This window comes from Anolis carolinensis, chromosome 1 (assembly GCF_035594765.1).
Source record: "Anolis carolinensis isolate JA03-04 chromosome 1, rAnoCar3.1.pri, whole genome shotgun sequence".
NCBI classification, from domain to species: domain Eukaryota; kingdom Metazoa; phylum Chordata; class Lepidosauria; order Squamata; family Dactyloidae; genus Anolis; species Anolis carolinensis.
Genome location: NC_085841.1, coordinates 89,813,093 through 90,101,450, shown reverse-complemented (window position 1 = coordinate 90,101,450; position 288,358 = coordinate 89,813,093). Strand labels below are relative to the sequence as shown.

General features: G+C 40.9%; 4 protein-coding genes across 6 annotated transcripts; 1 reads left to right on the top strand and 3 right to left on the bottom strand.

Moving 5' to 3' along the window:
• Nucleotides 1–37,336: 37,336 nt before the first annotated feature.
• kiaa0408 (KIAA0408 ortholog) lies at nt 37,337–67,450 on the bottom strand. The gene is made up of 8 exons (XM_008118969.3): nt 67,246–67,450; nt 58,356–58,460; nt 55,541–55,695; nt 52,881–53,137; nt 48,261–48,569; nt 46,541–46,620; nt 41,894–43,217; nt 37,337–38,291 (listed from the first exon to the last, which is right to left on the bottom strand). The coding sequence occupies exons 4-8, from the start codon at nt 53,016–53,018 to the stop codon at nt 38,145–38,147; spliced, it is 1,998 nt and encodes a 665-aa protein (XP_008117176.1). The 5' UTR covers nt 53,019–53,137; nt 55,541–55,695; nt 58,356–58,460; nt 67,246–67,450; the 3' UTR covers nt 37,337–38,144.
• Nucleotides 67,305–96,488, bottom strand: mtcl3 (MTCL family member 3). 3 transcript variants are annotated; one of them, XM_062978936.1, is made up of 7 exons: nt 95,926–96,488; nt 86,784–87,644; nt 84,615–84,839; nt 79,254–79,412; nt 72,875–72,937; nt 69,599–70,774; nt 67,305–67,597 (listed from the first exon to the last, which is right to left on the bottom strand). In XM_062978936.1, exons 2-7 carry the CDS (start codon nt 87,603–87,605, stop codon nt 67,487–67,489), a joined length of 2,556 nt encoding a protein of 851 aa, XP_062835006.1. In that variant the 5' UTR covers nt 87,606–87,644; nt 95,926–96,488; the 3' UTR covers nt 67,305–67,486. The 3 variants fall into 3 exon arrangements, with proteins under 3 accessions (XP_062835006.1, XP_008117175.2, XP_008117174.2); XM_008118968.3 differs by having other exon boundaries at nt 72,875–72,940; nt 95,926–96,486; XM_008118967.3 differs by having other exon boundaries at nt 69,608–70,774; nt 72,875–72,940; nt 95,926–96,486.
• Nucleotides 96,489–126,076: 29,588 nt separating this feature from the next.
• c1h6orf58 (chromosome 1 C6orf58 homolog) lies at nt 126,077–143,880 on the top strand. The gene is made up of 6 exons (XM_016996731.2): nt 126,077–127,121; nt 130,459–130,545; nt 135,660–135,844; nt 138,358–138,488; nt 140,274–140,512; nt 143,091–143,880. The coding sequence occupies exons 1-6, from the start codon at nt 126,767–126,769 to the stop codon at nt 143,177–143,179; spliced, it is 1,086 nt and encodes a 361-aa protein (XP_016852220.1). The 5' UTR covers nt 126,077–126,766; the 3' UTR covers nt 143,180–143,880.
• An 18,076-nt stretch (nt 143,881–161,956) lies between these two features.
• On the bottom strand, nt 161,957–286,435 carry themis (thymocyte selection associated). The gene is made up of 6 exons (XM_008118971.3): nt 286,000–286,435; nt 260,182–260,340; nt 241,177–241,620; nt 236,380–237,434; nt 182,626–182,764; nt 161,957–162,861 (listed from the first exon to the last, which is right to left on the bottom strand). Exons 1-6 carry the CDS (start codon nt 286,088–286,090, stop codon nt 162,740–162,742), a joined length of 2,010 nt encoding a protein of 669 aa, XP_008117178.2. The 5' UTR covers nt 286,091–286,435; the 3' UTR covers nt 161,957–162,739.
• Between the last annotated feature and the right edge of the window lie 1,923 nt (nt 286,436–288,358).

Here is a 288,358-nt window from a genome sequence, read left to right as displayed (position 1 = left end):
ACTTACTTACTTACAGGCACAGAAAAGGAGGTGAGAGGCACCTGCAACATTAAAGAAGAGATGAGTGGCATAGTTCTTTCTTCCCTTATACACATGCTTGGGATCTCCATGTGCATCACAGATGAACAGGGCTGTGGTTTTTGCTCCTCCTGCAATGTATCTGTGATGTGTGTCTGTGCAAGAGTATGTGTGTATCTACTGGGGAAGGCTGATTCTATGAAAAGGGATAGCATGTGTGCACAGTGGTTTATTTACAATATGTCACAGCATGTCATACTACTATTTTTTAATACAAAGCTGTAATCTAGATGTCTCTTTAAAAATTACTGACATAATTAAGGAAAGACCTCCAAGCTCAGGATGACCCATGAGTTGAGTTAATTATAAGGCTCACTAACCTTGGCAGGACAGCTGTTAAGTAAACAAAGTTATTTCTGATCCAATAAAGTGTGTCCATGAAAAAGAAGTCAAAAATCCAGGGACTACATGGGTAAGCTATTAAAGTTCCTCCTTTTTGTGACCTTCATATATTGATCTGATCAGACAGGTTCATAGCAAGATGGGTGTTCTCTTAGAAAGCCAGGTCCCAAGTTGTTTAGAACTTTACTGATTAAAGCCAGTGTCTTGAATTGGACTTGCAAAACAACTGTGCAGGTCTTTCAGTACTGGAATAACATATGATCTCAGTCTCATGCAAAATTAGCAGCAGAGGAGCTGCATTTTGCATTAGCTGAAGTTTCCTAGCACCCTTCAAGGGTAGCTCCACATAGTGTGTATCATCGTAGTCTTGACACAGAAGCCAAAATCAGATTGTGGAGTTACAAATGCATTGCCTAGAGTTGTACATTTGTAACTGTTTGGTATGCCCTAGTATATGGAACATATAGGGTCCACATCCCAACTTATCATAAAGTAGCCTAGCTGCTCTGGAAGCAGCTGACCAATGCCCCCAGCTCCCGTTGTATGAACAATCTCTGGCACAAAGGATAATTGTGACGGACGCTACTGAAGATTGCTCACTGTTGAAAGTGGGAACATCAGTCAGCTGCTTCTGATCATAATGAGGTTGGGTAGGAGAGGTCCAAGCTGGGAGTCATTGTGTAGCTATATAACTGTAGTAGTTACACAGTCAGTCCTCAACAGGATTCTGGCCTATGTAACAAAGAAACTATTGGCTGCTTCCCATTCATGGCAACTCTGGGAGGGTTGCAGCTCTATCAATTTTCTTTTAATAGTAGCCCTTTGCAAAAAAATTTGCATTCCTAATTGAAAGCAAAAAGTTGCACTTCAGTGGGTTAAAGATCTTTTGCTGTTCACGTCAGAAGTAATAACCTATATATGATTGCCTAAAGACAGGTCTGCTAAGGCAGGGCTCCTCTGTTGGGACTTGGGACATGGGAAAGTGACATGGGAGATAATCTATTAGTTCTCTAGTCCCATTATATACAATGACACAGTAAACTGATGTCCCTTATATAAAATGGAAAGATCAAAGAATTTATCACATGATGCAGGCAAATTGCAATTAAAGCAGGTAAACAGTGTTGTTGCTCCTTTCCCACTGCCCTTCTGATGGGAGATCAGGCATTTCATGTATAAAAAGAGCTCATTAGTGGGTTATTTGTGGAGGTTTTTTTAAAATGCTTTCCAGGCAGTTTCCCATTGGGGGGAGGGGTGAGAAAAGGAGTGATGTCATAAGCCGAAGGCAAAAATGCTATTGTTCTGTAATTGTGATTCTCCTGCGTTGTGTGTTAAACTCCCAAGTTGTGTGTTTTTTTAAAATATATTCAAGTCTTACATGGTTGAATCTGTGGATGCAGAATTCATGAACATGGGGGTCTGATTGTGCCAAACTATTTTTATTTAATCTTTACTTGTTAACCACACACTGACCTTTTGATATGGGGCAAGATAGAAATATTTAAACAAATCAACAAGCTACTGATTTCAATTGAGCTTACTGGGGGGCATCTGATTGCTATTGAGTTCTGTAATATTTTATTCTGCCAGTAGCTTGTTTAGTTTTGGATGCCTGTGAGTTAAGAACATATTTAGCTGAACATCATATTCTGAATTCCAAGATATAACTATCAGTTTCACTTACAAATATATTTTAAGTCACAATTTGTCAGGTTATTAGACTGCAGCTGCCAGACAGAAGTTCTACTATTGAATTTGTACTTGTAAGCCATTTCGACTATGCAGTGGAGATAGGAGTTGATGGCACATGTTGACCTTAATTACATCTTCAATAGCTTTCTCTAAAGTGTCATAGTTTGTGAAGATACTATATCTGTGTTAATTGGAAAATCAAATGCATGAAGCCAATTGGCTGAGTTTTCAAGGACCTGGGGAATTGGTTTGCAACTGTTGCTGTCCTGCTGCTGGAGAACCAGTTTGAACAGGTTTCTCTGTATATGTGTGTATGTGATTCTACTGAGTACTGGTAAAAAGAAGATGGCTCTATACTCAGAGAGGCCTGACTATTTCTGAGGCCTTGTTTCCTGCTGATCTTCACTGAAGCAGGTTTATGGACTAAGGAAGGACTGCTTATGACTGCTGATTTCTGTAGGCAATCAGAGGGACTATTGTGAATACCATTGTTCTGTTGATCTCTTGGATTTAGTAAAAGTTCCTGTGTTATTTGTTCTGCAAAGCTGAGTGGTGCATCATTCTGCAGGGTGACTCTGAGCTCACAGGCATACGTAAGAGCTTCCATGTATCATCATCAAACTGCAACATAAAGGACTCCAAAATGTTATTGATGCTGTTAGCAGGATATGTAGGTCTCTTGGTAACCATTGAGGAAAAAGTGCTAAACAAGTTACGGGGGAAAACTCAGGCGAAAACAGCAATTACTCTCTGAGGAAAATTTCAAGTTGGGCATGTTTTGCCTTGCATTTTTCATTTCTTTTGAAAATAGTAACAGATCTAGCCACATATTGTGGGGCAATGATCAAACAAGAATTAAGTATATGTATTTTGTGTTGATTGAAGTTGAAAAAGGTTCTGCTAATGGTCAGGCTACACAGTCCCATAATTCCATTTTGCAATGATCTGGTCCTGGTTTTTGTTGCAAACCTTATTAACTCTAAAACAATGCTAAAGATAAATGTATAAGCTTAGGCTTAAAATTATGGTGTTTTAATACATTGTTGTCATCTTTAATGTTCCCTATTGTTTCATTCTGCAGAATCCTTTATCCTCCCACACTGCCCCCCAGCCAAACTCATGAGGCAGGGTTGTTATAGCAGTCCAAGAGTCCCATTTTGTTGGAATCTATTTGTTTATAATGAAAAAAGCATTGTCAGACAAATGCAAACTATCTCTGCCAAGAAACATATCAGATTTAATAGCAGATCTCTGGAAGAACGTTGAAATATAATCACCCTTCTAAGTTAGAAAACTGAAATGCAGTGCAATCCTTTGCATGTTTATTCAGAAATGAGACAGAGTTCAATGGGATTTCTAGGTATGTGTGTACAAGTTAGTGTATGTCAGTACTTTGGAGTGCTTTCACTGCTGTCATCCTCTCTGGCCATTGAGAATAAAATCTCTGATTTTGCCTTCAATCTGTCTGTGTCTTATTCAATCCTTTGGAAGCCAGGCACTCCAGTCCCCAAACCAACAGTTTAGTGGAGCTGAAATCACATAACAAATTGATTCAAATAAAGCTGCACTTATGGGCGTGGGTAGATTCCTCGGTGTAAGGCTACTGCTCTCTGCTTGGCCCTGATTCAAATACTGGGGAAAGCAGCTCTTCATCTTCATTTTCATCACTAGCTCTGACACTTGGAAATACTGGGCTTTCCCCTCCAGTCCTGCTGCTCTGGAGTAGACTTGAGGCATTGATCTTCACGAGACACCATTTTGGGGATATTTGGCTTTCCTCTCCAATTTCAGTACTTTCCATCATGGATGTTCAAAACTTAAAAAGCTAGCAGTACCGCAACTTCAAAAGCCAATAATATTGTGAAGAAATGACAGGAAACACAAAGATATTTTGAAATGTTGGTATTGCTAATGATTAAATTTATTTTAAAAAATTACCATGCCAGGCTCATGAAGCAGGATTTTGAGAGAGAAATGTCAAAGCTGGGTAGGGGACTGCCCAATAGGAAGTACAGTTTTAACTCCCAGCAGCCCAAATCCAATGAGACATGCTAGAACAGTGGTTCTCAACCTCACCCAGGTGTTTTGACCTACTACTCCCAAAAATCCCAGCCAGTTTATCAATTGTTAGGATTTCTGGGGGTTGAAGACCAGAACACCTGGGGACCCACAGGTTGAGAACCACTGTGCTAGGAGTTTCCGTTCAACCTTTTAAGGCCCACACAATTCCTACCCTTTGTTTAAAGAGAGTACAGGCCTGCACAACCCAGTTACCTCATCTACATATGTGCCTGTAGATAAATATATTGTTTAAGTTGGTGGGGATGTATATGTACTTTTGTGTATATCCTTTTCTAAAACTGTAAAATTGCCCTGTATACGCATCACTTATTAGCCTGTACTTGTTATTTTTGTCCTAATTTGGCATCTCTTCATCTGTTGCTGCCACAACTGAATTTTCCTTCCACTGATCCAACACTGGGGACCACCCTTTAACTCCATATGGGTTATGTTTGGCATCTGCAAGGAACCAAGTGCCAACTAGAATACACTTTCAGCAGCAGCAGTTGGAACTTGGTCTCTCTCCTTGGCTGCCTTCCTGTGCAATCTTTTTCTTATTCAACTGCTGGAGGCTGGGATTCTGCTTGTGGGTTAATCCACAGCATGATACAGCTGAGAAGCTCTGGCTGCTTGCTTTCATAAGTATTAACAATTCTTTGACCAATAAAGATCATACAGTTTAAACAGATCACTTGCAGTCCTATATAAAACAACTAGCTGCATGTCGCTGTGGCGAAGTATGGTGGTATGGGAAATAAAGTATTGAGGAATTGGTGGTAGTTAAGGTAAAGGGTAAAGGTTTTCTCCTAACATTAAGTCCAATTGTGTCCGACTGCACACTGAAGTGGATTATATGGCAGTGTGGAGTCAAGATAATCCAGTTCAAAGCAGATAATATAAGATTATAAATGGGTTATATAGCTGTGTGGAAGGGCCTTGAGTCTACACTGCCATATAATCCAGTTCAAATCTGATAATCTGTATTTTATAGGCAGTGGGGAAGAGGCCTAAGTGAGGCCTAACTCTGCCTGTTCCCTGGGCTGAGTGGGTTGCTAGGAGACCAAGTGGGCAGAGCTTAGCCTTTTAACTGGCAGCAATTGTATAAAAACAATTATTCCTCTCTCTCTAATTAGGACTTCATTTTTCTTTTCTTTTTGTTGTATGAACGTAGAGGCATGGATGAGGGGTTGTGCTGCCAAGTTTAGTGTTTCTGGGATGTGTAGTTTTGTTGCTTTGTCCTAGGCTGAAATTTCATTACCCTTTTATATATATAGATAAGCATTTTGACATCATAGTGTCCAGTGGCAACAGGCCAGGGTATTTACTGTCAAAAGCTCTTGCTCTATTGCATTGATTTATTTCATTTTTAATTCAGGAGAATGACTTTTGTAAACAAGTTTGGTTCTTAGATTGAAATTAGCTCAAGAGCATTCAAGATAGCCAGGAATGAAAACATGCCCTCTTTACTCTTTTTTGATCCTTGTAAATACTGAATTTAATATATTTTCTAGAATTATTCATAGTTACATGGTCCTATACTCTGCTTAGCCCTTGGTGTCATTACTAATGCACAAACTAAATAATATATATGCCATTTTATTGCATAAATGTTTCCCAAGCGAAAGAATTATGAATATCCTAGCCACATCATTTTCTGCCATGTCTTGAATTTAGTATGTGTTACTTTGGCTGGATCTACACTGCCATACAATCCAGTTCAAAGCAGATAACCTGGATTCAGAAACTGGATTACATGGCAGTGTAGATAGGGCCTTTGTGATTGATCAGTAGACAGTTATCAAATGCTTTACTTGCAAGTCTCATTGCTACATGTATTGCACCTCTTTAGCAAGCTTGATTCCAGGATGCCTAAATAGTAAACACACAAGCATAACTAATAAGTATAAAGTAGAAATTCAATGTAAATATTAAATGCCCAAATAAACAAAAAAATTATATGCATTCTTAAAAGCTAACATTCTTGGTGCAAGGTGAACCTTATCAGGGAGGCCACACCATCAGCTGAGTGCCTATTGTTTTCAGAAAGGCAAGGGGCAAATCATACAGCAGAGTCTCACTTATCCAACATAAACAGGCCGGCAGAACATTGGATAAGTGAAAATGTTGGATAATAAGGAGGGATTAAGGAAAAGCCTATTAAACATCAAATTACATTATATTTTTACAAATTAAAAACCAAAACATAATGTTTTACAACAAATTGATAGAAAAAGCAGTTCAAAACACGGTAACATTATGTAATAATCACTGTATTTATGACTTTAGCACCAAAACATTGCAATGTATTGAAAACATTGACTACAAAAACATTGACTACTAAAAGGCAGACTGCATTGGATAATCCAGAACGTTGGATAAGCGAAGATTGGATAAGTGAGATTCTACTGTAGTTTTGAGCTGCTTATTTCCTTTGTTTCCCATCAGTTCTGGACCTGGCTTCTTACATTCATTCTCACTTCTGCATTCCAAGCAGCTTCTTTCAGGTAGTATAATAGTCCTAATTATGGTTTGTTAATGATAATATTTAGCAAGAAGTGTGATTTGCAAATTAGTTTCAGACTACAGTTTTTCTGTTTCCAATCTTAGCAAAAGCAGAATTTCTAGGAAGGCTTCAGTTTTGAAAACTAAAATAATTTTGCATAATGTCTAAACTCAATGTTAAGATATATGTATTGTTTCTAGTTTCTTAAAACATATGGAAATGATTGTAGAATCCATTGTACCCTCACCATGCTGTTATACAAGAAAAAGACAGCCTGTGTAATCCTTTCATTATGTTGTGCATTAGAAATAAACAATTCATTGGCAAAATTATCAAATCTGTAATAAATTTTAAAAAGTTTTACTTCTCATGAGCAAAAACTCACAACGCAACTTGATTGAAAACATATAGTAATAAGTTATCTTGGTGAACGAGAAGATCATTGTGCATTGGGGACTTGCCATACTCTCTCCCATTTGAACCATGACTGAAGGCATTTGGGGATGGGGAGTGAAAGCAAAAAGGTTGCCAAATAGGTAAAGCCAAAAGAATCACTAGAGGGATGTTGGCAAGAAATTGCAAGCTATATTTAGGGGCTATAATTTTAGAGGCTTCAGAAATCAGAGTTCAAAGCTTGAGAATGAACAGAGATTTCTCCCTGTGACACAGTGGTTCCAAACCTTTTTTGACCTGGGCCAACTTGAACGGGGACCACTTTGACCAGGAACCACTCTTCAACATTATTACCAAAAGGGGTGGCGCTGGTCAGCTGTGCGGAAAGGAGCGGAAACAAAATAAATAAATAAATAAATTAGGAAGGAGGATTTTCATTCTCGCAGCCCACTGCTGGGCCACAGCCCACAAGTTGGGAACCACTGGTGTAACATCATTGTCCGTATATTGGTCAATTTGATAGGTCACCTTCAAGAACTTATGTTCAGGTCTGCAACATAATTTCCCCATTACATTATCATTTAAGTTGCCACTGTGGTCCAGAAGTGGGAAACCTTTTGTATTACTATGTTCATGGGCCACACTTTTTTAGAAACAATCCATCAGAGGCTGCATATGGCGAGTGGGCCAGGACACCACATTTCTTTAAAAATATCTAAAGCAGTCATTGGGGATAGAAAATCACAAGTGGCACATGAAATAACTGAGATAACTGAGGAGTCTTCTTAGCTTTGCTTTCTAACACCCTCTTGATATTATATGGAGATTCAATGGGCCGTTAGCTTAGCATCTCCCACACCTGTTTGCTCACCTTCCATGCAATCTTGGGAGATTGTGTGGGAAACTGGGAGATGGTTGGGAAACCTTCCATGATCCTCTCTTAGTTTTCCATCACCCACATGCCATGGTGGGTAGAGCCAGGCAAGGATCAGGGATGCTCTTAATCAATGGTTCTCAACCTTTTTTTGGCCATGCCCCAAATCCTGATGACACCCCCCACCCCCAAACACAGTGACATATAATTCTTATTATTGAAAAAGTGAACTCCTACTCATGTGGAAGAGGATTAAATTGGCCATTAACTTGGGACTTTATCGGACAGACAGGACGGAAGCAGGAGAAAACATTGGAAAGAGTAGGGAAAACATCTTACCCCACCATCTCCTGGCATAGTCCATCTTCGGGGATGGCCAGCCATCCCATGACCTTTCTCCACCTACTTTTTGATATCCTTTTCCCTTGCTTCCCCCTGCTTTCTGGAACACCTGACACCTGAGAAGGGGGTCTTCTCTATTACTGTATATGCATGTATGTGACTAAGTTTCTGTGGGATCACTACTTGTGTAAGTGTGTGTTAAGAGAAAAACACCTGGTTAATTACAACTCATGGTTGAGTAATTGGAACAATCAGGGCTAACAGGCTTGAGCCACTCCCTGAATGGGGTATATCTGGGAAATGTTTGCAATGTCTCTTGGGGACTTACTGAATGCTTGCTGAGAGCCTACTATGAAGATGCATGAATTTAATGCAAGAGACTATGTGAGTTTTTGTTGCTGGAAGTTTTATTATGATTTTTGACTCTGCTGCTTAAGAGTAAATTTTGATGTTCTCTTCCATTTTCGTGGCTTGTTTTTTTTTCTTTTGCTCATTGTGGATAAAACAAAGGACTGGATAAGTCTGGACAGGACTGCACGCAGTTTGTTTTTCTACAAACCCGTAACAGGTTATGGGCCCAGTCTCAGGTCCAGTTGCAGACCAGTTCCAGAAGTAATCCACAAAAGACTGTAGCAAGAAGAAATTGTTTTGTTTTGCATTTTGAATTTACTTGCAAACAAGGAAGATGGATCCTGGGGTGAATCTTGCAGCTTTCCCAATGGCCAGGCTTAATGGCAATTATTATTCCATTTGGAAAGTAAGAATGGAAAGTTATTTAAGGAGGGAATCCTTATGGGAATGTACAGAGAACCCAGTCCAACAACCAGCTACAGCAGAGCAACAAAGGGCACAGGAAAGGGCCAAAGCAACGCTTATCCTGGGTGTTGACAATGACCAGCTCGTCCATATATGCAGCCTGCCTACTGCCAACGTGATTTGGGTAAGACTGAGAGAGGTGCATGCTTCAGACTCAGCAGCAACAGTAGCTGTACTAGCGAGACGACTATATAGAAAGAGACTGAAGAGAAATGAAAGTCTCAAGGACCATTTGCAGACATTGCAGAGTTTGTTTTTGCAGCTAGAGGAGAGAGACTTTAAACTTACAGAGGCAAACAAATGTTTTATTGTGTTGTCCTCAATGGATGATTCTTTTGACGGAATAGTGAATTCCCTAGAGTCGCTCCCACAATCACAATTAAACCTGCAATACATTTGTGCGAGACTTTTGGCAGATTGGGAGAGAAGGAGAGATCGTGGCCTGGAGTCTGCAAACACAGCAGGACGTTCCCAGGAGAAGCAGTCATCTGGAGTTGCACACGAGGAAGAGACAGAGAGAGTCTGTGTGGTGAAAAGGTGTTTCAACTGTGGGTCTGCAAACCACTTAAAGAGAAGCTGTCCAAAGCAACAAGGGAAGCAAAGGAAGAAGGTGAACCAAAGGAGGGGTTCATCGCATGTAAGAATTGTAAAGTCCCAAAGAAGTCCAGCAGATGAGGACATATTTTATGTGGACTCTGGGTGTTCACAGCACATAGTGAACAACAAAAATTTAATTCAGAATCCTGTAGATCCTGAATGCTCAAATGTTATCCTTGCAGATGGAAAGCTTTATTCAGTTCAAGGTCAAGGGGAAGTTTTTGTTAAACATTTGGGGAGAACATTAAGAAATGTATTTTTAGTTCCAGAAATTGACTATAATCTTTTATCTGTTGGGAAACTAGATAAAGAAGGGTATGCAGTGAACTTTTTTGGAGGCAAGGTCAGGATTCTGAAAGGGAATAAGTTATGTGGAATTGGAGTATTACAGGGAGATTTGTATGTCTTAACCCCAAGAGGTAATACAAATGAGGTAAATGTAATTAGTAAGAATGCTCCATTACATCAAGGTTGCATTCATGATTTACATAGAGCACTAGGTCACCCAAGTTTCAAAGTATTATATAAAATGCAAGATTTCAGTGAAGGCATTAATTTGAACGATTGCAAGAAGTTTCTGGATTGCAATGTATGTAAGAAAACAAAAGCACAGTCAGCTCCAATTAGTAAGAAAAGCTTAAGGAACTCAGAAGAAGCTTTTCAATTAGTGCATGCTGATTTAATTGGTCCTTTTCAGCCAAGTAAAGGTGGAGCAATTTATGTTTTGTGTATTTTAGATGATTATTCAAATTTTGCATGGAGTTTTCTGTTAAAACAAAAGAGTGAGGTTTTTGAAATTTTTAAAAATTGGGTAGCATATGTTAAGAGGCAGTTTGGAGCTGGAGTAAAAGCTCTACAAACAGATAGAGGAGGAGAATTTACCTCACACAATTTGGAACATTTTCTAAAGCAGGAGGGGATAAAGCACCGACTTACATGTGCTTATCAGAGTGCAGAAAATGGAAAAATAGAAAGATTTGTGAGGAAAATACAAACAGTGAAAGATTCATTATTAGAAGATTCAGGGTTATCACAAAATCTTTGGGGAGAAGGAATGTTAACTGCATGTTATCTTATAAACAGACTCTGGTGTGAGCCTATTCAGAACACACCTTATTTTATGTTATATGGTAAGAAACCTCCATTAGGGCATTTACGAACTTTTGGAACGCAGGCATGGGTTTTTATACCCAAAGCAATGAGAAAGAAAGGACAAGATAAAGCCAGGAGGTTAACCATGGTTGGGTATGCTCAAGGAGCCAAAGCTTGGCGGTTTTTAGACAAAGATGGTACAGTTGTAATATCTAGATCTGCAAATTTTGCTCATAGCCAAAACTGGGATAAAATACATGCTAATCATGAAGTTTTCCTTCCTATTTCAAATGAGAAAACTCGTGAGCAAGGTAAACAATCAGAGCAGAGTAGTATTGCAACGCCAACATCTGCTAGTCACCAACTCTCAAGTAGTCAAGTTACTCAGCCTGAGCTAGTCAGAACTAGGCATCCCAAGATAGAAGTAAGTGAACCTGAAGAAGTAGATATAAGACCAGAAGTAAATGAGCAAGAAGATGCCATGCCAAGTACTAGCCAGGACATAGGTCTCAGAAGGAGTGAAAGAACCAGGAAGAAACCTGATAGATTTAAAATTCAAAATGTAAGAGTATGTTTGGTCAACCATGAACCTCAGACTTTTGAGGAAATAGAGAGTCTGCCACAAGGGGAGAAAGAAAAATGGTTAGAGGCTATAAATGAAGAGTTAAAAAGCATGGAAAGGTTAAATGTATATGAACCTGCAACTTTACCAGAAGGAAGTAATCCTATTGATACAAGATGGGTTTTCAAGCAGAAAATTGATTCTGATGGTAAGGTACGCTACAAAGCGCGTCTTGTAGCTAGAGGGTTTACACAGATCAGGGACATAGATTATACAGAGGTGTACTCACCCACTGTGAGCCCCAGTTCTGTAAGATTAATTTTAAGTCTTGCAGCATGTCTAAATTTAAAAACATATCATTTTGATATAAGCACAGCATATCTGAATGCTAATTTAAAGGAAAACTTATATATAATACCTCCACCAGGTTCTAAGTGCAGAAATACCAACACAGTTTTCAAATTAAACCAGGCACTTTATGGTCTTAAACAGGCGAGGCTTGCCTGGAATGATTGTTTGAATGATGCTTTGACCAAAATGGGTTTTCAGAGAAGCCGAGCAGACCCATGTGTGTATATAAGAAATATACAGCACGACTATCAAATACTTTTTGTATATGTAGATGACTTATGTTTTGCAGCTGAGAGTCAATCAGAAATTGATCAGTTTGCAGAAGAACTAGGTAAACATTTCAAACTGAGAAACCTTGGTCCAATACAGTATTTTCTTGGAGTACAAATTATGAGAACTGAACAAGGTTTTATGTTGAGTCAAAAAGGAAAAATATTACAGATTTTGGAAAAGCTAAACATGAAAGATTGTCACCCATGATTTTAGGTTTTACAAATGAAGTAGAAAATTCTGAACCATTTGAAGAAACGATTTTGTATAAAAGCATTATTGGGCAGTTGTTATACATAAGCAATTACACAAGAGCAGACATAGCATTTGCTGTAAATTTCTTAAGTAGATATGCAAGCAATCCATCCATTTCAGCATGGAATGGACTTAAGAGAGTGGCAAGATATTTAAAACAAACTCAAGATTTTTGTTTAGTTTTAAGTCTGGATGACTCACTGTCTTTAGAAGTATATGCAGACAGTGATTTTGGAAATAGTGCAGATAGGAAATCAACAACTGGAGTTTTAGTTAAATTTTCTAATACAGTCATAGATTGGAAATCCAAAAAGCAGGGGTTTGTTGCTTTAAGTTCCAGTGAAGCTGAATTTGGTGCTCTCAGCTTAGCTTATACAGAAATCTGTGTGATAAAACAATTATTGAAAGATTTGCAAATACCTGTTGAAGATCCTACAAAAATATATGAAGATAACCAAACATGCATTTTGATGGCAACACAAGCCAGAGTAAAACAAAGAAGCAAGCATGTCGATATAAAATACAGTTGTGTAAGAGATGCAGTAAAGAATGGTGAGATTGACTTAATGTGTTGTAACACATCTCTAAATCTGGCTGATATATTGACAAAGCCACTAAGTGTTCAGAAACATGAACAGGTCTTAAATGATTTAGGAATTTTTGAATGTACTATGTAAAATGTACTATGTTTTTCCTCCTAACACAAGGAGGGGTATTACTGTATATGCATGTATGTGACTAAGTTTCTGTGGGATCACTACTTGTGTAAGTGTGTGTTAAGAGAAAAACACCTGGTTAATTACAACTCATGGTTGAGTAATTGGAACAATCAGGGCTAACAGGCTTGAGCCACTCCCTGAATGGGGTATATCTGGGAAATGTTTGCAATGTCTCTTGGGGACTTACTGGGGGACTTACTGAATGCTTGCTGAGAGCCTACTATGAAGATGCATGAATTTAATGCAAGAGACTATGTGAGTTTTTGTTGCTGGAAGTTTTATTATGATTTTTGACTCTGCTACTTAAGAGTAAATTTTGATTTTCTCTTCCATTTTCGTGGCTTGTTTTTTTTCTTTTGCTCATTGTGGATAAAACAAAGGACTGGATAAGTCTGGACAGGACTGCACGCAGTTTGTTTTTCTACAAACCCGTAACATTCTCTCCCTTGTAGTATGATGGCAAGACAGAGTCCTACAGGCAGCCACCAGAAGTGGCCGTGCATATGGGATGGCCTCTATGGGACTCTATTTCAACAGTGCACAAAAACGGAGAGAACATGGGGAAACAACCATGTGATGAGGTTCTTGGTCTAAACAAAGAACATGTGTTAGCCTCATATAAGCCAAATCGGAATGATTTTGTCAGAGTTTATTATATTCTTAAATATAAAGTATACTTGAAAAAATATTTTTAAAAAAATAAAATATGTGTTGTTGAAGGCCTGTATTTTACATTTTTACAAGTTTATTTTACATTTTCAGGGAAGAGCTGGTGTCCTTAATGGAATGTACATTTAATATATCTATCACAGTTACGTCACCAAGTCAGGAAAGCTTTTAAGAGCATCATGCAACGGGATGTTCTATAAATAGAGCCTTATATAAAAAGGTTATCTTGCTAATTTAGTGAATTCCAATCAACAACACCAGATTGAATGAACACATTCATTATGCCTGACACAGAAATGCTGTTTACATGGAAATCAATGCTTCAGTCAGGATTTAAAAGAAATCAATGAGTCTTACTTCTGAGTAATTCTGGCAGGAGAACATTCATTTCATTTGGTTGCATCTAGAGTTGGTTGGTTGCAATGGAAAAGACCCCAGTCTGAAAGACGGTTGTCAGACAATACTGACAGTCCTGAACTAAATGGGTCAGTGTTCTGATTCAGGAAAAGGTAGTTTCCTATTTTTGTATAATTCCAGTATGCCTAGATCTTTTAGTCCATGAGGTAGCATTTCTCCATTCGTTTTATGATCAATTAATTCAGTTTAATGCCATGTTAATTGGGATAGGTTTTTTCCCTTTTAGCTTTCCCTTTAGCTTTTAGCTGTACTCTTTTAGCTTATCAGCTCATTTGTTCAGGATTGCCACACAGACCCCATCCTGCATGATCTCTCTCTCTCTCTCTCTCTCTCTCTCTCTCTCTAATGGGACACATTGCTGTTTGCCTGTCATCATGCGTCTGACATCACTCACAAGAGAAGGAAGGGAATATGAGCTGCTTCCTAGTGTGGAATCAAATTGCAACATGCTTGGAGTCTAAAGATAATAACTGTAATCCCCTTGTTAAGCAAACACTCAGTGGCACAAAAACAAAAAGCAAAATGGTTTGGAATCAGAAAATGAGAATCAGGAATCAAGAAACAGTGCTTCTAAGCTTAGTTCTGCATGACCTATAGGGCAGGCTAACAAACTCACTTGGATTTGATCTAGCATAATTAAATAGGGCTCCATTAAGACATAAACTGGAGCAACCATACGTCAATTGCTCAAAAACACTACCTGCATCCATACCACTGCTTGGCAAATTACAGTATTACTTTTTTGTCCAAACTATCAGAATCCTCCAGCCAAATTTAATCTAACTATCAGTTATTTCTGTTGTCTGTCAAGCTTTTTAGAGTATGGGTTACACATCACCAATTTTAACTCATGGGATCATACCAGCTTGCAGTTACATACAATTTATAGCGATCTCCTTCATCATTGCCTATGTGGGGCTGGGAAGTTCCAAATGCACTAAAAGAACCTGTTTGGTCCTCAGTCTCTTGAGGCACTACTAGCATACCCTCCAACTGTCCCAGTGGACAGTACTGCTAAATTCTGGCATTTGGGGGTCGGGGTGGGTTGAAACTTTTTTTAGCGAATCATGAAGAATTGTTCCATAACGCAAGATAATTTAGAAATCAGGCGCCATCAATAAACTTCAGTGGACACTCAAGACAGATAAACTTCACTGGACACTCATAGGGATTTGGTTAACCAGTTAAAATTCATGAGTAAACCAGGTTTTTTAACCTGAAAAGGGGGGGGGGGATTGTCATCCCACTTTCCCATCTGCTTTTTAAATTTCCCAGATTCTTCTTTCTTCTCCCACTTTGCTCTGTTGTCCGAAGCTTACTTCAAGTGGTGCAAATTAGGTTCAAAGTACAAAATTATTTGCACTCAGTTAATTCAGCAGGGAATAATAATAATAACAGTAATAATAATAATATTTATTTATAACCCACCCTCTCTCCCCAAAGGGATTCAGGGCAGAAGAGAAGGACAGAATGTTGTCCTTCCCACTAGGCTCAGATAAAAGCCAACTGCTACAGCATTTCCTATCTTATGTGTTATCCCTGATTAATACATTTTGCCATCATGACTGATGTTGCTTGGCTGCATATATGCCACATAGGCAGGGGGCTTCCTCTAGGCATGCTAATTGTCCGTCTTGGGGTCAATGGCCCAAACTGGTTAAAAAGGGAGGCACTGATTTTGCACTGTTGCCAAATTTGAGGTGACTGGGGTATTATAATCCCAAAAAGCTCTATTTGGCCTGATGGAAGGTCAACTGGGAGCTGAAAATTACCATGGGGAAAACTGGGGGCTGGTGACCCCCACATATGAAGATTGTTTTCAAACTGCAAGAATTGTACAGGACTGATGAGTATACTTCTCGGAGGAGGAGATTTGGAAGGGGATAAAGAGCATGTTGACAAGCCTAGTAGGAAAAAGGGATTAGGCAGATGCCTGCCTCTTTTGGTGGCATGGAAAAGATGAAATAGTCCTGATATGCACCATGGCACGCCCCTTGAGGAGGTGAAGGATTGACCCCCATAACAGTTCCTATAAGTTTTGGGTCAGGGGTCTGAAAAAGGGGTCTGACCTTGGGACTGAAATAAAAAACAATGAGGTATGGGTGGGAGTGCCTTCCAGAGATGATTGGGGAGAAGTGCAGCCAAAGAATTTTGGGGGGGGGGGGGCAGACTCGGGATCTATGGTGCTCGTAGGTCCTGGGAGGTGGTCAGAGGGAGTGACACCTTGCCCAGGGGCAGTTCTCACTAGGTGGCCAATACCACAAGAGTTATGTCTTTACAAGATTATTTCAGAAGTTCTAAATAAATAGGTCAGGTAATGGGCCCCTTTACATCAATTTTCCTTTGTTTGGTCTCTTTATTTCACAGTGGGAGTTCAAATGCCATATTTCATCTGTGAAATGTGGAATGGTAAGTACTAGAGAGAAAGCTGGCAGAATTGAAGTCAGATCCTTTAGATTCACCCAGAAGTGATAAAATAGGAGACAGGGACAAAAGCCTCAAACAAACAAATACCTTGTATTTGCCCTACTGACTGTGCTGTGATTCATATTTTTAATGTGCCTGACTGCCTACACCCAGTACTGACACTGCTGTGAATCATAGAACCATAGAGTTTATTCTACTGCTTTTTTCTTACAGTAAAAAAGGCTCTCCTAAATGTTAGGTAAAATCTCTTTTCTTGTTATTTGTATCCATTGTGTTCTAGGCCCTGGAGTAAAAACAATATTGCTCCATCTTCTACATGACATCCTTTCGGATATTTAAAAATATTTTTCATGTCACTTCTCAGGCTCCCCTTCTCCAAAACAAAATGAAAAGTGCAATTTTACATTAAACATGGATGAGTGTCATCATTGGGCTGCAACTGAGCTGCAGTTCTACATCATCTGAAGAGCCACAGGCTTTCAACCATTTTTCCTTTTCTGGTTTCTTTACTGTTTAGGGTGCTAAGAGAAAACAATCTCTAACCCTCCCTCCCCTTCTCTCCGTGGTGGGTGAGTGGATGGCTGAGTAGGCATGTATATGCATTGAGAGGATAATTGGTAGATGATGGTATAAGTCTCATCTGTCCTCTCCCACTTGTCCACACTTCACTTTCAACATCTCTCGCCGAAAGTAATTTTATAGGGATTCATCAGCAGAGCAATGCTTCATCCCCCAAGGCTGCCACCACAGCTAGTTTGGCTGTCATTCAGACTATTTTCCTGGCCCACAAATCAGAGTCCATTGCCAGTTCACAGTTGGTAAGAGACTGTTTCTTTAGCACAGTAAATTCTAAAGTATGTACTCTCCAAGAGAAGAGCTTTAAGAAATAAAATAATGCTGCTGTTAAAAGCTCGTGTGAACCCAAAGCACCTCCCTACTATGACCTTGCCACTTTTCTTATGGTCTGTGCTTAGTTCTTGCTCTGGATACAACTGATAGAATAACTCTGTCTGGAGATGCAGCAAAAATGCCTGTCAACTTTTGGTGACCAATGAATTTCATAATGTTCCCTTAGGCTAGGAATACTCAGAGGTAGTTTTGCCAATTCCTTCATTTGGAATATTGTCTATAGACAGGATCTGGTGTCCTTAGATAGTTAAGCCCTACAGCAACATTATCTTCATGCAAATGATTCTGCCTATTACATTGCATTTTTGATGAATCACTGCACTGGACTTGTGTTATTCTAAGCAGAACAAACACCTACTCTTTTCCTACTGCAGTAAAATTACAAGTAACAGGCTGGATATGATGCAAACATAGTGCCTTTTCTCTGTGAATGGATTTGGTAATTTTATTGCTGATGAGAACAACATGGTTGTTCCTAAAACAAAACATCTAGTACTGAGAGGGAGAAACATTTTATAACCAACCCCTTTCTAGTTGATAATGTGGATAGAGTATATGTGTTTGGACACATTGATTATGAATGTCTCTTGCATATATCTGCCAGAGAAAAAGAAATCTAGGAATTTATTTGGTACTAGCCACTGCCAGCAGGCCACTGCCAGACTCACTTTCATACTCATTTATTCAGCTTTAGCTATGGTAACATCGGAAACATCGGAAACAACAATGGCTTTTTTAAAGCAAGAGACCACAGATAAACAATAGACAGGGGACTTATTTCTCTCTTCTGCTTTACAATGGAAAAGAAACCAGTTTTTCTTTTCATCTCCATAGAAATCAGCAGCTGTTTCATATAGTGTGACACAAACATTTGTGGGATGGAGAACCCCACACCATTATTCCTCTAGGGTCCCTTGGATGCTTCCATTATCCTAAGTGTGCTCATTGCCGCGTTGGTCTACCGCTTGCCTCACTGAGCCACCTTCCCCCAGTGCATCACCGAAAAGCCCCAGATAATATGAACAGGAAGAGTGGCAGCCCGTTCATGCACACCATTATCTGCATTGCTCTGTGGATGTGATGCACCCTTTGCATTGGCATTACTGTTGCTGCATTGAAAGATTTGCACAGGCAGTTAAGTCTATATTAATTAATTTTATAGACAAGAATTTCCAGAAACATCTCTATCCAAGGTGATTCCTAGTTAACCTTGCGGGACCCCACAGGTCAATGGCCAGGGGTCCGAGCAGGTGTCCCCCAGCTTCACCATCTGGGAACGACCCTCCAGGAAGGACTGGAGCCACAGCAGAACCGTGCCACCAAGCCCCATCCCAGCGAGCCTCCCCAGAAGGATACCATGGTCGATGGTATCGAAAGCCGCTGAGATGTCCAAGAGAACCAGCAGGGTCACACTCCCCCTGTCCAGCTCCCTGCGGAGGTCATCCACCAAGGCGACCAAAGCCGTCTCAGTGCTGTACCCAGGCCTGAAGCCAGACTGCGAGCGGTCCAGAAAATCAGTGTCATTGAGGAACTCCTGGAGCTGCGTGGCAACCACCCGCTCCAGAACCTTGCCCAAAAATGGGAGGTTGGAAATTGGTCTGTAGTTGTTACATACAGATGGGTCTAAAGAGGTCTTTTTTAGTAATGGTTTTACTACTGCCTGCTTAAAGCAGGATGGAACTGACCCCTGACCCAAGGAGGCATTTATAATAGCCACAAACCAATCCAACAACCCATCTTTGGCCAGCTTAACCAGCCAAGAAGGACAAGGATCCAGAGCGCAAGTGGTCGCCCTCACAGACCCAAGAATCCCCTCCACGTCATCAGGAAGAACAAGCCGGAAAGAATCCCACAAGATCGGACAGACAGGTACCTCGGTTACCTCCGCTGGAACTACAGTTAAGCTGAAGTCCAACTCACGGCGTATCTGAGCAACTTTGCCTGCGAAATGGTGCGCGAAATCGCTGCACCGAGTTGCCAAGTCATCAGGAAGCCCCTGGGTCTCAGGAGGCCGCAGGAGCTCCCCAACAACTTGGAACAACTCCGATGGCCTGTTGGCTGCAGACGCTATGCGGGCAGTCGTGAAAGCTTTCCTGGCTGCTCGCAGAGCCACGGAGTAAGCCTTAATAGCGGCTTTAGCCCGTGCTTGGTCAGACACATCCTGAGATTTCCTCCAGATGCACTCTAGTCCCCTCCTCGCACGCTTCATCACAGCCAGATCCTCAGTGAACCAAGGAGTAGACGTGATTCTACGCAGCGAGAGGGGACGTTCGGTAGCGATCGTGTCAAGTGCCCTTTTCAGCTCACTGTTATAGCGATCAGTGAGGACATCGACAGGATCGCCAGTCTCCAGAACAGGAAGATCCCCAAGAGACCTCAGGAATCCATCCGGATCCATCAGCCTCCTGGGGCGGACCATCTTAGTGGGTCCACCACCCCTGCGGAGGTTAGAAGACACGGCGAAACTTAAACAGATCAGATGATGTTCAGACCATGACAATGGAAGGATGTTTTGCTCTTCCACTCTGACTGCCCCACCATCCACAATAAAGACAAGGTCCAACGTGTGTCCTGCCTGATGTGTGGGCCCAGATATAACTTGAGTCAGCCCCATGGTCGTCATGGCAACCATGAAATCCTGAGCTGCACCTGTCAATGTGGTCTCGGCATGGATGTTAAAGTCTCCCAAAACTATGAGTTGTTGGGAGACCAGGGCCGAATTGGAGACTACTTCTGCTAGTTCAGACAGAGAGACTGCTGGGTCGCGGGGTGGACGGTACACCAGCAGAATCCCCAAGCTGTCTCGGGCTCCCACCTTCAAGAAGACACACTCAAACCTCGAGGATTGCGGAACGGCGCATCTGATCAGGACGATGGACTGCCAAAAGATCACCGCGACTCCTCCTCCCCGCCTCCCAGCCCTGGCCTGCTGATGCACCCCGAAACCCGGTGGACACAGCTGGGTGAGATTCACTCCACCCAGCTTGTCCAACCACGTCTCGGTGATGCATGCCAGATCCGCCCCCTCATCCAGGATCAAATCCTGAATGACAGTTGACGGATCTGGCGTTCAAAAGCAGAACCTTAAGACCGGGGGGTCTGTCCTGGAGACTACCACACCTATTCCTCTCCAGGGTCACAAAAACTCTGTTGCGCTTCTCCCTGGGCAGCAAGTGACCGATCTTCCTCCTCCCCCACACCACCTTAATGGTGCCCCACCCATGTGAACCCTCTTCCCCCTGGTGGATTGGCTGATTGAGGTTGCCTTCTGAAGGGATTAGTCAGCTGTCCAAAGATGGAGAGCCTCCAAATGTATTTGTTTGTCTAGGGAGAGAGCCCATCTCCACTGGTAGGAGAGAGAAGGAGTCATCTGACATGGAGTCATCTGACATGGAGAGGGGACTGAACAAGGGTAGCGTTTGTGGGCAGGATTGGGAGTTGAAGCAGGCAGGACTTGAAATTAGGGAGGGAGTCTCAAAATGGAACTCTGAGAAGGGGGCCAACACCAGCGAACATTCAACCCCATTGTTGGAAATTATTGAATCTTGTGTATCAGATTTCAGCCCGGTGACCAAAGGTCGGATCAATGGGTCTACTAATACCCTTCTAAGAGTGATGCCCCACTGTTGTAATTTGGGCCCAAGTGCGAACAATTCCTCCACTAACAATCTGTCTTCCAGTCCAATAAGAAGACACGAGGAGCGGTTCCGGGATTGATAATCTCTATGAAGCCAGTCAATAGTCCTGATCTTCACTTCCGACCAGCTTACAGATAGAATTTGCAATAGAGATATCTGGACCGCTCTCTTAGATGTCCATCTGCCTCTGTTCAGTAGTGAGTCTGAAACTTCCACTGCCACATTGTTTGTTCGTAGCAGATGTTGAAAATTGCAGGGAGTGTCCAGAGATGTTATGTTATGGCCACTGGTCATGTGAATGTGAAAGCTCTGTTGGCACAGGGAGAGAGTGGCAGAAAAGGGCTGGAATGATAGTGTATGCTGGGTGTGTCATATGGCATGTCAGGGTTATGTGACCCCTATCAGCTAAATCGCTGCCCTTGTTGCCATTGGAGATGCCATCCTTCCTCCAGTGCTAATCTTCAGCTGTCACAAGAGAACAAGAAAACATCCTTCTGTACTATGTACATCGTATTCAAATATTCTGATCTGCTTTCCTGACAACATATCTGACAGCAGTTTTTAATCCAGAGAACAACCAAGGAACACATATTGTCACCCTGTACATTTGTGCTGGTATCGCATACAGTAAAATAGTGAAACCTGTAGACTGAGAGGTGAATACTTTCTGCTCACTACCCAGCTTTAGTCTCTGATGCAAAGGAACATTGACATCAAATTCTAGAAGCTCTGTTTCCACAATGTGATATAAAACAAAGGTTAGCAAACCATGTTCTTCTACATGGATTCTGGACCCCACTTTTGTGAACCCTAAAGCCTATTTGGTGTTTGTTTATTCGTTCAGTGGCTTCTGACTCTTTGTGACCTCATGGACTAGCCCACACGAGAGCTCCCTGTCAGCCATCGCCACCCCCAGCTCCTTCAAGATCAAGCCAGCCACTTCAAGGTTACCAGCCATCCATCTTGCCCTTGGTTGGCCCCTCTTCCTTTTTCCTTCCATTTTCCCCAGCATCATTGTCTTTCCCAGCTTTCCTGTCTTCTCATTATGTGACCAAAGTACTTCATCTTTGCCTCTAATATCCTTCCCTCCAGTGAGAAGCTGGGCATTATTTTCTGGAGTATTGACTGGTTGGATCTTCTTTCCGTCCAAGGCACTCCTCCAACACCACAGTTCAAAAGCGTCTGTCTTCCTTCACTCAGCCTTCTTTATGGTTCAGCTCTCGCATCCATAGGTTACTACAGGGAATACCATTGCTTTATTATGCGGACCTTCGTTGCCAGTGTGATGTCTCTACTCTTCACTATTCTGGTCCCTACTATCCCACAATTTTAAAAAGAAATTGGAATGATGCCCTCCAACTACACATAAATTCCCCCAAATGTATTAAAATAACTATCATAGCTCAGGTTGAATACCTCATATCCAAAATGTTTGAGACCAGATTTTGAATTTTGTAACATTTGAATATACATAATGAGATATCTTTGATATGGGACCCATGTTTAAACACAATATTTATGTTTCATATATACTTTATACCTATAACTGGAAGGTCATTTTGTACAACGTTTTAATAACTTCGTGCGTGCAGCAAGCTATGTGTCAGCTGAACCATGAGAGAGCCAAGATGTCACTAGCTCATCCACTCATATGGACAATTTTGGATTTTGGGGTATTTTGGATTTCAGGATCCAGAATTAGGCATGTCAAATCTTAATTTGAACAGAGATTCTTCACACATCAGAAACAAGCCTACAATGGGTCCAGAAGAGTAAGCATTCAAAAAAGACTTTCCTGACCCTTGCATCATTTTCTAGGAAGTAAATGTTAAGGGTTTTGCCTCTGCTTTCTACTCTTGCATTAGAGAGGACCTCCAAATGTTGAATACCTTTTCTCCTGCTGCTACCAGTACACCAGTTCCTATCCAGGGACACCTAAAAGCTAGTAACAGTGGCCAATGTCACCAAGGACTTATTTACCAAATTTTGCTTTCATGGAGTCCCTTTTCCTCTTCCAAGGGGAAGAAAAGCACTCCAGACACACTCAACATAGGTAGAAGAAATAATAGAAAGAATAGGAAAATGTTATTCTAGGCAAGTATGTAGGAAGATTTTATGCTAAGCAACTATTACATACTTCAAAGTCTCTCTCTGAATAAGGGATTGGGGTAAAGGTGACCACAGGAAAAAAGTTAATAGAAATTTGGGGTCTCTCTTTTCTACCCAAGAAAAAGAGGGAGAGAATCCATAAAAATAACCACTGGTCAGACAGATAACGAAAGGACAAGGGATTGCACATGTAGATGGATATTGCCTAAGCTTGTTTTTTCAGGGCTGTGAGTCCTCAGGTGTTTTTAAACACCTTTAATCCCTCACCATTTGACATGAACAGCCAGGGAGGTTTTGTAAGTTGAAATCCAACAAAATCTGGGCCCCCAAGGTGAGGAACTACTAGTCTCATCAAAGACCCAAACCTGTCCTGAGGAAAAAAAAAAGTAGCTATCTCAAATGCTATTCCAACAGAAAAACAAAATGCTTCAGTTAATAATCAACAATTAGAAAACCTGTGGAAAACACTATTCCCCTATTCCCCCATCTTTCCCTTCCATTTTTAAAATACAATAATCCCATTGCCTACTCATCACAGGACAGTTCTGTCTGTTTAGTCCAGTCTGTTTAGTCAATAACGGAACACATCTTTCTTCATTTTCCATTGGGCTTTGAAATAAATCAATATACACAGAAAACACATTGGTGTTTATTAGGCATGGGTGAATTAATCAGAACACTCGTAAATCGGAATAAAACCATATTTATTCCGATTTGTGAATGGGTTTCTGACGCGCGCTAACACTTTGGAAAAACCTCGCGATTTTAAAGCGTTGGAGCCCATTCTTGTAATGGGCTTGTTATTTGTTTGGATATATAAGGAAGCATTTTGAAGGCAACCAAACTTGGTTTTCAGGGAGGTGTAGCCCAGCCTGGGCTTGCCCCCCTGAAGAATCATTTTGCACGTTTATGGAAGGGAAGGGGTGTACATCTTCCCTGAAAAGCGCCTGATGCAAGCCACGAGGCTCACATTGGGCTGGGAGGTTGGAGGGAGAGGTTGGCTTTGCTGTGGCTGCTGGTTGGTCTTTCTCTTTTGCTGCCTGACTCAGATTGCCTGCCCTGGCAGTGGCCTGTTGTTGTTGTTGTGGGGCAGGGCAGCCATTGAAATAAGAACTTAGAAGAAAAGGGTGGGAAAGGGTTTTTTTTCTTTTAATATTCTAAATTTAAAAAGCAGGAGAAATAACGTTTTATTTTTTGAGGAAAAAGGTGGTGATAGGGAGGGCAAAACTTTCTTTAAGTATCTGTGATGCGTTTTATTTTAAAATCAGGCAAGCAGCTACAAGAAGCTTTTATTTTTTGGAAAAAAAGTGGGGGTTGGTGCTTGTTGGTGGTAGGGCAACGTTACTTATATCTGATGCATTTTATTTTAAAATCAAGCAGCTACAATATCCTTTTTTATTTTTTGGATAAAAAAGTGGGGGTGGTATCTTAGTACTAGGGTAAAAGGCTTCTTTTTGTGTGTTTGTTTGATTGGCCTTGGCCTCCTCAAGGCACTCTCTTGCTTTGTGTGTTTGTTTGATTGATTGTCCTCTTCAAGGCACTGCAAGTCTCATCACTCATAGAAGCCTAATTAGCTGGGTGCTCTAAAGTCTGGGGGACCTGACCAAGTTACTCTGCTTTCAAACAAGGGCCTGCCTGCCTCTCTTGCTTTGTGTGTTTGTTTGATTGATTGGCCTCCTCAAAGCACTGCATGGGACTCATTTCCAGAAACCCTCTCTGCTGGAGTGGATTCCCTAAGTCTGGGGATCCCAGCCACGTGACGTTACACATAGCTGAATCCTTCTTTGGGTTCAAGCCCTCAGGGTTCAAGTCACAAACTCTTGGCCCCAAAAGCCCTGTGAAATGGGAAATAAGACTTTCAAGCCAGGAACAGATTTCCTTATTCTGAGGCCGATGGGCATCTGTCGGGAGTGGTTTGATGGTGTGTTATGATTCTGTTCCTGGTTGATAACTATCACTTTCTGATTGGTTCTGTCACAAAAACATGTATGACACTGCCAGAACTTTGTCTTTGTGCAAGGAACACCGGGCTATGATAGCACATGGTGCTTTGCTGGGTGTCTACTGTCCACCAATTTCACAGAGTTTCAGTCACAAAAACAAAGTTTTTGAAGTAAAAAAAGGACTTTCAAAGTAAAGACAACCCAATGAAACAGGAAATAAGACTTTCAAACCAGGAACAGATTTCTGCAATTATTAATTTTTTTATATATAAAAGCTATGAAAATTCTCCAAAAATCAGAGAGTAAGGGAAACTTCTGAAATTTAGTGAGTTAGCAGTGGGAAATACGTTCTACCACTGCAGCAAGTTTGATTAGGATAGCTCAAAAATGAGGGTGGGAGAGTCCTCTAAAGTTCCCCCAGTACTTTTTTCATTATCGCACATGCGCGTCTGCCATTAACGAATTAATTACAAATATTCCTAATTTTTGTAAAGTTTCGAATTTTTTTGCTTCAAAATTTGGAAATGACTTTAGAAACAAAATGCCAGCGCCCCCTACTTTTGAACTGAGTTTAGAACCATTTTTTTCATGGATCGCACATGCCTAGTGTTTATCTCTTGCTTTTCATAGTTGTCCTCCTGGTACCTTGGACTACTTTGGTACTTTGGCCATAATTTAGAATATCTTTCTTCCTTGGAGAGTGGGTGGTAATCCAAGATATTTAAGCTCTATTATGCTTCGGTACAAATCAAATGACTCAGCTCTATGTAGCTGACTGAAAATGGAAATGCTGCACATTTTTAAAATTAGTCAACCAGCTCTGAAGGAGCAACACATACTAAGATTACTGTTCTCTGCTTTTCTCACACAATAGCTGATGCACTGCCTTCAGCATTACATCAACTAACATCTCTTGGGGTTACACGAGTATGTCTTGTTTCTTAACAGTTTAGACAAGGCATCAGGAGAAAACACCCAGCCTACATGCAACAATGAACACCATTTCTTAGAAAGGAGAGTTCAAAGCTATCAAGATAAAATCGCATAATAGACATATGTATAGCTATGCATTAATATGCTATACATATAAACCACTGTACGTACTACTTGACTACACATAACCATAAAACACTCACCATGGTGAGTGCTCATATGCATTTTGATCTGATCTTCAGGGAAGCCAAATTAACTGGGTCAATTTTTTTTAAGTAATTCTTCCAAAATATAAACATGTTAAAACATTTCAACTCAAGTAAATGAAAAGAATGCAAATAACATTGTCTCTGCCACAACTTTTTTAAAAAGAAAAGAAAGCAATGGAGGATTTTTTAAAAAGTTTCCAAAAAAGAGGCTACCATCTTCTTAAACATCTTTTCTGGTATTTTTCATGGACAGACTCAAGAATAAAAATTTACCATGCAAAATGAATTAGTTGTCATCCTTTGGGAATTTATTTGTTTTTGTCTTCTGCTGTTTGCCTTTCTTTGGCATGGAGATGAGCTATTACATTCTGTGGAACTGCCTCAAAGTGAGACAATTGTAAACACATTTATGGAATAATAATGGAACAAGCAAAAATTCTTCATCTGCGCATAGACAGCATAAAGTCATATCTAGTTGCTGGTCATCGACTGTAATAAATAAATATATATAGAGAGAGTCATATCTATCCCATAAGTCATATCTACCTTCAGGACCAAAATGTCAACTTTTTTCTATTAAAGTTAGGAAGAATAACAGATATTGGTGATTGCTGATACTGAGCCATAAGTGGATAATTCCATAAGCGTACAAGTCTGTAAGGAGGGCGTTGGCAGCCTCATTTCTTGAGGTGCCGCATTGAGAAATATAAATGGCGCAGGTCCAGATTATTTGAAGGGACATATTCTCCTATACAGATTTGTCTGTGTTTTGATACCTGGTGGGGAAGCCCTTTTTTCTGTCCCACCACTTTCACAGGTACATTTGGTGGTGAGACAGAAGAGGACCTTCCCAATGGTTGCTTCCAGTCTTCAAAACTCCCTTTCCAGCCACTTTAGGCATGTATTCTTCTTCTTATTTTTCCAAAAGCAGATATAAACCTTTTTATACCAGCATGCTTTTGAAAAATGTTTTTTGTTTTGTTTTGGGGACTAGGATCATAGAAGTAGAATTAGGGCCACCCAAACCAATGCTCTGGACTTTTATTTAATGACTATAATTTTATAATGGTTCCATTGCTTTTAAACTTTTGCTTGCTGTTAATTTTTAACTATGTTTTTCCCCTCCGTTCTGGCACACTTTGTTTCACAAACTGGGGAAAAGGTAGTATACCATCATTTATTATAGTGAAGCTTGACAACCAAGTTCTCTTTGCTTTCCATAATAACAGCTTCATCCTTTTCTGATAAAGACTCTCCCTTTACACACACTATTCTTCCATCTACAATTGCCAGATGGTGGTCAGGGAAGACCATATTAGTTATACAGGTTGAGTAACCTTTATCTGAAATTCCAAAATTGAAGATACTCCAAAATCCAAAATGATTCACATGAGTGGCTAAGAAGGAGACACCTTTGCTTTCCAATGGTTCAGTGCACACACACTTTGTTTCAAGAAAAAAGTCATTAAAGCAATTGTGCATAAAATTACCTTCAGTCTACGTGTATATGAAACATAAATGTATTTCACATTTTGACATTTCCAATATTTCTGATGATGCACATATATACAAATGTGGGTATTCCCAAATCTTAAAAAAACTAAACACTTGTCCAATGCATTTTGGATACGCATGACTTGATCTGCTAACAAGTTCCCACTAGTGGAATAATAGCAATGTATGAGATGTCATTAAACATTATATTATGTGTAATAAATGAATATAAATGTGGATTGGGAGTCTATTCATCTTTTACAAAGAATCAAGAAAATAAACAAGAAAGTTTACTCCATTGTGAATGCAACAGTTTGATTATTATTTGTAACCATTTATCTGATATTTATATTCATTTATTGTACAATGTTTAATGAGATCTAATACATTGCTCTTGGGAACCCATTTTTTCTTCTTCTATTACTTGATCTGCATAACACCCAAGCATAGAAAGGGACAGGAAGAAGAGACCTTTCTCTTACAGTTTTTCTGGCTTGCTTCTTCTGAGAACCATAATCCAGGGTAGGGAAATTGCACAGACCCTCCTACAGAGAGACAGGGTCGCCCTGACACCAAAAAAAGAAAGAAAGAAAAAGCAAAAAAAAAAAGCACACAGTTAAAAGCAGCAACAAGGTTTTATTTAGGATGCTCCTTTCTCAACAGTGGTTTCTGTGGATATGAATGCAAGCATGGTTCACAATTCTGTTGCCTCTGTTACCACCAACGTTCTTTTTATATGCTTTATTGAGAAAGGTAATTGTACATCCTTAAATCTATCACATGAAAGAGAAAGGTAGAAATCAATGCTCACAAACATGATTCCAAAAATGGGCAAAGCTCAATCTCATTATGAAAGAAGAACAAGCAGGCCCCTTTAATGTGGCACCAGGCCCGTAGCCAGGATTTTGATTCGGGAGGGGCTAGGATTTTTGGTTCGGGGGGGGGGGGGCTGAGCCTGGGTGAGGGTGGATCTACCCTAGCAAACCTTTTGTATCGTTATCCCAATACCCCCATGCATATGGGATATATTGAGCATGGTGATCAGATCATGATATGAATAAATATAACAGTTTAAATAATAAATGTAAGGCTTTTTCGCAGACCACCCTGAGAATTTCGGGGGGGGGGGGGCTGAAGCCCCCCCTCTCGACTACATGGCAATGCCTCTATGAGAAGAGATGAGCAAGAGCTCCTTTATGGGTGCAAAAGAAAGATAGAAACCAGAGGCACTGTAGTTTTACTAGAAGCAGAAATACAAAACAATTCCCTGAATGTGGATACTTATGCAGCACAAACTGGAAAATCTACACACAAAAGCAAGATTACCACAGGCTCGAGAGAAACCCTAAAAGTTCAAAGTTCCAGTTTTAGTTGCATGCAATCCTGTGGTCAGGTAAAGCTCTGCAGCTTGCTACTCTTCACAAATATTAATTGATTTAAATTAAGCTTTCCAATCTGTAGGAATGTCTTTGGGGTACTTGTTGAGTTTGGGGGAAGGAGGTAGGTGAAAACTAGACCCCATACTAGTTCAGCTTGCCCACCCTTGTTCTAACTGATAACATTCAGGGGGTGGTTTTTAAATTGTTTCTGTCCACAAAAACCTAATTCACTTCCTCTTCATGCAGTTATAATTTGCAGTTATGAACCAAGAGGTAAATTCAGATTTTAGGCAGAAAAGGAGTATAATATAACTGAACAAGAGTGGTAGCCATCAGGGACAGAAATTGCTTTGATATTTAATTTGTTGCTGCCTACAAAAACAGACATTTTATTACTAGGCTTTTAACTCACTTGGTTCCCCTATAGCTAAGAAAAAGTGGAGCCTCTACCTGCACCAACACTTCCTTGAGACCACCTTAAGCACCAATTCAAATAAAACTTTCAACAAGACGCATAATTCTGCTGCTATCTCTATCCTCCACCCATCTTCATCGAAAGTCACTACCATGATGTGTATTTGGGATTTTGTCCAGTTTCATCAAGGACGGTTCCAGTCAGGCATTTATCCCAGGAACAATCGTGTTTTAAAAATGCAAATGTTCCCGGGTGCCTATCCACACGCACCCCAGAAAGCCTGTGCTTTCTAGGGTGGGTGTCCAGATGTTCTCCCTGAACTTTCCAGGAGAACACCTAGACACTGTAACCCCTTCCCCCAAAGCCCCCCAAACCCCTTTAAAAAGTAAAAAAACAAGACAAAAAGCTTACCGGGCCTACATTACAGTGTTCCTGCATCTCTCCTGGTGTGTAGGAATGACGCACCAGGAGAGCGGGGGGGGGGGGGGGAGAAGAAAATTGCTCCTGCCCCCCACCCCCCTGCTTTCCTGGTGTGTCATTGCCAGGAGAGCTGTCAGACCACTCTAATGGAGGCCTGGTAAGTTAATTTACTTTTGAAAGGAATTTGGGGGGCTTCCTGGAAGGCGTTGAATAAACCCACTAACAAATCAATTCACCATAAACCAGGGTTTTCCTGGTTTGTTGCAAATTAATTCATGTTTTCCAAAGACGTCGTCTGGACAGCCTCCTTTTCGTGGCGGGAAGTCCCGCATTAAAGGGGCTGGCTAGATGCACCCTAAGACTTAAAGGTTCGAATTGCTATTCAAAGCTAGGGCATGTTTTCTTTTCCCACCCCAGCCTCCAGCAAGAGTGGTGAATTTCTAGGGTTTGTTGCGGTTAATTTTTCAAACTTTGCTGTAATAAAAGCAACATTATAAAAATCAAGCAACAATGCCTCCACTTTAGGGGGAAAGAAGGCTAATAGATATACTTGTATACTGTATGTCTGAAACAGAACAGCAAATACTGATGGCCTGTTGGCTAGAAAAAGGTGATCCTTAAAAATCAATAGTTATGATTTGACAGATAGTCCCTGCTCTATGATTTGACAGATAGTCCCAGCCCAACGTCTAATAATGCAGCAAGAATCTAATAAATATTTCCTTCATAAAGGAAGTTGCAACCATATAATGAAGACGTTAATTTCAGGGCCACCCTCAGATATTTTCCCATTCTTGTCAACATGTCAATCTAATCAAGGTGCTTAGTACTCAGTGCGAAGTTACTTTTGTAGATAAGACAGAAAACCCCACTAACACCTCTCTCCATTCCTGACAATTAACACTTTGCTTCCTTTTCATAAAACCCCAGAAGGGCAGTATTGGGCTAGTTAGTTAACTGTATTCTGCGCATCATTCACAGGTATTCAATACCTGGGAAAGTGAGTAGCACAGCAACCAAATTTTCTTGGAAATATGGAGGAGGCTAATGCAGGTTATACAATTTCTTTCTTCCCAGAAAGTTTTGTAAACCACATGTTGAATTTATTATTTCAGTGGCAAAGCAAATTGCAGTGACACATCTCAAAGGCAGGGCAACATTGAAGACTCTGTATTTGTTTTGGGAGGCTGAATAAAACAAAAAGTGCATCTGCACTGAGAGCTTACACAAGAGGGGAAAGGGGAAGGGACTCTGTCATAATAGTGAAGAAAGACTGTCAGACTTTGCAATATGCAGACAAATCCTAGCAATACTCCAAAGTGTCAAAGTGTTTAGAGAAATGTAAGGAAATCTTTCAACACTGACTGGATTTGCTTGAAAGTAATCCCCATTTTATTTCAATATGCCTTGGTCCAAGTAAGAGGTCATAGGATTGCAACTGTAATATATTACTTCAACAGGGAAAAATCCAGTAGGATCACATAAACTGCTATGGGGTCTCAGGAAAATATATGATTATCTTTCAAATCTATAATTGCTTGCCAATGTCCAGGAAGCAGACTGGTGGCTCTTTAATAATGTCACTTTAACTGCCTAAGCCTTGTCTTATGAAATTTACAGTTTGAGGAGCCAGTATAGCATTGTACTTAGGGATTAATGTTTTTTTTTCATGTCAGGAGTGACTTGAGAAACTGCAAGTCACTTCTGGTGTGAGAGAATTGGCGGTCTGCAAGGATGTTGTCCAGGGGATCTCCGGATGTTTTGATGTTTTTATCATCCTTGTGAGAGGCTTCTCTCATGTCCTCACAGGGACTTGGAACTATAGAGAAGGTTCTCAAGCTTCCTAATGCCTCGACCCCTTAATACAGTTCCTCATGTTGTGCTGACCCCCAACCATTTTTTTTCCGTTGGTACTTCATAATTGTAATTTTGCTACTGTTGTGAATCGTAATGTAAATATCTGACATACAGGACGTGTTTTCATTCACTGGTCCAAATCTGGCACAAATACCCGAAACACCCAAATTAGAATTCTGGTGGGGTTGGGGGGGGGTAATTTTGTCATTTGGGCATTGTAGTTGCTGGGATTTATAGTTAACCTACAAATAAAGAGCACTCTGAATCCAGCCCACAGTGTATCTGCACTAAACTTGGCACACTACCTACATTGTCAGCATTGAATACTGGTAGTGTTGGAGTTGACGTTCACCAACACTCAGAGAGCATCCTGTATTCAACTGGTGATGGAATCAGCAAACTTGCCACACATACCCAATATGCTAAATTTTGAATACTGGTGGAGTTTCAAGGTTTCGAAGGGACTGACCTCAGAGGTTGTGAGTTATAGTTCACCCACATCGACAGAGCAATGTACACCCAACTGATTATACTCTGGACAAAACTTGGCACAAATACACAAATGTTTCCAAAAAAGAAGAAAAGGACAGGCGGAGAGATCTTCAGCCTTCTCTGCCAAAGTGATTCCTAAGACCATGAGAAATATGTGTTTTCTGATGGTCTTTGGGGACCCCTTTGAAACCCCCTTGCAACCCCGCAAGGGTCCTGACCCCAACGTTGAGAAATGCTGTGATAAAGGGAGCTCATCTGCACTCTCTCTTGGTTGGATTCGAACTGGCACCCTTCAGGTCAGTGACCCAACCTTCCAGTCAGCAGTTCTGCCGGCACAAGGGTTTAATCCACTGCATCACCAAGGGCTCCAGCATTGTAGCTGAGAAGGTATTAATATCCCTTCTTAAACTACAAATCCCAGGATTCCACAGAATGGAACTGTACCAGTTAAAATGAATTCATAGCTATAATATCATGGTGCGAAGAGGCCCTGATCAGAGCAAGGCTCACTGTGTATACAGTGAATGGAGGATGAAACAATATTTTAAACATTTTCGGAATTTAGTACTAACCTCTTTACATGTCTTCCATCAATAAACTTTTAGTATGTTTCCTTCTAAATTTTCAGTGCAGTTTGATATCTTTTGTTCTAGATCATCTGGTGGCTACCTATGCCACTTTGGCTATAGGAGGTTCCAAGGTTTTTTTTTGCTTTTTATACTCCCTCCTTGCTGAAAGAAAATGTGACGGCCGACTGCCAAAAAACCCTTTGCAAACTACTTCGTGGGCAGATAGACTTGTTTTAAAGTTGACACTGTTTTCAGTTTCTTCTGAAATTCAACAGGATAATCTCTGCTATGGAAATTTTAGCAGCATGCAGCATATGTAGCAGTTATGAGAAGTGCCAAGGAAGGAGAATGGACTTGCCAGTTATTTTGCCTCCTTCTAGATAAAAATTAGTAGAAAGTCACTTGCTTATATATTTTCAAGTGCAGCAAAGCCAATGTGCTAGTGGTGCCAAACACACTACCAGGGCTTCATGCCCAGAGCACTTTCTATCTCAGAACCTGGAATGTGTCCAGAGGAGGGCAACTAAAATGATCAAAGGTCTGGAGAACAAGTCCTATGAGGAGCGGCTTAAAGAACTGGGCATGTTTAGCCTGCAGAAGAGAAGGCTGAGAGGAGACATGATAGCCATGTACAAATATGTGAGGGGAAGTCATAGGGAGGAGGGAGCAATCTTGTTTTCTGCTTCCCTGCAGACTAGGACGCGGAACAATGGCTTCAAACTACAGGAAAGAAGATTTCACCTGAACATCAGGAAAAACTTCCTCACTGTGAGGGCTGTTCGGCAGTGGAACTCTCTCCCCTGGACTGTGGTGGAGGCTCCTTCTTTGGAGGCTTTTAAGCAGAGGCTGGATGGCCATCTGTCAGGGGTGCTTTGAATGCGATTTCCTGCTTCTTGGCAGGGGGTTGGACTGGATGCCCCATGAGGTCTCTTCCAACTCTACTATTCTATTATTCTATAACCACTCCTTTCTAGATCTCCCATTCGGTGTCTCTCAGTTTTGTACCACCAGCTCCTTTTCTCAAAATCTAATGTTTATGAAGTCATCTGAATGATTTAAAAGATATGATAAACCAGTATGGCGAAACCATCTGCAATGCCAAGGTTTTCCTTAGCAACTGAATGGCAGCTCAAACTACTTCCACATATCTTTCTACCTTTGAGAACTTTCCTCTGAAAGAATTTTAAAGTTTCCTTGGCATTCTTAGCAAGACAGCAGGACAAATTGGAAACCATACCACATAAAGCACAGTCCTAGTTTTCCTTTATGCATTGCAACATTGAACTGAGACTTTTTTTTGCAAGGTACTGAATACTACCTACAATGTCAGCTCTATTTAATCAGGCTTAATGTAAATGCTTACAATCAATATAGCCAATTATCTGTCTATGCTTGCAAACCTATAATGGTTATTTAATTACAATCACATTACATAGAAAGGAGTTCCTTCAGGGAAAGGAAAACTCTATTTGATGCTGCCACTGATCTAGTTAATCATAAGAATGTACAAATTAATTTATTTGTGAGTAGTTTTTAATCTCATGTTGTCCCCATTGTTTGGCAAAGCAACTCAGACAAAAACAAGCTAAACAGTGAACTGAAACGATAATTTTACGAAGAGATGAACTGAGATAGGTTGAACAGATGATGCAAGAGCTTACCAATCTTCATCTAGGATTGCTAATAATTTTTCCCTACTGGGGCACGTGTCCTTTTAACAGTTTCATGTCCATGACCTTTTAGCAGCATGGATTTCAGAAAGTGTTGTTTTCCTGGCATCATATTGGTTGGTGAGGAAAGCTTCACCTAACAAATCACCTCTTGCCACATCACTATTAGAAATGTGGGAATCCCATCAGGAAAAATGATGGCATCTTAGACAAGTGATGGGAAAGGTTGCCCTCCAGATGTTTGACTACAACTTCCATAATTCTGAACTGTTGACTAAGTTGGCTAAAGCCAATACTACAACACTTTGTCCATTATCCTATTTTCCGACTCCCTTTGTATTTTCTATTTTTACCCACGGTTGTAAAAGTTGGACAGTGAAGAAAATTGATAAGAAAAGAAGAAACTCATTTGAAATGTGATGCTGACAAAGAGCTTTATGGATGCCATGGTCTAACAAAAAGACAAATAAATGGGTCCTAAAGAAAATCAATCCTGAAATCTCACTAGAAGCCAAGATGACTAAACAGAAACTGCCATACTTTGAAATATCACCATTTATTTATTTATTTGTCATATTTTTATCCACCCTTCTCAACCCTGAAGGGGACTCAGAGTGGTGCACATAGAGGCACAAGAAGACTTTAAAAAATAAAATGATGTTTGACAAAGTAAAAGACAGTAGGAAAAGAGCAAGACCCCACTACAAGTGGATAAACTCAAGAAAACAAATGTCCCCAAGTCTGCAAACCACTGATAAAAGGGGGATTTGGGGGTTTCTCTTTCATAGCATTGTCATACATTGCAATTAACTTAACTACAATTAACAAGTCAGTCTTGGAGGTTTATCCTATTGTGGGGAGGGATGCACTGAAAAAGTTGAAATTCCTCAATGGAATGTCTGCCTTTTCCCAAGCTCCGTTGGCTCTCTGCAGGCACAGACAAATGTAACACAGGTGAAGTATTTTAAATGCCCTCTCCCACTGACTCCAGTGGAAGGGAAGTTACTTTATAACTCCTCAAAATAGCACAGTTCTTTTTGGAGAATGAGGACCCTGAAGATATGTAGAACCTTGTAGGTTCTTCATCACTCTGGACTCACATTGGTTTTAGTCCCTGCCACCAGCAAAATAAAATGTCTAAATCTTAAGAGTTGCAGAGTTTGAGGGTTTTCTAAATATGGAAGATCAGAGCTCTTACACCCACACATTAGCAGAGACAGAATAATATGTAAACATAAGAAAAGTTGCTTGTCATGTAATATACATATCTTGCAGAATGCTGCTTTTGTTGGCACCAGATGTGTTACTTTGGCACAGAATATTAACTTTTCTCTCTCATTTTAATTATCTACTGCAGTATATATTTATTCTGAAATGCCTGCAAACATGATACCTGACTGGGCTGGAGTGGGTAGGAAAATGTAAGAACAAAGCTGAGGCATCAGAATTGCCTCTTTATTCATCACAGGTCTAGTAACCTGTTTTATCCTCCTATATAATTCTAAGTGGAAAAAAATCACAAAGGGAAAAATACAGTTTTATGACACTTAATTCTAAGAGGAACAAAAATTCTAAGAAGAACAAAAATTAACAAAGGGAAAGTAGGCATTTTTATGATGCTTAACAAGGCAGCACAGCAGGGTCCATATTTCATTCAGACTGTTGAGAAGGGAAATAAAACAGGCTACACACATGGCATGCTAACAGCCAACAACACAAGAGACAGATGAGGGCAAACACATACTTCTAATGCCATCCGTCTAGGATTTCTGGCACCACAGCAATCCTATCCTGATGCAATATTTATGTACTGTATGTCAGGCTTCTGCCAGAATGGAAGCTAACTTCATAACTGAGCGCCACTTCTATCATTCACAGGAGCAGAATGGACACAGTTGCCTCAGCCATCCAAGTCTAGTAGCTGATTAAGAAAGGGCAAGTTTACTTTAGAGGATGTACATGTTTATTCTTCTGCTGTCTTTCAAAAAACAACAACAACAACAACAAACAAACTGGTGAATATTGTCTACCCAGACTAAAACCTCTGACTCAAGCAATATCAGGTTTGAAAAACTGGATCAAATTCATACACAGTACATCAAGATCTGACACTTGGCAAGCCCTGGCATCAATTGGGTATAGAATACAGATCACTTATTAATGGATTCTGTATCAACAGTTTCACTCCAAAAAACACCACACACACAGAGGAAGTCTTCCAGTGTGATTCTATGAGATGATTCCAAGATAGGGTTTGCTATTATCTATGGCTTCAGGTGCCATAGGGATGGAGTGAGGTGGTCTTGTAACATAATAAACATAGAGAGGGAGTTGTATTATATGTCTCATGTAATGCTTAAAGGCTGCCATCCACATCAAATTACCGCATTACTTCATATTTTTTTAACTCTATAGATCACTACAATATATTTCCAGACCACAGTTCTAGATAGCACCCCACAGGGCAGATACAGAAGGATGTGGGAAACTATTAAATGCACTGGGCTTTTGTCAGGTTTAGTTCCATCTTAAGGAGTTGTCTAGGCATCTGTATCTGTCTTTTCCTTATATCGGTGGTCCTCAAGTGTTTTGGTCTACAACTCTCAGAAATCCCAGTCAGTTTGCCAGCTGTTAGGATTTCTGGGAGTTTAAGGCCAAAACATCTGGGGACCCACAGGTTGAGAACCACTGCCTTATATATAAGCAACATTTCTCATCAGAAGACTACTGGACTCTCATCTTCAAGTCATATTTCAAAGAATGGTAAGCACACTCATTTTAAGAGAACTCAACATTTTAAAAAATGTCTGAACACTGTGTAAAAAAGAGACTAATGCCATTATAAATTGCAAATATTTAATTCAGAAAAAACTATGCCCAGTTCATTGGACCTAGTATTGCAAAGTTTAGAGTAATGAACAAGGAAAGGGAGAATATCAAGCGCAAGTATGGAATAAGTCCACTGAGCTTCTGATACATAGTTGCAAATCCCTTTTCTCTGCTATCATAGTTCCCAAAATGCATATGCTAGTTTTTATATATCAAATACCAGACCTGTAAAAGATATACAAAATATAATTATTACCGGAGCGATATATTCTCAAATCTTCAAATAAACCAAAACAGTGTGTGTATTTATGCACATATATAGGCATGTTACAATTTCAGTGTCAACACTAGTACTGAGTTTGCTGCTTCTACGTAAAGACTAATATACATCCTATTCCAACACATGCACCTATACACATGATCATGCATACAGCATTTTTTTCCTGCTGTTTGCGGGAAAAGTCAGAATATAAAGAACTTTCTATGTTATTAAAAAAGCTGTTTGGGGAGATGAGTATCAGCAAATGTCATTCAAAGTAAGAATGCTATGGACATTAAAATATGAATATAGGTACACACACAAACATACATATTAGGGTAGGGAGGAGGCATCTTTTTCTCATTGCTAAAAACACTGAAGACTAGAACAATGGGCTAAGAATCAAAACTGTTTCTCCAGCAAGTTGAAAATACCAGGTTATTATTGACCAACATACAAGTGCCTATAATTGGTTCTGGTCAGGAGCATGGAAAAAAGAGCTCCCAGGAGGTATGGATCAGCTGCCACACCATCATTCTTGAGATCTCTCAACACAAGTTCAAGAGAGTTCATTCAGAGCTGTTTCTCTCATAACTGGTGGTGCTGAGGGTGATCTTGAGGCCCATCTGGAAGGTAAACGCCTGTTTGCCGGCCGCGCTGGTCGAGAAAAGCCTTTCCCATTTGACTGTTTAACTGGAACAGAAACCTACAACACAAATGGAACCCCTTAGGTTAGACCATCAAAACAAAAACTCTCAAAAAAGCATTCACGGTATTTTAAGAGAATGGCATAACATCAACTGGGCAGCCTGACAACAGGTGGCCACAGGCTATTAAAAGGCCCAGAGAATGTATTATTGACTGTTGACATACTGATGTAAAGATGTAATGGGGGGAAAAAAACCTCTTGCATCTGTTGAAGAAATATGTGGCATGTAAGTAAGACATAAAATGCCTGAAATCCTTTAATTTAGAATTAATCTGCATACAGTCAAAGTTATACAATGTTGGTATGTATTCAAGCAAAACAAACCAGTCATTTGATGGGTCCATTATTCAGGCAACTCTCTTGTTGCTATGTAGTTAGGTTTTTAGATGTGTAAGAAACCTTATTGCTTAGGTATTAGAAACCTGAGTGAACTACAACTGTATTTGCACAATAGGCTTACATGAGAATGGACTCAACCACTGTCTAATTAGGCAAAAAACTATGTCCTCACACATTCTAGATGCTAAATTATCATACAGCCAACCTGTGGGTCTGAAAAGGGTTTTTAAATTAAGGCTAAATGCAGATACAGACTTTTCATGACTGGGAATCCCTGAGAAGGCAAGGAGCTCCATAGCCAAATTAAACTGAAGATTGTTACAAAGCTGTCTGTAGGCATTTGCAAGCAAAACATGAAGGTCTCTTACACTCTTACAAGTCAACGAAATGTAAAGGGCTGGAGCTCATATCAATGCCTACTTCCTTCCATGTATTTAGGCAAAAATGTTAGAGGGCAGTTCTACACTGAAAAATAATGCTGTGTAGCCTGAATGAGTCCACACAAGGCATGCAGGCTGATGAGAATTAAGCCAGAGTAATGTGGCTGCACCCCAAAGGGAAAAGGAATTTCCCCTGTATTTGGGTGGTGGGGTCAGCCAACATGAATCCCTATGCAGGATCTAGGACGGTATCCTGAACAATCATTACATGCTCCCTGGTCTCAGGAAGCCTGGGGCGATAGCATGGCTGCCCTCCAACAGCATCTCATATGTGTATGTATGTAATTTGTATGTATGTTATTTGTTATGTGTCTTTAAGTAATTTCCAACTTATGGTGATCCTAGGTTAAAGCTATCATGGTTTTTTTCTTGGCAATATTTGTTCAGAGGGTGCTTTGCTTTTTACTTTTTCCAAGTCTGAGAGACTGATTTGCCAAATGCTTAGACCACACTGGCTAGGTTTGTGTGTGTATATATGTTTCTGCATATATTATCTAGTGTGGCCCTCAATTCATGCCTTCCTCTTACTTAGACAATGGGCTTGCATGGTGAATATGCTGTGAGTTCATTGCTATGTTGGCAAAGGAGTATTTGTTTTGTGCTATACTTTTAGTAAACAGGGAGGCATTAGGAACCTTACATGCAAAATACTTTGTAGATCAGTGGTTCCTAAACTTATTTGGCCTACCACCCCCTTTCTAGAAAAAATATTACTCAGCGCCCCCTGGAAAGGGGGTGTGTGGCTTAGAGGGGTGGTCGTGGCTCCTGCTCAAGAGGACGGAGCTGAGCCTCTCCCCTAGTCCAAGATGCAGGGCGGGGATGTGGGCGGGGCCACAAATGGGCGGCCAGGACTGGGATGGGCAGAGTTGCGAGCTCTGAGGCAGGGCTGAGCTTCTATCCCTGTCCTGCAGCGCCTGCCAGGATACAGGGGGCAAGGCTAGAGGAGGGGTCGGGGCTAGAGGAGGGGGCGGGGTCCCTATACCCTGCCCCCGTGTTCTAACAAGCACCTCAAGGGAGCTATACAGAGGCTCAACCCTGTCTCGCGCTCTTGGGAAGCGGCTCCGTGCCCACCCCTACCCCGCCCTTAGTCCTAAAAGGCCTCTCAGGAGAGGTATAGAGGCTGAGCCCTGTCTCGGGCTCTTGGAAGGAGGCCCTGGCCTTTTCCCTAGCTCCACCCCCTGTGTCCTAACAGGCACCTCAGGTGCTCAGCCCTGTCTCTGGCACTTGGGAAGAGGCCCCGCCCCTCACCTGGCCCTGCCCCCATGTCCTAATAGGTGCCATCACTACAGCGCCCACCAGGGGGTGGTAGTGCCCACTTTGGAAATCACTATTGTAGATGGACTATTTCAGAAGATCACTTCTATTTTAGGATGCTACTTCACCAAAAAGATGAGTAGGTGTATATGCCTGAACATCAGTGGTTTCAACTGAGTAGGAAATATTGAGAAAGCAGGATCCTCAAAACTGACAAAGAGTGATTCCAATGAGCTTTTCAATCACATTCAAAGTGATGGCATTGGGATACCCCTTCAGAACTTGTTTTGTAATGTAGCAAGATCAAGGACCTAGGGACAGGGTTTCGCATAATAGTGTGGGGAGAGGACACTAATTTTGGTAGTGGACAAAAAAGAATCATTTTAAGCTAAGATGCATCTTATTCTTGGACAAAGAAAATTTGAGGGCCCATCCAGACAGGCCTGTATCTTGGGACATGTCTGGATTTTTACCAGGAGCCTCCAAACACAGCCCTGGTAAAAACGAATTAAATCGGAATAATCTTGGTTATTCCAAATTAATCAAGTACCTAATTAGATTCGGACCTTCCTGAAAGACACAGGTCTAATAGAGTATTGGGCCTGTGGGGACTCACTATCAGGTAGTCCCCATTTGCCATTCCGAACCTTTAGGGCTCCTGGAGCCCAAACCTTTGGATGGTGCCCAACCCTCCCCTCCTCCAGCCCTCAAAACAATCCTTAAAAGTAAAGAAAACTTACCTGGCAGCCATTAAGGTGCTCCATGCATCTTCCTATCATGAAGAAATAATAATAATAAAAAAGCTCCTCCACCCTCTTCTCCTGGCGTGTCATTTCTTCATTGGAGGAGGACACAAGAAGCACCTTAACGGCAGCCGGATAAGTTTTCTTTACTTTTAAGGTTTGTTTTGACAGGCTGCACGACACCCTGATAGTTATCGTGATGGCATATAGACACCTTCCCTGGGAAAGCCTGGGGTTTGGGTAGCTTGTGGGGACAAAAACCCATGATGAAGAAGGTTTTAAAAACCTGCTTCAGTGAGGGTTTTATCTGTCTAGAAGTGCCCTGAGGCAGAGTGGAGTTGATAGGGGCCTAACATGTGTGGCACTATCTCCCTACGAAGAGCACAACCATGAATGCAACCAGAACATCTGGTACTTCGTATACAGGAATGTCACTTACCCTGTTTTCTACTAAACTGAAGAGAAAAATAGAATGTATGATTAATCTCTTCATTAGATCTTTTCTAACCTGATGTGGTAGTTGAGCATTTATTCTGTCATTTATTTTTCTTCTGTTTCTCAGGAAAAAAATAGAAAAGCAATATTTAAATCATATTCAAAATAGCCTGAATAATAGTCCCTCTCGTTTACTTAGATAAAATTATCCTTTCAGAAAAACAGCACAGCTGGATGCTATAATTAAAATTACAAATAATTATGATTCTTTCAAAAATGAATATCAAGAGATTAACTTGCATCTTTTTGGTTGTTCTATGGTCAGAACAAAATTCTGATTTTTCAACAACCAACAGGATGCCAGCCAATGTTCATTTTAAAGTCATACCTCAGGGAATTTCTGCTTCTCTTTGCTGTTTTTGGTGTAAATCCCAATGTGCTTGACTGAGGTCTTCTGCTGCTCCTGCTTTCCTTGGTCACCCTGGAGCATTTCAAAATAATGACTTGCCTTTTCACAACCACCCTCAACAAATTTGGCTTCTGTTGACACCCACTGCTCTTGGTGGAAGTTTGAGTTCCATAAGGAGGCTGATCTTTCATAGTTCTTCAGAAGCTTTTCAACAACCCCATAGTTGGACCGAGAATCAGCTGATCGTGGACGACCAGATAAATTACTTGGCCTCCAAGCATGCTCATGAAGCATATGATGGTAGCCGCTAAGAAGTCCGTTCAGTTGCTTTTGTTGTCCTGTTGTTTTGATATTTTTGCTAGGTGTGCAAGGTTTTTCATCCTTCTTGAAAGATGGTTTGCGATTCAGAACACCCAGTGATTCTTCATTTTGTGTTTTGCTAGGCAGACCATCTTGTTGGAGGCAACAGAGTTTAGGATCTCCTGGTGGTACAGAAAGTGCCTGGTTCTGCTGCAAACACTTTTGAGCTTTATCTGTATGAAACACAGTTCTGTTGAACTCATCAATTTTTGCTTCCAGGGTTTCATTGCGCTGAGTTTTTCCAGTTCCATATCCAGAATCCCCTAGGGTGTCACATATAGGAGTGTAACAGTCCCTGGTACAATGTACATTGTTTTGACATTTTAGAAGGTGTTTTGAGGGCATCATGTTCCCATCAGAACAGCTTTTCTGGACAGGCTGTGAAGAGCCATTCTGAGCACAACCTCCAACTTTGCTTGCATCACAGGACCAGGTGTTATGACAAAAACCTGACATAGGCTTGCATTCAAGGGATGGATCCCCTTTCTCTATGGATCCTGTAGTAGCTACAGAAGGGCCACTAAGCACACTTGGGGACACTGGAGCATCACGCTGCTTGGCAAACGATGGATGATTAAATGCATTTGCATCTGGAGACTCTTTGGTCGGACTGCCACTCCACTGCCCTAAATCTTTGACAAATGCTTCAGAAACTTGGGCCAGAGAGCTTGCTAAATGTCGAGAAGTGCTTCTAGGAGGAACAGGAGGGGCATCTCTTGTTTGCCAGAGTAAAAAGGTGCTTTTCTCAACTCCAGTAAGAGCACTAGATGGAATTTCCTTCAAGCTAGTACCAATCAAATTCTTATTATTATTTTGTTTCTCTATTTCAAATAAAATTGAAGCTGGCTGTGAAACACTCTGATGCACATGGTTCATTTCTTGTGCCGTAATTAGTGTGTTTTCTGTTTCTGCAGATTCTCCCAGGGAAGGGTAGAACTTCTTTCTGGCATACATAAACAAAACAAAACAAAACATTTAAAGAGGTAACTAGTAATGTTATATTGTTTCTCCCAACTCCTCTAATGAGCTGCAACCATAGAGTTTTACAGATGTACCTCAATTAATGATGTGGATGTGTTTCTAGGACAGAAACTGCTATTTACTTTGCTTCTTGGGACACACAGCTACTGTAGGATTGGCTGGAGCAGAATCCCATTCTTTCCCAGCTCAAGTTTTATGGAACTATTTACTTCAAACATACTTCTGCATCTAGACACTGACATTCTGTGCTCCTCCTGCCCTCCTTCACCCTGCTCCTATTGCTAGCTTGGTTTTTAAAAAATCCCAGCTAGGCAGAGGATGAAGAAGAAAAAGTAATGTGTAACTGGCACAAAACTTTGTAAAAAGAAACAACTTTGCCAAAAGTTTTGTTATTTGAGCCATGCATGTACTTGGAAGCCTACATGTTTCCTGCTTTAAATCTGTCTTTTAATTGATTAAAGCTATGACACACTTCTACAAATGCACTTTGCATTGTTTTAAACTTTGTATATTGTATTTTATGACTATTTTATGACTGTTTTAACTGTTTTAATCATTTTAGTTTATTGTATATCAGTGTAACGGCATCAATTGCCACTTGTAAGCCGCCCTGAGTCCCCTCGGGTGAGAAGGGCGGGGTATAAATAATTGAAATAAATAAATAATAAATAAATAAATATGATTTTACAATAATACTCACTGTGAGGTGTAATATCACTTAAGATGGCAATTGCCCTAAAATCTAGTCTTTCCAACACACTAGGAATCTATTGAATACCAGATGAACAGTACAAAACAATGGCGCACACTTTTCTTTAAGGTTCTTGCAAGACCTGCTGGTCCATGAAATGTGTTGGACTACAACTTCCATCAGACACAACTGCAATCTAATGGATCAGATCAGTGGTTCTCAACCTGTGGGTCCCCAGGTGTTTTGGCCTACAACTCCCAGAAACCCCAGCAAGTTTACCAGCTGTTAGGATTTCTGGGAGTTGGAAGCTAAAACATCTGGGGACCCACAGGTTGAGAACCACTGCATTGGGTGAATACTAGGTTGGGAAAGGCTGCTTTAAAGGAACTATATTAGGATCAGATCCCACTAGCATCCCGTGGAAAAACTGCCTACTTTGGCTGATGAATGCTGCCTATTTAATATTTCTTATAAAAATGTTTGTGGGGCGGAAGAGAACATCAATCAGATAAATACATTTGTCAGATTATAGAAATACTGTCCAATTCCTTGTAAAATAGATCTTGTGCCCATAAGTTAGCTATGACTGTCAATGGCATTTAGGCAACATTTGACTTCCCTGGATTAGAGCCAAAGGGATTAAAACTCACTGGGTCTTGTCCCCTTTAGTTACACTTGCAGTCGAAAGCAATGGTCTTCTATTACAAAGTTCATGTTTCTGTCTCTCTCTCTTAGTTAATCCAAAAATGAATAGATGAAGATCTTGGAAAGATTAAGGCGTGGTACTCATGAGCTGAAAGATTTTTTTTTAGTTATCTGGGAGCACCAGCTGACATTTATATCACAACCAGAGCTAATGTGTGACCCGGTTAAATGAACTACAAAGACAGTCTATATTTTCATTTTTTTGACCAGTGAACTATGTAAAATTTAGTCTTGTTCACTGTACTACAGTCAGGGTTAGATGATGAGGTCCAGGACTAGGGCCCCCAGTAATCCAGAGAGCCAGGTTATTAAACTTTACTATTTTCAGCCAGGTTATTAAACCTTACTTTTTTTAAAAAAAATATTTTTACAGAAGAGACCAGATGTGCCTCTTCTGTAAACATCAAGTCTTATCAGCTTTCTTTATTTTCCCAGATTATCTCAAGGCTCCATGTGATTTTTGGACTGCTGCTGTTAAGAATAGAGACTGAGTGACTTAGGGGGTAGCTGGAAAAAGTAAGGGTCCCCTTTGTATTCATTCAAAAAACTTAGGTTGTGCAGTGCACTGGGCAATGTATGCAAAAATATTTTTCCTTCCAGCCACATATTAAGTGAGAAGGGGCAGGAAAAGAGAACAAGTGGTGGGAAAATGTCACAGTATCCTGATAGAAAGTGCAGGGGAAAGTACAGAGATATTAAAAAGACCCACAAAAATGATTTCTTGGTGTCTTGGTTTTTAGCTGATCCTGGAGTTATTTGGGGTGCTGATTCAAAGCACTGCATGTGATACACCACATCAGCTCTAGTTTCTTAGGTAAAGTTATCATAATTTTCTGTGGGTGAATAGATAGAGACTGGTATATGTTCTGTATCTCAAAACTAGAGCTGATAGAGGAAATCAGCAGGTGAAATATACCGAGGAACAGAGATAATATTTGAGGCACCCTATGTGTATTGGCCAGTGTTATCATTTATTCAAATAGTTTTACCTCTTGGAATGGTGACTTACAGTTTACAATAATAATTTAAATATGCCAAAATATATTATCATCATATTGAGTTAGAAACAGATGGAAAGGATCTAGATTTTTTTTTAAAAAAACAAACCTTTGTACAACTGTATTTGGGATGAACCAATGAGGCCCAAAGGCCTTGATGAATACCCACATTTTCATTTGGTGAAGATTGGCACCAACTAGGCCTCCAGGAGCAGGAAATTATATATTTGGGATGCCATGGTTCAGAAGGTCCTCTCCCATGTCTCAACACAGGATGCATCTACACCAGTGTTTGTTAAACTGTGCTCATCCAGATGTTTTGGACTTCAGCTCTCACCATTTCTGACCACGGGCTAGCTGGCTGGGATTTCTGGGAGTTAAGTCCAAAATACTTGGAGAAGCACAATTTGAGAAACATTGATGTACACTGTAGAAGGAATGCATTTTGACACCGATTTAATTGCCATGGCTCAATACTATGGAATCCCGGGAGTTGTAATTTTACAAGTTCTTAGCCTTCCCTGCCAAATAGTGCTGGTGCCTCTCCAAAGTAAAAGTCACATGATTCCATAACAGTGAGCCATGTCAAACTGCTTTAGTTCTACAGGATAGGTGCACTCATAGTGTATTGGCCTCACAGGTAAGACAAGGAGGAGGGCATTGTAGTAAACCTCAGTCGGTAGGTAGGCACATTTGCGCGAAATACTCAGGACATGCTGAAGCAGAGGAGGACATTTTAGCTCCATGGTGCCTCTGTCTGTACAAATTTCAGGTAAATCATATTTACCTGAAGCCACACTCAGCTACCAAATTACAGGAATGAAACACCATGCAAAAGTGAGATCCTTCATTCTGCACACCCCAAAAGTAAAAAATCTGACACTGTTTTACCTTTTGTTGTTGGACTTTTTACGGATTTCTTCTTGGTAGCTGCACAAGTCTTCACTTACTTTGGCAAGTTCTTTAAGAGCCTGTATAAAATGCAAAATGTATAATTTTATTAGAGTAAAGTTCTTACTACATTGTTGAAAAGCTGTGAACACTTGTCTAAGACACAAACTAGATTCCATATCTGAGAGCATTTCACCAGGATACAGGAGATAGTGATCTAATAAAACTTATAATTCCTATATAAGGTAATGTTTTCTTATACAGGTTGAACATCCCTTTTCTGGAAATCTGACATGCTCCAAAATCCAAAATTGTCTATAATGTATGGTTGGGATAATGACACCTTTAGTTTCTGATAGTTCGGTGTACATAAACTTTGTTTCATGTTGTGCATAAAATTACTTTCAGGCTATGTGTACAAGGAGTATATGTAATATAAATGAATGTTATGTTTAGACCGGGGGCCCATTTCCAGCATATCTCATCATGTATATGCAAAGATTCCAAAATTCTCCCAAAAATGTCCAAAATTTAAAACACATTTATTCTCCCAAGCATTTTAGATAAGGGATACTCAACATGTATTGTGAGATACCTTACAAGGAGTTGTAGTTGGAAGACAAGGTACAAATTCATGAAATAATGGATAATAACATTTTAAAAGCAAAGTAGCACCCACAACAATGTGGTTTGCCTTTCTGGAACTGAATCCATGGATACAGATGGCTCCAGCTCTTCCTCATCCCTTTCAGAAAGTCCCTTTCTTTCCTTACAACTAAAATGATATTGGGTGATAAGAGAACTAATACAGGCCTTGGTAAATGTAAGCATATCAAATATAAGGAAGGTACCTGATAATCCATAGTTATGGAGGAGGTTGGTTACCTTAATCATAACTTTCAGGTAATGAAAAACAAGGATGAATGAAAAGAAAGAAAAGAAAGGGAGGGACACAGAAGGCACGTATTGTGCATTAATGAAGCAGGATCCCAATATACTAATAATGGTTTTCAGTCAGTGTTTTGTCTATGCAGGACAATGGTCAAGTGAAAGGTTATGTTATCAAATATATTTACTAAACAGAAGAGTGTGGAGAAGCATGCTTTAAATGAAAAATTATAACACCATCAACATTTAGGCAGGGGAGAGATATTTTGGATACAGAGGAGAAGATGATGCTCACTTCCATGTGTCAGCAATTCACACCAAGTCAGGCTGGCCTGACCATGTTACCTTCCAGCTGCTTTAGTATAGCCTTAAGTATGTAGAATGTACTAAGCCTATAGGTTTCTGTGAGTTTTTCGGGCTGTATGGCCATGTTCCAAGAAGCATTATCTCCTGACATTTCTCCCACATCTATGGTAGGCATCCTCAGAGGTTGTGAGGTACACACAACCTCTGAGGATGCCTGCCATAGATGTGGGCAAAACATCAGGAGAAAATGCTTCTGGAACATGGCCATACAGCCCAAAAAACTCACAGTAACCTATAGGCTTAGTACATTCTACATACTTGAGGCTATACTAAAGCAGCTGGAAGGTAACATGATCAGGCCAGCAACCCAATGATTCCAGCTATGAAAGTCTTCGACAACGTATTAAGTCTATAGTCATTAAGCTGCCAGTAATAATAATTTGTTATCCTTTTGCCAGTTAAACCAAGGTTTCCTCTGTGCACAGGGAAACATCAATTCCACTACTAATAGCCTGAGGGTACTCACAATATTGAGATCCTGAGTGTAATTCTTGGATGGTTTCAAGCCTGGGCAGTCTTTGGATTCTTTGCAACTCTCCAAGACAAGATGATCTTTTGCAAAAACATGGTTTCTCCTCTTGTTTCTTGTGTCTTTGCTTTCTTTTTCTGCCTTGATGGGAAAACTTTCTTTGTCTGGAGAAGAATTATTCTGTCCTGGGGTTTTAGTCCATTCTAAAGAGGGGGAACGAGCTGGTGGTGGTGCCTTGCTATGAATAGCCTTATTCTCAAAGGCATTCATGTTGCTCTCACGTCTTAATTTTACCTCCTGGTAAAGCTGAAAAGGAAACAAAAGCCCTCCTATTAAACTCCAGCATGCTTACAAGGCTGATGAACAAAGGGTGATATTTATTTTCACTTGGAATGTGTGTCATCAGACTGTAAAGATTGGAATCCATGAACAGACTGAAAAATTTAGAGTTTATTTTTAGAAAAAGTTTTCACCCCAGTGGCTAGGGCAACTTTTATCTTTTCAATAGATTCAACCTATATCCAACCGTTCCTTAAATGCTATGGTTGTGTTTTGAACAGAAAGCATATGATGGTGTGGATCTTGCAGTCTAAGACAAGGCCTAAAAAAACCTACTCCTCCCAACTGACAGACAGTTTGAGTTGGTTCAAAAACCAACAATGACTACAGACTGTGCCACCATGGAGGATGATCATTGGTAGGATAGTATTATGCCTACGGCACAACATATATAGAAATTAGGAAAAAGTGATATTCATTTAGAGGCATCATCCCCCATGCTGGTGTGTACTTGTTTGAACAGGAGACTCACCACAGTCTTTATTGTGTAAACTAATAATTAGCTGCTACTCTATGTATCTATGCCGACACAGACAGATTTGCCTTATTATTGTAAATATGAAAGCCTGGATCAATGATTTAGGGAGCATCTTCACTGGAGTTTGACAACATTTGAAATGTCATGACAATACAATGAAATACTGGGGATTGTCGTTTCGTAAGGCACCAGCACTCTTTGTCAGAGAGAGCTAAAGACCTTGTAAAACTGTAAGATACCATAGCATTGAGCCATGATAGCTGTGTCAAGCTGCATTAATTCCACACTGTAGATGAATCCTTACTTGAGTGACGTAGGTCTACTTCACTTGGAAACTGATAATCTATCAGTATGGAATAGTTTGAATATGGGACCAGAGCACGGGAAGACCAGGCTTGAATCCCCACTCAGCCTTGGAAACCTACTGGGTGATCTTGGGAAGCTACACTCACTCAGTGCCCAAAGGCAAGACCCCTCTTAAATGACAGCTTTGCCTTGGGGTTGCATAAGCCAGAACAGTCTTGGACGCATACAACCACAATAACAACAACTCTTGCATCAAAAGTGTTCAAATGATTCAGTTAAAGCTGATGCCAACATTTTATAAAATATGCCTCCTAATTAGAAGACGAGCATTTTGGAGTTTTAAAATGGCAAAGAATAAGTGGAATCTACTGTACATGCAAACATTTTAATCTGTACTAACATTCTGGATGGATGTGCAAAACAAACAATGTATTAAAAAAAACACAATGCCCTGATTAGTTTCTGTGGATTAGTTGGTCCCAGATGCCATTGACTTATAACCTTGTTATGAAGTAAATAAGCTGGATTTTTGTGGAGGCTGGCAGAGGACAGATGAGAGATGAGTGGTATAAATACAATTTGTGTCGGTCCTCTGGCATGTTGTTTATTGTAATCCTTTTCAACTGAATGTCATCAATAAATATAGAAAGGCTATGTCAAAATAATTTGTCCTGTCCTTGTGCCACATGCTTATAGATGTAAGACTGGCCCTTACATTGGGGCAGAATGTTTGACATGTTCTGGATGTGGAACTACAACCTCCAACCTTCCTCACCATTCTATACAGTGTAGGGTTGCTGACAGTTGTAGTTCAACAAAACTTGAGGGCCATGAGATTCTTGCCCCTGCTTTATGTGTCAGTAAACCAGATTATTTGCCATTTTTGTTTGAAAGCCATAAAGGTACAAGTGCACTGTGTACATTTTGTAAGCAGAGCCTACACTGCTATCCTCTAACATGTGGGACTGCTCAAGGCCAAGGACACCACATATTTTGCCAAGAGCCTTTACCAACCATTTTCTGACATCAATATTACATTAACATTGACAAAAGCACCATCGCCTAACAGTCATGTCCTAAGCTCTTGTGAAACCGCTGGGCAAGGTCATCCGGGGTTTTAGATTTGGGTGTCATCTCTACACAGATTACACACAACTCTACTATTCTTTTCCACCTAATTCCAGGGAAGCTGCCCTGATCCTAAACCAGTGTCTGGCAGCTGTGATGGATTGGATGAGGGCCAACAAGCTGAGACCTAATTCAGACAAGACAGAGGTCCTCCTGATCAGTCGCGAGTCAGATCGGGGTATAGGGTGGAAACCTGTGCTCGATGGGATTACACTCTCCCCGAGGACACAGGTCCACAGTCTGGGAGTCCTTCTGGATTCATCGCTAACACTTGAAACTCAGGTGTCGGCAGTGGCCGGGAGGACCTTCACACAGTTAAAGCTGCAACAATATCTTGAAAGCCTGACTTGGCCACGGTGGTCCATGCCTTAGTTACACCCAGAATAGACTACTGTAATGCACTCTTTATGGGTCTGAAGACAACTTGGAAACTGCAGTTTGTGCAAAGATTGGTAGTCAAATTACTACCTGGGGCCGGCTTTAGGGACCATACCACATACCACACCCCTCCTAAAGCAGCCCCACTGGTTTCCAACAAGTTTCTGGGCCTAATTCAAAGTGCAGGTGATTACCAATAAAGCCCTATACACTTTGGGTCTAACCTATCTCCTTCTATGAGCCGGCACAGGCATTGAGATCTGCCGGGGAGGCCCTTCTCACGGTCCCACCACCATCTCAAATATGGTTGGTGGGGATGAGAGAGAGGGCCTTCTTGATGGTGGCTCCCCAGCTGTGGAATACCCTACCTAAAGAAATTAGAGCGGCCCCCATCCTACAAGCCTTTCGATCAAGTTTAAAAACTTGGCTCTTTTGAAAGCCCTTTGGGCCTATGTAATCTGGCCAGCCCTATAACCCATTGACTATGCCACGTCACACCTTATTGTACAGATAGACAGCTTATTTGCAGGTTCTTCTGCATTTTAGGAAATTTTTATAATTATTATTACACAAGAAAAGGTGCCTTACAAACACTTCACTGACATACACTGTCCATAGCAGTGCACAATATCATTGCTACTAGAGTGGCAGAATGGTGAATATTAAATACAAGAAGATGCAAAAATAATTGTTTTTAGGTGTTTCAGACTATCTCAGAAAGCAGGGATTATCAGTCATCTGATCTACATGAATCAACAGATATACATAGAATGATAGTTTGCAATCTAACAATGGAAGAAGCAGCCTATCTTTCAAAGCATGAACAGTAACTTCTCAGGAACGTGTTAAGGTTAAGATTAATCTGGTAAGATAAATAATCCTCCACTGTATTTTTTTTTTGCAAAAAAACTTGGGCACTGTTAGTAAAATGTCCAATAGTGGGACTGGAAAAATCCCTGTCTAAGCAAGTGGAAAGTTATTTCTAATTAGAATAGATGATACAAAGCTAGATGGATCAATTAATTAACACTGTACAAAGCAAACCTGCTTCAAAATCTGGGCTTGGTCATAACAGAGGGTAGCTATAGAAGGAGCAAAATGAGAGCTTCACCCCTAAATATAAATTTCCCCTCTCGCTGCCCCAATGTTCATTCAGCTCCCAAATTTCTAGCATTGCAGAGAATGAGACAATGAAAGAAAATCAGACCTAGAACTCTTACATTCACTGTGTTCGCATTTACTTTAAATGCCTAACATTTGGTGCCTCAAATGTTAGACCTGTTTTTGGGTATTTTTGATGTGCTGATTTCAAACATGGCACCAGTTTCTTCCTATCGGTTCTAGTTTTGGAAGTAAAGAACATATGCCATGTACTACTCTTCATCTGCTCACCCATAGAAAATCATGGTAACCATTTATCTAGGAAACAGACCTAAAAAAAGACACCCAGAATGTTTTTAGTTGGGTTGGGTAATTTAAATTACTGACATTTTAGAAACTGGGGAAATTCCATCTGATGAGGTAGAATTCTTATTTTTATCGCCTTATAACTACACTGCTGGGTGACTTTTTCTAACAACAATATGACTCTATCAGAAGCTCTATGAGATATTTAACTTTCTTTAATATGTTTTATAATGCCCTGGTAGTCTAAATAATGTACCCGCCAACATTTCACAGATAAAAATGTATAAGCAACTTCAGGGTGTGTAAGAGAGCACAAGCTAGGAAAGGCTGCAGCAGTTTAGCTTTGCCTGGACCTACGTGGATCTGGAAGATTCCACGCGGTGCTCACTTTGGTGCTGAGTGCAAGCTGCTTCTGCACCTTGAACTCGGTTTGTAGCAACTGAAGTTAGATGCGGACAAAGGGGACAAGTGGGGGGAGAGAAACCATTTTAAAGGCACTTGGAAAACCAAGACAATGGTATTCATCAGGACTGTCTTTGCTAAATCAGGACAATTGGAAGGTATGAAATAATCCAGAATACCTCTTCTATTTTCTTCTGCATGACCTTCCACTGGCATTCCCACTCTTTCCTCTCATTGTCAAAACGCTCCAGTAATTCCATCTTTTCTTTATTCCAGTCCCTCTCGGTTGTGCTCTCCAGATGGGTTTGTAGGGCCATTGTTGCAGTGGTTCAACTGAGAAAATAATTCCTTGGAAAGTTCCTTGGAATGGGAATGTGTTTACACCTGGAGAAATGGTACTCGGCACAGGAGCCAACCTTTTTTGTGGGGAGGGGGGCTGTGATGGAAACAACAACAGGACAGAAGAAAAGCAGAGAGGGCAATGCAATGTTAATTACACTAAAGATTGGTTGCAGATCGCAGTAGTAGTTGTATAGCATCCCCTGCAATCTCACTGTATACATTTATTTCATTGCACTTTTAGACCATGTAATTGAAAACATGCAATGTTTTAAAATTAATGTTTGATGCAGCGCTCATAATGTGTGTTCACAAGATTAATTTTAAAATGTAGTGTTACTTCCAGGGGGGAAAATGTTGAAAATGATACACTGAAGATGCTGATATTTTATATTATTACAGACTGCTTTGGAAAGATATGCTACATACTTTCAAAGACTGGACCTGCATAATGTGATCTGTGCAATTTAATTAATGAAGCACTGGATATTGTCAATAATTTATATCTAGCTGCAAGGATGCTTATTGTACAAAAGGGAAAGTGATAAAAGATCATCTGTAGAGGAATGACACAAAAAATCTCTGGAATGTGATAATGAATAAATTAATTACTAACATTAAGACATGGTTCGGCAATAAAGCAACAATTTATTTTAAAAATGCTAGAAAAAGCATACATTAACCACAAAAATATGCATCTACATCTTATGAATGCTAGGAAGTATATTATAAATGAGAATACATGCACAATTGATATACTTGCATACATTGTATTTGCTTTTTTTAACACTGTAATTGAAATACTAAAATGTAAGTGGACAACCAATGTACTATGCTGGCATTATTTTACTAAATACTGAGAAAGAACAGACATATAAAGAACTAACATACGTATCACAAAAAGGTAGAGTATATTCATGCAAATAAGATAAACGTGTTCGCGTTTAAGGATGTCTTTGGGATCATGTTCATGTAAAGTAGTCCAAGGCTGCTACAGATTGCTGAGCCATCTCTGTCCTTCCTGAACTGGCTGATGGGGAAACTCAAGCCCTGACACCTTTGCAAGGCCTAAGGCTCTGCTCACGTCCTGCTTGCTCCATTTGTTGACAAGGCAACCCCAGTGAATCTAAAGATAGCAGGCTGGCTAATGAAAGTGATTTTACCCTGACGCAACCATTCTGTCCATCCCCTTTTTCCAATAAGCAAATATAGATACACACACAAGCTACTCCACAGCAGTAGTGGGCTGAATTCAGTTTCAGAAAACTTTCCTTTTTCATGAATCCCAATAGTCCACTTACATATATTGGCTTATGAAGAAGTGGAAAATCAGGACTTCCAAAGGGTTTAATGTATTTGCCTTAGGTGATTCTAAATATTCACTATTGCTTAAAAATATATGAAATACCCTACAAGGGGGGGGGGGGGCAACCAAATCCCATCCAGTCCAGCATTGCTTCTGGAAGCTAGAACTAGGGACATTTATATTTGGTTTTCAACTCTGTGAATCCCTCAGCAAGGATGGCCAAGTAAGATGCTTGATTATGGAAGGTGTTCACTTCCACCCCTCAAAGTAACCTTTTCAAGCTCTGAAAAAATGCTGCTGTTTTCAGTGTCTGAAGAGGGAAATATTTTGAAAATATACTTTATTTGATCTTTTTACTAACTACAGTATATTTCTTTTTTTATTGCTGAACCTAAAATTGTTGCAAATTTTGGGTTATTAAGTAAAATATAAGTTTTTTTTAAAATAATTTTTATCATTGGAAATGGGAATGTTCCTAAATATGCTTCTCAAATAGTAGTGGGTCTTGTGCCAACCATATGAGTTCTTTCTCCTTTTTTCTTCTACTCTTTTTTTCTTTCATCCTTTTTAAATATATGGTAAATAAGGACAGAGGAAGTGATCTATGCTGAATAAGACCAGAGGTGCAAAACAATTGGGATTTAGGGGGCTGCACTGGCTTCCCAGGAGACCTTAGAGGGATGCAGGTCCCTGAAAAAAAAGCCCTTTAAGCCTCCTCCCCACCAACTTCTAGAATGGCAATGTGGGTGTGAAGCCTTTTTTAACAAAAAGAAATAATCCAGAAGTCACGTCGAAGTCATTTGTACCTACAATGGCGGAGCCATAAATATGGTGAAACTGTTCCCCAAAGGATATCTGGGTGCATTTTAGGGTAACACAAAGTTATATTTTTTAAATAAGCAATTAACATCCCTTGGGAAATAACAACTGTTCTGGGGCTTTATTCCACCTATGAGTCACCCTTTTGCCATCTCTGATTTGTCCCTTGATTCATCTAGTCCAGTATTGCCAGCTCTGACTAACAGAAATGATTCTCTAGGACTTTTTCCTAGCCTTTCCAAAACCAGATAAGACACTCTGCCTCCAAGGAATCTTCATGGGAAACAATTCTTAAAAGCACAGTATAAGTATGAAAAAACTGGACAGATTCCGTATTATTCTTTCATAACCAATGGAAGTCAATGAATAGCATACCTGTCCAACACAGCAATCACCACCTTCTTTCTCCAAATCTCATCCTGGTCTGTCGCTGGACTCTGAAACTCCACATGGCTTGGTCTTTCCCCCCCATCTCAGTTTGGCTTCAAAAAGGCTTCGGATTAGACAAATGTAGTTCTGTTTATACCTGGCTGGAAAAAATTAAAACATCTTTATTACAAATCAGAGTCACGGAGAGTTAACAGAGCTGTTCAAAGACAACACAGTGTTTTTCAGAAAGGAGGCCAAGAGGGAATGATTGTTTAAGCAAAAAGGGCCTGGATTTCTTGCAGCAAGCAGCCAGCCGATGAAGATTCCATCACTTCCAGCCAGGACTACAGTGACTGTTGCTCAAAAACAATGTCTTACTTAAAGTTTCCATGGCAGTGAAAGCTTTTTCATAGTATAAATGCCATTTCAAAAAGAGAATGTGCAGCCATTTCAATATTTTTAAAAGTTTGCCCTAATAATTGGGTTTGTTGTTACATTTTTTAAGAGTACAGTATTTTGGAAAGGGAATTAAATTTACTTTTAAACTGACCAATTTAAACAGACATCAAAGGCTTTAAAAGAGCAGTTCCTCTTTGTGTCCATTTGATTTGAACAATATAAAGATTAATCTCTTTCCAGACTTCTGTGTAAAGGGATCAAATAAGGAAAGACTGAACATCTGTTTAATGCAATCATTCAATGAGAAGCAGAAAATGTGCAACTGCTAAAGCACGAGGATGAAAATAATACTTTTCTCCTTAATGTGCATTTCTCTCTTACAAACCATGCACTTACAAAAGAGCTTAGTATGTTAATGGAGAACAAAGCACACAGTGTTTTAAAAATCATTACATGGTAAAGCAGTCTTTGCAATCTACAATCTGTTTCCCACCAAACTACACTTCCAAAGCCACACTGGAGATAATCCAAATGCAATCAAGTTCTGGAAGAGCACAGCTGGAGTCATTACATTACATATAATGCTCGTAAAATAAGATGGCTGGAAGGGAGCTTGGGTCACATAACTCAAGTATAGGCTCCCCTTTATTCAAATATTCTTAGTAGATGAGCACCTATCAACCCGATTGTGATGCAACTCATGCAGGAGAGAATGCATGTCCAGATAGTTAAAGAATTGGCATGGACCCAGAAGATCTTGATCCATGTTTCTTGTGCTCATTCTGTAGCAAGTCAGTTTATGAAACTGAACTTGTCCTCTATAAAATAGGATGCTGGGCAGTAATCACAAACTGAACTAATCACAACAATGCACGTTTGCAAATTACTTCCTTTAAACCGCTACCATGCTTTAGAAAACCATCCACTAAAAATCACATTTGTAAAGCAAAGGTAAAACTTCCTGAGACCCCTCTGATGTCCCAGCCAAGTAACATCATGAGGATACATTTCCCTTTCATTCAAGTTCCCTTTGTTTGTTTGCATGGCTGCTTATGGTTTGGCCATATTTTCTTGTTAATTGTTTCTGTGTACACTAAAGCTCCAGCTGATGTTTACACATTGAGAACTGGGTCACTGCTTAATTTTGCTCAAGCTGGTATTATGGTGCTGACATGCCTCCGAGGACTTCAATTCTTCATCCTTTTCTCATCTCAAATAAATCCGCTCTTCCCTAGGAGAATAGAAGTGAATTTCCTTTTCTCTTGTACACATAGTGGCCAGGGGAAGACAAAAAAAAATCTTGAAGAAATCTCTCCCTTTTTTCTTATACAAGTAGCCCTCAATATATATATAAATGATTCTTCCGCATGTAAATAGGAAAGCATTGCCTTTTACAAGAAAATATCTCTCAAACTCAGTGAAAAAACATTCTTACCCTCACCTGCAGGCGCCTCAAAATTTCAAATGACATGAGAATTGGTCCAGTGGATCTGCAAAGTGCTTATCTGGGGTGCAGAGAGGTGCTGGGGTGAATATGATCAGTCTCAATTCTCTGGAATGTTCCATTCCAGTGTCAAAACTCGAGATACTGACTGCGGTTTTGGATTGCTTTAGAAAACAGCAGGGCATCTGTCCTTTTGCTGCCCTGACACGTCTCCACAGTGTCCTAGCCAAGGTCAGATGCTCAATACAGCAGTAAAACTATGAGAACAATCAATGCCATCTACATCCACTGGACTCCCCCTTCTCTGAAACAAACAAGCTTTCTTTAATAAAAAAGCTTTGCATGCCACAACACTCATTTTAAAATCTCATTCCCCCTGCACACAAACACGCATTGATAAGTCCAAATAGTTTATAATAAATATCCCTCTGTGGAATGGAAAGCAGCTACTAAAAATAACAGGGAGTGACATCAGTCAAGGAGGTGTTATGTTTTAATGGAGAGGAACAAAAGTGGATGCACAGGGCAGTGCTTGAGATAAGCATGGCTTCTTTTGATTTATAGTCATCTCTGTCATTCAACTGTGCCAGATTTTGAGCACGCATTACAAAACCGTTAAGTTTTGAACATAACGGCAGCAGCAGGTTTCTCTACGTAAGTGTGTGCATGCATCTAAAATCCTCTTCTGGTGAATAAAATAAAATTAAAATGCATTTTAAAAATACATGCTGTTAATTCTCTCACTCATTGCTTAGGAAAAACTCATGCTGCCTTTAAAGAAAACCCCAATCCATTTCTAACTGAAATGATTACTGACCTACATTCAAATCCAAGGTGGGGATGGGAAGTAAACAGATGTCTAAATAACCCTTTGGACAGAGCATTTAAGCCCATCTCATTCCGAAAATATTGCCATTTTCCTCAAACGAGAGAAAAAGAACAATAAGTGTTAAAATGAATAGCAAAGAATAGACCTACCTTTTGCAGTAGAAGAATCCCCCTGCGTGTTCCTCAGTCCAAATGTAAAGTTGCAGTGAAAACAGTGAAGTGGGGAAAAGACTTCCAGTTCTGAAATTACTGATCCTTCAAAGAAAGAAAAATTATCAGCTTCTCCATCAAGACAGCCCTTGGAAGTTTATCAGATCAACTTTGCAACTTTTTGCAAACTGAAAAACAGTTCTGTTTAGCATCATCCCAGCAGCTGGTTTCTATGTGACGTCAGCAACAAGGAGGATGGTTTTAGAAGTCTCTTCCAATCCCCAGCCCTGTAACTCTATATCTTCTCATATTTTATGTAAACAACTTCATGTCCAGGACATTTTTAGGTTTTATAGTGGAGCCCAGTTTTAAACCTTGCCAAAGCTGTCTGTGTAAATACTAAAACTACAATAGTCAGGATCACATTTCTTTTACAAAAGACAATTATCTTTCCTTCTTTCCTTTTTACCCAGAGCAAGATTTCTTTTGCTGGAGTACTCAAATATAATTTTCAGAATCACAGTTGTGGCAGAAACCTTCAATTAATTCATAGCTGATCACCCCCCTCAAAATAATAACAATGAATTAAATAAAAACAGACAAATAATCTCTTTTAAAATAAGGCTTATTTTTATGGAGAACTTGATAAATGTCCAACTCCATCTGGCAAAACGACTCTCTTTAACAAGAATGCAGCCTAACAATCCATATTCATGCCTGTGTGTGATGAATTCTGCATATGACTGCCTTTGAAGACTATTCAACAGCTGCAGCTTCAGTGGAATGCACTGACCCCACCTCATGATGGTGGGTGGGTGTCACTTGGAGCACATACAAAGCACACAATATTCCAAGTTTCTGCTGAATGCCTGTTCCCAGCTATCTCAACATGATCCAAGGGGCAAATTTAGATACTTTCTTTATATACTTTCTGTGTTTTAAAATTACTTTGACTCTACACTGTGATTATTAACAAATAAGCCTTCTTCAGGTGTTTGTGGAGTGAAGAAGCAACACAAATGAAGCAGGGCTCTTTCTGGCATGAATAATAGAGCAGGATTGCACTTTGAACCATGCCCACAGAATCAGATGCACTTCCCAGCTCCCTGCATGGCTGGGATGTGATGGTGAGAACTGGGTAGCACTGAAAGATTACTTTGTTGCCTTCAATTCCATGAAATGAGGAGTGGCTGGGGATTCTGGGAGGTCTACACACATACAAACACACACACAGAAGCCTAGACAGATATAGATAAACAGAAGAGATCTAAGTTGATGAATTTGGATCTAAATTGCACAAAGAACATCTAAAGGCAGAAAAGGGTCCGCTGTGCAGAAGTTATTCAACAACAGATTTGGAGCCATGAGCAGGACTGAATGTATACCCATCAGCCCTGCTGTGTCCATAGATTCTTCACTCAGCAAAGAACCAAGTGCTTTGAGTGGATCCTCAACTTGAGTACCGTCTACATACAGGTAGCTCAATCTATGGAAGGTGTTCTGAAATGGATCTCATTGTTTCCATGGCTGTTGTCTAGCCTCAGTAGCTCCTCCCATTGTCTTTTATTTTACGACCTCCTTGAGAGTGCACTCTTCCAACTACCAAGTAAGAATGTAAGGGGCACACTGAACAACTACTCTGAGTCTTCAGAAGCATTTTCCATCTTATCTGAGAAGAATTCTGGGTCATTATAAAAAGCATATTTTAAAAACAAGGATGATCATGGTCATGAGTTCTCATGAAGATTATGTTTTTAAAAATCAAGCAATAAATGCTGTATGCTTAGTGGTGGCTTAGATCAATAGTGGTTTCAGTCTGATATTTGAAGAAGCCATTGAAGTGCTGAAACTATTACCAGCTGAGTATTCTTTATCTGAAATGCTTGGGACCAGAAGTACTTTGAATTCCCCCCCCCCCCCCCCCAGATTTTGGAATACTTGTATTTGTATATGTACCTAGAGAGACCTTCAAGATGGAACCAAAACTAAATATTAAATTGATTGATGTTTCACATATATCTTATACAGATAGCCTGAAGGTAATTTTATATAAATTTTGTGTATACAGAATTATCAGAAAGCAAAGGTGTCACTTATCTTAGCTGCCCATGTGGACAATTTGGGAATATTTTAGATTTTGAACTCTGTATAAGGGATGCTCAACCTGTATGGGGCTAAGGCTCAGTACCTGGACTGCTGCTTTAAACTTCAGATTAGATCCTGGATTTATCCCTCACTGGTGTGGAAACTACTCTATGCTATTGCCTTTAACTCAGGAAATTTTTCCACATAAACATGTACTGAGAAAGCCAGTCGATTTGCTGTGAAAGGTTTGAGTACTGCATTATGTTTGGATGACTACTCAGCTCCAAATGAGGTTATTTGGGTCTCACTGCTGGGTTCCCTATATGGGGATATTTTTGCAAGTTTTTATGTCATGATATGGAAACCAATGACAGGCTTTTGAAAACTCCAGAATTCCCTGGACTATAGTATGAAAACCAATACTCCAATAAAATAATTTTAATCTAGATGACACTTGTTATCTGTCACAAAATAGCTGGATTGATCATTCTAACTAACAATATTCATTATTTGAGAAATAACATGCTTATGTTACATAACATCTGTGGCAGAATTTTTTCAGCAGTTTGAGGCCCACTGCAAATTACTGGCTCAAAAAAAATAGTGTGACTGAGTTTTATCTTCAAAGTTGTGCAGTTATTCCTTTTCCCAGCTTGTTAGGTTTCTGGGAGTGCTGTCAGCTAGGAATTCTTTGACAAAGATTTTTTTTTTAAAGAGTGTTCCTAAATTGAATGGAAATAGCTTGAGGAAAGGCCAGTTTGGCTGCACCAGGGAAGGAAAATACCTATCTTTCTGTGCTCAGTTGCCAGGAAAGAGTCTGTCTGAGGAACGCTGTTTCAGTGATTGGGTCCAAAGGGCACAGGATGATGATGCAGCTCCACCATTTCATTAGAAGGGAATTCAAGCAAATGCACTCCTAAGTTTTTCATTTGCTGTCTTAGAAGAATAGTTAGAACTATTATCAGGACTCAGTCCTATAGCTGGACCATGAAGGCAAAGGGAACTTGAAAAATGATGGTCAAATCTACAAGAGGTCTGATAACAATATGTGGTTGATGTGGTAAGTCTTAGTGCTTTAGGACATTTCAGGCTACTTTTCTGGCTTCGTTTATTTTTTAAAAAAATCTATGGGTTCAGTTTGTTGGCAGTGCTTTTCATATATTTAGTCTATGTCCAGATGCCACATTTTGTTTCACCCTTCTTATCTTCCTTCACATCTTCATCTCAGAAACCATTGCTTAAATGCTATCCCTTTTGGCACTATTTCTTTTTAACAGATTAGGAGTCTGTATATACATATATATGCCAAAACATTTTATGTATTCAACTGTGTACTAAAATGCATAAACTCTGTTTTACAGGGAGTGCCTAATCCAACTTTAAGAACCTATAGAACTATCATAATCAAATAAAGTTCACAGCAGCTGGAGAAAATTGCATAGTACATCACTAATAATGTTCTTAAACATTTGCAAACAAGCAAATATGTCAGCCAACTTCCACTCAACTGCTTCATCAGCATAAGCAAGCAGTCAGGAAAGACAGATAAACTTATTTGGTTTTTTTTCATGGACCATGTGGCTATGCAGCCTTTCCTAGTGTTGGTAGAAAAGAAGAGGCATTCTCACATGTTTTAAAAGGTGCTTTAGGATGTTTTTAAGATGTTTTTTAAGATGTTTTTAAGATGTTTTTTAAATTGTTGATTTTAGCTGGTTCTTGTAAGCCGCTCCGAGCCCTAGGGGAGTGGCGGCATATAAGTTTGAAAAATAAATAAATAAAAAATAAATAAATGCATATGTAACAGCCCTTTTGGCAACAATCATTAATAGACCAAGTTCATCTCCAGATTTCCTATTTGAAAATCCCAATTTTTTTTAAAGCTGTTCTGCTTTGTTCAGACCCCATCTGGAACACTGTGCCCAGTTCTGGGTACCACAATTCAAGAAAGATATTGAGTGTCGAGAGGAGAGTGATCAAAATGATCAAAGGTTTGGAAGCCAGGCCCTATAAAGAGCAGCTTACGGAACTGGATATGTGTAGCCTGGAGAAGAACAGGTAACATGATGGCTATGCTTAAATAATATTTGAAAGGAAGCTATATTGAAGATGGAGCAGGCTTGCTTTCTGAGTAGGACACAAAGCAATTGATTCAAACTGTGGAGAGATTCCATCTAAACATTAGGAAGAATTTTATAATAGTAAAAGCTGTTTGACAATGGAACGCACTTCCCTGGAATGTGGTGGCATCTCCTTCTCTGAAGGTTTTGAAACAGAGACTGGATTATCATGGCAGGGGATTGGACTTGATGGCCCTCATAAGAAATGGGGAAAGGAAAAATGAAAAAGGAAAGACTTGGAACAGTGCACACTTCTGGATGTGGACTTTAGTGAGGTTTATAATGTGCCTTTTTGGGAAAGTTGCTTTCACTTGTGCTTATTTCCAGCATCACACATCATCTCATAGCAAATATTTTAGATCTAGAAAGAGAATCTAGCCCTACATTTTGTTTTCCCTTGTCATAGCAGCAGTATAAAATTAATCTAGTCTATTCCAAGCAAAGGAACTGGAGTGTGATGTTCTTAAGACTCTGGACAAGTTGTAAACAACTCCTGAAGGTCATTTGTAGTTCATCCTCCCCCCTTTAATGACACATGTAGTCACTGTTTCTGGCGAATTTTCTATTTTCCAATGGCTAAGTATATTTCTGCTTGGCCAAGGCACCTGCTTTCTTCCGCTGTGATTCCAAAGCACTGGCGACACATGTCACCAGATCCTTGTCTTATTATATCTGTAACAAGGACCTCTGAGCTCACATGTTTTCAGAGGAAAGAAATATCCCTGTCCTTGAACAAGAGCCTTCACGTTGCCATTGAATGTATTTGTGGCAGCATCACATCAATGTGACCCATGTGCTATTTCAGTGGTGTATCTATCCGTAAGCTGGTCATTTTTGGCAACTTTGGGGGTTTAAATAGGAAGTGAGGATTGCCTTCTTTTCAGCAAAACATCCTTTTTTGTCTTGAAATGATACAACCATCCCTTCCCCTGCTTATTAGTGCCTAAGCAGACATTTGAACAAACATTGTAATGAGTTTTAAAGTTGAAATATAACAGGTAGTCCCAGACTGTTAATCTGGGTGCCACCAAACACAGAGTTAGTACAACTCCAGACCTTGGGTGCAAGTGTGTGGGTTGTGTCACTTCATCTCCCCCTTCTTCTTAATGAAAAAATTGCAGTGGGACCTTACAGGGCTGGGAAACTACAGCTGTTGCATTCAAGTCTGACAAATCATTGGTGCGAGTCATGAATCCACCCTTCTCTAGTTAACAGTATCTTTACTAAGGAAGAAAAAGCATCAAGAATTACCACATTATTGTCGGCACAGTTGTATCATTAATGTTTAAAATTTTATGAGTCAGCTACTCTTAAAGCTGATTTTCCCTCCTCAAGGGAATGATGAAAAAAATGTAGCAAAAACCAATTCACTCTAGTGTTACAAATTTATATGACAGATTTTGGCTGGGAAGAACTGAAATTTTGTAACTCCCATATTACAAAACCCTAAAAATACAGACTGAAGTGGCATGCTGCAAAGCTATCTTGCTTATCGAAAAGAAATAAAGAGAGAAATATCCATACTATTATTCAGTGATCTGTCTCACGCCAAGGCAACTAATTATATTCAAGTGAATGTAGACCTTGGAAAAATTACCTAGATTGACTACAAATCTCTCAGTACCTCGTTCACCCTTTCCTATGAACTGTGGATTCAATAAATGGAGAAGCTAGGCATCACTTCACAGCAAGAAAGCCACTGTTTCCACAAGGATTTCTTCGTAAAATATTGGACTGCTAAGGGCCCCTTTAGATGTTTGTAGAACAGGAGCTTTTCTACATGAAACAATTATAATGCTATTATTCCAATATAAGTAGCAAGCTTCTATTCTCTAGGAATTGCAGTTTAGAAATAGGTAGACTTGTTTGTCAGGGGGCTCTGGTACAGTGGTTCTAAACCTGGGGTCCCCAAATGTTTTTGGCCTTCAACTCGCAGAAATCCTAACATCTGGTAAACTGGCTGGGATTTCTGGGAGTCATAGGCCAAAAACATCTGGGGACCCCCAGGGTGAGAACCACTGCTCTAGTATCTCGTGAAACAACAAGATCCCACATTCCATAGTAGGCAGCCATGACAGAGTGAAATCATAATGCTGTAATTATATAATGTGAATGAGCTCACCCACATTATACCAAAGAAAGTTTGGAATATAAGGAGAAGAAAAGCTGATCTGGCTAAAATTTCCACCTTATTTGTGCATAGGTTCTCAGGTAATCAACAAATGGCCATTAGTTCCATGAGTGAAACAGCAGAGCTATTACTGCTGGATCCATCCTCTACACTGTCCACATTTTAAGAGGTATATCTGTAAAGAAGGGCCTGCTCGAAGTATGTTGTTTCCCCTGTGATGTAAAACTGTGTTAAGATTAGGCAGGGCACTATTTGGGAGCAGGTATGGAGAAGGACCATGTTCCCATTACAAACAAGTACCCAATGTGGGGGATCAGGGTGGTGGTATGTTCTCCGCACAGCAAAAGAAACACTCAAATAGGCTTGGGACTAATTTGCATTGGTTTTCAAAAGGAGTGGCAAATGGATAATAATTCATACATCAGCATCTCAAACACTAATGAGACTCTAGTACAATTAAGTGCCATGTCTAATATTAAAAAGATTTTATTAAAAGCATCCCCCACTGAATTTTTGAGACTTACCTCAGTGTAAACAGCCACAGGATCATTTGTGGAATGCAGTTTTGAACATCATACAACTGTTTATTTAATGAAGAAATGCATGCTTCACTGATACATGTTGTTTTGTTTGCCTCTTTTTACAAAGCCAGTTTACTAGCCAGTTTCGGCTAGTTTCAAGTGTTTTGTAGTTTGGTGAGGGACCAGAAGTCTTTGGGAAATAAGGCTAAAGACTTTGTAAACCTACAGTTCTGGAGATTCCATAGCATTGAGCCATGGCAGTTAAAAGTGGTGTTGAACTGCATTAATTCTGTGTAGATACATCCTAGGTCTTCAAAATTTTATAAGATCAACTTTGCTATCTCACTTAGTTTCTAAGGTGCTATAAGATCCCTTTGTACACAAATATCACTCATTAAAATTTTCACATATACTGTTTCAACACGTGCAATCACAATTGGAAATAGGACATAAAACTAAAAGAACTAATACCGCAATAGAAATCAAAGGGATGGTATTAAATGTTAGTTGATTGGTATGTGAAGAATCTGAGGTACCTCATTCAAATTAGTACATATTTAAAAGCAATAAAATATTCTTCCCATTCATTGTACTTTGGGCATGAATCAACTTCTGCAGATAGCTGATTTAATATCTAATGTAGGAATTAGATATATGCTTTGAATATATATCTCAGTTTGATGGTTCTAATTTAACTGCTTGGCAGATGGTCCACCATTTCTCCATGTATATTTGTTTTGATATGCAAGTACATTACAGAAAATATATATGGAAACTTATCTGGGGCCTTGGTGGAATTAGATGTTTCATGATGGACCCATTGAGCTGAATGCAATGCGCAAGCTGCCTTACACTCCTTGTGTTTGCTGCCAACCTGGAGCTACAACAGAAGTGGGGCTATAAAGGTTGTGAAGCCACCACCCATGATAGGTCAGCTGTATTCTGCTCAAAGGACCTCCTGTGGTGACATGCAGAAGCGAAAACCCGATTTCTGACTTATTACAAAGATCAGATCTCTGCATATACTTTAAGTGCATGCTGTTCTTATTCAGTCTTCTCTATTCCTTCATCAAAATCCAATGTATCAGGGAAATGAATTACAGTAAAATCTCAGGGTAAGATCATGAGAAATGGCTTATAGGTTTAGTACCAAAAAGATATATCCAATAATGAATGCAGAAAGATATCTGCTTAATGACAAGTGAATGAAGTCATCACAAGTTTAGGTCAATTAAATTTGATATTTTCTTTGATACTTCTTATGTTCCCAGCCACTAAACATCATATGCATTCACTACCAAGAAGGCGCCTCTAGGAGCCCCCAGATGGCGTAGTGGACTAAGTGACTTGAAGGTTGGGTTGCTGACCTGAAAGTTGCCAGGTTCGAATCCCACCTGGGGAGAGTGTGGATGAGCTCCCTCTATCAGCTCCAGCTCCATGCGGGGACATGAGAGAAGCCTCCCACAAGGATGGTAAAAACATCAAAACATCCGGGCGTCCCCTGGGCAACGTCCTTGCAGACGGCCAATTCTCTCACTCCAGAAGCAACTCCGGTTGCTCCTGACACGAAAAAAAAAAAAAAACTACCAAGATAGCCATTTGATGTGACAGAGAAATGGTTTTGGACTCAGAAGCTGTCAGTAGAAGTCAGACAAACTCCATGCTGAATTCCTCTTCAGTTCAAAGCTCCTGCTCTGAACTTTTCTATTTGTTAGTTACCTATAAAAAACACTGTGCACATGTATGTTTCTGTGTGTGTATCGAAATGACTGTGATAATCTTCTCTCTGTGAAAATGTGCATCTTTAGAAATATAGCTATATAGTCACACTTGTATTACCCAAACTTTAATGAGTCCATGACTGCAATATTCTATAGAGGAAATGCAGCATTTCTGCTACACTTGATTTTGATCTAGTAAAAACAATATTAGCTGGAAATGTGTACCATTGTTTTTATGCTGAATTTTCTAAAACTGAGAGAGAGAGAGAGAAGTGTAGGAACTGGAATTAAAATAAAATGAATAAATATGCTTACCTGGCATTTTTAATTAGCAGAATTCTGGTTCAGATGTGGAGATGTCTGTTTTTCCCTTCTTTTATTTTTGGCATCTAAGGATGGCTGGTTTCCATTCTTTCAAATGAGTAGTCTTCAGTGTTTTTATAGCAGTGATTACTACAGAAACTATAGCTCTTGAACTTCTTATCTTGAGAGGATGAACATAATGAAACAAACTGAAAATAATACTACAATGAATGGTAAAAATAATGAAAACGATCTACAGCACAAAGAACAGCGTGAAAAGGAAGACAAGTTTAAATATTGTTGCGTAAGAAAGGGATGAAAATAATACAAGGATGAGAATAAGTAAAATGATAGGCTGGAACATCTGGGAAAGCAAATACAAAAACAAGATAATTCTATATTAATGAAACTGCAATTTCAATATTATAAGAGGAAAAACAGAAGCATTGCTTAGGAATCAGATAATTGGAAATTTTAAAGAAGAAAATCCTTCATGCTTCCTGGGTTCTGGCTGTTTCTATTATTTAATTTTACTCTTCAGTTTCATCTGTTTCATTTGGAGAAGCCAAGAAAAACTATACTTGTACAATATATTATTTACTAGGAGAAGACAAAGCATGCAGTTTTGGGATAGTTTAAACTGCCCTCCCTTCTCCCACTGCACTACATTTGGAACATATAGTAAACTAGAAACACATGCAGAAAACATTGCAGGATGTACACTGCATTTTCTGAACTGGGCCATTTAATCATCATTCAAAATGATCCAAGTGGAACACTGCTTACCACGATCTGTGAATGACAAGACAGCAAAGATAAAAGAGTCCATGGCAACTTATATATAGGAGGGAATGGTTCTACGAATGTTGCTTCTTTGGATGCCATGCATGTGAGAAAGTTAAAACTGAATTTTGCCAGTGAATCACACCAAATGATTATCCATCCCTGCTCTTTAAAACATATCGTAAAGGCTCAAAGTAAACTGTTCCCCTTTTCAAATTGTCCCCCATTTCTATTGCTCAAAAGAAGACTGCCTCTGCTTCAAAGCCCAGTGATAAACTTCTCTCCAAAACCGTGTTTGATCATTTAAAAGTGCCACTACTGTATCTTGAAAAAAAACAATTCTCTGAGTTAACTATATGATGATAGCAAAAGTGATTCTTTTAGACTGCTTGGAGTTATCTATCTGTTTCTCTTGATTATTCAAGTTTCATCATTATATAAGAGGAAGAAACTATGTCTGAAAATAGGCTAGCTATATAATTTGAAAAACAAAATTTTATCAGCTAAGGCTAGTAAACAGGAGATATAATACTAAAGATTGAAGTACCCATACAATACCAGTAGCAACACTCTTTACATTTTATGGCATATAGTTATTTCTTTTTATCCAAAATTATTCAAATGTTTCAATTGCCGATAACTATATGTGAGGCTATATGTTTCCAATTATGCTTTCCTTGTAATTATTTCTTGATTTCATTCTTGCTACCTTCTTGCATTGATTGCAAAGGACTCCCCAAATATCTAGTTAACAATTTAAGAGGAATTTTGAATGTAACACAAACTACAGGAGAAGGAATTGTCTTGCTCACAGATTCACATCCTGGAACAAAAAGTAATACAATCTCTATCAGAACCCTCTCCTTATTAGACAGTTCTTCTTATAACATATGCCCTGAATATCAGTGTAGAAACATTTGAGGTGCTAAATTGAGGTAGGTTTTTGACACCATGGAGAGCTCCTTGAAAGGGTAAGCTACAACCCAGAGCATTTTCCTCATCCCACTAACACTGAAGGTAACAGCGAGCAGTGGGTGAAAAAATCCAGAGGAAGCAAATGATGGTACCAAGAAAGAGGAATTATTGCCACTGCTTACTACATAGTTGCAGAAATGCAAGTAAGCAGATAGACAAGGCCAACATTACTACTGTTTGCTGCCACACTTACCCCTCTTTCAACCCAAGGAAAAGGACAGACAAGCAAGCTGGTCCTCAACTGGAGCAGCAGCCAGGCAGCTTGGTCAGGTACAAAGTTGTGTACCATGTAGAGATTGGAATATATTTTGGTACTGTGCCTTCCATAAACCCTAGCCAACATATAGTTCAAAAACAGTAATTATTCAAACCTTGGAGGAGCACTAACTTCTAACACTAGCTCTGTTTAACCGTCTGTCACATTGAACAAATATTAGAATTAGGTTGCAAATTATGGTTTAGAATGTTTAAAATTAAGCCTCAGAAATTTAAGACTTCACTCCACCCCTGTATATCATAAGCTTTTTATGAAACTGTTGATGCAATATCTACAATGCATTTTGGGTTAAAACATTTTACCTAGATGGCTTGTTAAGTAAAAATCTACCTGACTCACTGACAAAGGTTCATCTGTAGTCTGATCGTCCGAAGACTTTGGAACTTCCAGTCGGTCAATGAAGGTCTGGAGCTCTTTCCTAAACGCCTTCATCTGAGCATTTATCCGGTACAGTAGTTCATGCTCTCGTATCCTACTGCCATCATCTTCCTCATCCATAAGTCCAAAGAAGTCTCCATTGGCCACAAAAATTCTTGCCTCACTTATGATGGTGCTGGTATCTGAAATCAGCCGGTCTATCGTCTTTCCCAAGCGTTCTGCTTCAGACCGAATGTCCTTCATTTGCTGCCGATCTGTGAAGCTTTTCTGCCATCCTGTTGGGGGAGGGTAGAAAGATCTTGTGGGGGTCAAGCACCGTATATTGCGGACTTCCTCTGAGTCACTTTCTCCACCAATGGGTCCTTCTCTTTTGCGGTGTGGGGGACGTGAATCATCGTCGCTTTCTTTTTTCCCTGCATCACTTTCAGCATCGCTGTCCCTGGGGCTACCTCGGATGCCCAAGTGAGAGGCCAAGTCATAGCGCTGCATGTTGGACATCAGGATTTTGTTTTCATACTGCAATTGCATGACTTTGCCACTGAGTTCATTGATCTGCATGCGTGCAGCTTTCAGCTCCTCTTGCAGGGCTTCAGTCTTGGCACTATCATGGTGCCTTGATGTGTCATGAGCCCCTGTTTTGTATTTGTACTTGTTCAGTTCTGCTGTAATGCGCTTGTTTTGTTCATCTGCATCCGCCAAGTTTCTCCGCAGCAATTCAGTTTCATCCTCAACCAGCTGCAGATGTTGTCGTAACTCAGACAGAGATTCGTTCTGCTCTCCCATGAGAGGGTTGGCTGTCCCTGAGAAATCTTCTCCTCTTAAGTCATCAAGCTCTGCTTTTAACCCTCTGTTTTCAACTTCCAGTTCCACAATTTTCCTTCCCAGAATATTGGCTTCTTCCTCAACTAGCCTCAGACGAAGCTTGAGTTCTGATTCTCTTGTGGTAGGTGGGCCCCCGGCTTCCCCTTTTGGCAAAGGACTGTCTAGATCACCATAAAAGGACCTATACTTCTGAAGCTCGTGCTCAAATCTGTCCTTCTCCTTGTCTATTTTAGCCATTTTTTTCCTCATCAGGGCAGCTTCTTCTTTAACAAACTGTAACTGGCATTTCAGATCTTCACTGTCCTCCTTATAAAAGCAAAGAATATTTGATAGCAGCTTTAGATACAAATTGAGAACATTTGATAATATTCAACAAAATGTGTAGAGCACAGACCCAAGGTGTTTCATGAGAATATTCCCATCGATCTTAACATAGGTGTGATACCTCTTGAAACCTATTTCTAATACCCTAACTCCACAGAGACTAGGTATATTATAATTGTTGTGGCTGGCATTCCATTTGTGAAATACACTTACTTCTAGCTTTCCTATGTGTGCTTGTGCAGGTGGGGAGAAATTATTTTCCTCCCTCCTGCAATGATTAAAACTTCTCCCAAGCTGCCATATTTTACTTTCTGTGACCTATCTCTACCAAAATGGCTGTTTACTGATGGAGAGAGGGAGGGTAGTGATTGTGAAGTTTCCGGCTTTGTGTCTATAGCAGTATGCATTGTGAAGACCAAAGGTCTTCCTGAAATCTTGGAGAACCTTATCATCACTCTGCAGCCCATCACAGACACATAGTTAGAATGTTCTCTGCTGCTGTCCCGCATGCTCCATTGTATCATGGTTGCAAGATAAAAGCGTGATCTAAATAAATATAAGGAAGATGATAATTATAATTGTTCAATAAATGCCCATGTTGAGATGTATGGGGAAGTACATTATGTTGAGTGATGTGAGTACATTAAAGGTAGGGTACTTGCCTGGAACTTTTCAGTTCATCTTTCGATGCAAGATCTGAATCCTTGTGTTGTAAATTATAATAGGTTGGTAATGTTCAGCAAAATAATAGTAAAGGTTGAGTATCCCTTATCCGAAATGCTGGGACTAAAACTATTTTGATTTTTGATTTTTAGGTTTCAGAATATAGTACTCGTATTTCCATATATGTATATAATGAGATATCTTGGATGCAGGGTCCAAGTCTGAACAAAAAAATAATTTATGTTTCATATGTATCTTTTATAAATAGGCATAAAAGTAATTTTTACAATATGTTTAACATTTTTGTGTATAAAATTAAGTTTCTGTAAATAATAATAATAATAATAATAATAATAATAATAATAATAGTACACTTTTATTTGTATCCCTCCCCTCTCTCCGAGGGGACTCAGAGCGGCTTACAGCAATGTAACAATATCAACAAGATAAATGATAATAAACATATAGACAATTTAACCATTCAAACCAGTGATTCCCAAAGTGGGCATTACTGCCCCCTGGTGGGTGCTGCAGCGATTGAGGGGGGTGGTGATGGCCACAGGTGCATTTCAAATGTTTTAATTTTTTCTGTATTACTTTTCTATTCTGAGTTCAAAAAACAGTTTCATAATTTCAAACTTCAATGTTCTAATTTACACCTTTCTTTACTACATTTTACGAAAAAGGTAGAAACATTAATACATATATCTTTCTGTTTAATTGCTATTAAAATTTTTAAAAAATAATTTCCAGGGGGCGCTGAGTAATATTTTTTCTGGAAAGGGGGGTGTAGGCCAAATACGTTTGGGAACCACTGATTCAAACCATTTGAAAGCGAAAGTGCGGTTATCTCAACTGTCCATATGGACAGTTTTGGATTTTGGAATATTTTAGAATTCCAGATAAGGGATGTTCAACTTGTACTGTAGTAGAAATAGTAGTAAATAATAATAATAATAATAATAATAATATCTCCAGTACTTTATTTTCAAGATAATACAGTAATGGAAAATAAAAATCAATAGTCTCTCGGTATTAAATCAAAAGAGTATAGATTCAAATAACTCTTCTACAATTAACAGCCATAATATAAATAATAGCTGAAGGTAATAAAATAAATTCAGGCATAGCACCACATACTTGTATAGCTAAAAGCATTGTTTTAGATGTTAACACACATTTAAATATTTGGGATGTGTACTAGAAAATGGCTGCTATAGCACAGCCCTGGCTCCACCATAGCTGACTAATGAACAACTTGCACACATGACTGCAATTCTCATCATTCTTTACCACAAAATATCCTGACTAGAACTGTTGGAAGTTGCAGTCCCAAATAACTGGAGAACTAGACGTTTTCCTTCTCCAGTGTACAGAATGGTACCACAGCATAGCATAGACAGAATCATTTGAACTCACTTCAGTCTGCTGTGACTTTTTCTCTGATTTTTGCAAGTCTTTGCTTCCTCTTCTTTTTGTTGACTGCTGTAGAGGAAAGATCAAATATAGTAAATATCTGTGTGAAAAGTGATCTACCAACTTGCCATTTAAAGCACATGAACATTTTTGGCCACTTAATTGTTTAGTTGATGCTGCTGTTGCCCTGTCTTTAGGAGGTGGGGGAAGAAAGAAAAGAAAAGAAAAAGAGAACTGTGTGTTAGACAACTAATGATAATGATATACATATTTAAAAACAAAGTTTTAATTTAGGCAAATTATAAATGCCAGGAATATACATAACAATGTGTAAAAATTGTTTTGCTTGTTATTACTGGCCATGGTGCCTGGATGGTTCTGGGAAATTTAATCTGAAAAGGTAAATTTTCCAAGCTGTTATTTATAACCTACAGCTGGGAATGCTTTAAATATTAAAAATATTTCATAAAGAGACAAAGCAAAAATCCTTCCCAGAAACAAGTGGCCAGGTAATGCATTTAATTGCAATCAGGATTTCATACAAAAAAACTATTGAAATAACTGAGCCAAGACCAAAAAGAATCTGAAGCATAATCTTCAAGTTTTAAGTACAAGAAGTAATCATGTTCAAATTTTATATACAAAACTTCCCAGATGAAACATTAAGATATCCCAGATTAAAAACAAACAAACAAAACTAGAATAGCACAAATGGGTTGAATATCTAGACAAATCAGGCATTCAAGACAAGGGATTAACAATTTCAGATATAATTCTAGGGAGCATTATTTCAGCACAACACTGGCGGTGGTGCTACACTGTGGAAGAAATGCAGTTTGGCACCACTTTAACTACTATGGTGCAATGCTGTAGAATCATGGGATTTGTAATTTGGTGAGGCACTAGCACCTTTGGCAGAGAAGGCTACATACTTTGTAAAACTACCACTCCTAGGATTCCATAGAACTGAATCAAGGCAGATAAAGTGCTATCAAACTGCTTTGATCTACAGCAGGGGTCCCCAAATTAACACCCGGGGGCCACATGCGGCCCATCGAAGCCATTTATCCGGCCCCCGTGGCGGCGGTGGCTCCCTCCTCCACCTCCTCCCTCACCTGGTGTGCGCCTGCCAAAGCTTTGCTTATTTATAAGGGTATTTTAATTATTATTTAATAAATAATTAATTATTAATGGGTGCATTGCCAGTGCTTTTGGTGCACAAAGGAAGAAGGGGGTTGGACTAAATTTCCCAAGGGGTCTTTTCCAATCCTCTTTATTATTATTATTATTATTATTATTATTGACACAAAGACACAGTATAACACACCAAACTATATATATATATATATATATATATATATATACTTATGATGATCTGCTAATAAAACAAAAAGGGAAATTTGAATTAAAAGAGGAAAAAGACATTAAACTTATGTTCCCAAAGTGCTCCTGGTTCCACTTCAGACAGGTATATGACCTCTTCAGGAAAGACAAAGAGATAGGTTTCGCAGACAGAAACAGCTTCTAGGATAATGTAATGAAGAGTGATCAAAAATTAATTACAAAATTATATAAAAAGTTACTAGAGTGGGCTACAGTAAAACATCAGATAGTGCATGGTGAAATGGGCCCAGAATGTGGGACACCAGATTCAATTAAAAAGTTGGGAGAAGGTTTGGAACCAGGGCCTGAGATATACCTATGCATATGACATGCGAGAGAATTGGTTAAAAATGCAATGCAAGTGGTATATCACACCTTACAAAATCTCTAAATGTTATAAGAATAGATCGGGCAAATGTTGGAAGTGTGAGCAACAGACAGGTACTTTTTTTCATTTATGGTGGACTTGTCCCAAAGTCCAACTCTATTGGAAAGACATAAACGAAGCTATACAAATAATTTTAAATACAAAAATTAAAAGCGAACCCGAATATTTCCTACTCGGAATGCTAGACTTTGAACATGATAAAAATAAAGAGATCCTGTTCAATTACTTGGTCACTGCCGCGAGAATAACATATGCCAGGCTTTGGAGACGAAAGGAGATTCCAAATAAGGAGGAATGGTTAAAAAAAGTTATGGAGGTGATGAACTTGGATAGACTTACATATTGGTTATCTCCAATCCAAGGCTTACCAAAGAAAGATACCAACTGGGACCTGGTAAAGGACTATTTAAAACAAATGAAATTTGATCCTATCTGCTGAACAGATACAATCTTAGAGACCGATGAGGACGAAGGGGATGTAGTGATTTACCGATCTCTACAAATATATATATATATATTTAAAAAATCTATGATGAACCAGTTAAAGTCAGATGGAAGTCAACAATTTTTATTTTTATCTTTTACTTTTTATTTTTATTTTTCCTTTTTTTGCTAAATATTTTTATATACTTTTTTCTTTTTCTTTCTTTCTTTTTATCTTGTTTCCTACTTTCTATTAACAATAAGTGTTCTCCCACTTTCGATGTGAAAACTTTATTACTTGCAAATATATACTTTCTTTTTTCTTTTTTTGCCTCCAAATATAAAATTTTTAATAAAAAATATTTCAAAAAAAGAAATGGTATTTCAAGATTCTCTATTTGGCAGATATATCAATTTTATGTTTCATAGGAACTGAATAAAATGCATGGAGAGAGGGTGCTTTCCAGATTCTAAGGGCTGCTTTAAATGTTAGTGAATGGCTCCACCGAGAGGTATCTGAACAATCAGTTGTAGATAGGAAGCAATACAAGTACAGATGCAGCCACAACTTTTGGCAACTGACTCATGCGAGTGGGCAAATGAAAACTTTGTCCCTTGTACACATACAAATTGCAGTTAGAGAAGGAGAAGCAGCTGCAGCTCTGGAGTCACTTAACTGAAATTATCTCCTTCACAGTCCTTGGATCATTTCAAGATGTTAATTTTTGGAACAATTTAGTGTGAAACGAATCAACCCTAAATATTTTTTAGAGGATAACCTTTGAAGGCCCCTATCAGATTTATCTGTAGCAGGTTCTAGAGACCAAAGTTCAAATCTTTGCCTTGCCACAGAAATTCATTGAGCGATCTTTGGCAAATCACACTCTCTCAGTTTCAGAGGAAGGCTGTAATAGGTTCACCTGAGGATTGCCATAAATTGGAAATGACTTGAAGGCACACAACAACAATCCTAAGATGTGTGGTGGGTCCAGAGAGTTGCAGGGGCAAAACCACATTTTGCAGCAGTTTTGAGTCATTTGGGGGAAACAAAAGAGCATCAACCTCCAAATAAGCAACAATTTTGATACCTTTGGGGACATTTGCGACTTCATGAACTGAACATTGGGGCATGCACATATCTTGTCATGAAACCATGCGACCGTTTTGCCTTAGGGTTGCCTTAAGTCAGAAACAACTAGAATGCACATAACTCCCAATTAGATTACAGTAATGTGCTGATCTACACAAAGAAAGCTTTGTGCAGCTCAGTAAACAGAAGACAGTACACATCTACAAGATCAAACAATGGCATTGTTGATTTCTTTTCCTCTTTCAGTCTCTGTTTTAGCGCGCACACAGAAACAGCTGGTGCCTTCCAGATGTATCCCAGTCCAATACATTTGGAAGACACTAAGTTGAGACAAGTGGCACTGAAATATTGCAGGGCCATGGAAAATTAGTGAAAATTGGCAGCCCTTTCCATTCTGGGTTCTTGATCAAATTAATAATTTACCTTTAGAAACTAAAGTGAATTTTGAAAAAAAAGTAGAGTTGCCTGGTTGAGTACAGGATGGCATTCCTCTAGCTTTAACTGATAACAGATCATGGATCAGAAAGTGGTACAGTTCTGTCAGGTGGAACTATATTATGCCCCATGCTTCATTTCACAAAACCCACTTTTTGGCTGTGATAGCCCTGCACCAGCTATGTATTTGCCAATGGAAAGCGGGGGGGGGGGGGGGGGGGATGAAGAAGTGTTCAGATGTGTTCCTGATGGTGAAAACACAAGTGCGATGTCACCTTCTCTGTGCTCCCCCTGCTGTTCACTGGAATTTTTGGTGGCTACTTAGCAGCAGCTGAAAGGTGTAGTTTGGGCGAGAGGGAGGGAGAGGGAGGAAACATGCCTAATGGAACTTTATGGTACCTTTTCTTGAGCTTTGGGCCCCAATATTGGAGGAAAATTGGAATAATAACAACAACAACAACAACAACACACAATAATCAAGGACGTGATGGCTATTAAAGGTACAAGAACCTAATCCTATGTTCAACTTAGTATCCTAAAGGAAAGTCAAAGCAATTGAATTTTAACATCTACAAGACAATCATTCTTTGCAGTGTGGAATGAGCTTCAGCCAAAGTGCACCTTTGTATCAGCAATATCCTAGAATTTCTAAACCTAATTGGAAATATGAAGCTCCTGCTAAAATGGCATTCCAGTGATGTTTAAGAGCTAACTTGAATTAATGGCCTTGTTGGATACTTTTTACATTCACTTTTCAGTTTGAAGCTGGAGAAAAAGGGAGACAATCTGCTTTTACATATTATCTTTTTTGCTTTGCACTATATAATCTCTGGAAGCCTGGCTTCCACTGGTCTTTCCTTGTAGGAGTGCAGTCAAATTGTGACTTGGATGATCCCACCAGAATTACGAAGATGCAACATTGTAACAAAAAGTGGACCCTTTGGAGTGCTGTGTACACTGAACACATCAGTGGAAAAGGGAATTAATCTGGGATTATGGAGTGAAGTGAGGGTTCTTGAGGAGCATGCCTACTTTGCTAAATTTACGGCTGAGAAGTCTAAATGGTCACTGTACTGTACAGCAAAACAATACCTCTGGGAAGAAAAAAATCCCTAGTGCTACATACGTGATGGTAAAGAAATTATAAAGTTCTGAGGAAGGGTGTTGACTGTTGACTATTTGCTATGTCTACACTAGGGAATATCATCATCATCATCATCATCATCATCATCATCATCATTTAATTACTTATTAATCGCCCTCCATCCACGATGCTCTAGGCGATTTACAAGATAAAATTGTAAAGGATAAAAATACATACATACAAATATTGATAAAATTAACATAGATCAAAAGCTCTAGTAAAGAGCCAGGTCTTGAGTGCTAGGGTAAAAGGCCCTAACTCACGCATGGCTCTCATATAGGGTGGCAAGGCATTCCATAAGGCAGGGGCAGAAATAGAAAAAGCTCTGCGTCTGGTCCTTTCCAGGTGCACTTCTCTAGGACCCAGTATATAAAGTAAGTCGCGTTGGGATGGTCGTTGCGACCTCCGATGATGGGAGAAGGAGAGACGGTCCGTAAGGTACGATGGGCCCTGGCTGTAAAGAGTTTTAAAGGTCAGAACTAGCATCTTATATAGACCACGGTAATCCGTTGGAAGCCAATGCAGATGCTGCAGGACTGGTGTTATGTGGCATTTCATGGGTGTTCTTGTGAGTAGCCTGGCTGCCGCATTCTGAACAATACGGAGCTTTCGGGTCCGTATAAAACAAAGAGATGAACAACTAATATAAAACAAAGAGATGAACAACTAAGCAAAATTTACTCAGCAGCCTGTCCATTTCATGGAAATTATAAGAATCAAACAATTGTGATTTAACAGTGAATTAATGAGTGAATACTGGCATTCCCTAGAATTAAGATTCTAGAAGCATACAGAGCCCTATTTGTATCATCAGGACATAATATGGATGAGGCTTTGTATTTTATTCGAAATTTCCATGTACACCTTGAATAGTTACTCTGAATAATGTTAAGAGTTTCTCCTCTCTTAAAGATCACAGGTAATAGTAATAACAAACTTCAAATCAGAAGGAGCATATGCTGCATAGTGTAAATCCAATGTCAGGCTTGTTTGAGAAAAAGCTAGGCACAACATAACTAAATAAATTACTGGAAAAAAGCCGTATTGGAGTTATTCTCCAGATGTTGTCATGCCTAACCAAAGGTTAAGAATGACAGAAATCAATATCCAGAGTTTTGTCAAAACAAGAGTAAATAATGGAAGTAAACAGCTGTCAAGTGTATTAATCTACAAGCCAAAGGGTAATTCAAAAGCTGGATTTCATCAATGTACAGGATAAAGGGTAAAGATCCACAATTGCTAGTCTGCATTCTATTTAATAAAACAATCACAGTATGTAATACCAGAATGTAGCTTCTTCATGTTTCAAACACTAATTTCTCAGAAATGCTTACAGTTTATCAAAATGATGTTCCCCTTTCCATTAATTGAACTATTTGATTTATTTTAGAATCTCTATGGTTCAGAGTTCTGACATTTTCTGCCATGATGAACACTAGTTCCTACTTCAACAATGGCATTCAGTTTAGGGAAAGAAAACCTGACAACATCCCGGAATTTCCCCAAAGCAAACACTAACCTCTTTCAACTTGTCAACTTCATTCTGCAGAGCCTGCTTAGCAATCTCTACTTCTATTAATTGTTGTCGTAACTTGTCATTTTCATCCTCTGTGGTAGTGCGTTTTTCTTCCACATTTTCCAGCTCATTGTGAAGTCTCACTGAAACATCCTTTGCCACCTAAAGGAAACAATATTTGAAATAGTTAGAAAAATAACACAGAAACTAAGGAAGCTTATTTTTATATCTATCCCTATCTCATTCATGGTCCCAACTAGAGTATACCTATGAATCAATGGTATTAATTTATGTGCTGACCTATCACTGGACAACTGACACAGTGAATCCATCCTAGATGGGATTAACAATAGGACTCAGTCCTCCGACTGGAGATAGTTTCTGGCAGGATTTTCTCCTAGTCCTACTTGGAGTTCCTTGAGCTTTCCTGGTAATCTCCAATCCAAACACCAATCAGGCCCTATCTTTCTGGGACTCTTTCAGATGTTGTTAAGGTGGCATTTTTGTTGCTTATATCATTATTTATCGATTTATTGAATGTATACAGTGCCTTTTCCCCAGGATGGAATCCAAAATGGCTTCCAGAACTTTAAAACATTAAATTAAAATCTCATTTTACAAAAGTTAAAAAAGAATTAAATAACAATATATTAAAAACCATGGTTTAAATAGTTAAAACATTTGAAACCTAATTACTATGGTAATAACCATAGTCCCCTGTTGGGTGAGAAGGGCGGGATATAAATATTGTAATAAATAAATAAAATAAATAAATAACAGATTAAAAAATATAGCACACTATTTCACAAATACTATTGCTATACATTACAAACCCTGTATCTGAGGGGAATATGTTTTTGGATTTTGCATGGATACATAACACTGTGGATAATAGTGAGTCCTATTGAAATTAAGGACTCCTGGAGAACCTAGAACAAGAGTATCAAACTCATTTTCACTGAGGCCACATCAACCTTATGGTTGCCTTCAAAGAGTTGTTTGTAATTGCAAGACTGTATAAATGTAACTGTTGTCATGGCACTGAAAGCCTTGATGTGGTGGTCTGAATTCGGCCTGCAAGTCTTGCATTTGACACATGTGACCTAGAAAATGCCTTTTACCAGACATAGGTAAATGAAACCATGGATACGGATCCTGTGGATATGGGGTTTGTGTTGTATAACGCAAAATCCAAAGTCCTGCCTGAACGAAAAGGTTTTCACCTGCTAGCAGAAAGAGAACAGGGAGGGGTCAAACAGACTTCTCACATAAGGATGCTCCACAGCCTTTCCACACCAAACATGACTGAAGATGGTGGGACTGAAGAGAGCCCCCTTTTGTTGATCTTGTGTGGGGAGTTATATCTTTCCGACAGTTTGGACCCAAGTCATATGGGGCTTTAATGATCAAAACTAGTGCTTTGAATTCTTTGAATTCATTAATCCCAGTATTTTATAAGAATATAAGCATAACTGGGACTCAGTTCATGTACTCCAACTTATTTGTGATGATTTTCAAACAATGAATTTGAATGCTGGTACATAGCAATTATATGATTGAAATAGCTTGTATATTGAATTCTTATTCAAAGATCAAATTCATGGCAAGATTATGATCCAACCCAATAAACAGGCACACACTTGAAAGCTTTCTTTGTTTTCCAGTAGAAATATCTTCACATTAAGATTATAGTTGGGATTGTAATTGACTGAACAACCAAATAACCTCCAAGCCCAGTGAAAGGGGGTGGCACTATCAAGAATTTGTCCAAATGTTTCAAGTGTCTTTTGTTCTGTCATTCCAAACTATTTTGACTTCCCTTAATGTGAGACACACATTATCTAGCAGCAAAAGGTTGATAGATTAAAAAGCAGTACTGCTGACCTTGTCCATTCACATTCACAATGACTAGTATTCTATTCATAGTACATGAAGGTACAAGTCCATCTATACCTGTGTATATCTTACTTTTTGTTACTGTAGAAGTTGATATTCTCTCCCAGCTTCTGCCACAACCAAAGCCAACTTACCGGTTAGTCACTGCATATTTCCATAGCTGTCTCTGAGGGGACTGCGGAATATCTCTGCAGATGAAATAATCATCTTGCATCTGGCTACTACAGTGACTTAGCCAGATGCTTCTTTGGCCTCCCCCCTCCTACTCCCCACCTGCCCTGGAATGAGTGGACACTTTTAGGATAGTGTCACCTGCAGCAATATTACAATATGCTGTACCATACTGAATCTCAGCCAATCTCTCCAGATTTCCAATAGGAGATGCAAGAGAAAGGTTACTCTCAGCCACTCAACAATCGAAATGGCAGGTGCCTGCACACTTTTTGCTGACACTAATGCATATTGGCCCCAAAGCAAAAGACAAGGAGCCACTTCTTCTGCCCAAGAAGAGAAACTGGAGCAAAATGAGGAGAGGGGAGAGGCAAATGAATGACCTCTATCTCATAAAGTGTTATCTCAGTTCTGCCAAGGGAAAGGAAGGAGAAGAAAAGTGAGTGGAAGACCGCCCAGTTCCTATCTAGTAAGTAACCTCTGGCACATCTGCAGACTTGGAAGGGGGCTTTGCCATTCCCACCTTTTCTTCCAAAAGAGGGGGTTTCTAAATCATTGCTCCTGGGACTTGCTGTGTGAAAAGATGGCCAAGGGTTCTTTCAACACAGGCATTGGCCCTGGACACCAGCAGATTATTGCAGATCGTCATATTAAATGGCTGGGACACACAAATAGAAGTATTAAGTATCTTGCCAACACTTACCTAGCTTCAGAGAGCTCTGGTATAACCATTTTTTAAAAAGAAAAACTGCGATTCCATTCTAAAATGCAGATCTATAGAACTAATTTTCCCTCATATTCACAGCCATTTATTAGCTAGCAATTATAACACTTTAAATAATTTCTGATTATATTCATAGCATCATCAGATTTATATTTTCTCAAAGGCAAGTTCTGATTTTAATGATGTGTACACAGAAATACTTAGGTTAGAATTACAACAGTTCAAAAGCAAAAAAACCCAAAAGTTTATGTCAACAAGCAAGCCGGAAACTTGTTATTTACCAGAAAAGACCAACGGAGTGATTCACTGGCTCTTACAGGAAATGCAATTATCTATGACGAATTTATAATCAAGCAAAATATCGTTTACTATATAATGTGAACCCTGCAATATCTTTCATAAAATACATACTCTGACAAAAAAAACCCAGTACTGGTGACTATCAGTGGGCGGTGAATTGATGACAGGTTTTAGTCTGGATTTTAAAGGAACAATTCAAGGTGTTGAAGTTATTTTATGGATATTGGTTAGCATTTTTAATAACTGTTAAAATATAGTCTAAAATCCAGAATAAATGCCCCACAATATTAACATGGAAACCACCAGTTGTCATTGATATGGGACAAAATTTCTTATTATTGCAAGAACAAAATTGGAGGTAATACAGCATATAATAATACAGGCCAAGATTTTTGTTTCTTCTTCTGTACTCAGGCACATTGCTATTCCCTTCACATATTAAAAGTATTCCATGATTTAGCTCAACTTTTTCATACCTCTCAACTGGGAAACACTGGAAGATAAGGCTTCTCAGAATCATAGGATCATAGAAGAGCAGAGTTGGAAGAGACCACATGGGCCATCTAGTCCAAACCGCTGCCATGCAGGAAAAGCACAATCAAAGTACCCCTGACAGATGGCTATATAGCTTCTGTTTAAAAGCCCCAAAAGATGGAGCTTCCACCACACTCTGGGTTAGTGAATTTCACTGCTAAACAGCTCTTACAGTCAGGAGGTTCTTACTAATGTTCAGGTGGACTCTCCTTTCCTGTAATTTGAATCCATTACTCTGAGTCCTAGTTTCCAGGGCAGCAGAAAACAAGCCTGCTCCCTCTCCTTTATAGCATCCTTTCACATAGTTATACCTGGGCATCATGTCTCCTCTCAACCTTCTTTTCTGCAGGCTAAACACTCTCAGCTCTTTAAGCTGCTCCTCATAGGGCATGGTCTCCAGACCTTTGATCATTTTAGTTGCCCTCCACTGGGTACTTCCCACCTTGTCAATATCCCACTTGAATTGTGGTGCCCAGAAACGGACACAGTATTCCAGGTGAGGTCTGGACAAGGCAGAATAGAGAAGCACCATAACTTCCCTTGATCTAGACACTATATTCCTTTTGCTACAGCCCAAAATTCCATTGGCTTTTTAAGTTGCTGCATCACACTGTTGTCTCATGTTCAACTTGTTCATGAAGACTCTTTCTCACAAGGATTTTTGTCAAGCCAGGCATCACCCATCCTGAATCTGTGCATTTCATTTTTTTCCCATCTAAGTGTAGTGTCTTACATTTGTCCTTGTTGAAATGCATTTTGTTAGTTTTGGCCCAACTCTCTAATCTGTTGAGGTAATTTGAATTCTGATCCTGTCCTCTGGAGTATTAACTATCCTTCCCAATTAGGTGTCATCTGCAAATGTGATAATCATGCCGTCTAAACCTTCATCTATGTGATTAGATGTTTTCCACCCTTAATTTAGCCCTTTAAAATCACTAGAAAGCAAGTTCACTGGCTATATTATATTTTGGCTATATGGTCTTTACAAAGCCTTAAATAGTTTTATAGGTAAAGTAAAGGTATCCCCCTGACATTAAGTCCAGTCATGTCTGACTCTGGGGTTTGGTGCTCATCTCCAGTTCTAAGTCGAAGAGCCGGCATTGTCCGTAGACACCCCCAAGATCATGTGGCCGACATGACTGCATGGAGCGCCATTACCTTCCTGCTGGAGTGATGACTATTGATCTACTCACATTTGCATTTTTTAAAACTGCTAGGTTGGCAAAAGCTGGGGCTAACAGCGGGCACTCACTCTGCTTCCCCAGATTCGAACCTGCGACCTTTCGATCTGCAAGTTCAGCAGCTCATCTCTTTAATACGCTGTGCCACCGGGAGCTCCCAAATAGTTTTATACAGAGCATAATAAGAAAAAGTATCAAAGCAAAACAATTTAAATTGCCTGTGAACTTGCTGTCTAATGATTTGAAAGGGGGAAATTAAGGGTGGGAAACATTTAGTCCTCGAGAGGTTTTAGACTACCACACCCATAGTTCCTTACCACTGGCTATGTTAGTGGAGGTTTCTGGGAGATAAAAACAAACACACCTCAAGGGTCAAAACTTCCCCAACCCAGGATCCACTGCTGTATGAGTGTTATCTAAAAATGAGGGATGAGAATTAGATTAATTCATTGCAATCCCCTTTCCAAAGCTACAGGGAAAATCACGTATCGAGTTATCTTGCCTCTCCATTTAGAAATTCAGATACACAGCTATTTGCCAACTTGGACCATGTAGTACCTTCAGATCCTGCTCCAAGCTACGCAGAAGTTCTCCATCAATCTCCCCGGTCTCTGCATAACGAAGCCTCTTGCGCTCTGCTTTGCGAAGACGATACTGAAGGATCCTGCAGTTTTTGTTGGCTCTCTCCAACTCATGGCGCATTTCCTGTAGCTGGCAGGCATCTTCTTCAAAGAAACTGTCTCTCATTTCATCCATCTCTGTCCTTAGCTCATCTATCTCATTCTGGCATCCAGTGGGAAAGAAGAGCAGACATGCACCAGATAAACGTTAGTACAAATGGATAGGGAAAAGCAAAGCAGTACACAAAATAGACACAATACTAGCAACACGTTTAAGCAGCAACCAGCCCACCTGATCTCTTTCACATGCTGACACACAACAAGCATCCCAGCAAACAGAATGATACCTCACAGCTAAATAGCATGGGCGCCAAAATGAAATACATGTCTTAATAGCTACTTGCATGCTTTACAATCCATAAAATACCATGGAGATTCAACAGAGTATTGGAGTTCTTCTTTTATCATAATAGTCATATGAATACTACAGTCCTTACTATTTTACTACCCATTGGAATGGGCAGCTATATTTTTTAGAGAGATCTAGAACTTGATGCCTTCACTTTTATAGAAACACGTTATAAAGGGCAAAAATATGATCTGAAAAAAGCAATTTTATACAAACTCCCCCTGCTTAGAAACGTATTTTATAAAAGTATGCATTACCATTGTGTTGAAACACCAATTCATTCCATTATTTTACTGTGCTTATTATGTTCTTTGAAGGCAATTTTTAAAAAGATTATTAAGAGAATGTCATAAAATGGCCAAAACATACCCCCCAAAACGTCCTTAAAGAGAAACTTTTGGCAGTACTTCGAAAGCATTACTCCTCACAAAAAAGACACTCCACTCCTTCATTGTTAAACTGCTTTTAAAATGGGACTTTGCTACACTCTTATTGCCAAGCAAAACCATAAGTATGGTCTTGCTTGAAACTCTTCCTCTGCAGGTCCCAAACACCTTTCTTAAAGTCCACGCAGCTTTATAGGCTGGAGGTCCTCTTGACATCGCCCAGGAGATGAGGCAGAAGAAACCCACTGCAGCATCACTCTCTTCTAGTGATGTTGGCATTGAGTGAGAAACATGCCAAGGTGGAGGACTAAAAAAATTATGTTATTTCCTTTTTAAAAAAAGAATGGCAGTAAGGAAGAATAAAGAAATTGTGTTGTCGAAGGCTTTCATGGCTGGAATCACTGGGTTGCTGTGAGTTTTCTGGGCTGTATGGCCATGTTCCAGAAGCATTCTCTCCTAATGTTTTGCCCACATCTATGGCAGGCATCCTCAGAGGTTGTGAGGTATGTTGGAAACTAGGCAAGTGGGGTTTATATATCTGTGGAAAGTCCAGGGTGGGAGAAAGAACTCTTATCCCTGAATTTGAACCACAGATCTTAAAGTCAGCAGGTTCAGCAGCTCAACGGTTTAATCCACTGCACCACCGGGGGCTCTTGGTATGTATAGTATGGGGTGTAGCATTAGATAGGCCTGTTTTTAATAATGACTAATTATTAAATGACTAATAATAATTAATATTACCTCAGCCAACCAGAAACTACATTTATCGAGGGCATCTACCAATCCCCCTGGCTGCTGGTTTGCCGAGAATCTTCTATAAGGTAAAGGTTTTCCCCTGACATTAAGTCTAGACGTGTCCGACTCTGCGGATTGGTGCTCATCTCTAATTCTATGCTGAAGAGCTGGTGTTGTCCGTAGACACCTCTAAGGTCATGTGGCTGGCATGACTGCATGGAGTGCCCTTACCTTTCCCCCTGGAGCGATACTTATTGATCTACTCACATTTGTATGTTTTTGAACTGCTAGGTTGGCAGAAGCTGGGGCTAACAGCGGGCACTCACTCCGCTCCCTGGATTCGAACCTGCAACCTTTCAGTCAGCAGCTTTAACACACTGTGCCACTGTGGGCTGCGAATATCTTCTATCTATATATAGGTATGTATCTTCTATATATATGTATATATCTTCTATTTACAAATAGAAAAGAAGGGCAGATGGGTCTTTAATTCCTCTGAAGGGCCTCCCCAATGAAGAGGACCAAAGGCTCCGGCCCCCTCACCCAAGGCCTGGCCCTCTTCCCTCCCTCCACTCACCTTGAGGGCCTCGTTCTCCTCCCAGAGCTTCTCCACTTCCTCCTGCAGCTCCTGCTGCTGCGCGGCGCTCAGGGCGCCTCCGAGGGCCCTGCTCTGCCCATTGGCCTCCGGGGTGCCTGCCATCGGGGCTGCCGGCAGCGCGGGGAGCGGGGGCTGGGGTTGCTGCTGCTGCTCCTCCGCCGCGGCCCTGGCCCCCCCGGCGCCATCCCCTGGCTGCCCCCCGTGGCTTTGCATCTGGGCGGCCGCCGCCAAGCCCTTCCGGAGGTGGAACTGGATGAGCTCACTTTGCAGGCATCCTTCCTTCCAGTAGCCGCCCCCCGCCGCGGGCAGCGCCCGGCCTTTCCCGGGGGCGCCGGCAGGTGGCGCAGTTGCCGTTCGGCCCTGGGAGTCGCTTTTGGAGACGCCGCCGCTGCCTTCCCGCTCCCTCTCGGGGTTGGCTTTGGCGCCGCCGCCTCCAGCCAAGGCCAGCGGTTCAGCACCATCCCCGGCCTGGACAGCTCCCGAGGGCGCCGCGGGGGACGGCTTCTCTGCTCCTGCTGCTGCTGCTGCTGATGCTGATGATGCCGCCGCCTTGGCCCGGCTGCCTTTCGGCGGCGCCTGCTGCTGCTGTGGGGCCTGGCGGGCGGAGCTTGCTTTGGAGGCCGGGGAGGGCTGCCGCGCGTGCGGGTCCCTGGGTCTGCCCGGCGAAGAGGCGCGGTGCTGCTGCTGCTGCTGCTTGCTTCGGGGGCTGATGCTGCTGCTGCTGCTGCCTTCCGGGAGGAGGCGGGGGGCGGCCGGAGGAGGAGCCCCCCCGGGAGAGCCGCCGCTGGGAGCCTGGCTCATGTCTGCGGGAGGCAAGGTCCCATGCCTCTTCGCGGGGCCCTGGGGGAGAAAGAAGGAAGGGAAAGGAAAGGAAGGCACGCCCCAGAGACGAGGCCAGTCAAAGGCAGGGGGAGGGAGGGAAGGAGAAACACAGAGAGGCAGGGGGTGGGGGTGGGGAGGGATAACAATGAGTTCCTCCGAACAATGAGAGTTTTTCCAAACCCTCCACAAGGTTGGCTAAAGGTGCATCTACACCAGGCAAACTTGGGCCCTCCAGGTGTTTTGAACTTCAGTTCCCACAGTTCCTTTTTAAAATATTTTTTCTTGGATACCATTTATTGAATTTGTGACAGCTGGAACTGAATGTGTAGGCCCTTGTTTTTTAAATAGAATTATATTTTAAAATTGTAAAACACCCACAATACACATTACAAACATATACACATACATAGACAACCTACCACCCACAATACAATTACCCCTCAACCCACCCCCAGTGCGACCCACCACCTTGACTCCCGACACTGAACAACACTGCGTTTATGCATAATTTTGTTTAACCCTCTGTGCTTCTGGATCAATAAATTCCCCTTATTTTATGTCTTAAATTCCGCTGTCAGGTATGCTAAGGCCAGCTTGCAATTTCTTTCAAAAACTTTATGACTTTCATGTTTTGGATTGCTAGAAATCTTGGCCATCTGTGCATAATCCCTCAATTTATCCTTCCAATTTTTAATACTTAATGTTTTTTCACCTTTCCAGTCACTGGCAATTGTTATGTGTGCAGCCGCAAAACTGTACAGGCTCCCACAATTCCTAACAGTCTGGGATTTTTGGGAGTTGAAGCTCAAAACACCTGGAGAGCCAGTGATTTCCTGTGCCTGATCTATACTAATAATAATAATAATGATAATAATAATAATAATAATAATAATAATAATAATAAAGCATGAACATGTGAAAACTGTGGTCAGCAAAGAATACACACAAAGGGTCAGAAAGATTCTCAAAAGCAAGCTCAATGGAGGCAACACCATCAAGGCCATAAACACCTGGGCCATACCTGTCATAAGATATGCTGCTGGCATCAAAAACTGGACACAGGTGGAACTGGACAATTTGGACAGAAAAACAAGAAAACTCATGACCATTCATCATTCACTGCACCCCTGCAGTGATGTTGACCAGCTATATCTGCCTAGAAGATCAGGTGGCAGAGGACTCTTACAAGTAAAACAAGCAGTCAAAGAAGAAGAACATGCTCTGGCAGAATATGTAAAGCAAAGTGAAGAACCTGCTTTGATTGAAGTCAAAAATCAGAAACTCCTCAAAACACAGCAGACAAAAAAAAACAGTACAAGAAAACCGCACTACAAACTAGAGCTGACAGCTGGCACAACAAAACATTGCATGGAAAGTTCCTTGACAAAATTGAAGGAAAAGCTGATAAGGAGAAGACCTGGCTCTGGCTCACAAATGGGACCCTGAAGAAGGAAACATAAGGCCTGATCCTTGCAGCCCAGGAGCAAGCCATCAGAACAAATGCAATTAAGGCCAAGATCGAAAAATCAGCTGATGACCCAAAATGCAGTCTGTGCAAGGAAGCTGACGAAACCATTTATCATATCCTCAGTTGCTGTAAGAAAATCGCACAGACAGATTACAAACAGAGACACAACTATGTGGCCCAAATGATTCATTGGAACTTATGCCTCAAGTACCACCTCCCAGCAGTAAAGAACTGGTGGGATCACAAACCTGCAAAAGTATTGGAAAATGAGTACGCAAAGATACTGTGGGACTTCCGAATCCAGACTGACAAAGTTCTGGAACACAACACACCAGACATCACAGTTGTGGAAAGGAAAAAGGTTTGGATCCTTGATGTTGCCATCCCAGGTGACAGTGGCATTGACGAAAAACAACAAGAAAAACTCAGCCACTATCAGGACCTCAAGATTGAACTTCAAAGACTGGCAGAAACCAGTACAGGTCGTCCTGGTGGTAATCGGCACATTGGGTGCCGTCCCAAAAGATCTCAGCCGGCATTTGGAAACAATAGACATTGACAAAATTACGTTCTGCCAACTGCAAAAGGCCACCCTACTGGGATCTGCACGCATAATCCGAAAATACATCACACAGTCCTAGATGCTTGGGAAGTGTTCGACTTGTGATTTTGTGATACAAAATCCAGGATATCTGTCTTGTTTGCTGTGTCATAATAAAATAATAACGTAGAGTCTCACTTATCCAACATAAACAGGTAAGCGAAAATGTTGGATAATAAGAAGGGAATAAGAAAAAAACTAATAAACGTCAAATTACATTATAATTTTACAAATTAAGCACCAAAACATCATGTTTTACAACAAATCGATAGAAAAAGCAGTTCAATATGTTATGTTATATGTAGTAATTACTCTATTTACGAATTTAGCACCAAATCATCACAATGTATTGAAAGCATTGACTACTAAAAAACTGACTACAAATAAAGATAAAGTTGTATAAAATTAATTTACAGTAACAACGTTTTCAGAAGTTAAATCTGTAAAAAGTTCAGTACTGTGAAGATTTTTTAAAAATCTGTTATCCTTGCCTGCCTATAGCAACAGCTGTGGATCCGGACAGGAGGCAGACTGTGTTGGATAATACAGAATGTTGGATGACTAAAGGTTGGATAAACGAGATTCTACTGTAATAATAAACTTTATTTATAAACAGCCCTATCTCCCTGAAGGGACTTACAGTAGTTTCCAACAATATGGCAACCATTCAATGCAAAAAAAAAACCAACAAAAAAAAAACAGTTTGCATCACTATAGAATGAATGCAGTTCAACACCACTTTAACTCCCAAAGCTCAATGCTATGGCATCTTGGGAGTTGTAGTTTCTTCTCTGCCAAAGAGTGTTGGTTCCTCACCAAACCACAACTCTTGGGATTCCATTGCATTGAACTATAGAATTTTTTTTATATCAGAAGCGACTTGAGAAACTGCAAGTCACTCCTGGTGTGAGAGAATTTGCTGTCTTCAAGGACATTGCCCAGGAGACGCCCAGATGTTTGATATTTTACCATCCTGTGGGAGGCTTCTCTCATGTCCCCAGATGGGAGCTCACTCCACTCTCCCGATTCAAACTGCCAACCTTTTGGTAAGCAGTTCTGCCAGCAAAGGTTTACTCCATTGCGTCATCGGGGGGGCCCAGCTATGGAGTTAAAGGGATTTCAAACTGCTTTCATTCTATATTGAGATGCCCCAAAAGGTGACTGCCAATTGGATTCAGGACTGAGGCAGAGGGAAAAAGCCACGCCACCCTTTTGACTTCCACGTGGGTCAAAGCTGTGGGGGACTTTTCCAGGAAGGGATTTTACTTCCCACCTATTTCTTGTTTTTCTGACAATCGGATGTAGAAGTGAACTGTCCCCACAAGGAGATTTTTACCCAAGGGTTTCACAACCCATTTAATCCTGAGCAATGGATCAGTCAATCCAGAGGTCTTTATCCTCACCATATCCTGGAAAATGGACACCCCACTTCCTTTATGTTTCAAGTCACTTTACACCAGTTTCCCCATAACTCTGTACTTGCCAGAGGCAAAATTCGAGAATATAGCACAAAGCAAACAATTGTGACAGGTCTCATTTTGTGACACTGGCACCCTCCAAAGGCCTGCAGGAACTACTGTTAAAATATAAACATACACAAAAAGAATAGCAACAGTGTGAAGGGGCTGGAGGTTCACACCTGACTTTGGAAAATTGTTGTTTTTTAAATGTAAACAGTGTTAGGGTGTGCTTCCAGTCCATTTAAAAGAGGAATTGCTGCTCTTGGTGGTTGATGCACCCACACACACATTTATAACAACTGGGGCCAGTTTCACTACTATGACTCCATCTTCTAGAACTTTGGGGTTTCTTGTTTGCTGAAGTGGTTACAAGTCTCCCTTGGAGAGTTCTGATCAAATTCCGTTGTACTATACTTCCCAAGACTGGGAAGACAGGAAGTGAGAACTAAATGTATATCTAGGGAGCTGTAGTTCATGGGCCATCAGAGCCATCTAGTAGGTAATTCTAAGTACCCCACTAAACCAAGAATCTCAGGATTTCTGAGGAAGGAGCCTGAGAAATCAAAAGTGGAATCAGGTGGTTATAATTGTGGGTACACTGAGTTTTTTTGAGATAGAAAAGGACAATATGGAGAATCTTGAGGGGGTCAATAGCCTCCAAACCAGGTTTGGAGGCCACATGTGACACTAGAAGACATGTTCCCCAGATACATTTGGATTACAACTCTCATCAGCCCTCTCCAGCATAGCCAATGGTGAGGGATTAAAGCTCAACTACAGCTAATGTTAGACATTCTCTCTTCCACTTTTCACAATGAGAATATTGTAGATTATCAAACTTCCCTGAATTGAATTCTGCTGCCTCAGAACAATCTGTTAATGGATATTAGTACATGCTGGAGGTAATGCTGTAGTAATGCTGTCGAGTTGTGTGTCTTGATTTTTTTTTTAAAAAAAAAACAACCTTAAGATGAACCTAGGGCATTCCTGCCACAGGGTTTCCTTGGAAAGATTATTCAGAGGAGGTTTGCCATTTTCCTTATCTGAGGTTGGAAGGTGTGACTTGCCCAAGCTTGCCCATTGAGCTTCCACAGTAAGCAGGGGTTCAAAACCTGGTTTCCAGAGTCCAACACTCAGGCCTCTCCACCAGTGGTTTTCAACCTGTGGGTCCCCAGATATTTTGGCCTACAACTCCCAGAAATCCTAGCCAGTTTATCAGCTATTAGGTTTTCTGGGAGTTGAAGCCCAAAACATCTGGGGTTGCCCAGGTTGAGAACCACTGCTCTATAACATTTTGGTTCTTTGTGTGTGATAATGTTGCTGCTCTGAACCTTCTAGCTTATGGAGACCCTAAGGCAAACCAATAGTGGGGTTTTCTTGGCAGAATTTGTTCAAAGGAGTTTGCCCTTGCTTTCATCTGAAGCAGAGAGTGTGACTTGCCCTGTGTCACCTCATTCATTACCATGGCTGAGCAGGAATTGAAACCCTAGTTTCCAAATATTCTAATCCAACATTCAAACCACTTCTGCTGTGCTAATTCTCTCATGCATATTCATACATATAGTAAAATGATCCTCTTTACCCAAAGTCATTCTAAATTCAGAAATGTGTGATTTTACTACACCACATTAATCTCAACAGCATATCATCTAATATATAAGATACTGTCTATGCTATATGTATATGCACTCAAAGTTAATGCATGCAGACAAACTCAATTGGCATTGGCTAGCAATAACACATTATATGCTAAAATACGCTAGATGGTGACATTATTTGTGTATGTGCCAACACTGCGGAGTCTTTGTCTCATAAAAATCATGGCTGAATAAAAATCTGATTTTAGATAAACTACTGAAAGCACCAAACATCATAAACATATTTCAGTGCAGCCAGAGACAATGTATGAGTCATCATATTGGGAGGGGTGTGTCAGAACAAGGGACAATAGAGCCATCATTTGTAAATGTTGTGCATGTGTATATCTTAAAATTTTTAAAGAAAATTTAAAATAGAGTCATCAATAGTCCCACATTTATTAGCAAAGCTGACAGCATAGGTAAGAAGAGCAACTCTGGATATGTCTTTTAAAAGTAACTCCCTCCAAAGTTAAATAATCCTCAAGGAAGACTACCTGAGATTGCAGTCTAAAAGGCTTCATAGCTATTTCTCAGCATGACTGCATGCTCACCACACTGATCAGAGCTAAAAGTGACTAAAGTGTTGCTTTTACTTGCAAGTTTTTTCAATGACAGACCTTAAATCAGATATCCAAGCTTGTTTCATGAAAAAGAAACTTAAAAGGGGGAGGGACATATTCCCCACAAAAGTCTGCAAAATACAAGCATTTGGGAATGTGAACATCTTTCCAACTCTGGTTTATAAGTGACACTCTCACCCACCCACTCCAATAAACCCCAGTATTTTCAGCCCTAGGATGAATACAGTTTAACACCACTTGAACTGCCATGGCTCTGTGCTGTGTAATCCTGGGAGTTGTAGGTTGGTGAGGCATTGGCACTATTTGGCAGGGAAGGCTGAAGACAATGTAAAAATACAACTCCCAGGATTCCAGAGCATTGAGCCATGGAAGTTTTTTAAAATAGTATCAAAAGTGACTTCAGAACATACTGCAAGTTGCTTCTGGTGTGAGAAAATTGGCTGTCTATAGAGATGTTGCCCAGGGATGCCCGGATGTGTTACCGTCCTGCTGGGAGGCTTCTCTCATGTCCCCGCAAGCTAGAGCTGACAGATAGGAGCTCATCCTGTCTCATGGACTTGAACTGGCAACCTTCAGGTCAGCAGTCCATCCTTCAGGTCAGCAATCCAGCCGGTACAAGGGTTTAACCCACTGCGCCACCGTGGCTCCTGCCATGGAAGTTCAAGTGGTATCAAACTGCATTCATTCTACAGCGTAGATCAGCGGTTTTCAACCTTTTTTTTGTCCAGGGACCACTTGACCAGGAACCACATTGACCAGGGGCCACTCTCTAACATTGCTACCAAAAGGGTTACGAATCAGTTTTTGGTCAACTTTAGATTCTGTTTAGTTATTTGGGGTACTGATTCAGAAAATTGCATTGGATAGACCACATCAGCTCTAGTTTCTAATACAGAACATATGCCATCCAGTAGTTGCCATCTGCTCACCCACAGGAAACCATGTTTAATAATCTAGAGCTGATGTGGTCTATCCAATGCAATTTTCTGAATCAGCACACCCAGGAACAGACCTAAAAATGAAAACACCAAGTTTTTTTTTGTTTGGGCTGTGTTGTTATCCTTAGTAGTAGCTGTGAGGCCGTGGACCATATTTTTAGTTCTTGTGGACCACTGGTAGTCTATGGACCACAGGTTGGGAACAGAGCCCCCGGTGGCACAGTGGATTAAACCCTTGTGCCAGCAGTACTGGTGACTTCAAGGTTGGGTTGCTGACCTGAAAGTTGCTGGTTCGAATCCAACCCGGGGAGAGCGCAGATGAGCTCTCTCTATCAGTTCCAACTCCATGCTGGACATGAGAGAAGCCTCCCACAAGGATGATAAAAACATCAAAAACATCCGGGCATCCCCTGGGCAATGTCCTTGCGGATGGTCAGTTCTCTAACACCAGAAGCGACTTGCAGTTTCTTAAGTCGCTCCTGACACGAAAAAAAGGTTGGGAACCACTGGTGTAGATGCACCCTTACACATTGGAGCCAGGGCCATAGCCAGGAAAAATGGGGGGGCGGGGGGGGTTGAAACTTTTTTTTTTTTTTTAGCAAATCATGAAGAGTAGTTCCATAACGCAAAATAATTTAGAAATCAGGCTCCATCAATAAACTTCAGTGGACACAGATGAGCAGATGAGTGAGCACTCATGGGGATTTGATTAACCAGTTAAAATTCACGAGTAAACCAGTTTTGTTTTAAAACCTGAAAAATTTGGGTGGGGATTTGAACCCCTAAGCCCCCCCTCCCTGATTGGAGCCATTCACGTCAGTGGATTTTGACACTTAAAGTTACTCTGCAGCTCATCAGGCCACCACCTTTTCCCAGAAAAGGGCTGCTGTCAAATGTGACCCCCTTTCTACAACTAGCATAGGTTGACCATCAATTAACACCAAAAACCCAAGGGACACTGCCAATCACACATCTTGATCTTTCTCTTTTTCTTGCATTGTCTTTTTCACTTTTGTCCTCTCTTTTCATGGACTGAATAACTGTCAAAGAAAGATTGTCCACAACATGGTGGCGAGGGAATTGCCAGACACTGGCAGACCCTCTGCAGGTTTCCCCAATTAGACACAAGCTGTCAAGGGCGAAGAGAGATGGAGACACAAAAGGGTGACACCATCACTATAGGTTGGCTTTCCGTGAGACTTTTGTTTCTGCTTTGGTTTCCACTGCGTTGAAGCCCCCCCCCCCCCCCACACCCCCAATTGGCTTTTATCCATAGCGCCAAGAAGCGCTTCTTTGGACGCATTGCCCCATCAAACAACCCAGAAGTTGTGGAAGGCTTTCATGGCTGGAATCACAGGGTTGTTGTGTGTTTTCCGGGCTGTGTGGCAGTACAACCCGGAAAACACACAACAACCCAGAAGCTGTTTCGCTTTGGTGGAAAGAATGACTCTTTGTTACCTACATCTCTTAGCTTACTGTAACGGATGGACTTACCTCGGAATAATCTACCCAGAACCGGATGGTCTGGTCTGGTTTTGGTACCAAGATGACTGGGGACGGCCAAGAACAATCAGATCGTTCTTGGGTCGGTACCAAAACCGTGACACTTACCTTTTATTTTTCCGGGCTGGAGAAAGAGCCGCTCCAAGTATCCAGGCGAGGAAGGACCAAGCGGGCGCGGAGTGGGGAGGGAGGAGGAGAAATCCACGGCCTGGAGCGCACGAGTGTAGTAGAAGGTGGAGAAAGGATGAAGGAATGGATGGAGGGAGGGAGGGAGACAAACGACGGGGAGGAAAGGAAAGCTTCCCAGAGCCACGCCTAGGCTCGACGCCCTTGGCGAGAAAGACGACGACGAGGAGGAAAGCGCACAGCCCAAGGCAGGGGCCACTTTCCCTTGGAAATCCGATCGGGAGGAAGGGGAAAGGATGGCGATCGATCCACGGACACGGATCCTCATCAAATATGTATCCTCCTTTGAAGCGAGGCCTTCTGTGTCCAGCTGGAGAAATTGCGCTCCGCTTTCTTTGTTTGCCGTTTGTTTGCGTGCGTGTGTCCCGTCCCCGTCCCTCGCCTCCCTTCCAAGCTGCGTCGGGATGGCAACGGGCCTCTCCTTTGTTCTTGGGCTGCCATGGAGGAGCCTGCCTTTCAGTCCCCGGGAAACCAGGGAGGGAGGAGGCAAAGGAGCCCAGACAAAGACTCGCCGCCTCCGCCGCCCGCCAATGGTTGCCTTCCCGTTTCTGCGGGATTCCAAGAAAAGCTGCCCCAAGGCCTCCTGAAACTGCTACATGTACTGCGATTGTAATGCCTTCCGAACTTTAAAATGTATCGATTCACAACAGTAGCCATCGCTCCTTTTAAAGGATACTCAAAACTTTTTAAAAAATAGTGTGTGGCTTCCTACCTCTAAGGCAGGCATGGGCAAACTTCGGCCCTCCAGGTGTTTTGGACTGCAACTTCCACCATTCCTAACAGCCGGTAGGCTGTTAGGAATGGTGGGAGTTGTAGTCCAAAACACCTGGAGGGCCGAAGTTTGCCCATGCCTGCTCTAAGGGATACTAAAAACTCGCAAAATATTTAGTGTGTGGGTTGCTGTGAGTTTTCCCGGCATATGGCCATGTTCCAGAAGCATTCTCTCCTGACGTTTCGCCCACATCTATGGCAGCATTCTCAGAGGTTGTGAGGTCTGTTGAAAACTAGACAAGTAGGGTTTGTATATCTGTGGAATGTCCAGGGTGGGAGAAAGAACTCTTGTCTGTAGGAGGCAGGTGTGAATGTTGAAATTAATCACCTTGAATCACATTGAAAAGCCTTGTAGCTACAAGGCCTGGCGGATTCCTGCCTGGGAGAATCCTTTGTTGTGAGTCTGGTGGTTGGGCCTGGTGGTTTCACGTCTGGAATCCCTGTTTCAGAGTGTTGTTCTTTATTTCGTGTCCTGATTTTAGAGGTTGTTATTTTTTTAGCAACCACTATGTCAGGCTACACAGAGAAACCATTGAAATCTACAAGCATGTGGACAATTTCAACAGAAAGTAGGAAACCATGAAAATGAACAAAATCTAGCTACCAGTATTTAAAAAACTCTAAAGTCAGTAAATAAAGGACAACACTCTGAAAACAGGAGAATTCCAGACAGGAAACAAACAGGGCCAGCTAACACCTCCCAACAAAGGATTTCCCCAGACAGGAATTAGCCAGGCCTTTAAGCTACAAGGCTTTTCAATGTTAATCAAGGTGATTAATTGCAACATTCACACTGGTCTCCAACAAATAAGAGTTCTTTCTCCCACTTGGACCCTCGATAGATATATAAACCTTCTTTGCCTAGTTTCCAATGTACCTCACAACCTCTGAGGATTCCTGCCATAGATGTGGGTGAAACGTCAGGAGAGAATGCTCCTGGAACATGGCCAGACAGACTGGAAAACTCACAGCAACACAGTAATTCCAGCCATGAAAGCCTTCAACAACACATATTTAGTGTGTGGTCTCCTACCTAATTTGATCTCCCCAAAAGGTCAGTTTGCTTCTGCAATTTGCACACAAAAAAATCCATCTCCCCCCCCCCACACACACACACCCCTACCTTGTAACATGTGTGATCCATCGTGTGTATCTTCCAAGCAAAAGAAGTCTTAAATAACCCAACTGACAGCCTGATTATTGCATTAGTTAGTAACTACTTGGATTGTGTTATAGATAAGTTAGTAAAGGCTCCCATATGCCTTTTTGTGGCTTTGAAGAACAGGCCATCTATCTGTATCTGTAAATGGATAATAATAATAATAATAATAATAATAATAATAATAATAATAATAATAATGCTTTATTTAAATCCTCCTTCCTTTCCCCGAAGGGACTCAGAGTGGCTTACAAAAAAAGAAATAATAATAAACACAGATATTGTCAACCATAACTCAATAACAATAAAATAAGCAAGGCAAACACAAAACAGTACATATAACCCAAAAAATAGCAACAAAAATGGGTAACTGATCATTTGGAACCAGGAAAATAAATACTAGATATCTGGTAAATTGTGGAGCCGCAGTGGCACAATGGGTTAAACCCTTGTGCCGGCTGAACTGCTGACCTATAGGTTGGCGATTCGAATCTGCGAGACGGGGTGAGCTCTCATCTGTCAGCTCTAGGTTCCCAAAGAGCGACATAAGAGAAGCCCCCCACAGGTTGGTAACACATCTGGGCATCCTTGGGCAACGTCTTTGAAGATGGTCAATTGTCTCACAACAGAAGCAACTTGCCTCAATTTGCTTTTGACACGATTAAAAAATCTGGTAAATTAAAGTGGTGGCAGATAATTTAGTCCCCCTGATGGACAGTTTAGCTGGGGCAGTGTTACTTATATGTAAAGGGTGGCTGAGTACATGTACACTTGTGCTTTTGTTTGTATGTGTCTTCAGGTTACCTGTCATCTTTTGGCAACCCATTAATTTCATAGAATTTTCTTAGGCAAGGAATATTCAGAAGTGATTTTGCCAGTTTCTTCTTCTAAAATATAGCCTAAGACAACTGGTATTCACTGATGGTCTCTCATCCAAATGCTAACCAGGGTTGACCTTGTTTAGTGTTCAAGATCTGATGTCTTTACTAGCTGAAGAAGACAACGTAAATCTCTCTGTGTCTTGTGCATGTGTGTACACACACACAAATATTCCATACAAGAAACTATTGTCTGCCCTAGAACTTCCTAGTACTTTGAGAAGTGAGGACAATGAAACAATCATTCAGAATTTTCTGGAAACATGAGCAGTAGTGGCCTACAGAAAGAGTTAATGTGGTGGGTGATGTGGGACAGGGTTTTATTTTCTCAAGAAGAATAACTACTGGGCAAAATATGACAGAATCTCAGAAATACATAATCAAAACCACTACAAGAACTCATTTGACCTTACCCATCCAATACACGTTACTCCCCACAACTCTCCAAAAGTGGAAAAGATATATTGTGCAACCCCACAGTGAAATTTTTAAGTGATGTGATGTCATTTCTTATCACTCTAAACATGTGGCAGTGATCCCCCAGGTGGCTAAGTGCAGGTGCCCACCCATTCCCTAAACTGTAACTTATTTAGCTCATTCATTTATCTGGTAGTGTTAAAGAAGGTGACCCAAAATTTTGCTTTCTGGCACATTTTCTCTCCCTCCTCCTTCACCTTACTTTCCACCCTGCTGGAGAAGGGCAGGAGAGAGTTTCTGAAATTCTTGTCCATCCCTCACCTGTCAACAAAAGAGGCACTCAAGAGATCAGCTTAAGTAAGCATCCTGGAAGCTCTTAAATAAGTATTCTTCACTTAGCACAGCATTGCAGTAATTCCTGTCCTGTTCATAGTCTCTGTGCCAAAACCATAGCATTTCACTTCTGTAGTCTTTTCTCAGAAGGTATTCTTTTTGTGCCCAATGTTTCTAAGATCTATATGAAGTTTCTGGGAGCAGGCATTAAGGCATTTGTCACCCAATGTTATGACTATGCTGCTGATACCCAGTTTATTTCTGGGCAGCATTCTAATTCAGGAGTAGCTATGCAGATTCTGGATCAGTGCCTGGATGCAGTATCAGCTGGCTAGGTGCCAATCAACTCAAACAAAATCCAGGCAAAATGGAGGCCCTGTGACATGTTCCAAGAATCATGCAGCTTGTGGCATTGCACTTTTTCTGAAAGAGAAGATTCATGATCTGGAGATTTCTAGACCCATCACTAGAGACTCAAGGGAATATGATGACAAAGAATCTCTTTTGCACCTGCTGTGCTTGTGTACACATAATGATATCTGAGCTAGTGTGATTCATGCTTTGGTAAGTTTCATGGCTTGTTCATGTGCAATATGAGGCTTCAACTGTCCTTTTTGAAAATAATAAACAAATACAGCCAAAAGATTGGCTATAGTTTGACAAACCACAGGAGGAAGTGATACAGCGTTTCACCAAATATTGTTATTGTCAGCAGTAATCATCATAATAAAATATATTGATATTTACAAACAGTATGTGATAAAGCCAGGTTCATGATCTATCTGCTCTGGGGTCATGAGTAGTATTAGGCTTGGACATTTGAAATGTTTCCATACCTGGAAAATTATACATGTGTAACAAAGAGTATAGCATGTTAGGGAGAAGAGTTTATATATGCATTAGGCTTCTTCTTGGCATGCTTATTTTTAAAAATGTTTTGATCAGGTAATCCCTCCAAGAAAGAAGATTATTTTGAAGAGCACTTTCAGTGATAGTTGGATAATGTTTAGAATGGTGCGGAAAATGTGGTCCCCCTGATATTGGTGCACTGCAGCCCCCATCAGCCCTAGCCACTACAGCCAATGGTGAAAAACATTAGGAGTTACTGTCCTATCATAAGGCCACAGGTCCCAATAACACTGGTTTAGAACCATTTTCATAACATGACTTTCTGTTTACATAGCACCAGTGTTTTTTCTTGGTATAGATCAGCAGAAAGTCAAATCCAAAAAAAGAAAAGAATCTTTGGTGGCGCAGTGTGTTGAAGCGCTGAGCTGCTGAACTTGCGGACCGAATGGTCACAGGTTCGAATCTGGGGAGATTAATAGGTACTGCTCTGGCGGGAAGATAACGGCGCTCCATGCAGTCATGCCGGCCACATGACCTTGGAGGTGTCCACAGACAATGCCAGCTCTTCAGCTTAGAAATGGAGATGAGCACCAACCTCCAGAGTCGAACACGGCTGCACTTAATGTCAGGGAAAAACCTTTACTTTTACCTTATATTGACTGTTTAGTGTAGTTCTAAGCTATCTTCAAACTGTAGCAGCTAGACAATAAACACATGAAAGTGCATGAATGAAAACCCATAATGTGCATCAGTGTGCTTTGGTTTGTGCAATTATCATTCAAGCCTCAAATGGGTTTCAGGATTTCCATTTCCTTCAATATTGGTTTGATACTGACTTACGCGGTCAGTGCAGATCTGTGTTCTAGGCTTTGAAGACCAAGCACTTCTATACATTCCAAGCAGATGAGCCACTTGAGAACTAATCATGCAGTAAATTTAATTTAATATATGACTGTAATAGGACACTAATTTATTTGCATGTGGAAAGATAGGAAATGTGTGTGTCTGTGTGTGCACGTGTTCTTCCAGTAACACGTTGACCTACAGGGACACCATGAATTTCTTAGGGGTTTCTTAGCTAAGGCATACTAAGAACTGTGCCTGTTCCTTGAGAAGCCAGATCTGCCCATGGTGGTACATGCCTTCATTACATCTCACCTGGAATACTGTGAAGCTCTCTACATGGGGCTGCCTCTGAAGAGTGCTCTGAAACTTCAGCTGGTCCAAATAGCTGCAGCCAAGTTCCTCACTGGGGCTGACTACACAGAGCAAACAACCTCCATGTTGTAGCAGCTCCACTGACTGCCAGTCTGCTACTGGGCAAAATTCAAAGTGCTGGTTATGACCTTTAAAGTCCTAAATCAGTGGTTTCAACTTTTTTTTACCAGAGCCCACTTTACCAGGGCCCAGTTTGACCAGAGACCACTTTGACTGGGGACCACTTTGACCAGGGACCACTCTCCAACATTAGTACCAAAAGGGTTACCAATTAGTTTTTGGTCAACTTTAGATTCGGTTTGGTTATTTGGGGTGCTGATTCAGAAAATTGCATTGGATAGACAAGATCGATTCTACTTTCTGATGCAGAACATATGCCATCCAGTAGTTGCCAACTGCTTGCCCACAGAAAACCATATTTAATCATCTAGATCTGATGTGGTCTAGCCAATGCAATGGTTAGCTCTGCAGAAAGAAGCAGAAATAAAATAAATAAAATGAAATAAATAAAGAGGAAGGATGTTCATGGACCCAATTTTCATTCTTGTGGTGCACTGCTGGGCCGCAGTCCACAGGTCGGCAACCACTGCCCTAGATGGTTCAGGTCCAGGCTATTTTGCCAACCACATCCCCTTATATGAACCTGGCTGGAGAGGCCCTTTTCTTGGTTCCACCTCCATCTCAAGCTCGGTTGGTGGGAACAAGAGAGCAGGCCTTCTCTGTGGCTGCTCCACGACTCTGGAACTCCCTACCAAAAAAAGCCAGAATGGCCCCTTCCCTGCTGTCCTTCAGGCAGCAGTCTAAGACCATTTTATTTATGCAGGCTTTTAAAGATGTAGATATCTAAGATCTAGTCAGAGGGTGCTATGGTTTTAACTGTGTGGTTGATTTTAACTCAATTTTTAATGCTGCTTGTGTTTTATTCTGTTTTAATGTTTGCATTTTTGTATATTTTAAATTGTATGTTAATGCTTTTATGTCAAGCTGCTTTGAGTCCCCTTTGGGGAGATAAAGCCGAGTATGAATATACAGTAGAGTCTCACTTATCCAAGCTAAACTGGCCGACAGAAGCTTGGATAAGCGAATATCTTGGATAATAAAGAGGGAATAAGGAAAAGCCTATTAAACATCAAATTAGGTTATGATTTTACAAATTAAGCACCAAAACATCATGTTTTACAACAAATTTGACAGAAAAAGCAGTTCAATACACAGTAATGTTATGTTGTAATTACTGTATTTACAAATTAAGCACCAAAATATCACGATATATTGAAAACATTGACTACAAAAATGGCTTGGATAATCCAGAAACTTGGATAAGCGAGGCTTGGATAAGTGAGACTCTACTATAATAATAATAATAATAATAATAATAATAATAATAATAATAATAATAGTTTTGCCAATTTTTCCTCTAAAATAAATGCATTGGCAGTCTACCATACAAGTATCAACCAGAGTTGACTCTGCTTAGCTTTAGAGAATAGACAGGATCTGTTCTCTTCAAGTTATTTAGGTTAGATCATGACAGTTAATTGTACTTTGGCTTGCAGAGGCATAGATGACAGGTTACAGGATTTTTTTAAAAAAATTATTACTTTCTGAAAATCAAATCATTCATGCCATAATTTGCTTCTGGCTCATTAAAACTGCAAATCAAATTGTGTGGGAAGGGTTGAATGTCAGAGGTATGTATTAACTAACCAATTTAGTTAGGGCTGGACTTAAGCACAGCAGGTTAACCACCAGCTGCAGAAAATCTTGCCAGTCAAAAGGTTGGCAGTTTGAAACCTGGGTCAGGATGAGCTCCTGACCTTTAGCCCAGCTTTTGCCTACCTAATGATGTGAGTAGATTAATAGGTACCGCTTTAAAAAGTGGGGAGGTATTTTTAAAAAGGCGCCCAGAAAAAAAGCCAGCAATTTATCAAAAAGGAGGAAGTTTATGAACAAAGCTCCTCAGCAGGGAGATGGAGTGACAGCACCCCCCTGTGGCCGGAACTGAGTCCAAGCCTCCAAAATGCCAAAAATGGGAAAAGCCTATATACATATAATATACCTTTATTCCATGTACAATTGTCTGTCTTATCTGTGTAGAAACGGCATTGAATATTTGCCACATATATATGTTCTGAGATTCTCCCTGAGTCCACTTTGGCGTGAGAGGGGTGGAATATAAATACTGTAAATAAATAAATAAACACATTTATGTAGTTTTAAATGATTGTTCATCCCCATTTTGCCCACCGTTATATGACAAATACTGTACCATTTCTGAGAGATCAATTGTGTCTTATATAGACCCTAGTGCTTATGCTCTCAAAATAGTTCTTTCTCTGCTATGCAGTGGAAGAAAGAAATACAAACACTGCCATACATTTTTAATATCATAAAACCTAACATAAAGTGGACAAGAGGAAAAGAGCCAAGGAAATAAATTGCGAAGAAGAATTCATGAACTAGATCAAGTGGATATCTCATTCAAGGTGGATCAATGACTTTGCAAAAGTTTGGGGACAGCAAATGACCGGGCTGAGCTAAAAATAAAGATGGTCATCATGCAATAGTATATTGGATATTAACACTACAAGTTTAAAGCTCAGGGAGACTTACAGCCCAGGAATTATGCTGCATTGCAGTTCACTAGGGCCTCATGTTCACCACAAAGAAGATATGATCTGGATTTATTTCATGTATTTAGTAACAATCTCTGTCTGGGAGTCTACATTAGTGTAGCATAAGGGTTCTGCAGTAATAACTCTGCTATGGTTTTCCACTCACCACCCCTAGAACTCAGGCCTAATCTACACTGCCGGATAATACAGTTCCATAATGCAGATTGATTGCATTGAACTGCCTTATACGAGTCCACACTTCCATATAATGCAGTTCAATACAGTTAATGAAACTGCATTACATGGCAGTGTAGACAGGGCTCCGTTTTGATGCAATAGTTCCCCTGGAAGGTCATTTTATGATGGATGGAAAGCTGGAAGGGACTGAACATGTGTCTGGATGGCTATGCTTCATGGTGCCACACAGAATGATGATGTCTTCTGCCAAGATTTGCTGGGTGTTGGCATATGATGTCATCAGCCTATAGTTGGCTGTGGGGACAGTCAGATACTTCTCTGATCCTCTAAACCAGTGGTTCTCAACCTGGGATCCTCAAATGTTTTTGGCCTACAACTCCCAGAAATCCCAGCCAGTTCACCAGCAGTTACGATTTCTGAGAGCTGAAGTCCAAAAACATCTGGGGACCCCAGGTTGAGAACCACTGCTCTAAACTCTCAACTAGTCTGGGAATTGATATTCATGAATATTATATATCTGAAGAGGCTTTGGCCATTGCAGAGAATGAAGAAAATATCAGCTTCCACAATGACCCCCTTCCCTCTCCTTGCTCAAGAAGACATTCACAAGTCTAAGATGTATGGAAAGAAGGACATAATCAAAGAAGAAGGAAAAGCAAGAAAACCTATCTATATCCTTGTTTAGGTAAGTATATGTCAGTTAACAAAGCCTTTGATGAAGAAGCTCCTTCTTTTACAAAGTATTTTTCTGTTGATCCAACCTTTGCCTTTTCCTCTTTGTCCATGATCTAGAGATGTACTTTTTAAAAACCATGTCAGCATTGGGAGGATGGCAAAAGAAAGCTGGGAAAACAGGGACTTTTGGAATAACATCAAGGCACTATATGTATAGTAAGCAATTCAATGAAGCTTGAGTTGAGAAAGAATGGTGTTGTAGCTGATACTATTATAGCTTACAACAGGTAAGGTAAACAGCAGCGCACTCCAGAACCCTTTATTGAATATGTATGAATAGCAAAACAGAGTGAAAAGTAGAAAGCAAATAGACTTGCTTCACCAACTACCACCAGTGTGTGGATATAAATAGACAGATGGATATTTTGGACACCAAAATGGAAATAATAAGGAAAATGGAGGTCAACAAAGGAAAGAAAACCACCCCTGAAAGCATTTTGGTGGAAACCCTCAAGTGGTCTCTAAAAAGTTTCAACCTGCTTTTGCTTACTTCTGTAAGGCTCACCTAGCTTGTTTGTTTCATTACACACATACATATTATTAGTTTTGGTTAAATGATTTGCTGACATATGTTGGATTGCTTTTCTTTGGAGGAGGTTAGGAGCCTATTCCTATTATTTTCATATTGTTTCTGCCTCAAGTGCCAAATCTTCAGTGAAAGCAATAATATTCAGGAACACTTTCACGTATTTAAGGAGATACCTATATAAGCACTTGAATATGGGCAATGCACACTTCTCTCGCCCCAAAAGTTCATTACATGGAGGCAGTGGTTAAACTATTGATCACCTTCTTAGTTCATGTAACAAGATCATATATAAATGCCACGATAAAATTGACCATAGTGAATCATTGGAATCTATTGAAAAAAATATTTACCACTTGCAAATAATTGATGGGAACATAAGCCATAGTTGTTGAAAATGATGATGTCTTATTAAAACTGATTAACAATTAGAAAATATCAAGCTTGCCCCTAGTGGTGCAGCAGATTAAACCGCTGAACTGCTGAACTTACTGACCGAAAGGTCAGTGGTTCGAATCCGGGGAGTGAGGTGAGCTCCTGCTGTTAGCCTCAGCTTCTGCCAACCTAGCAGTTTGAAAACATACAAATGTGAGTAGATCAATAGGTATCACCCCGGTGGGAAGGTAACGGGGCTACATGCAGTCATGCTGGAGACATGACCTTGGAGATTTGCATGTTTTCAAACTGCTAGGTTGGCAGAAGCTGGGGCTAACAGCGGGCGCTCATTCCTCTCTCCGGATTCGAACTCGCGACCTTTTGGTCCACAAGTTCAGCAGTTCAGCACTTTAACACACTGTGTCAGCATCCTATAACTGTGGTTAAAAAGAAAGTTTGGATTATAGATGTGGCAATCCCTCAGGAAAACAGAATTAAAAGGGGGAAAACTTGTAAAATGCTAAGATCTACGAATGGAGATTTAGTGCCTCTGGGAAAAGAAAACAGCTGGAGTCCTAGTGATGATAGGAGTTTTGGCAGCAATTTCAGACAGACATCTGAATAAAATTGTTATAGATAGAATCACAACAGCACAATTACAAAAAGTGGCATTGTTTGGAACATGCCACATTATCTCATAATTTCTCAGTGGTTCCTAAATTATTGAATAGAATCCATTTTAGACTCCAGCCAATAATGCCTTTTAGAATGTGAAACCAAGTTTAACAATAATGACCAAGGCCCTACACTATCTTTATGTAGCAACACATACATTTATGAATGCTAAGGAACCAACTCCAGGACCAATTTATAGGTAAATGCCGGGCAGTTACAGATCCATAACTCTAAGCTTTCAGTCAATACTAAGAAAATAAATTCCTCTTCTGGATTTCAGAATAGTTAACTGTTCATTTTAAATCTTGCTTCTGGAAATGCTGCATACATCTCCCACATCAGATTTTAATCACTTGCTTAAAGAAGTCCACAGCCAGAGTAAAAAATGTACATTACTGATAATTTTGTTCTTTGATGTCATGTGTGGAAACAATTTTCAGATGAGCAGTATAATTTTCCAATGCTTTCCTCTTTGCTAAATCATCCCAAGATGACCAGTTCTTTAATCTACCTGTAGTGTTGTGAATTTTGTGCTAGATAAATACATCAAAGAAGGATTGGCTGAGAAGTTTCCCTTACTTATTTGTTATGCGATATCTAAATTATATGAAGAATGTATCTGGATCAGGAGTTGTGCCAATAGAGACAAAACAAAAGCAATGTGTTGATAAACAATGAAGTCAGAGGGTATTTTGTAAGCCTACTGTAACACAGTACTCAGCAGATGTTTGTTTCATGTAATGTAGAAGGAAGCCTTTGGGAGATCATTGAGAGGAGCACTCAGTTTTTACACCGAGGTTGCTTTAAGGCTTTAGTGAATTGTACAGAAATGTGATGGGATCTGTTACTACAACAAAGGCAGTGGTTTCTCTCTCCTCTCTTCCCTCTCCCCCACTCTCTTTCTTTCATGCCTGGGTGCATGGCACAGGCAGACACACAATCAATCAATCCAGCGGGATTGCTTAGGAAGCTATTTTTGTCCGTGAATGAGCCTGGAGTCCCAGTTTCCATGGATACTTCTGTAGCATGCCACTTTATCAACCTCTGGCTTTCATTTTATGCCTTCTCTTCTGTTGAATGGAGACAGGTTGGGAAAGACAGGGCTTTGTTCCCCCCCTCTGAATAGAATGACATCATAGGAAGACAAGCTGGTATTATTTAATTTTTTTAAACAAAGGACTAGACAAAAAAAATAGACACATCAGAAGATTAATCCTTTCCGATCAACAAGCTGTATTCCTTGACCCTGCCTGTTATATGTTAATTTAATATCCTTTCTATTTTTTACTGAGTGCTTTTTTGAGGTATCTGGTTGTATTTGGGTTTAGTATGGCTTGTTCTTGTTGCTGTTGTGTGCCTTCAAGGCATTTCTGACCTAAGGCAATCCTATGATGGGGTGTTCTTGCTCAAGGTGCCTGGCTATCCCCCTTATGGTTCTTGGCCATTTATCTGGATTTGGATTGGACAGGTCTTCTTGCACTCTTGTTGCAATGGTGTAGTAATGGTGAGGCTGCAGACCATATTTTAGTTCTTGGGAACCCCTGGTGGTCCATGGACCACAGGTTGGAAACCAGTGTCTTAAACAAAGGACTATCCTTTCTAGTAAAACACATAGGTATTCTGTCTTGGCCACTCATCTGATAATTTTTTCCCAGTAACATTTCTATCTCTTGAGGGTCAACATGGTTTGAGTGTTGGACTGCAACTGAAAATCAAGTTTTGAATCCTCACTCACTTATGGTTATGAGTTATGAGTGACCTTGGGCCAATCACTCTTTCTCAGCTTCAGAAGCAAAGGTTAATCTCCTCTGAACAAATCTTATCAAGAAAACTTTATGATAGGATTACCATAGGCAGCCTTAAGTCAGAAATAGCTTGATGGAACAACAATAACAAATGTATGGATTATAGAAGTAATAAAAAGCTTGGAGGCTAACACAGACTTTCCAGCCTCACATCTGCCTATTAAAATAAATGAGTTAAGGATATTTTCAGGGCAATTTCTTTACTGTCCTTGATTCTTCTTCTATCCCTGACTGGCTCAATCCCTTTGTCACTTGGGCTCCATAATGGGGATAATTTTGTTCAGGAGCAGATTGTAGTAGTCAGGAAAGGATTAACACTCTCCATCTGTCTTCTTAACAGATGTTCTCCTGATCCTACATTCACACCACCACTGTAAATGCAAGTTTGAGAACAGCTCTATGCTTAACAATGAACATGCTCACATGGTTAACAATACATATTTTATGAGAAGATGGGGATTTCTTGCTTTTCATCTCTCTCTCTCTCTCTTTCTCTTTCTCTCTCTCTCTCTCTCTCTCTCTCTCTCTCTCTCTTTCCTAAGTCTTCCCATATAAGAAACTTTTAGGTCCATGTACATAATTGAAACAAACATAATAAAAGCAATAATAAAGCAATTTGCTGTTGTATTCCTTCACACAACAACAAACAACTAAAATCAAACTTAAGGCAAATTGTTATTTTTGGCAAGGTTTGTTCAGAGGGGATTTGTCATTGGCTTCCATTGAGACTGAGAGAGTATCACTTGCCTAAGGCCAACCAGTATCTTTCCATGTCTAAGTGGAGAGATTTCCATCCTTGCCTCTTGGAGTCCCTGTCCAGCACTTAAATTGCTATACCATATTGATTTCTAATAAACCAATAATGTTATTTAAAAACAAATGATGAAAGCAACAAGATAAAAGTAGAAGATAAATATCAAGATAGCACAAAGAAGTACAAATGTAAAATTCAAGTTTAAAATAGATCATCTGGTGGATGGGAGAGGTCAGTATGTAGGGATGCCGATTTGACTTGCAATGAGTTTTGAAACATTTTTTTATTGATTCCACAGCCTACACACAGACACACACATGGATTAAATTGATGAATCTGTCATATAAAGGTGATGTTTATCGGAAAATCTGTAATAGTATTATATGATCCAAAAAGGACAGGAGTTCACGTACAAATATTAAAACTTCTCATGGCAAATTATCAAATATATGTTTTGATTTAATGTACATTGGAATTGGATATATAAAAATGGAGAGATAAAGGATTAAATCAGGGTTTTAAAAATAATTCTCATTTCTTTGATTAGGATTTTATAAGTATAGCAGTAGGCATACTTTTGCATTGTGTCAGTTTGAAATTGTAATTTGTAGTTTGTGTTTGTTAAATGTATTATTGAGTGTGTATTTATATAGTTCATAATGATGATGATAATAATAATAACAATAAAAATAATCTTCATCATAATCATCTTGAGGGGGAATAGGAGTTCTGCCTCTTGGATGCAGTTTCATTATCCTACTGAACATCCAAAAGGAATGAGGTCAAAAAACAAGAAAGAAAGAAAGAAAGACCTCAAGGCTGAAGGTTCGAGACCCAGCTGGTGCAAACAGTGGGATTTTTATATTTCATATTATTACATATAGATTAAAGAACAAAAGAGCAATTTCCCTTATTTTTGCTCCAGGATTATATATATTCATTCTTTATATTAATAATGAAAGACATCATTTCAGCTGGAGAAATATACCAAGCAGGTAGCAATTATTTTGATTAGTTAAGATGCATGCAAAGTCCAAAGGGTCTTTTTCTCCATCTTGCAGTCTTCTCTGTGTCTTCTCCCCGTTTCTCTATGCTGCCAAAATGGAGTCCCATGGAGTCCATCACATGACGCAAGACAACTTCCGGCAGGGCTCCATCGGGCTCCTTCCACTCATGTGATGAGACCTGAATCTACAGAGCTGATTTGTGACATCAAAAGACTATCCTGCTTACACATAAAATGAAGTGTTTTCCCACCTACATCTACCAACGCACACCCAAGAATGTTTATCTGCTTTGAACTGTATTATCTGAGTCTACATTGCCATATAATCCAGTTCAAAGCTGATAATTTGGATTTTATACAGCTGTGTAGAAGGGGCCCAAATCTCAGGAGCAGCAGGAAAGAGATTAAAGGGATGTAGTCAGGGGTGAATCTCCACTGTAGAATTAATGCATTCTGTCACTGCTTTAACTGCCATGGTTCAGTGAAGTGGAATCGTGGAGGTGTAATTTTGGTGAGGCTTCAGCATTCTTTGGCAGAGGATAAATACCTTGCAAAACTACAACTCCCATGATTCGATAGCTTTCAGCCCTAGTAGTTAAAGTAGGATGGAATTAAACTGCATTAATTCTGCACATTAGGAATCATTGGGACCAAAATCACTATTGGGCAAATAAACTACATTGCGGTTCTCTTGATCTTGCTGCTGCTGTTTTTCTTGCCATGGTTGTTCAATGATTTTAATTATGGTGATTCCCTTGTGGGGTTTTCTTGACAAGATTTGTTTATTGGGACTTTTCTCTGAAGCAAAGAAAGTGTGACTTGCCCAAGTGGGTTTCCATTGCATAGCATGTTTATTTATAAATAGGATGCAAAAAAAAAATCACCTCCAGTAGATGACAAGTACAAAATCTGTCTTGCATTACTCACTAAAGGATGAAATAGGAGTAAGAAAAATAACTTTCAAGTGGCACATAGATATCCATTGTTAGAGTGTTTCGTATTGTAATTTATTATCATTGTTTTAATATATATATATATATATATATATATATATATATATATATAGTAATGCAATTTTGGCCTAGGACAAAACAACACATCCCAGAAACATTAAACTTGGCAGCACAACCCCTCATCCATGCCTCTACGTTCATACAACAAAAAGAAAAGAAAAATAAAGTTCTAATTAGAGGAAGAGGAATAATTGTTTTTATCCAATTGCTGCCAGTTAGAAGGCTAAGCTCTGTCCACGTGGTCTCCTAGCAACCCATTCAGCCCAGGGCCTCTTCAATCAGGCTTCATCCCCACTGCCTATAAATACAGATTATCTTATTTGAACTGGATTATATGGCAGTGTAAACTCAAGGCCTGTCACGACCCAGGCTGCAGAGCACCAATAACCATACACAGAGGCCAGAATCTATCTAATATCTTTATTGAAGGAATATATAAAGTTAATAAAAACAAGTGTAGAAAATAGTCCAGAATTAGACCTTTCAGGAAAGGTCAGAATTAGTCCAAAAAAGCAATGTCCAATAAGAAATATTAAGGTCCAAAGTTGTAATCCAAGAACCGAAACACTCACTTTGCCAAGCAAAGTGAGGGGAGATGACAAGGTCCTTTAGTCCATGAAACTTGAGCGAGGCTAGGAAATAACTTGATACTTGAAACAAGGCTTGAACGTGGAACAAGGTAACTAAGAACAAGAACAAGGTCCGTGGAATAACTTGATAAAATCCGTGGAACAAGGCAAGGATTGATCCTGGGAAACAAGGCAAAGTCCGTAGATAAACAAAGGCTGGGAAGCAAGGCGAAGGCTGGATAGCAAGGCAAGGCTTGAGCAGGAGCGAGGCTTGAATCGGAGCGCGCTGTCCAGACACAACTCGCTCCGTAGGCTGACGAATTGACTCCGCGAAGTTACTACGCGGGTAAAACACCTAAATAGAGTCTAACTTTCCCGCCGAAGCAGTTCTCTGGGAATCAGAACCGAAAGCTAAACTCTGAGACCAGATGTGAGACTCCCCAAAGATTCTCACGAGAAGCAGTCTTAATTGGCCACATTCTTAGCTGCAATCCTCGCACTCCTGCGCGAAGCTGATTCCAAACTTCTCTGTTGTTTACAAAACTCCCGGCGCAAGAACACGGGAGAAGTAGGCTCTGGGCTTGTTTGACATACTTCTGGGAGACAACTTTCTTGCAGGTGCAAGGTTCCCAGATCTGCCTGGGAAAGATCTGGCTGAGAGGAATCCAGTTCAGGCTGGGAAGGTAAAAAACCCAAGTTTTCATCTTCATCAGGAATTACAATGTCCTGAGCAGGACTACAAGGCCCATGGGTCATCACACTATCCCCCTCCTCAAGGCCCCTCCCAAACTGGGGCCCTCTCCCCGAGGCGCGAGGTCGCGGCTTGGCGGGATAGGTCTGATGAAAGCGACGGGTTAGATCAGGAGCATGGACTGTGGAGGCGTCTTCCCAAGAGCGTTCCTCAGGGCCAAAACCCACCCAGTCAATGAGATATTGTAGGCGGCGGCGGTGAAAGCGAGAATCCAAAATGTCCTCAACCTCGAACTCCTCCTCCCCATTCATCAAAACAGGAGGGGGGGCCGGTTGGTCTGTATCAGGTCGCACACCATCCGCCGGAAGGAGCAGGGAACGGTGAAACACTGGGTGAATGCGCATTGAACGCGGAAGTTGGAGTTTGAAAGTCACGGGGTTTAATTGCGCCACCACTGGATAGGGGCCAATGAAACGGGCATCTAACTTCCGGCAAGGGCGGTGGGAGGGCAGAAAGCGAGTGGACAGGAAAACCCGATCTCCTACCTTGATTTCGAGGCCCGGCTGGCGATGTTTGTCAGCGTGGCGTTTATAGTCCTCCTTGGCTTGGTCCAGTTGCTGGAGCAAAAGTTGTTGCACCGCTGTGAGTTCCTGCAGCCAATCCTCTGCTGCGGGAACTTCTGAAGTTTCAATGACAGGGGGGAAGAAACGTGGATGGAAGCCGTAGTTTGCAAAGAACGGCGTTTCTTTTGTAGAAGCTTGAACTCCATTGTTGTAGGCAAACTCAGACAGTGGTAACAGAGAAGCCCAATTGTCCTGTTGGTAGTTTACATAACAGCGAAGATACTGCTCCAAAGTGGCATTGGTGCGCTCCGTTTGCCCATCTGTTTGGGGATGATGAGCTGAAGATAAGCGAGAGTCTATGCCCAATAGTTTTTGTAGTGCCTTCCAAAAACGAGAGGTGAATTGAGATCCACGGTCTGTGACTAAACTCTTGGGCAATCCATGTAGTCTGAAAACATGTTGAAGAAATAGATCCGCAGTTTCTTTGGCCGTGGGGAGGCCTTCGCAGGGAATGAAATGGGCTAACTTGGTGAAAAGGTCCACCACCACTAAGATCGTGGTGAATCCACAGGAAGGTGGTAGGTCAGTGATGAAATCCGCGGAAATTATTTCCCATGGGCGAGATGGGGTAGGAAGGGGGTGTAAAAGCCCTGAGGGCTTCTCCCTTCGTATCTTGGAGCGCTGGCATACTGGGCAGGTGTTGACATATTTTTCCACATCCTTGCGGATCTTGGGCCACCAAAAATCCCTTAGGATCAAATGCATAGTTTTAAATAGTCCGAAGTGTCCTGCTGGTTTGCAGTCATGACACAGACGAAGCGCTTTTTCCCTGCCCGGTCCGGGTGGGATATAAACATGATTTCTATAGCAGAGCAGCCCATCTTTAAGCGAAAAGGGAAAATGCAGACCTTGGCGAAGTTGGTCCTGCGCCCAGGCATCTGCTTGCTGACTAGCCCTGATTTCTTGAGCACAGATGGGTCCTGGAGTAGGGGAAGTTGAACCAATGGGAATGGATTTGGTGTTCCCCACCGTGAGCGTGGCAAAGTTCTCGGGTTGTAGCAGTTGGGATTCAAAGGTCTCCTTGCGTCCTGCAGCGTATTCCGGTTTACGTGACAGGGCGTCTGCTTGCTTGGTTTGGGCTGGGGTCACATAATGGATCTGGAAGTTGAAACGTTCAAAGAATAAAGCCCAACGTTGCTGCCTCTGATTTAGTTTGCGGGCAGTTCTTAGATGTTCTAGATTACGATGATCAGTGTGGACTTCAATGGGAAATTTGGCCCCTTCTAGCCAATGTCTCCAAGTTTCAAAGGCTGCCTTTATGGCCAGTAGTTCTTTTTCCCAAATGGTGTAATTCCTCTCTGGTGTGGTTAGTTGACGAGAATAAAAGGCACAGGGATGGAGGTGATCTCCCACCGGTTGTAAGAGTACAGCCCCAATTGCCACATCAGAGGCGTCCGCTTGCACCACAAAAGGGGTTCCAGGATTTGGGTGCTGTAGAATTGGCTGGGAGGTGAATAGTTTCTTTAGTTGCTGGAACCCTTTCTCTGCTTGATCAGTCCAGCGGAAAGGCTGCTTTCCACGGATGCAGCTAGTGATGGGGTCGGACCAGCGGGCAAAATCTGGAATGAACTTGCGGTAATAGTTCGCGAACCCCAAGAAACGCTGCACCTCTTTCTTGTTAGTTGGCGCCCGCCATTCCAATACTGCTGAAACCTTGGCTGGATCCATGGAAAGCCCTAGAGGCGAGATGCGGTAACCAAGGAAATCTACCTCTTGTAGATCAAAGGCGCATTTTTCCAGCTTGGCATAAAGTCCATGATCCCGCAATCGTTGTAACACCATTTTGACGTGGTTCTCATGTTCTGATTGCGATCTAGAAAACACCAAAAAATCGTCCAGGTAGATTATCAAGAACCTGTCTAGATAGTCCTGAAAAATGTCATTGACAAAATGCTGGAACGTTGCGGGGGCTCCGCATAAACCGAAATTCATAACTCGGGACTCAAATAATCCGAATTTGGTCTGGAAGGCGGTCTTCCACTCGTCCCCTTCCCTGATGCGAACTAAGTTGTAAGCCCCCCGAAGATCCAGCTTGGTGTAAACCTTGGCTCCTCGAAGCCGATCCAGTAGATCCGAGATTAAGGGCAGGGGATAGCTGTTCCGCTTGGTGATATTGTTCAATGCTCTGTAGTCCACCACCAAGCGTAGTTCCCCTGACTTCTTCTTTACAAACATCACTGGGGAGGCGGCTGGGGATTGAGAGGGTCTGATGAATCCCTTGCGAAGGTTTGTCTCTAGGAATTCCCTGAGAGCTTCTTGCTCTGGTTCAGTCAGGGAGTAGAGATGCCCTCGCGGGATCGGGGCCCCCTCCACCAAGTCAATGGCACAGTCATAAGGTCTATGTGGGGGTAATTTTTCGGCTTCTTTCTCATTGAATACATCCCAATACTCGGAGTACTTCTTTGGCAAGGTGATGATGGGCTCGGTGTCTGTGGCATGGCATACCTTGGCTACGAGGCAATGGTTTTGGCAGTACGGTGAAGCAAACTGCAGTTCTCTGTTGGACCAGGAGATGTTAGGGTCGTGGAGAGTCAGCCATGGAATTCCCAAAATCACGGGGAAATGGGGAACCTCGGTAACAAAGAAGGAAATCTCTTCCATATGTTCCCTTATCCACATCCTGGTGGGTTCCGACCACTGACTTACGGGGCCCGTCTTGAGGGGGCGGCCGTCTATGGCTTGCACCACACGGGCATTCTTGAAATCATGATATTGTAATCCCAGAGAGTCGGCATACTCTCTATCGATGAAATTGTTGGTAGCTCCAGAGTCTATCATGGCGTGGATCATGACGGGTCCCCTTTTTGCTGACCATAATGTGACCACGAGAAGGAACAGGACCCCGGTTGGCGGCTCTTGGATGGATTTTTTGACCGGGTTGGCGAGCCTCTCTACACCCGGTCGTTGGCTTCCCCCGCCGGCTGTGTGCCAGTCGGCTCAGACGCCTTCGTCTCCGTGGAGGACGCCGCCGCAAGACGGGCGGCAGGCTTCCCTTTGGCTGGACACTCTCTGGCGAAGTGGCCCCCGTTCCCGCAGTACCAGCAGAGGTTTAAGCGTTGACGACGGGCCTTCTCGGCGGCATCTAGTCTGGGACGCACATTGCCCAACTGCATCGGCACCTCCTCGCCTCCTCTGGGGTATGGGGTTGGCGGTGGGGGTCTCCACACCGGACGTGGCTGAACGCTGGCGGGAGCGGGGGGTTTTGCCCCGGCTCTACTGCCCTGGCCTCGAACCCACTGTTTCCTGTTGGCAATCATGACTTCAGCCCGTAAACATTGATCAATGAGTGCCTCGAGGGTCTGGGGAGGATCCACCTTGGAGATTTCTTCCAGCATTTCAATGTTGAGACCCTCCCGGAATTGTCCCCTGAGGGCTACATCGTTCCAGCCGGTGTTGTGGGCCAGTACTCGGAACTCGGCTATATACTGAGACATAGGTCTGTCTCCTTGGAAAAGGCGACGGAGTTTGTGACCGGCTGCCTCCAAATTGTCCTCGATTCCCCAAGTCTCCTTGAGGTGGTCCAAGAAGTGTTGCGCTGATCTTAGGTGTGGAGAGGCTTGGTCGTACAGTGCCGTCGCCCAGCTGGCCGCTGGCCCGTCTAGAAGACTGTAAACCCATGCCACTTTGATGTCTTCTTGGGGAAACTCGGCAGCACGGGCCTCTAGATAAGCTTGACATTGGCGACGGAAGACATGAACCTTAGAAGCTTCTCCCGTAAACTTGGTTGGCAACGCCATGGCCGGAAGACGAATTCCGCGTTCCTTCAAACCCCTTATTTCTCCATCCTGTGCATTGAGCTTATCACGGATTCGGTCCACCTCATCCTTGTCGATGGTGTAGGTAATCGGCTGGCCGCTCGGCCCAGGTACGACTCCGGTAGACATTCTGGCCGAGGTTAATTGGTGCTTAGGGTGGCGGAGTCAAACTGTCACGACCCAGGCTGCAGAGCACCAATAACCATACACAGAGGCCAGAATCTATCTAATATCTTTATTGAAGGAATATATAAAGTTAATAAAAACAAGTGTAGAAAATAGTCCAGAATTAGACCTTTCAGGAAAGGTCAGAATTAGTCCAAAAAAGCAATGTCCAATAAGAAATATTAAGGTCCAAAGTTGTAATCCAATAACCGAAACACTCACTTTGCCAAGCAAAGTGAGGGGAGATGACAAGGTCCTTTAGTCCATGAAACTTGAGCGAGGCTAGGAAATAACTTGATACTTGAAACAAGGCTTGAACGTGGAACAAGGTAACTAAGAACAAGAACAAGGTCCGTGGAATAACTTGATAAAATCCGTGGAACAAGGCAAGGATTGATCCTGGGAAACAAGGCAAAGTCCGTAGATAAACAAAGGCTGGGAAGCAAGGCGAAGGCTGGATAGCAAGGCAAGGCTTGAGCAGGAGCGAGGCTTGAATCGGAGCGCGCTGTCCAGACACAACTCGCTCCGTCGGCTGACGAATTGACTCCGCGAAGTTACTACGCGGGTAAAACACCTAAATAGAGTCTAGCTTTCCCGCCGAAGCAGTTCTCTGGGAATCAGAACCGAAAGCTAAACTCTGAGACCAGATGTGAGACTCCCCAAAGATTCTCACGAGAAGCAGTCTTAATTGGCCACATTCTTAGCTGCAATCCTCGCACTCCTGCGCGAAGCTGATTCCAAACTTCTCTGTTGTTTACAAAACTCCCGGCGCAAGAACACGGGAGAAGTAGGCTCTGGGCTTGTTTGACATACTTCTGGGAGACAACTTTCTTGCAGGTGCAAGGTTCCCAGATCTGCCTGGGAAAGATCTGGCTGAGAGGAATCCAGTTCAGACTGGGAAGGTAAAAAACCCAAGTTTTCATCTTCATCAGGAATTACAATGTCCTGAGCAGGACTACAAGGCCCATGGGTCATCACAAGGCCCTTCCACACAGCTATATAACCCATTTATAATCTTATATTATCTGCTTTGAACTGGATTATCTTGAGTCCACACTGCCATATAATCCACTTCAGTGTGTATTTTATACAGCTGTGAAGAAGGGGCCTCATATAATCCAGTTCTAAGTAGATAATATAAGATTATCAATATATAGTAGAGTCTCACTTATCCAACATAAACAGGCCGGCAGAACGTTAGATAAGTGAATATGTTGGATAATAAGAAGAGATTCAGGAAAAGCCGATTAAACATCAAATTAGGTAATCATTATACTAATTAAGCACCAAAACATCATGTTATACAACAAATTTGACAGAAAAAGTAGTTCCATGAGCAGTAATGCTATGTAGTAATTACTGTATTTACAAATTTACCACCAAAATATCACAATGAATTTAAAACACTGACTACAAAAACATTGACTACTAAAAGGCAGACTGTGTTGGATAATCCAGAACATTGGATAAGCGAATGTTGGATAAGTGAGATTCTACTGTAATATGAAATAATTATTGTGGTAGTAATTAACTACCGCTGCAGCAGGCCTTCCCCGGCCCTCATTGGAGGACCTGTGTGGCAATTCCGGGGTTTGCACCCAGGAGTGTTTGTTTGGTGACTCCTGTCCTCTTGGTTGGAGTTCGGATGGCTTTTGCCCGTGGGGACAGGGTGGAACCGGCGGGGTCCTTGAACGTCACCGAGATCTTGGACGGGGGACCGGAGTGGCCCAAGAGGCCCCAGAGTCTGGACACCTGCCACCGGCGCTGTTGCCTCTCCTTATCAGCAAGGCAAGCCCTGGATTGCACCTCGAGGATGGCGCCCAGCTCTGCAGACACCGAGAGAGGTTTGTCTCCCCTTCCATCGAGTCCCTGCAAGCGTGTGTGCAGGCACAGTTGCTGCCCAAGAAGAACAAGGCAACAACCTTCTGCCTTATGCTCTGCCCCTAGCACAGCTATTCTCGAGGACCCCACTTCAATAGCCAGAGCTATAACAGTTGGAAGCACCTCCAGTGTTCAGCTAAAGAAAGATACATCGAAGGGCCAGCAGGGCAAGCAGCCTCGGAAGCATAGAGTTCCCTCAGTCTATATGTCTAGAACTTTCTGGGGGGCTGGATTTAGGAACCGGGCAAGTCTAACAGCACCAGCACTAGACTACCCAGAATCTCAATCCAACTACCAAAAGGATTGCGAACCTTTCTCAGATGGTGGAGAATATATTTCCTCCACCTCTCAGGAATAAGAAATCCCCTGATTCCCCCTCTAGATCCCTGGACTCTGCTGCTATAAGATCTCTATTAGGCCTTAAGCAACAGCCGGGAGAGCTGTCCTTTACGCCTGCTCCAGTCTACTTAGAAAACCCTACTCAAAAACTCCCTCTGTCTGATCTTGCTCTGTCCCTTTTTCAGATAGCGGGCCGAATGCTGGACACATAGCAGGCGTTAGCATGGAATGTAAATTTGGGAGGGGGATTCCGGTCATCAGCAGTGAAGAGACAAACAGCAGTGGTCCTAGGTCAAGTGCCAGAGTGAGGTCGAGTCGATTGGAAACTCGTTTTCTCTCCAACTTGCGTTCCATCCCCAGGCATACGGCCGAGAAGGTGCTACCAACACCCCTCCTATCCCTGCTACTATTCAATGCTAGGTCTATTGTTAACAAAACTGCTACCCTGTCTGACTTTATTCTCGATCAAGCAGCAGACCTGGTTTGTATTACAGAGACCTGGATCCGTGAGGGTGATAACATTCCCTCACAAGAACTGACACCTCTAGGCTTCCAGATATTTCAACAGCCATGGAGTGTGGGACGGGGAGAGGGGTAGCAATACTCTCCCATGATTATTTTACCATCAAAGTTATTCCAACTCCAAAGGTAGCCGGTATTGAGTGTGTTGGTGTGGTCTTGACTAGTAGGGAATCCATAGCCATTCTTGTAGTTTACCGCGCACCTGGGTCTCCAAGAGAGAGTCTGCTTAATTTATTAGATCTTGTGGCAGACTGGGTCTTGAAGTTTCCCAGACTTATTGTTCTGGGTGAACATGTCAAGGCAGTGACCAAGAACCTAGTACCAACCTTTGAAGCTCTGGGGCTCTCATTACTCAAGACTTGCCCTACTCATCGGGCTGGTCACACTCTAGACTTGATTTTTAATATTGGAGTACGAACATCTCCAGCCGCTGTAATTGATGTTCCCTGGTCTGAGCACGCTGTCCTGAAGGCCCGGATTGAGATTTCATCTCCCCCTCTCCATCTTGCCAAACCAATCTTTGCTCGGTCTAGGAGACTCATGGAACCTGCTAGGTTCTTGAATGCCCTTAAGGGCCTGGGAACTGTGTGCGTCATTCTCAATGAGCTAGTCAACAACTGGAATGTCAGTTTGTTGGCTGCCTTGGATGAGATTGCCCCCAGACACCTCCTTCGTCCTCACTGAAATCGCTCCCCATGGTACACTAGTAGAAGCACATAAAATATCGCAAAGAACACCACTCTGAAAACAAGGGAATTCCAGGCAGGAAACAATCAGGGCCAGCTAACACCTCCCAACAAAAAAATCACTCAGGGAGGAAGCAGCCAGGCTTTAAAGCTGCAAGGCCATTACATGCTAATCATTTTGCCTAATTGCAGCATTCATACTTGCCTCCAACAGACAAAAAAACCCAATCAGAAATATTGTATATTCACAAGCTTTAGGAAGTAATATCCCCTGATGGCGCAGCGTGTTAAAGCGCTGAGCTGCTGAACTTCTAGACTGAAAGGTCACAGGTTTGAATTGGGGGAGCGGAGAGAGCCCCCACTGTTAGCTCCAGCTTCTGCCAATCCTAAAGTTCAAAAACATGCAAATGAGAGTAAATGAATAGGTACTGCTCCGGCAGGAAGGTAATGGCGCCCCATGCAGTCATGCCACATGACCTTGGAGGACTCTACAGACAACGCCAGCTCTTTGGCCTAGAAATGGAGATGAGCACCAACCCCCAGAGTCAGTCACGACTGGACTTAATGTCAGGGGAAAACCTTTACCCTTTACCTTAACTACCACCAATTCCTCAATACTTTATTTCCCATACCACCATACTTTGCCACAGCAACGCGTGGCCGGGCACAGCTAGTGTATGTGTATATATATATATATATATATATATATATATATATATATAGAGAGAGAGAGAGAGAGAGAGAGAGAGAGAGAGAGAGAGAGAGAGAGAGAATTAATATGAGACCTTTCTCACTGCAATTACTTTGTTGTTGTGAGTCTTCTGGGCTGTATGGCCATGTTCTAGAAGCATTCTCTCTTGACATTTCACCCACATCTATGGCAGAAATCCTCAGAGGTTGCAGGGTCTGTTGGAAACTAAGTAAGTGAGGTTTATATATCTGTAGAGTATCCAGGGTGGGGGAAAGAAGTCTTGTCTGCTTGAGGTACGTGTGAATGTTGCAATTTGCCACCTTGAATAGCATTTTATTGGCCTGCTGTTTCAAGATCTGTCTGAGGGAATCCTTTGTTGGGGGGTATTAGCTGGCCCTAATTGAGTCTTGTCTGGAATTCCCCTGCTTTTTGAGTCTTGCTTTTTATTTACTGTTCTGATTTTAGAGTTTTTTTAAAAAAATACTGGTAGCCAGATTTTGTTCATTTTCATGGTTTCCTCCTTTCTGTTGAAATTGTCCACATGTATGTGGATTTCAGTGGCTTCTCTGTGTAGTCTGACATGTTAGTTGTTGGAGTAGACCAGCATTTCTGTGTTCTCAATAATATGCTGTGTCCAGGTTGATTCATAATAATAATAATACTTTATTTATACCCCGCCACCATCTCCCCAACGGGGACTCGGGGCGGCTTACATGGGGCCATGCCCAAAACCATACAATATGACAAAATATAAAACAACATATCATAACACAATTTAACAATACAATAAATAATAACATATATTACAATCCAAAATTCAGAAAAAGCAATAAAAACCAGGGCAGGCCACATGAACACTAAATTAAAACTTGGTGAGAAAGACATATGAATAAAACCACGGGGAGCAGGGACATAAAATAGTGGAACAGTCTAGAGGATAGATATCCCAAGGGAATAACCGAAGGAAAATATGACAGTTACTCTCCAAAGGCACACCGGAAGAGCCATGTTTTTAAGTCTTTCTTAAAGGCTAGCAAAGTGGGGGCCTGCCTAATCTCAATGGGCAGTGAATTCCACAGTCGGGGGATTCCACAGTCGTGAATTCCACAGTCATCAGGTGCTCTGCTATGGCTGACTTCTCTGGTTGAATAAGTCTGCAGTGCCTTTCATGTTCCTTGACTCGTGTTTGGCTACCAGCCGGACCTTGAAACTGTGGGCCATGCAGCCTGGATGACTCACAACAACCCAGTGATTCCAGCCATGAAAGCCTTCGACAACACATTGCAATTACTTTGTTTTTTGCCAAGTGGAAAAATCTGGGAAGAGAATAAACTCTACAGCACCATCATGTGGTAAGAGACAGGCAATAATTGGCTAGCGCTATGTCAAATAATGCAGTTTGAACAGTTTTATAAGGTCAGTATAGACTCGTATAATAAAGTTCAATGCAGTTCAAACTGTATTACAGTAGAGTCTCACTTATCCAAGCTAAACGGGCCGGCAGAAGCTTGGATAAGCGAATATCTTGGATAATAAGGAGGGATTAAGGAAAATCCTATTAAACATCAAATTAGGTTATGATTTTAAAAATTAAGCACCAAAACATCATGTTATACAACAAATTTGACCGAAAAAGCAGTTCAATACACAGTAATGCTATGTAGTAATTACTGTATTTACAAATTTAGCACCAAAATATCACAATATATTGAAAACATTGACTACAAAAATGGCTTGGATTATCCAGAGGCTTGGATAAGCGAGGCTTGGATTAGTGAGACTTTACTGTATTTGGCAATGTAGATTCAGCCTATGTCAGTTATGCTACTTTGAGAACAGAAAGGTGAGATGTAAGAATTTTTCTGAATCTATCTGCTTTGAACTGGATTATATGGTAGTGTAGACTCATACAATCCAGTTCAAAGCAGTACCAAGGTCTGGGTCATTCCTATTGTAGTATTTCTAATTTTTATTCCTGGATGTGAAAACTGGACTGTCAAAAAGAAAATCAACTCATTCAATATGTGGTCCTGGAGGAGGGTTCTATGGATATCATAGGTTGACAAAAAGGCAATAAATGAATAAAGAGCAAAAAGCCTGAACTCTCCCTAATAAGGCAAAACTGAGGCTGTTGTACTTTGGACACATGACACATGACATAATATGATTTACCTGAAAGCAGAATCATGCTTTCAAAGTAGACACAATTAGAAAAGAGGAAAACCACATCACAAGTGGATTGATTGATTCAAGGAAGCCCCTGAGATTGTATGATTGGAGCAGGTAAGTTTCTGGGGTTTAGGGTCTTGGAAATCTCCCATTAAATTGAAATCAGTGTGATGATTAATAGCAAATAAATAAATAAATAAATTCAGCATGTCACAGACAATTTTAGAAACATTTTTTTCTGCATGTGCTAAGCAAATCTATCACATCCATCCTCATTGACTGGCTTCCCCATACTACACCCAAAATATTGTACAGTATTATAAATTGCTTCATCTGCTCTATGCTGCATTGATTTATCAAATACTGGCCCATACAACCCCAATACAATGTTAAAAAAAACATCGCTGTCATCAATCTCATAAGTAAATTATAAGCGGTATCTTCCAAGAAATCCATCTATATAAAAATCGAAGTATTGATGTATGCATGTATATATATATATATTTATTTATTAGCTGGTTTGTATGTTTGTACCACAATGGCTCCTACATGGCATGATGGATTGAGACAAAATGTGGCACATGTACCCTTCCTTACCCAACTTAAAATAATTGAAAGGTAAGAACTAAAAGAAACCACCCATTCTGGGCCCAGAGCCAAGATAAAATAAAGGAACAAAGCAGATTGGTTGTGGTGAAGGACTGGCTATTGCTAAATGAAGTGGCCCTTTATAATGTCACAGGGAAAGAAAGGGATTGAAGTGGCCTGGATGCTGCCAGGTGAAATTTTATGATGCAAAGAAAAGAAAAAAGGAAGAAAAGAAAGGGGAAAAGAAGGGAAAAGAAGGATTGCAAGGAGGGAGGGGAAGAGAAAGAAAAAGGGGAAGGATCGGGGAAAAAGGAAAGGAGAAGGGAAGGAAGGAAGGAAAGAAGAGAAAAGAATGGCCTGCCCACTGTTGCCAGTGCTGTCTTTAAGACATTGTGAGGTAGGCTTTCTCAGAGTTGGAGAAGGAAGACAGTACGTAGGCAGTCATCCTATGCAACATAGGGTATATTCACCACCAGATTCCATAAAACAGAGAGTGTTTCTCAGTGTAGCAGAGGGCCAGCTTTCCCATTAGGGAAAAATGAGGCAACTGCCTGACACCTCAAAAGCTGAAAAGATACTCAGTTCAAAGCTGAGAAAAGAAGATAAGGGGTGTGGGTGTGGCTTGATAAAAGACCCAAGTTCTTATTTAGAAAATAAAAATTAAAAAGTAAACAAAAAGTTAGATGTGTTATCAAGAAATCACCCCCTCCCCACAACAATATGAATTATATAAAATACATGTATTATGAGAGACATGGCTCCAGTGGAAAATATAGCCAGCCACATGGTCATTTCTAATTGGCAGGAAATTCCCCAGAATGTGAACTCACCTCGCCCTTGCTTAATCTTTACCTAGAGAAAATCACCATAATCCAATTTCCTTTATCTCTCTGGCAGGATATGATCTATGCTAGCCCTGTGAACATTCCTGCATTTATAACACCTATTTAGAACCCATCTGTGAATCCTCGATTGTATACAACTGAACCTTAATCACATTTGGTCCTTTGTCTAGACCATCTGGACCCATCAACCACCCATCAAACCTCATTCCACCCAGACACATCCTGTTTCTGTAAAGGACTCACAACAGACACAAGATTTCAAATCAATGAATGACAGTTTATTAAATTTCCTGCCTCACCGCTGATTGGCTCAAAGGCAGAAGCAGACTTGCGTCTCCTACAATGAGGCTGTGGATCTTGGCCGGCAACCTCCAGGACTAATGGGAAACCAGCACGGCAATTTCCAATTGTTCTGTACTGATACTTCTTTCTATCAAGTGTACTATAAATAAACCTATGTGTTCACAGTTGGGGGCATGTCCCTATTTTGGAATGCTTTCTCCACTGACACCCTCTCTGCCCATTGAGAATAAAACTCTGGTTTTGTCTTCTAACTGTCTGTATCTTCTGGGTTGTTGTATGTCTTTTGGGCTGTGTGGCCATGTTCCAGAAGTATTCTCTCCTGACGTTTCGCCCACATCTATGGCAGGCATCCTCAGAGGTTGTGAGGTATGTCTGTATCTTCTGATTTGGCCTTTTGGATTGGTGAAACACTCCAGGTTCCCCAAACTCACAAATTTAGCAGAGCTGAAATCACACAACAGATCAAAGAAGCTGCCGAAATCTGGAATTACTGGTATCTCAGAAGGTTAACTCAATGCTTAGTCATACTCCCTCAGCCTCAGAGGAAAGCCACATCAAACCTCTTCTAAACTAATTTAACACACACACAAACCATGATACATTTGCCTTTAGGTTGTCATTGGTCGGAAATGACTTGACCCCACACGGTAATAACAACAAGGGATAGTTCCAGATAGAAGAATTCTGTTGATCCTGTCAAAAGGTACTGTACAACTATTTCAGGCTGTGTTCATCTCTCACAAACTGATGGTGTTCTTTCCCTTTATTGTTTTAGGATTCTTTCTGATCTTTCATTTTTAAGACAAAATATTACACTTTGTAACAACATTTGAAAAAAAAATCTATTCCTGGTTTGAAAGTGTTATTTCTTGTTTAATTGTATGGCACTTACTTTGAAAGTAGTTGTTATACTCCAGAAACTTTGTTTTTGTGGCTGCTACAAACTACCATATGTTAAATTGGCTGAGACTTTATGAGATATTCATTGAAAAACTAGAGCACAATGTGCTGCAGGATGTACCGCAAAAACAAAGCTTTGCAGTTCAATAAACCTTTTCCATGTTTTCCTGATAGAACCAATTAGGAAATGACATTTATAACTTCAGAACAAAAATTGTGTTACATAGTGTTATCAAATATGCCCCATGTCTTATGTCTTCTTTTCCTTGTCTAATTTTCAGATGGGGGTGGAGATTATGGAAGAAGTACTGAGAAACAAACTTTGGAAACTTACAAATGTCATCATATTAAGTGTCCATACGTTTTTGGAACAAGGCAGAGCAATTGCTCACTTGGAAGCAGAAAACAAAAATCTCTGTCCCCTTGGAAGCTTAATTATTTTTGTGCCAACTGTATAAAGTACATTTCTATTATGGTTGTGAAACAGTGTCATTGCTCTGGGGAAAAACATTTGTAAAACAGAGAGGGAGAATCACAAATATATTTGCATTTTAGTTGTCTCAGCATGTGAGACACGTACATCAGATACTTTCCATTCACATATTTATTATTGTTTTCCAAGAAGGAAAAAAATGATGAAAGGGAAGTATCGATGTATGTGTCATGTTCTGATTGGTCTGTACTTGTTTAAAATCAGCTCCTATGCTTGATGAGGCCCAGAAGCAACATCTTCCTGACCAACATGGGATATACTCTGCTCCTCATCCATGTTTTCCTTGCTATGACTGCTTTTAGTCTAGTGGTTGAAAAAAGGCAAACTGAGGAACATGAAGAGGACAGTGATGACTTCCCTCCGCTATGGAAGTCTGCACCTGGGAATTTAGAAGAATACTTCATACAGGACAACAGCCTTGCTGTCAATGCCTGGAATTACAGAGAAAGATTAGGATTATATAAAATTTTGCTGTCCTCCTCAGCTAAATACTTTGTAAGTCTGGGACCAAACAACGTTGGCAATATCCTATGGGGACTGCCCTTGCAGCATGGTTGGCAATATAGAACAGGTAAAAACAATTTTTCTGCGTTTTTAAAATGTGACCTGTCAAATTAATTATTTTTAATGTGTCACAAGAAGTAAAATAATGGGAAGTGATTAATCCAAACTACAAGAGGATGCAGTTTTCTCTCATTAAGTAACCATTAATATTTTTAGTTTTAATTTTATATTTTATTGATTATGATGATCATTATTATTATTATTGATAATAATTTCATTTACAATGGTCTCTTGGTATCATCTGGGTTTTGATTCCAGGATCATTCATGGGTATGTTTCATTATATACAATGGCATAGTAAAATTATGTCCCTTATATAAAATGGCAAGTCAAGATTTGCTTTCAGTATTTTATTTTGAAATATTTTCAAGCTGTAGGTGGCTGAATTGTGTATATAGAATCTGTGGATATGGAGGAACAGCTGTATATTCCATCTTTTTTTTTTTCTCCTAATAATGAGATTCAAAGAGGGCTTACAAAATTAAAATAAATATAATTAAAACATTTATAGAGAGAACAGAAAAGGTTCATATAAAAATCCAGTTGAACAAAATGTTGGACACAGTAAAACAAATCCATTAAAAGATAGAAGATAAATGTTAGTAAAAGAGCAGAACAAATTCTTCTCAATATTGTGATATCTCAGCATGGTGTATAACAAAATTAATTGACCCACTTAAACATGTTTAAACTAATGCCAATAATTTAAGCAGACTAACATTATGTTAAATAATTTTAAAAATTCAAACCAACAGTTTAAAACAATTTGAGACAATTTAAAACTATACACATTAAGATGTGGATGAAATTAATTTGGATCCCAATGGCTTGCAACCTTTACACAGATATTCTGTATTTACTGAAACAGATTTTTCAAATGTCAAATTGCCCCGAGGAATACCTGTCCCTTCACCGCTCTCCAAAGAGAAAATATTGATTTTTCACACAATGAAAAAACACAGTTCATCAGCCAAGGCTCAAATCTCTTGACTGGCAAATGAGATCAGCAACTGAGAAACTTGCAGCTGCTGCTGATATATGAAAAAAAAAATCTAGGCTAGGAAAAGTATTCTACCATCAGTCTAACTAAACATAACACTTGAGACAAGTGTAAGAAATCTCCCTGATATATTTTGTTTTTAAATGGAAAGCAGCTGGTCAGAGGGAAAGAACAATGAGGTTTGTGAGTGTGTGTATGTGTTTAGATGTGTAGAGTGTTACTTTATTCTTTCTACTTCACCTTTTTCTCTGCAAATTCACATACAACATTGCATTGCTGTCTCTGGTTGGGGTTTTTTTGTATGTATTTTATATTGGACTAGCTGTGCCCTGCCACATGTTGCTGTGGTTTATGGGAATCATGTATTGACCAGGTGAAATAGCAGTGAATAGCCTTGCAGCCTCAAAGCCTGGCCGTATTCTTCTTATGTGAATCCTTGTTTGGTGAGCTGGAATACAATGGAATAGGCTTGCTGCTTGGAAGGCTGGGTACTTGAGTTCTGGGGAAATTTCTTTTGGCCAATTTGAATTGCACTGAATAGCCTTGCTGCTTCAAAGCCTGGCCACTTTCTATATAGGGACATCCTTCCTTCGGCAGGTTGAATGGAATGGAGTAGCCTCATGGCTTCAAAACCTGAGGGTTTTCTATCTAGGGGAAATCTTGGTTGGGCAGGTTGAATAGCAATTAATAGTCTCCGTGCAGCAAGTATGAATGCTGCAATTAGTCACCTAGATTAGCATTTAATGGCCTTATGGCTTCAAAGCCTGGCTGCTTCCTGCCTGGGGGAATCCTTTGTTGGGAGGTATTAGCTGGCCATGGTTGTTTCCTTTTTGGAATTTCCCTGTTTTCAGAGTGTTACTCTTTATTTACTGTCCTGATTTTAGAGATTATATTGTTCTTTATCATTATACCACAGTAATTATTATATATTATATTTATAATCTTATATTATCTGCTTAGAACTGGATTATATGAGGCTCATTCTACACAACTGTATAACATCCACACTGAACTGGCCTATATGGCAGTGTGGACTCAAGATAATTCAGTTCAGAGCAAATACTGTGGATTATCCTGCCTTGGCATTCTGGGTTATGTAAGTGTGTGGTAGGGCTTTGAGTCTACACTGCCATGTAATCCAGTTCAAATCAGATAATCTGTATGTTATATGCAGTGTGGAAGAGGCTTGAGTGAAGAAGCCCTGAGCTCCATTGTGGCTGAGTGGGTTGCTAGGAGACGAAGTGGGCGGGACCTACCCTTCTAACTGGCAGCTAGGGGAAAAAAATGGCTTTTCCTGGTCCTCTAGTTTGGACTTTATTTTTCTAGGGGTTTTTTTTTTGTTTGAAAGGCATATTTTGGATGACTATGTCTTTTGAGGCCAAATTTGGTGTGATTTGGTTCAGTAGTTTTGTTGTTTACTCCATAGTAAAACGCACATTACATTTTTTTATATATAGATAGTGCAACAGATATCACTCATGTTTTAGTCCAACAAATCTTAATCACAGGCATTTGGTGGCTTTTATTAATGAGTCTATATTGTTGTTGTTGTTGGCTGGAATCCTAGATATGATACTTATTTATGTCTGCATAAGTAATATTTATGTCCCCCACCCGGGCATCAAATTAAGTGAAGGAAGTCAGCTTTTCCATCCCCTTCCTATCTGCTAGTGAATTTATAATAAGGATTTTAAATTCTTAAAATGTATTGTGATAGTTTTCTTTCGTTCTTTGTAATTTATGTTTTTAATGTTTGTTTTATGGTACGGTTATTTTTATTGTGCTATGTTTTTAAAGGCATCGCCTATGTTGTGAAGCCGCCTTGAGTCCCCTCCAGGGTTGAGAAAGGCGGGTTAAAAGAGCTGTAAATAAGTAAATAAATACATATTTATGCCATGTGATTTCAAAGAATGATTAACTGATTCATTTCCTGCCTTTTTCAAAGCCATGAGATTCAAGATATAGCTTGTTGTTGTGGTTTGTCATGTGCTTTCATGCCCACTCTGATTTGTGACAATTCTTCCATCTCAGCAAGATTTCTTCTGAGTAGGTTTGCTCCTGCCTTCCCCTAAGGCCAAGAGAGTACGTCTGGGGTTTCATGGTCAAGTGTGCATTAAAACCATGCTGTCCGCAGGCTTAAAAAATAACATATACTGTAACCACTCCTAAGAGCAATTGATTAGTTTGTGTTTCAGGTTTGCCTGAAAGGAAAATGGGAATTGATTTTAAGATACTCCTTTCCTTTCCTTTCCTTTCCTTAGCAAAACCTTGGGTCAAGTGTAAACATCATTTACCATTCATACAAATGCAATTGTATACAATACATTTTTCTTTTCTTTTCTAGGCAGACTAGCAGATCCTTCGAATGCCACAACATGTGGTCATGTGGATGGAGATGAGTTGTGCATATCCATAAACAGCTGGTGGGCTTGTAAGTACTCCTTCTTCTTTATTAATTATTGTATGGCTTTGGAAACACATTAGCATTTGTCATCCACTAAGACATCTGCAAAACCAAGGCACTGTGACATAACTGAGGAACAGTGGGGTCACTAGAGTCGATGTCATTGGCCTCCTTCACCACCAGTGATTTGCTGCCTTCTTTCTCCCAGAGCAGCTCTATCATGAGTCTGCTGGGCTCTTCCCCTGCACAAGCAGGAGGAGAGGTGAGGTGCTTGTACCAGATTGAAGCCCCCATTCCTGTACACTATTGTCCCAGCTGCAGATGGCCCTCATTGGTGGCTTTCTTTTTTCAAATGCCAGTGTTTTGCTGATGTCTGCTTTGGCACAGGGGCAACAGGAGGAAAGATGACCATGGGGTTAGGCCTGTGGGGAGAGGGGAGGAAAGGGAGAGGATGGGGATAAGCTCACACCAGCTGCTCTTCCCACCTAAATAATGTTATGAATAAACTTTCAATAACTTTAAAGCAGAGGTTCTTTTTATTACAATTTTCCACTATGAGAAAGGGTATCAGAACTTTTACACAAAGAATGGCATTAGAGATACAGACATACAGATTCTCTGTAACTACATTGGATTCACAAACAACCTATAGTTACAAGGGGAATGTCAGGACCCAGGCTGCAGAGCACCAATAACCATGCGCAGAGACCAGAATCTATCTAATATCTTTATTAAAGGAATATATAAAGTCAATAAAAACAAGTGAAGAATATAGTTCAGAAGTAGACCTTTCAGGAAAGGTCAAATATAGTCCAGGAAAACAATGTCCAATATGTGATATTAGAGTCCAAAGTTATAATCCAATAACCGAAACACACACTTGCCGAGCAAGTGTGGGGAAATGACAAGGTCCTTTAGTCCAATGGAGCTTGACAACAAGGCTGGAAAACAAACTAGATTCTTGGCAAACAAGACTTGATACGAGGCAACAAGAAGCAAGAAGCAAGAACAAGGTCCGTGGCGAGGTCCGGGGAACAAGGCAGGCTTGGAACTAGAACAAGGTCCGTGGCGAGGTCCGGGGAACAAGACAGGCTTGGAACTTGGTCCTGGAAACAAGGAACTGGAGTAGCGTAGTCCACACACGATCTCACTCCTGAAGCTGACGAATTGACTCCGCAAGGATCTCCTTGCGGTAAAACACCTATATAGAATCTTGTTTTCCCGCCAAGGAACATTTTCCCTGGGGAACAAGAAGTGAAACCCAAACTGTGTCCAGATGCATGACTCCTTAAGATTTCCCAAGGGAAACAGGCTTAATCAGCTAATTGTCTGGCAGCGATTCTGGTGCTTCGGCGATTCGCCTCCCTAGCGCCTCTATCTCTATTATAATTATCCTTACGAGAGAACGGGGGAGAATTCTGCCCAAGGTTTGTTTGGCTGACTTCTTGAGGGCAAACATCCTGCAGGTGCAGGGGCTCCGATTCTGGCTGAATCGGTGGGAAACCCAAGTTTTCCTCTTCGTCTGCCACAATAGTACTAGGAACGGGACTACATGGCCCATGAGACATCACAGGGAATTATATTTTTACTGTATTGACATTACATATACACATTCATTAATCCTCATGCATGCAGCATAATTTCTTACTCCCTCATGGAGAAGAACACCTCTAAGGCCAGACTGCTTCCTTGCAAATATGCCACTTTTCCAATACTTCCAAAGCTTCCAAAATGCCAAAATGTATCCTCTTTCCCTGAGAACAATGCCAAGGATCAGATCTGTGTTTTGCCTACAGCAGGAAACTGATTCCCTGCAAACGTATCATGACTCCAAAATCACTCTCCTTTCTCTTCCCTAGAGAAAAGGAGGCAAGTGTCTAGAATCCTGCTTTTCCATAGCAGATCTGACACTCCCATCTCTTTCAATAGAGCGTGGTAGGTGAACAGCACAGCTGTCAGTCATACCTGGGAATTATTAGATTGAGTCTTTTATAGGAATATTTCTTGCTGATGTTGTTCCAAAGTTTTTTAAGTATAATCTTTATTGATTTTCACAGATTAAAATATTTATAGGTCCAAAATAGATAAAAGTCCAAAAAGAATGTAAAGTATGTGGTGGAAAAGGGTAGAGGTATAACAAAAGTAGTGGGGAAGAGTAAATAATAAAGAATAGAAGGAAAATAAAAAATAAAAAAAATAAAAAATCTATACACACAATAATATTATTTTTATTGTATTAACTTCATTTCTATCCTGCACTTCTCACCCCGCAGGGGACTCAGAGTGGAGTACAACATAAATTTATGCAAAAATTCAATGCCTCATTATACAAAGGAAATAAAGCATAACATAAAATCAATATAAACAATCAACATATAAATACAATTAAAAACCATTAACATTAAGATATTAAAACACAAAACACAAAACAGTATCTAGATACACCCTACTAGCCCGCCCCCCCCCCCCCCCCGTCATGATCTTAAGATCTTCTTTGGCTCCCTTGGATGGTGCTGGGTGACTGGGCCCCTTTTATGCCCCAGCCTCTGGAGGCAGCAGGTGTTTCAGCTGGGCTTTGCTTCAGCCAGGCAGTCAGGGCCGGCAGAACGTTGGATAAACGAATATGTTGGATAATAAGGAGAGATTAAGAAAAAGCCTATTAAACATCAAAATAGGTTATGATTTTACAAATTAAGCATCAAAACATCATGTTATACAACAAATTTGACAGGAAAAGTAGTTCATTACACATTAATGCTATGTAGTAATTACCGTATTTACGAATTTAGCCCCAAAATATCACAGTGCATTGAAAACATTGACTACAAAAATGCGTTGGATAATCCAGAATGTTGGATAAGTGAGACTCTCCTGTATTTCTAAAACAAGATGTAACAGATTTATTTATTTATTTCGTGTCAAAAGCATTGCATAACAAATACATTTTAAAATGATGGGGAAAAAAAGGAAATCACAAGCAACTAAATAGTTTTAGACCAAAAACGGGCAACAGCAACCGCATTGTCCATAGCTTTAAACAACTCCTCCTCCGTGCATGAGGCAGGACATTGTGGGCAAGCATACATATGCGGAGTTGTTTGTTCTACTCCACAGTCACACAAGGTGGAGGATTCCTCCAGGTAGTGCCACTTTGCCAAGTTGTCTTTTGATCTGCCCACTCCACTTCTGAGTCTGTTCAGGGACTTCCTAGTTGCCCATTCTTGGTTTGCCCCTGGAGGAAGACCCTCATGGGGGGCCATCCAGTTAGAATTGCCAGGTTTAGCTGCCCAGAGGGACACCCTTGCTGTTGCTGGAGGAACATCAAGAGGAGTGATGGTTCTCATGAAGCCCTTCCTTGATTTGAGTCTGGTGGGAGGAGGCTGATAGTCATGCAGTGGGTGGCTTTCACAGTGTTCAACCTTATTTCTCTCACCGTTAGCAGCAACTTCCCGTCGCACATCAGGAGGGGCAATGCCAGCTAACTTGTAGAGTTTATCAACAGGTGTAGGTTTAAGCCATCCCGTGTATGTTTCGTTCAGTGCTATGTCCACCTGCTTTGCATGGGCAGACTTGTGCCAGACAGGACAGGCGTACTCAGCAGTTGAGAAAGACAAGGCCAGGGCTGATGTTCTTATTACTTGTGGGTCTGCTCCCCATGAGCTGCCAGTCAGTTTCCGCAGGATGTTATTGCGTGCAGCTACTTTGTGCTTGGTGTTCATGCAGTGTTTCCTATATGTTAATGTTCGATCTAAGGTGACACCAAGATATTTAGGATGGAAACAATGTTCGAGCTCTTGGCCTTCCCAAGTAACTTTCAGTTTCCTGTTGGCTTCACGGTTACGTAGGTGGAAAGCGCACACTTGTGTAACAGATTAGCCTACCCTGTAGGGCTGGCGTGTAGAGGCAGCCATTTTTCCAAAGGCATGGCTGAGGCCAGAGGGGAGAGGCGATCCAGCAGCCAATTCAGGGAGGGCAATCTGATTGGTGGATGTAAATGAAGTGTTTGCCCAGTAACAGAATGTGGGTGGAGCCAAAGTGACAGTTACAGCTAGGAGCGAAAGGGACAGTTGGGGAGTTGGAGTTTTGGAAGTTAGAGTTCTAGAGTGTGTGGAGTTTGGAGGTTGGAGAAAGGAGTGGACATATTTTTGGGAACTGTAATTTGAGTTGAGATCATAGTTTTGAGAACTGTCTTGAGACAAAGAGAACTAGGTGGTGATTCTCTAAACAGAGAAAGAGATTTAAGGAAATCTGAAGAGTCCTTTTTGTTGAATTATTTAACATAGTGAAGTTACCTCAGCATTTAAAGTTTTGGAACTGTTCTAACTAAGCCAAGAGCCTGATTGATTGTGAAACCACTATGCTTAAGTACTTGACTGTAACCACTATGCATTCCTGGTCAAACTAATAAATATAATATTTTATTTTCCTCAAAAATACTACCTGAGTGTATCTTTCCTCAGTGCCGTAAAACACCTAATAAATCTAGAAAAGTACATCTGAGGTAAAAGAACGAACATTGATACCTCTCTCTATATATAATTACAAATATATAAGAAGGGCGGAATATAAATGCTGTAAATAAATAAATAAATAAATAAAAAGGGTCCCCATTATAAATTGGTGGCAGTGCTTACCTGGGGGGAGGCAGTGGGTTCGAATTACCTTCCCCCCATACAGGAAGAGGGTGACCCACTGCAAAAAGCCTCTTCCTCTCCACCATACAAGACATGAAAATATTTATATACACCATTTGTGACCATGACTAAATATCAACAATCTTGTCACATTTTATCAAATGAAATTGAAAAATATCCATTCTGTTGTTATGCTGATAAAGTTTACGTGTGTTTGCTTCTTTTAGGAGGATGCATTAAGTTTTATAATATTTTAATTATCTAGTCTGCTATAATCCATAAAAATGATCTGTGATGTGAATCTGGGGTCCTGGCAGTAAAAGAAAGACTTATGGTTGCATTCCATAGCCATGTATTTTAGAGCAATATCAATTGAACCAAGAAGGATTTAGTTGTGCTAAAGAAGACATAAAATCAGGCTGCACGTAAATTTATTTTCAGAAGCGCCTTTTCTATTTGGCAATGTGCTTACAGCTAAACTGAGCTTTTTACTTTTTCCTACTCAAGGTATGAATTACTACTTATCTGTAATTCCATTTCTGGGGGCTGTGGAGAGTGGCTTCTTTGGAGAGCTGCCATATGAGATAAAAATGCTACCACCAGAGGAGAAGAAAGCTGACTTCTGTCACTCTGTCACTGAATGCAATACTCAAGTACCAGCAGTCATGGCTGGCTGGAGGAATTTCTTCCAGGTACTGTTGTTCTTGTAGTTGTTTTTTAAAATTCTTGAAGGCTATCATGAGGACTGTATACAACCTTCCATGTCAGAGGCAGCATACTTATTACAGATTATTACAGAATGAGCATCCCTCATCTATTAGGTCATATTTAAGTGGTCCGTCACATTCAAGCACCTTTTATCCTTTCCCTCCTTCGGTCTGAAAATCTCTTACTGCCCAAACACTGGCAACTCCCCCCCCCCCCCACACACACACACACACCACCCAGAAGAGGATACACCCCAGAGAGGCTGTCCCGGTAATTCAGGGAAAGGAACAAAGTCTTGGCCATGCACGGCTTTGAACAAAGTGACAGCAGTGCTGAAATGCACAGCATTATTATAAGCAAATTTAACAAAAGGCAGAAAATCAGTCCAATTATCCTGCTGGAAATTTATGTAACATCTTAAAAATTGTTGCAAAGTTCTCTGCACTCTCTTGGTCACTATGTTTGTTTGTGGGTGAAAAACTACACTTAGTGCTTGCTGCGATCTTATTTTATTTTAGGAAGGCCGTCCAATACATAGCTGTAACTTGAGGACCTCTATCCGATATGATGCATTCAGGGCTACCATGTAATTAGTCCACATGTTGTATGAAGAGCTTGGCTAATTGCGGGGCAGTGGGAATTTGCTTCAATGGGACAAAATGAGCCTGCTTGAAAAATAGGTTTATTACAGTCCATATGGCTGTGTGTCCTTTGCTGTCTCGCAGTACTACAACAAAGTCCATTGCTATTTGCCTCCACTACTATCCGTAGTAGTTACAGTCTGCACCTACCCTTGGGGCTTCCCCATTGTCTGCACAAATGTGGCACTCAGCTAGGTAAGTTTTCACATCCTTTATTATCCCAGGCCACCAGAGTTGGCAATTGAGTAAATGAGGGGTCTTAGTGTAGCCAGAATGCCTGGCCAATTTGTGGTCAATATTGTAGCTTACACTAATGCTGGCATGTATCATTTGCCATGGTAAAACCAGAACCCTTCCTTTTTCTCAGCTTCTATCAAGTGGCTTTGCAGCCAGGGATCTCTATTGCATTCCTTTTCTAACTCTTGTTGCAATTTGGAGGAAAATTCAGGGCTAGTTGGGCTTTGGCCAGAGTCTGTAACCTAACATGTGAGACAATGTATCTGCCATGAGTTTCTTTCCCCCAGGGAACTATCTCAAGGTAAAATTAAATGACTGAAAAATCCAGCCCAATGCACCCGTTTGGCATTTAGCCATTGTGGGCTTTGTAGCACCTGCAAGTTTTTATGGTTTAACCAGACATCAGAGGGGTGTTTTGCTCCCTCTAGAAAATGATGCCAAGCTAGCAGTGCTCCTTTTACAGCAAAAGCTTCCTTCTCCCAAACAGGCCACCATTGCTCAGTGGGTGAGATTTTTTTTTTGATAAATAGGCACATAGAATGAATGTTTCTTCTGAGGTTTTCTAAAATAAAATGCCACCAAAAGTCACATCTGAGGCATCAACATGGAGCACAAAAGGCTTATCTAGATCAGGGTGAGTCAAGACTGGGTGTTCGATTAACAGAAACTTAAGTTTTTCAAAAGCCTGTTGGCAGTTTAATTTTGCCCCCAGATTTTTCACTCAGCTGGTCTCCCCCTGCCCTGTGGTTCTCAAAAGGTCGGTCAATGTAAAGCAATCGTGACAACGTTTTTTATGAAGTTTCTATAGAAGTTCTATAGAAGTATAGAAGAACCCCAGGAAACTCTGAAGTTGTTTCCTGATTTTTGGAGTTTCCCATTGCAGCAGATCTTGAATTTTACTTGGGTCCATGCTTATCCTCTTTTGGGAGATCTGGAATCTTAAGTAATTTAACTAGTTTTGTGGAATTCACACTTTTAAAGTTTTGCATATACAGTAGAGTCTCACTTATCCAACCTTTGCTTATCCAACATTCTGGATTATCCAATGCAGTCTGCCTTTTAGTAGTCAATGTTTTGTAGTCAATGTTTTCAATATATTGTGATACTTTGGTGCTAAATTCATAAATACAGTAATTGCTACACAATGTTACCGTGTACTGAACTGCTTTTTCAGTTGATTTGTTGTAAAACATGTTTTGGTACTTGATTTGTAAAATCATAACACAATTTGACATTTAATAGGCTTTTCCTTAATCCCTTTTCGCTTATCCAACGTTCTGCTGGCCCGTTTATGTTGGATAAGCAAGACTTTACTGTAGTTGGGCTTTTCATATTTGGTTAAGACCTGTTTGAATAGAGCTTCATGTTCTGCCATTGTCTCACAAAAGATAAGGATGTCATCTAAGTAGATCAAAATTCCCTTATACAGGTGTTCATGCATAACCTCATTGACGTTAGTTTAGCTTGTGTCTGGGTAGGCATGATACGCAGAATAACTTTATAAAGCTTATTAGATTGAGAAAGCTAGACAAATACAGTAGATGATCGGGAGAGGCTTGTGTCTTAGTGGGAAATGGTTAATTTAGCATCTTGACAGGTACGTGTGTTTCTACTTCTAGTATCTTTTATCCACTGCACCGAACATGGAAATAGCTGCAAGTAATGCCTTCTCACAAGATGAAGCACTAAAATATATGTGGAAAGCTCATGTCCTCTCCATTGCTTTTGCACAGCTAAAGTTTCAAAAACGGTAAGGTAAAACTCATAGATTCATAGAATAATGTATTCATGAATCAAATATTGATTTGAGAATCCATTCTTAAGCAGTCACATCACATATAGGGCTAGCCCTGTCCTCAGGCAACAGATGTTGGAGGGGAGCAGTGGTGACAGTCTCCTGCCTGTTTTGGTTTTTCAGACCTGATTCCTCTTGGTGTCATATGCACATGTACGTTCCCTTATGTGTGTGGCTGGTGATGGATGGTTGTACAATGTCCATATTCAATTTCTGGTTGTACAAATGCAATTACACAATACAACTGTTGCACATGCATCTGAACATTCTCAGATATGCATAATTATTTTTAGTGCTTTTACTGCACCATTGCTCATTTTCTTTTTACATAATGAGACAATAAGACAAACACTGTCAGGTATGAAATTGGTTGCATAATATTAGCATTTAGAACAAGGGTGAGTAGCACTACCATTGCTGAACTACATGTATGCAAATGTATGCCATGCAAACATGATGTAGGATCTTGGCCTCTAGCTATTCCCTTTGATAGCACAATCCATGGATGCTCAAATCCCATTATATACAATGCAGTAATTAAAATAACATCCTCATATAAAATGGCAAACAGCTCAAATGAGTGCCGGATTGAGATTGAGGATCTGTGAATTGGTGAGAAGCTACACATCAGTGCAGCATTCAGTGCACATCAAAATCAAAATCAAGAATACCTTTTGGATGTTTTTTTAAAAAATTAAACCATAGTTGACTGAATCTGTGTTGCAGAATGTGTGGACAGAGGGCTAATTGTATTCATTTATAAGAGTGAATATAAGCTATACCAGATCTGATCACATATACAAATGCTCTGTGTGCATAGCTTTTGCATCTTAATGATTTCAGTTTTAATAAGAGGATCATTATTTAGTCTCCTAATTATATTTAGAAATGCACTCTATACTTGTTCGCTGCTTTAATTTTTCTTCATTCCTCTTATTCTGTAGTTAGTGTGGCATTTGTCACCAAAAGGAACAATATTCTGTAAACCTCTCCAGTTCAAAGAATTTTTAATTTTTATTTGATTAATTATTTCCTACTTTCCCCTCAAAATGACACAAAGTAGCTTACGATGTAAGCTTTCGACCTGTCTTTTGAATTATGGCCAGAAATGAACCAGTATCTGGCGAAGCTGTTTTCAACAGGGGAGTGATATGTTCTTGACAACACTTTATGCCTGCCAGTTTCCAAAACAGATTTCAAAAGCAGCCTTACACAGAAGTTAGGGAAGGGGAAAAAAGCTTGATTCAGCACAGTAATAATTGCTTTGTTATCTCTTTTCTGATTTTTTTTTTTTTGCTTGAAGTCATACTCAGATGTTGCATGGAGAGGGGATGCGGGGAAATATCTCTTTAGAATTTCGTTCCAGATTTTATGGTGACTGTCGTCTGGTGGCAGCATTGACTGGAGAAAGATTCTAGATCCCTATCAATTGGGGTAATTTGGATGTACTGAATCCCTTTATCCTTTATCACCAGTAAGATCATCCTTTAGATCAGACAGATCTTAGAAAGGTACCTACTGGTTTTGCAGCAGAAAAAATCACACATTTGTAAAGGATACAACAGGCTTCCAGCAGTGCAATGCATTGCATAGGAAAGATGCAGCTATCAGTCAGGTGAGATTGAAGATCTCTCTATGAATCTATCTTCCACAGTTCCATTAGATCAGAAAGCATTACTCCTGTTGGTAGCAGAATGTATAGTACATGAAGACTGATCTAGTATGTTTCCTCAATTTTAGATTACCTTTTCTCAGTGATCCTGAAATGAGCTTTGGTGAGGACTGGGCATCTGCAGTTGAATTCATTGCTGCCACACATTTTCCTACAGACCAGAACACGACAAACCACTTCCAGACTGGACTACCATCTCGAATGCTTTGGGAAGGAGACAGAGCACCTCTTATTGCAGACTTCACACCTGTACAGAACAAAGTCTTGGTTTCTCTTGAAAATATTCGGAGATCCAATACAGGAATGGGTAGGAATGTTTAGACTAGCAAATAGTCCATATTTAATCATTAATGTACAGGTGTGACATGAATAGACTGACCAATTTTTTTTGTTATTCTCTGTCAAACAATTGCCGTCCAGTCAGCCTGACCTTAATACCAGGGAAGATTCTGGAGCAGATCATTAAGGAGGCAATCTGTAATCACTTAGAAAAGAATCTGTGATTACTAAAAGTCAACATGGATTTCTCAAAAACAAGTCATGCCAGACTAATCCTATCTTTTTTTTAAATAGAGTTACAAGTTTGGTAGATGCAGGAAATGCTGTGGATGTAGTATATCTTGATTTCAGTAAGGCATTCCACAGAGTCCCCCATGACCTTCTTGCAAGCAAACTAGTTAAATGTGGGCTAGGCAATGCTACTATTAGGTGGATCTGTTATTGGTTAAGTGACCGAAACCAAAGGGTGCTCACCAATGGTTCTACTTCATCCTAAAAAGAAGTGACTTGAGGAGTGCCACAGGGTTCAGTCCTGGGCCCATGACTGTTCAACATCTTATTAATGACTTAGATGAAAGTTTAGAGGGCATGCTTATCAAATTTGTAGGTGATACCAAATTAGGAGGGATAGCTAATACTCAAGAGGACAGGATCAGAATTCAAAATGACCTTAACAGATTAGAAAGCTGGGCCAAAACTAACAAAATGTGTTTTTGTAATGTGACAGCTAGATAAACCAATGGGATTTTTGGCTGTATCAAAAGGAGTATAGTGTCTAGATCGAGGGAGATAATTATGACTCTCTATTTGGCTTTGGTTTGACCTCACCTGGAATACTATATCCAATTCTGGGCACCACAATTTAAAAGAGATATTGACAAGCTGGAAAGTGTCCAGAGGAGGGCTAAGAAAATGCTCAGGGGTCTGGAGACTATGCACTATGAGGAGCAGCTTAAAGAGCTGAGTATGTTTAGCCTGCAGAAGAGAAGGTTGAGAGGAAACATGATGGCTATATATAAATATGTGAAAGGATGTCATAAGGAAGAGGGAGCAGGCTTGTTTTCTGCTGCTCTGAAAACTAGGACTCGGAGCAATGGTTTCAAATTGCAGGGAAGGAGATTCCACCTGAACATTAGGAAGAACTTCCTGACTGTGAGAGCTGTCCAGCAGTGGAACTCTCTGTGCTGGAATATGCTGGAAGCTCCTTCCTTGGAAGCTTTTAAACAGAGGCTGGATGGCCCCCTGTCAGGGGTACTCTGGTTGTGCTTTCCCTGCATGGCAGGGGGTTGGACTAGATGGCCCAGGAGGTCTCTTCCAACTCTATTATTCTATTATTCTAAGGGCAATTTTACTTGTTCAGGGATTCATTTCTTTAATAAGGACAAAGAAGTAATACTCAGGACCTAACAAAATATCACACCGTTCATGTACATGTACAAATGAAATGTTAAAGTCCAATTGGCTACAGCAGCAGTGGCAGGGGGGTTAACAGAGCTTTGTTTATTTATATTTTGCTTATTTTATTTAAAAACTTGTATCCTGCCATATATCTGAGGAGCTCAGGGGGTCATACAACAAAATCCATTTGAATAATTTAAATCAGCCTTCTATATTTGTTAGTGATCCCCATGAAAGTGCAAAAACATGAATGAAAAAATGGTAGATTTGTTTTTTACCAGAGAGAACAGCTCTCTCACAATCACTGGGTCCTCCAGCATACCTCTATGTTTAACGTCTGGTGAAAGTTGACAATAGAATTATACTGTAAGACCATATTAATTAAATCTACATCTAACCCACTAAAGCTAAATCTTCAGATGTGGCAGGTGAAAAAACCATTGGAATACATTAGTCAAGCCCCCAAAACTTTTATTTGTAGTAATTATTTGTACAATTAATCAATTAATTATATCCTACCTTCCCCCCACACTGTTTTCTCTTGATATCAGAAAACAAGCCTAGTGATGCCCATCAGGCCTTTAAGGAGGAATATTTCCTTACGGGATGTCACACCAAAAAAGTCCCTCTTCCATTTTTCCCACAGTTATTGCAAGCACTGAGGGGCCACAGAGGAGGATCTCTCCCACAGACCTTAAAGCTCAGGCAGGCATATATGTGGACAGATACTCTTTTGGGTATCAACATCCCAAAGTTTTTAAAAGATTTTCAATGTCACTATCAGCACCTTTCATTTTTGGAGCCCTACTGTGACTTAGAACTTAGGTCCTTGTACTTGCTACTGGACTTTTTTAAAAAAAATCAAACTACATGGCAATTCTTGATCAAAATGAAGCACAGACACATCTTCCTCGGGGATGTATTGGAGGACGTAAGAAGGTTCGAAAAGATAATGTTGTCTTGTGGCTGGTTATATAGATATTTATAGACAGACATTTCTCTGATGTCCTACTCTACACAAGGCACTAACTGTAGAGGACAAAGGTGGGTCCTGCAATGAGGGGAGAAGTGCCTGAATGAAACTTTACTATATGTTTCCACATCTGGGATCGTGGCTATGATTCAATATACTGAGCTTTCACTGAGTTGAAAAATTTTTTAAAATATGAAATAAATAAATTGCTTTTCATTCATTCTTTTTTAATTAGGAGGACTTTTGTTATCACTATGGAAAATTGCCATGTCAACAGAAGAAGGAAGAAAACTTGGCCGCAGCTTCATTGAAAGTATGGTTTAGCACACACATGGGAAGATCAAGACAGTGGCCCTGCAAAATCATTTCTGAGGCTGTCAAGACTGCCTGGTTTACTTCCTGGTTAAATAACGGAATTCTGTCAGTCAACTCAGGTTGTATCTACACTGTCATATAATCCAGTTTCTGAATCCAGTTTATCTGCTTTGAACTGAATTATATGAGTCTACACGGCCTATAATCCAGTTCAAAGATGATAATCTGCATTCAGAAATTGGATTATATGGTAGTGTAGATGGGGCTTGATGGAAGGAGAGACAAAATTACTTTATAACCCAAGGCCATAGGATAGTGCTTTATTTTACTAGGGCTGTGTCTACACTGTAGAGTTAATGCAACTTGGCATCACTTTAACTGTCATGACTAAGTATTATGGAATCATGGGAGTTCTGGTTTTACAAGGTCTTTAGCTTTCTCTGTCAAAGAATTCTGGTACCTCAGTAAACTACAATTCCCATGATTTTACAGCATTGAGTCATGGCCATTACAACGGTGTCAAACTGCATTAATTCTGAAGGGTGCACCCTAAGAAGTAAATCAAATGATGTCTGATTTACTGTATCTTTAAGGATTCAAATACTCAATGAGACTTACGTTTTGAATAAACATGAATATGGTTACATATAAAGCACTGTTTGGCTTTGTAAAATAAGATAAAATGAATAAAGAAGAATGAAATAAAACTATCATTGGTTTATTCCGTACAGCAATGCAGAATTATGTATTATCATCTTTTGAATGAAAAACCTTCTTGGGATCAGGTACCTAGGAATTTAATTCTCATTTACTGTAACTGTCATTGGAATAGGCCAAAAAATCGGAACCTGAGTGGACATTTACTTAACATGTTGCATTTAGCTTCAAGCCCTTAATTAGGAATACAGCTATAAGTCCTATAGCTGCATTCCTAATTAAATACATGCATGATCTTCACGGGAAATTCAGTACCTGGAGCTGAAAATAATGAAGATTTCATATGCTTCTGATACTGGTTAGAAATCAGATCAGAAGGCTTTCTTTCCTGATATAGCACATTTCTTCAATAGTAAGACACCATCCATTGTAAGATGCACCCCAATTTCAGTGCCACCAAAACCAACAAAAATATAATTACCTATGTCAGTTGAAGAAGAGGGGGGAGGGGAGGGACACTAGCATTAATGAATCTCCCTTCCAGTTAGAAACATCTAATTTCTTGTGAGGCTTTGGCACAGAAAAATTTTATTCAATTTGAAGTACATTTTTCTTTGAAGATCTAGTCATGTTCAAAAAAAGTTGACCTTTGTTGTTGTGTGCCTCCAAATTGTTAGTGATTTTTGGCCATCCTAAGGCAAATCAGAGGGTTTTCCTGGCAAGATTTGTTCAGAAGGGATTCGCCCCTGACTTCCTCTGAAACTGAGAGAATGTAATTCACCTAGTGAGTTTCCATATTCAACCATAGTCTCCTCGATTCCTACTGCCACATCATACTAGAGCAGTGGTTCTCAACCTATGGGTCCCCAGATATTTTGGCCTTCAACTCCCAGAAATCCTAACAGGTGGTAAACTGGTTGTGATTTCTGGGAGTTGTAGGCCAAAACACCAGGAGACCTACAGGTTGAGAACAACTTCATTAGAGCATGGATCCACTTTAAATCCAGTTGCTGCCTCCTGCAGATTTGTAGTTGAGTGAGGCCCAGGACCTCTCTGGCTGAGCATTTTAAAGGCTCCCCCCCTCTAAACTACAAGTTCAACATATCACTCCTATCTTGGTCTCAACTTCAGTCTGATTACCACTTCAGACTTTTATGTATGGAAGTGGCGAACTCGTACAGTAGCAGGACTTGCGTGACGTTGTGCTATACCCATTGCTAGCATAACATTTCTCCATGAAGAAGCCATCGGGGGCAATTAATGGGCAAAGTCCATCAGTAGCCCCCCATCACACCATACTTTTGCTGTTACATCTGCCAAGCTCCCATTACTGTATATATATTTTTTTAAACCACCGGGTACTTCGTATTTGTGAACTGCCTATAAAAATAGTAGTTTTTAAATGAGGAGCGGAAGAGGCATATCAGGAGGAAGGAGTTTCATCAATCATCCGGAAATGCCATTTTGCACAGCTATGGTGCAATAAACATTCAACTCAATTGGCTGCGTGAAGTTGTCCTGGACCACGATGATAAGTTTCTGCTATCTCATATCACAGGAATGGCATAAGATGGTGGAAAGCATGCGGTAATATCCTTCTTTTTCAATAAAGGAAACTTATAAAAGCTCCCCATGGTGTATGAATGGGTGGGCGAGATGCTTCGAAATCTCCTCAAAACTCTTGAAACTAAAAAGAGCATAAGGAGTTATTTGTTATCTGTATAAAGCTTTCTAGATAAAAAAAGGTATCAATACAGTTGCTTTCATCTCTGAAGAGAAATAATTGCATGGAAGCAGTTTACAAAAATATGCCTATTAAACTAAAAAAAGAAGCAAATTTTCCCTTGCACAAAATCATGGATGATTGTCCTCAAAAGATAAAACAAAGCAGCTGTAAAATGTGTCACAGAGCACCATCTTGTGGTCCAGATCAGCAGTACTCAGAAAATAGCTTCAGATGAGATTGTTAACAAACCCTGGTTTAATTGCACTTCTTTTCTCTAAGGCAGTGGTGGCCCTGCTTCTCTGGGCTTTCTGGACCTCAAAGAAGTGGGATGGTTGTGGGAACTGATCCCCAGGACTGTGGAAGCTATCCCGGTAGTCACTCCCCACAGGTCCAATATCTCATTAGGCTCAGGCCTTTCAGTAAGGCCTGGATCTAACAAGGTATTTAATTAATGCGGAGTAAACCAGAAAAAGCTTGATTTACTCCACATTAATTTGCTTTTACAAGGAGACATCATTTGGACGCCTCCAGTAAACGCGAGGCAGGTCCTGTGTTTTGGGCCTGTCTGGAAGGACCCTTAGATGCTTGTATCTTGAAGCAGAACAAAATATAATCGGATGAGAGAGCATCTCTAAGGGCCCTTCTACACTGCCATATAATCCAGAATATCAATGCAGATAATCTACATTATCTGCTTTGAACTGGATTATCTGAGTCTACACTGCCATATAATTGAGTTCAAAGCAGATAATCTTGATTTTATTCAGCTGTGTAGAAGGGGCCTAAGTCATAACAGTGAGCAAAATGAATGATGTTGCAAACACCTATCAATTTCCTTATGCCTCAGAAAAGATGGATTAAGTTATGCTGAGTCCTAGAATTGGGAGGTGGGCAAAGTACAGTCTTCCAGACATGATTGGTAGCTCTGCTGGTTAGGTCTCTGGGGAATTGTTTCTGGAATGATTCCCATTTTAAATTACTGTATATTGTATTTAAGAAGCATCAAGGCATTGTTATTATGGATGTTGTTCAAATAGTCATCAATTTACAGTGACTCTATGAAGGAGAGGCCTCCAAGGTTTCATCTATGCCAAGCATGGGCAAACTAAGGACAGCGGGGGGGGGGGGGGGGGGGGCTGGATGCGGCCCTTCTGGAAGCTTATCTCAGGCCTTCCTCATTTTCCCTGAGGAGGAACCGGCCCCTGCTCTGCCCCCTCCCGGCCCCACCCTCTCACAGGCCCTCTCCCTCCCAGCCTGACTTTCTCGGTAGGGCCCACAATGCGGCCCCAAGGCAAAAAAGTTTGCCCATGCCTGGTCTATGCTGTAGAATTAATGCAGTTTGACACTACTTAACTGCCATAGTTCGATGCTATGAAATCATGGGAGCTGTAGTTTGATGAGGCACCAGCACTCTGCCAGAGAAAGTAAATACTTTGTAAAACTGCAACTCCCACATTTCCACAGCATTGAACCATGGAAGTTAAAGTGATGTCAAACTGCATTAATTCTAGTGTTTATTCACTCCAAGACATCCTATTACTAACTGCCCTGCTGAGATTTTGCACACTTAAGGCTGTAGCTTCCTTGGTTTATTCAATCCACCGGTTTTCACATGCTCCTTTTTTTTTTTTTTTTTTTGCTGCCTTACACCTCACTAAGCTTTATTGCGCTTTCTGACTGGTGACAGTCACCCAGAAGACCTTCACCACAACTGTGGAATGATATGCCAGAAGTGATCCGACAGCTAAATGAGCTGTTCTAATTTAAAACACATTTGAAGACCCATCTCTTCCAGCAGGCCTCCCCAGTCAACATTCAATCATAAGTTTTCATTTATATTCTATCGCTACTATGTATCAATTCTGTATCTATATTTGGTGCATTTCAAAAAATATTTTTGTGTTTTTATCTATGTAATTTATTGTATATATATTATGTTCAGCTTTTTAAAAACTTTTTTGTACCCCACCTCGAGCCATTAGAAGAGGCAGGTAATGAATAAAATTTGTTGTTGTTGTTGTTGTTGTTGTTGTTGTTGTTGTTGTTACTACTACTGCTACTACTGCTACTACTATTATTCCAAGGAGTCATGTTGTCTTGGCCTATTTCCAAAATACAATAGCTTACGTTTTGTCATTTTGTTCAGGTTTGATTTGCTTTCAGAGCTATTTATTGGTCTTTCTTGACAGCTTGGAGCAGCCATATAACATTTTTCTAGCATCACATTTCAAATGAGTTGATTCTCTTCCTTTCAGCTTTCTCCAATCTTCTACTTTCGCATCTGTATGTAGAAATTGGAAATACTATGGCCTGAACGTTCGTGATTTTGGTGTTAAATTATACACTTGAGAATACTCGTAGTTCCACCAAGTCCTGTCTTCTTCTGATTTGTCCACTATAAACTCTATTTTGGCTGAGACAAGCTATAGAAAACTTTTATTGGTGTGCCTTCAAATTACAGATTTTGAGGGATGTTTTTGCATGTGGCAGGATTTAAAGCACTGTCCAAATCTCAGGCTTCAAACTGTAGTTTATTAATTTGTGCATACATCCAGCACTTTTCCCATGCTTATGTTGAGTAAAAAAAAGATAACAACACATTGTTCCTAGATAAATCTGCAAAGCCCATAATGGAACTCTTGTGTTTGCAAATGAGCTTGGGAAAAAGTGTTTTCCTTCAGATCTCCCATTGATCATGCATAGCAATCAAATTCATACAACATTTCAGGAATTTTCACCAGTTTCCACTGAGGCTTCTTTATTATTATTCAGGAGGTATAACTAAAGTGCTAAGTTGCTTAATCACTTTTACACTAATTAAACATTACAATAATTTTGTTTTGATGTAAATGTTCCTCCCACTTCCTCGCTTTCTTTGTTGAATGTGTGTCCTGGAAAAAATAGCTGTGTTTATTGGCAGACACTATTTCAGCAAGTCCAGGATAATACAAACAGGGTAAATAAAAAAGACAGCCAAAACAGACTCTGTTCTCATCTGGAAGCATTTTACTAGGCAAAGATAGATGATTCCAGTCGTGAAAGCTTTTGACAATACAAATATAGGGTGTTTTAATTAAAATGTTTACTAGCCCATTTCCATTTTAAATATAGCATCCAAGTTATCTTATGGCCTATAGATAAAACAATAAAACACAACAGTTGCAAAGACAATCTTGCAGGTTGAAAAAGATCAGCAGCACATGAGCTCTGTAGAACATACAAATATCTTGTGGGCATGCTAGCCCTGGCTGTCCTCACCATATGATCTGCCAATGTGTGTCCTCTCTCTAACTGCATGGCATCCAGAAATACAACAGGTCAGTTGCGTCTGTTCTGCATTTTACTGGTGGTCAAAGCTTGTGTATGCTCAATTTCCACTGATATCACATCTACTACCATATCTGCTAGATAATAGTGTCAGGCCTTCAGATTTGTGTTATGTGACATTGACAGATCCACATGCATTCTCCACTGCCAACCTCATCATATTTGCGATGGCGGCCGGTGGCAGAGCTCCTCTTCGCAGTGGGGCATGGGGAATCCAGCAACCCACACCTTGCTCACCTTGCCTTGCCTTGCCTTACCTCGCCCGCCAGGAGGGCAATCACATGGGAGGAAATGTGGTGTGTGTGTGGAGTGTGCTTCCCCCATATCATGTTTCCCCAAAAATAAGACAGTATATTAATTTTTGCTCCCAAAGTTGTGCTAGGTCTTATTTTCTGGGGATGTCTTATTTTTCCATGAAGAAGAATTCACATTTATTGTTGAACAAAATAAATGAACATTTATCATGTATTATACAGTGGTTGTCATCACAAACCAGCATAATCAGACAAACTGTGAATCCTATCAAGAATTTCTTGTTACTACCATTATTTCCATGTATACCATCTATGGTATGTACATTTACCGATTCTGCATGCTCTGGTGTTCTGTTCAACGGGCATGCTTCCAAACAAAAACTTTGCTAGGTCTTACTTTTGGGGGAGGCCTTATATTTAGCAATTCAGAAAAACCTCTACTAGGTCTTATTTTCAGGGGATGTCTTATTTTTGGGGAAACAGGGTAGGTTAAGCAACACAGGACTTCTCCTGTGTTGCCTGAGCGGCAGTGGAATGTCAGTTCCTCCCCTCTGCACCTCTGCACTCATGGAGCTGGCACGACTCGTGTGAATGTAGCCGGCTGGCTCCGTGGGTGATCAGGGCTAGATCGGTGTTTGCTGCCGAACCTAGCCATGTATGATGAGGTCATAGGGCTGCTTCCTTTGGTTGACTCAGTTTTTCTCTATATTAAGAGCAGTCTGACACACAATGCAAAGCCTTTCATCAGCTTCCATGTTCCTGTATTAAACTATATTCAAGCTTCAGCTGCTATATTTGTTCCCCGAATCTGGATATGCAGTGACGTGCAAAGCTCCACCTGTTATTACCTATCACACAGCTGTTAAAGATACCGAGTTGCAGTCCATGGAAAAGATTACTATCCTAGAGCTGTATTCAGATGGAATTGTTTGCAACATTTAGAGCCACAGAATAGTACACTTCACAATATGGTTTCATCATAGTGGCTTCAGGAAAATCACACTGGGTAGAATTTCAACTTCTGTGTCACTCAAAGGCAAGCCAGGCCTCATGCAGAAAGATGGTCTAGGGTTAACTATCTAGCTCAGTGGTTCTCAACCTGTGGGTCCCCAGGTGTTTTGTTATGGTGAGACTCAAAACAAGACACCCTGCCACGGGCTGGCCTCAAACTCATGACCTCATGGTCAGAGTGATTTATTGCAGCAGGCTGCTCACCAGCCTGCACCACAGCCTGGCCCCTTTCTTTCTGTGTTGACATATCTTTGTATGGTGCTTTCTCCCCATTTCCATTGCTGGCAATCCACTCTTTGAAGTTGTTATCAGAGAAGTCTAGTGCGATGTTTCATCTTACTTTATGACACACTGAAGTCATGGAACCATTTGTGTGCAGGAGACCCAAATTATCCCACTGTCCGTTGCAGCCTTCTATGGGTAGTTAATTCCAAAGGCCCTGCCACACCTGAAGTCAGAGATAAGATCAACCACTCTGATGTGATTTGGTCCTTGGTGAAGTATCAAGTACAGATTTTCCATCTAGTGCTTTGGCTGGAACCAGCCATCAAACCTCATCCTCTTTTCCCACAGGGATAAGCTGGATGAATGCTGCTGAAAACACTAGTTGTCAGCAAGAAAGGGATTCCTCACAATCTGGGACCAGCTACGTTTGCAAGAAGAAGGGAGGAAATGGAGGGGTAGCCATGTTACAAATGGTTTTATAACACCTGGTTACAAATGGTTTTATAACACCATTCTTTGTTGCTTTATTTATAGAAGATAAATTACTGCTGTTATCTTGGTGGACATTTACAATGTCATAGCATTGCACATTGGTCATATTCTCAAAGTGCTGTCAAAGGTGTGCCATCAGGACCATTTCATAAGTAGAGAGAGCAAGGAGGCCATTGTGCAACAATCCTTATGCACAGCAGTATAGCACTTGGGAGATAGCATGTCCTTGTACAATAACAACACAAGGAGGAGCCAATGGCTCCCAACAGGGTGGTTGATAATCCAAAACAGAGAATAATGAAAGGTCATGGGTGTCCTAAGGCTGACTGGAAGAAAAGTCCCTATTTACGTAGGTGAAGTCTTCATTGTGCAATGGGACATCGTGCACAACATCATAATTCTCTCTATGTTTGTATATTGCATCAGCAACATAGCCCTGTCATTACAAAAATCGTGCATTGTATGCTGTGATGCAGGATCTCAGCCACATTCTCCAAGAAAATCATCTGGACAACTCCCACTCATGCTCTGAAAGTATTCTATCATCTTTTCAAATTAATGTATACTTGCAGTTTTGGCATGGATTCCAGAGGCCATCTAGTCCAATTTCCTACTATAGCAGGAATTCATTGTCAAGGCATCCTAGGATGTGGCTATCTAAATTTTGTTTGGAAATCTCTTCAAGCAGTAAAACACCCAAGCTTATTTGATCTTCTACATGATAAGTCTTGAGCTATTTAATGCTGGAAATGACAATCTTCTTCAAGCCTTCTTTAGTAATGTTTATCTATGATCCTGTTGCTTACTGTTTCCTGTGTGAATGTTCTGTATGCAGCTTCCTTTACTCTATGGTTCCTGAGAAGTTATAAAAGGGACTGCAGACCATATGATCACTACAGACAGATTATTGCAGACTACAGATTACTTCAGATCACATACTTGTTTGTTGTTTTGTTGTAAGAGATATCCTGGCTGGATGGTACAGAGAATTATCTCAAACATATCTGAAACTGGACTGATAAATTTTGTACCTGTGTATGCTGAACACATGAAGGTTGTAAGTCAACCAAATATGTTATTTTTTATCAATGTCTACTTCATTTTTGTCTCTTGAGTACATGATATAAAACAAGTTGTTTCATGGGAGAGTATATTTTTGGACACTGATAAATGCTTCTAAAGCTCTGCTGTATGCACTGGCAAATCTCTGTTTTCCTAACAGATCAGAGATAACAGGTTATTCAGTCTAACAACTGAAACCATTGCCAAGCATAATTATATCTGGTTGTATACCACAAGAGAAGATCATGCTCTAATGGGTTTTTGGTTCTTCCCTAAAAGGTCATGCTTTTCTAAAAAGTTATGATCTCCAAAAGGTGTTTTCCCAAAAGGTTATGAATGCCATTTTCCAAAATTTAAAGGTGGCTATCACATCACCTCAATTATTTTAATTAACAATCTATTTTAAACATTCATTCATATTTCCATGGTGGTTACACTGTGACACCTTGCAGATTTCAATGCAATGTATAAATATAACAGTTTACATTTGTTAATTGTTAATACCAAACTGTCAAGACCCAGGCTGCAGAGCACCAATAACCATGCGCAGAGACCAGAATCTATCTAATATCTTTATTAAAGGAATATATAAAGTCAATAAAAACAGGTGAAGAATAAAGTTCAGAAGTAGACCTTTCAGGAAAGGTCAAATATAGTCCAGGAAATTAATGTCCAATATGAGATATTAGAGTCCAAAGTTATAATCCAATAACCGAAACACACACTCTGCCGAGCAAAGTGTGGGGAAATGACAAGGTCCTTTAGTCCAATAGAGCTTGACAACAAGGCTGGAGAGCAAACTAGATTCTTGGCAAACAAGGCTTGATTCGAGGCAACAAGAAGCAGGAGACGAGAACAGGGTCCGTGGCGAGGTCCGTGACAAGGTCCGGGGAACAAGGCAGGGTTGGAACAAGAACAAGGTCCTGGAAACAAGGAACAGGAGTAGCGTAGTCCACACACGATCTCACTCCCGAAGCTGACGAATTGACTCTGCAAGGATCTCCTTGCGGGTAAACACCTATATAGGATCTTGTTTTCCCGCCAAGGAACACTTTCCCTGGGGAACAAGAAGTGAAACCCATACTGTGTCCAGATGCATGACTCCTTAAGATTTCCCAAGGGAAACAGGCTTAATCATCTAATTGTCTGGCAGCAATTCTGGCGCTTCTGCGATTCGCCTCCCTAGCGCCTCTATCTCGATTATAATTATCCCGGCGAGAAAACGGGGGAGATTTCTGCTCAAGGCTTGTTTGGCTGACTTCTTGTGGGAAAACATCTTGCAGGTGCAAGGGCTCCAATTCTGGCTGAAACGGTGGGAAACCCAAGTTTTCCTCTTCATCTGCCACAATAGTACTAGGAATGGGACTACATGGCCCATGAGTCATCACACAAACAAGAGTAAATTAATTCTATTCAAAGAATTTATATTAAATGCTGAATGATCAATACCCATTGACTGAATGAGTCCATTTTACTTGGATTAACTGTATTTAGGCCTAAGACATTCACAACATTTTTCATCCATAAACTCAAGAACTTAGCTCTTCTGACCAAGCCTATAAGTTATGTCCGTATATCCTTATATCCACAGTGCTTGTGGACTGATGTGTTCCCTTCCTCTAGATATATAGTACTTGAAGATATATGCATTGGTGCTTTAAGATGCATCAGAACACTGAATACTGAAGTGTTGTTCTGTCCTTTAATGTCCCAGGATAAGGGTGCCAATTATTCAATGTCATTTTATGGATAAACTTCTAATGTACTGTCATTATCTAGCAATTTTTCAAGGAAATAAGTTAATGAGGTCCAAGAAAATGTGGAAGTTTTTACCTTAATTATCTGGTTCATAGATCAGAGTAATTATATTTCAACAGATTTCTACGTATAATCTAAAAGTAATTACTGCAGCTGCCAGCTGTTAAAATATTAAGCTAATTGTACTCAGGAAAAGTTTGAAAACAAGTTTTTGACCTTTTCTGTGTTTGATTTAGATTATATCCCAGTGGTAGAAAAACCTGAAAGCTGACAAAGCAAATACCCAAACAAATCAATGAAAGACACAGGTGGCTTTTTCCCTTCAAGGAAATAAATAGAAATATAACAGATGAAATTTTTCTTTCAAGAGAAAGTAGGTGGATTGTTCAGTCAACTGAGGTTGCAATTCTAAGCCACTTTACTAAAGAGTAACAACCACTGATATTTATGGTATTTACTTCTAAGCAGAGCTTATAGGACAATATTGTAAATGAATTCAAATTTTAGCCATATGCAATACTTTCCTCCCTTTTGAGGAAAAAAAGAAACACATGTGAATATAGTGGCCCCTTGATATCCACTGCGGTTTGGTTCCAGGAGCCCCCTATGAATACCAAAATCCATGAATGCTCAAGTTCTGCTATATACAATGACATAGTAGAATGGTGTTCATTGTATAAAATGGCAGAAAAACCAAATTAGCATTTTGGATTTTTTTAAAAAAAATTCAAGGTGTAGATCAGAGTTTCTCAAACTGTGTTCCTCCAGATGTTTTGGACTTTAGCTCCCACAATTCCTAACAGCTGGTAAGCTAGCTGAGACTTCTGGGAGCTAAAGTCCAAAACACCTGGAGGAGCAGAGTTTGAGAAACACTAGTGTAGATGGTTGAATCTGTATATGTGGAATTTATGGATATAGAGAGCCAACTTTACTATTTTTGTCAGTATTGAGATTTTTTAAACTTGTGTCAAAAAAATTCCTTCATGAACCAGGACAACAAAATCTGGAGTTAATTATGAAAATAAGACTCTTTAGGTTTTATCACTGGTAACTGAATTTAGTTTCCTACAATATTTTATCACTTCTATTATCTCTATTTTATTTCAGTTTTAATCATAGAATCATAGAGCTGGAAGAGAACACATGAGCCATCTAGCTCAACCCCCTGCCGTGCAGGAAAAGCACAACCAAAGCAGCCCTAATAGATGGTCATCCACCTTTGTTTAAAAGCCTCCAAGGAAGGATGCTTCTCAGATTGTACATGCTTTTACTACCAAATGTTTGTTCTTGTTTTAGAGCATAATTTCCTTTGAAGTAAGATTGAATAGATCATTTTTGAGCCTTTCAGTCTAACAAAGGGGTAACAGTGGATTAGAGAAGTCCTCATACAGCAGATTCTTAAGTCAACAGTGTTCTAGATAAAATATCAAAGAAAATATCCAGACGTTTAGGAAGAGAGAACTGAATAGAAGAGTTCCTCACTAGTATAGAAATGGAGAGCATATCTGAGAATTTGATTTATGAATTACCTGAAATGTTCTGGCTATGATCCTAACAAATGTGCCCCAAAATCTGGCTTTCACACATCAATGGGATTAGAGCCAGAAAAGAAATAGAGCATGTGACCCACTGAAATAAATATGACAATTTTTCACTGATTTGACTTTTATCCCATTGATTTCATTAGGAACTAAGTGGAATTCCTTTTCAGATTAATCCTAGGTGTATCTACAAGTTGATGAGTGACACATACATTATTGAAAGAGAATAGCTACCTACAACTGCTATCTATATTATGCAGAAGTTTCCAATCTGGATCAGTTCATTTTGCTAGAAAGAGATATATTAATGTGTGTGCATGCGCACATCACTATATAGTAATGTGTATATGTATATGTGTATGTGTATGTATGTGTATATTTACATGTATACATATATTCTGTATGTTTCAGAGTGAGCAGGATTGCAAAGGACACCACAAGTCCTTTAGCTCTACACACTGGAGTCCTGATCTAGATCTGGAGCTATATACTTTTTCTAGAATAAAAAATGAAACATAGAGAGAGAAAATGTGGTGGCAGTGACAGGCTTTATATTTCTAGACACGAAGCTTACTGCAGATGCAGACTGCAGCCAGGATATCAGAAGTCGTTTACTTCTTGGGAGGAGAGCAATCACCAATCTCGATAAATTAGTCAAGAGTAGAGGTATCACACTAGCAACGCAGGTCCGCATGGTTAAAGCAATGATATTCCCTATAGTAACCTATGAATGTGAGAGCTGGACCATAAGGAAGGCTGAGCAAAGGAAGATAGAAGCTTTTGAACTGTGGTGTTGGAGAAAAATTCTGAGAATGCCTTGGACCGTGAGAAGATCCAACTAGTCCATACTCCAGAAAATAATGCCCGGCTGCTCACTGGAGGGATGAATATTAGAGGCAAAGATGAAGTACTTTGGCCACATAATGGCAGTAAAGCCTGGAGAAGATACTGATGCTGGGGAAAATGGAAGGAAAAAGGAAGAGGGGCCAACCAAGGACAAGATGGATGGATGGTATCCTTGAAGTGACTGGCTTGTCCTTGAAGGAGCTGGGGGTGGCAACGGCTGACAGGGAACTCTGGCTTGGGCTGGTCCATGAGGTCACGAAGAGTTGGAAGTGACTGAACGAATAAACAACAACAAAATAGAATTGCTTGCTATGTATTTTAAAAAGTATATAGCTTGTTACTAACCTTCTCCATTAGATATTGGCTGGAATCCTTTTGGCACTTTATGCCTTCGTAAATGGACCTGTGTCTGTAAGAATTATGCAGATACAAAACATCTACATTGGAGCAGAGTGCTGCTATTATGTAGTACAGGGGTCCCCAAACTTTTTAAGCAGAGGGCCGGTCCACAATCTTTCAGACTGTTGAGGGGCCGAATTATCATTTGGAAAAAAAAAAAAACCCAAACAAATTCCTATGCATACTGCACATTTATTTATTTATTTGCTACATTTATATGCCGCCCTTCTCACCCCCAAGGGGACTCAGAGCGGCTTACAAATTAAATTTACATACAATATTATACTATTAGCATAGCACAATACTGGTAATAAATTACTATATTGTACTGTATCAATATATTGTAATATTATTGGTAATATTACATGTAAAATATAATATATAATACCCTGTGATTCTGGCCATGAAAGCCTTTGACAACACATAATATATAATTAATATTATTATATTGTATTATTAGTATATCGTATTACAATATAATATTATGAATATTATATGTATATACAATATGTTATAATTATTATATATTGTAAATTATATTGTATATATAAATATATATAAACACACACACACACACACATATATTGCACATGTCTTATTTGTAGTGCAACAACAACAACGAAAGAACAATACAATATTTAAAAATGAAAACAATTTTAACCAACATAAACCTATTAGGATTTCAATGGAAAGTGTGGGCCTGCTACTGGCCAATGAGATAGTCAAGTTAATTAGGATTGTTGTTGTTGTTGTTGTTGTTGTGGTGTGTCTTCAAGTCATGTCAGACTTTGGCCAAGCCTAAGTCTAAAATTAATTATTTATTGCATTTATTTACTACATTTATATCCCACCCTTCTCACCCTGAAGGGGACTCAGAGCAGCTATATATACATACAATATATTATATTATTAGCATAACACAATATTAGCATTATATATTACTATATTGAACTATACCACTATACTATTATATAATATGTAATATATAACATATAATTAATATTATTATATGATATTACTATTAGTATTATATTGTATAACATAAGATTATTATCAATATTATATGTATATACAATATATTATATTATTAAAACTGATATAAAAATATTATATTATAAAACTGAGGGCGGGGGCCAGGTAAATTACCTTGGAGGGCCGCATCCGGCCCCCGGGCCTTAGTTTGGGGACCCCTGATGTAGTAGATCCAGCAAAGTATGCAAAGCTCATTGGTGTGCAATCTCCATCACTGCATAACACACATCAATGTGCAGGAGTGAATTTATAGTAAAGAATGTCAGGGCACACATTTTATTTTGCTATCCTCCCAACAATAGCATGATTAGAAAGTACGAGTACTGCAAGGCAGAAAGAGTTAATGCTTTGTGCAACACCATTCAAAAAGATTTCCCATTGTCATATGGGCTTTAATTACTGGAAATCTCCATAATGCTTAATAATTTAATTATTAAGTGTACAGTGTTCCCTCACTTATCACAGGGGTTAGGTTCCAGGACCACCCGCAATAAGTGAAAATCCGCAAAGTAGGGACACTATATTTATTTTAATATTTATACATTATTTTAGTAGTTATCTATTATTTTAAGTCTTTATCAACCAATCGTGTGTCGATAAATCGCCTTCTTCTCCTCCCGTTGCCGCTTGGGCTACTTTTCTCTCCCTTGGGCTTCTCCTTCCTCCCTTCCTTAGGCTGTAAATTGTAATTTTGTTATGATATATAATAGTATTTTAGAGTTTATTGAAAAACCACCAAACAGTGAATCCGCAAAAAGTGAACTGCAAAGTAGTGAGGGAACACTGTATATTCTAACTTTCCACCAAAAATGCTTTCAAGTTGGCAAAAAACCCCCAATAAAATACATACAAAAACAAAAATTCAGTTGAAATACCGAACAAATAGTTTAAAATGAAATAAAAATACAGCACTGAGGAAACAGACAGCCAGGTCTTTAAAAATAACACTTTATATACATCGTTTTCAGAGGGGAACAGTATTTCAGGGATGACTAAATTATGATGATCAAAGGTAAAATGATGCCATTACCTACAACATTTCACAGATGAAAACCAGGACATGTGACAAAGCAACATGAGAGTGTGGTAAGGTGGCAAAAGTTACTAACAGGAAAGGACACACAAATTAGGAGATGCTCCAGCAGTTTGCTTTTGCCTGAGCCCAATAGGAAAGAAAAGTTTCAGGCCTCTCCTCTCCCTCTGTTGAGTTCAAACTGCTTTTGCACATTGATCTCAGTTTGCAGCAACTGAAATCAGCTGTAGAAAAGACGATAATGGGGCATGGAGAGAGAGAATTTTTTTAATAAGCAGCTGAAAAAATAGGATGACAAAATTAATTGGAACTATTGAAAGACATATGATCTGGCTTACCCCTTACTCTGTCTCTCCTTCACATACCCATTTTCCCCACATTCACATCCCAAACCTTTCCTAGATCAACAATCATCTTCTCCCTTTATTCACTTTGCATAGAGTTGTGCTTTTAATGAGAACTTAAGAGTAGTTAGGAGATTTTGAAGGTTAAACAGCAGTGTGAATGTCCTTTCTTTATTGGCTGATCTAAGAGAACTGTGGTGCTGCCTCCCACACTGAAAACGATAATTTATGGGACGGTTTCATAATCCTGGACTGTGATAGCAATCTCCAGAGAGACAGCAAAGGTCTCTGGCTTTCATGTGTTGCTAAAGCCTTCAAACAACAGGGCTAATAAAGTACATCTTGCTCTCTGTTGACAGAGAATTTTAAAGGGCAGATGGAAAAAGTTTGGAGAGCTTGATGCCGGAAGAGCAAATGTCATAATTAGAAAGAGAGCCCACAGGCAAACCTAGTAATTTTAATGATGCATTCTGCTAGGAAAAGAACTATGAGGAATTTCAAAGAGAAACAATATCCTTTTAACAAAAATGTGCTTCTCCATACTTTGATTGTAGATTAGAACAACCCACACAGAACCAGGATTTATGTGGAGTTTCTGGAACTTTTGGCTCTGAGCATCTCTCTTCATTTCCCATTTGACTTCTCCACATCTTGGTGGAGCCAGTGATGACAGAATTTGCAGCCCTAACCCAATGTTGCCCAACCCTTGAATGGTGAGATTAACCAATGCTGAGTCAATAAACCTGTCAGGTTTAAGAAGCCCTATAATATCAACAAAAATAAAGGCAAAGCATTTTAACAGAAAATACTGTGAAAAGAAGATATATTTAGTAATGTATTTGCATCTATAAGCCTTAAACAAGACCTTATAACAGTGGTTCTCAACCTGTGAGTCCCCAGGTATTTTGGCCTACAACTCCCAAAAATCCCAGCTAGTTTACCAGCTATTAGTATTTCTGGGAATTGAAGGCCAAAACATCTGGGGACCCACAGGTTGAGAACCACTGCCTTAAAATAAAACTAGCTTGCCTACCCTATGTGTGAAACGGATGCAAGAAATAAAAAAGTCTGACTCAGAGGAACTGCTTTGATCATAGTTAAAAAAGGTTTTGACACTGGTTAAACTGCATGGGGTTGTCATTCCCATTAGGCAGGATGAAACAAGTGGCAGAAGAGTCAAGGGTAGACCCCTGGCATCCAGACATTCTCTTCTATTGACAGATAGAGCCAATGTGTCCTCCATCCCTAAATTAGTCTGCTGTTCTGAAGTGCTGGGAAGACATTGTCTCAGTTTAGAGTAGGACTCAAATATCAACATGACAAAATATTTCCAGGTAGGACACGAAGCTAGGATGAGCCCAGAAACTGAACTGGAAGGCCAGTAAACCATAACTTTAAGTTTATTTCAAGCATCAGTATTTTATAGTACTTTGGAGCTACAAAGAAAGAGATAAACAACATCTTCACATGGTCCATGTGGGCCGTGCTGTTGCGCTGGCAGTTGCTGGTGAAAGGGAAAGTACATGGGGTGCCTCATGGTTCCCTGCTCGCTCTCTCCTTTCCCCATCACATAGTGGGGGTGGGACAGAGTGCATTGGTGCCCTATCCCTATCCCCAACAGACGGGAGAAAGGGCAGCAATGCACAGCAATGCCTGTTGCCCTGCCGCCCTTTCCCCCATCATACGGGGAAAAGGGGAGGAAAGTGTGGATTGCTCCATCAGAATGTGAGCAGGATCTGCTGAGTGTCATCTGATAATGTTCAGGTCAAGCCCGGGCAAAAGCACCCAAACAGGGCTATTTAGCCCGTGTGAAGAGGTCCAAAGTGCATATCAGCAATATCTAATGTATACATGATAATTCTTATCTAAAGTCCATGTGACATGAACAGAAGGTAAACAGAGATTGTTAGTTATTTATGATTATATGCTCAGGGTCTGGCTCTGTAGCCATAAAATCAGATGGGGTGGCCCTAAGCACATGATATTGCAGATATATCATTTATAGCACAGCACAAATGGCAGAGTTCAGCCAAACAATACAGGCAATGTGTGAGATGTCAATGATTGTCAAAATGGACTTAATCAGCTTAATTACAACAGACTGGTTGCATTTGTAATTCCCACGTTACGCCAATAGCTTACTATAAGAACATACCCTCCAGCTGTCCCGGTTTAGCAGTGTCGGTCCCAATTAATCTGTCATCTCTTTCAGCTGTTTTTAAAATGTCCCAGTTTTTTCTCTCATTTTCCTACCTTTCTCTTTTGTCATACGGTAAGTTGATTTCAATTTTTGCAATTTCAATTCCAAGTGTAAAAGTAGTTTGCATTCAACTCAGCAGCGGGGACAGAAGTGGAAGGGACAATAGATTTTCCTTCTTATTAGAAAAAAGGAAACTGCTTTAAGACCTCATCAGACAGGGCTAAATTCCGTGGTAAATGCCAATCTAGCCCTGGTCACCCATGGAGCCAGCCAACTCCATTCACATGATGTTGTGCAAGCTCAGTGGGTGCAGTGGGGCAAGTGGTGTGCCGTTGCTGCCCAGGCAACATGGGAGGCTTCCCATGTTGCCAAATCTAAGGGTGGGGGGAAGCTGTGTGCACCACGCATGCTCTACGCTTCCCCCCAAGTGATCGCCCTCCCACGGGCAAGGGGAGGCAAGGTGAAGCATGGATCACCAGGTTCCCCACACCTCATGGTGAAAAGGAGCACCACTGCCGAGCTTGTGAACAGGTCGTTAGTCTCTCCTAGTTTGTCTAGCTGATTCAAATGATTTTTGCAGAGTATTTTAAACCCTTTTAATCATCTTAAACTGTATTCAACATAAGTGATACACACGCATGCACACACATATATAATTTGTTAATATTTTACTTGTATGCCACTCTGATATCTCACAATGCAGTATATAAATATTTAAATAACTAAGTAGCAGTAAACTTCATTGCCAGTTCAATAGGCTTCTATTCATGAGCAGGGAATGGCTGTATGGCTTAGAATTTGAGTACTGGAATTTGGGAAATGTGAGTGAGTGGTCCAGAGAGTCAAAGAAGGCCAAAGGTATGTGCTCAGAATCACAGACAGTTTTGAAAGCTCTGTTTATTGGGACAAGTCAAATGAAAAGAATGCCACTTTAGCTTAGGTGTAAATCCAATACACTAATAAATAAACATCCTCTTTCTGGTGCCATAGTTACACTACTGGAATCAACAGAACTGTGGCCTGCATGATGGCACAGTCACAAACCATAGCTGGCATCCTGTTATTTAATTCCAATTAAAGTAGACCAATCAATTGCTTAATAGTGATTTGATATGTTGATAAATTCAAGGGACTCAACTGGTCATCAGGATTAGGACTAACAGAATTTAGGGCTATGTGTGTCAAACCAAAGAGGATTTCATAAGCTTGAAGACAAAACACAGATAGCTAGGGCCCATTCACACTACACAGTTCAAATGCTATGATTCCACTTTAACTTCCATGTCTGCATCCTATGGAATCCTATAGTTTGTTGTGTATTGGGGTACTAAAGGACATCTCTGGAAGAAAATTCCAAATTCTTCTTCCAAAAGTGCAAATTCTAGGATTCCATGGGATGTTACCTTGTCTGTTAAAGTAGAATGTTGCACTATTAATTGTGTAGTATGAAAGAATCGCTGTTCATTAAAACCAAGGATATAATGATTTGTGTCAATGTACTCCATGTAGTTTGATGATTATTTATTTTAAAATGCAGTAATATCACTGAAGTCTGAAAAAACCTTTGTATTATCTGTAATTTACATTTATAGCTAACTGTAAGGCACTCACATTTTCTTTCACTATTCACTAATGGGTTGCTTTATTTATTTATTTTTACATTCACTGTGTTGCTTTTATTTTAAGAGCTCTTCCAATCACTTTTTCATCTTTGTCATCAGAATTGGATCCAGCCTTTGGTTTCTTGTCTGCTTCGTACCTCACAAGCATGCTCCTTGATAAACCTAAAAATAAAGGAGGTGATATTATTATAGTTAATAGAAGGCTTAAGGATTACTGTATTGCTCTAAGTCACATTATAGAGTGTCATACAAGTACATCTGTGAGTTCTCTAGAAGCCTTCTTATTTTCCAAGAAGCAGATCCCTGCATATTGCAACAAACTCCTTTTGAAATTGAGGGGACCTTTTCAAAATAGAATGTCAGGGCATACGACAGCTCCAGAATCCCCTGCCCAATGCATCTAATTATGGCTGGCAAACACTATCATAGTATAAATCCCTGTTATGGTTTAGCAACAATACAACAAATTAAATGTTAAATTTAAACACATGTCCCTAAAGCTCCATACATCTAATGAGATTTTTTTAGGAGCCACAGTGGCTCAATGGATTAAACCCTTGTGCCGGCTGAACTGTTGACCTGAAGACCGGGTTGCTGATCTGAGATGGAGTGAGCTCCCGTCTGTCAGCTCTAGCTTGTGGGGACATGAGAGCAGCTTCCCAGCAGGATGGCAACACATTCAGGCATCCGCTGGGCAACATTTCTGTAGACGGCCAATTATCTCACACCCAAAGCAACTTGCAGTATGTTCTCAAGTTGCTTCTGACATGAAAAAAACCCTAATGACATGCTAGTTTAGGACATGTTTAGAACACCCTTCTGCCTTTTCTGCTGAATAGTATTGTAATACCTCAAAGCCCTAAATAAAATATATGACAGAGATGAAAATAACTAAAAGAAATTCCACTATAAAGTACTGATCCCTTTGCTCCCTCTTAAATGCACAATTGAAAATCCTGCTACTTAATTCAATTAAAAAGAGCCAACTCCATAGCTCTAGTGATTGAAGTTCCTCTACTGTTTCCTCGGTCTTTCTGAATAGAACTAGTAAGTGCAGTCTCTTCTTTAGGGTTTCATCACTGGTTCAGTCAAACCAATAATTCATAGGGGTCAGCACTTAGAATACCACATGTCGTAGGCTATATTTCAAACGAAGGCAAGGACAAGCCACCTTGGAATACTCTTTGCCTAAGAAAACTCTAAGAAATCAATGAGATTGCTAAAAATCAAGTGGTGACTTGAAGGCACATACAAAACTACTAACCAAGATGGCTCACACTCCCATGATAACCTCAACTACTGAAAAAAAACTGAATGTGACATTTTTGGTGGTTATTCATTTCATGCCTGTTTGACAGTGTGTGAATAACCAGGCCTCTTAAAAATCAAATGCTACATGCACTGTGCAGCTGACTGTCACATGAGGCCAGAGTTTTTAGCAGAGCTTTTAATAGTCTAATTTTGCAATGGCAAGCAGACAGTCCAAAGCAAGGCATCTTCCGTTATTTACAGCCAGGTGTTCAGGCTCTGGTCCTTTTCTCTGAGGAATATGATTGTGAAACACTTCACCTTCCGCATGCTCATCTTATTGTGAAAGAAATAAGATTTAGCTGCTTATCTTTTGATGAATTAACAGCCAAGAAGATACTCTGTACAAAACTTGGGATGATTAAGAAGTATGCTTACAATCAGCATTGATTTTTAAATTTATCAGGACCTCAACCAACAATCCAGTTGAAGCCTGTACACATATCAACATTGTGACATGAAAGTCACAATGTTGACTTTCCTCCCACATGTGGACACTTACGATATTATCCCATGGGTGGGAGGAAAGGGGGGGGGGCGGAAGCAGAGAAAAGTGGAAGCATCCTGAAAAGTGAGGACCCTCTCCTACCCCAGCAAGATCTGTCTTTGAAGATGGCCAGCCATCCCACAATGTTTTCCTGTCTTCTTTCAGTTTTCCTCCACTTCCTGCCACTTTCTTCAATCACCTGACTCCCGAAAATGGAGTCTTCTTACCATCTTCATGATAGATTCCCACAGCCAGCCACTAGATGTGGCTGTGCGTCATGGGATAGCCTCCATGGGACTTCATTTTCCCAGTGTACGAAGATGGTAAGAAAACAGGGGAAAGTTAAGGTGGGATAATGTTCATAGACATACACTCGACTAGTGCAGAATCTTCTTGTAGTGCACCCGTGCTGTGTTCAGCCTAGGTGACCTTCTACTGCAGGTTGTCCAGTTTTGTAATGTTCTATGGAGCTCTTCAGATACACAGTTCTGATACTACTCAGGAAGGTAGTTCATAAAAGTGTTAAGGTTCTGCAAGTTCAGATTGGCAAGAGCTCTGTTGGAAGGGCCAAGGGAAGTTCATATACCAAGTGGAGGACAAGGTCGGGGGAGCCAAAGTCAGCAAGAAGCAGTTTCAGGTGCAGAATCTGCTAAGCAGAAGTCAGGAGTCTAGAGCAACAAACATCAGGAGACAAAGGCAGATTTATAAGTAAGGCCAGCTTCTGAAAGGCAGCAGCCACAGGAGAACTGAGATGAGACAAAACATGACACCTCTGTGTATTAATACTTTAGCAACAAGTTTCTCTGACAAGAAGTCATAGGGAGGAGGGAGCAGGCTTGTTTTCTGCTGCCCTGCAGACTAGGACACGGAACAATGGCTTCAAACTACAGGAAAGGAGATTCCACCTGAACATCAGGAAGAACTTCCTCACTGTGAGGGCTGTTCGACAGTGGAACTCTCTCCCCGGGGCCGTGGTGGAGGCTCCTTCCTTGGAGGCTTTTAAGCAGAGGCTGGATGGCCATCTGTCGGGGGTGCTTTGAATGAGATTTCCTGCTTCTTGGCAGGGGGTTGGACTGGATGGCCCATGAGGTCTCTTCCAACTCTACTATTCTATGATTCTATGATTCTAAGAAAACAAGTTTGAAACAAGTTATATAATTCAACCCTGTCCCCCCTGCTGGTTCTCCACGCCTGTCTGGGCAGATGAGCTCTTCTGTCACTCTGGCCAATACCTAGGGAAATGTGTGCAAATTAGATATTGTTGACCACAGCTCCCATAAGTCTTAGCCAACATAGTTAACATTGTGGTTCAGGAGCATTTGAAGGACCACACAGTTCATATCATCAACTTTTCTACTGAGTATAGTACAAATTGGTCCAATAGTGTTCAGTTCTCTCAAGTACCTGATGGAATAAAAACTTGTTTCATTTACTTTTAACTTTTTTTTAGAAAAAATTATTTACAATTTTCAAAAAACAATACAGTAAAAGTGGGGGAACAATACTTTGTATAGTAAAGTAGGAAAAGAAGGAAAAAGAGGGGGAGACAGAGGGGGGGGGAATTTAAAAAAATCGAAGGAAAAGAAAAAAAAGAGAGGGGGGAGGGTAATGTTTAACTTCACGAATATTTTCTCTTCTTTAAATCTATTTCTTCTCTATTCCAAATGGAATTCTTTTGTTTGATCTACTTCTGTTCTTCATTTTTTCTCTTTTAATACTCTTTGTTACCTATCACAGTTTAGTCCTTGCATATAGTCTTCATAGTATTTCCAATCCGTTAGTCTTATTTATTTACCTGTGACTTTCTTTAATAAGAAAGTTAATTTATCCATATCTTTTATTTCTGATACTTTTTCCAGCCATTGTTCCTTTGATGGGGTTTCTTTATGTCTCCATATTTTGGCATAAACCATTCTAGCCGCTGTTGTAAGGTATGTGAATAAGATGTCCTGGTTTTTGTTTAAATTCATGTCTGGATTTGTCATGCCTAATAGGTAAAACTCTGGTTTCTTTTCAAATTTTATTTTTAGGATCTTCTGGGATGTTTCATGAATCATACTCCAATATTTTGTTGCTTGTTTGCAGGACCACCACATGTGGTAAAAGCTGCCTTCATGCTGATGGCATTTCCAGCATTTGTTTTCCAAATGTTTATACATAATACCAATCTTTTTGGGGGTCATGTACCACCTATGCATCATTTTTAGCCAGTTTTCTTTTAAGTCAGATGCATAGGTATAGTTTAGTTTTATGTTCCAAATTTCTTCCCATTCCTTGAGTTTTATATTTCTTCCAATGTTCGCAGACCATTTAATCATGCAATTCTTTATGAGTTCCGTCTCTGTTGACCATTCTAAGAGTTTATTATATATTCTGGTTATCTCTTTTTTTCTCTAATTTTATCAAAAGTCGCCTTTTTCATTGAATCCATTCTTTTTATCTTTATTATATATTTCTTGTAATTGCTGGTATTGTAGCCATGTAAAGTTCTTATACTTGTTTGCTAGTTCCTCTTGCGACCTCAGTTGTAGTATATCATTTCTCTTAATTAGTATCTCTTTGTAGGTGGGCCATCTCCTCCAGCCCAATAGTCTTCTTTGAGTTGCTTCTAAGGGCGACACCCATAAGGGAGTTTTAGTGTAAAAGTATGAGTTATATCTTTCCCATACTCTTAATAATGCAGATCTGACAAAATGATTTCTGAATTTTTTTTCTATTTTAGCTCTACTGTGCCATAGGTAGGAGTGCCATCCCACCCGCAGGTCGTGACCTTCCAATATGAGTATTTTTTCTTTCTTTAAAGTTATCAAATCTTTAACCCATGTTAATGAACATGCTTCAAAATAATTTATTTATTTATTACATGCATTTATACCCTTCCCTTCTCCCCGAGGGGACTCAGAGCGGCTTACATTCTGCCACGAGGGCCAGCAACAAATATACTATAAAACAAAACAATTAAAACATGATAAAATTATACAAAAATTAAAACGCTGTAAGGCAGCGATATTGCACCATCCTCAGTCATTCAATACTGCTACAATTACAGATTTGCGACCTGATTACATCAGCCAATGAGCTTATTCGCTGAATGCCTGGGCGCAGAGCCAAGTTTTTAGTTTTCTTCTAAATCCCAGGAGGGATGGGGTTTGCCGGATATCGCTGGGGAGGGAGTTCCACAGCCGAAGAGCCGCCACCAGAAGGCCCTGTCCCTCGTCCCCACCAGCCGCACCTGCGAAGCAAGTGCGATCGAGAGCAGGGCCTCCCCGGAAGATCTTAAGGTTCTAACGGGCTCATAGGAGGAGATACGTTTAGATAGATAGGCAGGACCAGAACCGTTTAGGGCTTTGTAGGTCAAAACCAGCACTTTGAATTGGGCTCGGTAGCATATTGGCAGCCAGTGGAGCTGGCTTAGCAGGGGGGTTGTACGCTCCCTGTAAGCCGCTCCCGTTATTAACCTGGCTTCTGGCCGCTGCACCAGCTGGAGCTTCCGGGCCGTCTTCAAAGGCAGCCCCACGTAGAGTGCGTTGCAGTAATCCAGCCAGGATGTGACCAGAGCGTGGACCACCGTGGCCAAGTCAGACCTCCCAAGGAATGGGTGCAGCTGGCGCACGAGGCGGAGTTGTGCGAAGGCTCTCCCAGCCACCGCTGAAACCTGAGGCTCCAGGCTCAGCAATGAGTCCAGGATCACCCCCAGACTGTGAACCTGCATCTTTAGGGGGAGTGCGACCCCGTCCAACACAGGCTGTAACCCTATTCCCTGTTCAGCCTTGCGACTAACCAGGAGGACCTCCGTCTTGTCTGGATTCAATTTCAATTTATTGGCCCCCATCCAGTCCGACACAGTGGCCAGACACCGGTTCAGGACCTGGACAGCCTCCTTAGTGACAGGTGGGAAGGAGTGACAGAGCTGGACATCATCTGCGTACTAGGCTTGCTCAAATAATTCGTTTTCCCCGTTTACCGTTATTGATTCGTTATTTTCGTTAGTTTTGAAGCAATATTGAACCTTGGTTGTGCACACGCCTGGATATCGCGGTTTCGAACCGCGATTGGCCGTTTTCCGTTATGGCGCCTTTTTTTTCGTTTTTAAAAAATGCTTTTGCAAATCACCCAAACTTGTTTAATGGCACTGGGGCAACCTAGCGTGTTGTTGGCACCTTGTGGCCAATCAGAGAGCACGTTAAACCAGGGGGAGGGGCTGGTAGGACGTCCTGAATGAAAAGAGGCTGCACTCAGCCTCGTGGCTCATTCGCACCGGGCTTCTGAAGAGGGTGGAAGGGAGTTTGGGTAGGCAGGCAGGCAGTTAACTTTGCTGCGTCACAGCCTCCTTGGCTGTTTTCTAGTGCTGAGCTAGGCTGAAGACCGGGAGAAAATTTTGGGTGGGTGAGTTTTGGAGGTGTGGGTAAACTGTTGGGTGTTGGGTGTTGGTTTTATAATTTTTTGCAAAGGGCCTGTGGGTGTTTTTTTCCTCACGAAATTGGCGTTTGCAATTTTCCCACACGGCCAGCAATGGTGATTTCTTGCCTCATGCAGGGCTGTTTTTCTCCGTGCCAGGGTCTCTGAATAAAAAGCCAACTTTGCCAGAAACAACTGCAGCTCCCATTAGTGCTTGGTAGAACTCAAAAACTCCTTTTTGGGAAAAAAGGGACCCACTTTTGGCCTCTCATTGCTCAAATAGGGCGGTCTCTCCGTGAAAGGGTCGCTTTCTGTGTGTTTCAAAAGCCAACTTTGCCAAAAACAACTGCAGCTCCCATTATTCCTTGCTAGAACTCCAAAAATCCTTTTTGGGGAAAAAGGGACCCAATTTTGGCCTCTCATTGCTCAAATAGGGCGGTCTCTCCGTGAAAGGGTCACTTTCTGTGTGTTTCAAAAGCCAACTTTGCCAAAAACAACTGCAGCTCCCATTATTCCTTGGTAGAACTCCAAAAATCCTTTTTGGGGAAAAAGGGACCCACTTTTGGCCTCTCATTGCTCAAATAGGGCGGTCTCTCCGTGAAAGGGTCGTTTCTGTGTGTTTCAAAAGCCAACTTTGCCAAAAACAACTGCAGCTCCCATTATTCCTTGGTAGAACTCCAAAAATCCTTTTTGGGGAAAAAGGGACCCACTTTTGGCCTCTCATTGCTCAAATAGGGCGGTCTCTCTGTGAAAGGGTCGCTTTCTGTGTGTTTCAAAAGCCAACTTTGCCAAAAACAACTGCAGCTCCCATTATTCCTTGGTAGAACTCCAAAAATCCTTTTTGGGAAAAAGGGACCCACTTTTGGCCTCTCATTGCTCAAATAGGGCAGTCTCTCAGTGAAAGGGTCGCTTTCTGTGTGTTTCAAAAGCCAACTTTGCCAAAAACAACTGCAGCTCCCATTATTCCTTGGTAGAACTCCAAAAATCCTTTTTGGGGAAAAAGGGACCCACTTTTGGCCTCTCATTGCTCAAATAGGGCGGTCTCTCCGTGAAAGGGTCGCTGTCTGTGTGTTTCAAAAGCCAACTTTGCCAAAAACAACTGCAGCTCCCATTATTCCTTGGTAGAACTCCAAAAATCCTTTTTGGGGAAAAAGGGACCCACTTTTGGCCTCTCATTGCTCAAATAGGGCGGTCTCTCCGTGAAAGGGTCGCTTTCTGTGTGTTTCAAAAGCCAACTTTGCCAAAAACAACTGCAGCTCCCATTATTCCTTGGTAGAACTCCAAAAATCCTTTTTGGGGAAAAAGGGACCCAATTTTGGCCTCTCATTGCTCAAATAGGGCGGTCTCTCCGTGAAAGGGTCGCTTTCTGTGTGTTTCAAAAGCCAACTTTGCCAAAAACAACTGCAGCTCCCATTATTCCTTGGTAGAACTCCAAAAATCCTTTTTGGGGAAAAAGGGACCCACTTTTGGCCTCTCATTGCTCAAATAGGGCGGTCTCTCCGTGAAAGGGTCGTTTCTCTGTGTTTCAAAAGCCAACTTTGCCAAAAACAACTGCAGCTCCCATTATTCCTTGGTAGAACTCCAAAAATCCTTTTTGGGGAAAAAGGGACCCAATTTTGGCCTCTCATTGCTCAAATAGGGCGGTCTCTCCGTGAAAGGGTCGCTTTCTGTGTGTTTCAAAAGCCAACTTTGCCAAAAACAACTGCAGCTCCCATTATTCCTTGGTAGAACTCCAAAAATCCTTTTTGGGGGAAAAGGGACCCAATTTTGGCCTCTCATTGCTCAAATAGGGCGGTCTCTCCGTGAAAGGGTCGCTTTCTGTGTGTTTCAAAAGCCAACTTTGCCAAAAACAACTGCAGCTCCCTTTACTCCTTGGCAGAACTAGAAAGTACAGGTATCCCCTTGTAAAAAAATAAAATTAGCTAAAAAATACATAGAGACGGTTTTGCGGCACTTAAGATACCCTTAATAACATAACACGTTGCCAATCAAGAAACAAGAAATATTTTTCAACACTTCCACGACACCTTTCCATCCCCCCATCTGTCTCCTGAAAACACTCCTGCTGTCATGAAACGTTCAGCTGTACGCGGGTCTGGGGGAGCAAGTCCTGATAGTGGTAAAGGCACAGCCAGGACACTGTGGGGGGCCAAAAAAGTAAGGGTGGGTCCCATCTGTCTGGAACGCCGAACTATGGGAGTGGGTGGACTTGATGAAGAAGCTGGCTGTTCGCATGCAGAAAGTACACAGCCCTCCACACCGAGCCAGTTGTCTTATAGAGCTGAGACCACAGGACGATCAATGGAACATACAGGTTTAGCCGTCCTGGAACTACAGGTGGTGGATAGTGAGGATAACCCCACCCCTCCACCCGCTACTGACAGTGAGGAGGAGGTAGAGGAGGTTGTACTATCCAAACAAAAAATTTCTCAAGCTGACGAAAGGGTGCCCACGACTCCTATCTCAGTGGGCGTCCCCACAGTGGCTGTGGGGAGGCCTAGGTCTTATATTTGGGACCATTTCCATGTGCACTCTCAGAGTGCTACCTTGGCTGTTTGTAGGCACTGTGGGACAAATATCAGCAGAGGCAGAGACCTGAGACATCTTTCGACCTCGGGGTTGAGTTCTCACTTGAAGCGACACCATCCCTCCGTATCGGTACGAGGGGGAACTGCAAGCCCTTCCAGTGGCAGCATTAGCACACATAGTTCTCCTGGTGAAGATGGTGGAAGGCAGACACAGTCCACCTTGGAGGATTGGGCCATTCCATTACCCAGAAAGAAAACGGGGGAAACATTACTCACACCCCAGCAGATAACCCAAACTGTGGGAGAGATGATTGCCCTTGATCACCATCCCTTCCGCCTGGTAGAACAAGAAGGCTTAGTACGCCTTATGAAACGACTGTGCCCCCGATACAAAATCCCCTCCCGTCACACCTTTTCCAGAAAAGTAATTCCCGGCTTGTACGAGGGCTGTAAGGAACGCATTTCACAGATGTTGCGTAGCGCCATGGGAGGACACATCCATTTTACCTCTGACATTTGGTCAAGCTTGGGAGGAGGCCATTCCTACCTCTCTCTCACAGCACATTGGTGGGAGAAGGAAGGCAGTATGGATACATCCCATCGTTGGGCACTCCTCGCGTTGGAGGTTGTTGATCGAGATCACAAGGCAGAGACCATCTGCAGCTCTCTGCAATACATTATGGGGGAGTGGATGCAGTATAGGCCAGAAGAAATGAGGAGGGGCTTTATGGTGACTGACGCTGGGAAAAATATGATCAAAGCGGTTGAAAGTGCCGGGTTTCAGAATGTGTCCTGCATGGCCCACATGCTTCACAATACCGTCAAGGAAGGTTTAAAGAGCCCAGAAGAGCAGCCAGCCAGCAACGCAAACATCTCCCTGCTGATCGAGCGCTGTAGAAAGATTGCGGGCTACTTCCACAGGAGCATCAAGGCAGCCCGGCAGCTGAGAGAGAGGCAGAGCCTTGAAGGCCTCCCGCAGCACAAGCTGCTCCAGGACGTCTCAACTCGGTGGAATTCAACCTTTAAAATGCTTGAACGCATGGTCGAGCAGCAGAAGGCGGTACACGGCATCTCGCTCACTTTGGTTGCGCCAGTTAGCAAACTTGTTCCAAATAAGCAAGAGTGGGACACCATCTCCCAGCTAGTAGACATACTAAAGCCATTCAAACATGCCACTGACACCCTTTCGGACTCTAAAGCCCTTCTTAGCCAGGCAGTGCCCATGGTCTTGAGGTTAAGGAGGCACCTAGAAAGGCTTGGGGCCGGTCGAACAATGGACTCCCTGGCTGGACCGCTGACACCACCGGCCCAGGAGGTGGTGAGGAGGTTGTCCTTTGCTGTACGGAAACGCCTAGAGCCACTTCATTCCAGCAAAGTCCATATGCTGGCGGCCTTGTGTGATCCCCGGCTAAAGTACAACGTCTGCCCAAAAGACTTTACCGTGTGGAAGGCCCAACTAGTTAACCTTGTAAGGGAGGTCTTTGCTGCCAGGGTGGAGGAAACGGCCACAGCGGCCCCTCTTCTGGAAATGCCTGTAACCCCCAGCACTAGCGCTAATGGCGAGACAGAAAGTCCCGCGGAGCCGGGAGGTGTTTGCCGAAGGGATACGGATCTCCAGCAGCGACCAGGAAACGTATTTTTTGCAGAGACGGTGGCCATACTAGCCTGCTCTGAAGAATCCTCTTTGCTGGCTTCTGCTCAAAAGGTAGACTCGGCCGAATGCTCGGTCAACAGGTACTTTGAGGAGCCTCCTGAGATAATCTCTTGTGATCCATTGGCCTATTGGGCTTCACGCGAACACATGTGGCCGGACCTGTCACACGTAGCCCGCCAGTTCCTCAGCTGTCCTCCCACGAGCGTGCAGAGCGAAAGGGTCTTCAGCCTAGCGGGAGATGTAGTCACGCCCCACCGCAGCTTGCTGGACCCGCAAACAGTTGAGAAACTGGTTTTCCTGAAGGCCAACCTTCCCGTGTTGAATTTCCCAGATTTGGATTTTGACACCGACGGCTCTTAGAACAATAGTTCTCCTTTAATCAGCTCTGCTTCAGAGTAACTTTGGCTAATTTGGTGGGTGGCCAGGGGTGGGGTTGCCCCTTTGGACTCTGTCAAACAACTCTCTCCTCTAACCTACAATGCTTTCCTCTCTCTTTTTCCTTCCTTTCTCGTCTTTATCATCACTCACCGTTGCCCACTGTTGTTTTCGGGTTCATCAATCACAAGGCGCCGTTTCCCGAATCATTGAATCATGGAACCATAGAAAAGTAGAGTTGGAATAGAACTCATGGGCCATCGAGTTCTCCCCCAACAGACACGCAGGAAGTTTCATTCAAAGCATTCCCGACAGATGGCCATCGAGCCTATGCTAAAAAGCTTCAAAAGAAGGAGGCCCCAACACAGTCCGGGGGAGACAGTTCCACTCCAGAACACTCTTCACAGTCAGGAAGTTCTTCCTGATGTTCCGGTGGAATCACCATTCCACTTGTTGGAACACACTGCTCCGTCCTGTTGTCTTCTGGTCAGCAGAAAATAAGCTTGCTTCCTCCTCCCTATGACTACCCCTCACATATTTGTACATTGCTAACATTTCTCCTCTCAGCCTTCTCTTCTGCAGGCCAAACAATGATTACCAGCTAATAAAGCCTGTACTCATACTGCTTGATCAGACCCTTTTTCATTGTAGTCGGAATCCTCTATACACTTTCAAGCTTGAACGCATCTCCATTTATCTGCGTTGCGCAAAGTTGGACATATTATTCCAGGTGCGGTCTGACCACGGCAGAGTAGAGTGGGAACAGGACTGCCTTGGATCTAGACGACGATATTCCCCAGTTTATGCATGCCTAAAGCCCATTGGATATTTGATCTGCCACAAACCATAGTAGGCTCATTGTTATGTTGTTGTCCACGAGGACTCACAGACAGTTTTCTCACACACTGCTGTGAAGGTAGGCGTCCAAAGAAATGTCGCTTGGATTTACATTATGTTTAACAAAGTGAAGTTTCTTTCATATGTCCCTGTAGAACTTAATAAAGTTACTTTTGGTCCATCTCTGTAGTCTGAAGTCACAAAGTTTTTTCTCTCCCTCAATAGTGACGCTCTAGAGGTAGAAGGATTTTTGGTAAGAAATTACTCCATGAAATCCTAGGTAGGATATGCATCCTCTTTGGGTTCATTACGGATTTCGTTCAATTCAATTTTTTTAATTTTTTTGGGTTCAAACATTACTTCCCTCATGAGCCATGAATTTTTGGACTTCTCCAGATCCTAAGAGTTCCTGTACAGAAAGAGCAGTGATATATTTGATGAGGATACTTCGGATATTCATTTAAGGTGAAGGAATACGCCAGAGTCATTTTTTTTTTGATATATCTGTCCTTCTGAACGTTTGAGGACGCGTTTTGCCACGGGGATTAATACAACACCTAGACTTTGGCCACTGGCCAGCACTTCTCTAAAGTTTCATCTTTCACTGTCCCATCGGCTTGAGCAGTTAGGGTCGATGCAGTGGCCGCGGTACGGCCGCCTTTGGTCCCCCTTTCCCTCCTGCCGCGCACGCGGGCGGTGGCGTTTGCCCGTCAGGGCGTGTGCCTTTGCGGCTGATAGTGACCTCTGGGCGCAGGTTCCGTCGAGTGCGAACCACATTTTGCTGGCTTGTTGGTATAACTCAGAGGGTCGAATCGTCAAAGACAGTGGAACACCATTAAATTTGGACTATTTTCTCAGAATGTAAACCTTGGGTCCCATCACCCTGAAAGGCTGTGATTGACGCTGTTACTGCGGAACGGCCGCCTTTGGTCCCCTTTTCCCTCCTGCCGCGCACGCGGGCGGTGCCGTTTGCCCGTCAGGGCGTGTGCCTTTGCAGCTGATAGTGACCTCTGGGCGCAGGTTCTGTGGCGTGGGAACTTCAATTTGCTGGCTTGTTGGCAGGGACAATAGAAGAGGGTGTAATCACCGCACCGCAGCAGGACACCTCGGCCTTGTCCACCTCTTTTAAACATTTTCTTCTTCCACTTTCCAAACGCCTTTAAAGGCAGTGGTACTCGACGCTGTGGCCGCGGGACGGCCGCCTTTGGTCCCCCTTTCCCTCCTGCCACGCACGCGGGCGGTGGCGTTTGCCCGTCAGGGCGTGTGCCTTTGCGGCTGATAGTGACCTCTGGGCGCATGTCCTCTGGCTACGGAAGTGCTTCTTGCTGCCTTGTTGGCAGCGACGATAGAAGAGGGTGGAATCACTGCACCGCTGAAAGCGGGACACCTCGGCCTTGTCCACCACTTTTCTAAATTTTCTTCTTCCACTGTCCCATCACCTTGTGAGGCGGTTGTCGACGCTGTTGCCGAGGGACAGACGCCTAAGGTTCCCCTCGCCCTCTGTCCGCGCCCGAGGACGGTGCCCTTTGCCTGTCAGGGCGTGTGCCTTTGCGGCTGCTAGTGACCCTTGGGCGCTGGTTCTGTTTATTGGTAGGACGATAGAAGAGGGTGGAATCTCACCGCAGAAAGTCTTACACTCTGAAGTAAGACTTGTAGTCTTCAACTATCTATGGAGAACTCTCGGACAGATTCAGAAAAGAAATTCCTGTAGGACATCAACGGCGTCACTTCCTTCAAGTCCATGCCATCCTGATGCTATGCCTGTAAGATCACTACCTCCTTGAATCGGACGGGCAATAAAACATGGAGGATGGACCAGTTGGCTCTTCTAACACTCCCAGGCACTGTCTTGTTTTTCAAAAAGGAATTCTTTTTAAAAGTGCCGTTTTTTCCCACGCTCTGCCTTCCTAATGGTCAAGCTCTGACATCTGCAGGTTTCTGGACTACGGCATTGCGATGACAATGCCAGTATGCGGTCCTCCAATTTTTGCATGAAGTCTCTTTTCTTTTTTTGTGTAGTGTGGACACAGCTCTGCAAAACCTCTACTAACTTGCAGACCACAGTCCACACCTACAGTGAGATGTTGCAAGAATAAAGTAAAGGTCTGTCAAACCCTCCTCATCCAATCCATGCTGTTGACAGTTATACATCTCTGTGGTTCCCTTTGGCTTCCTTCTCAACCCAGCTTTGGTCATTTACCTGTAATAACACCAGACACACACACAAGTCTTCCCTCTAGTTCAACGCCATAGAAACATAAACCTGACATCAGAGCCGTAAAACATTCCAGTTCCGAAAAGCCTTCGAGGACTGTGGGGTGGATCGCTGGCAGATGAAGAACTGGTTTCCAGGCAAAGAGTATTTTGCACTTTATTGATTTTTAACTCTCAAACTACCTCATCTATGTGCAATTATTCAGCCCTCGGCCACAGAGCCCTGTTTTTACACCTCTGTTTTTTAAGCAGGTAATGCTGTGACAGCTTTCTTATTTTATGTGTTATTGATGCAACATTTCCTTTGACAAATATAAAATTTTGGGGTTTAATTGTTCACATTGTATTGCTGACGGCCACGCCCCATGGAAGCTGCTCAGAGTCCCTCCGGGAAGATGTCCCGGGTAATAACAATTAAGATCTTACTGTGGTATTAGAACAATCATTATTGATGTCATGATGTCCACGATTTCCCTGTGGAATGCCAGCTAGCTTGTGTCCTCCCGGGAAGGGTGCGGCCAGGGCCGCTGACGGTTTGCTGTCATGGAGTGTGCCTTTGTGTCGGCTACAGACTGTGTTGCTATGGTCTGGTTGACACATTAGTCAGTGGGGCTTGGGCCCACAGTTCACTATCAGACGTGAAGAATACACGCCCTTCCCCATGTGGGTTCAGTGGTGGGCGTGGGGCCGGCCAACGGTGGCCGGCCCCCCTGGTCAGTGGGGCTTGGGCCCACAGTTCACTATCAGACGTGAAGAATACACGCCCTTCCCCATGTGGGTTCAGTGGTGGGCGTGGGGCCGGCCAACGGTGGCCGGCCCCCCTGGTCAGTGGGGCTTGGGCCCACAGTTCACTATCAGACGTGAAGAATACACGCCCTTCCCCATGTGGGTTCAGTGGTGGGCGTGGGGCCGGCCAACGGTGGCCGGCCCCCCTGGTCAGTGGGGCTTGGGCCCACAGTTCACTAGCAGACGTTCAGAAGACACGTCTGAGGGGCTTGCGCCCACATTTCCAGGTATTTTACTTCTCTCTCTGTCTCTGGGAAGCGTGCCGGCCAACGGTGGCCGGCCCCCCTGGGCAGTATTTCAAGGTGCGGGCCTTGCCGCCTGTGGGTGTATCTTTCTTTCGTTTTGTTTTTGCTGCCTCACGGCCAACGTGGTCGTGTTTCCCGCGGTGCACCGCATCTCTCTTCTCTCTCGGCTGTCGTTCTATACCCCTTTGTGCGATTTGGCACGGAAGCCTCCTTGGGGGCGGCCACTCTTTCTTCCTTTTCGGGAAGCGTGCCGGCCAACGGTGGCCGGCCGGCCCTCAGTGCGCAGTATTTAAATGTGTGGGACACTCTTTTTCCCTCTGTGGGAAGCGTGCCGGCCAAAGGTGGCCGGCCTAGTATTTTAAGTTGTGGGCCACTCTTTATCCCTCTGTGGGAAGCGTGCCGGCCAAAGGTGGCCGGCCCTCAGTGGACAGTATTTTAAGTTGTGGGCCACTCTTTTTCCCTCTGGGAAGCGTGCCGGCCAACGGTGGCCGGCCCTCAGTGGACAGTATTTCAATGTGTGGTCCACTCTTTTTCCCTCTGGGAAGCGTGCCGGCCAAAGGTGGCCGGCCTAGTATTTTAAGTTGTGGGCCACTCTTTCTTCCTTTTCGGGAAGCGTGCCGGTCAACGGTGGCCGGCCCCCCTGAGCAGTATTTTAAGGTGCGGGCGTCGTCGCCTGTGGGTGTATCTTTCTTTTGTTTTGTTTTTGCTGCCTCACGGCCTACGTGGTCGTGTTTCCCGCGGTGCACCGCATCTCTCTTCTCTCTCGGCTGTCGTTCTTTAACCCTTTGTGCGATTTGGCACGGAAGCCTCCTTGGGGGCGGCCTCTCTTTCTTCCTTTTCGGGAAGCGTGCCGGCCAACGTTGGCTGGCCCCCCTGGGCAATATTTCAAGGTGCGGGCGTCGTCGCCTGTGGGTGTATCTTTCTTTTGTTTTGTTTTTGCTGCCTCACGGCCTACGTGGTCGTGTTTCCCGCGGTGCACCACATCTCTCTTCTCTCTCGGCTGTCGTTCTTTAACCCTTTGTGCGATTTGGCACGGAAGCCTCCTTGGGGGCGGCCTCTCTTTCTTCCTTTTCGGGAAGCGTGCCGGCCAACGTTGGCCGGCCCCCCTGGGCAATATTTCAAGGTGCGGGCCTTGCCGCCTGTGGGTGTATCTTTCTTTTGTTTTGTTTTTGCTGCCTCACGGCCTACGTGGTCGTGTTTCCCGCGGTGCACCGCATCTCTCTTCTCTCTCGGCTGTCGTTCTTACCCCTTTGTGCGATTTGGCACGGAAGCCTCCTTGGGGGCGGCCACTCTTTCTTCCTTTTCGGGAAGCGTGCCGGCCAACGGTGGCTGGCCCCCCTGTGCAATATTTCAACATGCGGGCCTTGCCGGCTGTGGCTTTTTCTTTCTTTTCTTTTCTTGCCTCCAGTATGTTACAACACAATCACACATCACAACACCAAAAAAAGGCCAAAACCAACAACAGGCAATGTGCCGTGCTTTCTATATTTAGTAGTAATATATATAATACAAAATAATAAATACAGCCAGACTTTTGAGCTGCAAGGATATTCAGTGCAATTCAACCAGACCAATAAAAGATTAACCTTCGAAAAAGGCGACCAGGCTTTGAAACAGTGATACTACTCTGAATCTGACCAACCAAAGATTTCCCCTAGATAGCAAGCACCCAGGCTTTGAACCACCGAGGCTATTCATTACAATTCTACCCCCCTAAAAGGCAACTACCTAACCTTCCAAGCAGCAAGCCTATTCCTTTCTATTCCACCTCACCAAACAAGGATTCCCATAAGAAAATGGCCAGGCTTTCAGGCTACAAAGCTATTATTCACTGTTATTCCACCTACCTAACAAAGAATTCCCATACACCACAGCAACGCGTGGCCGGGCACAGTAAACTATAAAATTGTGCAATAAATCTTAGGAAAGGGCAAACGCTCTGCAATTTAGCAAACAAGCAGGGTGGATTTTGTTCTCCCACTGTACCAAATTTGATCAGTATAGCTGAAAAAATGAGAGCAGGAGAGCCCCCGACCCCCCCCCCCCGGGGCTGTTTTGGGGCGACCGTGCATGCGCGTCCGCCATTAACGAATTAATTTCGAAAATAACGAATTTTCGTTAATTTCGAAAAATTTTGGGGGCCAAATTCGTAAATAGCAACAAAAACGAAAAACTGCCCCCTCTAGTTTTGAAACGAGTTTAGAATCAAATTTTTCATGGATCGATCAAGCCTACTGCGTACAGATGACATCTTACCCTGAAACTCCGGATGATCTCTCCCAGCGGCTTCATGTAGATGTTAAACAACATGGGGGACAATATCGACCCCTGTGGGACCCCACAGGACAATGGCTGTGGAGCCGAGCAGGTGTCCCCCAGTGACACCATCTGGGATCGTCTCTCCAGGAAGGACCGGAGCCACTGCAGAACAGTGCCTCCAATGCCCAACCCGGCGAGTCGGCCCAGAAGGATACCGTGGTCAATGGTATTGACGGCCACTGAGAGGTCCAGCAGAACCAGCAAGGACACACTCCCCTTGTCCAGTTCCCGGTGAAGATCATCGACTAAGGCGACCAAGGCTGACCAAGACCAAATCCTGGATAATAGCCGATTTTCCGTTGATAGACCTGGCGTTCAGCAGCACCACCCTTAATCCAGAGGATCCACCGACTTGGGCATCCAACTTTATCGTATCAGGAGACTGTTTTAATTCTACCAAAAATCTTGCTTTAGGCCGAATTAGTTCCCTAGTCCGAATTTGTTTTGGTCTCCCTTTCCCGTATCTCCCCCGCCTCAGAATTACTTCAATGGGGGCTCCTCGGCTGGACAACTCCCCCCCATCATTCTGAACACCCTCCCTTCTAACCGACATCCGACTTAGGCTGGTCACCATAGCACTGGATTCCTGTAGCAAGGTAGTAGGGCTGGAGGTAGGGCAACAGCTGGCAAGCAGCAGGTGGTAGCAGCAAGAAGTGTCCAAAAGCAGGTGTTTTAAAGGCCTTCCTCCACCCTCTTCTTTTCCTCCTTACCCCAGAGTAGCAAGATAGTAGGGCTGGAGGTAGGGCAACAGGACTCCCTTCTTCTATGCTGGCAAGCAGCAGGTGGTAGCAGCAAGAAGTGTCCAAAAGCAGGTGTTTTAAAGGCCTTCCTCCACCCTCTTCTTTTCCTCCTTACCCCAGAGTAGCAAGGTAGCAGGGCTGGAGGTAGGGCAACAGGACTCCCTTCTATGCCGGCAAGCAGCAGGTGGTAGCAGCAAGAAGTGTCCAAAAGCAGGTGTTTTAAAGGCCTTCCTCCACCCTCTTCTTTTCCTCCTTACCCCAGAGTAGCAAGGTAGTAGGGCTGGAGGTAGGGCAACAGGACTCCCTTCTTCTGTGCTGGCAAGCAGCAGGTGGTAGCAGTAAGAAGTGTCCAAAAGCAGGTGTTTTAAAGGCCTTCCTCCACCCTCTTCTTTTCCTCCTTACCCCAGAGTAGCAAGGTAGTAGGGCTGGAGGTAGGGCAACAGGACTCCCTTCTTCTGTGCTGGCAATTCTTTAAATTTGGAAGACCGAATCCTCCCCTAATTCTCAAATCCATCAGTACTGTATATTTTATTCTGGGGTTTTTTTCCCATTCCAAATAAATCTGAGTAGGTCTTTATTCCATGCCTTGAAAATTTTGACATTTCTTATAATAGGGAGATTTTGAAATATATACAATATTTTTGGTAAAATAGACATTTTTATAGCTGCTATTCTCCCCAATAAAGAGAGTTTGAGGTATCTCCACTTTTCTGGATCTTTTTTTATATCTTTCCATTTGTTTTCATAATTATTTTTCAGCAGGTGTACATTTCTTGCTGTGAGCCATATGCCCAAGTATTTAAACTTGGATACAATTTGTATTCCCGTTATCTTTTGTAATTCCTCATGTTTCTCTTTGGTCATATTTTTTGTCAAAATTGTAGTTTTTTTTATTTAATTTAAAGCCCACAAGTTTCCCAAATTCTTTAATTTTTTCGATCCAGTTTTCTATATTTTTTTCTGGAGTCTTCCACTATGCATATCACATCATCGGCGAAAGCCCTTAATTTATATTCTTGAGAGGTAATTTTCAGACCTTTAATTGACGTATCTTCTCTTATACTTCTAAGGAGGATTTCTAATGCCAATATGAATATCAAAGGGGAAAGAGGACATCCTTGACGTGTTCCTTTATTTATGTCCAGATTTGCTGATCTAATTCCATTCACCTTAATTGTTGCTTTTTGTTTGTCATATATTGCCTCTATTGCATTTTTGAATTGAAAGCCAATGTCTATTTCTTCTAATAACAATTTTACAAAGTCCTAATTCAGATTGTCGATCTAGGTGATGTTTATCTTTTTTGAGAGATTCTAGTCTTTTTTGGATTAATTGATTGTCTGGTAGCCTTTTAAGTTCTTTCTCATTCTTTGCTATTTCCTTACTTTGAACTTTGATTTGCTTCTTCTTACATATATTTTTCAATTAAACAACTTGCTTTGCTCATAGTCTGGGACTCCAGTGTGGTTTGAGGTTCTCTGCAGTCTAGGGGTGCAACAGAGAACACAGGAGAAACATCCATGTGATGAGGGCTTAGATGTCAGTCCTAAGTCTTATGTTTTGGCCCTGAGCTTTTTGCCTGGGATGTTCTTGATCTGGCAATTCTAGGGCTTAATAACACTGAATATTACATTGTTTTAAAAACAGAGTTAAACGCAAAACTGCTACTGAATGCTTAGAAGTATTTACCTTGTGATGGATATATGAGTGAAGAATAAATGAGGGTTGTTGTTTTTGTTAAAAATATTAATTCATTGGTAACAATTTAGATCATGTTTAAATGTGGAAGGGAGATTGCACATATGTGAGACCTAAAGTATGTGTCTTCAAGCTGACTGTTGATTTTTAACTTAGATGTGATTTTCCATTGCCTTTCTCTATTTTTCCCTGATTATCTATCTTCCAAATACTACTTAGGCTTGATCCTAGTTAGTTTTCAAGATCAGACAGGATCTGGTGTCTTATGGGTATTCAGGTTGGCCCTACATGAGTATACAGAATGATTCCTAAGTTCAATTGGCTTATATCATCTTACCTTTTGGTAATGTATGTATTTCAGCTAAATCCTTCTCATTCTGCTGCTTCTCCAGATCACTTTGACGTTTGAGTTGTAATTCCGAAGGTGGAGTGTCTTGGTCTGAGAGCCATTTTTTGGTGGCATCTCCAGAGAGACTCTGAAATTGACACCAGACAGCAGAATTTATCCACACAGTTAGTAAAAGCATTATATTTTCAGCAAAGAATGTAGGAAGAACAATGGTTACATTTTACATTATTTATGATGGGTTTGATTGACTTATCTTTGTCAGGAGGTCAATCATAGCATTTTCTTAGGCAAAGAATAATCATGATAGAGTTTATAGCAGCAGCTTTATCACTAGTGTATGTTTGACAGCTTAAGTAAGTCTTATCTGGTAGATGTGAGATGTATACACACATACACACACACATGTAGGGAGTGACCCAATATCTTTTCCTGACTGGGGCAGAATAGCATATTGAGTCAAACGTCCCCAGGTTAGGATGCATATCCAAAGTCAGCAAAGTTGTTTTGACACATAGAGCAGATAATCCTTCAATCAGCTCTAGCAGTGAAAACTAACATTAAGAACACACACACCCCAGTTGTCCCTCCACATTTGCAGTTTTGACTTTTGTGGACTTCATTTTTTGCAGAGTTGACTAAAAGGTGCTCTCTAGGAATCTTCAGGTTCCCCTGTGTGACTGATGGTCAGGCTAGAGAACCTAGAGATCTATAGAGAGAACATCTCCATAGTAATCTCAAGATTCTCCCATATGAGTCTGTGTTCAGTTTCCAGTGGAAGTCAGCTACAGACTCATGTTGGTAAATTTTAAAATTCTTAGAAAAGTATTCTCTCAGTTTTTTTAAAAAGAAGCAGTTTCTTTATTTGCGGTTTTTCATTTTCATGAGAGTCCTGCACCAATACCCTATCGAATATGGAGGGCTGACTGACAGTATTTTGCAATTACTGCCTTCTCATGATAGCCAAAAACATGGTATAGGATCAGATATGGATGTGCATGCTGCATAAATGCACAAAGAAAGATAGAGACAAAGAATGAGATGTGCAAGGCAGATGCATGGATACATATGTGCAAACACAAACACACATCACAAAAAGCAATGGAAACAGCACAGAAGTCATAACACTGTTATCTTGAAAAATGTGATGGTCTAATCAATTAACATTTACTGATCCTTGAAGTCATCTACTCGTTTGGTTGTCTTGGCCCCAGTGTTCCTAATGGATAAACCATCTCACAGGCAAACAAGTGCCAGAGGTGTGGTTCTACAACCACATCCAGCTCCTCATTATGCAAGTGTATACTATTCAGATAAACATTAATCATCAAAGGAAAACATCTGAATAAGAAGCTGGGTTTAATCCTAATTATGTCTCCTATACACCTGAATGGTACCATTCCACTGATTGGCATATGCATGGCCACTTCAACTCTGGGATGGGCAAAGGGAAGCCCTGGGACTGCATGTGGCCCTATGTATCTTTGCAGTCCCTGACTTCCTGTTGCTGGTAAAAAAAACAAGGAATTTTTTTTTCTCCGGGAAGTCTTAGAGATTTTCCTTTCAAATTGTTTCCAGATTCCCTAAACCTTAAAAATAACAACAAAACAAAACAAAACTAAGCAGGAGTTTTGTGTGACCCCAGGGTTACAAAGGAAAAAAGCCCTCCCCCCCACACCAAATTTACAGAGTTTCCTATCCATGCTTTACTTATTGAACATAGAAATGAGCTCTGGGAACAAAGCTAAAACTGTATAATGTACATGTGATCTTTTCATCCCTCCTCCCTGTTGTAGGACACGGCTCTACAAGGGCCGGAAAAATAGTACAGGTCAATAACTGGCTCAGAAAATGGTGTCAAGAGGAGCATTTTGGCTTCCTTGACCATGGTCTACTCTTCCAAGAGGATTGACTACTGGCAAGCGATGGGGTGCATCTCACACAAGTAGGAAAATATCTTTTTGCACACAGACTCACAAACCTCATCAGGCGCACTTTAAACTAGATCCACTGGGGGAGGGGAACAACAGCCTGGCGAACACTATATTACCCACGACCACAGGGAACCGCTGAAAGGCTAAACGGAGGGCTGCACAAACACAGCAAGGACCAAGTACAGAGAGCACAATAATCCCAAATAAACAGTTCGAGGGGAGGTCACAGGGGCTTACATGTCTTTACACTAATGCTCAGAGCATGGGAAATAAGCAAGACGAACTCCAACTCCTAGCACAGCACCACACATACGATGTCATAGGCATCACTGAAACCTGGTGGGATGACTCCCATCACTGGAATTTAACCGTTGAGGGCTATAACCTCTTTCACAGAAATAGAACAAAGGGGGGAGGAGGGGGAGTAGCTTTATATGTCAAAAACAATTACGTTGCAGAAGAAATGCAAGACCGTAATCCGGGAAACCAGCTTGAAAGCATCTGGATAAGAATCAAGGGAACCGGGACTCAAAAAGATCTTGTCGTGGGTGTCTACTACAGACCTCCGAGTCAGGATGAAGGACTTGATGAAGCCTTCTGTCAACAGCTGACCAAACAGGCACAAAGAAGAGATATAGTAGTCATGGGCGATTTCAATTATCCCGATATCTGCTGGAAAACAAACTCAGCCAAGAGTACAAAGTCCAACAAATTCCTCACTTGCCTTGCAGATAATTTTATGGTCCAGAAGGTAGAAGAGGCAACAAGGGGATCAGCAACTCTTGATCTAATCTTAACAAATGTGGAAGACCTGGTCAATACAGTTGAAGTGGTTGGATCCTTAGGGGCAAGTGACCATGTGCTCCTGCAGTTTGCAATACAAAGGAATGCTGAAACTAAGACAAGTCAAACACGCATTCTGGACTTTAAGAGAGCTGACTTCCAAAAAATGAAGGAATTACTGAGCGGCATTCCATGGACGCCGATATTAAAAAACAAGGGAGTTAAGGATGGATGGGAGTTTTTCAAAAGTGAAATACTCAAGGCGCAAATGCAAACAGTGCCAACAAAGAAGAAAAATAAGACAAGTGCAAAGAAGCCAGAATGGATGTCCAAAGAACTTCTAACTGAGCTAAAGCTCAAAAGTGACATGCATAAGAAGTGGAAAAGGGGAGAAATCACCAAAGAAGAATTCAAACGTATAGCCAACACCTGTAGGGAAAAGGTTCGCAAGGCTAAAGTGCAAAATGAGCTCAGGCTTGCCAGGGACATAAAAAACAACAAAAAAGGTTTTTTGCTTACGTTGGTAGAAAAAGGAAGAAAAAGGAGGCGATAGGGCCATTGCAAGGAGAAGATGAGGTGATGGCGACAGGGGACAGGGAAAAGGCAGAACTACGTAATGCCTTCTTTGCCTCGGTCTTCTCAGAAAAAGAAAGCCATCTTCAACCTCAGCAACATGGAATGGACGAAGGATTGGGGGAAATCCAACCCCAAATAGGGAAACAAGTTGTCCAGGAACACTTGGCCTCTCTAAACGAATTCAAGTCCCCAGGGCCAGATCAGCTACACCCAAGAGTACTGAAGGAACTAGCGGATGTTATTTCAGAACCACTGGCAATTATCTTCGAGAGTTCTTGGAGAACGGGAGAAGTCCCAGCAGATTGGAGGAGGGCGAATGTGGTCCCTATCTTCAAGAAGGGAAAAAAGAACGACCCAAACAATTACCGTCCGGTCAGCCTCACATCAATACCAGGCAAAATTCTGGAAAAGATCATTATGGAAGTGGTCTGCAAACACTTAGAAACAAATGCGGTCATTGCTAATAGTCAACACGGATTTACCAAAAACAAGTTATGCCAGACTAATCTGATCTCTTTTTTCGATAGAGTTACGAGTTGGGTCGATACAGGGAATGCTGTGGATGTAGCGTACCTGGATTTCAGTAAGGCCTTCGACAAAGTCCCCCACGACCTTCTGGCAAACAAACTAGTAAAATGTGGGCTAGACAAAACTACGGTTAGGTGGATCTGTAATTGGCTAAGCGAACGAACCCAAAGGGTGCTCACCAATGCGTCGTCTTCATCATGGAAAGAAGTGACAAGTGGAGTGCCGCAGGGCTCCGTCCTGGGCCCGGTTCTGTTCAACATCTTTATTAACGACTTAGACGAAGGGTTAGAAGGCACGATCATCAAGTTTGCAGACGACACAAAACTGGGAGGGATAGCTAACACTCCAGAAGACAGGAGCAGAATTCAAAACGATCTTGACAGACTAGAGAGATGGGCCAAAACTAACAAAATGAAGTTCAACAGGGACAAATGCAAGATACTTCACTTTGGCAGAAAAAATGGAAATCAAAGATACAGAATGGGGGACACCTGGCTTGACAGCAGTGTGTGCGAAAAAGACCTTGGAGTCCTCGTGGACAACAAGTTAAACATGAGCCAACAATGTGATGCGGCTGCTAAAAAAGCCAATGGGATTCTGGCCTGCATCAATAGGGGAATAGCGTCTAGATCCAGGGAAGTTATGCTCCCCCTCTATTCTGCCTTGGTCAGACCACACCTGGAATACTGTGTCCAATTTTGGGCACCACAGTTGAAGGGAGATGTTGACAAGCTGGAAAGCGTCCAGAGGAGGGCGACTAAAATGATTAAGGGTCTGGAGAACAAGCCCTATGAGGAGCGGCTTAAAGAGCTGGGCATGTTTAGCCTGCAGAAGAGAAGGCTGAGAGGAGACATGATAGCCATGTACAAATACGTGAAGGGAAGTCATAGGGAAGAGGGAGCAAGCTTGTTTTCTGCTGCCCTGCAGACTAGGACACGGAACAATGGCTTCAAACTACAGGAAAGGAGATTCCACCTGAACATCAGGAAGAACTTCCTCACTGTGAGAGCTGTTCGACAGTGGCTCTCTCTCCCCAGGGCCGTGGTGGAGGCTCCTTCCTTGGAGGCTTTTAAGCAGAGGCTGGATGGCCATCTGTCGGGGGTGCTTTGAATGCGATTTCCTGCTTCTTAGCAGGGGGTTGGACTAGATGGCCCATGTGGTCTCTTCCAACTCTACTATTCTATGATTCTATGATTCTATGTTTGAATGTTTGACTATAACTGATAATAATAATGCCAGTGGGGCCGGGCTGTGGCGCAGGCTGTTGAGCAGCTGCAATAAATCACTCTGACCATGAGGTCATGAGTTCGAGGCCAGCCCGTGGCGGGGTGAGCACCCGTCAATTAAAAATAAAAAATAGCCCCTGCTCGTTGCTGACCTAGCAACCCGAAAGATAGTTGCATCTATCAAGTAGGAAATAAGGTACCACTTATAAAAGTGGGGAGGCAGGTTTAACTAATTTACGACCTGGAATGAGGAAGTGCCATCAGAGTGGATGATGAAGCAGCTGCTCCCCCCTGTGGCCAGAATCGAACATCCCCTCAAAAAGAAGGTTAAATTGCCTCTGCGTCTGTCTGTCTCAGTCTCTATTTGATGTGTTTATGGGCATTGAATGTTTGCCCTATGTGTGTATAATGTGATCCACCCTGAGTCCCCTTCGGGGTGAGAAGGGCGGAATATAAATACTGCAAATAAATAAATAAATAAATAAATAAATAAATAAATAATCTGCAATTCTACTGTTGTCAGGTATATGCTGATCTTCTGATTGAAGAGATTCTTCCATACACTAGCTGTCATATTCCTGAATCACAGTATTATGATGTACATACAAGCTTTTCACAAGCAGATTGATCCATCTTTTGGGAATCCCTATTCTGTATCACTGAGAACAAGAGTTAAACCTTCAAAGCCAACATTGCCCTCTTCTGCTTTAAATTTGTTTTGCTCTTTTAGATCGCTTCTCCCTCTCTGCAGTAATCACCATAACATGTGGCCAATTTCTCATTTTGAATTGTCCTTAAGTTACCTACAAACAAAACTTTATTTAATAGACATACCAAGTGGGAAAATTCTCAGCTGTAAAAAATTTCTGCAAATACTGTGATAACGTTATCAGTCAAGGCAAATCTTTAGCCTTTTGAAGTCTCTACCAGCTAAGTATGTGTATGTGTGCCTTCAAGTAATATGCTGACTTCTGGTGATTCTCAAAGGCATTAGGCATAGAAAATAACATTTAGAATTGCAATATTTAAGAGTAAGCCATCTTTCATAAATTATTGACCTTAAAAGAAAGTTTAGGTAATTAAATTAATGTAATTATTAGAAAGTAATTAATTAGGGCTGCAATTCAGAATTTAGTCCAACTGAATGAAGTTCATTAAAGAAAAAAATGAAACAGAATTGCGAAGAAAATCAGTAAGCATGCATAACATAAAATGGTTGGGATTTGTGGCCATTTATCCTACAGAGCTGCAGTACAATAAAGAACTCCACAATGAAAGATTTGTGCCAAAGCACTTTAAATCAATAGTAGTAGCTTTACATTTTATGCCCCTCTAGCATCTGCAGAAGAAAAAAACACAAATCTATGAAGATAAGATTTCTGTTGATGGTAAGTAGCTCAAGAACTGATGAGATGATACAGAACAGGAGAAGATTATGACAGAACATTTTACTGGAAGCTACAGACAATATCTGGAAAGTGTTCACATCATATCTATATGCACAAGTCTAAGAGAAAGAGAGAGTAGATGCAGACAAACAGAGCATCAACCAATGGAAGACAGTACATTTTTTAGGGACTAAAACACTTACCACCAGAAAGATACCAATTTCTTTTCATAATTATGGCTTATTATTGAACTGTCCACCTTTCCATCTCTATATCATCCTGTAGACATCTTGCAGTAATCTCCTACTGACTTGATCAACCCTAGATTATTCATTTGACAACTTTTGACACACTGGTAGCAAAATTATGTATGTTCTAATCCTCCATTTCACCTCATCACAGCAGGTTCTTACCAGTAACACTCAGGACTTACTAAAATTCTTAATCAATAATGGCATTATTATTTGTGTTTGTATGTGTTTGCTCACAACAATATCTATACATTTACCATATTTGAGCAATAAAATAACAAAATGCTGATAAACTTCTATGTCTTTTAAAAAAAATGGTCTTTTTGGTTCCATGATGCCGGGATCTAGCACTTTGATATAGTGATTGGTGAGAAGCAACTAATTTGCCACAAGGCACTGTGGGTTCATTCTTCTCCTTCTCTTTTTCTTCCTCCTATTTTGGCAATGCAAGTGACATGTTCTAACTAATTACTCAAAGGTACTAATTTGGAATACAGTATTTCTACTCATCTAAGTGATATCCCTATTGCTTGCCATTATGTGCTTCCAAGTCACTTTCAGCTTACATAGTGGAAAGACTTATTCAAAGATTTGCCAATCTCTGCCTCTTTACATTCCTTCAAGGCTGAGAGAATGTGACTTGTCCAAAGTCACCCAGTAAGGTGGCTATGGCTGAATTCTAACCTCTCAGAGTCCCGGTCCAACCCTGAAACCACCACATCATCCTGGCTTCCAATATCTCTATTATACTTTTTAAAATCAAATATCCAAAATGTTTGATCATACAAACAGTAGATTTTACTTGTAAATATTTTGGGATAAAGGCGTATAGTAGGTTCCCCAATGTTTTCATTGAAAACCCAGATCACTGCTTACCTTGATAAAGGCAGACTGTAATGCATATAGAAATGGGGAAGGGTGTTTTTAAAAATTCTAAAATTTCCATGAAGACATTTTTCCTAATTTATGCTTAGCTAGTCTCTCTCTCCTTTCAATTAGTCACCTCCCTTAAGGATAGATATCCTTTGAGAGTTATGTTAAACTTACATACTGCATCAGTAATATTAAACCAAGCCAGCAGACTCCTGGATTTGTTCTGCAACAGTAATAATAAACCAAAAGATCTTTGAAAACATATAACGTAATACATTATTCAAAAGTTCATCACTGTTTGCATGCTCAGAGTCAACACAATTGTTCGCAGAATTAATAGTTGTACTTATACATGTTAAGTTGTACTAACAGGCTGAGAGATGCTGCATATAAAGAAGGCTAATAGTACTATAATGTTATAGCATATGAACATATTTCTATATAATCACAGCTTAACCCTAAAATTCATTTACCTTGCCCCTCTGCAGCACAATCTAACTGTATAGATTTTCACTTATGCATTTGAGAGAGAAATACATGTGTTGTCCATTCTGTGTGTTTGTTAAAACTTAAACTAGTTCTATTTCTTTCTGTCCCTTCATATCCAGTCTATAACCTACGTCTGTTGAAATTATCCAGCCCCAAACTGATATTTTCCAAATTTGCATACTCCCTCCCCAAATTTTACAGCCTTTAGTTCCCCACAATTCTTAAATCCTTTTTTATCAGTTTACTGTGTGTGTTTACTTCTTATAAGTCTCATTAATATGAAAGTGATTTAGGTTAATCACATGTGCTTTAATTGAAAAAATATATATTTAAAATCAGTGGATAGACTGGAGTGCAGTGTGGATAGACTGATTCTTCTGAAACTTGGCAGGCTTGCTGCCCTGCTCATGTTGTTTCACTGTGCCGCTATTTAAGGGGATACCTCTTGTCATATCCAAACCATAGATGACCAAAACACTCTGAAACTTGGCAGGCTTAAAGTTGTAAATGTCACCTACAAGTGTGCCAAGTGTCATCTTGATAGCCAAGAAAATGATGAGCCTCAAAATTTTCCCCATTGCTGCTAATGGAACAAATCTTAATGAAACAATTACAAAGCTTTGGAGATTCGGTTTACTAATTGGAACGGAACCACTCCAAATCTTTATGAAACGAAGTGGGGACCATCTTAATCTCCTAAACGAATTACCAATTGGATTTTAGCCACTTCACACACCTCTATTGACTACTACATGAACAGAATGCTCAACTAGATAAGCCTTTGCTATGTCCCTATGTCATAAGTGAAATTTGCAATGTCATAAGAATCCAGCTAACCATAGTTGATGAAGTTGGCTTGTCTCAACTATATTATCAACCACAGTTTATAGAGTTTTGATTAAGCTACTAAACTGTTTCACTGGAAAACTAAAGTATAAGCTTCAGATATCACAATTGCAGCCAAATAACAGGAGGAGAGAGAGAATGTGTGAGCCCAGGGGAAAGCCATGCTATTAATCATAACATTAGCATTTCATCTAAACACAGCTGATATGGCACATCCCAGACTTGCTGAAGCCACAAGGTAGTTAAAGAAAAAGCTTACTGCAGCAATAGTTTCCACCATGTCAATCCACATTTCATTTGACAAAATTTCTAGTAAACCCAACTTCACACATATACACATTTGAAGGTTAATTAGTTTATATTCTTTACAAAGTCAAGTTGTAACCATTAAATCAACAATACAATGCCTATTTATTGACTTCTAGTTAAAATATTGGGAAGATTCCAGAATGCTAACAAGATCTATTTAAAAAGAGAAATATCTGCAGTTGATATAACATTTTAAAAAATAGGCAGATTCAGAAGATTATGGAATGGGTTTTGTGCAGGGAGGGCATAAGAGCCAATATATTACTTTGAAGAAAAGTAAGTTAGGAGACAGAAATGGAACAGTTTGATGTAGTTGCACAATCCCAGAGAGAAGAGTTACATTGTTATATGGCTGCAAACTACTTTAGTGAAGAGAATGGCCCATTTATTGGAATAATCACTACTGGACATTGCATTACCACTTTTGAAGTACATTTATTATAGTTACCCATGCTAAAAGACACAGATCATAAACCTTTAATGGCAGTCTTTAAAGAGATATTGGAGAGCTCTTTGGAGTTTTCAAAAACTCAGGATAGCAATTGCAAAGATCTTTTCATTAACTGTCACCCATCATCAATGAATCCAGTATCCATTAAGCTACTGCATATCAAAATGTAAGATGCCAAGTTAGTACACTGATAGATTGTTTGCACTGGTTTCAGATAGAAATCTGGCAGTCCTGATACAGCAATGCATGATCACTTTTAGAAAGACGCATCATTTGTTCTCAGTCTGGAGGGGGAAAAACCCAGAGCTTGATTAGAAATGCTAGGAGAGATATTTAATCAGCATAGCTTTGGGCATAATTTTTGCTCCTGAATGTTTTCAAAAACCATAAAGCAAAACCAGAGAAGTATTCAGAACATAGACAAAAGAGAAAAGACTGCTAAAGGGGTTGTATAATTCAGCAGACATAGTGCAGTGCCTATACAACTGGAAGACCAGACTGTCATTTTCATGCCAGAAATGCCAACATCTCAAGAGATTTTGATGAAATACACCTGTGATAAAGTCATTTGCTTAGCACAATGCATATTTCTTTTTTATTATATATATATGTATTAAGAAATAGTATAATACAATGAAAGAGTGAGAACATTTTTGATATAGAAAGTGCAGAAATTAAGATTAAGATAGTAGAGGAGAAGTTTAAAAACTTTTTAAAAAGACCAACCAAAAATACCAAAAAAAAAAGGACTTCCATCTTTGCCTTTGCATTTCCCATTCTCTAATCATAAAAAAGAGGGTGATCTATATATACAAAACTATTATAGATCAGCCTCAGTCACTTTCGTAATAAAGGCAATCATTCAAAAATAAAAAGGATGAAAGCCTTTCTGTTGGCTGTGTCACAGGTTAGTCTTCTACTCGTTCAGATTGATTCTTCATTTACTTTTCCTTTCATATTCTTCTACTTTGCTCCAGTCTGTGTATTTTATCGGGGTTCCTGTATTTCTCTTTAATAAAAAAGTTAGATTGTCCATATCTTTTATTTCTCTCACTTTCTGTAGCCATTCCTCCGTGTTCGGTAGTTCTTTTTGCTTCCATCTTTTGGCAAAACAGATTCTGGCGGCAGTCGTTAGATAGGTAAATATTTTATCATCATTAGGCTCTAAATGGATATTCTGGTCTGTTATCCCCAGAAGATAGTACTCCGCTTTTCTGGGGAAATCGATTTTAAGGATTTCCTGACAAATTTTATGGACCTTCTCCCAATAGATTTTCGTAATTTTACATGTCCACCACATATGAAAATAACTTCCCTCTTGGTCCTCACATTTCCAACAGTTTTTTGCAGTATTCTTATACATTTGATTTAATTTCTTTGGTGTGATGTACCAGCGGTGGAACATTTTTAGCCAGTTTTCTTTCAGGTCCATTGCATAAGTATATTTTAATTTTTTGGTCCAGATAGCTTCCCATTCTGCCAACATTATAGTCTTCTTAAATTTTCTGCCCATCTGATCATACACTTTTTTATTGATTCCTGTTCTGTTGACCACTCCAATAATTTGTTGTAAATTTTTGTAATTATCTTATTTTCTTATTCTAAAATTTTGTCTCAGAATTGATCACTTTGATAAAACCCAACCCAATATGCACAATGCATATTTCTGAAGAGTCAGACATAACCTGACTAAAAGAATTTACAGACATATCAGGTCTGTATCTATAACAATGACAAACATGATCCAGAGCATAGAGGGTTGTACCATCTGATTTGGATGTTCCCTGGTGCTATGGTGAGTTAAGAGGTAGTTTTCCCCTTGACTGACTCTGGGGGTTGGTGCTCATCTCCATTTGTAAGCCAAAGAGCCGGCATTGTCCGTAGACACCTCCAAGGTCATATGGCGGGCATGACTGCATGGAGAACCGGTACTTTCCCGCCAGAGCGGTACCTATTGATCTATTCGCATTTGCATGTTTTCGAACTGCTAGAATGGCAGAAGCTGGAGCTAACAGTGGGGGCTCACCCCATTCCCTGGATTCGAACCACCAACCTTTTGGTCAGCAAGTTCAGCAGCTCAGCAGTTTAACCCACTGCGCCACCAGAGTCTCCACGCTATGGTGAGTTACACAGTATGACATTACAACTGCCATTTTTGAGCAACCAAACGTGATGTTATTTTACTCTGTCTGTCTTCACGGATGTCTGGAGGATGGGTTCTTGCTGTTTTGGGGGACCCTTCTCATGTTGCAGAAAGGAAACTTGTGGGGAATTTAAAGCATCTGGGTTGTTGTTGTTGTTGTTGTTGTTGTTGTTTTTAAGTTGCTTTTTGGGCCAAAACTTATTTGAGGATGGGGGGCTCAGTGAGAGTCCAAAAGGCAGCATTTCCCACTCACCCAAAAGGCTGCATAAAACTTAAGGATTGTACAATTCATACTCCAGAGAGACACCTGAACACCTAGGAGAAGACACATCTTGTCTGCTCCATTCCTTAAAAGAGAGGCATGAACCCTTCTGCAAACAAGAGGCTGAATTCCAGATTAAGGATGGTTTAGTGGATGGTTTATTTATTTATGGATTTATTCACTTTTATATCCCGCCATCTCTCCCTCAAAGAGGAAATCAGAGTGGTTCTTTGGAACTAAAGGCAGAGAGTAGGGCCAAGCAAAAGTGACAGTGTCAGGTGTAATTCTTATCCATTTGGATATTCTTCAAACAAATGTACGGCTCAAAGCTCATTCTTGCTTAAAACATAGCTCAGTACAACAGTTACTTGTTCTTCAGAGCAGATCTCAATACCATGCCACAAAGTCACAGGCTTTCAATTGTTTCTTTTTCCTTCTTGCTGATTGCTAATTGCAAAAAACAGCAGAAGGAACTTGTCACCTGTGGGCTGCATCTGAACTAGAAGCAGCTGTTTATTACATATGCCTTAAAATAAGTGTAATTGTGTCAGACAAAAAGTTATGTTTTTTTAATCAAAAAGACAAAAGATCTTGCTAAGCTTCTATGCTTTTGCCCAAAGCATCTGTTTACTATTAATTAGATGCCTGTATCTTTGTGTCTTCGAGTCACCTGTTGATTGATGGTAACCTGATATTTTTCATATGGTTTTCTTAGACAAGGAATACTCGGAAATTGTTTTTGTCATTCCTTCCTCTGAAATATAGCCTACCTGCATGACTCCTACAAATGAAGTCCACATGTCTTTAAAATATAGTGTTAGAAAAGCTTGATGATAACTAAAAATTTAGATAGAAATATAAACAACACAACAGCAAGCCACTACTGCCTTGTTTCATTCTGAAAAAAGTAATTATTTTTCCGTTGTTCCTCAGTTTATATAAAATGGCTTTCCGCTTGACCTGTCATCAAAGTTGCATTTTTTCATATACATTGTACACAATAGCTCTCAAGGGTACTATGAAACATTGTAGGCAATGACAGGGTGCATCCCTTCCAATGCATGGCTTCTGACTGAGGATATCAAGCCTTCACTTTTGAGTCCATTGGACAGTGTGAAAATAAAAATATATGTAACTAAAAGTCATCAGTGTGGCCATTGACAATAAAAGGAATCCTCATGTAGGCTTATTAGCATGCAAGACAGCAGTCGTACTTTAGTTTTATTTTCCTGGAGAACCTGGACTGTACAATAAAATGTGCATGAATATTTTCAGTGCTGAGTGCCTATTAGTCATGCCTAAAGAGAAGGTTCAACAAAAGTCCAAAGTGATAATCTCATAGAAAGCAACTATGTTGTGACAACACATTCGAGCCACATTAGTACAAAAAGAAAATGATGTGCTGCAGGGTACATCTCTTACTTTGTTCATTCAAGAGTTCAGCAAGCATAGTTAGGCTATGCTGGGGAAGAGCAGGGATGGAAATAAAGAACATTTTTTTGGCTGTGGTTGTCATGATATAAATATAAAGTTCAATGTGATACATTTTTCATTACCTGACCAGAAACATAATCTTGTAGAAACTTGTAAGATATCAGAATACATAATAAATATGCCATTTCCTATTTTGAACATGAAATTTACCTGGTTCTCCCATAACAACCATGAAATGTGTCAATATTTCCATAGAATTATCAGCCAAAATCTATCTGTCTCTCTCTTTCTCGGAATCACTAAGCGCTCAGACAGCATCAGTGAATTGTTTGGATGGGTTGCGCCAATGCACATTACTCCTTTTCATTTTAGTGCACATTCTGTTAGTTTGCAATAACTTAGTATTTGCAACATTGTTTGTTTATCTGTTTAAACTATCCTCATTAATTAGCTATCATTAACAAACATGATCACTTCACCATTCAGCACTAACTCCAAATCATAAACAAATAAGTTAGAAATCAGTGATTGAAATACAGATCCATCGAGTACTCCTCTGTTTACATCACTTTGTCCCCAAGACCAACCATTTACTGCTACTAGAGATGGAAATAATTTTGGAAATATTTGAAAAAACATGATTCTTGAGAATCAAGAAACACTGGTGAGACGAATCCTGGATGGATGAGAATTCTCATAGTTCAGGATTCAGTCTACACTAAATATACATAGTTGTTTTGTACAGAAAATGTTTTCATCACAGAAAATAATATTTTCTTTTTGGACAGTAATTTAAAAGAAAGCCTGTATAAGTTGGTATATAAGCTGTTGAAAATGTCAAAAAAAAAAAAAAGCTGTTGAAATGTCAAAAAATTGATTTGGGAATGTCAAGATAAGGAAGACTATTTTTTCCACTTTAAAGAATTGGACAATAAATATAGATCACTCCATTGATATATGACAACAGCAGCAAGAATATCATTTGCTCAAAGTTGGAAATATATTAAAGCACTGACGATTGATAAGGTTGCTGAGAGAGCCCAAATTTACAAAGTAATGGGGGCTCTAAAGAATAAGGCAGATTCTATATCTGCCTCATCTTCATCTTCTTATATTCCTTCTATTCCTTAAAAAACAAAGAATAAGGCAGATTTTCTGAAAAATTGGAAACTATTATGTGAATTGGATTTTTATGTAATTTCATTTTAACTGTGTTGTTGGGCTTTGCCCCATGTAAGCCGCCCGGAATCCCTTTGGGGAGATAGCGGCAGGGTACAAAAATAAAGTTGTTGTTGTTGTTGTTGTTGTTGTTGTTGTTGTTGTTTGTTGACTTTTTGAGGAATTAGAACTTCAGCAATGTAATCTGTAGTTATTACTAATAGTGTATGCAGTTGGATCTATAATAGCAGAATAATTCACTTTTTCTTTTTCTTTCATCGTACTTAGCATTGGGTGAACAGAATCCTATTCTGTTTCTGTTAGTGTTTAATGATTTAATACTGTGTTTGAAAACAGCACAGTTTCCGATGACTTCATTTACAACAGAAGAAAGAAAGAAGTTTTTTAAAGTTACTTTTTGTTTCTTTGTGGGAAGAAAATTAGTCCTCTCCATTCCTATTCTCTATCTATTCTTTTAAAAGCTATAGGAGTCTTTTCCCTCTTACTGCATGACTATTATATTTGCTCAAGCTTCTTATGACCTGTGCTATACTTCCTAGCTGAACCTCTTTTACTATGCACTTGAGTTCCAGGGAAAGATATGGCCCTTTTAATTATACCTTTCACTTTCTGTTGTGGGTTTTAACAGCTATATATTATAATCTGTTTTATGATCAATATTTTACTGCAATTTTTCGAAGACAGTTTTAATTCCCCATATCTGCAAAAATTTGATTTTTGCATACTCTGTTTAAGAAACACATAAATGATAAATTACACTGTCATTGTAATTTTTAAAAACATGTACTTAAGTTGTTTGCTTTGTTATGTGCAAAGATAAACAGATGGAGGCGCCACTTTATTCTTTGTTTGACAAAATACATTATCTTTGTGGCAATGTAAAGGAAACCACTAGATGTCCCTCTTTTCTGTTTAATGCTCATTTGAAAATTTGCACAGCCAAGATATTCCATTTTAAACTCTTTATTTCTGGGGTCCATAACTCAACAGTAAAAATTCACTGCAGGCAAAGAGTTGTCATAAAAAGATCCAATCTAGGAGGGGGTTATTTTTTTCTCTCCTTCTCCTCCTGTCTTCTGCTGAAAACTTGAAAATATGGAAGTCTGCATAACACCAGGACAAAATTATTAACTAGATTCAAGTTTGTCTCTGAACACTGGTAGATCAAATAGCCGATAAATTATGAAACATCATCCCAATCCTGTGTGAGTAGAAGGTATAAGAAGTAAAGGGTTATAACTAAAGAGTACAAAAAACATAGATTTTATGAATTAAGTTAGTTTATTTTACCTTGTTGATAGCTGGCCTGTTTGCATGCAAAAGCTACAATAACTGGGCTGAACTGGGAAGCTGTGGTGAGGGAATCTAAGAAAACTGAATTAATTCTGATTAGATGAGATATGAAAAAACACATTTCCCTGTTTCAGGTGATAGGCTGGCCATGTTTTGTTGTGTGTTTTTTTAAAAAAGAGATATAGACCAATCCGTGATGCAGACCCAGATGCCAACCATGTTTGCTCTGACAATACTATAATGCAGTGATTCTCAGCCTGCGGGTCCCCAGATGTCTTGGCCATCAATTCCCAGAAATCCTAACAACTGGTAAACTGGCTGGGAGTTGTAGGTCATAACACCTAGGGATCCACAGGTTGAGAACCACTGCTATAATGGGACAAAATGGCATCAACAACATTGGGAGTTTATGCACCTACTCATTCTCCCATGTGAAACAAATCATCATGGCTAATAAACCATATGTATGTAAGTTTTAGCAGCTCATCTGTCAGGACCCAGGCTACAGAGCACCAATAACCATGCGCAGAGGCCAGATTCTATCTAATATCTTTATTAAAGGAATATATAAAGTCAATAAAAACAAGTGAAGAATATAGTTCAGAAGTAGACCTTTCAGGAAAGGTCAAATATAGTCCAGGAAAACAATGTCCAATATGTGATATTAGAGTCCAAAGTTATAATCCAATAACCGAAACACACACTTTGCCAAGCAAAGTGTGGGGAAATGACCGGGTCCTTTAGTCCAATGGAGCTTGACAACAAGGCTGGAAGCAAACTAGATTCTTGGCAAACAAGACTTGATACGAGGCAACAAGAGGAAAGAAGCAAGAACGAGGTCCGTGGCAAGATCCGGGGACAAGGCAGGCTTGGAACTAGAACAAGGTCCGTGGCAAGGTCCTGGGAACAAAGAAATGGAGTAGCGTAGTCCACACACGATCTCACTCCTGAAGCTGACGAATTGACTCCGCAAGGATTTCCTTGCGGGTAAACACCTATATAGGATCTTGTTTTCCCGCCAAGGAACACTTTCCCTGGGGAACAAGAAGCGAAACCCATACTGTGTCCAGATGCATGACTCCTTAAGATTTCCCAAGGGAAACAGGCTTAATCAGCTAATTGTCCGGCAGCGATTCTGGCGCTTCGGCGATTCGCCTCCCTAGCGCCTCTATCTCGATTATAATTATCCTGGCGAGAGAACGGGGGAGATTTCTGCTCAAGGCTTGTTTGGCTGACTTCTTGTGGGCAAACATCTTGCAGGTGCAGGGGCTCCAATTCTGGCTGAAACGGTGGGAAACCCAAGTTTTCCTCTTCGTCTGCCACAATAATACTAGGAAGGGGACTACATGGCCCATGAGACATCACACTATCCCCCTCCTCAAGGCCCCTCTCCAAAATGGGCCCTCTTCCCGAGGTGCGGAGCCGCGGCTTGGCAGGGTAGGCCTGATGGAAGCGACGGACTAAATCGGGGGCATGGACTGTGGAAGCGTCTTCCCAAGAGCGTTCTTCGGGGCCAAAACCCACCCAGTCAATGAGATACTGAAGGCGGCGGCGGTGGAAGCGAGAATCCAAAATGTCCTGAACCTCGAATTCCTCCTCCCCATCCACCAAAACAGGAGTGGGGGCCGGCCGGTCTGCATCGGGGCGGACACCATCCGCCGGAAGGAGCAGGGAGCGATGAAACACTGGATGAATGCGCATAGAGCGCGGAAGTTGGAGTTTGAAAGTCACGGGGTTAAGTTGTGCCACCACTGGATAGGGACCAATGAAATGGGCATCTAGCTTCCGGCAGGGACGGTGGGAGGGCAAAAAGCGAGTGGACAGCAGAACCCGATCTCCTACCTTGATTTCAGGGCCCGATTGGCGATGACTGTCAGCGTGGCGTTTATAGTCCTCCTTGGCTTGGTCCAGTTGCTGGAGCAATAGTTGTTGCACCGCTGTGAGTTCCTGCAGCCAGTCCTCCGCTGCAGGGACTTCTGAGGTTTCAATGACAGGAGGAAAGAAACGTGGATGGAATCCATAGTTTGCAAAGAACGGGGTTTCCTTGGTTGAAGCCTGGACACCGTTGTTGTAGGCAAACTCTGACAGAGGTAATAGGGAAGCCCAATTGTCCTGTTGATAGTTTACATAACAGCGAAGGTATTGTTCCAAAGTGGCATTGGTACGCTCCGTTTGCCCATCCGTTTGGGGATAGTGAGCTGAGGATAAACGAGAGTCTATGCCCAATAGTTTCTGTAGTGCCTTCCAGAATCGGGAGGTGAATTGAGATCCACGGTCAGTGACCAAACTCTTGGGCAATCCATGTAACCGGAAAATATGCTGAAGGAATAAATCTGCAGTCTGTTTGGCCGTGGGAAGGCCATCACAAGGAATGAAGTGGGCCAATTTGGTGAAAAGGTCCACCACCACTAGGATCGTGGTATATCCAAGGGAGGGTGGTAGGTCGGTGATAAAATCCGCAGAAATTATCTCCCATGGACGAGATGGAGTAGGAAGGGGATGCAGTAGCCCTGAGGGCTTCTCCCTTCTTTTCTTGGAACGCTGGCATACCGGGCAGGTATTGACATATTTCTCCACATCCTTGCGGATCTTGGGCCACCAGAAATCCCATAGGATCAAATGCATGGTTTTAAATAGCCCAAAATGCCCTGCTGGCTTGCAGTCATGACATAGGTGAAGTGCCTTTTCTCTGCCTGGTCCTGGAGGGATGTAGACATGATTTCTGTAGCAAAGTAGCCCATCCTTAAGTGAGAAAGGGAAACGTAGTCCTTGGCGAATTTGATCTTGAGCCCAGGCATCCGCCTGCTGACTGGCTCTAATTTCTTGAGCACAAAGGGGTCCTGGAGTAGAGGAAGTTGGTTCAACTGCAGTGGATTCGGTGTTTCCCACTGTGAGCGTGGCAAAGTTTTCGGGCTGTAGCAATTGGGATTCGAAGGTCTCTCTGCTCCCTGCAGCATACTCTGGTTTCCGTGATAGAGCATCTGCTTGCTTGGTCTGAGCTGGGGTTACATAGTGGATCTGGAAGTCAAAACGCTCAAAAAATAAAGCCCAGCGCTGCTGCCTCTGATTTAACTTGCGGGCAGTTCTTAGATGTTCCAAATTACGATGGTCAGTATGAACCTCAATGGGAAATTTGGCCCCTTCTAACCAATGTCTCCAATTTTCAATGGCTGCCTTTATGGCCAAAAGTTCCTTCTCCCAAATAGTGTAATTTCTCTCTGGGGCTGTTAGTTGACGGGAGTAAAAGGCACAAGGATGAAGATGTTCTCCCACTGGTTGCATGAGTACAGCCCCAATTGCCACATCGGAGGCGTCAGCCTGCACAATAAAAGGGGTTTTAGGATCAGGGTGCTGTAGAATTGGCTGGGACGTGAATAACTTCTTTAGTTGCTGGAACCCTTCCTCTGCTTGCTCCGTCCAGCGGAAAGGCTGTTTTCCACGGATGCAGCTGGTGATTGGGTCAGACCAGCGGGCAAAGTCTGGAATGAACTTGCGGTAGTAGTTCGCGAACCCCAAGAAACGTTGCACTTCTTTCTTGTCGGTTGGCGCCCGCCATTCCAATACCGCTGAAACCTTTGCCGGGTCCATGGAGAGCCCTTGTGGCGAGACACGGTATCCCAGGAAATCTACCTCTTGTAGATCAAAAGCGCATTTTTCCAACTTGGCATATAGTCCATGATCCCGCAATCGTTGTAACACCATTCTGACGTGTTTCTCATGCTCCGATTGTGATCTAGAAAACACCAAAAAATCGTCCAAGTATATGATCAAGAACCGATCTAGATAATCCTGGAAAATATCATTGACAAAGTGCTGGAACGTTGAGGGAGCTCCGGATAAACCGAAATTCATGACCAGGGACTCGAATAATCCGAATTTAGTCTGGAAGGCGGTTTTCCACTCGTCCCCCTCCCTGATGCGAACTAGATTGTAAGCCCCTCGAAGATCCAGCTTGGTGTAAACCTTGGCCCCTCGAAGCCAGTCTAATAGGTCCGAGATCAAAGGCAGGGGATAGCGGTTCTGCTTCGTGATATTGTTCAATGCTCTATAGTCCACAACCAAGCGTAGGTCCCCGGACTTCTTTTTCACAAACATCACCGGGAAGGCAGCTGGGGATTGAGAGGGTCTGATGAAGGTTTGACTCTATGAACTCCCTGAGAGCTTCTTGCTCTGGTTCAGTCAGGGAGTAGAGGTGTCCTCGCGGGATCGGGGCCCCCTCCACCAAGTCAATGGCACAGTCATATGGTCTATGTGGGGGTAGTTTCTCGGCTTCCTTTTCATTGAAAACATCACAAAAGTCTGAATATTTCTTGGGTAAGGTGATGATGGGCTCAGCGTCTGTGGCATGGCAGACCTTGGCTACTAGACAATGGTTTTGGCAATATTTCGAAGCAAACTGTAGTTCTCTGTTGGTCCAGGAGATGTTTGGGTCGTGGAGCGTCAGCCATGGAATTCCCAAAATCACAGGGAAGTGGGGCACCTCGGTAACAAAGAAGGAAATCTCTTCCAGGTGTTCCCTTACCCACATCCTGGTGGGTTCAGTCCATTGACTTACTGGACCCGTCTTTAGAGGGCGGCCATCGATAGCCTGCACCACCCGGGCATTCTTGAAATCGTGATATTGTAATCCCAGAGAGTCGGCATACTCTCTGTCGATGAAATTGTTTGTTGCTCCTGAGTCTATCATGGCATGGATCATGACGGGTCCTTTTTTCGCTGACCACAACGTGACCACTAGGAGAAATAGGACCCCGGTTTGCGGCTCTTGATTGGGGTTCTTGACCGGGTTGGCGAGCCTCTCTACGCCCGGTCGCTGGCTTCCCCCGCCGGCTTTGCGCCAGCCGCCTCGGCCGTCTCCGTCTCCGCGGAGGACGCCGCCGCCAAGCGAGCGGCGGGCTTTCTCTTGGCTGGACATTCTCTGGCGAAGTGGCCCCCGTTCCCGCAGTACCAACAAAGGTTTAAACGTTGGCGGCGGGCCTTCTCGGCAACATCTAATCTGGGACGCACATTGCCCAACTGCATCGGCTCCTCCTCGCTTCCTCTGGGGTATGGGGCTGGTGGTGGGGGTCTCCACACTGGACGTGGCTGAATACTGGCGGGAGCGGGAGGTTTTACTCCTGCTCTTCCACTCTGGCCTCGGAGCCACTGTTTTTTGTTGGCAAGCAGGACTTCGGCTCGTAAATATTGGTCAATAAGTCTCTCAAGAGAGTTTGGAGGCTCCACCTTGGAGATTTCTTCCTGCATCTCGATGTTGAGACCCTCACGAAACTGTCCTCTGAGGGCTATATCATTCCAACCGGTGTTTTGGGCCAGCACTCGGAAATCGGCTATGTACTGGGACAACGGCCTGTCCCCTTGGAAAAGGCGCCGGAGTTTGTGGCCGGCCGCCTCTACATTGTCCTCGATCCCCCATGTCGCCTTGAGGTGATTCAGGAAGTTTTGCGCAGAACTTAGGTGCATGGAGCCCGCATCAAATAGCGCCGTCGCCCAATTGGCCGCTGGCCCTTCTAGGAGACTGTAAATCCACGCCACCTTGACGTCTTCTTGGGGAAACTCGGCTTGACGGGCTTCTATGTACGCCTGGCATTGGCGACGGAAAACATGAACCTTGGAGGCTTCTCCAGAAAACTTGGTTGGTAGCGCTAGGGCAGGGAGACGGGCTCCGTGTTCCTTCAAGCCTCGTATTTCTCCCTCCTGCGTATGGAGTGTATCACGGATTCTGTCTAATTCATCCTTGGAAATGGTGTAGCTGAGTGGTTGGGCTTCCGCCCCGGTTCCTGTAGACATCCTGGCATAAGGTTAATTGGTGCTTAGGTTGGCGGAGTCAAACTGTCAGGACCCAGGCTACAGAGCACCAATAACCATGCGCAGAGGCCAGATTCTATCTAATATCTTTATTAAAGGAATATATAAAGTCAATAAAAACAAGTGAAGAATATAGTTCAGAAGTAGACCTTTCAGGAAAGGTCAAATATAGTCCAGGAAAACAATGTCCAATATGTGATATTAGAGTCCAAAGTTATAATCCAATAACCGAAACACACACTTTGCCAAGCAAAGTGTGGGGAAATGACCGGGTCCTTTAGTCCAATGGAGCTTGACAACAAGGCTGGAAGCAAACTAGATTCTTGGCAAACAAGACTTGATACGAGGCAACAAGAGGAAGGAAGCAAGAACGAGGTCCGTGGCAAGATCCGGGGACAAGGCAGGCTTGGAACTAGAACAAGGTCCGTGGCAAGGTCCTGGGAACAAAGAACTGGAGTAGCGTAGTCCACACACGATCTCACTCCTGAAGCTGACGAATTGACTCCGCAAGAATTCCCTTGCGGGTAAACACCTATATAGGATCTTGTTTTCCCGCCAAGGAACACTTTCCCTGGGGAACAAGAAGCGAAACCCATACTGTGTCCAGATGCATGACTCCTTAAGATTTCCCAAGGGAAACAGGCTTAATCAGCTAATTGTCTGGCAGCGATTCTGGCGCTTTGGCGATTCGCCTCCCTAGCGCCTCTATCTTGATTATAATTATCCCGGCGAGAGAACGGGGGAGATTTCTGCTCAAGGCTTGTTTGGCTGACTTCTTGTGGGCAAACATCTTGCAGGTGCAGGGGCTCCAATTCTGGCTGAAACGGTGGGAAACCCAAGTTTTCCTCTTCGTCTGCCACAATAATACTAGGAAGGGGACTACATGGCCCATGAGACATCACATCATCAATGACAGAATGTCTGCCCTATTATCCAACTAATGTTTGTTAATGATCTCTGAGTTTTTCTCACCCTACTGACTACATTTGCCATTCACTACCCACTCCATGTATTTAAGTAATCTGCCAAATGGAGTACTATTCTATCCATGTGATAAATGAAAACTCTGAGACTTTAAGGAGCTCTTTTTTAAATCAAACTTCGTACTCTTTCCATTTTAATAGAATACCACAAACATTCAAAAGCACTTCTAAAAAGAAAATAGTTGCCCATGGCTCCCTAAGGAATCATCTATTTCCCCTTCATAATTACTGGCTGATATTTATAATAGTATGAGAAAACCACTGTGAATGTACTATAATCTGGCAAATTAGCTTCATTCTGCAAGCTCTCCATTTTAGCTCTCTGCTAAACATGGAAGTATGACCTAACATTATTTGAAAACTCTCTGGCTTGTAGGAAACTGCTCTGCATATCACAGGCCAATGCCCCTGTGGTTATCAAAGAGATTTTAAACATGACATGATCAAAGGAAAGTGGCTTTGATTAGCAAGGAGTTAGTTAACCCACACCTAATTGGTCAGGTCCAGTGATATATGCTGGACGCTTAGATGCACATCGACTAGTTCTGCATATGAATAAACTTAACTTTCTTGGTAGAAAACACTTAAATTCATCAATCGACAAATACAACAGCAAGAATAGCAAAAACAAAGAGTTTAACACTTATGGTGCCCCCACAGCAACTCTATCATGGAGACTTTTGAGGGTAAGACTATAGACCTCATCACATGTAGGCTTTTCTCCATTTCTAGGCACTTGAAAAATGGGGACCCACAGAGGCCATAAAACAACACAAGACTACTTCCAAGGGTTGCCCATGGAACTCTGTTTCTTAAAGTGCCTGGATATGGGCATTTTTAGAGTCAGTAGCTATCAACTACAGATCTCTCAATTTTCTTGGAAGCGAGGAAAGACAGGTACTTTAAGGTGTAATGGCAACTGTCCTCAGATGTCTCAGTTGTATTTCACAAATGGAGCAGGTGATTGCTGTTAAAACAGCAAGAGTAACATGTTTGACGAGGGAGACAGCAATTATCAATTTGTAAACAATATGGAAAGGCACAAAACACAAAGCAAATGAAGATGGTTCCCTCTGCTTTCACCTCCCCCCCCCCTTATGGGATGAGGTCCTGTGTGACTTGCTGAAGGTCACCCAGTGGGTTTTCATGGCTGAAAGGGGAAGTGAATCCTGGTCTCCAGAACCATAGTCCATTGCTCTAAACCAAGACTGCACAACCTGTGGCTTTACAGATGTTTCGACCTCTAACTCCCAGAAGCCCTAGCCAGTTTGTCCAATTATTGGGAATTCCGGGAGCTAAAATACAAACACCCGGATGGCCACAGATTGTGCAGGCCTGCACTAAATGCTACATCATGATGGCATTGTTGTTGTTGTTGTTGATGATGATGATGTTGTTGTTGTTGCATACCTGTCTCTGCCAATGGATTGAGGCAGAACAACATTACAAAGTTAAAAGAGCATATAAAATGATACATGATACATATTAAAACTATCAATGCAAACTTTAAAATTCATAATTTTAAAGTAATCTGGGTAAACAAGTCAGAAGAAACTGGTCTTCAGTGCTATTTTAAACTTGGACAGTGTATTCAGCCATCAAATCTGGCAGGTTATTCCACAGTTTGGGGCAGTTGAAGGAAATATCCTTTGGGTAACAGCTGCCAGCCTAGTTCTAGATAAGCAAAGAAAATGTCTTCAAAAAGACCAGAGTATACAGTTTTAGATGGGAAAAGGTGAAGCAGTGTATAAAGACAAAGTCCCAAAGAGTGGACTTTGAAAGGACAGAAAGATGTGAAAGGTGAAGCTTATGCATGAAGTGGAGCTTCACGTGGGTGATTATTCATCTAGATCAGGAGTGGGTGAAGTTCAGGCTGTGGGCAGTATACCTTGAGGCCATCTGTAACTTTTTGAAATAACATTTGAAAAGAAATTCCCTCAACATCCCCAACACCTCTTAGGAGGCATAGAGGCAATTCTATTTTGGACTGGGGAGGCTGCTTTGTCTCAAGAGAAGTAAAACTTCCCCATGGCCCTAGGGTAGTAGTTCTCAACTTGGGGTCCCCAGATGTTTTTGGCCTTCAATTTCCAGAAATCTTAACAGCTGGTAAATTGGCTGGGATTTCTGGGAGTTGAAGGCCAAAAACATCTGGGGACCCCAGGTTGAGAACCACTGCCCTAGGGTCAATGCTTTGAGAGTTGTGCACCCTTCTTCTAAATCAGTGGTTCCCAAACTTTGGTCCTTCAGTTATTTGAACTTCTCCCAGAAATTTCAGCCATCTTACCAGCTGTTAGGAATTGTGGGAACTGAAGTCCAAAACACTTAAAGAATGAGCATGACTGTTTTAATTTTTATTACTTCAGGGCAGGTGAATCTCCTCTGATGTAAATAATGGCAATATCCTGCTTGCCCTAAAGAAAAGAACCCTGTGCTCAGTGGTTCTCAACCTGTGGGTCTCCAGATGTTTTCAGCTTCAACTCCCAGACATCCTAACTGCTGGTAAACTGGCTGGGATTTCTGGGAGTTGTAAGCCAAAACACCTGGGGACCCACAGGTTGAGAACCACTGCCTTAGCTAAACCAGCAAATAATGAATGAAGGCTCTGAAAGAGTTCTAAAAATATATTGTTTTATTTATTTGGAGACGTTTTCTTTGTGATTATCAAATGATTGTCAGCATATGTGATGGCTTCATCTAGATAGAACCATTACACATAAAGTAAGTCCATGAATTATTTCTTTCTGTATTGGTGAGAGAAGGTGGGTGGCTAAGTGTCATGCTTCAAACTCAAATGACAATTCCCCTCATCGCATTAGAAATTTAGGAGGACACACTCTTCAAGTTCTTTCTTACTTGTAGATCAAAGTGAATTGATGAGCCACTAAAAAGTCAGTGTCAGTCAATGTTCTGTAGCACAAAGTAAGGATAAAGTAAGAGAAAATAAACTAAATAGTCTCTCTGTTCCCAGGCTTTTATATCTATTTTTTTCTTTGTAAGGTTAACTATCTTTTATTCTTATAATACAAAGAGCAAATGGTAAGTAGAATCACTCAAGCTACTTGAGCATGTTTTCTTTGATAATGAGAAATATGCCCTACATGTTTTATTACCCATTTTGCTGGCTGACTGATACAGAACTGCACCATGTTTAGCATTTTTGTAGCCACTCTTCCTTGCTCTCTTTACTTATAAAGAGAAATGACACTGATTAACTGATAATCAAGTGTCTGGCTCACTTTATTTTAATAGAACTGTAACAGTCCCCTTTAATGAAACTGCCTTCTTCTATAAATTATAGCCTTACCTCTGCAGGTTGTACTGACATTTCTAGAGAGAGAGCTCCTTGCACTAGCAATTGGAAGATACAGAACAACTATTCTGACTTTGTTCCTTCATGGATGTTCACAGGAAGACTAAAGATGGAAATAGTACTGGAAAATCACAAGAAGGTTATGAGTGCACAACATCATCTGAAACTCTTGCTAAAGTCAGTGAATGCAGTAGAATGTTGGGACCTTGTGATAAAGCTCTTGCCTGAAACTAACCCTGGGACTATGAACATCTGTGTTTCTGTGTGTTTTTACATGAGGCCTAAAGGTTGCAGATTGCCTATCTTTGCCCTATTATTATCGTCACAACCGCATTTTCCCTTATGAACCAGTGTCAGCCCTAAGATCTGCTGGGGAAGGCCTTCCTCCGTCGGCTGATGGGGACGAGGAAGAGGGCCTTTTCGGTGGTGTTCCCCCAGCTTTGGAACTCCCTCCTCAGAGAGATTGGGCTAGCCCCACTCTGTCTGCCTTTCACAAGGATTTGAAAACCTAGGTGTTCCAGTGTGCATTTCATAATGGTTAGGCCCTGCTCATGAACGTCATCCAGTCCTAACTGATTGATAGATTGTGATCAGCACTTTACCCCCCAGCCCTGACCCTATAATCTGATTTTTGCACAAGCCTATGCCCAGACCTCTCTAGTTCTGATTATCCCCACCATATTCCTGGTTTTTGAGGTTTGGTTTTGATACATTTTAATGATGTTTTATACCCTGCTGTTTTAATTGTTTAATTAGTCTATTATATGTTGTTATATGTTACTATGCTTCAACTGTATTTTAGTTTCTAATCTTGTTGTATGCTTTGGGCTTGGTCCCGCATGTAAGCTGCCCTAAGTCCCTTCAGGGAGATGGTGGGGGGGCATAAAAATAAAGTAGTAGTAGTAGTAGTAGTTGTTGTTGTTATTATTATTATTATTATGAAGTTTTATCTATATTGATAGTGTTGATGCATCAGCTTCATAAAGTGGGGAAAAACTGAAAAAGAAAATATGCAGTGCCACATTTTCCTGATACCCATTCTATGGTAATGTAAAAGTTGAGGAATTATCACATATCTCCCAAGGGAAAATTTGCAAACTGTCACTCACATCAGCTACTGATGCCTTCCCCCTCTGCATATTACCCAGAAGCATGGAGTGTATGACCTGCTGTCATATCCTTCAGTGATGCTACATGTATTCAAACCCATGCAAAATGAACTAATATCTACTATATTATTTTAACATGAGAAAACCACAATGGGGGGAAATGAATGGTCATGTGAATGGTCAGAATGGCCATCTGAACTAATTCATGAACTTGAAAAAAAAGATGGTGGATATCTCTAGGGGGGAAATACAAGTTTTAGAAAATAGCAACCTCAAGAGAGAAACAGATCAGAAAAGCAGCATCTCTCTTTTATTGAAGGACTGTTTCAGAACCTTCTCACAAAGAGCAAATGCCTGCATAATAATGCACATTTTAGAAGCAGTTTTCCTAAAAAAAATTGTGTGTTTGAATTCCTTCCTGTCTAATTCTTCCCATGCTTTGCTAAGCAATAGAGTAATCCAACTGGTTCATTAAAATCATTAACTGGAAATTATTGGGGGGGGGGGGTTGGAGCAGGAACTATAAACATGTATGTATCTCTTACTGCATAATAAGCCAAGAAAAATTCAAGCCCCAGTTCATTTCACTTTATGTTGCCCATTAATAACACACAGCATCATTGAGAGCAATAGATTATTCCACCATTGCAGTCACTTGCCTAGAGTTATATTGACAGAAAAACAAATGGTCAGTTCTGATAAAATCTTTTTTAAATTGTTCATCAATAGTTCATAATACAGACAGGAAGACAAATATGCTCAGCATGTACAACAAGTGCCAAAGAAGCATACAACCTTTTAGAACCAATATGCATCATTTATATATGCCCAAAGACTACAAAATAAACATTGCATCATAAAGCCACCAAGTCATAGAACTGACTGGGCCCCACTTTTGTCTTCTTTTTTCAAATCTAGGATCCACTTTTAACAGAAGTATGAAGCCCACTTGCTCTTGCTTCCCCTTCTCTTATCCTTGTTTCCTAGCTATATTTCTTTTGGAAAGAAAGTCTTGGAGAAAATAACAAATAAATAAAAAGTAAAAAATGCAGCTACCCATCCTTGAGTCTTCTGGACCACTGCATTGCTAATGACAGCACTGTCTCACTCGTTGCACAACAGTCTTCCTACTTGAGCTGGCAGGGATGATCTCTGGCCTGGCATTGGAGTCCCAGTGGATTGTTGTGCTGGGGGACTTCAATGTCCATGCTGAGTCTACTCTGTTTAGTGTGGCTCAGGACTTCATGGCCACCATGACAACCATGGGACTGTCCCAAATGATATCTAGGCCCACCCATGTAGCTGGATACACTCTCAACCTGGTTTTTTTTTATTGAGGATGAGGATGGAAATGTCAGGATGGAGGAACTTCAATTTCTCGTTGTTGTGGTCCAGCAATCACCTGATCAGCTTTAGACTAACTACAACCTCTAACCTCTGCAGGAGTGGGGACCCATCAAGATGGTCTTCCCCAGGATCCAGATGGATTCCTCTTGGGGAGTTTCCTGTCATGGCAGCAGACGATCCTGTTGAAGCCCAGGTTGACCTCTATAACTCTGAGGTTGCCAGGGTGGTGGACACAATCATCTCTGAATGTCCCCTATCATCCCACAGAACCAGTTCAGCTCCTTGGTTCACTAGGGAGTTGGCGCTAATGAAGCAGACGAGACTGAAGCTAGAGTGCTACTGGTGGAAGACTCAGAAAGCATCTGACCAAACATGGGCTAGAGCCTCACTTAAGGCCTACTCCATGGTGATGCGGGCAGCCAGAAAGGCTTTCTCCATTTTGATGGATTTGTTTCAGCTTGTTCAGCCTGATGACGTGGACAGGATTCTTGGAGTTGCAAGAACAACCACGTGCGCTTTAGACCCTTGCCCTTCCTGGATTATCAAACCTACCAGCAGTGGATTTGCTGAGTGGTTCTCAAGGATTATAAAAGTCTCACTGGAGCAGGGACAATGACCATCCAGTTTAAAAAGAGCAATTTTGAGACTTATTTTAAAGAAACAGTCCCTGCACTCCTCAACTCAACTACTCTTTTCCACCTAATTCCAAGGAAGCTTCCCGGGTCCTGGACCAGTGTCTGGCAGCTGTGATGGACTGGATGAGGGCCAACAAGCTGAGACTTAATCCAGACAATACAGAGGTTCTCCTGGTCAGTCGCAAGGCTGATCGGGGTATAGGGTAGCAACCTGTGCTCAATGGGGTTACACTCTTCTTGAGGACACAGGTCCGCAGTCTGGGGGTCCTCCTGGACTCAGCGCTGATGCTTGAAGCTCAGATGTCAGCAGTGGCCAGGAGTAAAAACTTGTGTGCCAGTTGCAACTGTATAATAATAATAATAATAATAATAATAATAATAATAATAATAATAGTTGTTGTTGTTGTTGTTGTTGTTGTTGCTGTTGCTGTTGCTGTTGCTGTTGCTGTATAAAGATATCTGGCAGCAAACCTAGCAATAGGCTGACCACGACAAATATATGCCACAACAAATATATCAATCTACCACAATGGTTCTCAACCTAGGGTCCCCAGATGTTTTTGGCCTACAACTCCCAAAATCCCAGCCAGTTTACCAGCTGTTAGGATTTCTGGGAGTTGAAGGCCAAAAACATCTGGAGACCCCAAGTTGAGAACCACTGATCTAGCATGAGTCATATTGAGTAGGATTGACACAGATGGAGCATAATTTGATAATATAGCTTCCCCAACTAACTGCCCTTCACATGAATATGACTGTATCTCTTCATCTTCAGACAGCATGGCCAATACATGTGGAAGGCAACAGAAAGACCTCTGCAAAACAAGCTGATTATAAAAATACGGGCATTCTGTGTATCTAGTAGAGTTTGATTTAGAGGTAATTGAAAAAATTTTCAATGAAATTTTTTTAAAAAAAACTACAAGATGTATTTCCTCAAACTGATTTTAAATATTTTTTTTCAATTTAAGCACATTTGATTAACCTAAATCACTTTCATATCAATTTATTTATTTATTTACCCTATTTATACCTCGCCTTTCTCTACCCCGAAGGGGACTCAAGGTGGCTTATCAATGAGACTTATAAACAATAAGCATAATTGTATAGTGAAATACTGGTCGTATCAGAGCAGTAGTTTTCAACTTGTGGGTCTCCAGATGTTTCGGCCAACTCCCAGAAATCCTAACAGCTGGTAAACTAGTTGTAGGCCAAAACACATGGGGACTCACAGGTTGAGAACCACTGTGTCAGAGGAAGCAGGCTGGTAAGTAGTGTCTTTCAGGTCTGACTTGCTGGGTGTGGGGGCAGAGCATTCACTGGGGAGGGTGTTTGGGAATTTGGAAAGTACAAGGTTGGGGTTGGATAACTTCAATAGAGGAAGATTATAGACTGGATATGGAGGGACAGAAAGAAACAGAATTATCAAAAAGCTACTAGTTTAAGTTTTAACAAACCACAGAACGGGCATACACGTCTTTCAGTCTTATCATACTGGGGCTTTAATGTGGGTTCTTCTGGCGTAAGTAGAATTTTGGGCAATGTAGTTTGGGAAGGTGAGGACCTCTGTAGCAGAGTATTCAAAAGGCCACACTCTAAACTGTATTTCCCAGAATTCTGCTTGTGAGGAGACCACCAGCTTTGCAGAGAGCGTTGTGATTTTCTTGGTTCTTCTGACTGGCTGACAAGGAAAAAAACAGCATGCAGTTACCCTGGACAATCATCTGACACATACCCCTCACCCCATTCCACCTCAGACAATTACGAACCATGGAGTATCTTCCATTAAAAAAATGCTCTGAAACAACAAATCTTTACTAATCTCTATGAAACCTTTCAGAGGTTTTTGTTTTGAGTCCTAATACTTCAGAAGGGTTTCTTTCCTATTAGGAATTTGGTGATTCATGTTTAAGAATAATACAAATATCCAAATTAGAAAACGGCTCTCCAAACCTTTGCACAGCCCTAGTTTGATTCTATGCCAGCATCCCACATATCAAAATTCATGAAGGCTCAAGTTCCATTATATACTATTGTATAGTAAAATGATATCTTTTAGAAAGGATGGCAAAATCAAGATTTATTTTTGGAATTTTATTTTTGGAACAATGAATGATGAAATCTATGGATACAGAATCTGTGAGTATAGAGGACAGACTGTATTTTCTTGAACTTATTGACTTATCTACTCTCCTCTTTTCTTTAATGTTGGCAACAGTAGTCATCTTAGATTAATTCCCTAAATGGCTTCCTTCAAAGCTGTTCTACAATTATTTCTATTAATTACTATTGCTTAATTCTGTCTCTAATTTTTTGATTAATTTTATCTCTCCCTCCCCCAAGAAATCCAACATTTTAGTAAGAATACAAAGTTTGAAATAATCTCATAAGCAAATTATGTACAAGGGAGCAACAACAACTATCTTATCATTTAATTCCTGAAATGCCTTCTTCACTCTCCTGTGGATAGAAATGTGATAAATATGTTAATGGCAGATTTTGATGGTTCAGTTTGTAAAACCACAAAGCCAGATAGAAATTACTATTTGCTTTCCTAAATTAAAAATATCAAATCTAATCATGAGCAGGGAGGTGGAGATAAGCTAGCTGAAGAGTCAGACACAATGCACGTAAACTCACAGAGGCTGAGCACATAAAGTTTCAGGACACTGAAGATGGCATGATAAGACTATCATTTTTGTAGTGCATCCTTTGGTCATCTCTGCTGAGGTCGTCTTTGTGCTGCTTCAAAGCCTTGCTAAACCTGTCTTGACAGGAGATGACAGTCATCATGAAGAGTGAAAATCTCACCATGTACAAACATCACTACTCTTTCCTAGCCAATATTAAAATGGTAGCAATCTTGCTGATGTCTCTTTTCTTTGGTATGTAATTTTTATTAGTCTTTTATTAAATTTAACAAATATCTAGTAAATTGATGAGAGGGAGGAAAACAACATAGAGGACAAGGGGAAAACATTATATAACATTTTATTGTGTTACAGCCAATTCTCGGTTTCTGTTACCCAATACTAAAGCTTTACAAGTTCGATATATCCTCCATATCAAAGAGATGAATATTATTATCTTCTATTAAATCTAATAGTCTTATCTTCCTGAATCACTGTCTTGTGTTTTCTGTCTTGTTTCATATTACTTGTCTTCTTCTCCCTTCCCCCTTCTAAAACATTCTTCTTTATTGTGCCTGTTAATTTATTTCTTTAAACTCCCTTTTAACTATTATTCAGTTTTGTTTATTGCCAAACTTAATGTAAAAAATAATTGAATTAATTTGTTTGTTAGCAGGTTACTATTTATGTGTACAAAATATATATCACTATCATTCCTGCTGATGTCTCTTGACACACCTCATCACCTGTTTCAGATAGTGCTATTGCCTATTAATCTAGCTGATAACACCCTTCTGCTTGCAACAGGGCTGGCTCTATCATATGGCTGATCGAGGCAGCTGACTCAAACAGTAGAAAGTGGTTTAAAGCAGATGCAAAATGGTTGAAAACAGAGCTGGATTTACAAGCAGACTGCCCTAGGCCCCAAAAATTAGGCCAATGCCTCAACTGTCTTGGTCAAAAGTGTTGGTGTAAAATGAAACAGAAGAGAGAAGACATTTTTTCCTTTCCCTCAAGGCACAAGATGTCTCAGGTAGGCATGATTTGAAACATGCAGAATAGTTTTTCTCCCCTATGAGCTTCTTATGCATTAGGAAAAGTTGAGAAATGCTCTGGAGCTTCCTTTTCTGACATTGGTAAAGATGCCCAGCAACAGCCAAGAGTTATCTGCATCTCCCTGGCTGTCACTGTGGCAGCAAAAATGATAAAGGTTCAACCTGAGTGAATTATCAGGACTTTGCTCCTACTGTTGCCATGGTTCAGAAGGAAGTGGTGAAAACACCATGGCAGAATCTGGGGCTAGTATGAAACAGCAATGCTTTTGACCAGCTTCTGGTTTTGTGGTCCATGTAGATGGCCCCTAAGACTTGCTTACTGCCATAATTGTTTTTATGAAAGGTATTTTTGTAGTCACTTTTAGTTACTTTTTCAAAAATAATGTGTTTGCTACAAGCTATTGGCCTACAGGAATATATTTCTCTAATTTTCTTCTTCAAGGAGGAAACAAATAATTTTAGCATTTTTCTTCCTGCCAAAGGAAAGTCTTTGAAAACCATACAGATTTTGAAATCTAGTCACAATTTGGGACTTAGCTGCACAAAATTTGGACATAATCATTTTGGGTTGTTGTATGTCTTTCGGGCTGTGTGGCCATGTTCCAGAAGCATTCTCTCCTGACGTTTCACCCACATCTATGGCAGGCATCCTCAGAGGTTGTGAGGTATGGATAAACTAAGTAAGGGAAGGAAAGAATAGATATATCTGTGTAGAGTCCGGGGTGTGGCAAGAGTCCTTTGTCACTGGGAGCCAGCATTAATGTTTCAGTTAATCACCCTAATGAGCATTGGAGATGTTTTTGTCTCTTGCCTGGGGGCATCCTTTGTCAGTCAAGCCCTCAGAGTTTTGGTTCCCACCTACTGTTTTGATTTTGGAGTTTTGTAATACTAATTCTATGAACAGAAGGATGGAGTGGCCATGGGGAGCCCTCTCAGCCCAGTAGTAGCAAATTTCTATATGGAATACTTTGAAAAACAGGCCCTAGAAACAGCACCCAAAAAGCCAACTGTTTGGTTCAGATACGTAGATGACACCTTCACAATTCGGAGCCATGGAGAGGAAGAACTCAGCAAGTTCCTGGACCATCTTAACAGCATCCACCCAAATATCCAATTCACCATGGAAAAAGAAAAGGAAGGAAAACTGCCATTTCTAGATGTTCTGGTCATCCGCAAACCCAATCAACAATTGGGCCACACAGTTTACAGAAAACCTACACACACAGATAGATACCTTCATAAAAACTCCAACCATCACCCAAGTCAAAAAAGGAGCACAATCAAAGCCCTGACAGACCGTGCATAAAGAATCTGTGAACCTCACCTCCTCCAAGGTGAACTCAACCACCTAAACTGGTCACTACAGGCCAATGGATACTCCACCACAGACATCAGAAGAGCTGCAAGGCCAAGAACAAGCCATGAGAGTCAAGACAAAGATCCACCCAGAGGAAAGGTGTTCTTACCATACATCAAGGGAACTACTGACCGCATAGGCAAATTGATGAAGAAGCACAACCTACAAACTATCTACAGACCCACAAAGAAAATCCAACAAATGCTACGGTCAGCGAAGGACAAGAGGGATCCTCTCTCTTCTGCAGGAGTCTACCGGATACCATGCAGCTGTGGACAAGTCTACATAGGGACCACCAAACGCAGCGCCCAAACAAGAATCAAAGAACATGAAAGACACTGCAGACTAATTCAACCAGAGAAATCAGCCATAGCAGAGCATTTGATGAACCAGCCTGGACACAGGATATTATTTGAGAACACAAAAATGCTGGACCATTCCAACAACTATCATGTCAGACTACACAGAGAAGCCATTGAAATCCACAAGCATGTGGACAATTTCAACAGAAAGGAAGAAACCATGAAAATGAACAAAATCTGGCTACCAGTATTACAAAACTCCAAAATCAAAACAGTAGATGGGAACCAACACAATGAGGGCTTGACTGACAAAGGATGCCCCCAGGCAAGAGACAAAAATGCTGATTAGGGTGATTAACTGAAACATTAATGCTGGCTCCCAGTGACAAAGGACTCTTGCCACACCCCGGACTCTACACAGATATATCTATTCTTTCCTTCCCTTACTTAGTTTATCCATACCTCACAACCTCTGAGGATGCCTGCCATAGATGTGGGCGAAACGTCAGGAGAGAATGCTTCTGGAACATGGCCACACAGCCCGAAAGACATACAACAACCCTGTGATCCCGGCCATGAAAGACTTCAACAACATATTTATTTTGCCTTGTAAGTAGCTTTTTCTGTGTCAAAAAAGCTGCAACTATAAAACAAAACAATTAAGAGTTACAGTTATACCACAAAATCTTATTCTTTATTTGGTTACAGTACTTTTTCTATTGAGTAAAGTGAATTAATTATAAAAAGCCCTAGTTGTTCCCGAATAGTTACTTCCAAGTTCTGAATAGTTCCTGGTCCATCATCATGTCATCAAGTACAGATTTTTTTGTGCCACAACAAATACATCACCCAAGGTCTTTACTTTTTCCTCAGTCTCTGAGAACAACATAACAAGCCTGCCCTTTTCCCTCCTCTCAGTTATACTCACTTGTACTAGTTCAATCATTTTCCTGTTGAATGCACAATTTCTTTCCAGTACTAAGACACATGTATTCCTCTTTGTTTTAATACCTCCCTTGTGCATTTCTGACAGGCAGAGTCTTTCATCCAAAAGGTGGGCTGCGGTGGAGTCTTTTATACCTAGTTTTAAAGGAACATCCAAACTACGTTTTATACATCTTTACAATCCCCTGCTGTTTCAAAGAGGATCTTCTGACTTCTGTGGCAGGAAGTATTTTACTGCTTAGGATTTGCCTAGAAGCTAAGAGATAATTTTCATGCCATTTGGAGGTCATTTACAGCTTCCCTGATAAGTGCCATCTGAAAATATAGGCACTCTCTCTAGCAATGAATGTGTACCTTTTATATGCATTTTTAGCAGTAGATTCAGAAGAACTGCAGTAAAAGCTACCCACTTGTGCACCAATGGGGCTCCTATCTTTCAGGCCAATGGAAAGGCGAATATAACCCAGATTTCTATCAGAGCTTTAAAGGCGCTATTCAAAACACTGATCTGTTTGCAGGTTATGGACCAGATTTTGGATAGTGATTTAAATTATGGACTAAAACCTGGAGTGATTCCTCCCTGCCATAATCAAAGCCCTGCATCAACGAGTTCCACCCCAATATTACCTGGTTTTGTTTTTCTTTGGCACATTTGTCCAGTTAAGAGCTCTAGAGATTCCCAAGGCTTCCCTCAGTTTTGTAATGATATGGCATATTCTATTAAAGCAGAGGTGTGAAAGTTGGGTGGGTCAAGTTTGATACCTTATACATATCAATTAAAGTACACAAATAGTTGGTATTTTTTTAAAAAAGAAAGGTTGTTTGAAACCCACTTAGTGTAATTTTCTATTACAAAGGTGGGGAACATCTGGCTCATGGGCCATATATAGTCGACAAAAATAATTTGGTGTTTGTGACTGCTGCTCCCCACCCCTTCTCTGGATGGCACAGACCTTGGTCAGCTCCAGAGAGCAGTTGACCTGCCAGACTGCCTCTCTGCCTCATCTCTCCATTGCCTGCCAGTTGGTTCAGAGGAAGCCCTGTGGCCTGAACAGATGCTCTCCACTCCCTCCCTGTCTGGTGGCCATGCTGCCTTTCAACCCCTCCATTCATGTTGCAATACTGCCTGAGAAGTTGCTGGGGTTTCCAAGACTACAAACTTGGTGATTTGGCCCATCTGGATTCCCAAGCCCTTCTGTGGTTCGAGTGTGGCTTTCCTCCCCTGGACCCCTCACTCTCCAATGGCCAAGGTCCCCTTCCTTCCACTCACCTGCTAATTTGTAAGTTGATAATTTTGTATGGTTTGGAAATGTTAAAATATGCAAATGAGCCTTGAAAGAAAAAAGGTTCCTCACTCATATTCAATAAAATAGAGAGATAAAAGAAACTAAGTATTTCATAGAGACAATACAAACATTTCCAGAGACTTCAAAAAATGTAAACAAAACAAAATTGTAAAACCAAATCTAGAAATAAAAGAAGCCAATTCAGGTTTCTTTTGAGTTCTGGAAGCTCAAGGTGGATGGCAGTAACAGCCTATTCTCTATTAAAATCTTTGCTCATAGAGACATCCAGGAGTTCATTTTTTTTTTCAATTTTCTCCCAGCACAGGGGAGAGGGGACATCGAAGAGTATAAAAATAACATGGGGACTGTATGTGTGCTGCAAGTCACAATTTGTCCACCTCATACTAAAAGTATGTCATTCCTTACCATGAGTTTTGTAATCACTCTATCGTGTTTTTCTCTTGCACTATCTCTGCAGACACAACATCACATCAAAAGGTAAGGTGTAGTATGTTGGTAAGAGTTAGCAAACAGCAGCAGCAACAACAACAGATCTTCTTGAACATTAAAAACTAACACATAGGCCTTTTTGGGCAAGAGTCTAGTAGATCAGATACCTGCCATTCCAGGACTACCTATGCCATAAGAAATTGGTTAGCCCTTAAGAAACAAGAAGACCTGTCATTCAGTTTCTGATGCCATCTTCCAACTGAAAACATTCAAGTGAGATATATGCTATTTCATAACCATTAACTCCCATTGCAGAGATATCCATCAGGTATTGTGGGTCATAAACTGGCAATCTTCCTGACAAAATGAATGACAGGAGCAGCTGCCCAGCAGCCACAGCAATATTATGAACCAAATAGCTGTCACAAAGAAGAAAGCCATCTGATATAAGACATTTCTCTGAAGAGCAAGTTCATTTTCTAATTTTAGCTACCCTTGCAGCTTTCTTAGAATGATACATTCTACCTGACCCCCTCACTTACCTAAGTCTTGTCTTCAGGGTCCTGTGATGAGCCATTTTCAAAAGAAAACCAGCTGGGTGGTTCTGCTTTGGGAGCCCTTTTATCAGCCCTGGATATTTCATTGCCCAGTTGCCAGTATTGGTTTATTAACCTGGATATTCTAAATAAGTCAAAACTACTATATCACATGGGCACTCTAATTTCCTTATTTATTGTAAATGAATAAGGGAGAGCAGGCATGTGATGTGTGGTTTGAACCAGGGTTCAAATCCCCATACAGCCATAGATATTCACTCGGCAAGCCTGACCCTCAACCTAAGCAACAACAAACTTTCTCTGAATACATTTTGCCATGGAAGCCCTCTGACAGTCACCATAATATGGAGTTCACCTGAAGGCAAAAAAAGTGTAAATAAACCAATGCAGCAGAAAGCAAGCAGTGTTAGTAAGTCACAATGGCACAGAGCAGCCCAGAGAAATAAATATAAATATGCCTTAGCCAGTTCATAAGGGAGAACAGGTAGATGTCTGTGAAGTTTACAAAGACATTTTTTGAAATGTAATACAGCAGAGGCAAGATGGACTGTAGCTGCCCAGATGCTGGGTATAAGAGAACTGTCAGCACAAAATCAAAGTGATGCAAGTTTCCTGTAGGGAATTAATAACAGATGTAAAAAGAGCTGATAATAGAATGAATGTGACTGGAACAGGCTTAAATGAACATTAAGATAATGTTAACTGATACAGTTAACAGTCTCAAGACATTTGACAAACTCAAGTTAATTTGAATAGCAAAATGAAAAGGATGCCCGGAAGCGATACAGAAGAGTACCAATGAGGGGGAAAAACACTTGGAAGAGAGATCTTGAAGAAGATGCTGTAAATGGTTCTGTAATGTAGAGTTCTGCACCTGGTAATCTCTAGAAATATAGATTCAAAGCACTGGGCCAAATAAGCATTTTGGAAGGATATATTTCTGATTTGTCTGAAGTACAAAGAAAGGTGGGCCCTTTCAGACCAGGTTAGATGCTCTCTGATGCAATCTGAGGGTGGTTCCAGATAGCACTAAATCGCAGATTTTAGTCAGAGGCAAAAAAAAAAAAAAAAAAACCTGGGACCTGAGAAGAGGTCCAGATACAGATCTGTTGGTCCTTGGATTTCTGCTGTTTTGTCCTGGGATTTTGCAGCCCCCAAGATGATCACCACAGGACATCTGCCAGAAACTTCAGCAGGTTTGTTTTTTAAAAAACTTAAGATGCGAATATGTGAATATGCGAATCATTGTATAAGTTCCATTCCTGGGTTATAGAGGCTGAATCTGTGCAGACACGTTTGGCCGTGTACTAGTGACTGGAAACTACAGGGTGCTGTTCCTGGGTTATGCATGTCTGTTCCCCAGTGGTTTTATCATAAAAACATGGGGAAAGTTTATTACATGGCAAAACCTTTGTTTGTTTGTCACAAACCTAGTTAAATGTGTGGAAGACAAAGTTTCTCTTGCCAACATAAAATATCCAGTATTTTCGGAGTGTTGGGACATACAGAGATTCGAATATCCACATTTTTTGACCAGAACCAGGATATTCCCACAACTGAAAATCTTGTGTTTTTAGTGCTTTGTAGTAAATCTTCCCATGTTTTCATTTGGCCACCCTTCATTTTGAACGTGGAGCTCCTGGGATAAAGGTACTGTGTGGATGGGCCCTGGATTTCCTCCAAAACTATCAGAACCTAATCTTGACCCAGCTGCACAGTGTATTCATTCACACTTCTGTATAGGCTTCAATTGTTTATCAGCACAGGACCCAAGGCAATTCAAAACATAGATTGAAACAATAATACTGTACAGTTAAAATATTATATTGTTTTTTTTAAAAAAACAATTAAATAGCCCTTTCTACTTAAATTAACATGAATGTAAAACAGTTGTAAAACATTTAAAACAAGGCAATGAGGATAAAAGTACAGCATAATCACCCCCCGATTAAAACTCCTTCTGTAACAATCAGTTAACAGTCAGAGATCATCAGTCTAAATAAAAATTACTTTACCTGCCAGTGGAGAGGGAGCTGAGAAGATGTCACCTAGGACTTCATCCCACTGATGGGGGACAGGGTGGAATCATCTTCTTTGTGTAGCATTTCATGGGGTTTGTTCTTTAAAGAAGACTGAGAATTTACTCACCCCCATCACACAGGATCTCCCCCTCTCCTATCTAGCTCAACCATTTCAAGGATACCAGCATACTTTTTAAAATAGGCATCCTTTTTGAGACACTACTTTCCATGAGGTCATTCCCCTGAAGTCTCACTTTCTACCCTAAGGAAGATATGCACACTTTTTAAAACATTTTTTTCAGTGGGACCCACACTGTCTAGAAACCACTAATGGAAACAGAAGGAGCATAAGTTCATATGAACACCCACACTGAACCCAAAAAGAAATCAGATAAATCCACCACTTTCTAGCACAAGGAAAAATAATCATTTATGCCTTTCTGTCCACAGGGAAAGAAATGAACTTCATTTCTGCATGTTTTCAAAATCCTCCTGTTTCCACACACTGCTGAAATGGAGTCCCACAAGAAGCCACAAGAAGAGGTCCTGCGTTGGTTTGATGGACTCCGTGGGAGTCTATCTCTTAAGTGGGCAGGAATGGGCAGAAATGGAGGAAAACTTTCATATGACAAGATCTATAGTCTCCTGTGGGAGGGAGTTCTACAGTCTGGGAGCAACCACCAAGAAGACACCTCATACATCCTCATCAAAAATGCCTGGGATGGCAGTGTGAACAAGAGAAAAGGTTTCCTTGAATTTCATTGCTATGCTACAAGGAATGGGGAAGAAATGGATAATTGCTAGTATAGAAGGCTATTTTCTTCCTTCTGAACTCCCCATACAATCTTTCCATGATGGTGGGATTGTGCTCCCCGCCCTGCCCCCCTCCCCACAAAGCAAGAGGGTATACCTATGCTGTTATTGGTAATGCTGGTGTCTCCCAAATCAGACATGCCTTTTCTGATAAGATAGATTACACATGTCATTGCAGTGAGTGGAAGTACTGTTGGTACCACACCAAAAGAGGAACTGGTAAATCATTTATTAATATCTTTTACCATAGAAGTCCTATGATAAAATGATAAAAAATGAAACAAACAATTGTGCTGGAAGATGACACTCTCAAGGCATTTCCAGGCACTCAACAAATTACTGGGCTAGAACAAAGGGCAAGTATGAATAGTGCTGTGTGTAATGATCCACATGTACTCAAAATGAAATAGCATGCAGCTGCTGATGAGGAAGTATTTGAAATTAAAATCTGAAGTTACAAAATGCAAGTAAAGGGAGCACAGATGTTTTAATTAGGAATTGTTAGAAATAAATGACAGATGAACTCCAGAAGAGCTCAGAACTGAAACCTGGAACATTATCAGGAAATAATATACTATCTGTGGATAGTAAAGTACAGATTCAAGCAGTCAAACAGTAAAGTACAGATGAGAAACAAAGCAACCAATAACAGAAAGAGGCTCAGAATTTGGAACACAACTGTTCAATGACTTGTATGCTGGCACAAAAAGAACTATTATTATAATAAATCTGAACAAGAAGACAACAAAAACAAGAAGCCTTATTCTAAAAATAAAAAAATCAAAGAAAAATTTAAACTGAAACTGTTTATAGTGGGATGCTATATGACCCCATTATATGATCAAGACAAAATAAAAAGATGATGAAAGCAACATGCTGAAGAACTATAAAACTCCAACTTTCTAACATTGCAGGTTCATCATCAAAGGATTATGTTATTCTTTCATCTCTTGTACATAGTGCATGTTGCATGAAAAAAGCAGTTGAGATCCTAAGAGTAAATGCATCTAATATGTGTCACCAGAAAATTCAAAGGACACATTACTCATGTTGAGGAACTGAAGGAAAAAGAGCCCACTCTGTATACTTTCTTTACAAAAACAACTCTTGTACATTCAGATATAAGAATCCCAGGTTCTTAAGCCTCTAGATGTGGTACTGTAGCCCTGATTCCTCATAAGTAGAAGATTACCTGAACTCTATGCATATCACTTTAGACAGCTGAATGCGTATGAGTACTGGTTGGGATGTACTGTTCCCCTAAATTTTATTCTTCTTTATAGTTGTATTTTTTAAAAAATGTGTGTTGCATTTTGTCTATCAATTCATTGAAGATTATGTATACCATGACTGTTGGGCTCCTGTGAGTCACTTTTAAACTACATACAGTGCAGTGGGTTTGCATGATAGGACTGGACAGAGAGAATACAGGAAATCAGGGTTAAAACCCCTGGTCATCTGAGAAACAATGTTGTATAATTGCTCCTTTTGCCAGTCAGTACTTCTCTGCCCAAATAGCCTTCCTAATACACAGTGAAGTGTAGAGAGGTGGATTAGTATGGTCTAAATCTAATTGTTAGACACAACTAGACTTATTTATTTACTTACTTAGGCAATGCCTCGTAGATCGAGGATGATGGTCCTCCAATTGTGGGGTTTTGGGGGTGGGTCCATAGGTGGCTGAAGAGACCTATTCTTGACCCGCATATTCTCCCGCAATGAAGTCATGAAGGCAATCCCGGTCAGGGTTGGCTTGACGTGCCTTCCTCTTGGCACGTTTCTCCCTTAAGCCCTCCGTTTGTGCCTCTATGAATTTTACAGCACTGTTGGTCAAAGCTGACCTCCAGTTAGAGCACTCAAGGGCCAGGGCTTCCCAGTTCTCCATGTCTATGCCACAGTTTTTAAGGTTGACTTTAAGCCCATCTTTAAATCTCTTTTTCTGCCCACCAACATTACGTTTCCCATTCTTGAGTTTGGAGTAGAGTAACTGTTTTGGGAGACGGTGACCAGGCATTTGGACAACGTGGCCCGCGGAATTGATGGCATAGGAGCATCGCTTCAATGCTGGTGGTCTTTGCTTCTTCCAGCATGTTGACATTTGTCCACCTGTCTTCCCAAGAGATTTGCAGGATTTTTCAGAGACAATGCTGATGGAATCACTGCAGGAGTTGAGTGTGACATCTGTAGACAGTTCACATTTTGCAGGCATATAGCAGGGTTGGGAGGACAATGGCTTTATAAATGAGCACCTTGGTATCTCTATGGATGTCCTGATCAACTAGAGCAGAACCACTGAATCAAATGAAATCATGATAATCTACTGGCCCGATCAACAGCCCTTGCATGTTTAACACATCCCATAGACAAGAATCTACAAAATGTATCCATGCACAAATAATTTGTACACACAATACTTAGAGTCTGTTCAAAAGTTTTACTGAATGTGTCTCAATCCTGATTCCAGACAAAACCAGCAAAAAAATTCCTTATGAAGCTATTTGCCAAGACTGCATTAAACAAAGGCTAAGAGTTACAGGAGCCTTAGGGCATACAAGGATGCATAGTATCTGTTCATGGAATCTATGGGATGTGGACAGTGACACCACTCAACCTCTCCACACATTTATTGACTGTACCATGCTGCCAAAACTGGTCTAAAGCATTTTGTTGTTTGAATAAGCTGGCTTTCCTTTTCATTTTATTAAATGGTATGGCTGGGCAGGTTAGGAGGCCCAGGATTAGTATCAATGAAGTTCCTTCTAAAAGAAGAAACAGCTGACACTCAGTAGAAACAGCTGTGCAGACTGTCTTTGCTGTTGTCATAGCAGATGAGAGCAATACCTGGGTTTACTGATTTGGGGGGAAAGCCCTTCCCAGCACTATCTACACAGGATTTATGAGGCTAAAGGATTTAATAGCGAGTGGTTAACTCAAAAGAGACTCCAACAATAAAAGGGGTGGTGGGAGTCAGATAAAACAAACATAATTATTAAAAAACAAACAGAAAAGATATTGTAGAAACACAACAAGCTTTTGTTTTAAATAAAACTACTCCTGACCAATCTAAGGAGACTGACAGTAAAGAGGCTTCATGTAAAAAAAAAAAGCCCAAATAATGCAAAGAAGCAGGTTCTGGATGAAGGCAACTTTGGAGGTTTCTTCTGCTCTTACTTCTGTGGAAAATATTTCTAGAACCTTGTGAAAGATCCCTCTGGAGTCTCTCTGGAATCTTTAGATGGTTCCTCAATGCAGTGGTTTCCAATCTTTTTTTGACCAGAAAATAACTTTGACCAGGGACTACTCTCCATCATTAGTACCAAAAGTGTTACGAATCAGTTTTTGGTTAACATTAGATTCGGTTTGATTATCTGAGGTGCTGATTCAGAAAATTGCATTGCATAAAATTGCCGCCGGGTGAGTCTTCTCCCAAGACCAAGAAAGTGCTGGCGAGGGCAACACGCTGGCGTCTTCTTCCTTCACTTCATCTCCTCTCTCTCACTCTCCTCCAATGATGGCACGCATCCCCGGCACCAATTTCCCCCCCGTGTCTCACAGCCCTTGTTTTAGGTCTCACGGCCTAACAGTGGGCCACAGCCCATGGGTTGGGAACCACTGCGGATGGAAACAATGGAGTTGTCACATAAGACAAAGCCAAAAAAGTGTAAGATGTGGCATTGTGAACCAGGATGGCAAGATCCCCCATTCATTAGCAGCAAACAAGAGATTTAAATACAGTAGAGTCTCACTTATCCAACATAAACGGGCCGGCAGAACGTTGGATAAGCGAATATGTTGGATAATAAGGAGGCATTAAGGAAAAGCATAAAATTAGGTTATGATTTTACAAATTAAGCACCAAAACATCATGTTTAACAACAAATTTGGCAGAAAAAGTAGTTCAATATGCAGTAATGCTACGTAGTAATTACTGTATTTACGAATTTAGCACCAAAATATCATGATGTATTGAAAACATTGACTACAAAAATGCGTTGGATAATCCAGATTGTTGGATAAGCGAGTGTTGGATAAGTGAGACTCTACTGTACTGTTTGCTCTCTTGACTGCAACCATGAGACCATTTCCTTCCTTGTCAGTAGGAAGTAGGGGATTTCATAGAAAATTCTACTTGGTACTTTTAGAATGAGGCTTGTCATCTTCCAAGACAGCCAAGGATTCAGGGGATCGTTCTTCTTACCTGGCCTCTTGTCCTGACTATGGCAGCAAGCATCTCTCTGCCTAAAAGCCTGCTTGCAAGTCATATTTCATGATTTGTAACACAGAAGATGACTGGCAGAAGATAACTGTAGCAGTAAAATAAATAACTTGCTCTGAGGCAATGACAGTTTAAGTAAATTCAGAACCATCTTCCATTTAAGGTCGCCTGCTTCAACTGAAAAGGTTTCCTGTGACAGGAAGCCCTGTCTTCTCCACAAAAATGGAGTGGCGGGGTGGGGGAAGAAAAAGCAAGCTTATAGGCTGAGAAAGCTATTCAGACTGATTAAGAATGAAAGCCAGAAATCTGTGACAAAAGAAAATGCCAAGGTATTAAGTTATTGACAAATAACATGCAAGGTTTTTTGCTGTTGAATCACAAGTGAGAAAGCCTTAATCATAATGGATCTGAAACATTACCTGTTAATTTCTAGCAAACTTCTCTGTGGATCCAACTCACAGCATAATTGGATCTGACGAGGTAGGTGTTCCATTGACTGCTCAGACACAGGTATGTGGGTTTGGAAAGGGAAGCCTCAATGTCTTTGATTTTGATACAAAGCAATGAATATAGGCTTCTAAAGATCATCTGACTTTTGACTTCTTGCCCCACATCTGATTGTTTGCATGACTCCCATTAAAACTGTAAACATTTTGTGATTCATAACAAAACAGTAAGATGTGCACACATTTAAAGATAACAGGTAGCATTATGTTAGTCAGTGCATTAGTATAAGTCCAACATAAGTTATTGGAGCCCCTTTTTTCATTCTTGCATAATTAGAATTATTTACTAACTGTGCAATGATTAAAATCCATCCCCAGTCCATCTTTCTAGCAACACAGTTCCTCTGGTCATTTCCACTTCATTGGGGAGTAGATCAGAAGATAAATGTTCTGCTATATTTCTGTCATTTGATAGACTGTAAGGAGGTCACCTGGAGCCAGAAAAAATGGGGGGGGGGGGGGTTGAAACTTTTCTTAGAGTAGATCATGAAGAGTAGATCCATAACGCAAAACAATTTAGAAATCAGGCTCCATCGATAAACTTCCGTGGACACTCAAGACAGATAAGCTTCAGTGGACACTCATGGGGATTTGGTTCATCAGTTAGGGTAAACCAGGTTTTTTTTAAAAACTGAAAATTTTCAAGGGGGGGGGGACCTGCACCATGGCATGGATACAACACTTGAAGGGTGGGCTTTGTAGCTATGTGTAGCATTTCAGCCAATGTTTTTAATTGTAAACAGGCCAGCTCAAACGATTAAGATTTTTAGTTGTTCCTGTCAGGTCTGGTTTTTGTAAAAAAAAAAAAAAAATCTTTGTTCTTTATCACTGTCTGAACATTTTCAACAGGTGTCTCTAAATTTGCCAACATGTTACTTAATATGACTGCAGCTGTGTCTATGCCTAAAAGCTGGCACTGAGGCTTATCTCTAAATACCAGAAAGAAAAATAAAAAGGGAGCCTTCTCACTTGAAGGAGTTCAAGAAAAGAAGCTGTAACATCTATATAACCAAAATTGAATGATTGTAAAATATGATAGATTGCTATGGTGTAAACAAGAGACTATGTGCTTTAGTAGTTTGATCACTGAAATACAAATCTGGGGACTAGGGTTCAAATTTTTGTTCAGCCATGGAAACCTAGGAGATGGGCTTCGGCAAGGCTTATGGCCTCAGAGGAAGGCAAACCTCAAGAAAATTCTAAAACGGGATCATAATAAAATGGAAATTACTTGAAGGCACACAACAGCAGCAGCAGCAGCAATTGTATAACTGTAATGAATATTTCACAATCAATTCCAAAAACAACTACAAAGAATGACAAAATTACATTATGTGCAAAAAAAGAAAATTAAAGGTTACACCAAAAGATCAAAATTAATAGACTCAACAAAAAGGTCTAACCATCACATATTGTTTATACCAGTCGCTAACTCTAGCAGCTATTAAAAGGTGACTTCCCATCCCTGGGCTTTTTTTTTTTTTTTCGTGTCAGGAGCAACCGGACTTCCCATCCCTGGGCTGTATTATTAGCTTTATGTTTGCAAAATAGTGGAATGTACAGTCTCAAGCAGCTATATTTAGCACCTAACTTCACATGGTATGACATATGGGTTTTCAAGAAAGGGAAAAAGTATCTGGAGGTATTGAGACTTTCCCATTCTTTTTCTTTGGATTTCATCTTTATATTCATGTTTTTGCATTTAAGCTCTTCCTTGAAAATCTCACCTTTCCCTCACTCTTGGCCCCCTTTTTCCTCTCCCTGTTATAAATCATTTCAGAAATTGCCTTCCACAAATTTTCACTGATACCTTTTTAATTTTTATTCAAGAGATAACTAGTACACATATTATGCTAGTACACATGCACACTGGACATTCTGGGATTAAAATTCAAAATATGCTATAGCATAGTTCATTTACAGCTAGAACAGTTGCCATTATGCTGCTGAGTTCCTTTGCTACAAGGTTGCGCTAATTTGCAATCTCTTCCTGCGTCTATCTTCTCAAAGCAGAACAAGGATCCTATTGTGCTCCTCCTCCTCTTTCTCTTTCAAATACTTCTGCAGAAGGGGCATTCTCCAAACCCTACCAGTAGTTCTCAACCTGTGGGTTTCCAGATGTTTTGGCCTTCAATTCCCAGCAATCCTAACAGCTGGTAAACTGTTTTCTAGGAGTTGTAAGCCAAAACACCTGGAGACCCACAGGTTGAGAACCACTGGCCTATACAGAAGATTTGTTCCCAGAGCTTCCACCATTTTGCAACTCCACCTCATCCATTCCTCTCACACCCAGTCCTCCTAACTTTGGTACTTGTGCAACACATTATCTGTTCTAGAAACATTTGCCGAAAAGGAATGAAATTATAGAATGTGTGCATGAAACCCGCTCACTGCCATTTGATCAAAATAGTGGCTACATATTTTGCTTCCTATCTTGGCTTCTTTTAAAAAATGGGTTTTTAAAAAGATGGAAATATGGGCCTTTATTGCATGAAGCTGGTATGCCATGATTTCGCCCATCAATAGTGGGGATGGGTTAATCATGGGGAGGAGGCAAACTGGTAGGAGGATGTGCATGGCGTCACATCATGGAGTGTGCCTCCGTTGTGCAATGCCAGTTTGCCTCCCTTGTGCAATAAAGTCCTGAGGGAATAAGAAGGCAACACGTTATGGATAAAAGATGGCTAATTTTGAAGAGTACCAGAACTGGGGTAGTTCCCACCCCTGCCTTCAGTCAATGTCAAATGCCACAGTGATAGCTCTTTCACCCAAAAAACTGTTCTCAAAAAACAGAACTAAGATTATAATTAAATTACCAGTGTGTTAAAAGCTCATATGTTTCTCAAAAAGTCCCTTAACTGAATTCTTTAGTATGTGAGAACCACTGCATTAAAAAGACACACATACCGTGTTTCCCCGAAAATAAGACAGTGCCTTATATTAATTTTTTGCTCCCAAAGATGCTCTAGGTCTTATTTTCAGGGGATGTCTTATTTTTCCATGAAGAAGAATTCACATTTATTGTTGAACAAAAAAATGAACATTTATTATATACTGTACAGTAGTTGTCATCATAAACCAGCATAACCAGACAAACTGTGAATCCTATCAAGAATTTCTTGTTACTACCAATATTTCCATGTACAACACTTTATGGTATGTACATTTACCGATCCTGCATGCTCTGGTGTTCTGTTTGGTGGGCATGCTTCCAAACAAAAACTTTGTTAGGTCTTACTTTTGGGGAAGGCCTTATATTTAGCAATTCAGCAATTCAGCTAGGTCTTATTTTCTGGGGATGTCTTATTTTAGGGGAAACAGGGTACATATATACAAACAGCAACAGCAGCAGCAGCAGTAGCATTAGTAAATTGAAATAAAGTACTGGCAAATTAAATGCCTCGAACCTATGTTCCTGCAATTCATTTTGGCTGCCTAACTGTGCACATGACTGCACAATACTGTTATTCATTTTGTTAGCATTATGAGACAATAACAGGGTCTGTAATTTTTCTAGTAACTTCAACAGCAACACTTAATGGGAAACAAACACAGAAACTCCATGTACTCAAGTGAGTGCAACTGCATTTTCTTATCCTGTTTTCATGGAGTAATTATTTCAGCGATTGCTTTCTGTCAGCATCGTTGTGGTTACCTTTGTCATAGACTGGCACTACATTTTGTTCAGCCTGATTTCAAATACTAGCTGTGATTTTAGCCATTTCTATAGACTCCTTGGAAGTTCAATTCATTGGTGTGCAGACAGTTGCCATATGACATCAGCACCGCTTAATTCCCACTTAGATTCTCAAAATAACTCAGAGGGGAATCTCTTTTCTTTCTGTGTGGATGTCAAACTCTCGCTTCAGTTAAATAGGCATGGGGTGTGTGCTTAAAAGGGAAAAAAATGATGTGCTCATCATTGAGCAGAGCTCTGAGACCACTGTACAAATCCATTGACAATCCAATCTCTTTTAAGATTAAAAACAGGGAGAGATAATCTGACTCTGCTGAATTCTTTGGAGTTCTCACATTTCAGAGGTATAATGAAATGGTAGTTGGGCAGCTCTCACATCTGTTAAAAGAAGCCTCCCTTTGAGCTGTTGCTTTGTTATTGTCATTTCTCTTAAAAAGCAGAAAGGATAATGTTGAGGAGATACATGGCATTATTTTATGTCTGTTTTTTATTTTGTGCGGCAAGGGAAAGGTTGGAGGACAATCCAAAGTGCATCACTGCCCAGAAGAATGATTGCTACCTCTTTTCTTTTCCTGTTCACTTAAACCAAGAAAACATTTTCCGTATAAACAGACAGTATAATCATAGGACTGGCTTTAGTTGCCATTGCTGTGCAAACAGGTTGACAGTTTGATCCTGTTCCTAAACTTGATCTGCTAAGATGCGAGCAAAGGGTTGTGGCAGTATAGCTGTAGCTTCAACCTAAAAAGAAGAAAACAAGAAAAGCCCCCCTGGCTCAGATCAAAGACCTCTCTTGTACAGCATTCAGTTTCCCTTCGTGGCAACAAAAATGCCTTATGCGAAGCCCAAGAGCAAAACACAAAGGAGGGCAGAACTGTCAGCTTTTGCTGCTCCCCAGTAACTTTTATTCACAGGCATTTTTTTTATCTAATCCCTTTAAAAAAACATAACCCATCATGACCCAAACAGGTAGGGCAAACCTGTACAAGGTCTGCCTTGTATACTTTTGAAAACACTTATTATTTCACCACTAAGCTATTTTTCCTCCTGGCTGCTACTGCTTCATGAGAATTTTAAGAGAAAAAAGCAGTAGATAGTCTCAAAGCCTCTGAGTGAGAAATACTGCCCCAATGCAAAGCCCATGCTCTCCTTAATGCATCCCTGCTTTTCAGATTCCAGTGTTATTGGACATTATGTAATACAGAGGATATTGCTTGCACCAAGGGCGGACAATTTAGAATGGTTCAAATATTTTTACAATCTAACAATATCTAGAAAGCCATAATACCCATTTCTACATTACACTTTTGCCGTCAGTTTCATAGAATACAACAGGTACATTTACACTGTAGAAATAATGCAGCTTGACACTACTTTAGCTGCCATGGCTCAATGCTATGAATCCTGGGAGTTGATCTTTGGTGGGGCACCAGCACTTTTTGGCAGAGAAAGCTAAAGATTGTGTAAAAGCTGCAAAATCAAACAGGATCCTTACAGTTCAGGGTCTTCTACTTTTATGTATAATGAGAAACAAATATTTCAAAAATATGAACCAGAGTCTCATTATTTTTTATTGAACTGTACCATATACCAAAACTTGAAAACTGTATGTCAAGCAAAATTGTATAATGTACAGTTATCCCAAGGTGTTTAGTTCCAGTCTCCACCTTCAACCCACAGGTACTAAAATCTGTGAATGCTCAAGTCCCATGATATACAATGAGATAGTAAAACTATGTCCCTTGTATAAAATGGCAAAATCAAGGGTTGCTTTTTAGAATTTTTAAAACGTACTTTCAGGTTGCAGATTGTGGAATCCATGGATGCAGAAGCTGTGAATAAGGAAGACTGACTCTATATAACCCATTTTATGTTTTCAGTCTGCAAAGAATTGTAATGTACATTTTTTTTATTTCTCCTGAAAATGTCATTTCTCCACCTCAAAATCCATAAATTCTTCTTCCCAACCAAGCCTTCAACATTTCTAAAAATGTACTACTTAAAACCCTTTAACTTTTACTGAGACTGAGAATATTATGTTCTACCATAGGACTGTGGTTGATATTTTGGATATATTATTTACATTTTTAAGACCAAACACTAAACGGTGTATATCTCATTTTCTGTTAATTGTAACGTGGTGGATACATCTCAACAATGAAGCACTGACAGAGAAAAACATACTGCATCTTGTTTCAGCGATATGCTTGTAAACAAACTTTAATTTTAATGAAATTGAGGCATGATTCCTGAAAGCAGGCACCCCTTAGAATACACAGATTCGAAAGCAGATAATTAAGAAAGGGATTTATGAAGCACTCATCTTCACCACTGGTAAACATGTTGAATTTCAAAATAATGTCACTGTTAGTGAACTCTCTTGTTGTGTCAAAGCAAACTTTAATTGCTTCATTTACACCCAGGGAAAACACTGCACTCCCGCAATGGCTTTGATTTATTGTGTTAAAAGACTGCATGCTAATCATATCGGAAGGTCAATACAAGTTTCACTTGAAAATAAAAGATTAGTGTTTCTATTATTATTTCTATTCTACCCAAGGAAGGAAAGGACAAAGTAAAGATTTCACATGTCAAATGTTTTCTGCACTTAGAAAATTCCAGTGGCTGGAATGGTGTTTTTTCTCCTTAAATTTTGTTACCAGAATTGTGTAATTTTTTTTAACTTTGATCTTCCTTTTCAGTGACAGTTTTTCTTCTTTTGTTGTTTTGTGGTAATTATTTTCCGTATTCTTTAATTGCATTTTTAATTTAAATTAGGTTTTTTTAAAAAAAGAAAAGAAAAAAGAAAAGAAACTAGCATATCAAGGACAAAAGATATGGGAAATGTGGAACGTCTCCCAGATATCAGTGGACTTTAACACTCATCAGTCTTAGTAGTAGAGCCATATTACCATGGGAACTGTAGTATAGCAATATTTGGATGGTAAGCCAATCCTTATAGAGCCCCGGTGGCGAATTGCGTTAAAGCGCTGAGCTGCTGAACTTGCAGACCGAAAGGTCCCAGGTTCAAACCCCGGGAGCGGCCGCTGTTAGCTCCAGCTCCTGAGTGCCCTAAACAGTGTGATTAAAAGGTAGGGGAAAGCTCTATTTTATTACGAAATGGGGTTAGACTGAACTCTCTTCTGAACACTTCTGAACATTCCTAGCATAACTTGATGAAATCCTTAAAAATAACAAAGGAATAAATAGAAAACTGCTTGGTACACCTTCATATTTTACTTTGGAAATGGATCGTTGCTTCATCATCTTTCAAAAAATAACCAGGTAACAAATACTCACTGCACATTTTGCATAATATGCTCAAGCTCTAGACAAATAATTATGGACTAAAAGATATGAGACACAATATTTAATTTCCCCACAATGTCATTGATTCGGTTCCAGATGTTATCAGAAACAGTGATGGATACCCAGAGTTTTCTGGATGTTTCAGAGTATCCTGCAGCTACCAGGCAGTCTGGATCCACTATTCAGACTGGACACTAGTGTCACAACCCAGCACAAGGCAAGGGGATAAATCCTGCCTGTGTCACCACCGCTGCTCCTAGCCAGGCATGGCACTTCATCCAATCTCCTGGCTATTGCATGCACTCTGCTGATCTCAAAATGATATGCCTGTACAACCATCAAGAAAGTTGTCAATCTCCCCTTCTTTCTGGTGATTCAGGTGTCTCATTCTGATGTCAGTAGAGGTGCCCATTATGGTCAGGAATGTGGATGAATCTCCACATCCAGCTAGGAATAGTGACAGATGTTCAGACATGGGATCAAGTGAAATGTACACAACCTCATTGAAATGGAAGTGCTTCCAGGTTGTCTGAACAATGACCCCAGATTCTACACAAGTGTACAAGATCCAGAGTTGCTCTAGGAAGCATTTACACTGGACTAAACTGTCCAGTATAGATAAGCTGAAACATCAAATTAGGTTATGATTTTACAAATTAAACACCAAAACATCATGTTATACAATAAATTTGACATAAAAAGTAGTTCAATACACAGTAATGCTATGTAGTAATTACTGTATTTATGAATTTAGCTCCAAAATATCATGATGTATTGAAAACATTGACTACAAAAATGCGTTGGATAATCCAGAACGTTGGATAAGCGAGTGTTGGATAAGTGAGACTCTACTGTACTTACTTTCTTTTTGCTATTAACTTCCACATTCAGTTACCACTTTTCAAATTAATAATTGTCTACATCCAAAGATTTAATTTTCTTCTAATTTCATGGTTCTTCTCAGAATATTACCCTGTAATAGTGAGCTCTTGTTGGAAATATAGATGTGATTCAACACAAATACTAAAACTTTTCATTATAAAACACTAAGAAAATTTTAACAACTAAAACCGGGAGGGAAATTGTTAAGAGCATTTATGCTTTAAAAATATTTACAAGCTGGGCCTGGATTGCCAATTAAAATATTCCCAAATGCATTTCATATTCATTATCAATGCAAATCCAAAACTCTATACAATACTACACTCACAATGTTCTGTAATATTCTGTAACACTATAATATGCATTGTCACTTGATTTAATTATATAGATTACATAATATTAACACCATAAATGAACTGCATTCATGTCATGGAAAAGGTCATAGTTCAGCAATAGAACATACGTTTGGCCTGCAGACAAAACCCCGGGATTTCAGTAAACAGTACAGGGTTATAGGAAGCAATAGCTGTCTATGGATATAACAAAGAGGCCTCATTTTTCTTACCTTCTGAGATCGTGGTGTGACATGAACACTCTGTGCCGAAACAGGAAGGAAAGATGACTTTGGTTCTTCTGAAGTGTGGGTTTTAGGAGGTCTGGGTGGAGGAATTGTGGTTCTGTTCTCATATTTTCTTATCATGCAATATTGTTCTTCTGTAATCTCTTCCACAACAGACTTTACTGGGAAAATCAAAGTATTTTCTATATGGTTTCTCAACAACTGGAATGACACATTTAATCGATGTGTAGGGATTTCCCATATTTCTGTGGGATTGTTGAGTGTGCTGATTAATAGGAAAGATTCTATGATTTCTTCTTCAAGCTGAAGACATGGTATATCTGCCAAAATATCCTCCTGGATTGAAAGATCTCTTATTGATACTTTAACATTAAATGGAAGGGAGAAATCTTTGCAAAGTTCTGACAAGTCATACTGTCTTTTATCGTGGACAAGTTCAACAAAGCCTCCTTCCAAGCACATTGGAAGAAGTACGCTTTTGTGGGTTTTATTTAGCAACAATATTTGTTCGCAGACCAAAGCCTCCTCTACTATCTTCTTTTGCAGATGACTTGTTTCATTTGTCCGGAGCTGTGGAATTAGAAACTCATCTCCAACAGAAACAGAACACAGATCTTCATTGAGAGACACAAACGCTTTGGTAGCCAATACGTGAAGCTTTTCCTTCATATCCCGTGCTATTTCTAAGTCATATGCAGTTGGAAATTTCCGGGGCTTTCTTTTAAACTTCCCTTTGTAGCTGGTAGGAATTAAAAAGTGTCTTTTACAGGATGCTTCCTTGTGCTCGGATGCTAAGATCCTTCTTTCCTGACACATTTTGTAAATTATTACTTCTCTGCCAGGGCGCAACAAATCACATGACTGTGTGTTTTCAATGGAACTTTCACTCACTGCAACAACAATAGGAAAGTCATCACTTGTCCTTTCCAAAATATCTTCTACTGATAATGGTTGAAGGAAACTGTTAATATTGTAGCAGTCTGTTACGTCTTTAACTTCAACATCTAAATCAGAAAGGAAGTGAACTATCTCTTTTTGAACTGGAATAGAAAAGAAAGAGTATAATATTTAGACTAATAATTACTATAAGAAGGCATAATACGTATAATATAGAATCAAGGAATATTATATAAAAATAGAAATGCTTCCTGTAGATATGTTTAAACATGGGAAGATTGCTGAAAAAGACATTTACTTACTTTAGAGCAGTGGTTCTCAACCTGTGGGTCCCCTGATGTTTTGGCCTTCAGCTCCCAGAAATCCTAGGTGAGGTAAAGGTTTTCCTGACATTAAGTCTAGTCATGTCCGACGCTGAGGGGTGGTGCTCATCTCCATTTCTAAGTTGAAGAGCAGGTTTTGTCCATAGATGCCTCCTAGGTCATGTGGCCAGCATGTCTGCATGGAGCGTCGTTACCTTCCTGCTGGACCAGTACTTATTGATCTGCTCACATTTGCATGTTTTCAGACTGCTAGGTTGGCAGAAATCCTAACAGCTGGTAAACTGGCTGGGATTTCTGGGAGTTGTAGACCAAAACACCTGAGGACCCACAGGTTGAGAACCACTGCATTATGCCATCTTTTCATCTTTTTAAAAATCAGAAGCAGGACACAGAAATGGTGATTCATTTACCTTAGGGTTTCCAAAAGTTGGAAATGACTTGAAGGCACCCAACAACACCAGAGTAATTTTATTCCCTCCCATTTCATCCAGTGAGAAAATGCATAGGGTGGAAATGGAAAAGAAGAAAGTAAAAAAACAAAACATTTCTACTCTCTTTTCCATTTTGCCACATGGTTTCTTTGCTTTGTCTCCATCCTCTCTGTAGAATGGGTTTGCCCAAGTATTCAAAATAACATATGTACGTTATTTACTTAATCCTTACAATAACTTGTTAAAGCAGGTCACTGCAGAGCAGGTAATGACAGGTGAGAGAAAAACTTAATTATTTGTTTAAAATCTGAGTATAGACAACATGTGAGAAGATTGAGTTTTTTCAGTCCTGTCTAGCCTGCTATTATTTCTATCACCTTTACATGAGGAAGGTGACAGTTCAGAAGAATCTTAAAGCCTCTCCAACTCATGGTGGTTCTAAAAAAATGGGTTCCTCTTTACAGGAACATCCTTTGACAAGGAACAGGAGAAGCCAGTGCACATGGGCTTGTAATACTGGGAATATGGCTATAGCAACTTACAAATGGGGGCCCCTGGTGGTACAGTGTGTTAAAGCGCTGAGCTGCTGAATTTGCGGATCAAAAGGTCCCAGGTTCAAATCCTGGGAGCAGAATGAGTGCCCGCTGTTAGCCCCAGCTCCTGCCAACCTAGCGGTTCGAAAACATGCAAATGTGAATAGATCAATAGGTACCGCTCTGGAGGGAAGGTAACGGAGATCCATGCAGTCATGCCGGCCACATGACCTTGGAGGTGTCTACGGACAATGGCTTAGAAATGGAGATGAGCACCAACCCCCAGAGTCAGTCACGACTGGACTTAATGTCACGGTGAAACTTTTACCTTTGCCTAACTTGCAAATAGTGTTTATCAAAGGGAAAATGCTCTCAAGTCACTGTGTGTGTGTGTGTGTGTGTGTGTTCCATACACATGTATAGAATTGCATGATTATATTAGTGATGATTTTTGAAGCAAGGTAATTGGGACTGCTAAAAAATAAATAGTTGTAGCAAACACATATTTTTGATAAGCTGTACTTGATTCAATGCTGCTAATGTGCATATAAGTAAACATCGATTGGATTCCTTAGCAGTAACTATTTTATTCATAATAGAATGTATGCTGTGTCTGATACTGCCATTTCATACTAATAGTGCTTCAAAGAAGGTGTAGAAATCCATTGTTCACTGTTCATAAAGTAATTTGCTTATAGAATTCTGCAGAAGATATTTGGAGAATATTCACTGCAATTTATATGTTGAATGCATAGAGATTAGAAAAACTACTGAAATGTGACTTAGAAACCAGAACTATCAAACAATATATTGCAAAGCAGTTTGATCCTGCTTAGCTTCCGAAATCAGATAGGATCCCAATGCTGTCAGTGCATTTGGGCCTTCCAATCAACAATCACTTATAATCCAATTTTGTAATAGGAGAATATTTTGTAAGTATGAACATAGATGTGAGTTGCCATATACATTTATACCAAATAATGATTCCTTTCTTCATTTTTTAAATCTTTAGCTACATCTCCATAGCGACCTCTTGTTTCCACAGGAAAGCAAATCTCATATTTTGTGAGATATACTTATATCACTCCCTGCAGCTTATAGTATATACATAAAAATACAAAAGGGCAGGGAGGGTGGGAACAGGTTACATGGAGGAACATGCACATATAAAAAGAACGAGCGTTTGGCAGGATGAGACTCTTTCTGAAGGCAAGAGACAGCCACTTGAAACCTCCCCAGAACTTATTGAAATACATACACTAAAAATCCTACCTACACTTATTTCAAATATTATATAAAATGAATGTATAGAAATAGATACCTTTTATTATATGCTCACAAAGGATTTGTCCCCATTTGGATAAAGGTTAAGGAAAAGTAGAGGGAAATGTTCCATTTGCTGCTTCCACTGAAAACATATTTAACGCTAAATCAATACAACACAGAACTGTCATTTTCAAGATCTGTCTTAAGTCTATCAAGCACCTCTCTTCATTTTCCTGTGTGGAGAGTGTTTATGTAGAAGCATTCAGCCCTTCGGAGAGAGGGGGGATTTAAATAAAGCTGATTTTTATTATTATTATTATTATTATTATTATTATTATTATTATTATTATTATTATCTCAACTTCAGTCTGAAGTGGTAGTTTAAAGCCAGGACACAATGGTGCACTTTTGCTGGAAGCTGCTTATGCCATCATTGGATACCCTTCCTCCCTTTTGCAGCCACCTATGAATTGATGGGCTAGGAAAACCAGATTTTGTGGGCTTTTGGAATTGTGTTTTGGAAGCACTGCAATAGGAGAGAGACACTCCCAACGCAAGATGCACATTGATGGATATAGAAATATAATATTGGATTTTGGCTACCAAAACAGGCTTACATCTAGTGTTTATAATGGATGAACTAGTTTTTGATTCAAGTATTGTATAACAGTAAACAACAGATATGCAATCCTATGTATTCAAATAATATTTCCCACTTTTGTACCATGTCAACACCAGTTATCCAGATGAATATAAAGTGAATTCTTACTCCATATGGTAACTCACTAGTAGGAACTCATTAGAGACACAAGAATAAGTCTTTCCCCTTAACAACTATCTGATCAACTTTCAATTCATCCACAGTGAACTGCGCCTGAGGCCACATACCAGATCTTCAGAAAATACTTTTAGGAATAATAAATATGATATTTGGAAGCCATGCACAGCTAGGGAGTGGCATCATCCCAAAGCATCATCCTGTTCTGTTATTCATGTTCTGTTACCCATAGATTTCAATGTGTCACTGTATTCATTCTTTTTTAAAGTACTTTCCCAAACTCTGTCATTTATATGCAACACATGTCATCTACTCGTGAGCTATAGTTGCTCCCCAAAGCTGCAGCTGTGATGGCTCAAGCAATGACCTATGACTCCAATATGACTTATGTATGAATCCAAAATGACTGCCATTTTTTAAAAGACTGGCACATGATTGGGAATGAGTAATCTGTCTACAACAGTCACATGTTTAGAATCTTAGAATTTGGACATCTACTTCTGTCACTTCTGAATGCAGACAGAAATACTTAATAATGATATTCATGGACTTACATTTCATCACTGCTTGTACTTCATAAATTGGCATCAGGTCACCAAAATCCACATGAGGGAAAGTGGTGGAATCCCCAGTATCACAGGTGTTAGTGAATGTCACATGCCGGCTTCTGCTCTTGGGGATTTTCCATTGAGCAATTTCATTCAGGGTATAAATCCGGTTATCTTCACATTCATAGAATTCACCTTCTTGTGAAAGTGGCAGTAGAAAGGCATGCATTTGGGAATCCCTTATGACTCCACAATGTATAGTCAAGATCTCCTTACTGTTTTCCACAGAGCTGAATCTGATCATCTCGCCTGGTTTGATGGTCAAGTTTTCTGTCTGTAACTCTTTAGAGCAATAGAAGCAAGGCTGCTGTGTTGGTGCAATCAAAACACTTTTCACAATTTCTTCAACGTTAGCATAAGGTGTTTTATCAGCCACAATCTTGCAGAGACCTTCAAAAGAAAAAAATGATTTGAGAAAATGGCCTTACAATTATGCAAATGCTGAAAAGCATACAATGTTTTCTTTTATATTTATATTTTCTTAGAACTCAAGTTGGTTCTAATAACAGTTTAAAATCAATAATATCAAATAAATACCTACTAAAACCATATTTAAATGTCTAATTCTTGCAGATCCCATGTAACAGTTACACGCATTCAGGAACCTGTATAAAATCAAGAAAATGTATATATAGTTTTTTAAAATAAGATATTTGCAAGTGTACAAAACCACTTGATATATTTCACATTTTCTTTGCACAGAAGTATGCGTGTTCAGCAGTTGTACATATGTGTGTATATGTATGCGATAGGCTTGATCGATCCATGAAAAATTTGATTCTAAACTCGTTTCAAAACTAGAGGGGGTCAGCATTTCGTTTCTGAAGGCATTTCCGAATTCCGCCCTCCCAAAAATTCGAAATTAACGAAAATTCATTATCTTCAAAATTAATTCGTTAATGGCGGACGCGCATGCGCAGTCGCCCAAAAACAGCCCCGGGAGGGGGGGAGTTCGGGGGCTCTCCTGCTCTCATTTTTTCAGCTAAACTGATCAAATTTGGTACAGTGGGAGAACACAATCCACCCTGTTTGTTCGCTAAATTGCAGAGCGTTTGCCCTTTCCTAAGATTTATTGCGCAATTTTATAGTTCATATAGAAATACTTTACCAATTGCAACAAATCTGTTCCTGCTTTTGAATTGTTATTTCCTGTTCATTCAATAGGGGTTCCATCACTGTGAAAGTCCTTCTTCTACTTGTGTAACATTGTTTCAGTGCCCGTAAATCTGTCAAAATTTTAGGGCATTGGGGGTCATTGGCCAAGAGACACATTTTGCTGCCTGCCACAATGCGCAATGACTTTCCCCAGGCATCCATATTGGAGGCCATTATACCCCAGTGGTCAAGCCCCTCCCCCTCCCAAGAAATGTAAGATTTCTGCGATGTTGGTTTGATTTATTGCCTGATGGCAAAATGGGGGCTTGGATCCCACTCCCCTGGGGAGCCGTCCACCGTGGCCCGTCTCCCACCCCTGCCCCTTTCCCCAAAGCAGCAGGGCGTGGGCTTAAACTGCGGAAATAGACATGGGGGCATGGATCCCACACCCCTGCCCCTTTCCCTAAAGCAGTAGGGCGGGGGCTCAGCTGCTGAGATACACATGAGGGTTGGGATCCATTAAAAGCACTGGCAGGGGTAGTGGGAAACATTGGAGCAAAAAGAAAGAAAAACTCCCCGTGGGGATCCGAACCCCTATGTCTATCTCAGCATCAAAGACCCGACAGTTGGCCGGCATGCATCCCGTACAGAGAGAGAGAAAAAAAAAACCAGAGGACCCCGTCCCAAAGGAAGGATCTGTGCAAAATTGCCCAAAGGGGTGCGGAACGACAGCCGCAAGAGAAGAGAGATGCGGTGCAACGTGGGAAACACGACCCCGTAGGCCGACAGGCAGCAAAATCAAAAGAAAAGAAAAGAAAGAAAAAGCCACAGCCGGCAAGTCCCACACATTGAAATAGGCCGGCCACAGTTGGCCGGCACGCTTCCCAGAGAGGAAGAAAGAGTGGCCACCCTAAAGGAGGCTTCTGTGCAAAAACGCAGAAAGGGGTGCGGAAAAACAGCCGTGAGAGAAGAGGGATGCGGTGCATCGTGGGAAACATGACCACTAAGGCCGTGAGGCAGCAAAAACAAAAGAAAAGAAAAGAAAGATAAACCCACAGGCAGCAAGGCCCGCACATTGAAATACTAGGCCAGCCACCGTTGGCCGGCACGCTTCCCAGACAGGAAGAAAGAGTGGCCGCCCCAAAGGAGGCTTCTGTGCAAAAACGCAGAAAGGGGTAAAGAACGACAGCCGCGAGAGAAGAGGGATGCGGTGCATCGTGGGAAACACGACCACTAAGGCCGTGAGGCAGCAAAAACAAAAGAAAAGAAAAGAAAGATAAACCCACAGGCGAAAAGGCCCACACTTTAAAATACTAGGCCGGCCACCGTGGGCCGGCACGCTTCCTAGACAGGAAGAAAGAGTGGCCGCCCCAAAGGAGGCTTCTGTGCAAAAACGCAGAAAGGGGTAAAGAACGACAGCCGCGAGAGAAGAGGGATGCGGTGCATCATGGGAAACACGACCACTAAGGCCGTGAGGCAGCAAAAACAAAAGAAAAGAAAAGAAAAGAAAGATAAACCCACAGGCAGCAAGGCCCGCACATTGAAATACTAGGCCGTCCACCGTTGGCCGGCACGCTTCCCAGACAGGAAGAAAGAGTGGCCGCCCCAAAGGAGGCTTCTGTGCAAAAACGCAGAAAGGGGTAAAGAACGACAGCCGTGAGAGAAGAGGGATGCGGTGCATCGTGGGAAACACGACCACGAAGGCCGAGAGGCAGCAAAAAAAAAAGAAAAGAAAAGAAAGATAAACCCACAGGCGAAAAGGCCCACACGTTAAAATACTAGGCCGGCCACCGTTGGCCGGCACGCTTCCCAGACAGGAAGAAAGAGTGGCCGCCCCAAAGGAGGCTTCTGTGCAAAAACGCAGAAAGGGGTAAAGAACGACAGCCGCGAGAGAAGAGGGATGCGGTGCATCGTGGGAAACACGACCACTAAGGCCGTGAGGCAGCAAACACAAAAGAAAAGAAAAGAAAGATAAACGCACAGGCGAAAAGGCCCACACTTTAAAATACTAGGCCGGCCACCGTGGGCCGGCACGCTTCCTAGACAGGAAGAAAGAGTGGCCGCCCCAAAGGAGGCTTCTGTGCAAAAACGCAGAAAGGGGTAAAGAACGACAGCCGCGAGAGAAGAGGGATGCGGTGCATCGTGGGAAACACGACCACTAAGGCCGTGAGGCAGCAAAAACAAAAGAAAAGAAAAGAAAGAAAAAGCCACAGGCGAAAAGGCCCACATATTGAAATACTAGGCCGGCCACCGTGGGCCGGCACGCTTCCTAGACAGGAAGAAAGAGTGGCCGCCCCAAAGGAGGCTTCTGTGCCAAAACGCAGAAAGGGGTAAAGAACGACAGCCGCGAGAGAAGAGGGATGCGGTGCATCGTGGGAAACATGATCACTAAGGCCGTGAGGCAGCAAAAACAAAAGAAAAGAAAGATAAACCCACAGGCGAAAAGGCCCACATATTGAAATACTAGGCCGGCCACCGTTGGCCGGCACGCTTCCCAGACAGGAAGAAAGAGTGGCCGCCCCAAAGGAGGCTTCTGTGCCAAATCGCATAAAGGGGTGCGGAAAGACAGCCGCGAGAGAAGAGGGATGCGGTGCATCGTGGGAAACACGTCGACCACGTAGGCCGACAGGCAGCCAAAACAAAAGAAAATAAAGAAACAGCCACAGCCGAAAATAGGCCGGCCACAGTTGGCCGGCACGCATCCCGGAGACAGAGAGGAAAAAAAAAAAACCAGGAAATGTGGGCCCAAGCCCCTCAGACCCGGGGGGCCGGCCACCGTTGGCCGGCCCTACGCCCACACCCCACAACCCACGGGGAAGGGCATGTTTCATTTCTGTCTGCTTTCGAAATGTGGGCCCCAGCCCCTCAGACCCGGGGGGCCGGCCACCGTTGGCCGGCCCCACGCCCACACCCCACAACCCACGGGGAAGGGCATGTTTACTTTCCGTCTGCTTTCAAAATGTGGGCCCAAGCCCTTCGGACCGGGGGTGCCGGGCCCACCGTTGGCCGGCACCACGCACACACCACAGAACCCACATGGGGAAGGGCATGCTTTCGTTACGTCTGCTTTTGAAATGTGTGCCCAATCCCCTTAGACCAGGGGGGCCGGCCACCGTTGGCCGGCACCACGCCCACTCCCCACAACCCATGACACAAAGACACACGCCATGACAGCAAACCGTCTAGCCTCTGGAAAAAAAGCCATTGATGTAGTCATGATTCCATTATATCGTGATATTTTTCAGCAAAATTCATAAATTAAGCAATAACAACATAACATTAATGCGTACTGCATATTGAACGACTTCTTCTGTCACATTGGTTGTATTACATGAATTTTTGGTGCTTTATTAGGAAAATCATAACCTCTTATGATGTAATACGCTTTTCTTCTACAAGTCCTATCCCAGATATTTCCTTATTTAACCTTAGGTAGGCCCGTTCAGCTTTGATCAGTGAGACTCTTCTGTATGCAACGAAATGTTGGGTCAATGAGACATATAATATAACAGAAGTCACAGTCAGCATACAGCATTACCAGCTTAAAAAACAGTGGTGTAAAAACACGGCTCTAGTCCGAGGGCTGAATAGAGAGGAGGTAGTTTGACAGTTAAAAAGCAATACAGTGCGAAATACTATTGGCCTGGCAACCAATTCTTCAATAGGCAACGAACGACCACACAGACCTCTAAGGCTTTTTGGAAGAGGAAGCTTTTAAGGCTCTGATGTACATGTTTCCATGGAGTTGCACTTCAGGGAAGACTTGTGTGTATTTCTGGTGTTATTAAAGTTCTCCAGCAGATGAGCTGGATAGAGGGAAATGACTTCTGTTGGTATACAGTTAAAGTAAAGTTGAGGAAGTACAATTATGAAAGATATTGTGTGTTATGGAGTAGTAATGAATCCAAAGTAGAGACAAAGCACAAATGTTGATTCAAAAGGGAACATGAAGACATAAGTAATTGCTTTTAAAAGCAAAACAGAGTTTCTGAGTGGATTGATTCTCTATTTATGAGTCTGTGGAAGATTGTCATCACATACTGTCGACTACACCCGCTCAAGGCAATGGTACAGTGAAAGAAGACAATTTTGAAAAGTGGTAAAGGCGAAGGTGTACCACTTTTATCGGTGATTCAACCATCTTCTATCATTATACCCACATGCCAGCAAAAAACAGTTCCCACTCGACGTAACCTGCGCCCACACCTCGAAAGCAGCCGCAAAGGCACACGCCCTGATGGGCAAACGCCACGGGCGTGCGCGGCCAGAGGGCAAGGGGACCCAAAGGCGGCCGTTCTGTGGCCACAACGTTGAGTACACTGCCTTTTTAGGTGAATGGGACACTGTCCCACTGTCTTTGATGATTCCACCCTCTGAGTTATACCAACAAGCCAGCAAAAAGCGGTTCGCACTCGACGTAACCTGCGCCCACACCTTGAAAGCAGCCGCAAAGGCACACGCCCTGACGGGCAAACGCCACCGTCCGCGTGCGCGGCCAGAGGGCAAGAACAACCAAAGGTGGCCGTTCCGCAGCCACAGCGTCAATCACAGCCTTTCAGGGTGATGGGACACAAGGTTTACATTTGGAGAAATGCTGGCAAAATCGTAGGTGTCCCACTGTCTTTGATGATTCCACCCTCTGAGTTATACCAACAAGCCAGCAAAAAGCGGTTCGCACTCGACGTAACCTGCGCCCACACCTTGAAAGCAGCCGCAAAGGCACACGCCCTGACGGGCAAAAGGCACCCTCCGCGTAAGCGGCCATAGGGCTAGGGGACCCAAAGGCGGGCGTCCCGCGGCCACAACGTTGAATACACTGCCTTTTTAGGTGATTGGGACACTGCCCCACTGTCTTGGATCATTCCACCCTCTTCTATTGTTATACCAACAGGCCAGCAAAAAACAGTTCCCACGAGACGTAACCTGCGCCCACACCTCGAAAGCAGCCGCAAAGGCACACGCCCAGACGGGAAAAAGGCACCCTCCGCGTAAGCGGGCAGAGGGCTAGGGGACCCAAAGGCGGCCGTCCCGCGGCCACTGCGTCGACCACACCCGCTCAAGCCGAAGGGAGAGTGAAAGATGAAAATTTAGAGAAGTGCTGGCCAAGGTCGAGGTGTAGTATTAATCCCTGCGGCAAAACACATCCTCAAAGGTTCAGATGGACAGATATCTCTGTAAAGTGAGAGTCTGGGGTATTCCTTTACCTAAAATGATTATCCAAAGTATCCACATCAAATATAACAGTGCTATTTCTGTACAGGAACTGCGAGGATCTGGAGAAGACCAAACATTCATGGCTCATGAGGGAAATATTAATTGACCCAAAAAAAAAATTGAATGAAATCCGTACTGAACCCAAAAAGGAAGCATTTCCTACCTAGCCTACTATGGGTTGCGACAGATCAAATATCCAATGGTCTTTAGGCCTGCATCAATAGATCCAAGGCAGTCATGCTCCCCCTCTACTCTGCCTAGGTCAGACCACACCTGGAATACTGAGTCCAACTTTGGGCACCGCAGATAAATGGAGATGTTGACAAGCTTGAAAGTGTCAAGAGGAGTTCGACTAAAATGAATAAGGGTCTGGAGAACAAGCAGTATGAGGAGAGGGTTTAAGAGCTGGGCATGTTTTAGCATGCAGAAGAGAAGGCTGATAGGAGACATCATTGCCATGAACAAATATGTGAGAGGAAGTCATAGGGAGGAGGGAGCAAGCTTATTTTCTGCAGCCCTGAAGACAACGGGACGGAGCAGTGGCTTCAAACAACAGGAATGGAGATTCCACCTGTACATCTGGAAGAACTTCCTCACTGTGATGGCTGTTTGGCAGTGGAACTGTCTTCCCCGGACCGTGTTGGAGGCTCCTTCTTTTGAAGCTTTTAAGCATAGGCTAGATGGCCATCTGTCGGGGATGCTTTGAATGAAACGTCCTGCGTCTTAGTTGGGGGAGAACTCGATGGCCCATGAGTTCTATTCCAACTCTACTTTTCTATGATTCCATGATTCAATGATTCGGGAAACGGCCCCTTGAGATTGATGAACCCAAAAACGACAGTGGGCAACGGTGAGTGATGATAAAGACGAGAAAGACAGGGCAAAGGGAGAGGAAAGCATTGTAGGTTAGAGGAGAGAGTTGTTGGACAGAGTCCAAAGGGGCAACCCCCCCCCCCCCCGGCCACACACAAAATTAGCCAAAGTTGCTCTGAAGCAGAGCTGCTTAAAGGAGGAGAACTGTTGCTCTAGGAGCCGTCGGTGTCAAAATCCAAATCTGGGAAATTCAACACGGGAAGGTTGGCCTTCAGGAAAACCAGTTTCTCAACTGTTTGCGGGTCCAGCAAGCTGCGGTGGGGCGTGACTACATCTCCCGCTAGGCTGAAGACCCTTTCGCTCTGCACGCTGGTGGGAGGACAGCTGAGGAACTGGCGGGCTACGTGTGACAGATCCGGCCACATGTGTTCACGTGAAGCCCAATAGGCCAATGGATCACAAGAAATTATCTCAGGAGGCTCCTCAAAGTACCTGTTGACCGAGCATTCGGCCGAGTCTACCTTTTGAGCAGAAGCCAGCAAAGAGGATTCTTCAGAGCAGGAAAGTATGGCCACCGTCTCTGCAAAAAAAAACGTTTCCTGGTCGCGGCTGGAGATCCGTATCCCTACGGCAACCCACTACCGGCTCCCCGGGACTTTCAGTCTCGCCACTAGCGCTAGTGCTGAGGGTGACAGGCATTTCCGGAAGAGGGGCCGCTGTGCCCGTTTCCTCGACCCTGGCAGCAAAGACCTCCCTCACAAGGTTAACTAGTTGGGCCTTCCACACGGTAAAGTCTTTTGGGCAGACGTTGTACTTTAGCCGTGGATCACACAAGGCCGCCAGCATATTGACCTTGCTGGAAAGAAGTGGCTCAAGGCGTTTCCGTACAGCAAAGGACAACCTCCTCACCACCTCCTGGGCCGGCGGTGTCAGCGGTCCAGCCAGGGAGTCCAGTGTTCGACCGGCCCCAAGCCTTTCTAGGTGCCTCCTTAGCCTCAAGACCATGGGCACTGCCTGGCTAAGAAGGGCTTTTGATTCCGAAAGGGTCTCAGTGGCATGTTTGAATGGCTTTAGTACGTCTACTAGCTTGGAGATGGTGTCCCACTCTTGCTTATTTGGAACAAGCTTGCTAACAGGCGCAACCAATGTGAGGGAGATGCCGTGTACCGCCTTCTGCTGCTCGACCATGCGTTCAAGCATTTTAAAGGTTGAATTCCACCGAGTTGAGACGTCCTGGAGCAGCTTGTGCTGCGGGAGGCCTTCAAGGCTCTGCCTGTCTCTCAGCTGCCGGGCTGCCTTGATGCTCCTGTGGAAGTAGCCCGCGATCTTTCTACAGCGCTCGATCAGCAGGGCGATGTTTGCGGTGCTGGCTGGCTGCTCTTCCGGGCTCTTTAAACCTTCCTTGACGGTATTGTGAAGCAAATGGGCCATGCAGGACACATTCTGAAACCCGGCACTTTCGACCGCTTTGATCATATTTTTCCCAGCGTCAGTCACCATAAAGCCCCTCCTCATTTCTTCCGGCCTACACTGCATCCACTCCCCCATCATGTTTTCCAGGTAGCTGCAGATGGTCTCTGCCTTGTGATCACGATCAACTACCTCCAATGCGAGGAGTGCCCAACGATGGGATGTATCCATACTGCCTTCCTTCTCCCACCAATGTGCCGTGAGAGAGAGGTAGGAATGGCCTCCTCCCAAGCTTGACCAAATGTCAGAGGTAAAATGGATGTGTCCTCCCATGGCGCTACGCAACATCTGGATAATGCGTTCCTTACAGCCCTCGTACAATCCGGGAATAACTTTTCTGGAAAAGGTGTGACGGGAGGGGATTTTGTAGCGGGGGCACAGTCTTTTCATAAGGCGTACGAAGCCTTCTTGTTCAACCAGGCGGAAGGGATGGTGATCTAGGGCAATCATCTCTCCCACACTTTGGGTTATCTGCTGGGGTGTGAGTAATGTTTCCCCCGTTTTCTTCCTGGGTAATGGAGTGGCCCAATCCTCCAGGGTGGACTGTGTCTGCCTTCCACCATCTTCACCAGGAGAACTTTGTGTGCTAAGGCTGCCACTGGAAGGGCTTGCAGTTCCCCCTCCTACTGAAACGGAGGGATGGTGTCGCTTCATGTGAGAGCTCAACCCCGAGGTCGCAAGATGTCTCAGATCTCTGCCTCTGCTGATATTTGCCCCACAGTGTCTACAAACTGCCAAAGTAGCACTCTCAGAGTGAACATGGAAATGGTCCCAAATATATGACCTTGGCCTCCCCACAGCCACTGTGGCGACGCCCACAGAGATAGGAGTCGTGGGCACCCTTTCGTCCGCTAGAGAAGGTTTTTTGTTTAATGGTACAACCTCCTTTACCTCCTCCTCACTGTCAGTAGCGGGTGGAGGGGTGGGGTTATCTATATCCTCACAATCCACCACTTGTAGTTCCAGGACTGCAACACCTGTATGTTCCATTGATCGTACTGTGGTCTCAGCTCCATACAACAACTGGTGGAGGGCTGTGAACTTTCTGCATTCGAACAGCCAGCTTCTTCATCAAGTCCACCCACTCCCATAGTTCGGCGTTCCAGACGGATGGGACCTACCCTAACTTTTTTGGCCCCCCACAGTGTCCTGGCTGTTGCTTTACCACTAGCAGGACTTGCTCCCCCAGACCCGCGTACAGCTGAACGCTTCATGATAACGGGAGTGTTTTCAGGAGACAGAAGGGAGGATGGAAAGGTGTTGTGTAACTGTTGGAAAATATTTGTTGTTTCTTGATTGGCAACGTGTTCTGTTCAGGGTCTATTAACTGCCGCAAAACCGTCTATAACAGTTTTAGTTATTTTTAGTAGTTTACAAAGGGATACCTGTACTTTCCAGTTCTACAAAGGAGTATGGGAGGTGCAATCCTTGGGCCAAACTTGGCTTTAGATTCACAGACAGCGTCCCTGGCACAGACAAACAGCCCTGCTTGAGCTGGCAAGGGCCAAATCAGGCTCCCTAGTTTCCCCAAAAGGAGGTGTATTTGAGATTATGGGAGCTGCAATCCTTTGGCCAAACTTGGCTTTTGATTCACAGACAGCGTCCCTGGCACAGACAAACACAGCCCTGCTTGAGCAGGCAAGGGCCAAATAAGGCTCCCTTGTTTCCCCAAAAGGAGGTGTATTTGAGATTATGGGAGCTGCAATCCTTTGGCCAAACTTGGCTTTTGATTCACAGACAGCGTCCCTGGCACAGACAAACAGCCCTGCTTGAGCAGGCAAGGGCCAAATCAGGCTCCCTAGTTTCCCCAAAAGGAGGTGTATTTGAGATTATGGGAGGTGCGATCCTTGGGCCAAACTTGGCTTTAGATTCACAGACAGCGTCCCTGGCACAGACAAACAGCCCTGCTTGAGCAGGCAAGGGCCAAATCAGGCTCCCTAGTTTCCCCAAAAGGAGGTGTATTTGAGATTATGGGAGGTGCGATCCTTGGGCCAAACTTGGCTTTAGATTCACAGACAGCGTCCCTGGCACAGACAAACACAGCCCTGCTTGAGCAGGCAAGGGCCAAATCAGGCTCCCTAGTTTCCCCAAAAGGAGGTGTATTTGAGATTATGGGAGGTGCGATCCTTGGGCCAAACTTGGCTTTAGATTCACAGACAGCGTCCCTGGCACAGACAAACACAGCCCTGCTTGAGCAGGCAAGGGCCAAATCAGGCTCCCTTGTTTCCCCAAAAGGAGGTGTATTTGAGATTATGGGAGGTGCGATCCTTGGGCCAAACTTGGCTTTTGATTCACAGACAGCGTCCCTGGCACAGACAAACAGCCCTGCTTGAGCTGGCAAAGGCCAAATCAGGCTCCCTTGTTTCCCCAAAAGGAGGTGTATTTGAGATTATGGGAGCTGCGATCCTTGGGCCAAACTTGGCTTTTGATTCACAGACAGCGTCCCTGGCACAGACAAACAGCCCTGCTTGAGCAGGCAAGGGCCAAATCAGGCTCCCTAGTTTCCCCAAAAGGAGGTGTATTTGAGATTATGGGAGGTGCGATCCTTGGGCCAAACTTGGCTTTAGATTCACAGACAGCGTCCCTGGCACAGACAAACAGCCCTGCTTGAGCAGGCAAGGGCCAAATCAGGCTCCCTAGTTTCCCCAAAAGGAGGTGTATTTGAGATTATGGGAGGTGCGATCCTTGGGCCAAACTTGGCTTTAGATTCACAGACAGCGTCCCTGGCACAGACAAACACAGCCCTGCTTGAGCAGGCAAGGGCCAAATCAGGCTCCCTAGTTTCCCCAAAAGGAGGTGTATTTGAGATTATGGGAGGTGCGATCCTTGGGCCAAACTTGGCTTTAGATTCACAGACAGCGTCCCTGGCACAGACAAACACAGCCCTGCTTGAGCAGGCAAGGGCCAAATCAGGCTCCCTTGTTTCCCCAAAAGGAGGTGTATTTGAGATTATGGGAGGTGCGATCCTTGGGCCAAACTTGGCTTTTGATTCACAGACAGCGTCCCTGGCACAGACAAACAGCCCTGCTTGAGCTGGCAAAGGCCAAATCAGGCTCCCTTGTTTCCCCAAAAGGAGGTGTATTTGAGATTATGGGAGCTGCAATCCTTTGGCCAAACTTGGCTTTAGATTCACAGACAGCGTCCCTGGCACAGACAAACAGCCCTGCTTGAGCAGGCAAGGGCCAAATCAGGCTCCCTTGTTTCCCCAAAAGGAGGTGTATTTGAGATTATGGGAGCTGCGATCCTTGGGCCAAACTTGGCTTTTGATTCACAGACAGCGTCCCTGGCACAGACAAACAGCCCTGCTTGAGCTGGCAAGGGCCAAATCAGGCTCCCTAGTTTCCCCAAAAGGAGGTGTATTTGAGATTATGGGAGCTGCAATCCTTTGGCCAAACTTGGCTTTTGATTCACAGACAGCGTCCCTGGCACAGACAAACAGCCCTGCTTGAGCTGGCAAGGGCCAAATCAGGCTCCCTAGTTTCCCCAAAAGGAGGTGTATTTGAGATTATGGGAGCTGCAATCCTTTGGCCAAACTTGGCTTTTGATTCACAGACAGCGTCCCTGGCACAGACAAACAGCCCTGCTTGAGCAGGCAAGGGCCAAATCAGGCTCCCTTGTTTCCAAAACCCCTTTTGCGTTGAAAAAAGAAAGAAGAAAGCCCACCCCGCCTGCAACAGAAAAAATGGTGCTGCAGAAAAATTGCTGGCCGGGTGGGAAAATGGAAAACGCCAATCTCGTGAGGAAAAAAACACCCATAGGCCCTTTGCAAAAAATTAAAAAAGAAACACCCAACAGTTTCCAAACCCACACCACCCAAACTCACCCACCCAACCTTTTCTCCCGGTCTTCTGTAGCCTAGCTTTAGCTCAGACACAGCCAAGGAAGCTGTGACACAGCAATCTTGCCTGCCTGCCTGCCTGCCTGCCTGCCCAGAATCTCCCTTCCACCCTCTCCAGATTCCCGGTGCAAATGAGCCACGAGGCTCCGTGCTCGCTCTTTTCATTCAGGACGTCCTACCAGCCCCCCCCCCCCCTGGTTAAACATGCTCTCTGATTGGCCACAAGGTGCAAACAACACGCTAGGTTGCCCCAGTGCACTTAAACAAGTTTGGGTGATTTGCAAAAGCTTTTTTAAAAAACGAAAAAAAACGACGACATAACTAAAAATGGCCAGTCGCGGTTCGAAACCGCGATATCCAGACGTGTGGACAATCAAGGCCGTATATTGCTTCAAAACAAACGAAAATAACGAATTAATAACGGGTAACGGGGAAATCGAATTATTTGAGCAAGCCTAGTATGCGAATATGGAGAGCTTCTCAATGGTAGAGGAGACTTGCATAGAGAGGGATGGAACTAGCAACAGAAGAAGAGACTGGTCCAGCACATTCTTCTTCCTCTTTAGTGCTGCTGGATATTCACAATCTGTATCTGGCTAAGAACATGGCCTAAGATAAACAAGAGTCAACTTTACTTTGGAAAAGCCAAGTCCTGATCGGCTACAAATTACACTGTGACTGAATAAATTGTCAATTTTATTCAGTCTGCATATAATGTTGTACTCTTGCCGGCTTCCATATATTTGTAAAGAGATTTAAAGATGGGCTTAAAGCCAACCTTAAAAACTGTTGCATAGATATTGAGAACTGGGAAGCTCTGGCCCTTGAGCACTCTAATTAGAGCTCAGCTGTGACCAGCAGTGCTGCAGAATTCGAAAAGGCATGAATGGAGGGCTTAAGGGAGAAATGTGCCAAGAGGAAGGCACATCAAGCCAACCCTGACCAGGACCGCCTTCTGTCTGGAAACCAATGTCTTCACTGCAGAAGAACATACGGGTTAAGAATAGGTCTCCACAGCCACCTACGCATCCACTGCCAAGACACTACACTTGGAAGGCCATCATCCTCGGGCTCAAGGGATCACCTAAGTAAGTAATTTGTAAAGATCCTTAGGCTATTTTTAAAACTGTGAATGTGAGAATGCAGCTAATAGGTTTTGAAAATGTAATCTTTTTTCTTTTTTCTGATATAAAAACAGATATGGGTGATTTCAATGGGACTGACATCTCTCAAATACTTCCATCTTGTTCTGTTCATGTGCTTAAACTTTGAATTGTTAGAAAGAATGGGTTTCCCTGCTAGGATGTGCTACAGTTTGTTTTTTCTCATTCCATGCACTCCATGACGGCTGCATCTCTACCTTCAATATAAATCTCATATGAAGGGCCCAGGAGCTACTCCAGTTCAGCCCAGGAGTATCCCTAAGCATTTTGGATACCAACAAGCAATTTCCTCTCAGAGACTTTCTGATAATGTTACCTTTCTGATCACATGGCTTGATGCCCGAAATAACATCTCCAGAAATGTGATATTGCCAGCAAACATCTGTTTGGGATCTGCTTACTAGCGGTGATGCAGCAGTGGTCTGTTGGTGTCATGGACTGTGAATTGGGCTAATGCAGCTATAGGATCACTCTGGAACTTCAGGATAAATCCTCTGTTTTGTGGACAGAGATTAATGGCTGGATGCGACTATTCTGTGCATTGGTTGTATTGCTAGTCTGATTGCTCTGGGGCCAGTCCTGAACTATAAGACAGAAAAAGCACTGTGATAAGAGGCATTGGGGGTGGGCAGGTACTGAAAGGCCCTTTCTCACTACACACTTGCAGCATTATGATCCCACTTTAATTATCTTCGCTCCATCCTATAGAGTCCTGGGATTTGCAGTTTAGAGGGGGCATTTAGAATTCTGAACCAAAGAGCTCTATTACAGAGGTGTAAACTTGTGGCCCTCTACATGTTTCAGACTCCTTGAAGCCCTTGCCAGCTTATCCAATAACAAGGAATTCTGGGACCTGAAGTCCAAAAACATCTAGAGGACCCCAAGTTTGATAGCACTGCTCCAGTACCTCACCAAACAACTAACCCCAGAATTCCATAGGCTGCATGCATGGCAGTTTAAACAGAATTTGTAGTGTTATATGCAGTGTGAAAGGGCCTTCTAGAGAAGTATTGATCCAGTTTCTTCCAATTTTAGACTCAGGCAGTGTTAAAATTCACAAATATGACTTCGTGGAATCACCAAACAGCATGGGACAATGCTGGCGCATTAGCAGTTAGCCCAACCATTCACATTAATCAACCTTTAATAGGCAATGTATTAATTTGCATAGGCAGATCTATCAGAGGCATAGAAAAACAAAGACGAATGTGGGTATGATGGATAGTCACCCTCCTAGACACATGAAGTTTGTCTTTAGGCAGTAGCGGCATCTGGTTACTGAGCTCTAATTGCAACTTTGAAATATTACAAGATACAGGAGCTTCTGCAACAGCAATGCCTAAAGGGCATTTTTATTTCCATGTTAATCATACCCATTGGAATTGTTTTGTTAGAACTGTACTGAAAAGAAAAAATATGTACATTTGGGTAGGGTTTTTCTCTCCTAGAGGAAGATTCAAGGAGACATTTCTAGAAGTGAGCAGCCAGCTTTCATGTAGTGATGTGATTAAATTGTAACATGTGACTCAACAGTGCTAAAATATCTCTCTACTCAAGATACTAGGCTTGATCGATCCATGAAAAATTTGATTCTAAACTCGTTTCAAAACTAGAGGGGGCAGTTTTTCGTTTTTGTTGCTAATAACGAATTTGGCCCCCAAAATTTTTCGAAATTAACGAAAATTCATTATTTTCTAAATTAATACGTTAATGGCGGACGCGCATGCGCGGTGGCCCAAAAACAGCCCGAAGGGGGGGGACTTAGGGGGCTCTCCCGCCCTCATTTTTTGAGTGATCTTCTTCAAACTTGGTACAGTGGTAGAACACATTTAACACTGATAGCTCACCAAAATGTGGAACGTTTCCCTTATCCTCTGATTTTTGGCAAATTTTCATAGCTTTTATAATAAACCATTTTTAATAATTGCAGAAATCTGTTCCTGGTTTGAAAGTCTTATTTCCTGTTAAATTGGGTTGTCTTTACTGTGAAAGTCATTGTTCTACTTCAGAAACTTTGTTTTTGTGGCTGAAACTTTGTTAAATTGGTGTGTGTGTGATATATATTGTGTATATATATATATATAGTCCCTGCTTTTGTGTGTGTGTGTGTGTGTGTGTGTGTGTGTGTAGGTAAAGGTAAAGGTATCCCTTGACGTTAAGTTCAGTCATGTCTGACTCTGGGGGTTGGTGCTCATCTCCATTTCTAAGCCCAAGAGCCAGTGTTGTCCATAGACACCTCCAAGGTCATGTGGCCGGCATGACTACATGGAGTGCCATTACCTTCCCAGAAACACCCAGAAAATGGGAATTCCAGACAGGAAACAGTCAGGGCCAGCTAATACCTCCCAACAAAGGATTCCCCCAGGTAGGAAGCAGCCAGGCTTTGAAGCTGCAAGGCTATTCAATGCTAATCAAGGTGACCAATTGCAACATTCACACTTGCCTCCCACAGACAAGAGTTCTTTCTCCCACCCTGGACCTTCCACAGATATATAAACCCCACTTGCCTAGCTTCGCACAGACGTCAAAACCTCTATGTCTGCCACAGATGTGGGTGAAACGTCAGGAGAGAATGCTTCTGGCACATGGCCATAGAGCCCGGAATACATACCACAACAGTGTGATCCCGGCCATGAAAGCTTTCGACACAACACAACCACAGTATCCATTCAAGTTCATGTAGCGTGGTATGGACTGGAGACCTGTATTGGGGGGAGGGAGGGTGCGAATCTGGGCCCCTGGGAGCAGCCGAGGACGGGCCTGGCCCACACCCCCTCGCATCCCGGGCCTCTTCCTCCTCACCGCCGGGCCCCTCTCGGTCTCTCCAGGCCTGAACTGAGGCGAGGCGGCGGCAGCGGCCATTTCCCCCCTCCGTCTTCCTCCTCCTCCTCGGCCTCCTTCCCCCTTGCCCCCTCCCATTGGCTGAGCCTCCCATTGGCTGAGGGGCAAAAGGAAAGGAGTTTGGGTGATTTGCAAAAGCTTTTTTTTCTTAACGAAAAAAACAAAGAAATAAGAAAAAACGGCCTCTCGCGATTCGAAACCGCGATATCCAGACGTGTGGACAACCAAGGTTCTATATTGCTTCAAAACAAACGAAAATAACGAATTAATAACGGGTAACGGGAAAATCGAATTATTTGAGCAAGCCTACAAGATACTATGGCTGCAACTACACATTGTAGTAGCAATGCTGCTATGAAAAGCAATGGTGTTATATATTTTTTCCTCCTCAAAATGCACAAAATGTAGGATGTGATATTATCACCTCCCAGATCTTTTTCATTGCTGATGCTTTCTTTTTGCCCAGGGAGGTAAAATCAAAGTGTGAATGTCATGCACAGGGTTTTCTGCGACTGAGATTTTGTGAATCACCCAAGGTTACCCAGTGGGTTGTCATGGCTGAGTGGGAAATCGAAACCAACTGAAACCTGGTCTTCAGTTATTAAATACTCAAATCACTACACCACGGTTTCACTTTTTCTTGAACATTACCTAATCCCAAGGTTGAAAGCAAATGATAATACAGTAGAGTCTCACTTATCCAACATAAACAGGCCGGCAGAATGTTGGATAAGCAAATATTTTGGATAATAAGGAGAGATTAAGAAAAAGCCTATTAAACATCAAATTATGTTATGATTTTACAAATTAAGCACCAAAACATCATGTTATACAACAAATTTGACAGAAAAAGTAGTTCATTACGCATTAATGCTATGTTGTAATTACTGTATTTAGCACCAAAATATCATGATGTATTGAAAACATTGACTACAAAAATGTGTTGGATAATCCAGAACGTTGGATAAGTGAGTGTTGGATAAGTGAGACTCTACTGTATTCTTATAGTTCATTTTTAGGAAATTTCTCTGATAACACCTGCAGATTAGTGGATTTCCATGGCTGAGTGAAACCTTGAACTCCAGTTTCCTGGAGTGACAGTCAACATCCAAACCACTATTCCATGTTGACGGTCACATTTAGAATACTACCGTGTTTCCCCGAAAATAAGACAGTGTCTTATATTAATTTTTGCTCTCAAAGATGCGCTAGGTCTTATTTTCAGGGGACGTCTTATTTTTCCATGAAGAAGTATTCACATTTATTGTTGAACAAAAAAATGAACATTTATTATATACTGTACATTAGTTGTCATTACAAACCAGCATAACCAGACAAACTGAATCCTATCAAGAAGTTCTTGTTACTACCAATATTTCCATATACAACACTCTATGGTACGTACATTTACCATCCCGCATGCTCTGGTGTTCTGTTCGGCGAGCCTGCTTCCAAACAAAAACTTTGCTAGGTCTTTCTTTCGGGGGAGGCCTTATATTTAGCAATTCAGCAAAACCTCTACTAGGTCTTATTTTCTGGGGATGTCTTATTTTAGGGGAAACAGGGTATGTACAATTCTATTTAACATATCGTAAAAAGAATATTGTAGAGTTGGAAAGAAAAAATACAGTGAATATAATCAAAAGGATGAGCAACCCTTTGTGAGAAAAAAAAATTATCATGTTTGAAACTTGGAACAGTTGTAAGTGGATATTCAACAGGGGAGGATAAAGCTATGCACAACATGAGAAAAGTAAAAGAAAAGGGTTTTTCTTTCTCTAAACCAGTGGTTCTCAACTTTTGGCTCCCCAGGTGTTTTGGCCTACAACTCCAGAAATCCCAGCCAGTTTACCAGGTGTTAGGATTTCTGGGAGTTGTAGGCCAAAACATCTACCCACAGGTAGAGAACCACTGCTCTAAAACTATAATCTAGGTATATCTACTGCAGAGAGGAGGGTGTGGGCATTGCTCCCCTATAAGAATCCACCTCCTCTCCATGTTATGTTTCTTCAGTCACCAAATTTCTAGCATTGCCGTAACTTAAATCCTTATCTGAGCTTTTAAAAATTGGCATTCAAAGGCATCCAAAGATAAAGGGCAGCCAAAGGTACCAAGATGAACACAGTAAAGACAAAAGAGTTCCAGCTGTGAATGATTTTCAGTGTCTCATTATTTGCAATTCTGGAAATCTGGGGACAAAAGGAAAATATCTGAGTTCATTGAATGAAACTGAAAATGGAAGACCAAGGTGAGATAAAACAAAATACACATTATTAATATTTGGAACTTGCTGCCAAAGATAAATGTAGTGATGACCACTGTGTTGTAGTTTTAAATAGAATTGAACCTATTCAGGTTGGTCTATGAAGGAACATTAGTCATGACGGCTACATATTACCTCCAGGATGAGAGATAAGATACTCAGACACACTGTAAAAGCATTTCAGGAATATTCTACATTATTTTCATTGGTTTATCTTGTTCTGTTATCTAAAGAAAAAAAGATCCATAGTATACCTGGAAAATTCAGTGGCAACTCAACTGCTGTTGAACATGGGCTGGCATCATCATTTTCACTATTAGTTGCAAGGAGCTTTGTTACTTTCAATCCAACAATTTTAATCAGGTCTCCTGTTGACAAGCAGCATTCGTGGTTATGTCTTTCATGCACCGAATCTAAAGGAGACCACAAAGAAAAATGAAGTTGTTTTAGAGATGTTAACAGCAAATTCTTCTGTAAAGATTGCTCTCTCATTAATTCTTTGATGACCCTTTTCCAGATAGTGAGGAAGCACTGTTGCTGACTGTAATCACAGTTCAAGGGAGAAAAGCAGAAACCAAAACATATATTTCTTCCTATTTCACTTCAAGAATTATTGTCCACATAAGGCAGTGGAAAGAAAGAGACACTCAGACATAGAGAACTTGGCCTGACAGCAGCAATGTAATCTCCAATGGGAAATCGATCCCTTTACTAGTGTCCGAAGTTGCAGCTAGAAAGATGATCTATCCATCTCTGCTGATGGAGAGAGGTGGTGATGGCAGCAGGCAACCCTTCCCTCACCATTAACTGCAACAATGTTCTTATCATTTCTTGTGATGTGGCTTATATGCACTCTTCAACCTCAAAGAACAATCTGTTTTTAATTTGAAATTCCATATCCGGTTCTTTGGCTTTTTTTGTACTTATATGCCTAGCAGCTACATAGAAAGATTTAATGATGCTCACATTCCATTCAAGAGAGGAATTGTGGTCCTAGGCTTTATCGTTTTGCCTTCCAGTGCAAATATTTTGGAACTGTATGTTCCATGATACTATAGTATCCTCCCACCTCTCCTTACCATCTGCTGTATCTAAATTGGTTACTTTTCATTTTATAATGCTTTGTTTCTCAGTTAAAACAGAGGTGGAAAGTATTAGCGAAATTGACCATAAAAAAACAAAGACTTGATCCTAGTGCATGCATTATTATGTTGATTGTTTGTCGTCACATTGTGTTTGCATTGTGTGTGGCATTTTTAATTGCAGCTGTAGGATTGCACAATGGTAGCTGACAGTGGGGACAGTCATAGGTGAGAGCAAGGAAGGCAGCTCCCAGAGACTGGAGAGAAAAAGAAAATTTTGGAAATCATGTGCAATAAGTAGCAACATTATTTGCAATCTGTTCTTTGGAGGAATCTTGATTTCAAGTCTCTAGCTTATTTTCCAGTGAATTTACTGGCTCTCTGGTTCTTAAAACATTCTCCAGAACAAACCAGTCTGGGGGGAGGGGGTAGTTTCTTTTTTTTTTCTCTGCAAGCTAATTTTTGTTTCTCAAATTTATTGCCACATGCCAAGTTGATCTGTAGTAAGCCCTTTATAACATTCTGCTTCCTTAACTAACATTTTGACCTTGCTTATCTTTCTGTATCTGGGTCAAATGTCTTGATATCTTTGTCATAACTAAACATTGGCCTCTAAACTGTTAAACCTTTTGCCTGAAAATAACAGGCACACATATATTTTAGGATATGATAAAAAATAAAGTAGAGACACACATGGAAAATAGGTTGTTCTCTCACTCTGTACCAATATATAGGCTGGCAAGGATGTACATGAAGTTTTAGTCAACTGAGCATTCCTAGTGCATTTTTTAATAAATATGGGTTCTTCAATATTATATTTTTCAGTGACCTCAGCCATTGCAGTTTCATCTTTGAAAGTTCTTGGAGAATGGGAGAAGATTGGAGGAGGTCAAATGTGGTCCCTATCTTCAAGAAGGGAAAAAAGAAACAAACAATTACCGTTCGTTCAGCCTCACGTCGATACCAAGCAAGATTATGGAAAAGATCATTAAGAAAGTATGATTTACAAGATATTTGGAGATTAAGAAACCCAAATCAAAAAGATTTTACATTTTATTCTAATTGACATAAATCATGGTCTAGATTAGACATGTTCTGGGTATCCAAAAGTTTAGTAACCAAAATAGATGAAATAAAAATACTAGCAAGGGACTTATCAGACCATAGCCCATTAATTATGAATATTAATAAAAAAAAGAAATTCACAAATTGGAAACTTGATAGCAATCTGATTAAAAAAGAAACTGATATAAAAAAGATTAAATTAATGACTAAAGAATATTTCGAATGGAATGATAATCAGGAAACCAGTCCACAAATAATCTGGGACACTTACAAAGCAGTAGCAAGAGGTTTTCTAATACAGCAAAAGGCTCTGAAAAATAAATTAAAAAATCAGAAACTATTTGATTTACAAAAGGAAATTAATATTACAGAAAACCAATTTAAAAAAAGACCGGGAGATGTGAAAATTTTGAAAAATTTAGAAATATTACACAAACAGAAAAAAAAATTAGAATTAGAGAAGCTAGCCAATCAACTAAAATGGATTAGACAAAATACATTTGAAAATGTGAATAAGCCGGGAAAGTGGCTCACAAGAACAATAAGAAAGAAAAAAAATAAACAGCAAATCACAAAAATAGAGACAAAAGGGAAAGAGGTATACACAGACGAAGGAATAAAAGAGAAATTCGAGAGATTCTATAGAGACCTCTACAAAAAGGACCAAATTGATCCAGAGCAAATGGGGGAATATCTAAGTAATCAAAAATTACAAAAAATAACAGAGGATCAAAGACTAATATTAAATAAAGAAATAACAGAGGAAGAAATAAAAGCAGCTATAAAATCATTAGATGTAAACACATCCCCAGGGCCTGATGGCTTTACGGCTTGTTTCTATAAAATAGATCAAGAAGAAACTATTAAATATTTAAAAATAATAATGAATGAGGCCCTAAACAAAGAAATAATCCCAGATTCGTGGAAAAAAGCGGAAATTGTTCTAATCCATAAAGAAGGACTAGATCCAAATAATGTTAGAAATTACCGTCCGATATCACTCTTGAACACTGATTATAAAATTTTCACTAAAATTTTGGCAAATAGATTTACTAAATTTTTAACAGAATGGATATCAGAGGATCAGACTGGATTTCTCCCAAGTCGAAGTACTAAAGACAATGTCCGGATAATAATAGATTCCATTGAATACTTTGATATTAATCATCAAAAAGAGGTAGGCTTTTTGGGACTGGACGCCAAAAAAGCCTTCGACAATGTTAGTTGGGAATTTTTCAAATTACTACTAAAAGAACTAGACATTGGAACACAATTTCAAAATGGAATTAACGCAATTTACAGTCAACAAAATGCTAGAATTAGAATCAATAACCAATTAACTGAAGAATTTGAAATAACAAAAGGAACGAGACAGGGGTGCCCACTATCACCATTAATCTTTATTTTTACATTAGAAATGCTAATTAGATCTATAAAAACAGACGAAAATTTAAGGGGCATCAAGCTGGATAAGCAAGAAATAAAGATTCGGGCATTTGCCGATGATGTAATTTGTATAATTGAAAACCCAAAAACTAAAATAAAAGATTGGATAAATAAAATAGAAGAATTCGGAAAATTGGCAGGTTTCAAAATAAATAAAAACAAAACAGTAATTTTAACGAAAAATATGTCAATAAAAAGTCAGAGGGAATTAAAGGAGATATCGGGATTCCAAATAACAATTTTTTAAAAAATATTTAGGGATATGGATAACTAGTAAAAATAACCAACTACTAGATCTGAACTACGGAGAAAAATGGAAAGAGATTAAAAAAGACTTAAATAATTAGACAAACTTAAATATATCTCTTATGGGCAGAATTGCAGCCATCAAAATGAATGTCCTACCGAAATTATTATACCTATTTCGAAACATCCCTATCATAAGAGGTACTAAATTATTTAAACAGTGGAATACAGAATTAACAAAATTTGTATGGAAAAATAAAAAAACACGAATTAAATTTAATATAATGATTACCCCCCAAACAAAAGGAGGCTTTGGCCTCCCGGACTTACAAACCTACCATGAGGCTTGCACATTAGATTGGGTAATAGACTGGGTTAAATTGGGAAAAAAAATCTTAACCATAGAAGGGTTTAATTTACGTTGGGGATGGCATGGCTATCCATATTATGACAAAATGAAAGTAGATAAAAATTTTGGGAACCATTTTGTGAGATCATCTTTGATTAAAACATGGTTAAAATATAAAAGATATTTTTATAATAAAATTCCATTATGGCTCTCTCCATTAGAGGCAAACCAACGGAGATTACTCGGATGGGAAAATTGGCCGACGTATAAAGAAATTATAAGAAAAATAAATAGAACTTCAGAAAATCCATCGATTAAAGAATTAGAAGAGATCCAAAAAAATTATAAAAACGTATCCTGGTTCCAATACCACCAAATAAAAGAAAGCTATAAAACAGACAAAGAGATTGGATTTAATATGACTAATAATTTTTGGGACGGTCTTCTAAAAAGAAATAAAAAAGTAATAACGATCTTATATAATAAGATACTTGAATGGAAGACAGAATCTGAAATAGTAAAGGACTCAATGTTAAAATGGTCCAGAAATGTAGGCAGAAGTATAACCATGGACGAATGGGAAAATATCTGGAACAGAAAGATGAAATATTGTTATGCTATAGAATTAAAAGAAAATTGGTTAAAAACAATTCATAGGTGGTATCTAACACCAAAAAAACTTGGATTAATGTACAAAAATAGAGATAAGAAATGTTGGCGATGTAAAGAAAGGATAGGGTCATACTTTCACGTTTGGTGGAATTGTAAAAAAAAATAGAAATTATTGGAAAGAGATACACATGGAATGTAAAAAAATTCTAAAAATTGATCTTGATTGCAAACCAGAATATTACCTATTAGGACTTTATGATATGGAAAACAAGGATGGAATATACTCTCCAGGGGAAAAAGAAAATAAATCTAAAATTTATGTATATGCTGTAACAGCAGCAAGAATAGTGATAGCCAAAAATTGGAAAAATCCTAATTGCCCTACAAAAGCAATGTGGTTAGAGAAATTAATGGACATAAACAATATGGATAAACTAACCTATTTACTAAAGAGAAGCACCGGTAAGGCGATGAAAGAAACAGACTGGTCCGAATGTGAAGAATACATAATGGAAGAACTGAAATGATAAGACAAGACACAGTATGGAAGAAAGAAGATTGGAAGTCTACCCCCGCCCCCCTCCCCCATTAGGCTACCTTTCCGGATGTCTGTATCCAGACTCCTACACGAACTTTCCCTCTGACTTCCCCAAAACCTACCCTCTTACAAATCTATCTTTCAATCTATTTAGATAAATCTCACCAACCCAATAATATGTACCCAAATCCTCAGTATTCTCAGAATCACTCATTCACACCCTATTAACCCTCCCCGACTAACCCAAACCCCTCCCTCCCCATACCTTCCCTTAGCAAATCTAGAAGATGTAAATCTTTTTTAAAATATTCTTTAATAAAAATGATTTGATATTTAAAAAATATATATAAAAAAGAAAAAAAAGAAAGTGGTCCACAAACACTTAGAAAAGAATTTGGTCATCACTAATAATTAACATGAATTTATCAAAAAAAAAAGTCATGCCAGACTAATCTGATCTCTTTTTTTTTATATAGAGTTACAAGATGGGTTGATACAGGGAACGCCGTGGATGTAGCGTACCAGGATTTCAGTAAGGCCTTCAACAAGGCCCCCCATGACCTTCTGGCAAACAAATTATTCAAATGTGGGCTAGGCAAAACTACAGTTAGGTGGATCTATAATCGGCTAAGTGAACGAACCCAAAGGGTGCTCACCAATGCATCTTCTTCTGGAAAGAAGTTATGAGTGGAGTGCCACAGAGTTCCGTCCTGGGACCGTTCTGTTCAACATCTTTATTAATGACTTAGATGAAGGGCTAGAACACATGATTATCAAGTTTGCAGATGACACCAAACTGGGAGGAATAGCTTATACTCCAGAAGACAGAAGCAGAATCCAGAGCAATCTTAACAAATTAGAGAGATGGGGCGAAACTAACAAAATGAAGTTCAACATGGACAAATGCAAGATACCCCACTCAGGCAGAAAAAATGACATTCAAAGATACAGGATGAAAAAGATGTTGGAGTCCTCGTGAACAACAAGTTAAACATGAGCCAACAATGCGATGCAGCAGCTAAAAAAACCAATGGGATTTTGGCCTGCATATATAGGGGTATTGTGTCTAGATCCAGAGAAGTCATGCTACCCCTCTATTCCACCTGGAATACTGTGTCCAATTCTGGGCACCGCATGTGATGCCTCATGGGCCTTGTAGTCCTGTTCCTAGTACTATTGTGACAGATGAAGACGAAAACATGGGGTTTTCGCCGGTTCAACAAGAGCTGGAGTCTCTTCACCTGCCGGATGTTGATGTTTGCCCTCAAGAATTCAGTAAAACAGGCCTTGGGCAGAACTCCCCTCCGTTTCCCAGGAAGGAATCTTATTCTAGAGACAGGGGAGTTAGAGAGGCCCAACGGAGGAGTTTGAGGATTGCTGCCAAACAACAAACTGATTAGGTCTGCTTCCCTTGGGAAATTCTAAGGAGTCTTGCATCTGGACAGAGTTGGGTTTCGCTTCTTGTTCTCTAGGGAAAGAGACTTGTTGGCGGGAAAACGAGACCCAATATAGGTGTTTGGTGCGAGAGATTCTTTGCTGAGTCAATTGATCAGCTTCAGGAGAGAGATCGTGTGTGGACTTCGTAACCCCAGTTCCTTGCTTCCCGGATCAAGTTTTCGAGCCTTGCCTAGCCTTGCAGTTTAACCACGGACCCTGCTCCACGCTTCATGTTTAGCCTTGTTTCCAGTCACGGACCTAGCCAAGAATCAAGTTTATTTCCAGCCTTGCTGTCAAGCTTCATTGGACTTCTAAGACTCTGACATTTCCCCACACTATTGCTTGGCAAGAGTGTGTGTTTCGGTCAAGTGGATTAAAACTTTGAACTCTAATATCATTTATTGGACAATACATTTTTGGACTATATTTGACCTCTTTTGAAAGGTCTGTTTCTGAACTATATTCTTCACTTGTTTTTATTGCTTTTATATATTTCTTTAATAAAGATATTAGATAGAGACTGGCCTCTGTGTAAGTTTATTGGTGCCCAGCAGCCAGGGATCTGACACCGCAGTTGAAGGGAGATGTTGACTAGCTGGAAAGCGTCCAGAGGAGGGCAACTGAAATGATTAAGGGTCTGGAGAACAAGCCCTATGAGGAGCGGCTTAAAGAGCTGGGCATGTTTAGCCTGCAGAAGAGAAGGCTGAGAGGAGACATGATAGCCATGTACAAATATGTGAGGGGAAGTCATAGGGAGGAGGGAGCAAGCTTGTTTTCTGCTGCCCTGCAGACTAGAACGCGGAACAATGGCTTCAAACTACAGGAAAGGAGATTCCACCTGAACATCAGGAAGAACTTCCTCACTGTGAGAGCTGTTCAATAGTGGAACTCTCTCCCCCGGGCTGTGGTGGAGGCTCCTTCTTTGGAGGCTTTTAAGCTGAGGCTGGATGGTCATCTGTCGGGGGTGCTTTGAATGCAATTTCCTGCTTCTTAGCAGGGGGTTGGACTGGATGGCCCATGAGGTCTCTTCCAACTCTATTATTCTATGATTCTATGATTCTATGACATGATGATAGCCATGTATAAATATGTGAAGGGAAGTCATAGGGAGGAGGGAGCAAACTTTAGTCCTAAAAGGTCTCTCAGGAGAGGTATAGAGGCTCAGCCCTGTCTCGGGCTCTAGCTCCGTCCTCTGTGTCCCAACAAGCGCCTCAGGAGAGGTATAGATTTTCAGCCCTGTCTTGGGCTCTTGGGAAGAACCCACTCCCCTCCCCTGGCCCTGCCCCTGTGTCCTAATAGCTTCCATCACCACCCCCCTGAATCGCTGCAGCGCCCACCAGGAGGCGGTAGTGCCCACTTTGGGAATCACTGCTTTAGATTATTCTATGGTATGTTACCCCCAGAAGTTACCATAGAATCGAATTGGAGGACACAGTAAATTCCTACATATTTAGGAGCTCTAGCTCAGTGGTTCTCAATCTGTGGATCCCCAGATATGTTGGCCTTCAACTCTCAGAAATCCTAACAGCTGGTAAACTGGCTGGGATTTCTGGGAGTTTTAGGCCAAAACACCTGGGGACCCACACGTTGAGAACCACTTCTCTAGCTCCTCCAATTTAATTGTAAGTAGGACCGGAAGTGAGGTAATTTAATGGCAATCAGTCATATCCACAGCTTCATATAACTACAGTCTGGCAAGGAACATACCAGTATTACTGTACCCCAGATATGTGGATCTTATTGTATCTCCAACTATTCTACATGGGTGCAACAGAGGAAGAGATAAGACAACAAGGTGTTACGTCTTCCTTTAATCTGATAGCAGCAACTGCTGTTCGTTTCCTCTTCTCCCAGAATTTGTCATTATAAATAGTCAATCCATTACAACTTGGAAAATGAGGTGCTCTTTGTTAGCTTGGGCAGGATGAAATACTTTTTGTTTCCACTTCTCACTGGATGGTCTTTCTCAGTAGATTTGGGCATTTTAACAATTACATTTTGTTACAAACTGGTATTTGCTGATAGGATCTTGGGAGGAGTGCATTATTTTGGCTTAGAAATGCCAGAGTGAAAACTGAAGGCAGCTCTTCTACTCTTAATGATTGCGCAAATGTGGGAAATCCAATAGGTGTTACTTGTTACTGGGTTTCATGAAAATCAATGCCTACTGAAATACCCTCTTCTCTACCATCATTAAATGTCTTCTCCAGTTTCCTATCTGGCATCTTTAGCTTAGGATACCAATGTATCGTAAATTCACTGAGTTGGAAGGAATACAAAAAAAAGATATTGGCCCAACTTAAACTTATTTGGAATACTAAGTTTGGGGTAAATATGCAAATTTCAGGTAAGAAACAAAGTAGTATGAATAGATAGGAATCCAACCACCCTTTAATCAAGTCAGTTTCCTGACAAAGTGAATCATCTCCAAGAACACGACCCAGTTTCTCCCTAGCTTTCATTGATGACAGCTGACATTACAAGCAACTTACTGGCATAGATTATACTGTGCGTTCTGCCTTCCCATATAATGCCAAGTATACACATGGGGAAAAAACAAGTGTATCACCTTGCTTATTGTCATCATGCAAATTTCCTGTGTTTTTCTGTACAAAGGAAGCATAAAATCCATCAAAGACATAAAGGTAATTATGAAGAAGAACTGATTCTTTCTTTCAAGTGAAAAACGATGTTGCACATCCATCGTAGAGGAAACTCAAATAATGCAGCCTATTTACGAGGATCAAACACTGTCCCTGGAGGTGGGAATTAAAGAACTAGATGTCTTTGAAACCACCTTTTTGAGTCTGCGGCTCTGTTCAGAAAGAACTCCATTTATATCCCTTTATAAGCTCTTCCCTGATTTTACAAATCCATATTAGCTGCTGCTGTGATCACATCAAAGCAACCAAACAATTGGTTCAATAGCTTTTGCCTCTGATTTTTCCGAAATGTTAAATAGGGTGTGCACATGCATGTGCTCATGCACACACACAGCCAGGGATGAGAGTAATTTTTCTCTGATTTCCTTTTATACGATTTCCAACTCATTAGGTTTTCAAGTAACTGTAAATTTTTATATATATATATATATATATATATATATATATATATATATATATATATATATCCCACCAATGCATTATGGTGAGTGATTGAGGTCAGTAATTTTCAAATGGTAATTTCAAACTTAGATGTTAAATGAAGTCTAATGGTGACATCTCTGTTCAGTTTGAAATAAACTATGTTCCTTACACAAGTATGTGTTTAAAAGCTATGGTTAATAGGTTTTACATATTTTAAAATGATACCATTTTAATAGATATTTACCTAGAAGCAAGTTCCAGTGGGTTATTTCCTTTCTGGTAAGAGCCACTACAGTCTGAACATTGGCTACAACTCTGGAGAAAAGGGCTCAGATCTTTGCTTGGCCACAAAAACCCACTGGGTGACCTTGGATTAGTCACACACTCTCAGCCTTGGAGGAAAGCAGTTGCTAACCTCCTTTTGACAAGTCTGGCCAAATAAACCCAACAATAGATTTGCATTAAAGTTGGCATAGATTGGAAACACCTTAAAGGCACACAACAAGAAAGTGTGTGTACGGCATCTGCTTAAATAACTCTAGTTCAGCTGTATAGATTTGCAAAATATACAATTGCCACTCAATTTACAGTTATAATGCAAGGATTGGCAATTAGGGTCCCCCTGTTTAAGTCCTAAATTTCAATAGGGAGCCACTTTTTAAAAAGCTAAAGCATTCCCAGATTACTTTAATGGCTTTCCTGCAACTGCCAACAGTCTAGGTTGGGCAGGGACAATCTCAATCTTTTCTTTTTCCTCTTCAAACTTTCCACCTTTGTCCTCACCTTGCTCAAATTGTTGTATGCTGAATTCAAAATGCGAAAGCAGTTTGGTCTCTGTTCACTCAGCAGAGAGGAAGAAAGAGGCAAAATCTTGTTCTTCCCAATTGGCTGAGTCAAAAGCAAACTGCTGCAAACTGTCTTTGCTCACATCTCTGTTCTTCCTCATGAAAAAAAAAAACACCTTTAACATCTCTGTTCTTCCTCATTAAAAACTTTTGACTTCTTGAACAAACTCTGGTATTTCATGGCTTCATGTGTCCTGGCTTTCATCTGCAAAATGTAGGAGTGTATGCTATCGATTTAAAATATATGTATTCTCTATTCAAAAATCTCGAAGCAACACACAATAATGTGATACAATTTTAATTATAAAACCATGAAATATTATTTATAGTCCCAACCATATTGAATGATGTACATTAAAATAAGTTAAAGTTGTGTACATATAAAATTGATTTTATATTTTAATATATTTTAATTTTAGTATTCAGTTACTTCTTTTGATTCATGAACTCACTATAGAATAAATACACCTATTTGTGTTTTAGGCTGTAGTAAAAAGGGTTTTCTTTTTTTCTTTGATTTGAACAATTGAGGTTAAAAATTAACAATAACCCATTTTTCTTCTTAGGTGTATAATTGTATCACTTCTAAAGGTGTAAGAAGAACATATCGCCATGGGCCATATAACCTGGGGTAGGCAAGAATCAACCTGGATGAATGATACATGGGCCCTTCTTGCTCCCCAACATGGGACAAGTCCATTTTACGCTGTTTTGCCTCACATTAGCCAAAGTCTGGGAATGCTCTGAAGCAGCCCTGCAGCAATGGCAATGAGAACATTGAGGTAAGGGTGGCTGTCCAGAGAGGCGACTGCTGGAGCAGAATGGAGGCAGACTGTGAAGTTGCCACAGGGGTTTCCTGAGTTTAAAAACTACACTAAAGGGGCCTTTTCACCTTATTGGCTCTGGTTTCTTTCATCATCTAGGAAACCATTCATTTGTGCTCATAAGTCCTAGAAAGGGGATACAGTTTCAAACAAGTTTTCATCACTACAACAGTATAGCTGTGTGGATGCTGTACAACAGCTACAATTTTCACTTGCCTCTGTGCTCTCAAGGGCTAATTTGTGGGAAGAGCTGTCCATCAAATACAAAATAGTAGAGTATCGTTCACAGCTCAATCACCCATTATCCTCAGTCGTGGGGTCAGATCTTTAAATGTGACCCCATTTTTTAAATTTTTATTAACATATATAGAAATAGAATACATCGAAAAAGTGAGAACAATTATTGAATAGAAATTGAAGGGAAAAAAGGAGAGATAGTGAAGAAGGGAGGAGAGAGAACTATAAAAAAAGAAGGGAGAAAAAATATATGAAAAGAAAAACAATAAAAAATTGTGGAAAAAAGGATAATGGTGACCAAAAGGAAAAGATTTTTAAAAAATAATAATAATAAAAATTAAATTAAATTTAAAAAATTGGTCTTGACTTCCTTTCAGTCCTTTACGGTTTGGTTCTTTTCTAATTCTGCAGAATATTGTTATATTACTGTACCTCTCCCAGTAATTATTTGTTTCGTCTTCTTCTAAAATACTTTTCTACCTGATCCCAGGTTGTTTGTTTTATAGGGTTACCCAAATTCTTTTTAATCAAAAAAGTCAATTTGTCCATGTCCTTGATGTCCATCAATTTAATTCCCCATTGATCTGGGTCTGGCATTTCTTCTAGTTTCCAATACTTTGCATAGATGATCCTGGCTGCTGACGTCATATAAGTGAATAAAATGTCCTCAATTTGCGACATTATAAAGTCCTTATCTGTTAAACCTAATAAATAGTATTCTGTTTTTTTAGGGAATTTCCTTTGAAAAATATTTTGAATTTCTTCATGAATCTTAATCCAGTAACTTGTGGCCTTGCTACATGTCCACCACATATGGAAAAAGCTTCCATCTTGGTCATGACATTTCCAACAATTCTTTGGAACATTCTTGTATATCATAGATAGTTTTGTAAGGGTCATGTACCATCGGTGAAACATCTTCAGCCAATTTTTCCTTAAGGTCAGTCGAATACGTATATTTTAGCTTTTTATTCCATATTAGTTCCCATTCATTTAGATTTATAGGTCTTTGTATGTTTTCTGCCCATTTAATCATGCAAGCTTTTATAGTTTCCTTCTCCGTAGCCCAGTCCAGCAATTTGTTATAGATTTTTGTAATCAATTTCTTATCTATTTGGAGTATTTTGTCCCAAAACTCTTCACTAAGGTTAAATCCTAGCTTATTATCCTGTTTATAATGATCTCTGATTAGTAAGTTATGGAGCCAAGAGATATTTTTAAAAGTCTGCTTTAATTCTTGATGAGTTTTCAACGTCGTTGTATTTTTGATTAGAATATCCTTATAAGATGGCCATGAAGTCCAACCTAATAATCTTATCTGATTAGCTTCCATTGCCGACACCCATCGCGGGGTTTTAGTGTAAAAGTTTCTTTTATATTTGTCCCATACTCTTAATAGTGAAGACCTTACAAAATGATTTCTAATGTTTTTCTCTTTTTTCGTTCTGTCGTACCAAGTATAGGCATGCCACCCTATCCTAAGGTCGTGGCCTTCTAAAGTTAATATTTTTTCTTTTTTTAGAGTCATCCAGTCCTTTACCCAGGTTAATGCACAGGCCTCGTAGTAGATTTTTAGGTCTGGGAATCCAAATCCTCCTCTATTTTTTTATCCGTCAAAATTAAATAATTTATTCTTGGCTTTTTCCCTTTCCAAACAAATTTCAGCAACTCCTTAGTCCATTCTTTAAATTTTTTATCATTCCGTATTATCGGCAAATTTTGAAAGAGATATAAAAATTTAGGCAGTATTTTCATTTTTACTAAGGAAATTCTTCCTAATAAAGAGAGATTTAGGTGTCTCCATTTCTCCAAGTCTCTTTTTATTTCATTCCAAAGTTTCTCATAATTGTTAGTTAGGAGCTGTGAATTTTTGGACGTAACTCATATTCCAAGATATTTAATTTTGGTAACTATTTGTATTCCTGTATTACTGTTCTATTTTGTAATTCTTCTTGTTTATTTTTCCCAAAATTTTTGGTTAACAACATTGTTTTCTTTTTGTTGAGTTTGAAGCCTGCCAATTTCCCAAATTTTTCTGTTTTCTGTATCCAATTGTATATGTTTTTACCTGGATCTTCTATAATCCCAATTACGTCATCCACAAACGCTATTATTTTATACTCTTGCTTCTCTATCTTTGTTCCTTTGATCTTAGTGTCCTCCTTAATCCTTTTCATCAAAATCTCTAAAGCCATTATGAATATAAGGGGAGATAGAGGGCAACCTTGGCGGGTGCCCTTGTTTATCATAATTTCCTCCGAAATTTGTCCATTGATAAAAATCTTTGCTGTCTGTTTTTCATAAATTGCACTAATTGCATTGTTAAAATGAAAGCCCATGTCTAATTCCTCAGTCAATAGTTTGAAAAAATCCCAATTAAGATTATCGAAGGCTTTCTCCGTGTCAATTGCTAATAGTGTTAATTCTTTTTTATTATTCGTCTCATAATATTCAATTAAATCTAAAACCGTTCTGATATTGTCCTTCAAATTTCTGTTTGGGAGAAAGCCTGTCTGCTCCTCTCCTATCCAATCTTGTAGGAAATTCTTCAAACGTGCAGCCATAATATTCGCAAATATTTTATAGTCGGAATTTAATAATGAGATTGGCCGGGAGTTATGTAAATCTGTTTTCTCATACCCTTCTTTATAGATCATCACAATCTCTGCATTTTTCCAGCTTTCTGGGACTTTTTATTTGTGAGCGCCCTATTCATTACTTTTTTTTAGCAATGGTATTAGTTCCTCCTTCATGTTTTTGTAATACCCCACTGTATACCCATCTGGGTAAGGGGCTTTATTAGGGTCCAATCTATTGATGGCCCTCTCTATTTCCTTCTCAGTTATTTCTTTGTTTAATGCTTCCCTCTGTGCTTCTGTAATCTTTTGTAATTTGAATTTTCCTAAATAGCAGGAAATATCTTCTTTTGATATCTGTTCTTGGGTATAGAGTTGTTTATAAAACCTTTGGAACTCTTCTAATATTTCCCTATCTGTATTTAATTCTTTATCCCCTATTTTGATCTTAATTATTTGCTTCGATTGTTTCTTTTTGTTTACCTGTCTTGCCAGCCACTTGCCAAGTTTGTTTGCGTTTTCAAAGTTTTGTTGCTTTAAGAATTTCAATTGTTTGGCTAGCAATTCTAGTTCAAGATGGTGTTTCCTGTGGTTCAAAATCTTTATCTCTTGTATTAACTCTTTATTCCCTGGTTTGACCTTAAGAGATTTTTCTTTACTCTCTAACTCGTTCTCTATTTTCTTTATTTCCTTGTTTCTCTGTCTTTTAATTTTCGCACTGTGCTGTATCAGATGTCCATGAATAACTGCCTTAGAAGCATCCCATACTATTAATGGATCCATATCCTTTATATATAAACTTTATATACTCCTTCAGGAGTAGTTTGTATTTCTTTATATCATCCTCTTTTTAAATTAAATTTTCATTGAGCCTCCACTTCCTATAGTAACTCTTATGGTTAAAAACTATTTCCAATGGACAATGATCCGAAAGCTCTCTTAGTCTTATATTAAACTCCTGGATTTTGGTTACTAATTTTTTCGTATTCCATGCCATGTCGATTCTGGACCACATTTGGTGTCTATGCGAATAAAATGTAAAGTCCTTGTCCGTTTGATTTCTACATCTCCAAGCATCTTACAATTGAAAGTCCTGTTTAAGCTTCAAAAATTTTGGGGGAAGTGTACTAACTCCTTCTTTTTGTTTTCTTACTTTTATCCCAAAGGTTGTTTAATACTCCATTAAAATCTCCTACTAATATAAGATCATCAAATTCAGTTTTCGACAAATTTTCCTTCAAATTAGCTATGAATTTTGTTTTTGGCCCATTGGGAGCATATATATTACAGATTAAGATTTTCTGGTCCCCAATTGTAATTGTGACTCCAATTTGCCTGCCTTCTTGATCTTTAAATTGGAATTTGGAGGGAATATCTTCCTCAATATATAATACCACCCCTCTCTTCTTACCTTCATAGGAGGAATAGTATTCCTTGCCAATTTTTGTGTGTGTGTGAAGTGAGCAACATTTTTCTGGGCAATGTGTGTCTCCTGTATCGCAATAACATCATATTTACCACACTTAATTTTGTTGAATACTCTTTTTTTTACTAGGAGAATTTAATCCATTAACATTCTAAGAAAAGCACCTTATTTGTCTCTCAGTCGCCATCGGTGTTGTGTTCATTATCTGTTTCTAGTTCCTCTTCTTCTGGGTAGATAGGTGTCTTCCATCCTCTGTCTGGTTTTGAGGTTTCCTCTTCTAAAGAGGGAGGTCTAGGTCTTTTCTTCTTCTTACCCTTCTTCGGTGTCGTGGCAGGTTGGTCTGGGTTAGATTCTTTTTTCAACATCTCATAGAATGCATTATCCTTATCAACTGTAGTTAGCCAGAATCTTTGGTCATTATAAGACACTATGATCCCTTCTGTTTTTCCCAATGGAATCTAATTTGTCTTTTCTTAAGCTCTTCTGTTAGGAAGTAATACTTTCTATGGCTTTTTAGCGCTGTTTGAGTGAACTCTTTGAGGACAATGACTTTTGTTCCTTTATAGTATATTGGGGTTTTGGTACTCTTATGCAGGACTTCATCTCTTGTATTTTTTCTTGCAAATTAAATTATCGTATCTCTCGATACTTTATTTTTCTTTGCATATTCAGTTGTGATTCTAAAGACTCTATCAATCTCTTGATCAAGTTCCTTGATTGAACATTCAAGGGTCTTGGCTATCAATTGAATTGTTATTTGTCTTATATCTTCTTTCGTTTCTTCCTGCAGATTTCTCAGTCTTAAATGGTATTCTAAGTCATTTTGTAGCCATCTCTCTTGATTCCTTTCCATTTTTGTCAATTTTTCTTTTTGTTGTTCAAAATTGTCCATCCTCCCTTGTAGCTTGATCTGTCTTGCTTCAAGATTTATTTTGTCTTTTTTAAGTTGTTCTATCTCTTTGGACTTGGGTTACATCTTGTTTTATTTGACCAATTTCCTCCTTAATTTCATTTTTTCATTTCCATGAATTGCTCTTGAAAATTTTGGAAATCTTTGTAGTGAGAATCTTGTTTTCCTGTCATCTCTTGTAACTCCTTTTGAAAGGTATCTTGTTTTATCGCTATTTTCTGAATTTCCAACAGAAGGTCCTTCATGGTTACATCTGAGGAGCCTAAAGATCCCCTTCTTAACATATCTTTATCCTTTTCTGCCTTTAGTTTAAAGGTTGACATTTTGTGTCTACTTACTTCTCGTCTTAATTTCTGTTTCTTGTTGAATTTATAGCCCTTTATTTTTGGGTCTTTGTCCTGTATACTTCTTTATGCTTTTTAGAACTTCCACCAAGTTTCTAATTTGCCTGTCCCTTTAGATAATAAAAGTAATATTGTAATTTTTTAAAAGACTATTATTCTTATTATATTTTATATTATTGAAACATTTTTTTCTTTTCAATTTTATTTTACTTTGTTTAAATTAAGTTCTTATTTCCCTTTTGTGAATTTATTAATTTTATTTTAAGTCCTCTGATAAGTTGATTCAGTCAAATACTAATGACATTCAGTGGAATATATTGATGGTACAATTAATTTTAGTCAAGTTTAATTAATAAAATTCTTCAATTAGTTATAAAGGACTGCTGAATGTCCCCTCCCTATCCAGGCCTAATACTTCCCTGTTCTTCCTATTACCTAACTTCTTGCTTAATCAATTAAATGCCTTAACGAACCCTTAAACCCTCTCTATGACTCTATCTCCCTATAGAATCCTTCTACTTTACACTTGGCTTGCATCAATAGACTGCCTCCTTCTCTGGCACCCTTTGACCCCATTTTTTTAATGTCAGGAGTGACTTGAGAAACTGTCACTTCTGGTGTAAGAGAATTGGCCAACTGCAAGGACGTTGCCCAGGGGATGCCTGGATGTTTTACCATCCTGTGGGAGGCTTCTCTCATATCCCTGCATGGGAAGCTGGAGCTGACAGGCAGGAGCTCACCCCGCTCCCTGGATTTGAACCACCAACCTTTTGGTTAGGAGTCCTGCCGGCACAAGAATTTAACCCATTGCGCCATCAGGGGCTCCTATGTGAAACCATAAAGCAATAAAAAATTCCCAGAAATCGTGTCAGCTATATAAAATGTCTCAGAGCCTTCATGATCTGTAATTGTAGAATATTCCCTTTGTAAGGCCACCAAGCCTATATCATGACCCTTATCCTTTCTCCAGTCATGCTAATCCTTATATGACGTGCTGTTCCCCAATCTGTTCCTGGGGATATCTAAGTGACTTGAGCTAGTACATACTGCAGGTTAGTCAATAGATGTCAATTGATTGACTTACAGCATGATTACTCAGAAGTAAAGCCCCATCACTGTATTTAGTGATGTTTATTCCATGATATGTTTTGCTATCACACGTGTGAGCATCTCACTGACCAGAGCAGATTGCAACAAGTTGAGTTCCTTGGTTCTGGTATATTTATTTCCTAAGGTAATCATATTCTTGGCTATGAATATATCAAAGCTGAATACGAAAACACCCTGAAGGAACTTCCTCTGTGAGGGATGTTAATCTTTGAGCTTATATGTTAGCTAACCACTTTGATTCAGGACGCACAGGTTTTGCAAATACTCAGCCAGGCATTAAAAAAAGCAACAGACACAGATTTATCTTTCCGCATGCAAAATTAAAACTTTAAATGTCAGGAGCTTTAAGCCATTTCTAGCCTAGGTGAATCCTTTTAAAATGACTTCTGCTGTTCCTGATTTATTTCTTCCCTGATGGGTTTATGACACCTTCTGCTGTGTCTCATTTATCTGGCAGGTTTGAACTTTGCACACAGTGACAGAGCTTTGATGTAAGCTACAGTGTTTTACAGGAAAGAACAACTTCACACCTTAAAATATATATATTTTTTGTTTCTTTAGTTCCCATAGCCAGCATTAACTGATTATATATATATATGGATGGTTGTGTGTGGGAGAGAGATTAATCCTTCATTAATCCGTGTGTCCTCATTATTATTATTATCATACTGATTTGATAATTTGGATCAAGCAGGCAGGAATATTCTTGGAGTTGTAGCCTAAAAAGCCATTTTTCCAAGCTCTGCTGATTTTATACCAACCTATGCACCTTTTCCTAAATATATATTCTTTATACTTGACCTTGAAACTTAGAATTGCGCTAAACTCAGGCTGCCACCTCACTCAAAAAGTACCTGCAATTTGCTGCACTTTGTTTCAATGTGTGCTTATTTCTAAATATTCTACTCACTGGGTTTGTTTTGATTTAGATCCCATTTTTCTTGAAGAAGCATATAATATAAGTTAAAACAGAAGAGATTAAACAAATTCAGAAAAAAATGAAACATATTAGGCAGTTAACCCAACTAAAACATCAATATTAAGACATTAATTATAAAAACATTTTAAACACAAGAAATGCATATGACATATTATAAACAGCACACCTAATAGGGAGGGGGTTCCTCAGCCTAGGAAAAGCTACTCAGAAGCCCCTCTCTCATGTTTTTACTACCTATGTTGGGGAGAAAGTAAGATTCGAGGAGGCTCATATAGAGAGACATGGGCTTCCAAATAGTCTGGCCCCAATTCATATATGGCTTTATATGTCAAAACCAGCACTTTGAATTGTGCTGAGAAATGGACCATTGTTTCAAGAAAAGAGTTATATGATTGTAAGTCTAGCCACAGTGTTTTTGGACCTGTAAAAGTTTCCAAATAGTTTCCAAACGTAGCTCTGTGTAGAATGCTTTACAGTAATCCAACCAATGTGTGATCAGTGTATGTGTGACTGTGGCAAGGTCTGGTTTCTCAACAAATAGGTTTAGCTGCCATACTAATTATAACTGTGCAAATGCACTACTGTCCCCCATTGAAACCCATGTCTCTTGGTACAGAGATCAGTCCAAGAATATGTCCAAACTAGGAAGTTGAGATTTCAGGGAGAGTGTAACCTACCTCAACTGAATCCCTATTGCCTGATTTGCTTTCTGATAGACCAGAAGGGTCTATGCCTTCAGATTAAGCTTTTGTTTGTTTGACAGAGCAAATCCTTTAAAAATGTATGTGATCAAAGTGCTCAAACAAGCTAGAAGTTGCTTTGTTAGAAGAGATTCTTAAAACACCATACGTATAAATAAGATTTTGCAGAAAACAAGATCAATGTATGATTCCAGCAGAGGTTCAGTAACAATCCTAACACAGGGCACAACTCCTAGAATTCAGCAGAGGTTGTTCAGTCACCCCAGCACACCCTGAACCTTTGCGTCCTTTTAGGGAGCCAGTCTCATTGTACTATCCGGTATTATCCAGTATTTTCTTAGGTCTTTAGTTTTATTATCTATGCATTTTATCTCATCATTGTACTCTTGCATAGATGTTTCAGTTCCTCCACCTATGTAGATGACAGAACTGTACTTGGTGGTTGACTGATATTATTAACTATTATAATATCCCTGTTTTATATTGTATTTTGTTTTTAACTTGTTATACTGTGAATTGTATGTATGTTGCTTTTGTTTAATTATGTTGTTCGGGCTCTGCCCCATGTAAACCTCCCGAGTCCCCTTGGGGAGATGGTGGCGGGGTATAAATAAATTATTATTATTATTATTATTATTATTATTATTATTATTATTATTATTATTATTATTACCAGAAGGGATGGTGGTACCTGCTGGAAGGTGGCCACCCATTGGGATGTGAACCAAACAAATCCCATATGCTATTAGGTCTAAGATCTCTCAATGATGTATTTAGGATAAGCTCTGTGATTTGTTGTGGGTTTCTTTTTGTTAATGTAACCCTTTCCCCTTTTTATACATAGAAATTAAATGGAATTGATCTGGATGCTAGTCCTGCTATCTGGATGGGTTTGTATAAAGCTCTGGCAGTCAGTCTGCCAATAACTGCATGGTCGAAGTAATTGGCAATCCAGAATTCATCTCATGAAGAAGATGCAGCCACTGTGTCTTTATGTGAACAACCAGTTTTGGAAGAGAGGCAGTGGTGGTCTTGTGCTTGCAGCAAATACATGAATGTAACAGGGACAGGCAGTTATCTTGGCATTCTGTCATCCTAAATCTAATTGCTATAGTAATACTGTTAAACACAAGTCACTTCCTATATATCAAAATTCAATGCTTATTTAGCGGGGCTTTGAGCATTGGACTATGATTCTGGAAGGCAAGATTTAAATTTCTGCTGAATCACCTTGGGTATGCCACACTCTCTCAGCCTCAGAGGAAAGAAAAAGCAATACCCCCCCCCCACCCAAACAAATCTGTCCAAAAAATCCCATGATAAGTTTGCCTTAGGGCCACCATATGTTGTAAATGACTTCAAGGCACACAACAGTTTCTTAGGGGATGAATGATGGTTACAGAGTGTGATGATACACACCAAGGGGCAGAATATATTGCAAAGGAGTTAGAAGACTATTGTAATGAGAAGTTAAGTGGGGTGCTTCATCCCTACCCATTCCTGAGAAGTTACAGTCTGACAAGCGTTTCAGTTACTGGGAGAGTACAAGCTTGAGAAATTAGGAAGGAATTCTTTTCTTGTTAGATTTCAGTTAGTATAAATATTCGCACCTAGGGAGATGTCAAAGGACAGTTGATAGGAGTTGGGAACAGGAACTATAAGGACAAGTGTGAAGGATGATTTATCATAAGATCTAGACACAAAGGTGAACTAATTAGGATAGAAATGTAAAATCACTCCCAGAACAAGGAGCCTTGCTTATATAAATAAATGTCCTTGAGGCTATGCTGAATGGAGCAGCTGAACAGAGAAGGTGAGACTGTCCAACTGTTTTTGTCTGTATCCTTGCCATATATCCTTTTCTGTGCAAGCTGGCAATAAAGCTTTAAACCTTTCTCACAAATGTGGTGATTCCTCTTATCCTAAAAGAACCTTTTGTCTTTGACAAAGCAGCATGGAAGTTCAAGACCGTTGGTGTCTGTTGCATGATAAATTGAGCAACTATGGAGCTATGCTGGTTTACTATTTATACTAAAGCTGTCTCATTCTATTTTTGGTGCCTTGTTTTGTTTTTATGTTTTTTCATTATGCTAAAAGGAGAAAGAAAGAAAGAAAGAAAGAAAGAAAAGAAAAGAAAAGAAAAGAAAAGAAAAGAAAAGAAAAGAAAAGAAAAGAAAAGAAAAGAAAAGAAATACCTCAGTGGACCTTTGAAATGATTTCTTTCTGGCTCAGTAGCAACTAGAAGCTGGATTCCTCAAATTCCAGTCCAACATTCTGACCAATAAAACATGCTGGTTCTCTTTTAGCTCCTTTAGTAAAGAAGTAAATGTTCATGTGTAATTAAGAAGTCAGGGTTGTTTAGTGTTTAGGTTGTTGAACAAGGACTGTGGCAATCAAGGTTTAATTCTGCATCCAGCTATGGAGGTCATTGGGTTACCAGGCATTCTCTTTCAATTCCCAAGGAGTTCTTGGGGAAAGAGAGAAGCCATATGCATTTACCTTGTGTTCCTTGAGATACAATAGTCATAAATGAAACAATAAAGATATATGCCAAACTGGTCTGGCAAACTGAGACAAAGACCATACCAATAAGAAAATTTGGAAAGGATGTGTCCACAAGAATGCATCAGGTGCAATTCACTTGTATATCTCTGCATAAGGCTACATCTCAGCATCTGATCCTGACATTGCAGATTGCACTCTAAATCACATGTATCCAAACTTGTCTATAAAGTTTAACCTCCATATCTATGAGTTCTACATTCATGGGTTCAATCAACCATGGTTTGAAAATATTTGGAAAAAAATTCACAACAGCAAACCTTGTTGTTTACCTTTTTATATAAGGGATATCATTTTACTATGACAATGTATATAGTGAGACTTCAAGATCAACAGATTTTGGTATCCACACTGGGCGGGGGGGGGGGGGGGGGAAGGAACTGGAGCCAAATTCTAGTCGATACCAAGAAGCCAGTGTATGTCCATGTAAGCATATAAAGAAGTGTCTGCTTTTCCTTGAGAAGTCTAAACATCTTTGTTGTAGAAGACATTAACCAGGGCCACGTTTGATCAGAGCAAAAATATATCCACTCCAGTACTCTATTCAATCTGTGGTCAACCAGTCACCCAAAGGGAGCCCACCAACAGAATAATGGCCTGGCTTTACTCTTGTGCTGCCCAGCAACTGCCACACAAATGCCTCCAATACAAGCGACATACAGCTATCTTGAGTAATAGCTATTCATAGCTGTATCCTCCATTAATTTGCCCCACACCTCTTTAAAGCTGTACAGGTTGGCAGCCACTAGTATATCTTGTGAAAGTTCATTATACAGGTTAACTGTTCCGAATCTACCAGTTGCTGATGAATTCACAGAGGAGAAAATTCCTGCATACCATGCATAGCCCCAATCATTGTAACTTTTCCTTGTTGAATTGTTTCACCAGTTCCTTAATCATTTTGGTTGCCCCTTGAAATAGATGAAAATCAACATGCTAAATTATGGATCAGATTCCCTCACTCTTTTCTGTGTTTAGGAATAAACTTCATTTTGTCAACATTTCATTGTATTTACCAGACATGTTTTATGAATTTGAATAAATGGTTTCAGGCTACTCTAAATTTCTCAAGGGAAAGATGACTTTTTAACATCCCTGCCACTAGTTAAATTGAGCCAGAAGAAAATTAAATTCAGTTGCCCATAAAATAATGGTACTGGACCTTTTAAAAGTCATAATTTTTGCAATATAAGTATGGGAATGTCAAACCTGTATCATTTATTAAATCAGTGGATGTGAACATTCTTAGCTTATTAAAAATCCTTATTTCCTAAAATATTTTTCAGTATATCAGATCATATCAGATCAACTTCTAGCAGCATTTCAATTAATTTTAATAATCTTTACCCTCAAATTGTTGCATACTTTGTTCAGTCATTAGTGCTTTTTTGACCAATATAGATTACTATGATATTGCTTCAAGAAGCCGCTTTCATTAAACAAGCATCTCCAATAGCTTATCTTTATTTTGACAGAAATTTATTAACGCTCATACTATGACACTGGACTACAGGTTTGTCCCACAGATTTGAATATGCCTCTTGGGGCTATAGGTGGATATGATGGCTAAGGGATATGGGGGCTATTATTATTATTATTATTATTATTATTATTATTATTATTATTATTATTATTATTATTATTTCTTACCCGCCTCTCCTCATGATTTGAGGCGGGGATCCCCTTTCTGCAAAGGTCACTTTCCCAGCTTTGTTTTGTTTGCAAGGTTGTTTTTTTAAAGTTGTTATTTTTAATAACATTTTATTTTCACATTTTATGTTCAAAGAGAAAAAAGGATCATCATGAATAAAACAGATGTATTGGAAATTAAAAATGGAAAATAATCGCAAAAAAAGAGAAAGTACATATGTTCCTTTGGGCTTTTTCCAGTTCCATATTAGGCTGGGCTTTAATGGGGCATGCAGTCTCAATAACTTCTCTTAGTCTGGAAAGAGCTCTCACATCACATATTATTTGGGTCCTGTTTGCAGTTGTGCAACCCCTAGGATTTTGGAAACCTTATTCAACTATATTGAGAAGACAAAACATGCACTCCTCAGTTACTGTCTTCTAAATCCGTAGACTCCAAAATATTTTTTATTGTACCTACAAAGGTTATTGCTGTACAAAAAAAAAAAAGTTGAATCTCCACTTATAACTCTAAAGACCTACCAGGAACATATTTGGTTCAATTTTTTTCTTGTTCCTGCAATGCTATATTAAGCATATAAACATATGGCTTAAGCTGTATTGTAAAATTAGGCTAAATGTGGCTCAGCCGCTGAACCTTAATGCAGTGTATGGAAGACCAAAGGTTCAGAAAGCCTACTCTGCTCCTAGATTTGCTGTTTCTGGACAAGGGAGCATATGGTCTTTTAGATACTGTTCATAAGCCCAAACTCCCCTGGTCAATAATAAGGCATGGTAGCTCAGAAATATCTGAATGGATGAAGATTCACCACAATTCTGGTGCTGAGTGTATTACACAACCATACCATATTTTATAATGAATATTTAGGGCAATTTGGACAGTTGCGGGCTTCCTACAAAAATTTGAGCAGTTGTAATATTATGTTATTTTCTCAAAAGCCTATATTTCACCATAATGCAGTTTTGTGGTATTTTGAGTACAGTAAAATACTATAGTTGGCAAAAGAGAGCCTTTGCTAGAATGTAACCATATGAAAAGAACTGTTATAGTGGTTCTCAAACATTGGTCCTACAATGGTTCCTAGCTGTTGTTCAAGTTAGCTGGAGCTTCTAGGAGCTGAAGTCCAAGGACACATGGAAAATCAAATTTTGGGAAACATTCTATCCTATGTTTATTTTGCTCAGAAAATAATGTAGAACCCCCCACTGCTTGCTTTCAATGTATTGCACTACACTCTTAATGCAGATAAGGTAGGCCTACTCCATAATTGAAGGTGGAAATGTAGCTATTAGCCATCAGAAGTGCAGAACAGCAGCAATTAAGTCAGTGCAACACTGAAAAATATACAATAATAAAAATATGAATACTACAGTAATCTGAGGAAAATGTTGTAGCATCAGATTTCCAATGCGTTCCCAATTCCTTCTGTTGAAACAGCTTTCTTATTTAAAGCAAGAAGATGAAATTAGGGAGAGAAAGTAGCACAAAGTAGAAATGCTGCTCCTCTTATATCAGTCTTCATCAACCTGGAGTCCACTAAAAGTCTTAGATGTCTACATATCTTGCCTAAAAAGGCAAGTGATATAGTTTTAGTATTTTTGATATGAAGGCGGGACACACTGCAGAAAATACACCTAAGCATCACACAATTAGCATTCATTTTCTGAGTATAGTTTCAGCAAAATCTAAACCATGCACAGTTTCAATAATCCATTGCTAGCACTTTCCACAGATTTTCTTGTCTTATGTACACTGCCCTTAGTCTACTTGCTTAACATTTATTTATTTTCACCCTTGCCCTATCAGTGAAAAATGTACATTTCTAGGACCTGTGGATTTAATGTTAAAAGTGCAAAAACCATTTCATCTGTCCTAACTTCTGGTTACGCATGTCACTCCAATCACGTAAGGGTCCAAAAAAGTATGGGATGTATTATTGTTATATTCTTATTATGATTTTTTTTTTTGCTATGAAGCCTGGCAAATAATGACCAGATGCTGTTCTCAGAGGGTAAAGCTTCTAGTTCTCAGACTTCATGAAAAAGCAAAACTGAGCCACTCCTATGATTTTAAACTCAAACTCACCTTCATCGTAAAAGCCACACTGAATTTGTAGAATCCTAGGGAGAGATCTTGGATCTAAGGAATGGATGAAATTCTTCAAGCTTGAGATCATGGTCTGTGGCGCAGTAGGGAAAAGCTGTTGTTTAAAACAAGGACACCTGAGCTATCTTCTTGCACTTTACTGACAAAGTCAAGCATGTGAAATCCAGACCAGGCTTTTTGCTCTTGTAGTTTGTTCACTGTGGAGACCACTTCCTCTGATCTAACTTTGGGTTGATGTAAAGTAAGAATAGGAAGCTAAGAAAAGTGCACTTTGCACCTGGGTACGTGCTACCTAGCGTTTGTGGCAATTTAGACTACATGAAATATAGTCTCCATGGGTTTATGTCAGTACTAGCTGAAGGAGTGGCAAGGGATTGTGCCTTTTATCTAAGGTGCAATTCAGTGCAGCTTTACTACGCAGTCAAAACCATCTTGTCTTAAATCTCTGATCACTTCACACTGAACTTCTGCAACATAAACAAAACAAATTCCCTATTCTTTTAAAATAGACCACAACCTGTCTTTGAACAAAACAATGAAAGTGGCATGGGTCTTCACCCTGTTCTGGACGGGAAAAAATTTATGGAAGGAATGGAAGCCAGATTTAAGGGAAAGTACTGTCAGCAACCTGTTCTGATTGGTCATAAAATGCAGAGATTAGAGCTTTGAGACTTCCCATTAACACGAGGAAGATAGTAGAACAATAGCATCTCAAATAAAATCTGAAGATGATTCTGAATAATCTCTCATCCACTTTCCAAAAAAGACATCACACAAAGAGAAAGAAGGCCCACTGTCTTGTTCCCATCAACCGAGCTTGAGATGGAGGTGGGACCGAGAGAAGGGCCTCTCCTGAAGAGCTCAGGGCCTGGGCAAGTTCATACAAGATGATGCAGTTGGCCAAATAACCACGACCTGAACCACCTAGGGCTTTAAAGGTCATAACCAGTGCTTTGAATTGTGCCCAGAAACAGACTGGCAGCCACTGGAGCTGTTGCAACAGGAGGGTTGTCCACTCCCTGCAGCCAGCCCCAGTGAGCAACCTGGCTGGAGCTCTTTGGACCAGCTGAGTTTCAAGCACTCTTCAGAGAGAGCCCCACGTAGAGCGTGTTACAGTAATTCAGACGGGGTGGATATATTGTTTTCTGTCTAGCTATGCATATTTGCATGGAAGTTTTTTCTGTATGACATCAGACTTGATCGTATCTAATGTATGCTAACTCCAAAGCCACGATTTTCTTGGGCAAGATTTATTTGGGCAAGTGTGTGTCATTGCCTTCCCCTGAGGCTCAGCATTTGTGACTTGCCCAAGGTCATCTAATACATTTCCAAGACTGAGCAAGGATTTGAACCCTGGTCTCTCAAAGTTCTAGCTCAACACCCAAACCACTATGTTATGCTAGCCAGAAATGCATATAGTTCCCAAATAAATAATGACCTATGAATCATATTCAAATGAAAGTCTTTTTTCAACCTGTAAATATAATTTATGTCTTTTTACAAAGATGCTGTACTTTATAAGTAATGCATTACTTTTAAATCATACTTCCATTTCTGTTAATCTGCTCTCTTCACAGCTTGTATTTATTAGTACTTACAATGTAGGTCCTTTCAAAAGGGCTTCTCTTCTTAGGAATTATGCATATATCTAACAGTAGAATCCAAAAACTGTGCCGGGGCTTACACATTTTCACATCTAAAACAATATTAAGTATTTTATTTTTTCAAAACATCACAATGATCAACTAGTACAACCTTGTGCAATTTTCAATATTTATTTGCAGTATTTTTATCCCACCTTTCTCTACCCTGGAGGGGACTCAAGGCAGCTTTACATAGAAAGCAGCTATTTGATGCCTTGATAACAGTACAACAATAAAAGACATTTTTAAAATCCTAACATTCAAGTAAAACAATTAAAACATTTAAAATCACAGTCATAATTAATCACATGATCCACAGGCAGAAACTAGGCCGTTCCTATAGTCATAACATATCGATCCATATCTGTTTGTTTATTGCATAGATTCTCTAAAGGCTTGGCCACAAAGCCACATTTTTACTTTCTTGCGGAAGATCAAAAGGGAGGGGGCTGATCTAATATCCCTGGGGAGGGAGTTCCAAAGCCAAGGGGCCACCACTGAGAAGGCCCTGTCTCTCGTCCTCACCAGTCGTGCCTGCGAAGAAGGTGGGATCAAGAGCAGGGCCTCCCCAGATGATCTTAAACTACCAGAGGGTTTGTAGAAGGAGATACGTTCACACAGGTAAGCTGGACCAGAACCGTTTAGGGCTTTATAGGCTAAAGCTAAACCTTACCTTCCACACAGCCTTATATCCC

Coding starts and splice junctions, on each gene's coding strand:
- mtcl3 (XM_008118968.3), bottom strand. CDS start 87,605: ATGAGCCAGGCTCCCAGCGGCGGCTCTCCCGGGGGGGCTCCTCCTCCG. Junction 84,840..86,783: donor AGGAGAACGAGGCCCTCAAG/GTGAGTGGAGGG, acceptor ACTGGATGCCAG/AATGAGATAGATGAGCTAAG. Junction 72,941..79,253: donor AAGTTGACAAGTTGAAAGAG/GTTAGTGTTTGC, acceptor TTTCCTCTACAG/CAGTCAACAAAAAGAAGAGG.
- themis (XM_008118971.3), bottom strand. CDS start 286,090: ATGATCTCAAGCTTGAAGAATTTCATCCATTCCTTAGATCCAAGATCT. Junction 260,341..285,999: donor GTGTGGCTTTTACGATGAAG/GTGAGTTTGAGT, acceptor GGTCTCCTTTAG/ATTCGGTGCATGAAAGACAT. Junction 162,862..182,625: donor AATACATACATTACCAAAAG/GTAAGATGATAT, acceptor CTTTATTTTTAG/GTTTATCAAGGAGCATGCTT.
- kiaa0408 (XM_008118969.3), bottom strand. CDS start 53,018: ATGGCCCTACAAACCCATCTGGAGAGCACAACCGAGAGGGACTGGAAT. Junction 46,621..48,260: donor ACACTCAGGATCTCAATATT/GTGAGTACCCTC, acceptor CATTTTATACAG/GCTCTTAAAGAACTTGCCAA. Junction 43,218..46,540: donor AAAAAGTCCAACAACAAAAG/GTAAAACAGTGT, acceptor TATGTATGCCAG/AAAGAAGTTCTACCCTTCCC.
- c1h6orf58 (XM_016996731.2), top strand. CDS start 126,767: ATGAGGCCCAGAAGCAACATCTTCCTGACCAACATGGGATATACTCTG. Junction 130,546..135,659: donor CATAAACAGCTGGTGGGCTT/GTAAGTACTCCT, acceptor TTCCTACTCAAG/GTATGAATTACTACTTATCT. Junction 135,845..138,357: donor GCTGGAGGAATTTCTTCCAG/GTACTGTTGTTC, acceptor TTCTACTTCTAG/TATCTTTTATCCACTGCACC.